The 288,358-nt window shown below is 38.5% G+C and overlaps 1 protein-coding gene and 1 non-coding gene across 4 annotated transcripts; one reads left to right on the forward strand and one right to left on the reverse strand.

Moving 5' to 3' along the window:
* Positions 1-5,656: 5,656 nt before the first annotated feature.
* On the forward strand, positions 5,657-202,484 carry RSPO2 (R-spondin 2). 3 transcript variants are annotated; one of them, XM_060195891.1, is made up of 6 exons: positions 5,657-6,273; positions 6,669-6,945; positions 119,678-119,866; positions 143,673-143,816; positions 146,134-146,319; positions 200,547-202,484. In XM_060195891.1, the coding sequence occupies exons 2-6, from the start codon at positions 6,852-6,854 to the stop codon at positions 200,660-200,662; spliced, it is 729 nt and encodes a 242-aa protein (XP_060051874.1). In that variant the 5' UTR covers positions 5,657-6,273; positions 6,669-6,851; the 3' UTR covers positions 200,663-202,484. The 3 variants fall into 3 exon arrangements, with proteins under 3 accessions (XP_060051874.1, XP_060051861.1, XP_060051869.1); XM_060195878.1 differs by having other exon boundaries at positions 5,675-6,273; positions 146,131-146,319; XM_060195886.1 differs by having other exon boundaries at positions 5,675-6,035; positions 146,131-146,319.
* LOC132542767 (U6 spliceosomal RNA) lies at positions 9,124-9,228 on the reverse strand. Its single transcript, XR_009553741.1, has one exon. It is a non-coding gene; the product is annotated as a U6 spliceosomal RNA (small nuclear RNA).
* Positions 202,485-288,358: the final 85,874 nt, after the last annotated feature.

A 288,358-nucleotide genomic window follows, 5' to 3' on the forward strand; every position in this document is an offset into this window, starting at 1 on the left:
TAGAAAAAGACACAAAGAAGTGAAAAGATATTCCATGCTCATAGATTGGAAGAATTAACATAATCAAAATGAATATACTACCCAGGCCATATACAAATTTAATGCTATCCCCCATGAACATCCCAACCACATTTTTTAGAACAATAGAACAAATGCCACAAATGTTTATCTGGAACCAGAAAAGACCTAGAATTGCCAAAACAATCTTGAGAAGAAAGAATAGAACTGGAGGCATCACACTTCTAGATCTCAAATTGTATTATAGGGCCATTGTCATCAGAACTGCTTGGTACTGGAACATGAATATATACACTGACCAGTGGAATAGAATTGAGAGCACAGAAATGAGGCCCCACACCTATGGACATCTAATCTTTGACAAAGGGGCCCAGACTATTCCATGGGGAAAGCAGAGTCTCTTCAACAAATGGTGTTGGAAAAAAGGGTTGAAACCTGCAGAAGAATGAAACCACTATATTTCACCAAATACAAAAGTAAATTCCAAGTGGATCAAGGACTTGGATGTTAGACCAGAAACTATCAGATACTTAGAGGAAAATATTGGCAGAACTCTTTTCCGCATAAATTTTAAAGACATCTTCAATGAAACCAATCCAATTACAAAGAAGACTAAGGCAAGCATAAACCTATGGGACTACATCAAATTAAAAAGCTTCTGCACAGCAGAAGAAACCACTACCCAAACCTAGAGACCCCTCACAGAATGGGAGAAGATCTTTACATGCCATACATCAGACAAGAGGCTAATAACCAACATATATAAAGAGCTTGCCAAACTCAAGAATAAGACAACAAATAACCCCATCCAAAAATGGGGAGAGGACATGGACAGAATATTCACCACAGAAGAGATCCAAAAGGCCGAGAAACACATGAAAAAATGCTCCAAGTCTTTGATTGTCAGAGAAATACAAATAAAGACAACAATGAGATACTACTCCACCACTGTGAGAATGTCATATATCAGAAAAGGTAGCATCAACAAATGGTGGAGAGGTTGTGGGGTCAAAGTAACCATCCTGCAGTGCTGGTGGGAATGTCAGTTGGTCCAACCTCTGTGGAGAACAGTGTGGAGAACTCTCAGAAGGCTAGAAATGCACCTACCCTATGATCCTGCAATTCCTATGCTGTGTATATATCCTACGTAACCTAATACACCCATCCCAAAAGATTTGTGTCTACATATGATCATAGCAGCACAATTTGTAATAACCAAATTTCCAATAATGTGGAAGCAACCCATGTCCAATAACAGATGAGTTGTTGAACAAGTTGTGGTATATATACACACTGGAATATTACTCAGCTCTTAAAAATGATGAATTCACCTTCTGCACTGCAGTTTGGATGGAGCTTAAAGATACCATGTTGAGTGAGATAAATAAGAAACAGAAGAATAAATATAGGATGATCTCACTCTCAGGCAGAAGTTGAAAAACAAGATCAGAAGAGAAAACACAAGTAGAACCTGAACTGGAGTTTGTGTATTACACCAAAGTAAAAGACTTTGGGTGGGGGTCCATAGAGTACAGGTCCTTGAAAAGGATGACAGAGGACCTAATAAGGGTTGTATTATTATGTGGAAAACTGAGAAATGTTATGTATGTATAAATTATTGTACTCACTGTTAAATGTAAAACATTAATCCTCCAATGAGGAAATTTAAAAAAAAAGGTAGCTTACAAGTTTCACAAAAGACATGGGAATAATATGTTGTGTATATGTTTGCATACATGTAATATTTTTTTGATAAGTACACTATATGTCTGGAAATAGACTCAAAACCTGAAAGTTAATATACAAAAGACTCGAAGGAGAGGAGAACTAAGTGGCTGTGGTAGAGATGTTTCCTTGTATGCCTCTTCCTCAGATTTGACTTACAGTTATATAAAATAACTACAAACAAAGTAAAAAAGCTACCTCCCATCAATTTTATCCTCAGCTTCCACCCTCAAGTGACCTTCTCTATCTTAGTAGTATAAGTCAACCTCATTAGTATGCTTCTCTGGAAACAGGCACCAGCCATTTATAAAGCTAGTTTAATGAAACCATCATCTAAACTGAGTTTGATGAAAAAGTCCATTGAGTCTCCAAGATGGAGAAATTGTGAGCTCTGAGGCTCCTCAACAACACATTCAGAGTTTAGAAATGAAAGGAAGCAGAAATATGGGATTAAAGTTAATGATAGTTTAGGATCTGCTAGGGTTGTATTTTTTAGTAGCAAGAACATTCCTGGGTTCTTACAATCAGAAAAAAAAATTCAGTGAATGGCAAAAGAAGTCTGTGTATTAGTAAGCTAGCATCAAAATCATTGTGACACAGTAAGCACCCCCAAGAACTAAGTGGGACAGACATCTGAGGTTCTGTGTTGTCCTTTAAAATAGCAAAGACAGATCAGGAGGAGAAAGGCAATTAGGAATGCTCTTTTCTCCCAGTGGCCATTTTTGTTTTATTTCACTTATTGATTTTATTTCTTCTCTCTCCTCCTCCTCCTCCTCCTCCTCCTCCTCCTTCTTCTCCTCCTTCTTTCCTCCAGGGTTATTGCTGGGGCTTCAGTACCTGCACCACAAATTACTGCTCCTGGAGGCTTTTTTTCCTCCTTTTGTTGCCCTGGTTGTTTTATTGTTGTTGTGGTTATTACTATTGTTGTTATTGATGTTGTTGTTGGATAGGACAGAGAGAAATGGAGAGAAGAGGGGAAGACATAGAGGGGAGAGAAAGACACCTGAAGACCTACTTTACCGCTTGTGAAGTAACCCCCCTGGGTTACTTCTGGGGGCTTGATCTGGGAACCTTACCACGGGTCCTTGTGCCTGTCCTTGCACTTTGTGCCACCTGCGCTTAACCCACTACACTGCCACCCACCCATTTTTTCTTTTCTTCTATTCTTTTCCTTTCTTTTCTTTTCTTTTCTTTTTTCTTTTTATTTTCTCTTTTCTTTTCTTTCTCTTTCTTTCTTTCTTTCCCTCTTTTTCCTTCCTTCCATCCTTCCTTCCTCTCTCTCTCTGTTTTTCTTTCTCCCTCTCTCTGTCTCTCTCTCTTTCCTTCTTTCTTTTTCTTTTGCTAGGACTATGTGTTGGCACTATGAATCCACTGCTCCTGGTGGCTAATTTTTTCCATTTTATTTGATAGGGCAGAGAGAAATTGAGAGAGGAGGGGGAGACAAAGAAGGAGAGAGAAAGATAGACACCTGCAGACCTGCTTCACCACTCATGAGGTCTTCTCCCTGACAGGTGGGGAGCAGAGGCTTGAACCCTATCCTTGTGCTTGGTACTATGTGCACTTAACTGGGTGCACCACTGCTCCCCCCTTAATTCATTGATTTTCTTTCTTTTTTTTAAAAAATAATTTATTTCTTTATTGGGGAATTAATGCTTTACATTCAACAGTAAATACAATAGTTTGTACCTGCATAACATTTGATTTTCAATAGAGGTGTTGATGTTAAAATTCTTTTTTAATAAAACAAATTTAGATATTCATTAAACTGAAAATTATCTCTGGTAGTACATATGCCCCTTGTGCAAGCAAAATGGTTAAAATTATGGAGAACAATCTTTGAAGACAGAAGTTGAAAGTGATCTGCTATTTGAATCAAAGATGACAGTGGAGGACTCTCATTGTTCTCTGAAGAAAATCCTCCACTTATGAGTTTCCCCTCATGTTGGATAGATCCATAGTAAATGACTAGGTGAAAAAAAAAAAAAAGAAAATCAACTGTCAAGTGGTTCATGGTAGAGGTAAACAAGAACCTTGGCCCAATTTTCTAAACAGTCACCAAGCGAGCAGAGATTCAGATAATTAACCCAAGTCATCTAGCTGGTTAGTAGCGAAACTAGATTTGTGCTTATTTTAGGTAAATTTTAAAAAGCTACTGATGATCACTGATCTTGGGTAGGTCTCAGAGGTGAACAATAAAGCAGTGTAATTCATTCCTTTGTTTTTTCTTTTGGTGGTGGGTGGGGATTAATGGTTTACAGTCAACAGTAAAATACACTAGTTGGTACATGGGTAACATTTCTCAGTTCTCCACATAACACCCTATCTCCTCCTGCCCAGGTCTGCCTCTGCCATTATGTTCCAGGACCTGAACCCTCCCCCAAGCCCCAGCAGTGGGATTCTTTAGAGAAGGTGAATCTCTCATCTTTTTGAATATAATAAATTTGGCATATGCATATGAGGGTGTATGTGGGGTTGATACTTATGATGATGGGGGAATAGTCGGTGGAATATCAAGTTATCATGTCAAATTCTCCCTAAGCCAAAATGTTCCCAATTCCTTAAATTTGGTGATAAAAATCAGACTCTGAAAGCTGAGACACAGGTTCACTATTTTCTACAGTGTGTTTTGTCAACTCTATCTGTGCCCTGTGGGCTAGTCTCTTAGGCTGAGTTTTCTTATCTAGGAAATGGAACTCAAGTCCTCACCTTAGACTTACTTGGACTTTTTCTCAGGTATGCATAAAGGGAATAGGCTGCCCTTCTCAGCACAAAAATGTTGCTGTGTGATAGCAATGTTCTTAAACTGTAATGGACAGGTAATAATGGAACAATCAGTAAGCATGCCCACTCAATATACTCACTGTATCTATTGACAGTCACAAATCTCCAAACTTCCTAACATTTTCTGAAATGAAAGATCTTGAAGAGATAATTTACAGTCTAAAATCTAGTATAATCCTGTGGTAACTGTGACTACATGTAAAGAGACAATTTACTACATACTGCTCTGGTTAGCCTTACATCCTCCACCCCCTTAAGGAGTCAGTAATTCATTGCTACAGTAATGAATGCTAGACAAAAGATTTCCTCAGAATGAAATCAAGAATTGTCAACTGTATTCCACCAAAGTAAAAGACTCTGGGGGTGAGGGGTAGGATTTAGATCCTAGAACATGATAGCAGAGGAGGACCTAGAAGGGGTTGACTTGTTATTTGGAAAACTGAGAAATGTTACACATGTACCAACTACTGTGCTTTATTTACTATTATTGCCTGTAAGCCTGTAACCCCCCCATAAGGAAAAAAAAAAGAATTCTCAACTGTATTTAACATGACAGTTGATGAAACAGAACATTTCCACACATTAAAGCCAAATTTTATATAGTCAAGTTGATTATAAATGAACTCAGTGAAAATGAATTTATTATTATAATTAATTATTGTTGCAAAAGGGAAAATCTGCTTCATTGCCATTCCAAGGTGCAAGGATTAGGAAGAATTGATCACATCAACCCCCTGCTTCCAGAAAGCGAATTGTTCTTTAAGGTTACTTTATTAAGTTTTCCTGAATCAAAAAAAAAAAATTGAAGAAAGAACACATATGAGGATAATTCAAAGCTAATGGGATTACTTTATTAATTTATTTTGTGCTCCCTAAACTGAGAACATGTTCTAATTTCAGTCGGGTGAACAGACTTTCCTCAAATATAAAGCTAAGAAGCTGATTTTAAAAAGTGGCAGGAGTGTGGCATCTTTTCAGGATGCGGCTCCAGTTTAAAGGCTACTGGTCAGAAGCAGTAATCTCTGCCAGAAGGAAGGTGTAGGAGAAGCCACGGGGCTGGCTGTCAGCTGGGTTCTCCTGCTGGAAGGTTTGTAAAGAACGGACATGGACCCCTTGGGCTTGTGCAGCTCTGGTGCCCTGCATGGTAAGAGGACACCCCCAGCACAGCTCGTCTACAGATTGGCCAAGACTCCTGGAATGTCCAAGAGAGGCTCCGCCGGGGGTTGGGCTCGCTGGAGGTTGTCAGTGCTCTTTAGGACCTCAGGGAAACCCGAGAGTTTCTGGCTTTAGGACCCAGGAACTCAATGGCTGCTTAGCTTGAGATGCCTTGGACCACAGCACCACCTACTTATAGAAGCATCCTGAGCCTCAGCCCAGCTGCATCTCCATCGGAGAGTGCGCTTGCTCCATCCCCACCTCCCAGGAGCTTTCTGTCCCTTTACAGCCGGAGACGGGGAGAAGCCTTAGCTGCCAAGTGACTGTGCAGAGAGCCCGGGAAGCCGCACCATTGGGTAGGGAGCCGGGAGCGAGAGCGGGCGTGACCCTGACCGGAGGTTTCCCCTCTCAGGCAGGGACGCAGCATCCCACGGGCTCCTGGGCCAAAGGACCTGGGTGAGCCTGTACCCCACGGCGCCCCCACCACCACCAAGCCCCGGAACCCACCTCCCTGGTGCAAACTTTCCCCGAGTCCAGGTGCTCGCGGGGCGGCTCGCTCCCCGAGCCTGGGATGGAGCGCCGCGAATAGGCACGGTAGGCACCCCGCTTTGCAAACTCCAAGGACCCCAGACCTCTTTCTCCCGGGGTGCTTGGCGCTTGGGGGAACTTTTTCCAGCCACCCCCCCCCCACCCCCGCCACCCCCGGAGCGAGTGCCCGCACTTCGCCTTGTTCCTGGGTTTGAAACCTCTGGATGAGCGCAGGCTGCTGCTAATTCCCCTTCCACTCTCGGTGGCCTGCAGCTGCGCCCCTGGGGGTGGCGGCTCGTGCGGGACGGAGGGTACGCCCCCACCCTTTTCACCCCTCCCCCGTCTTAAATTGGGACTAGCTGCTTTCCTCGGGGGAGAGGCGCGCGCGCGCGCGTTGGGGGGGGGGGGCGCCTTTCTTCAACCTTGCCCCGCCCAGCCCGTTTCTTTTCTCGGGTCCTCAGGTTCAAGTTGGTGAGATGCTGATTGCACTGAACTGACCTGTGAGACACCCCCGCCCACTCGCCACTCCGGACTCCTGCAGCCCCTCTCAGGCCACCTCCAGCGTCCGCGTAGGCTCCTCGGGGTGAGCCCTCCAGTTGTTCCCCGACTTTTGAGAGGCGTCTTTTTCCAACCCAACCGCCCAGATGCAGTTTCGCCTCGTCTCCTTTGCCCTCATCATCCTCAACTGTATGGATTACAGCCACTGCCAGGGCAACCGGTGGAAACGCAGTAAGCGAGGTGGGTCCCAGCGGACCGCAGGAGGTGCGTGGGGTGGCTGGATGGGTGCAGGGGAAGAGGGACGGGGTGCGGCATCCAAGTCCTGACTCCCTGGGCTCCGATGGGCAAGCAGGGCGGAGGGCACCTCCGTTTCTGCTCCTGCGGGGGGACACCTCCCCATTTTCCGCGCCTTGGAGCTCTGCGAACTCTGTCTTTTTTGCTTCCTCCGAGGTGCGGCGGACCCGCGCGAGAGACGCGGCAGGGTCCGGTGAGCGCGCGTCCCTGGGGCACTCAGGGCTCAGTCTTGCCGGGCGTATTCTCATTGTAACTGTGCTTTTTTTTTTTTTTTTTTTTACCCCTCCTTTTCCCTTTTTCTACTGTTACTTTCTCCGGTCACAGTTCTAATCCAGGAAGCACCCCCCCGTCTCTGTCTCTCTCTGTCTCTGTCTGTCTCTGTCTCTCTCGTTCAGCTATCTTCTTACCACTTCTTTTAAATCCCTCCTGTACCCCCTTGACCACCACCTCCCCCATTTATGTGTGCGCTTAGGGAGAGGGACTAAGTAGAGGTGGAGGACCTGGTATTTCCAGGGGGGGGAAAGCAACATTTATTTGCATGAGTGGGACTTGGGACGATTTACAGAACTTCGAAAACTGAGCAGCACTAGGTGGTATGCAGGTTCTCTGGGAGTGTTCCCCTGCAGAGTGCTGCTGTTGGAGCATGGCCTGATTTTGCCCTCTCCTTTGACTTCCCTCAGGAGCATGTATTTGTGAGAAAGGTTTCTGATACTAATGATAACAATGCAATTCACTTGTGGCTTCTTCTCCTCCTTCTAAATCATTCCCTACCTCTCCATCACTTTGTGCGCTGCGGGAAGGCAAGTGAAAATCTCTGGAAAGGTTTCAGAGAGTCGACTCACTTGCACGTTCAGTTCACACAGATTTGCCCTAGTCCTTCTGTGGCTGCAGCTAATTTAACTGTATTTTAGGGAAAGACTACTAAACGCAATTAAGTTTCTGGTAGATTCAAGCACAAACTCCAACCCCCCCACACACTCCCTCTCTTTTTCTGTCTCCTTTCTCTCTTGCTCTCCCTTTCACTCACTCCTTGCATTACTTTCTCTAAGGTGCACCCCCACCACGACCTTAGAGTTATTCATCTTCCAAGCAGTTTGGACTTGTTGTGGTTAAGATTGATCTCAAAGTTAACAGATCTTTTTGCTGAAATAGAAAAAGAAAGAAAGAAAGAAAAAAAACAATCACACTTAACCTGTGATGTGATCTGTTTATAACTCCCTTATTAATGACTCTTCAGTCCTGTATCCAGATTTTGGAGAGAGCTTATTTTCAAACATAGTTCAGCTATTCTCTCTCTCTCTCTCTCTCTCTCTGTCTCCACAGTCAGCTATATGCAGGGATGGAGGGTGAGTGGTTGTTAGGTCAGAGTGCAGGGCTGTTACCCAAGTGATAGTGTGAGTTTATGTGAAAGGTCAGGGAGACTGCACAGTGCTGGGATAGCAGATTTTCAGCCTTGAGGTTCCAGAGATTCCAGGTTCAATGCTAGCATCACCATAAGCCAGAATTGAGCGTTGCTTTGGTTGATCTCTCTGACTCACCTGTACATAAGTTAATATTAAAAAAGTCCATTTCTCACTTTCAATGCTTGAATGTTTATTTTCATATATTATTTCAGTATATAAATACTAAGAAGAAATGGGAAGGCTATCAGGGGAGGGGATGGGATATGGAGATCGGGTTATGGGAATTGTGTGGAACTGTACCCCTCCTATTCTATGGTTTTGTTAATGTCTCCTTTCTTAAATAAAAAAAATTAATCTCAGAGGCCATGTTTTGATTGCTAACTAGAGGCCATATCTATTTTGCTGTTTTCACATCTGGCCAAAGCCTCTTTCTATCTTTCTTTTACCTTCCCACTGACTCCTTCCTTCACCCTAGTATTCTCTTTCTAGGTATTATTTGGTGGAGCTAGCAGTTTGTTACACACTGTGGTAAAACATGTTTGGCAGTGCTGGTGATACATAGTTTTCCTTTTTACACCATGGTTAAAAATATTTGGAGAGGCTACTTTCCTCTTTTATAAGCAGAAGTTGTTGTCTACTTGGTTTATAAAACCAAGCTATTTAAAGTTTGAAGTAGAAAAGTACCACTGCCAAGTTCTTGTTTATTGGATGTCTTTCTCTTTTTAATAAGGAATACTTGACAAATTTGTGTTTTCATCCTTGTGCAGGGGCCATGTTAATCTTCTCTGTATGTTCCAATTTTAGTGTAAGTACCGCTGAAGTGAGCAGCAGTCTATGCCTTTCCAATTCATGTTGCCTGTCCCATTGTGGTTTGGATGGGGGAAGAATCAAACAGGGTTTTAGTGGTATGTAATGCTTTTGGTGGAGAATGACATTATAGCGCTCCTGTGGCCAGAAGTGATACTGCACGCTCTACTGAGGAGGGCCATCTCCATAATGCTCCACATGTCTTCTTGGTATCTGAAACAAAACCTACTTATTTCACAGCCAATCTAGTGAATTCTCTTAGGACAGTTACCTTCCACATCCTCAAGTACTAACATTGAGAAACTCAATTCTAAAGTGAGTGATATTAACTTTTGCCAATTAAATAACATTCAAATGCTTTTAAATGTGAGTGAACTGGTAAGGCAGTAATATATATATATATATATATATATATATATATATATATATATATATCAATATCAAAGTGTGTATGTGTGTGTGTGTGTGTGTGTGTGTGTGTGTGTTGCTGAACAGATGTTACTTCCCAAATCCAAAGTTACTGACGGACAAATGCCGCCCTTAAAAGTGACCACACTATCTGTGCCAACAAAGAGTGTACTGTGTTTTTAATTAAAAATGGAACTACTTAAAGGTCTGTCTAGACTGTGTAGGGTGATAGTAGCTTTTCTGTTTTGCAAGGAAGCTTAACGATTGCATTGTGAGAGTATTGAAATGAATAGAGATCTAACTCAGGTTGTGTGAATTGTCCCTCTTCACAAACTTAAGCTGGTTTTAATTGATCTCATGTCCACTGATTGATCTTATACTGATTGTTGTGCAAGCCAAACAATTGGCTTTCCCAAAGGAGATGGATTTAAATGAGTTCCTTGGTGAATGCTTGACTACTAGCCAAATCATGTCAGCAGTGACAGTTGACATGTTAGAGCCTATTGTGGTACCAACATTACCCCCTTCCCCTTTGTTTTGGTTAGTGGCAGTTAAATATTATTTTCTGGGAAGAAAAGTAATTCGTATCTTTGAAAAAAAGGTGTTGTGACTTAGATTCGTTATTTTCTTGACTTTATGCTGTGGTGTAGGCAGCAGTGATACCAGAATGGGTTAGGTTAATGCTTGGGATCTGATTCTTCTTATTTCTTTCATATTCCATCTGCAAATAATCAAACCTTCACTGTGGGGCATTTTCAGAACTCCTTTGGCATTATGTTTAGTCTGTTCTATGATCTCAGATGTTCTATAATATCATTTTCTTAATGAAATAAAATTCTTGGCAGAGATCATATAATTTAGTGAGTTAAAATCAATTGCATCCAGTCTGAGATATGGAAAAAATATATGATTTAACTACATGTTTTTATTTTGAAATATCAGCAGGGTATTGAGAGGAAGGAATGTTGACGAACTAATTTTGGACAGAAGTTTGGTGGAGACCATTCTAAACATTTGCCACCAGTTACTTTTTCTTTTTATTTAGAAAAAATATATATTTAGTCATTACATATGGACCCAGGCAACAGTGATTTAAGTGTCTAGGCACAAATACACTGAGAATAAATATCTTGTACAGGAGAGACATATTACCAACATTTTGAAAAGCTGATTGACAAATGATGCTTGGTTTATATATTAACAGTTGTAACTCATTGGCCCCCCCATTGCCAGACTAGCTACTGTTAACTCCTACTGCCTATATATGTCTTAGGACTTTTTATGATTTATTTGTTAACTTGAGTCATTTGATTTTTTTTTATTCCCTTTTGTTGCCCTTGTTTTTTAATTGTTGTGGTTATTATTATTATTATTGCCATTGTTGATGTGGTTCGCTGTTGGACAGGACAGAGAGAAATGGAGAGAGGAGGGGAAGACAGAGGGGGAGAGAAAGACAGACACCTGTAGACCTGCCTTACCGCCTGTGAAGCAATTCCCCTGCAGGTGGGGAGCCGGGGGCTTGAACCAGGATCCTTACACAGGTCATTACGCTTTGCACCACATGTGCTTAACCCGCTGCGCTACCGCCCGACTCCCCATTTGATTTTTTTTTTTAATTGGGATGGTTGTAAATGGCATTTTAGGTTGACTTACTCAAAGGTGAATCATAACTTTATTAGGGTCTCCTGAGATTACTTGAATATGGTATGTAGTGACTAACTTTATTTTTCTTCCATTCAGTTTATATGCCTACTCATATCTTATGGAACTTATGTCAACTTTTTAATAAAATTATTTAAAGTCAACCAGACTTTCAACTATATATTCTTGGTGTTTCTGGTGGTCTGATGGTAGGGGGCATAGTCTGATAAGTGTTTTCTGCTGTAGTCTTCTCTATACTGAAGCTTTAGTTGGCCTTTTACCCCTAACATCTCATTTTCCTAAGGTTATATTTGGCTTCTTCCAGAAAACTGAAGTGTTTATCAAAAATAGTATTTCTGGCAACTGAGGCTGGTTTAAAAAAATAAACAACTTTCTCTTAAAGCTTAAAGGGCTAACTTTATGTTTGTATTTTAAACATTAATGTAGAGATTTTGGAGATATTTGGTTTTACCAGTACTTTTAATGATAGCTTATTTTTCATGGTAGTCTTTCGAACTCTAAATAGCACATAGAATGTGACTCAACATGTAAATGAACATGCTTCAAACTACATTTTGTAAGCTTTTTAAAGTTCATTATGTTTTAGAAAAGTATATATAATGGTGAATTTTGCAACATAAACATGCTCTTTTGTTCTTTTATTAATCGTCTGCTTTTTCTCCCAGTGTAAGTCTCAAGTTTTTCTAGCCAGTGTGCTAACAGTGCAGATAGGTTAGAAAGTTGCTAATCCCCAACTAATATGATGCTGCAGATATTTGGAAGTGATTCATAATAGTTGATGGTTCTCTGAGGCTGCCATTTAATTTTGGCTTTATTTATCTGCTTATAAGTCCAGCTTGGATAGAAACCAATCATATTTGCAGAAATCACAAGTTGGAAATGACACATGTAATTCCTAAGTACAAAATCACCTCTTGTTTTATTCAGATACTCATTGGCCTGTTTATGGATTATGTAGTATACTTTTTACTTCTTCCTTTCCAATTGACTAACTTTCAAATCTTTTTTTTTTTTTTCTGGAAATAAGCAGTTACCCATCCTGAGTCCATGAAATACTGAATAGATGACAGATAAGGCATTTGATGGAACATTTAATAACCACTTTAAATTTGAGATGAAAATAAAGTTTGCAATTTCTCACTTTTTTTCTCTTGAAATATCATGCTGTTTAGTATTTCCTGCCATTGTCTGAAATAGTAAGTATTGTTCATTTGGTAGAGTTGCTTGTCCCTATTTGATTTAATTTATTAGATAGAAACAGAAACTTAGAGGAGAGGGGGGAGATAGAGAGGAAAAGAGACAAACACCTGCAGCCCTGCTTCACCACTTGTGAAGATTTCCCACTGCAGGTAGGGACTAGGGACTTGAGCACCTGGGTCCTTGAACACTGTAATGTGAGCGCTTAACCAGGTGCACCACTGCCTGGCCCCAAGTTGCTTGTTCATACTGACAGGTTTTATATTTTGGCTGAAAAAAATATGAATGATGTAAGTACTAAGCTTCATGCATAATAATTGTATGGGGTGGGAAGTGGATATGTAAGTATGTGTATATTTACATACAGGCATGGGGGGTGGGTGTGGAGAGGGGGCTAGGATGGAATGACTGAAGGATTGGGCTTTCACAACTAAAAACATTTCACTCAGGCTTCCAGTTATCTTCATGTCATCTTTTTCTGACATTCCTGAATAGGGGGGAAAGGGAGAAAGGAAATGTTTGGAGTGGAGGGATGCTGTGAGGGAAAGGCAAAGTGTAGTGTTATTATTTTTGAAGTCCTTTTTTCAAATCACTTTACTGGGGGGAGAAATAATGGTTTTCAGTACAATTACTGACACATGAGTACAGTTTCTTTTAAAAATATATTTATTTTCCCTTTTGTTGCCCTTGTTTTTTTATTATTGTAGTTATTGTTGTTATTGATGTCGTCGTTGTTAGATAGGACAGAGAGAAATGGAGAGAGGAGGGGAAGACGGGGAGAGAAGGAGAGACACCTGCAGACCTGCTTCACTGCCTGTGAAGTGACTCCCCTGCAGGTGGGGAGCCAGGGCCCCAACCAGCATCCTTTGGCCGGTCCTTGTGCTTCGCGCCACATGCGCTTAACCCGCTGCGCTACTGCCCCACCCCCCAGAGTACAGTTTCTTTTTTAGTATTTATTTATTTATTCCCTTTTGTTGCCCTTGTTGTTTTATTGCTCTAGTTATTATTGTTGTTGTAATTGATGTCGTTGTTGGGTAGGACAGAGAGAAATGGAGAGAGGTGGGGAAGACAGAGACGGGGAGAGAAAGTTAGACATCTGTAGACCTGCTTCACAGTCTGTGAAGCAACTCCCCTGCAGGTGGGGAGCCAGGGGCTCAAACTGGGATCCTTCTGCAGATCCTTGCGCTTTGCGCCATGTGTGCTTAACCCGCTGCGCTACCGCTGGACCCCTCCTGAGTACAGTTTCTTACCACCTCGTGATAGCTGCCTGCACACCACTCTCGCCACCAACCCAAGTCTCTATCTCTCTGCCTCCCCTCCCAGACTCTCCTACTTCAAAATCTTTGACTTTGCTGTAATACTACCTTGCCTAGTCCACATTTCATTGTGTTCCCTTCTCTTGCCTTGACTCTTAAATACTATCTGTGAGATCTGGTCTTTGTTCTTTACTTTCTGCCTTGTCTTACTTAACATGATTCCTTCAAGTTCCATCCAAGATGTGGAAAAGGAGAAAATGCCATTATTTTTAATGATTGAGTGGTATGGTACTCCACTGTGTATACTGAATACTACTCCATTCTATCTGTTACACTATTTTTAAGCATATTGATATCATCTGATTCTGAAATTGTAACATCTTCTTCATATGACTTTACAGTTTTATTTCTCTCTCTCTCTCTTTTTTTTTTTTCAGTTTTCTCTCTTCTACTCCTAAGAATCTTGTTTTATTCACCCTCTGATCTGCTACATGGGCTTTCTTTCTTTCAAATAAAGCACTGCTCAGTTCTGGTTTATGGTGGTGCAGGGGATTGAACTGGGACTTTGGAGTCTCAGGCATGAAAGTCTCTTTGCATAACCATAATGCTATTTACCCCCACTGTAAGGGATTTCTCTGTCATGAATTCAATCAAAGAGTTTTCATGATAGGCACTTCCGTTAGGTATCTCATTACTTTAGTCCTTTGTTTCTGCCTATTTTGGACATAAGTATTTTTTATTTATTGATTTTATGTTATTTTTTCTTTCTTCCCCTCACTCTTTCCTTCCTTTCCCTCCCTCTTTCTTTCTTTCTTTCTTTCTTTCTTTCTTTCTTTCTTTCTTTCTTTCTTTCTTTCTTTCTTTCACCACTGCTCAGTTCTGGCTTTTGGTGGTGCTGGGGGAATTGACCCTGAGACTTTGGAGTCTCAGGCATGAGAATCTCTTTGCATAACCATTATGCTATCCTCCCCCACCCCCATTACTTCTTTCTAAAGAGTCTTTTCATTCAGCTAATGATACTGTGCTTCAGTTTTGTCTAACTTCTTAGTCCTTCTTTCAAAGAAAGTTGTTATGGCTTTATTTTCATACTTTCCAACACTTAGGTCTTAACTGCTTTTTTTGTGTGGTTATTGATCTTTATATTACTTTCTGATTTTCCAGTTACTGCTATATGGATATATAGATCCTATATTCCCATATTCAATCCATGCATACTTAGCCTTGATAGTTTACTTCCTCTTCCATGATTTTTTTGAATTGTGTTCCTCTGTCTGTGTATCTTCTTTCTAGGCTTGGCATTTCTCTGTGCTTATGATGGAAATCTCACCATAGTTTTTTGACTTTTCTTATTTATTTATTATTGGATAGAGACAGGGAAGTTGAGAGGGGTAAGGGAGATAGAGGAGAGAGATAGACATCTACAGCCCTGCTTCACCACTTGTGAAGCTTTCTCCCTGCAGGTGGGGACTAGGGGCTTGAACCTGGGTCCCTGTGCACTGTAATGTATACACTTATCCAGGTGCACCACCGCCTGGCTTTGTTTTTGACTTTTCTATTGTCTGTTATCAGTTCATTCTGTCTTAGTGATTTTACCTGAGAGATGATTATATCCAACTACCCTTTTTATTTCCATAAATATTTCTCTCTCCTCTCCCTCCCCCCACTCTTTCTCATACTTCCTGGAGCTTCACTGCTCTGGGCTGACTTTTCCAGATAAAATGAGGGAAAAATGAAGCTGTACAAAAGATTCCTCCAGTTTTGTGGAGACCAGGGCTGAATCTGGGCTATGCACAACAAAACAGGTACCCTCACAGGTGAGCTGTCTTACTGGGAAACCCCAAAGGTATTTCCTTAATTATTCTTTATCTTTGAGCATTGACTTCATCCTCACTCTTTTAAAATGCTGCCACATTGTATTTGTTTTCAACCAGAGCTGATCATGTTACTTCTGTACTAATAAACCTCAAACCTCTCAAGACTACATGTTGATTGCAGAGTAAACACCAGCGCCTTTCACGTTATGTTTAAGAGCTCTCCATCATCTGACTACAGGCTGTTTCCAAACTTCCATTATCCTGTAAGAACTATATGCTTAAACTAATCCAGATTGCTTCAATCCTAAGCATATCATATGCTTTCATGTTTTTATGTTGGGCATATTGTGGTGCCAGCTAAATCGACACTGCCTCCTTGAAGCCTTCCTAGGATTTTTTTTAACCTTTCTAAAATCCAAATCAATTACTCCTTAATCATTTCTCAAGCTTTCAATGCTACACTTAGTTTTTTTTTTTTTTTAAATTTATATTTATTATAACGAGGAAGACAGAGAGAGGAACACTTTTCAGCTCTGGCTTATATTGGTGTTGGGGATTGAACCTGGAACCATAGAGCTTCAGGCATGAAAGTCATTTGGGTAATCGTTATACTATTTCCTCAGCCTCTATATCTAGACTTTTATTTTCTTCTTCATTCTGATTTCTTTTATTTATTTATTTTGGTCACATACTTTACATTTTAAGCTCTTTTTCTCTTGTGAAGCAACGCCTCTGCAGGTGGGGAGCTGGGAGCTCGAACCGGGATCCTTACACCGGTCCTTGCTTTGTGCCATGTGCGCTTAACCTGTTGTGCTACTGCCCAGCCCCCCTTAAGCTTTTTTTCTAGGTCAGCATTTTGGAATCTTCATCTTTGTATGGGCAAAACCAGACCATAGTGTGCTTTCCTCACAAGCTGAAGGGGAGAGAAGAAGTTGTTGCCTAGGAATTATTTATTTTTGTCTTTAAAATAATTTTGGTGACTTGATGAGAAATCTTTATTAGACAGAGTAAAACAGTTTCTCTCTAAACCTATAACTGTTTATTATTTGTGTGGTAGAAGAACCTAAACGCCAGGCAAGCTTAGGGTAGAGAAGTAATCTGTATTTGAAAAACATTTTCGATAAGACAACAATGAAGGATTTTTGTCCCTAAGCCTTTGACCCATATGAATAATAATTTAAAGGAAAATAAAGTGGCATTTGTCATCTTAAGAGGTTTTCTTATTAATAATGTGGATGAACTAGTGCAGAAGAACATTTAATGTTCTAATAAAAATATAGCTATATAGACATACCTATGAGACATACACACACACACACACACACACACACACACACACACACACACACACACACACACATATGCATGTTAGGAAAAGGTCTTCTGTAAATGAAACTTTTAAATTTTGTACAGTGCTTTCTAGTAGAACACTGCTATTTTACTATCTTTTGAAGGAAGTGAAACTGGCTTGATTTATAAAGAAGGCAAGTTGCTTACAGAAGTTTGCTTTTTTTAAAAACAGGTAAATGGAAATAACAAAACTAGAACCCAACTTTTCTGAATTTATTGTATTTTCCTGTTCATAGTATGCTTTCAACATAAACTTTTATTTTTAAAAAACGAGGGTAGAGGGAGACCGGGTGGTAGCGCAGCGGGTTAAGTGCACATGGCGCAAAGTGCAAGGACTAGCTCAGGGATCCCAGTTAAAGTCCCCAGCTCCCCACCTGCATGGAGTCGCTTCACGGGTGGTGAAGCAAGTCTGTGGGTGTCTTTTTCTCCCTCTATGTTTTCCCCTTCTCTCTCCATTTCTCTCTGTCTTACCCAACAAGGGCAACAAAATGGGAAAAATGACCTCCAGGAGCAGTGGTTTCGTAGTACAGACACTGAGCCCCAGTGATTAAAAAAAAAAAAAAAAGGTTGAGGAGATAGCATATTAGTTTCATAAAAAGACATTCATGCCAAGTCCCAGGTTCAGCCCTCCTTACCACCGTAAACCAGAGCTGAGCAGGACTCTGGCCCCTCTGTATCTTTCTCTTTCCCTCTCTCATAAAAATAAAGCAAAAATAAGATTTTAAAATAATTGAAATCACTTTTGAACACATTTGAAAAATCTCTGGATCAGAACTCTGATCCTCAAAGTTTCTTGTAATTCTTATTTTTGCTAACACAGGAGATGATATCAAATAAAGACTGAGGGGTGAGTAATTGAGTTGTAGAGCCATACTTATGACCTGGTAGAATTTTGTCCAGTTACAGTGCTAAAATTTTGATGTGATTATAGATGAATTACAGACATACATTATTTATTTATTTATTTATTTATTTATAAAAATGGAAACACTGACAAGATCATAGGATAAGAGGGGTGCAGTTCCCACCACCAGAGTTGTGTATCCCATCCCCTCACCTGATAATAGCTTTCCTATTTATCTCTTTGGGAGTATGGACCCAGGGTGCAGAACACTGGCTTCTGTAATTGCTTCTCTGTTGAACATGGGCGTTGGCAGGTTGATATATGCTCCCAGCCTGTACAGATATCTCTTTTTTGGTGCTCTGGTAACCCAAACAAATGTGTGTGTGTCTGTGGGCATACGTTTGTACATGTGTACAGATGCATTATATGCCCTACCCCACATCTGTAACCTATAAACCACAATACTATAATCAGAATAACTGACCAAGGTCAGAAAAAAGCTACTACATACATTTTATTATTTTTCTTATTCAAATGTAGAAAATATAATTATAGATAAGTCCCACACCTCTATCTAGTCAATTGGGGCGGGGAGAAATTTTATGGATAAGTTAAAACATTTCAACATTTAATCACCTACTAGAGGATATGAAAAGCATTTATAAAACAGTGTGACTTGCTCCACACCTACCTACCTACCTACCTTTCCTTTCCTTTCCTTTCTTTTCCTTTCCTTTCCTTTCCTTTCCTTTCCTTTCCTTTCCTTTCCTTTCCTTTCCTCTTTTCTTTTCTTTTCTTTTCTTTTCTTTTCTTTTCTTTTCTTTTCTTTTCTTTTCTTTTCTTTTCTTTTCTTTTCTTTTCTCTCCTTCCTCCCTTTCTTTCTTTCTTTCTTTCTTTCTTTCTTTCTTTCTTTCTTTCTTTCTTTCTTGGTTTATGGTAGTGTGGGGGATTAAACCTGGGACTTTGGAGTCTCAGGTATGAAAGTCTCTTTGCATAACCATTATGCTACCTACTCCTGCCACCACACATTTCTTTTCAGAGTTTCTTAACTTGAGGTTCAGAGATGATGGGGGTCTGTTGATTGAAATTAAAAGCAAGATCCTTTCTGTCTTTTTGAGGAGGGAGAGATAGGACCTAGAATTTTCACTGAAGTCTCAAGTTGGCCCATGGCCCATCTCTCCCCTAGAATAGATTAAGAATCTCTGTTTAAAGAACTAGGAACTATACCTTCATTGTCACAATTCCAAAAGGCTTGTGTTCAATAGACATCTTTTTTTTAAAAGCTTATTTTCCATGTATGGGCTTTCAGCAATTTGCCATGTATAAACTTCACAGTATGGGAAAACATTGGAAGCACTATCTCAAGATTTGTTTCAGTAAATAATTACTTGGCTAATAATCCCTTAGTCAAAGACAATAGTTGTTAAATTCTCTCCATCCCCTTAAAAGGTTCATAAAAGTTCAAAATAAATATACAGAATACAGGGGTCTGTTAACACTTTTCATATGGTCAAATTTTCATCTCATTAACAAGAGTGATAAAGGGTTGCAGGAATCACTGCTGCAGTTTTCCAGCTGATGACATATGGTGTCGGCATTGGTGTGACTTGTATGCATCATGCAGCTAGTTCACAGCACTGACTTGTCAGAATCAGACAGAATCCTCTTTCTTCACTTCTGGCCCAGTAGGTAGGTTTCTGCTAGATCCTCACTGCTGGCTCAGCACATTTGAGAAATTTTTCTACTGCTTGCATGCAATCTCTCTCCTTTATCTTGCTAGATGGAACATACTCTCCAGCCACTTGGCAATTAAAACACGCACAGGCCAATAGAGGGCACACTTTGCATTCTTTTCTCTGGATTTTCTTCTCTGAACTTCAATAGGATTTGTGCTTTGCCTTGTGGTAAACCTGCTATGCTTTCTCCAGTGATCACCTTGATGTCCCCACAGAAAAGAGAGAAAAAGGTATGAATAAAGAGAGCTCCATTTCAGCATTTCAGATATTAGTTCTCAATCTTCCTGGAATAAGTCATTTGTACCAAAAAAACCCAAATTTAATTTCACAGCTTTTCCAGTTGTTCCATTGGTAAGACAGATAATAAAATTATCAGTTACATTAATCTGGAATAATAGCTTGGTATCTACTTTGAAGGGAGCTTCTAGTGTAAGGGATCCTCTGTTTATCCTTGTCTGGAACAGTGTTTTCTTCGTAATTTGGTTACAGACTGGAAGCACACCAATTTTGCTATCACATAATAATGAAGCGAAACGAGATAGGTAGAAAATTGGTTGACTGGTTACAAGATGATATCCATGATTAGGAATATAAGCATGAATTTATGAAGACAGTAGTTTTGTTGTGGTTTATTATTTCTGACCTGATCACTGCTCCAAATAAGTTCACACTTTGAAATACTTCAGATTTTTCAATAACCACAACCACCACAACATACACTTCTTGTGGGCACACGACATAATCAATCAGAAGGCCCACCCTTGTAGGAGACTCTGTAGATTCTTCAAATCCTTACTTTTTCACAATGAATCTATGAAACAAATATTAAGATTAATTATGCAATAAAAATAATTCATAGTGATAGTAAAAATAGCAATGGGAGTAGAAGTAGGATTTGCACAGAGGTATATAGACCCTTAGACTACACAAAAAGCTTGATGTTAGTGGCACAGTCCTGGACTTGTGCATGCAGCGGCTCCGAAGTGGGGATGCTTTATACTGGTTTATAAGTGTCTAAGGTTTACACTAGGAGAATTGCATTTTTTTCATGTTTCTCAAGTTCTTTGAAACTACATGAATTAAAGACGTGAGTAAATTTATTACTTGTGCAAATGAATCTAAGTCAAATTGAATTCTTATACAGAAGCTAAACATTCTGTTTAGTTGGATGCCTGTTGAAGTTTATTATTTTCCAAGAATTGTTTTCATACTTTGTGTAACACTCCAGTAATCTCAATATTACTTAGAATTAGAGTTAGAGGTGTCTTGCATTAGTCCTGGTTTTAGGTACCATCAAATAATTGACATTGTCAAGGAGCTTGGTTTATTTATAATCATGTTCAGTGCACACTGAGTTGGCAAGGAACATTCTTTTAAAGCTATTGTGACACTTCAAAAACAGTATTAAGGGGGCTGGGTGGTAGCATACCTGGTTGAGTGCACATGTTACAATGCATAAGGACCCAGGTTTACGCCCCCAAATGGGGGAAGCTTCACAAGATAGAGGTCTCTGTCTCCCTCTGTATATCCTTTTTATTCTTGATTTCTGGCTGTATCTATCAAATAAATAAAGATAATAAAAAATAAACACACACACACAACAGAGTATTAAGGGTAGCTCAATGAGCTATCTTACACTAATCACCCAAATTGAACTACTAGTGAAATTTTATCATACTCCATTTATTCTTCTAAATTTTTAAAAAGTATTTTATTTTGTTTTTGAGGGGAATGCAGAGAGAGAAAGACACAGAGAGAAATACCAGAGCATTGCACAGCTTTGGCTTATGGTGGCATGGAGGATTGACACTGGGACTTCAGAGTTTCAGGCATGAGAGTCTCTTTGCATAACCATTATGCTATCTACCTCCCACCCCTCCATTTGTTTATTTTTTTAAATTTTCTATTATAAAGAAAATTCTAGGATTTATGCCATTTTACCTTATGCATGTACTTTTGAGTACATTTTTTTTCTTTTTTTCCTCCAGGGTTATTGTTGGGTCTCAGTGCCTATACCATGAATCCACTGCTCCTGGAGGTCACCCTTCCCATTTTGTTGCCCTTGTTATTGTTGCCCTTGTTATTGTTATTGCTGTTACTGCTGTTGTTGTTGCATAGGACAGAGAAATCGAGAGAGGAGGGGAAGACAGATGGGGAGAGAAAGACACCAGCAGACCTACTTCACCATTTGTCAAGTGATCCCCCCCCGCCACAGGTGGGGGAACCAGAGGCACAAACTGGGATCCTTAACACAGGTCCTTTTGCTTCATTCCATGTGTGCTTAACCCGCTTCGCTACTGCCCGCCCCCCTGAGTACATTTATTTTTCTTCTTACACACTGCTATTATTAACATGCCTTAACAAAATCAGTTTGTCTTTGGCCCTGCCTTTTTCTAGTATGTAACCACATTTTGTTACCTAAAAATTTGTTTTTATACAGCTGGTATAAAATTTGTTTTTATACAGCTGTATAAAAATTTGTTTTTATACAGCTCATAAGCTTTACTGATATATACCTCAAGTTTCATTTATTCTAGAGCACTGCTTCCTTCTGACTCATTTTCCATTGCTAATAAGTTATTTTAAAAAATGACATTTTCTTCAGAATGTCTGACATTCTGAATTTTTCCACTTGTTCTATTATGGAATGTTTCTATAACCTCTGTAAACTAGAAGCTGTGTCCCACTGTGCCACCTCCCCCCTACCTCTCTCTTTAAGTGATGCAAAGATTATTCTATGATTTCATGCAGTAACTCTGATTTTTTTTTAATTTTAGGCCTCCCATTAATCTCTTAGCTATGATTTTTATTGATAAATACAATTTTTATTGATAAACAAAATTTTTATTGGAGAAACTGTTTCTCCAAGTGTTATAATAAAATAGTAAATAAAAGTATTCCCTTGATAGTTCTTAGCTGAGAGTCATTCAGAAGATGTTTCTTTTCTGTCTTGAATATCATGGCAGTTCTTACAGGAAAAGCTGGGACTGCTCTTAATTCTTTTCTGTTAATTACTGATTTTCAGAGTAAGGAGTTGGTGAGTATTCACTCGCCAGTGAATCAACTTTACTACAAGTGAAGGAAATGTCATGATTCTCTGTCATGTGGAGGAGGTACAGTCTCCCAACAATTGCTGCTTTCTGAAACATTCGTGATCAGATGACATGAAAATCCTTTTTTGGTTTCTGCTAACAGGAATGAAATGCAAACCTTCCAAAAATCTGAATTCTGTTAGACATCTTCTGATAATGTTTTCTGTTAACAGCTCTGAGAAGTTACTGAGGGAACAAAATGAACAGTAGCTTCAGTCTGGTGTAATCTGAAGCTCATTGGGTAGAAAAACAGTACTTTGTGCTACTTAAACACTCTCTTGGACGGCTTAGAGCAGAGGAAGGAAAATATTTGAAGAGATCAACTGGATGTTGTAGAATACAAGTACTGTCACCTGAGAGGGATTAAAGTTTTCTCCAGAGCTTGACCTGGCTGGCACTTAGCCATTTAGTGTATTCCCTGAGCACATCGATGACTGGTTTTGTATGCCACAACCTTAAACTTGCAGGCAAATGAAGAGGCTCTACAAATAAGAGGTCACATGATTTCAGTGGGCAAGTGGCAGTGAAGTTTCCCCAATAGTAACTGTACTGAGATCTTTCTGATTCATACAGAAAAATTCCTATTGTTCATTTCAAAACTTAGCTCATTTCTACTAAAGTTTCCATAAATGTTACCTATTGAATGCTATCTCTATCGTGTATCTTTTTTAAAAAAATATTTTATTTATTCACAGGAAAGATAGGAGCATAGCAGTACTGCAGGTATCTTTCTCCTTCTCAAATTCCCTCTATCTCTAAAAAAAAAAAAAAAAAAAAAAAAAATTTGGACCAACCAGTCAACATCCGTGTTCAGCGGGGAAGCAATTACAGAAGCCAGAGCTTCCACCTTCTGCAACCCACAACGACCCTGGGTCCATGCTCCCAGAGGGATAGAGAATGGGAAAGCTATCAAGGGAGGGGATGGGATATGGAGATTGCGTGGTGGGAACTGTGTGGAGTTGTACACCTCCTACCCTATGGTTTTGTTAATTTTTCCTTTCTTGGTACATGTGCTGCTGGGCATTGAACTTGGGACCTCATGCTTGAGGGTTCAAAATGCCTTATCCACTGTGTGCCACCTCTCAGACCACTCTTTTTTTTAATTAAAAAATGTATTGCCTTGAGAGTTATTACTGAGGCTCAGTGCTTGCATGGTGAATCCACTGAACCCATCAGTTTTTTTTTAAATTTATTTTTTATTTAAGAAAGGAAAAATTAACAAAACCATAAGGTAGGAGGGGTACAACTCCACACAATTCCCACCACCCAATCTCCATATCTCATCCCTTCCCCAATAGCTTTCCCATTCTCTATCCCTCTGGGAGCATGGATCCAGGGTCGTTGTGGGTTGCAGAATGTGGAAGGTCTGGCTTCTGTAATTGCTTCCCTGCTGCTCATGAAACTTCCCCTGTAGAAGTGGAGGTGAGAGGCTTGAACCCTATCCTTACACATGGTAATGTGCTCTCTGCCAGGTGTGCTACTGCCTGGGCCCTGTTTGATTTGTTAGTTTGTTTGTTTTTACCAGAGCACTGCTCATCTCTGGCCTAAGGTGGTATAAGGGACTCAACCTGGGACTTTGAAGTCTCAGGCTTATAAGTCTTTTTGTATAGTCATTTATGCCCTCTCTCACCCATACATCTCTAATAATCTGTCATTTAGTAAAGCTGAAATGTATTTGACACCAATGATGATGTGAAGATTAAACTAAAAGCACATTAGAAATCAGTTTAGTTCCTAGTTACAAAACCAATTCTGTGGCTGAAGAAATAGGACACTCACTGTAGGTGTGTGATTTTAAGTGACTTTATGCTATTTTTTAAAAATTTCTTTATTGGGGGATTAATGGTTTATAGTCAACAGTAAAATACAATAGTTTGTACATGTATAACATTTGTTTTCCACATAAAAATTCAACTCCTAATTGATCCTCCTCTGCCATCATGTTCCAGGACCTGAACCCTCCCCCCACCCATGCCACTCCAGAATCTTTTACTTTGGTACAATACACCATCACATTATTTTTTATGTAACTTTTAAAATTATCTTTATTTACTTATTGGATATAGCAGCCAGAAATTGAGAGGGAAGGTGGAGATAAAAGAGAGAGACAGAGAGACACCTGCAGTCCTGCTTCACCACTTGTGAAGCTTTCTCCCTGCAGGTGGGGACCAGGGGCTTGAACCTGGGTCCTTGTGCACTGTAACATGTGTGCCCAACCAGGTGCGCCACCATCTGGCCCCCATCACATCATTTTTAACAAGGCATATTTGTTAACGGGAGAGTGATTGAGAGGAAAAGACTGGAACAGTACTCTGGACTCTGGACTTTGTAGTGTCAGGGATAGAATTCTCAACCCCATGCATCCAGCTCCAGGGCATGCAAGTCTTGTATTTTATCACTGAACAACCTCCCTCCCTAGTGTATGTACAGTGTTTCATTTTTTGTGGTGATAATGGGTTTACATATGTGTTTAATACAAATTTAATGACTTTCCAAGTTAACACAGTAGTTACCCCTAAAATACCAGTATCTCTTCACTAAATTCTGTTAGACTCCCTCCACTATTTGTTAATCCTATCCCTCAACTTATTGGAGGACTGTGTCATGATCAGAGATGAGCTTTTTATTTTAAATTGAGTGCCTCTTATGAATAACACATGTGAATGTTAAATGAATCTGATGTTGCTGGGTCAGGGCTAAAGCCACCTTAAAAGTAGAAAGAAGCTCACCCATAATGAAGCCAGCAAATGTTCAGTTTCCTGAGTCTATGGGATCCAGCTCTTGCACCATCAGGTTTTATACAAATAGGTTTATTTCACTGTGAAAATGAGTCACGTTTTTAAAAATAGCAGCTGAAAAATCTAAAATTTCCCCTCTTATATTACCACAACATTTTTTTAACTTAGAATTATACATACAAACCAATATTTTAACATGCACATTGCTTAGTTTGGTTAAGTTGCCAAAGAACAGGGATGGCAATACCCCCAGAAAATACTTGAAGAAACACATTGAAATGTACTTATCTCTGTTCATGTCTCAAATTAGAAAACACTGACCTACTAAAAGCTGTACATAGCACGGGGGTGTGGGTGTGGAATGGGGGTGGTGTAATGGGTTAGGCTCACATAATGAGAAGCCCAAGGACCCCCACTCACAAGGATCCCAGTTTGAGCTCTCAGATCGCCACCTGCAGGGGCTCCCATCACAAGCAATGAAGCAGGAATTCTGTTTTCCCCCTCCTCTCTGTTTATCTCTGTCCTATCCAACAGCAGAAGCAACAACAATGGGGGCTGGGGGAAACAAGGCCACCAGGAGCAGTGGATTTGTAGTGCAGGCACCAAGCCTCAGTGATAACCCTGGAGGCAAAAAAAAAAAAAAAAAAACTGCACATACTTAATGTTGGCAGTTTGAGTCTGGAGATAAAAGCTTGTTCATGAAACCGTCACCAAACATCAGGACTGTAGATACCCATCACTTCCCAGTTTCATTTTAATGACATTATGATCATTATTGTTGTTAGCTATTATATACCTGTTTTTTAAAATTTTTTATTTATAAAAAGGAAACATTGACGAAACCATAGGATAAGAGGGGTACAACTCCACACAATTCCCACCACCAGAACTCTGTATCCCATCCCCTCCCCTGATAGCTTTCCTATTCTTTAACCCTCTGGGAGTATGGACCCAAGGTCATTGTGGGATGCAGAAGGTGGAAGGTCTGATTTCTGTAATTGCTTCCCCGATGAACATGGGCGTTAACAGGTCTATCCATACTCCAGCCTGTCTCTCTCTTTCCCTAGTGGGGAAGGGCCCTGGGGAAGCAGAGCTCCAGGACACATTGGTGGGGTTGTCTGTCCAGGGAAGTCTTGTTGGCATCTTGCTAGCATCTGGAACCTGGTGGTTGACAAGAGAATTAACATACAAAGTCAAACAAATTGTTGACCAATCATGGACCTAAGGACTGGAATAGTGCAGATGAAGAGTTGGGGGGGGGGTCCTCCATTTTGTAGATAGCTAGTAGGCATATTTCAGTTAAATTCTAAAGGGCCTGTGGATATACTAGTTTTTTTTTTCTTTTTCTTTTTTTCCCCTGAGCCTGAAATCTGATATGCCAGTGGATTCAAGTTATTGTCTGGGGAGATGATGTCATGGTTGGAAAAAGGACCAGAATGCTGGATCAGGGAAGGAAGTCTCTCCCTAATATGGGAAAAGGTTGTAAATATTGTTGACTGCAAACCCCATTGATTTGATGTGATTTGGGGCCCGTAATTAGCTTAGGAGCCTGTGTGACCTCTACATCCCTCTAGATCTGAGCTCACATACTGTGGTCATGAGTAGGAACATTCCATGCTGCCCCAATATCGACCCATCTTCCTCAGGTGTAGCATAGATTATGTTGTCCATCCTTCCTTTGGAGGATGGAACCTTCTCTACCATTGTTGATCCAAGTTGAGGGCAAGGTCCTATGGGGGCCCACAAAGGGGTCTATTTTGTTGTTTCTGATAGAAATGACTGGAACAGTGGAGAGAGGCATTTATTTGAGGTCTAGGCCCATCAAGTCTATTTGGGCATCTCAGGACTCCCTGATTAGGGCCCCAGCTGATGGAATGGCCTGATAGTGACTAAAGAGTCATCGTTAAAGTATGCCAGTCTCTTGCTCTTATTCAGCTTTTGCAGTCGTTGCTTTGATAAGGTTAGCTTTGGAGTGAGTGAGAGAACTGTAATAGGAAGTAGGTGAGGAGGATATCTAAGTATACGTAGACACTATTTCATTAGGAACTTGATACTGACTTACTACAGACTATTGTGTATTTTTGCTTTCAGGTATATATTTTGCCCTAATTTGTGGCTACATGTGAACATACACTCTTATCTCATGGGACCTGGTCTATATCTAGATTTTGGGACTTTGTTAGGAAGTGAACCTCCTGGAATGGAATTAGAGAATCCTATGAAAGGAAAGGTCTCACTCAAGTAATGAGGCTGAAGGGTTGGCATTCCATGCCTGATGTCTCTGGACACAGTGAAGCATACTAAGGTGGTACTTGTTGCATTGATTAGGTTGGGATCAGCGGATGCAATATCATTTGGTATGACTTGAGACAAGCATGCAAAAAAGTGAGCCCCACCCCAGAGGTTCCAGGACTGGGGGAAATACAGGCTCTAGGGTTTAAGAAGACAATAGATAGTTATTGCTATAATCACATTATTGGGCAATTGGGTTAACTTTGAAAAATCCCTTTATTAGGATTTGCTGTATAATGCTCAACATCACCATATTTTATGTCCTTTGACATTATTTGTATATATCTGTGTCACCGGTTGCTTCTGTTCTCCCTGGATTAAACTTTTAAAAGAGTCAACATATCAAAGACTCAGCGTATGTATTAAAATGACTCAGTGTGTGCTTTAAAAAGTTCGAGACATTCAGTTTTACCCCTTTCATGTTACTTAAATAGTGATTTATATGACTACAAATTAATAGGAGTGTACATAAACACTATTGCCAGCACCAAAAGACTGTGTCCCATCCCCCCCCCCCCCATGAAGCTGAACATCCACCCTCACCCTCAACCCAGGGTTTTTACTTTGGTGCCCTACTACAAATTTAGTCAGATCCTGCTTTTAGTTTCCCTTTCTGTTCTTCTTTCTCAACTTCTGTTTATCACTGGGATCATTCCATACTCCTCTTTATCTTTCTGACTTAGCTCACTTAACATAACTCCTTCTAGCTCCATCCAAGATGGGTCAGAGAAAGTGGGTTCATTGTTCTTAATAGCTGCATAGTATTCCATTATGTATATATACCACAGCTTTCTCACTCATCTGTTGTTGGGCACCTGGGTTGCTTCCAGGTTTTAGCTATTATGAATTGTGCTGCTATGAACAAAGGTGTACACATTTTTTTTGGTTGGGTGTTATGGAGTCCTTGGTTTATATCCATAGGAGAGGGATTACGGGGTCATATGGAAGGTCCATGTCTAGCCTTGTGTGAGTTCTCCAGACTGCTCTCTATAGAGGCTGGACCAATTTACATTCCCACCAGCAGTGCAGAAGGGTTCCTCTGTCCCCACAGTCTCTCCAGCATTTGTTACTGCTGTCCTTTTTGATGTATGCCATTCTCATACGAGTGAGGTGGTATCTCAATGTTGTCTTTATTTGCATTTCTCTGACAGTCAGTGACCTGGAGCAATTTTTCATGTGTTTGTTAGCCTTTTGGATCTCCTCTGTAGTGAATGTTTTGTTCATTTCCTCTGCCCATTTTTGGATGGAGTCATTTGCTTTTTTGTTGCTAAGTTTGCTGAGCTCTTTGTATATTTTGGTGATTAGTGTCTTGTCTGATGTTTGGCATGTGAAGATATTCTCCCATTCTGTGAGGAGTCTCTTTGTTTGATCATTTATTTGGCTGTGCAGAAGCTTTTCAATTTGATGTAGTCCCATTGGTTTGTTTCTGCTTTAGTCTTCCTTGCAATTGGGTTTGTTTCATCAAAGATGTCCTTGAGATTTAGGTGGGAAAGTGTTCCAGCAATGTTTTTCTCTATGTATTTGATAGTTTCTGGTCTAACATCCTTGTCCTTGATCCATTCGTGGTTGATTTTTGTTTCTGGTGAGATAAGGTGGTTCAGTTTCATTCTTCTGCATATTTCAACCCAGTTTTCCTGGTACCACTTATTGAAGAGAGACTCCTTCCTCCATTTAATACATTGGGCCCCCTTATCAAAGATTAGATGTCCATAGGTGTGGAGGTTTGGTTCTGGGCTTTCAATTCTGTTCCACTGGTCTGTTTGCCTATTTTTGTTTCTGTACCAGACTGTTTTGATGATGGCCTTATAATATAGTTTAAGATCTGGGAGTGTGATGCCTCCATTTCTGTTTCTTTTCCTCAAGATTGTTTTGGTAATTCTAGGTGTTTTCTGGTTCTAGATAAATGATTGTAGTTTTTGTTCTATTCTCTTAAAGCAGCTTGGTGGAACTTTTATGGGTTTCATGTTAAATTTGTATATGGCTCTGGGGGAGATTATTCATTTTGTTGATATTTATTCTTCCAGCCCATGAGCATGGGATGCCTTTCCATTTCTTGGTGTCATTTTCTATTTCCTTGAAATTTCATAGTTTTCAGTATAGAAGTCTTTCACTTCTTTGGTAAGCTTTATTCCTAGGTATTTTATTAATTTTGCTACAACAGTGAATGGGAGTGATTTCTGGATGTATTCTTCAGATTTAGTGTTTGCATAAAGAAATGCCACTGATTTTTGTACGTTGATTTTGTAGCCTGACACCTTGCTATATTGCCTAATAATTTCCAGTAGTTTTCTGCTGTATTCTTTAGGCTTTTCTATGTATATTTTCATTTCATTTGTAGATAGTGGGGGCTTGACTTCTTCCCTTCCAGTCTGTATTCCTTTGATTTCTTTCTCTTGCCTGATTGCTATGGCAAGAACTTCAATACTATGTTGAAGAATAATGGTGATATTGGACAGCCCTGTCTAGTCCCTGATAGGAGGGTAATGTTTTCAGCTTCTGTCCATTGAATATGATGTTGGGTGTAAGTTTGCTATATATGGACTCCACTATCTTAAGGAATTTACCATTTATCCCCATTTTTGTAGTGTTTTGAGCATAAGTGGGCATTGGATTTTGTCAAAGGCTTTCTCTGCATCTATTGAGATAATCATGTGTGTTTTTGTTTTGGTTTTATTGATGTGGTGAATGACATTGATTGACTTATGTATGTTGAACCAGCCTTGCATTCCTGGGATAAATCCCACTTGGTCATGATGAACAATATTTTTGATATACTGCAGTATCTGGTTAGGTATATAACTGTTATGACTGCCATTTTACAGTAGGACATGTAAAATATGCCCTCATAGCACATGTTAAGTATGTTAACTATAAGGCTCTAAGCTGACCATAGTAGAACTCTAGAATTTATTAACTTGGGTGTAATTTGAGTCATCGGTCATCGGGAATAACTTCATAGAAGATGCTGATTTAAGGCAGGAGTCTACACTGAGTTTGCCTCTTAGTGGACTCTCGTTAGGTCTCTTGGTCTTTGACTGAGTCTCATGATAAAAAAGTGACGCTGAGCCAGGGTGGTATTCCTGTCTCTGACTCTCAAGACCAGCCTCCTAGTTGTAATTCCTCTACATTTATTGGAATGGGATTTGTAATGACTTTGTTCACTTGCTCCATTTAAAAATATCACAGTCCTTATGAGACCTAGATCCTGCTGACCTACTCTTAAAACATTCATGCATTTTCTTTATGCACTGTGATTGCTATTGATGAGGTTTTCAAGTAACAAATATTTTTAAAAATACCTAATCTCTTAGCATGGTCATTTTCTATACACTGTGAGAAGCCAGAAGATTTCTTTTAAGGAGAATTTAAATTTCGTTTTTAAAAAATATTTTTTAGGGCAGTTGGGAGGTATTACAGTGGGTTAAGCGCATGGGGTGCGAAGCTCAAGGACCCATGTAAGGATCCCATTTTGAGCCCCCGGCTCCCTACTTGCAGGGGAGTCGCTTCACAGGCAGTGAAGCATGTCTGCAGGGGTCTATCTTTCTCTCCCCCTCTCTGTCTTCCCCTCCTCTCTCCATTTCTCTCTGTCCTATCCAGCAATGTCAACATCAATAATAACTATAACAATAAAACAACAAAGGCCATAAAAGGGAATAAAATAAATTAAAAAAAATTTTTTTAATGATACAGAGATACAGAAAGATGTCTCTGTTATACTGTCTCTGCTGACCTCAACTAAATCAATACAACCAGTGCTACTATGCTACATTATGCTGCCACTGCCTCTTTGCTTTTGATTGTATCCAGAAATGCCAAGCAGGAGATGTCAACCTTCCTATTCCAATAATCTGGAGAGACCTTTCCTAACACATGGGACCAACTATCTAGTTCCATTTCAGATGGTGCACTCTCAAAGTTACAGACCCTTGATGTAGGCTAGGGGGTAAGGGACTGTGTACATGTATATACATATCCATAAGTTAGGGGCAACAAAGTGCCTCAAAGCAGAAGTGATCAATAGTCCACTGTGATTAGACTTAGTACTAATAAGATCAGCAAACAAGTAGAGAGGACTACAGAAGGGATCATACATTGTCTAATCAAATATAATTTTTTTAAGATTCTTTTTTTTAAATTTTCTTTTTATGGATAGAGACAGAAAGCAGATAGATAGATAGATAAAGAAGCATAGCACTGAAGCTTCCTTCATTGTGTTGGCCAGGTCAAATTTGGCTGTACACATGACAAAACAGTGTACCATCCAAATGAGGTATTTTACCAGCCCAAGACCTTGTCTGTACTTTAGCATACACGGAACTAGAGGGAGTCATACTAAGTAAAATAAACCAGATGAGAAAGACAAATACTGGGTGACTTCACTTATATCTGGGGAATTTATGAAACGTGCAAGAAGAAAAGACAGATAAAACATTAATAGACTCTTGGTTTATTTCATTAGGTGTGAGTATACTAAAACAGGAGGTAGGGATGGGTTGAGGAGTGGTTAGGGGACCAGTACCTTAAGGTAGAGAGAGATTTCACTTAGATATTGGGTACAAATTTGGGGGAAGATGTGAAATTGTGTCTCTAAGACAATCTTGTAGACTATTTCATCAATTAACCTTTTAAAACTTAAGCACTATTTTCATGAACTGGTCTATACCTCAAGCTCAATATTTTCAAAATTAACATTCCAGTATTTAAATATACCTAATTTACTTTATTGGGGGGTTGTTTTTCAGGACTTCAGAAATTATGTTTGACAATGCAATAGTTCCAAAGACAAATATATTCTGGAAACATACATAGTAGCTTAGAGGGTTCAGATTTCCCAATGTTGTTTAATTAATGGCATAAGTCAAACAGAGTGAGTGGTCTAATACTTTCTTTGTCTTTTCTGACATTACAGAATTATTTACAAGATAGAAAAATATTAAACTTAAATTCCCAGATTGGGTTTAAACAACAAGGAATGGAAAGAGCTTTTTTGGCTACTTTCAAAACATTTGAAGTTTTAATATCTAATCTTTTTGTCTACTTTCAAAACATTTGAAATTTCAATATCTAAGTAGGGGTTGAAATAATCAAACTAAACTATTTGTAATGGTGGGGAACGAGTTGTTTTGGGAAGCTGAACTTTCAGGTAGATTATTATAAATAGTGAAAGTCAATAAAATTGATTAATTTCTTTCATAAATGTATTTGTTTTGTGACTCAACTAGATTTTCTACAGTATCATATTATTGTATCTCTTTATTTTCTTTTTGCTCTGTTGGGGGAATGAATTACAAGCCAGTTGTTGTCACATGAGTATAGTCTCTTTTTGAATTTTTATTTATAAATGGAAACACTGACAAGACCATAGGATAAGAGGGGTACAACTCCACACAGTTCCCACCATCAGAACTCCATATCCCATTCCCTTCCCTGATATCTTTCCTATTCTTTATCCCTCTGGGAGTATGGACCCAGGATCATTATGGGGTGCAGAAGGTGGAAGGTCTGGCTTCTGTAATTGTTTCCCCACTGAACATGGGTGTTGACAGGCTGATCCATACTCCCAGCCTGTCTCTCTTTCCCTAGTGGGGCAGAGCTCTGAGGAGGTGGGGCTCCAGGACACATTGGTAGGGTTGTTTGCCCTGGGAAGTCTGGTTGGCATCATGGTATCATCTGGAACCTTGTGGCTGAAAAAGAGTTAAGATAGAAAGCAGAGCAAATTGTTGACTATTCATGAACCTAAAGGCTGGAATATTGTGAATGAAGATTTGGGGTCTCCATTTTGGAAAAAGCTAGTAGCTCTGTTTTAGGTATAATCCAAGGGACCCATGACCCTACTAGTTTTTAGTCTCTTAAGCTCCCTGTGATAGGTGTCTGAATACCACACTCACCACCAACTAAAGTCTTTCTTCAGCATAGTGCATTGGGTCCTCAACATTCCCTTCCCCCTCATGTCTTCTCCTTTTGAGTCTTTGGCTTTGCTGCCATATACCACAGCTAGTCTAAATTTCACTTTGTATTTCTCTTAAGTTCCACCTGTGAGTGAGGTCACTTAGTATTTATTTCTCCTTTTGGCATATCTCACCTAACATGATTTCCTCCAGTTCCATCCAAGAGTTATTTCAAACTTTGAATATCAAGTTACCCTGCAGCCCAGTGTAGGATGTAAAAGGTGCAGAGATGTTGACAAGTTAGCTTCACTTTTCTTCCCAACAGTCCTGGAATTTTTTCTTTTCCCTTTTTAAAATTTCTTATTAGTGATTAATTATTTACAAGATTGTAAGATAACGGGTATAATTCCACAAAGTTACCACCACCCGAGTTCTGTATCCCACCCTCTGCATTGGAAGCTTCCCTATTCTTTATCCCTTTGGGAGTGTGGACCGTTCTTTCTTATTTATGGGGTGCCGAAGGTGGAAGGTCTGGCTTCTGTAATTGCTTCTCCATTGGACATGGGTGTTGGCAAGTGGATCCATACCCCCAGCCTGTTTCTATTGTTCCCTATTGGAGCAGGACTCTGGAGAGATAAGATTCTAGGACATATAGGTGAGGTCATCTGCCCAGGGAAGTGTCAGGATCTACAACTTGGTGGTAGAAATTTGTTTTCTTAGGGTGTCTCAGGATTTTATTAAAGTTAGTTTGCATCTATACAGAGAGGCAGTGTGCTTAATGGATAGCATTCTGTGTCTAAGTTGTGTATTTTTAGCAAGTAGTACAATAATTTTAGTCTCAGTTTCCTACCTGTTATGAGGATTAGAAAGTTAAAAAGTACCTAATATAATACCTACCACATGAATGACCAAACAAAAGTTTTAGCTGTCACTAATTTTCTATAGTATTATTTAGCAAGTACTCAGAAACAGATACTCCGTAGATACTTTCTCATTCTAATAAAAATCCTTATAGTATCAATCCCTTAACTTGCTCCATTACTTTGGGTAAATGTTATAGAAACAGTGGATCATAGGCTTCCTTTTCAGTTGCATCCACTGTCTTTACCAAATGAATCACTAAGTGAGAAGTAGCTCATTGTCTAGCATTCAGCCTTTCAAGGACTATCCATGAGATGTTCTGAAGAGCCTGTGGTGAAGTGTGTGGATTCCTTATCGTTACCAAGAAATAGCTCATCTGCTGACACAGTGTGTGGTCACAAGTTCCCCAAAGTTCCCCTTAATATTCTTGGCATTGCCTTGAACATGACTGAAAATGACAATTAAAATATTTATAAGATTGATGGCTTTGCTAGTGCTTTCTGTACATTCATTAATAACATATCATATTCTGGAATATGCTCGTGAGTTTTATTAAGTAAGATTTTAAGACAGGTGCAAAAAGTCTTACTAATTGCTGGTTTTGCCTCTACAGGGTGTTTCCTGGTCAGAAGGAGGCCTGCTAAGTGCTCATGCCTCTAGACACTATGCTCTCATTCTTGCTGTTCTCTTTACTCCTCTATTGACTTATTCCTTTCTTATTCCTCTACTCTTTTTACACTCCTTATGTGTGTGTGTGTGTGTATGTATGTATGTATATGTATATTTTTGGATAGAAAAAGAGGAGTAGAACTTTTCTCTCTCAGTTTTGGAACTGTATTATAAAAGATAAGTATAGATAACTGAAAAAAAAAAACAGTTGAGAGGGAGAGAGAAAGAGACACCAGGGTATCGCAGCTTCTTTCAATGAGATGGGAGCTGGGCTTGAATCTGGGTTACACACATGATAAAGCACTACATTATTCAAGTGAATTATTTTTTCAGTCCCCATTTCTGGATTATTTTACTCCTCAGATTCTTGGAATCAACTGTTTGTGAACATGACTAAGATTCCTTTTTTGAATTGTATCTGCTGAATAGAGCATTTTCTCTGTATGACCAACTGATTTATTTATTTATTATTATAATATATTTTTTGCAGTTATTTTTTAAAGATTTAAATTTTTTTTGAAATTTCTTTATTGGGGAATTAATGTTTTACATCTGACAGTAAATACAATAGTTTGTACATGCATAACATTTCTCAGTTTTCCACATAACAATACAACCCCCACTAGGTTCTCTGTTATCCTTTTTGGACCTGTACTCTCCCCTCACCCACCTGAGTCTTTTACTTTAGTGTAGTACACCAACTCCAGTTGAGGTTCTACTTACCAACTGATTTATTAAAAACAAAACAAAACAAATCAAAACAAAACAAAACAAAAGAACAACAACAAAAACCCAACAACCCTGCACTGTGAGCTTCTTTGACAATTGTTTTGATAGAGGATGAGTCTTCAAGTTCTTATCCATTTCATGTATAACTTGACAGAATTGCAGTGAGACATTGGGTCTGTCTTTTTTTTTTTAAGTCACTTTCTCTTTGTGGTTAATAGTGGTTTGCAAGAACGTAAGATTACAGGATATAGTTGCACACTGTACCCACTATCAAAGCTCTGTGTTCCTAGTTGTCAGTCTTGACTTGGGGATGTGAAGCACAGAACTATTTCAGATTGCTGGTGTGGTTGCATAGGAGTAGAGTTGTACTTTGCAATTGTGGTGTCTCAGGGTTCCCACTTTGAACCAAGAGAAATTTGTATGGTCAGATATGACAATTCCTTCCATCAAGTGGTGGTTTGAAAAAAAATCACCAATGGCCATATCATTATGAGTGTTAGGATTTTTATTTAATTTTTTGTCTATACTTCTTGACACACACACACACACACACACACACACACACACACACACACACACACACACACACATATATTTTACTCCAGGGTTATTGCTAGGGCAATAACCACTGCTCCTGGTGACAATTTATTCCTTTTTTTTTAAATTATTATTGGATAGGACATAGGACAGAGAAAAATTTAAAGAGGAGGGGGGAGATAGAGAAGGAGAGAGAAAGAGAGACACCTGCAGACCGGCTTTGCTGCTTGTGAAGTGTGCCCTGTCCCCCCCCCCATAGATATGGACCCAGGGGCTCAAACCTGGATCCATGTGCATGTCCTTACACTTGTAGTATGGTGTGTGTAACCAGGTTTGCTACCATCCAGCCCTCTACCACATTTACATTTTAATAGTTTCATCTTCCACTGAATAGGCAGTTTTGTTCCTTTCTAGCCTTTTCAATAGTCAAAAAAGACAGCTTGGTAAATGTTGCGTGGTGTATGTGATGTGAGAAAAAAAAAAAAAAGTATAATTGTTCCCGATTTGCACGTTTCACAAGGCAATCAAACCCTAGATATTATAATCCAAGATAAATGGTAGCACATTTTATCTTTGCATTTGTGAAATCCTATTATACTGTTCTGCAAATGTATAAACGTTTTCTTTTCATAAAGCCTTAGGCCTAAATTATGACTGCTTGTTAACAAATGGTTTCCATACTTGGAAATGTGTGTGGGCCAACCTTCAAGCGGCCATAAGCTGCAGCAGTTTGCACTGCTTGTGAGAAAGGGATCATTTAGCTTTAAGCTCAGCCTGCCTTGTATTTAGCTTCCAAGGTAAGAAGCATTTGAGCTTTTGTTGCTTATTCACTCATGTGAACCAGAGATACAGGGATGTTTCTCTTAAGTGAAGAAAGATAGCAGAGGAGGGGGAAGGGATTTCAAATGTTCCTGTGCTTTATATTACACAGTTTAATTCCAACCATATATATATATATATCCTGGAGAGAGCAGGCTCTGTGGCAATCTGAAAAGAATATACAATTAGCAAATTGCTCATGTTTCCCTCTCTAACTTACTTAGGTGGGTGTAGGAAAAAGTCTTTTACTGTTTAAGATGTGTGTATCAGTGTAACATATACATGCAAGATGGCTATCTTTTAATGTCTAGAAAAAGGTGAATATAATTCAACAAGGCTTGTATTCCAGCTCCTTGTGGAATAGGCATTTCTCCTTCCCCCTTTGCTCCCACCCCCCACCAATATCCCAGTCTCCTCTAAAGGAATTTTGCTGATTTTGGTATCTGTGAATTGTAAATGAAGCATATTTCTTGAAGTCTGAATGTATCATGTTATATAATAATGCAAGAGAAGAATAAATGGTCTTGAGTGTTTGGATTTGAACCCAGGTTTCTAATTACATAGGATTTGTAATCAAGAAAGAATTTTGTATTTAAGTTGTTTACCTTTTAATAGTTTTTTTTTCTTCCTTCCTTAGGAGCTTATTAGTGTTACTACTTGACCTCTAAAATCAGACTTTTCCTTTTTTCTTTTTTTTTAAACACATGCTAAATATCACAGAGTTCTTTCTGGTCTGTATAATCTATGGTATTTAAAAAAATTTTTTATTTATGAAAAGGAAACATTAACTAAACCATAGGATAAGAGGGGTACAACTCCACATAATTTCTACCACCAGAACTCTGTATCTCATCCCCTCCCCTGATAGCTTTCCTATTCTTTAACCCTCTGGGAATAATAATCCAGGTCATTGTGGGATGCAGAAGGTGGAAGGTCTGGCTTCTGTAATTTCTTCCCCGCTGAACATGGGCGTTGACAGGTCAATCCATACTCCCAGCCTGTCTTTCTCTTTCCCCAGTGGGGAAGGGCTCTGGAGAAGTGGAGCTCCAGGACACACAATATATGATATTTTTATGACATTTAAAAACTCACTTTAGAACTGTGGCAAAGTTATTGGGCCATGTCAGCTGCTCATGGATTCGATGGGCAAAGATACCTTGAATTCCTACTGGGAATCAGGCAGTAGTGGGTGCCAAAAGTGAGGACTACTTGTAAAAGAGTAAAATCATTGTTTTCAACTTTTCTTATAAGTAAACTAATATCCCCCCCCAAAAAATGTTGAAAACAAACAAAATACGGTTTTACCCCTATAAATGTCTCTAATGGTTCCAGTCATGAAAATTGTTTCTGCTAAGGAGCCTTTTCTCTTCACTTTTCTCTGCAGTCATCTTGAGCCTCTGAGAATTCTCTTTCTCTCTGCTTTAAGAGTCTTGACTAAGATGCAAAACCTTTTACATTCCTTTGCTTTTAAACTGGCTAACACAAGTATAAAGCTCTGTCATGTTCTTATGGGTATTTTCAATTTTCTTTCAGATAAAATGTAACATTAGAGAATGTTGATATGTTTCAGGGAAAAAGAGATGGTAAATCTACCCTCCCCCTCGTCCCAAGATACTGCTCTTTTCAAGGTATTTACTAAAAATTATAAGCAAATCAAATATTTTTCGGTAGCAACTTAAGTATTTTTCTGTAACAACTTGACGAAAGAATAGGATGTTTTTGACACAACTTTAGAACTAATTTATTTATTTATTTATTTATTTATTTATTTATTTATTATTGCTGGGATTATTGCTTCAGGATTATTGCTGGGGCTCGGTGCCCGCACTATGAATACACTGGAGGCCATTTTTACCCCTTTTTGTTGCCTTTGTTGTTGTAGCCTTGTTGTGGTTATTATTATTGTTGATGATGTCGTTCGTTGTTGGATAGGACAGAGAGAAATGGAGAGAGGAGGGGAAGACAGGGGGAGAGAAAGACACTCGAAGACCTGCTTCACCGCCTGTGAAGCGACTGCCCTGCAGGTGGAGAGCCGGGGGCTTGAACTGCATCCTTACACCGGTCCTTTTGCATTGTGCCACATGCGCTTAACCTGCTGTGCTACTGCCCGACCCCTGTTCTCTTATTTAGATACCATTTTTATTCATATATTTATTTATTTGACACCATGAGAGAAATAAAACACAGGAAAAGTATTCTTATTTTATCAGGGCAGGAGGAACCACAGTGGAGGTCAGTGAACAGGCCAGGATGTTCCCAGTTTCTACCTCTTAAGGCTTAGACAAAAACAAAGGAATGATAATAATAAAAAAAGCCAACTTTTTTTTTTTTTTTTGCCTCCAGTGTTATCGTTGGGGTTCAGTACCGGCATGATCAATTCACTGCTCCTGGAGACCATTTATTTATTTATTTATTTATTTATTTTATTGGATAGGACAGAGAAATTGAGAGGTGGAGGGGGAGATAGATAGGAAAAGACACAGAGAGAGACACCTGCAGACCTGCTTCACCAATTGTGAAGCAACCCCCCTGCAGGTGGGGAACCAGGGGCTCAAACCCAGGACCCTTGTGTGGGTCCTTGCTCTTTGTACTATGTGCACTTAACCTGATGCATCACCATCCAGCCCCCCAAAACACAACATTTTGAAGTGACAAAACACTAGTGTTACATGTAAACAGAGCAAGAAATTTAAAACAAAATTCCCACTACAAATTGAGAACACTTAAAGTTCAGAAGCCCGGTTCATCACTGAAATATAATTTCTTTTATCTTCTTCCCCCCTCCCCAACACACAATCTGTCTCAGGCTATTTTCAGTTACACAGTCTCTATCTGAAACTGCTTAAGACCTCTTACTCTCTTAGTAACAATAGACTTCATTGAGACCTAGGAAAGTAGCTCCAGGAAGGAGGCAGAATGGTAAGAGTTCAGAAAATTGAGATTCAGTGAATTCACCCAAGTTGACTAGCTGTGAAGCCAGTTCTGCTTGGTTTTGTGATTTTTTTTTATTCTCTAAATAAATTCTAAAAGCTACAGGTAATCACTAATCTAAGTAGATCTGAGAGCTGAATGGGAAAGCAGTGGTTTTATTTAGAGAAAGTGATGGTAGAGCACAAGGCCCACGTTCTATTCCTGCATCACTTACGCCAGAGTGGTACTCTGGAGATTCATCTCAATCTTTTTTTTTATTTATTGGATAGAGACAGCCAGTAATCTAAAGGGAAAGGGGTTATAGGGAGGGAGACAGACACCTGCAACACTGCTTCACCACTTGCAAAGCTTTCCCCATGCAGGTGGGGTCCTTGCTCATTGTAACAGGTGTGTTCAACCATCCGACCCCTTAATTTTTAAAATTTTTTATTAAAGTTTTTTTTATCTTTATTGATTGTATAGACAGTCAGAAATTGAGAGGGAAGGTAGTTATGGAGAGGGAAAGAGACAGAGAGACACCTGCAGCACTGCTTCACCACTCGTGAAGTTTTCCCCCTGCAAGTGGGGACCGGGTACTCGAACCTGGCTTCTTGCTCACTTAACATGTGCGCTCAACCAGGTGTGCCACCACCTGGCCCCAATTTTTTTTTTAAAGGTTTCATTTGATGTGATCTCTTTTGCCTCATCATGAATGAAACAAGCAGGCATCTTGCTAAGCCAGAAAAAGAGGAGGAAAAATATCTAATGATCTTACTTAGAGGTGCAACTTCAGAAATAAGACCAGAAAGAAAAAACACAAAGCAAAACTTGAACTCATTGTGGTGTATTGTACCAAAGCAAAGGACTCTGGGGGAAGGAAGGGGATATTGGTTAGAGCGATCTGTAGAGAACTTTCATGGGGATATGAAGGATTGTACCTGTGTGTCAACAATTGGACTGTACACCATTAACTCTCTACTAAAAATGATAGAAGGTCCATAATTTACATCTATTGTGTGTAGTATGAGGCTTTATGAGTTTCACTTTCTTTAAATCTCTTGCAACTGCCATCTGTAGCATTTTTGGATTTGTAAACTTGTAGGTGAAGAATCTGTGCTTTTTTTTTTTTTATAGGATCACTTAAGTGAGGTAAAAAAAAAAATCTCTGAAAATGGAGGGGCCGGGTAGTGTTGCACCTGGTTAAATGCACACATTACAATGCATAGGGACCCAGGTTCAAGCCCCTGATCTCCACCTGCAGGGAGAAAGCTTTGTGAGTGGTGAAGCAGAGCTGCTCTTTGTTTTTCTCCCTCTTTATCTCACCTTCCCTCTCAATTTTTCTCTGTCTTTATCCAATAATAAATAAATATAACTAAAAAAAATCTTTGAAAACAACCACATTGGGTTCTAAAAATGACTCACACTCCAAAACAAAGTCTTTGATGCCATAGCTTTCTAGTCTTATGCTGTATTGTTGGGCTAGTGACGCGAGAGATAGAGATGACCCAGGAACCTAGCTTGTGGCAGTGAGGCAATTCAAATCTTTATTCATCCAAGCACCCCAGAGTTGGGCAGTAGCATACCTGGTTAAGCCACGTGGTGCAAACTGCAATGGCCCGTGTCAGCCTCCTGGTCTGCCTGCACGCTTCTCCCAGGCCAGACAATGGAAGAGCCATGTCGGAAACGGAAATGGCTTAACAATACCATACATGGTTAGGAAAGGGGTGGAGAAAAGTGAAAGGGGACTGGGAAAGGTAGGGACTTCCTTAACAACTGTTGCTAGGGGTTTAACTGGTAGGATTAATAATACTCTGAGAGGAATTAGGGAGGAGACCTTAAGTCATTAGTAAGACAAAGCAGAAGATTGATATGAAGATAATAAAAGGGTAGCCATAGTATCAAGGAATGCAAGGTGGAGCAGGGGGAGCTAGCTTAATGTTTTAAGGAATACTAGGCTCCTGGAGGCAGAAAAATGCAGGGTGCATTGTGAGGCAGGGAGTCTGATAAGACAAGGCCAACCTTGGGGGGTCTCGTGTCCCTCCTCGCTCGACCTCTCAGTAGAGAGAGAGACTGACAGGATGGATGACTACCCCTGAGGCCAAGTCCTGCCAAGCTCTACCACATCCTCACAATTTCCCTACACTGCATCTTGCTTGCAGTTTCATGCTTCTTTGTCAATCATCATTACTACCCTAAACACAACTTTCCTGGAAGTACTCTTTGTTTAGTAATCATCTTCAAGGACTCCATTCTCTACTTTGCTATGTCCTCCAGGTTGTTATTTAAAGTTTCTTAGGTGCAAGGACAAAGCTATGTTAATGCCATTTTTTTTCCTTCTGTTTCTAAATAATTCTAAAGGATTGTTTCCATTTTCTGGCCATTGGATAATTCAATTTTGAATTGTCTCATGGAATCTGAGTTGCAGCAATACTGTCTATCATCTGCAGTCTTTCTAATTTGAAGAACCTCTCACCCTTCTTTGCTCCAGATTTCTCTGGAAAAAGAAGAGCTGCTTCTCATTACCCTGTGCCCCCCTCTTCATCCTTTACTTCCCACAAAGCTTTTTAAACAGTCTCCTTCTTTGTTGTCTACTACCTCCATTTCTGCTGCTTTCCTCATACTATTGCCACATCCGCAGACATTGCAGGCTCCTCATTCTTCACTCTCAAGTAGTTTCTCCATATGGGGTCTTAATGTTCCTCTAAACTTAATGTCAGCATGTGCCCTGCTAGTGACTCATGACAGCTGGTCAGTGATTTTTTTTCCCCAGTTGCCTGTTGAAGCAACTGTACCTGAATGAAGATTCTTCTCATTCCCAGCACTTAAATTTCTGTTTTCTTCAGCACCATTTAGATGGTTCAACTCTTTTAGCCCTCACTTAATTGAACTTGTATTTTGATCCTGTTGTAGCCACAGGTTTTATACAGCTCTTTCTTCTCTTCTTTTCTCCCCTTTTCTTCCTCCCTCCCATCCTCCCATCCTTCCATCCTTCCATCCTTCTTTCCTTCCTCCCCTTCTTCCTGCATTCCTGCCTTCCTTCCCTCCTCCTTCCTTCCTTCCCTTATCCTTCCTTCCTTCCTGCATTTCTGTCTTCCTTTCTCCTTCCTTCCTTCTTTCCTTCCTTCCCATCTTTCCTTCTCTCTCTCTCTCTCTCTCTCTCTCTCTCTCTTTCTTTCTTTCTTTCTTTTGATTGTCATCATATTGGCATACTTATGATTCTGAGTGGACCATCGCCATTGTTTGATGCAGTTTATGCTATTTTGTGAGTACCACACAGTACTTTATTTATTTTGACATTTTTAAATTTATAATTAATAGTGGGTTAGAAGATTGTAAGATTACAGGGTATAGTTGAACACCACACCCACAGTCAAAGTTACATGCCCACCCACCATAGTTCTCACAAAATTTTAGAAACAATTTGTTTATTTCTGTTTTTTTCTTTTCATTTATATTTACAAGTTGATTGTGTATCAGTTCTCTAGATTCTACATAGGAGTGAAACCACCTAATTAGTCCTCCATCTCTTTATTTATTTTACTAAGCCCAGTCAACTTCAGTTCTACTAATTTTGGCCCGAATGATACAATATCATCTTTTTAAAGTTTTTTTAAAAAATATTTATTTTATTCCCTTTTGTTGCCCTTGTTGTTTTATTGTTGTAGTTATTATTATTGTTGTTATTGATGTCATTATTGTTGGATAGGACAGAGAGAAATGGGGAGGGAAGGGAAGACAAAGGGGGAGAGAAAGATAGACACCTGCAGACCTGCTTCACCACTTGTGAAGTGACTTCCTTGCAGGTGGGGAGCCGGGGGCTCAAACTGGGATCCTTATGCTAGTTCTGGCTCTTTGTACCATGTGCGCTTAACCCTCTGCGCTACTGCCGGACTTCCTTATATTTTAATTTTAATTTTTTTATTAGTGACTTATTATTGATTTACAAAATTATGAGATAACATAGGTACAATTCCACACAATTCCCTCCGAAACTACAGCAGTTCTCCCAAGGTTACAGATATAGGTTGACTATTATTTCTATAGATATCTATCTCGTTATATATATTTTTGACAGTTTTTCTGTGGTCCTGCCTCTATTCCTTTCTTTTCTTTTTAAATTTAATTTATTTATAAAATAGAAATAGAAAATATTGACAAAACCATAGGATAAGAGAGGTGGAATTCCATATATTTTCCACCACCATATTTTTTTTATATTGCAGAGTAAGAGTCCACAGAGTATAGAGTACCATAGTGACTTATAAGGAACATATATTTATTTCTCACACTCTTGGGATCAAGTTTTGACAGAGACCCTCCACCAAGCTACAGGTGACTGACTTCTTGTCGTAACCACAAGAGAGATGAGATAGGACTTACCTCTTGTCAGGGTAATGATCATATTTCTGAGCACTCCATTTTTTTTTATTGATTTAATGATCAACAAGACCATAGGATAAGAAGGATACAATTGGGAGTCGGGCAGTAGTGCAGTGGGTTAAGCGCACATGGTGCAAAGCCTAAGGACTGAGGATCCTGGTTCAAGCCCCCCACTCCCCACCTGCAGGGAAGTCACTTCACAGGAGGTGAGGCAGGTTTGCAGGTATCTATCTTTCTCTCCCCTTTCTGTCTTCCCCTCCTCTCTCCATTTCTCTCTGTCCTATCTAACAACAACGGCATTAATAACAACAATAACTACAACAATAAAACAACAAAGGCAACAAAAGGGAATAAATAAATAAATATTAAAAAAATAAAACATACTTAAGAAGGATACAATTCCACATGATTTCCACCACTAGAGTTCCACATCCCATCCACTCCGTTGGAAGCTTTCCTGTTCAATATCCCTCTGCGAGCATGGACCCAGGATCATAATGGGATGCAGAAGGTGGAAGGTCTGGCTTCTGTAATTGCTCTTCTTTTTCTTTTCTTTTTTTTTTTTAAGGTTTATTTGTTTATTAATGATAAATACAGGAGAGAAAGAACCAGACATCACTCTGTACATGTGCTGCTGGGAACTGAACTCAGGACCTCATGTCTGAGAATCTAGTGCCGTAGCCACTGTGCCATTTCCCGGACAACTATAATTGCTTTTCCACTGGACATAGGCATTGCCAGATTGGTCCATACTCCCAGCTTGTTTCTATCTTTCCCTACTGGGGCAGGGGTCTGGATAAATGGGCTTCCAGGGTACAGTGTTGAGGTCATCTGTCCAGTGAAGTCAAGTTGGAGTCATAGTAGCATCTGCAACTTGGTGGCTGAAAAACATTAAGATATAAAGCAGAACAAATTGGTTAATAATCAGGAGTCTAAAGGTAATAATATAGCAGATGAGACTTGGGGTCTCCATTTTGGAAAAGGAAAGTAGGCCTATTTTAGGTATATTCCAAGAGGCTCATGACTTTACTAATATTTGCATGAGTTCAACAGCTAACATGCAGGTGGGCTAAAGGTCTTGTCTGAGGAGATGGTATTGGAAATACTAGAAAGCTGGATCAGGGAAAAGAGTAGCTCCCAAATACGGGAAAATATATAAATATCATTTGCTGTAAACTCCATTGATTTGATCTGGGGCCCATATTCAGCACAGGAACCTGTGTAACCTCTGCATCCCTGTAGGTGTGAGCTCACATTCTGTAGTCATAGCTAGGAGTATTCTAGGCTGCACTCATTTCAGGACCCATCTTCCTTGAGTGGCAGAGTATCTTAACTCAACCTCCCTTCAAAGAATGGGGCAGTCCCTACCAAGTTGACCACACTGAAGGCAAGGTACTGTAGAGGTCCACAAGAGAGTCTACTGTCTTGTTCCTGATGGAGATGACCAGTGACAGTGGACAGATGATGAATTTGTTAGAGTTTAAGACCTATCATATCTATGTGGGAATCCCAGGATTCTCCACCTAGGGCCCTAGATGATGGGATGGCCTGGTAGTGGTCAAAAAGCTATCATTAAAGTATTTCAGATTCTTGGCCTTATTCAGATTTTGTAGTCTTTACCTTGTTTGACAAGAAAGGTACAACTCCATACAGTTCCCACCACCAGATCTCTATATCCTATCCCCTCCCCTGATAGCTTTTCTATTCTCTATCCCTCTGGGAATATGGACCCAATGAAATTGTGGGATGCAGAAGGTGGAAGGTCTGGCTTCTGTAATTGCTTCCCCACTGAACATGGGCATTGACAGGTTGATCCATACTCCCAGACTGCCTCTCTCTTTCCCTAGTAGGCTGGGGCTCTGGGGAAGTGGAGCTCCAGGACACATTGGTGGGGTTGTCTGTCCAGGGGAGTTTGGTTGTCATCCTGCTAGCATCTGAAACCTGGTGGCAGAAAAGAGAGTTAACATACAAAGCAAAACTAATTGTTGTTCAGCTTCCTGGGGCGGTGGGGGGATTGGGTGGGATGGGAAACAGTTTTTTGTTGGTGGGAATGGTGTTTATGCACACTCTTATTAATTTGTAGTCATATAAGTCACTATTTAATTAATATTAGAGGGGAAAATTGATTATGTCTCTAACTTTTTAAAGCACACACTGAATCGTTTTAATACATAGGCTGAGTCTTTGATATGTTGACTCTCTTAAAAGCTTAGACCAGGGAGAACAGAAGCAACCGGTGGCACAGATATATACAAATAATGTCAAAAGACATAAATTATGGTGATGTTGTGTATGATACAGCAAATCCTAACAAAGGGCTATTTCAAAGTTAACCTAATTGCCAAATAATGTGATTACAGTAATAACTATCTATTGTCTTCTTAAACCCTAAGACAGCAGGAACCTCCCACTTCCTCTTTAGAACCTATATTTCCCCCAGTCCTGGAACCTCTGGGGTGGGGCTCACTTTCCTGCATGCTTCTCTCAATTCATATCAAATGACATTGCATCCACTGATCCCAACCTAATCAATGCAACAAGTACCACCTTAGCATGCTTCACTTCAGACTGTGTCCAGAGACATCAGGCATGGAGTGTCAACCCTTCAGCCTCATTACTCGGGTGAGACCTTTCTTTTCATAGGATTCTCTAATTCCATTCCAGGTGTTTCACTTCCTAACAAAGTCCCAAAACCTAGATAGAGACCAGGTCCCCTGAGATAGAGAATATGTTCACATGTATCCATAAACTAGGGCAAAATATATACCTGAAAGCAAAAGTACACAATAGTCTGCAGTGAGTCACTATAAAGTTCCTAATGAAACAGTATCTAATTAGACTTAGATACCCTCCTTACCTACTTGCTATTACAGTTCTCTCACTCACTCCAAAGCTAACCTTAGCAAAGCAAGGACTGCAAAAGTTGAATAAGAGTATACTTTAATGCTGACTCTTTAGTCATTGTCAGGGCACCCATCAGCTGGGGCCTTATTCGGCGAGTCCTGAGACATGTCCTAACAGACATGATGGGCCTAGACCTCGAATGAATCCCTCTCTCCAGTGTTACCGATCATCTCCATCAGGAACAACAAAATAGACCCCTTTGTGGGCCCCCCTAGGACCTGCCCTCAAGTTGCATCAACAAAGGTAGAGAATGTTCCATTCTCCAAAGGGAGGATGGACAACATACTCTATGCTACATCTGAAGAAGATGGGTCAATATTGGGGCAGCATGAAATGTTCCTACTTATGACCACAGAATGTGAGCTCAGATCTAGAGGGATGCAGAGGTCACATAGCTCCTAAGCTGAATATGGGCCCCAGACCAAATCAAATCAGTGGGGTTTACAGTCAAAATATTTATACATCTTTCCCATATTAGGGAGCTATTATCTCCCTGATCTAGCTTTCTGGTCCTTTTTGCAGCCATGACATCATCTCCCCAGACAATAATTAGGATCTACCTGTATATCAGATTTCAGGCTCAGGGGGAAAAAAAACTAGTATAGCCACAAGCCCTTTGGAATATAACTAAAATATGCCTACTAGCTATCTACAAAATGGAGGACTCCCCAACTCTTCATCTGCACTATTCCAGCCTTTAGGTTCATGATTTGGCAATTGGATTAACTTTGAAAAATCCCTTTGTTACGACTTGCTGTATCATACACAACATCACCATAATTTATTTCCTTTGACATTATTTGTATATAGCTATGGCACCAGTTGCTTCTCTTCTCCCTTGTCTAGACTTTTAAGAGAGTCAAGATATCAAAGACTCAGCCTACATATTAAAATGACTCAGTTAGTGCTTTAAAAAGTTAGAGACCTACAATCAATTTTTCCCCTCTCATATTAATTAGTGATATATATGACTACAAATTAATAGGAGTGTGCATAAACACCATTCCCACCACCAAAAGACTGCTTCCCATCCCATCCAAACCCTCAACCCAGTGTTTTTACTTTGTTACCCTACCCAGATTCAGTCAAATCCTGCTTTTAGTTTTCCTTTCTGGTCTTTTTTCTCAACTTCTGTTGATGAGTGGGATCATCCCATACTCATCTTTATCTTTCTGACTTAGTTCACTTAACATAATTCCTTCTAGCTGCATCCAAGATGGGTCAGAGAAGGTGGGTTCATTGTTCTTAATAGCTGCGTAGTATTCTATTATGTATATATACTACATCTTTCTCACTCACTCCTATGTTGTTGGGTACCTGGGTTGCATCCAGGTTTTAGCTATTACGAATTGTGCTGCTATGAACATAGGTCTACACATATCTTTTTGGTGGGGCATTATGTAGTACTTGGGGCATATCCCCAGGAGAGGGATTATGGGGTCATATGGAAGGTCCAAGTCTAGCTTTGTGAGAGTTCTCCAGATTGCTCTCCATAGAGGCTGGACCAATTTACATTCCCACCAGCAGTGCAGACTTGGTTGAGCTCAGCAGATGCAGTATCTCAAATGGTATGGATTGAGAGAAACATGCAGGAAAACAAGCCATGCCCAAGAGGTTCTAGGACTGGGAGAAATATAGCTTTTATACAGAATGGGGGGATGATCCTGCTGTCTTAGAGTTTAAGAAGGCAATAGATAGCTATTATTGTAACAAAGTTATTTGGGAACTTGGCTTACTTTGAAAAATCCCATGGTTAGGATTTGCTCTATCATGCAAGACCTTATCATGACTTATGTCATTTAATGCTATTTACATTAAATACATAGCTATATCTTACAAAGTGATGCAACCAGTTGCTTTTAGCCTTCCTGGTTAAGACTATAGGTGACTTAATATTTCAAATAAATAGTTCTTTTTAGAAATGTATAAATAATTTTTTAAGCCCAGTGTTAAATTTCAGCCAGGTTACCAATTTGAAACCTTAAGTGCTTAGATTGAAGGAATATATACTCAGAACTGGGGTCTGTGCATCAAAGAGTTTGAGACTTCCAATCTAGTTTTCCCCTCTCATATTGCTTAAATAGTGATTTGTAAGTTTATAAGTTAATAGGAGTGTATATTAACACCATTCCCACCACCAAAGGTCTGTGTCTCTACCCCTACCCTCCTATAGTGGAGCTGAAAAGCTACCCTCACTCTCCACCCAGAGATTTTGGCTCTGTTGAAATACTCCAAACTCAGTCAAATTCTACCTTGCTTTTCCCTTTCTGTTATTCCTTCTCAACTTCAGTTTATGAAAAGGATCATCCCAACTTGTCTTTCTCTTTCTGACTTAGCTCACTTAACATAATTTCTTCTAGCTCCATCCAAGATGGGTTAGAGAAGGTGGGTTCATTATTCTTAATAGATGAGTAATATTCCATTGAGTATATATACTACCACAGCTTTCTCAGCCATTCCTCTGTTATTGTGCACCTTGGTTGCTTCTAGGTTTCAGCTATTCTGAATTTTATTGCTATGAACATAGGTGTACACATATCTTTATGAATGGGTGTGATGGAGTCCTTAGGGTATATCCCTAGCAGAGGAATCACTCGGTCATATGGAAGGTCCATTTCAAGCCTTGTGGGATTGGACCAGTTGACCAGCAGTGCAGGAGGGTTCCTTAGGACTCCATTCTTTTTTTTTTTTTTTTTTTTTCTAAAGTGTATCTTTATTTTTATTTTTTTTATAAAATGGAAACACTGACAAGACCATAGCATAAAGGGGGGTACAATTCCACACAGTTTCCACCACCAGAACTCTGTATTCCCCTCCGCTCCCCTGATAGCTTTCCTATTCTTATCCCTCTGGGAGTATGGACCCAGGATCACCATGGGGTGTAGAAGATGGAAGGTCTGGCTTCTTTAATTGCTTCCCCACTGAACATGGGCATTGACAGGTCGATCTATACTCCCAGCCTGTCTCTCTCTTTTCTTAGTGGGGCATATCTCTGGGGAAGCAGTGGCTCCAGGACACATTGGTGGGTGGTCTGTCCAGGGAAATCTGGTTGGTATCATGGTATCATCTGGAACCTGGTGACTGAAAAAAGGTTTAACATATAAAGCTGAAGAAATTGCTGACTTATCATGAACCTAAAGGCCAGAATATTGCGCATGAAGATTTGGGGTCTCCATTTTGGAAATAGATAGTAGGTCTATTTTAGGTATATTCCAAAGGGCTCATGACCTTACTGGCTTTGGCCTGAGTCTGACATCTGATATGCAGGTGGACCCAAGTTATTGTCTGGGGAGATGATGTCATGGCTGGAAAAAGGGCTAGAAAACTGGATCAGAGAAGAGAGTAGCTCCCAAATATGGGAAAGGTATATAAAGGACTCCATTCTTAATACCTACACCCCACCCACCAGTCCATCTCTAAATATCAGCACAGTTAGATTTTTGGGTACACAGGAATATTCAGTAGAAACAGTTCATTTTCTAGGATGTTCATTCATTAGCCCAATGATTTCCTCTTTACCTTTTATAATGTGGGTGTCCCACTGCTAAAAGGTACTTGGTGTTAGACTTACGACTCCATGGATATGCCTCTCATCACTAGTCTTACCTTTTATTGTCCTTAACCAACTGGGACTCTTCCAGATGGTTCTCTGAAGTCTTTGCCTTTATTTCCTATAGTCTCTTATCACTCAGGCGATAGCCTTGGCACTTAATTTACTTTGCACTTAATTTAAGATCAAAGCTATCTTCTGAGAGCTCACTCTTCCTTCCTGTTTCTGGACTGTGTTTTTGAAAGCTTTACTAACCTATTCTTTTTTTTTTTCTCCTCTTTTTCAAGGAGTGGTATGTGTTGATTCTATTTGAATTTTGGTCCCATCTTTTTTGCTCAGGTATGATATAATCTAGTCATATCTGCATAGCTCTTTCTTCTGTACCATCTACTTTTAAAAGGTCTGTAGTTTTCCTGAATATACAACAAAACCAAAAATGTTCTTTGACCCTGCAAATCTTACAATATACTAATTTTTGCTCTTGCCATTCCTTCCATTGTCCAGCTTCTTGGAAAAAAATCATTAACAATCCTCATAGGATTGTTTTTTCCTTACTACCACATCCATTCTTTTCTAATTCATAAAGTGTTACATGGAGAAGAACTATGATTTCAGTTCATGCTTTAGGGCTCTCCTTCTAAACTTTTAATTTCAAAACCTCTCTGGTGGCTGGCGAGGTAGCACAGCCATTTATGCAACATCTTTCATGGTTAAGGTTCAATCCCCAGTACTGCCATAAGCTAGAACTAAACAGTGTTGTGGTGAAACAATCTCTCTGTAGATTGATTATGTACTTTAGTTTGCATGCTGAAGACATCTACATTTTTGGCTAACTTGGATGGTTCTAGAAATGACTTCTCTGTATAGACCTCCCTCAGTCCAAACAAAACATATTAAATCCACAGCTCCACACTGTCTTATTCAGCACTGACTTTAAAAAAATTATGTTTTTAATATTTTGTTACAAGATTATAAGATATCAGTGTATATAGTTCAACATCACATCACCACCAAAGTTCCATATCCCTGGCCTCCCACCTCCCAAAGATAACCACCAGAGTTCTCACAACTCTTACAAACAGCTTGCTTGCTTCTGCTTTGTTTGGATTTTTATTTTTTTGGCAAGTTCATGTAAATCAGTTCTCTAGATTCTACAAGTGAGTGAAACCATCTGGTAGTTGTCTTTCGTATCTTTACTTATTTCGATAAACATTGCCATCCACTTTGTCCCAAAGGACACAATATCATCTTTTTTTGATTGCAGAGTAGTATTCCATGGGATATATATCTCATAACTTTGTTAGCCAGTTACCTGATGATGGGCATTTAGTCTTTCAGCACTGAATTTTAATTTTATTAATACATCAATTTTCTTCCTAGGTTGGAAATTTTCACTACATTTTCAAGTAGTTACTCTCCTCTCAATCTCCACACACAATCTTTCACCATTACTTGTTAATATTTTGTTCATACGGAATCAGATCTCCTCTTTGTCAGATTTCTTTTTTTAAAAATTTTTTTTAAAATATTTATTTTATTTATTCCCTTTTGTTGCCCTTGTTGTTTTATTGTTGTAGTTATTATTGTTGTTGTCCTTGTTGGATAGGACAGAGAGAAATGGAGAGAGGAGGGGAAGACAGAGAGGAGGAGAGAAAGATAGACACCTGCAGACCTGCTTCACCGCCTGTGAAGCGACTCCCCTGTAGGTGGGGAGCCGGGGTTCGAACCGGGATCCTTATGCCGGTCCTTGTGCTTTGCGCCACCTGCGCTTAACCCGCTGCGCTACAGCCCGACTCCCCTTTGTCAGATTTCTTTCTGCCCATATTATGACACAGATAAATTTTAGTCATGGCTATTAAAATACTTCTAGTCTGACTTTTTTTTTTCCCTTTCATTCACTCTTCTCCCCACATTACTTTATATTGGAGATTAGTCTTCCTGCTACTACTTTTTTGTTCTCAGGTCCAGATTTTAGAAACATCCAGTGCTGAGAGACTCACTTTCTTACTCAGTTTGATATTCCAGCTTCTGTTTTTTCCTGTCCTGTCCTACCTTATGGTTATCATTTGAGACCACCACATATTTTGTTTATGCTCTAGCTAAATGGTAATATTTGTTTCTAAGCATTTGCTCATGCTTTATTTTATTTTTTTCCTGTTTAAAATACCTTAACTTCCCTTTATTTTCTTCCTGCTGTTTAAAATCTAGCCTAAATGACCTACCTTAGGTGCATACCATGATGATTCCATTTGAGAAGTTAGTGCATTAAGCACTGTTATTGGGGGGAATTATAGGACAAGTTTGTTCCCAACATGTTTAAAGATTCATCACAGTGTTCCGGGAGGTGGTGCAGTGGATAAGGCATTAGACTATCAAGCATAAGGTCTTGAGTTCAATCTCTGGCAGCACATGTACCAGAGTGATGTCTGGTTCTTTCTCTCTCTCCTATCATTTCTCATGAATCAATAAATAAAATAAAAAAAAAATTCATCACACATAATTTAAACAAAGAATTGAAAAAGCATGGTTTTCAGGAATTTTAAATTTTATTCAAAAAATTGAGAACATTCACATTTTAGACCAAAGGGTGGAGGGAAGAGAGGGGGGCGGGGAGAGAGAGAAAGAGAAGGGACTGCCTTTACTCACATGCTGTCAAGCTCACCTAGACAGAGACAGAACCACATTCACAGGTCTAGCTTAAAAACATCCAAGCCCCAGGGCAGGGGTAGCTAGCATAATGGTTATGCAAAGAGATTCTCATGCCTGAGGCTCCAAATTTCCAGGTTCAATCCCCTATATCATTATCAACCAGAGCTGATTAGTGCTCTGCTTTAAAAAAAAAAAATTAAAAAAAAGAAAAACATACATGCCTGGTCTTCACCTACTTTCTAAGCCATGCCCATACTTTTTAGCACTCCTATTTCCTGTGCAGCAATTTCCTTCCCCAGCATACAAGTGTACCTGGGGAACATGTGTGCTGGTGTGCTGCAGTGGTGTCTGTATTCCCCTAGGCACTTCCTGTCATTTTTGACATCAACAAAAGGATTTTTAATGTTTGTAATACCTGCCTGATAGTGTCTTAATATCTGCTTGGACTGCTTTTCAGACTTCTCAAGGACTTTATCTTGTCTATTTCCTTATTGCTTACATATTTCTACCATAAAGTGTTCTGTTTTTGTTTTTTTTTGTTTGTTTGTTTTTATAAAAAGGAAACACTGACAAAACCATACGATAAGAGGGGTACAACTTCACACAATTCCCACCGCCAGATCTTCATATCCCATCCCCTCCCCTGATAGCTTTCCTATTCTTTAACCCTCCCAGAATGTCTCTCTCTTTCCCTAGTGGGGTGGGGCTTTGGGGAAGTGGAGCTCCAGGACATATTGGTGGAGTTGTTTGTCCAGGGAAGTTTGGTTGGTATCCTGCTAGCATCTGGAACCTGGTGGCTGAAAAGAGAGTTAGCATACAAAGCCAAACAAATTGTTGAACAATCATGAATCTAAAGGCTGGAATAGTGCAGATGAAGAGTTGGGGGAGCCTCCATTTTGTAGATAGCTAGTATGCATATTTTAGTTATATTCCAAAGGGCCTATGGCTATACTAGTTTTTTTTTTCCTCCTGAGCCTGAAATCTGATATGCAGGTAGATCCTAATTATTGTCTGGGGAGATGATATCATGGCTGGAAAAGGAACAGAAAAATATGAAACCTAGCCTGTTTTGCTTCATTATGTACCAAGGTCCTAGTCAAACAGGTTAATTCAGCTATTAAATAATGGGTGATTATTATTATGTAATACTGAGTACATGCATAGCAAAATGTTCATCAGATATTTTTTAGATACTGGTAGTATGAATATGAATAATACCTAGTCTGTGGTAGGAAGGGTGCTAAAACTTGTCTGATAAATGGGTTAACACATTACAATATTCAACTGTGGACAGTGTTATTGACATAGGAATATATAGTGTTATTGATAATGACAAATATCTTTGCCTGGGAGAATGTGAGGCTTGATATAGAGTAGGGTGTCATGGGAGCTAAATCTTTTCTCCTTCTTCTCCTCTTCCTTCCTTCTTCTCCTTCCTCTTCCTCCTCCTTCTCCTTTATTGGAGGATCAGTGTTTTACAGTCAACAGTAAAATACAGCAGTTGGTACATGTGTAGCATTTCTCAGTTTTTCACATAACGCTCTAACCTCACTCTTAGGCCCTGCACCATCATCTTGCAGGACCTGAACCCTCCACCCCAGAGTCCTTTACTTTGGTGCAATACACCCTCTCCACTCCATGTTCTACTTTGTGTTTCCCCTTCTGTTCTTATTTTTCAATTTGTGTCTATGAGTGGGATCATCCCATATTCATCCTTTTCTTCCTGGTTTATCTAACACGATTCATTCAAGGAGCTGAATCTTGAAAAGTGGTCAAACTTTTATAGAGGGGAACAGAACACGTCTTTAGCTATTGATGCATTTTTAGCATACTTTAATAATGTGAATTTCTTTGTTATGCTTGCTTTACTAAGATTTGTGAGAAATGAAAAGTGTCAGTGGTGGTTTGCTTGGTATGAAGGGAATGCTAATTGTATCAAGTGTTTTATTTTTCAAATAAAACATTTTGGATTTTATTGTATATTTTTTCCACAAAGGCTGTTGTTGGGGCTCAGTGACTCCACCACTCCTGGTGCCTGTTTTTTTCCCAAATAGATCCAGAAGAGACAGAATGATATATAATAGGCAGGGTAGTGAGAGGGAGAGTTAGAAGTAGACAACTACAATCCTGCTTCACCGATTATGAAGCTTCCCCCATCTACAGTTGGGGACTGGAGGCTTGAGCCTGGGTCCTTGTGCACAGTAATGTGAATACTCTACAACATGTAACCATTACCTGACCCTGTTCTTTTTCTCCTCTTCCACTTCCTTCTTCTCCTCATTCTAGTATTGCTTCTTAAAACAAACAAACAAATACCAGACACAAGCAAACTGTTTCTAAGACTTTGTGAGAACTATGGTGGTTATCTTTGGGAGGTGAGAGAGTGGGGATACAGAACTTTGAGGGTGGGTGTGGTGTGGAACTATGCCCTGTAATCCTACAATTTTGTGACCCACTACTAATCACAAATAAAAAATGGAAAAAGAAACAAATTTACTTTTCTAAACCCAGGGGGAGGAATTGCTGCTTCTTAATATTGGGAATGATACAGAGATTCACAGGATGCCCTTGTCTTTGTCTTTGTAATATATTCACAAAATTAAGACACATGTTTATATTAGCATGCATATGGATTATCTTAGTTTGTGTTTTGAACCCCGATAATGGTGGAATTTACCTGGGGAGTATTTAATAATGTGGGAGCCCAGGACCCAATCTAGGTGAACTGAAATGAGATCTCTATGAGGGAGCATGGACTCTGTGTCTCAGAATCAGACATTTCAGATTTGTGAGAGAAACTTATAATCATTGTAAACTTGTGCTGTGGATGTGAAAGCTACTAATTGTGTTTATGATACTAATGCATATGTACAAGTATGACAAAACATAGTACGGTAACACAAGTGTGTTAAAACTCAAATCACCAAATCTGAATTGTACTTGTTTGGTAGGTACCTTATCCTAAAAAGCAGCTGAAGCAGCGTGATAGGTATGTGAGTGACTTCTTCATATAGAGTCTACTAGTTTGAGGAGTTTCCCATCTGTCCCCATACATTTTAATGTTTTGATTATGAAGGGATATTGGATGTTGTCAAAGGCTTTCTCTGCGTCTGTTGAGATAATAATGTGGTTTTTAGATTTCCTTTGGTTGATGTAGTGAATCACATTTATTGGCTTGTATATATTGAACCAGCTTTGCATCCCTGGGATAAATCCCACTTGGTTGTGGTGTATGACTTTTTAAAAATGTACTGCTGTAGTTGGGTTGCTAGGGTTTTATTTGGGATCTTCTCATCAGGGATATTGTTCTGGAGTTTCTTTTTTGGTTGCATCTTTGCTTTTGGTTATTAGGGTGCTGCTGGAAGGTGCAAGGAAGTATCCCTGTGTCTTTAATATTTTGGAGGAGCTTGTAAAATAGAGGTATTAGAGCTTTCCTGAAGGTTTTGGACAATTAATTTGTGAAGACTTTGGGCCTGGACTTTTGTTGTTGGAAGGCTTTTGATGACTGCTTTAATTCCTTTGATTATAATTAGTCTATTCATTTTTTTTTCTATTTCTTACTGGTGCACATCTTAGGAGTGTGTATGCTTCAAGGAACTAATCTATTTATTCCAGGTTCTCTAGTTGGGTGGTATGTAGTTGTTCATAAACACCTTGCAGATAAGAAAGCTTCCAACATGCAGTTGCCAATAAAATGCCTCGTAAAAATTATACTCTCGCTCTCTCTATCTCTCTCTCTCTCAGTGGCCAGTCATGAACAAGTTCTGAAAGAAATTATGAGACTTGTAATTTGTATATTAATCTGTTACTTAGGTAGTGATTTGTGTACCAAAAATATAGCAGCAAATTCTGTCCTTTATGCAATTATTGCTATGTATCATGGCAATTAAAGTTGAAACCATGTTGTTGAAATGATCATAATGCTTGCTGTATATTGCTAAAGTTGATAGCTAAAATGTATACATATCAGAATTGTGAAAACCAAGGACTGATTTATATGTTAAGAGCTGTACTTAACTGTTATTGCTATAATCCCTGGTCTTACTATTATTATAAATTATTTTATTTTAATTTATTTTATTTCATTTTACCAGAGCACTGCTCAGCTCTGCTTTATGGTGGTGCAGGGGACTGAACCTGGAACTTTGGAGTCTCAGGCATGAGTCTTTCTGTACAACCGTTTTGCTTTCTACCCCTGCCCACTGTTATCTTTTATTAAATGCTTGCCATGTGCTAGGCAATGTTGGAGTCTCCCCAAAATTTACTCCATATAACGTCACTGTAACATATTATAATATCTATTTTTTCTGGTGGGAGAATTAGGGTAGAACTATAGTAGTACTTTTTATCATTGATTAAAATTCAAATATAATCATGTTTTGTTAAAACAAAAAAAATCTTGCACATGACTTTCATGCCTGAGGCGTAGAGCTCCCATATTCAATCCCCAGCACCACTAGGAGCTATCTCTCTGGTGAGAGGTGGGGTGGGGAAGCAGCTATAAGGTTTAATTTCAAGATAACAGTTGAAAGATGATAAAGATGATTAAAGATGATTAGATTGTTAAATTTATCTTGTGACTGCTGTTTACTTAAATAAATAAATCACTTTGCATATTTTGTTTGTTTGTTTTTTACCATTGACACTGTTTTCTTGGCAAAGGATCAATCCTCTGTTACCAACTCCTTCCTTTCTCTATTGGGTATTAGTCAAAACTTGGAAGATTTCTTTATCTGGAGTTCTCAATTATTTAATGTCAAAAATCAGGGAAGAAAGAAAACACCATTAGAAAATGTGACAGTTTTAGAAACCATAAAGAGTGTGACAGTTCCCATATAGGAGCCAGCTTGGACGTGAGATTATCACAAAGTTGTGTTCTGTGTACACATGTTCATCTTTTCTAGATATTAAAAAATAATAATATGATGTCCTTTCATTACTTTACTACTATGTCATCTAGGGCACTTCCTGAATCTATTTGCACATTGCTTTGGACATAGCCTGACCACAGCAAATCAACTACTTGGTTTTACTATTTGATGGGTCTCTGCAATTGTTGATTTGAGTCTCACATACAGAGGGAAAAGTAAACATTAGTGACTTTTTTTTTATTTGTTAAAAAGTTTAACCAAGCTATGTTCCAGTGTACCACTAAGGTCCAACATTTATTAATGTGATTCTATAGATGTTTCATGTCTCCTTGTTCCCTTACACCGCCGCCATCTTTTAGAGCACTGTTTAGATATTATGTGTTAATGTATGTCATTGTTTTCTATAAGATGTATTCCTTTTGTAAAAGGTGAAAGATTTATACGATCTGAAGAGAAACCAGAGTGGTGTATTCCTTTTGTAACCATAATTCCTTTGCCATACTTCATAGTAATTCCTCAGCATCATTTCATAAATATGAAAACTAAATTTCTCTTTGCTTCAAAAAAAAAGGATTTTTATAGGTTGTTTATTTGAATTGGAATCCTAGTTTGGGAAAAGAACATTTTTCAGGGTGGTGCTAAAGACACACTTAAAGAACACTGTATTCCTGGTCTAATTAGGACAAATGTGTGTATGTGCTCTCAGGAGAGTATAGAACCTCATGGGCTTTAAGTATTTTGTGGAAGGAACTAATACTTTCTCTCAATTTTCTGTCCTCACAGAGCAGTATGATCTATCCCCTGAGAATGAACAATCCAGTGCACTTTTTAAAACAATGTAAACCACAGTTTCTGGTTTAATGAGAGATTGCTTTTCACATTGCATTCCATGTCAGTGCAGATACAGTGATTTCATGTTCTAAAGTTAGTCCTGCAATTACCATCTTGATTGCTTTTAGAAAAATGCACACAAAGAAGACAGTGACTCAGCGAAGGGTGGTGCCAGTGAGTGGTAGTTTTTAGCTTTCCAGTTATGATGGAATTGCATAAAGAATGCACAACCTAGTGTTACTTTTTTCCAATCCCTGAGTCTTTTTCCCTTTATATACCACACTGGCACCAAGCACACCCAGTCTTCTCTTCCTCTTCCTTTCCCCAATGCCCTTCTTTTAAAGATTACAAAGGTCTGTAATGCAGTAGCTAGGTGAACTATAAAGCTATGTAGTATGGGCTGTTTATTGAGTAGTAGGTTATTTATGAATTTATTTAAGTTCATAGTTATAGAAAAGAATTCTGAGTTTTCAAATACATGAAATGTTTGAATATAAATAGACCTTTATATGGCACTACACCCCATGATATATTGAATGTTTTAATTACAGACATGTGAATGCATATGCAATCTATTTATTTATTTTATTTACATTTTTTTTTTTTAACCAGAGTACTGTTCAGCTCTGGCTTATGGTGGTGCAGGGAATTGAACCTGAGACTTCAGAACCTCAGGCATGAGAGCCCCTTTGCATAACCACTATGGTATCTACCCCACCCTCTCTCACACAATATATTTTCCTTCATGCAAGTCTATTTTTTTGAGGGAGGATGAAAGTGGGGCTTAAAGAAAGTTTTGGTGTCTTGGAAGGGAGAAAGCTGGAGTTGGGGGAGGATACATCAACATTATGACAGTAACTATGGCACAAGTTACTAAGCAGATAAACTAGGATAATGGCACTGAGAAACTGTTAAGAGAAACTCCAGGGGTAAAAATGTTCTCTTGGGGGTGGTCTAGGAGGTGGTGTAGTGGATGAAGCATTGGACTCTCAGACATGGGGTCCTGAGTTCAATCCCTGGCAGCACATATACCAGAGTGATGTCTGGTTCTTTCTCTCTCTCTCCTCCTATCTTTCTCATAAATAAATAAAATCTTAAAAAAAAAGAAATGTTCTTTTGGGCAGATGGACAATCTACTCTGCATTCTTCTTATTTGTTTATATTTTATTAATTTTTGATTAGCAACTTTATTGAAGTGAGGCAGGACCCCCCCACCCCCACCCCCCCACACAGCTGTGGTCCTGGCTGCAGACTCAGGGCATCCAGCATCCTGCTGGTTTAACCTAACTTCAGGTGGAAGAAACATTTTCCAGGAACTCCCTGGTATGCCGAGTTCTAGCCCACAGCCCACTAATGCGCAGGCGTGCATTTTTTTAAAAGGCATGAGATGCATAGTGTTTTTAATAATCAGTAATAAACATTACATTTTCTTTTTCAAAGTAAGTCAGTAGCATAATAGGACCATTTAGTTACACCACAAGAAAGGAAAGGCTATAATGGAGTCCATCTGTTGACTCATACAGCTTCCTGAGCCAAGTTTTCTGTGTCGTGTAATGATGATCTATTAGTGATGCAAGTTCTTTTGGTATCTTCTAAGTACTCTCTTTATAACCATTGTCTGAAGAAAGATTAATATGGTGGTAGGTTCAAGTCTGTAGCACCCAAGAGTTGTAAGTAGACTGAGTGGCTCAAGTTCTGCATGCTCCAGTATGAAAATGTAACATAGATGCATATATTTTGAGATATGAAAACAAATTTACAATTAAATTGGGTAAGCCTAGAAGTACCCAATAAATGGGAGCCCCAATATATTCTCTCACTGCTAGTATGAAATGCCATTGTGATTTTTCTCTTTTTTTTTTTTTAAATTTTTTATTTAAGAAAGGATTAGTGAACAAAAACATAAGGTAGGAGGGGTATAACTCCACACAATTCCCACCACCCAATCCCCATAACCCACCCCCTCCCATGGTAGCTTTCCCATTCTCTAGCCCTCTGGGAGCATGGACCCAAGGTCGTTGAGGGTTGCAGAAGGTAGAAGGTCTGGCTTCTGTAATTGCTTCCCCGCTGAACATGGGCGTTGACTGGTAGGTCCATACTCCCAGTCTGCCTCTCTCTTTCCCTAGTAAGGTGTGTCTCTGGGGAAGCTGAGCTCCAGGACACATTGGTGGGGTCTTCAATCCAGGGAAGCCTGGCCAGCATCCTGGTGGCATCTGGAACCTGGTGATTGAAAAGAGAATTAACATATGAAGCCAAACAATTTGTTGAGCAATCATGGATCCCAAGCTTGGAATAGTGGAGAGGAAGTGTTAGGGAGGTACTCACTGCAAACTCTAGTGTACTTCTGCTTTCAGGTATATATTTTGCAGTAGTTTATGGATACGTGTGCACATAAGCTCTCTCTCACAGAAACTGGTGTATATCTAGATTATGGGATTTGTTAGAAAGTGAACTACCTGAGATGAAATTAGAGTGTACTATAAAAGGAAAGGTCTCACCCGAGTAATGAAGTTGAAGGGTTGTCATTCCACACGTGAAGTCTCTGGATACAGTCTGAGGTGAAGCATGTTGAGGTGGCAATCGTTGCATTGCTTAGGTTGTGATCGGCGGATGCAATATTATTTGGTTTGGATTGGGAGATGCATACGGGAAAGTGGGCCCTATCCAAGGGTTCCAGGACTGGGGGAAGTCGGGGCTCTATAGTGAAGATGTGAGGTTCCTGCTGTCTTAGGGTTCAAAAAGACAATCGATAGTTAATATTATCATCACATTATTTGTTAATTGGGTTAACTTTGAAAAGTCCCTTTGTTATGGTTTGCTGTACAGTACCCAGTATCTTGTATATAGCTGTGCTATTGGATGCTTCTAATCTACTTGGTCTAGGCTTTTGAGAGAGTCCGCATATCAAATACATAGCCTATATATTAAAAAGATTCAGTTTGTCTTTTGAGAAACTTTGAGACATACAATTGATTTCCCGCTCTCATATTAATTAACTACTGATTTATATGTCTACATTTTGCTAGGAGTGTACATAAACACCATTCCCACCACCAAAGGACTGTGACCCATCCCTCCCGCCCACTCCCACCCCCCACTGGCCCAGGAAGCTACATGTCTACCCCTCACCACTGGGTTTTTACTTTGGTGCCCTACTTACAATTTGGTCAGGTCCTGCTTTTAGTTTCCCTTTCAGATCTTCTTAGTCAGCTTCTGTTGATGAGTGGGATCATCCGATACTCATCTTTATCTTTCTGACTTAGTTCACTTAACATAATTCCTTCTAGCTCTGTCAAAGATGGGTCAGAGAAGGTGGGTTCATTGTTCTTGATAGCTGCATAGTATTCCATTGTGTATATATACCACAGCTTTCTCAGCCACTCATCTGTTGTTGGGCACCTGGGTTGCTTCCAGGTTTTAGCTATTATGAATTGTGCTGCTATGAACATAGGAGTACACACCTCTTTTTGGTTGGGTGTTATGGAGTCCTTGGGGTATAACCCCAGGAGAGGAATTACTGGGTCATATGGAAGGTCCATGTCTAGCCTTCGGAGAGTTTTCCAGACTGCTCTCCACAGAGGCTGTACCAATTTACATTCCCACCAGCAATGTAAAAGGGTTCCTCTGTACCCACATCCTCTCCAGCATTTGTTGCTGCTGTCCTTTTTGATGTATGCCTTTCTTACAGGAGTGAGGTAGTATCTTAGTGTTGTCTTAATTTGCATTTCTCTGACAATCAGTGACTTAGAGCAGTTTTTCATATGTTTGTTAGCCTTTTGTGTCTCCTCTGTGGTGAATGTTTTGTTCATTTCCTCTGCCCATTTTTGGATGGGGGATTTTTCTCTTTTCAAAACATATTAACACAGGAGAATAATCAGAAGTAGCGAAATGCTAGCCACTCTTCCCAGAGATGTCATACAGTGATTTCAGTGAATGTGAAATGGGTATGTGGAAGTGTCTTATTGTTAGATGGTATTGCCAGAAGGAAAACCGTTTTATAATAGAACCATTTTACCACCTTCTTAGAAACCCATCTTATCTTCCTCTGAGCTTTCTTACTTGCCTTGACTGACTGGATTCCATATGAGCTTATACATAAATCTGTCATAGTATTATTGCTTTCGCTTTATTTTCATATGTATCCCAAGCAATACACATTGATGCCAGAAGAGCAATGATTAAAGAACTGTGGGTTCTGATTTGTGAGGATTACAGGCAGTCACCACACATGTTCATTCATGGATAGCTTCCCTTGCTTAGACACTCAATAGTCAATGTCTGTGACTCATAAAATCATTTGAGGGAAGGGAGTCAGAGTCGAGCAGTAGCACAGCGGGTTAAGTGCATGTGCCATAAAGTGCAAGGACAGGCATAAGGATCCTTATAAGGTTTGAGGCCCTGACTCCCCACCTGCAGGGGAGTCGCTTCACAAGTGGTGAAGCAGGTTTGCAGGTGTCTATCTTTCTTTCCCCCTCTCTGCCTTCCCCTCCTCTCTCCATTTTCTCTCTGTCCTATCCGACAACGATGACATCAATAACAACAACAACTACAATAATAAAACAACAAGGGCAACAAAAGGGGTTAAATAAATAAATTTTTTAAAATGGTGATTTCACCTTTAAAAAATCATTTGAGGGAACCTCAGCATTTTCACTGGTGATGGTAGTGCAAGTACCAGGTAGGACCAAGGACACTCACTTCTGAACTTTCTCCAATTGTTGAGATGTAGACTACTGGACTCTACATCTACATCTACAGAGATACTGGCACCTTCTCAAACTCTAAGCTCTAGTTTGGTTATATAAGTGAATACTACTTATGGTCCAGGAGGTGGCACAGTAGATAAAGCATTAGACTCTCAACCATGAGGTCTTGAGTTCAGTCCCCAATAGCACATGTACCAGAGTGATATCTGCTTCTCTTTCCCCTCCTATCCCTCTCATTAATAAATAAATTAAAATAAATAAATGAATATTAAGTTTATTCACAGTCTCTTTAACCAGTGCATCCACCTATGATTCTGTACCCTGCTAAATTATGAAACAGAAATCCAGCCGAAGGGATTGGCTAGCATCATAAGCCTGTCTTATCTTTTCATCTGTCCTTGGACCTTTCCTTACAAAGACCCTCTATGTACAAAACAAAATGGACAGGGAGCTAAGTAGAGGGGAGTGCATTTTTTTTTCCTAAAAGTATTAAAACTCTAAGACTGCTGACAATTCTATTAAATGCACATTTGTTTTTTCTAACTGAATCCCAAACTTAACAGTGATAGGGCCTGTCTTTCTTGGACTCTGGACACTAACGCAATGTTAGTCAAAGTTAATTGGAGGGAGACTTACTATAGTTTTAGCTTAGCATATTAGTTTTCACAACTCACATGGAGCTCCTATAGTCATAGGAAACTTCTTCTTTATTAAAGATTATTAAATATATAAATATACTAATTGCTGGCACTCAAATTTTATCCAGGATTTCCTTGGCAGCAGAATTTTGGTATATATTTTATTTTTTTTCCTTGACAATATCAGTAAAGCTGTTATTGTAGAGAGAGCATGGATTAAAAATGAGTCTCTGAGGGGAGTCCAGCAGTAGCCTAGTGGGTTAAAGACCAGAGTAAGGATCCCGGTTCGAGCCCCCGGCTCCCCACCTGCAGGGGAGTCACTTCACAGGCACTGAAGCAGGTCTGCAGGTGTCTATCTTTCTCTTCCCCTCTCTGTCTTCCCCTCCTCTCTCCATTTCTCTCTGTCCTGTCCAACAACAACGACATCAGTAACAACCATAATAATAACTACAACAATAAAACAACAAGGGCAACAAAAGGGAATTAATAAATAAATATTAAGAAAAAATGAGCCTCTGAATATTATACTTGATTAACACAGATCCATTCAGCCAGGCACAGACAGTAAGCAGGACCAATGGATTTCTGCTTCTTTAGCACTTGAAGAATGCCAGCCAATTCCAAAGAGGGAAGGGAATATGCAATTATTTATGTGAATATAAATATTCACATAATGGAATTCAAGATGGAATCATCAGGGGTCGGGGTATGTTTTTGCCTAACATAGAATAAGTAAGGCAAGAAAAATAATAGAGTTGACTTGGAATTTGTGATAAAAGTAGCTTTTTAGGATCAGAAAGGAAAATATTTGGTGGAAAATGCCATTTGAGATCTTGAGTAATCACTACTTGTAGATGTGGAGATCATTAGTGTAGACTAGGCCAGAGAAAGTGAATATCAGAAGTAGTGAGAGATTTGGGGGGAAAGAAGTCAGTTGCTGGGCCACAGAGCTCTGGTGACCAATGTCCTGATTTGCGTGACTGTGGGTTTCAGCACTGAATGTACCATCTTGAGAAAAAGTCAGCCCTAAGCAAACTGAGCGATTATTTTTTATTTGTTTTATAGAGACTATTTTGTATTTCACTTAGCATAAATCCATAATAGTTCACTTAAATTTAACACATATCAAAGTTTTTGATATATAATTAATCATTGTATAATATCATTATATATAATTATATCTAATATCATTATATCTAATATCATTATGTATAATATATAATTGTCAACAAGGCTGTAGGATAACAGCGATACAGTTCCACACAATTCCCAGCACTAGAGTTCCATATCCATCCTCTCCATTTGAAGCTTTCTTACTCTTTATCTCTCTGGGAGCATGGGCCCAGGATCATTATGGTGTTCACAAGGTGAAAGATCTGACTTCTGTAATTGCTTCTCTGCTGGACACGGGTGTTAATATGTTGATCCATACTCCCAGCATGTTTCTATCTTTCCCTAGTGGGGTAAGGCCCTAGAGAGGTGGGGTTCTAGGATACAGTGGTGAGGTCATCTGCCCAGGGAAGTCAGGTTGATGTCATGGTAGCATCTGCAAGTTACTTGGTGGCTGAAAAGCATTAAGATATAAAGCAGAACAGTTTGTCTAATAATTAGGAACCTAAAGGCAAGAATAGAGAATGAGAATTGGGGTCTTCATGTTGGGATGATTGCCAAGTTAGAAAGTGAAATTTTAATTTTGGTAGAGTAAGAATATACAGTGTTATCTATAAATATTCAAATTCACCAGACACTAGCTGCTTGATATATATATATATATATATATATATATATATATATGTGTGTGTGTGTGTGTGTGTGTGTGTGTGTGTGTGTGTGTGTGTGTGTGATTTAATAATGATTATCATGATTGTAAGATAACAGGAATACAATTCCATACAGTTCTACCACCAGAGTTTCATGTCCCATCCCCTCCATTGGAAGCCTCCCTATTCTTTAGATCTCTGGGAGTATGAACCAAAATTCTTTATGCGGTACAGAGGTGGAAGATCGGACTTCTGTAATTGCTTCTCTACTAGATATGGACATTGGCAACTGGATCTGTACCCTCAGCCTGTTTGTCTTACTTTAGTGGGGTAGGGCTCTGGAGAGGTGAAGTTTGCAGACACATTGGTGAGGTCATCTGCTCAGGGAAGTAAGGATGGCATATTGGTAGCATCTGTAACTTGGTAGCTGAAAGTTGGTAAAATATAAAACAGAATAGTTTAATCAACAGGAATATTATATTTAAATTATTTCTTTAGGTGAGCTCTAGACTGATAATAAAGGGTGAGAAGCTAAGGACTATCAGTAGACATGTGAAATAACTGAAGATAATTTGAGAGAGTGAGAGTTACACTGAATCTCAGTATATAAACCTGTAGAAAGGAGTTTTTGGATTGTTGAATATAAAGTCATATGAGAAGTGAATCAAGACATACAGGAAGGTTTTGTTTTTGAGGAGGATGAAATCCTACAAGAATGAAATATCTCTTTTCATTGTTCCTATTAAACTTTGACAAGTGTTACTTAGAATTTGCTCCTAAAACTACATAAATCCTGATTAGTCATCTGTTCATTCTAATGGATAGTGGTTTGAGTGAGAGACATGATGGAAGTGTTAGTCAATGCTCTAGTGGTTTTCATATTGAAATATTTATGTGCGCTTGTATCTCTGTATCAAAACTTATTATACACCTTAAACTTACATCTTGTTGCCATATGTGAATTATATCCTAGTAAAAATAAAATGGATAGTGGACTTTAGAGTGAATTGTACTTTGCAGTGTTTTCCCTTATGTATTCTGACTTTTGGTCTAACATCTAAGTCTTTGATCCACTTTAAATTTACTTTTGAGCATGGTGACATGAGATTCTATTTCATTCTTCTGCATGTTTTGATTAGTGCCCTGTTTTGATACCACCCTATTTATTATTACAACCCTGCTATATAGCCTTGCCATGTCAGGGAGTACGATGTCTCTATTCTTTCTTTTTTATGAATATTGCTTTGGCAATTTTTGCTCTTTTGTGTTCCTAGATAAGCTTCTGTAGCAATTATTCTATTCTTTTAAAGGAGCTCATAGGGATTTTCATGGGAATTTCTCAAAATCCTTTGGATTTTTCTGGTGTTTATTATTATGTCTTTCCTTTCATTTACAGTCGTACTGATTAAAGTCTTCTCATCCCTTGTTATACTGGCTAGGGACTTGGCAATTTTGATTAGCCTTTCAACAACTCCCAACACAGTTTCATTGATTTCTTTTGTTGTTGTTGTTGTTTGCTTGCTTTTTAAAAAAAATTTTTCTTTCTTTTATTTTATTTATAAAAAGGAAACACTGACAAAACCATAGGATAAGAGGAGTCCAACTCCATACAATTCCCATCACCAGAACTCCGTATCCCATCCCCTTCTTTGATAGGTTTCCGATTCCTAAACCCTCTGGAAGTATGGACTCAAGGTCATTGTGGGATGCAGAAGGTGGAAGGTCTGGTTTCTGTAATTGCTTCTCGGCTAAACATGGGTGTTGACAGGTCGAGCCATATTCCCAGCCTGCCTCTCTCTTTCCCTAGTGGGGTGAGGTTCTGGGGAATCAGAGCTCCAGGGCACACTGGTAGGGTTGTCTGTCCAGGGAAGTTTGGTTGGCATCCTGCTAGCATCTGGAACCTGGTGGCTGAAAAGAGAGTTAACATATAAAGCCAAATAAGCTGTTGACTAATCATGAACCTAAAGGCTGGAAGAGTGCAGATGAAGTATTTGGGGGGGGGTATCTATTTTGTAGATAGCTAGTAGGCATATTTTAATTATATTCCAAAGGGCCTGTGGCTATGCTAATTTTTTTCCTTGACCTTGAAATCTGATATGCAGATGGATCCTAATTATTATCTGGGGAGATGATGGATGATGTCATGGCTGCAAAAAGGACCAGAAATCTGGATCAGGGAAGAGAGTAGCTCCCAAATATGGGAAAGGTGTATAAATATTGTTGATTGTATACCCTGTTGATTTGATGTGATCTGGAGCTCATATTCAGCTTATGAGCCTATGTGACCTCTGCATCCCTTTAGATCTGTGCTCAGATTGTGTGGTGATGAGTAGGAACATTCCAAGCTGCCCCAATATCAGGACTCATCTTCCTCAGGTGTAGCATAGAGTATTTTTTCCAGCCTTCCTTCAGAGGATGGAACATTCTCTACCATTGTTGATCCAAGTTGAGGACAAGGTCCTATGGGGGCCCACAAAGGGGTCTATTTTGTTGTTCTGATAGAAATGGCTGGTAACAATGGAGAGAGGGATTTATTCAATATCTAGGCCCATCATGTCTGTTGGGGAAAATCAGGACTTCCCAAATAGGGCCCCAGCTGATGGGCTGGCCTGATAGTGACTAGAGAGTCATTGTTAAAGTATGCCAGTCTCTTGCCCTTATTCAGCTTTATTCAGTCCTTGCTTTGATGAGGTTAGCTTTGGAGTGAGTGAGGGAAGTGTAATAGGAAGTAGGTGAGGTGGGTATCTTAAGTCTATTTCATTATGAACTCGATACTGACTCACTGCAGACTATTGTGTATTTTTGCTTTCAGGTATATATTTTGCCCTAATTTATGGATACATGTGAACATATGCTCTATCTCAGGGGACCTGGTCTATATCTAGGTTTTGGGACTTTGTTTGGAAGTGGACCACCTGGAATAGAATTAGAGAATCCTATGAAAGGAAAGTAACACCTGAGTAATGAGGCGGAAGGGCTGACATTTCATGCTTGAAGTCTCTGGACAAAGTCTGAAGCGAAGCATGCTGAGTCGATAATAACTCATTGCATTGATTAGGTTGGGATCAGCGGATGCAATATCATTTGATATGAATTGAGAGAAGCATGCAGGAAAGTGAGCCCCACCCTAGAGGTTCCAGGACTGGGGGAAATATAGGCTCTATAGAGGAAACAGGAGGTTCCTGCTGTCTTAGGGTTTAAGAAGACAATAGATAGTTATTGCTGTAACCACATTATTTGGCAATTTGGTTAACTTTGAAATAGACCTTTGTTAGGATTTGCTGTATCATACACAACATCACCATAATTTATGTCCTTTGACATTATTTGTATATATCTGTGCCACCGGTTGCTTCTGTTCTCCCTGGACTAAGCTTTTAAGAGAGTCAACGTATCGAAGACTCAGCCTGTGGTGTGTGCTTTAAAAAGTTTGAGAGATTCAATTAATTTTTCCCCTCTCCTCTTAATTAGTGATTTATATGACTACAACTTAATAGGAGTGTACATAAACACCACCAAAAGACTGTGTCCCATCCCATCCTCACCTCCCAACCCCCCACCCCTGCCCTGTGAAGCTGAACATCCACCCTCATCCTCAACCCAGGGTTTTTACTTTGGTGCCCTACTCCAAATTCAGTCAAATCCTGCTTTGAGTTTCCCTTTCTGTTCTTTCTCAACTTCTGTTTATGAGTGGGATCATCCCACACTCATTTTTGTCTTTCTGACTTAGCTCACTTAACATAATTCCTTCTAGCTGCATCCAAGATGGGTCAGAGAAGGTGGGTTCATTGTTCTTAACAGCTTCATAGTATTCCATAGTGTATATATACCACAGCTTTCTCAGCCACTCATCTGTTGTTGGGCAACTGAGTTGCTTCCAGGTTTTAGCTATTACGAATTGTGCTGCTATGAACATAGATGTACATATTTGCTTGCTTGTAAATGTCACTTATTCTAATTCTGTTTTTTAAGGATTTTAAATATTTATTTATTCCCTTTTCCCTTTTGTTGCCCTTGTTGTTCTATTGTAGTTATTATTGTTATTGATGTCATCGTTGTTGCGTAGGACAGAGAGAAGTGGAGAGAAGAGGGGGAGGTGGGGGGGGAGAAAAATAGACACCTGCAGACCTGCTTCACAGCCTGTGAAGTGACTCCCCTGCAGGTGGAGAGCTGGGGGCTCAAACCGGGATCCTTATACCAGTCCTTGAACTTTGCGCCATGTGCACTTAACCTGCTGCACTACCGTCCAAATCCCAAACGTCACTTATTCTTGACTTAATTTTTTTATTTCCCTTCTACTTACTTTGGTTTTTTTTTTTAAGGTGGGTCTGTATTGCTATGAATTTCCCTCATAGCACTACTTTTGTTGTGTCCCATATATTCTTTTTTTTTTTTTTCTGGCTCTGTTTTCTTTATATTTTATTTTATTTTTAATTTCTTTATTATTATTGGGAATTAATGTTTTACATTCGACAGTAAATATAATAGTTTGTACATGCATAACATTTCCCAGTTTTCCACATAACAATACAACCCCCACTAGGATTGCTGTCATCCTTTTTGTGTCCCATATATTCTGATAGTTTGTGTATTCATTTCAGTTTGTTCCCCGGAAAGTCTTAGTGTCCTCTTTGATTGTTTTCCTAGCCCAGAAATTCAGAAACATGCTGTTGAATACCCATATTTTTGAGGGTTCTCTGACTTTTTGTCAGAAATAACTAATTTAATTCCACTGTGGTCTGAGAAGATGCTCAGAATGAGTTCCTTTTTAAAATTGTATAGTTTTTATTTATTGGATAGAGACAGAGAAATTGAAAGGTGAGAGAGGGAGATAGAGGCATTTGCTGTACTGCTTCTCCACTTGTGAAGCCTCCTCCCACAGGTGGGGACTAAGGGCTTCAACCTGGGTCCTTGTACATTATAACATGTGCACTCAACCAGGTATGTCATCATCGGGCCCTCTCAGAATGATTTCCACTTTTTGATGTCTTTGTGGCCCAGCATATGACCTGTCTTTGAAAATACTCCACGTGGGCTTGAGTAGAATGTGTGTATTGCTTATATCTGATACCATTTCCATCTCTTTGTTTAGAGATACTGTTCATTTATTTTTTTCCTGGATGATTTGTATACTTGGGACAGTAGGATGTTAAAAATACCATACTAGTATTGTGTTGCTACTGATATGTTTTCAGCTCTGCTAATATTTGACTTATACGTTCTGGTATGTTGCCTCTTCATTTGATGCATAGATGTTAATGAGAGCTATACATCTTGGTTAATTCACCCCCTGATCACTATAAAGTATCTTTCCATCTTTTATTGTTTTACTTATCTGTTGTGTCAGATATAAGCATGATTATCTTTGATTTCATTTGTGGCCCATAAGCCTATGTTACTGTTTTCTAATATTGCACTTTGAGCCTGTGTTTTTCTTGCTGAGTTAAATGGGTTTTCTGGAAGCACATATGATGGGCTGTTTCCTGGTTTACCCTGTTACTGTGTGCCTTTTGGTGGGTGATTCAGTTCATTGACATTAAGTGTCAATGAAGTTATGGATTTAAGATTATTTGTTGCCATTGTTTCATTTAGTTATTCTTGTAGTTTTTTCTTCTTTTATGAGTTCTTTTAAAACTTCTTAGGGGGTAGGTTTAGTGGTAATAGATTTCTTCAGCTTTTGCTTGTCTGCAAAGTTCTTTATTTCTCCACTGGCTTAAATTAGAGTCTAGCAGGGAAGAGTATCTTGACTGGAAATCTCTCATTGAGCACTCTATGAATATCTGATCCTTACAGTTTTAATTGAAAAATCTGCTGATAATCTTGACCCTAAAGGTGATTCTTTCTTTCTTGCTGCCCTTGGGATGTTTTCTTTGTTTTTGTCATACTAATTACTATTGAGTCTGGTTATGTGTAATTAGGTTTATTTTTCTGAGGTACTATTTGTGTTTACTGGATATGTATATCTTTCCCTTTACTAATCCCTGGGGGAGAAGGGCTTCAGCTAACATTTCATCCAGTATGTGTTCTTCACCTTTCTCTTGTTCTTCTTCTGGGATACCTATGACGTTTGTGTTGCTCTTTTTAATGTAGTTCTATAATTTTTTAAATGTTTTCATAGTGTTTTCCTCTTTTCTTGTTTTTCCTCATTATTCTGTCTTATCCTCAATAGAATTCATAGTTACTTTGTTATTCTACTGTTGAATTCCTCATTTATATCATTAGCTTAGCTCTTGTGGTCCCAAAGTTAGCCGTTATGGCCTGTTGTTTAGTTCTTGTGGCCTCCTGTTTAGCTGCTTTGGTATCTTGTTTAGCTACTGTGGTCATTAGTTTAGCTACCATATCCTTTAGTTCTTTGTTTTCTTTTTCAGTTTGTCTCATGGATTTGCTTATTGCATCTCTTATTTTTGGGTTTTCTACTATCTCTTTACTTTCTTTTTTTTTTTTTTCTTTGAGCTCATTGAGGGCTGATATATTTAAGTCTTCTTTTGGGGGGTACCTAGTTCTTATGTGTTTGGGGCTTTTTCAGGTCTTCTGTTTTGACCTCTTTGTAAAGGTGGTGAAGGTACTTTGTTTTTCTTTATTATAAATTCATGGTCTTATTATGTACTTTCTCCTGTGGGTCATATTTTCTTTTGTAGTTATTTATTCTACTACTGAACATATCCTAGAATGTGTTATTGGGAATCTCGTTAAACTTCTTCATTTGGGGGGAGAGGTGTTTTCATTCTTGGCAGACTTTGTTTTCTGGCATGAGATTTTTCAAGTTGACTTTGTGTATTCCCTGGCTTAGCCTTTGAATCAGTTATTTTCTCAAGGAACTGTGGTTCTTTTAGTTGATAATAGTATTTAGAAAACAAAATCTACATGTTTGGATGTGCTATTGCTACTGGTATGTCATTACTTCCAGATATTCTCAAGTTAAAGAAGTTTGGAAATGCTTACATAAATTAATGTTATCATAGTCTCAGTTCTAGTCTATCAGGGTTCATTTTATTGTTTCTTCTTTCCATATCTCAGTCTTCTTTCTCTAACTATTAAAAACCTAACTCTCATTCACAGTGTATTTACCTGTGTTTCTAGGAGTAAGAAGTGTTGGCACAGTCCACTCTAAAAACCAGATGTACTAAGAACCAATATTTTGTAGTTTAACAGATATGCAGATACACTTTTCTCCCTCCCCAACAGCTCCCACCTCCTTTTGAAGGCAGTGCCTTGTACATGTATAATTTCATTGCTTCTTGGTTGACTTGAATTTCTCATTCAGATAGTGAGAGATCTGAGCAGAGATGGGGGATGAGGATAGCAGAGGGGAGAGATAGAGCCTGGAGGGACAGGGAAGAGATGATGGAGAAACTGGAAGGGATAAAGGTGAGATGGAGGAAGCAAGGAGATGAAGAGATGTAGTGAGAGACGGAGAGACACCACAACACCAGAGCTGATTTTATTTCACTACCCTGATTTTATTTCACTACCATGTGCTTCCAGGGTTTAAAACTTGGGTTATGTGCACAGCAAGACACATACCATATCGAATAAACTATCTTTTAGCACTCTTTTCTTTCTGGATGTACAAAACTACATCCACCACCAAGTTTTGTATCCACCTTCCCACTTCCCAAAGATAACCACCATAGATCTCACAAATCCTTAGAAACAATTTGCTTACTTCTTTTTTTTTTTAATTTATGTGTATCAATTCTCTAGATGCCATAGATGAGTGAAATCATCTGGTACTTGTCTTTCAGCTCTTATCTTATTTTGTTAAGCATAATCTGCTTCAGTACTATTCATTTTGTCACAAATGACACAATATCATCTTATTTTGATTGTAGAGTAGTTTTCCATGACATATATATCCCATAACTTCTTTAGCCTGTCATCTTTGATGGACATTTAAGCTGTTTATACTCTGGCTATTGTGAATAATGCAGCTTTGAACACAGGGGTGCATATATTACTTCTAATTAGTATTTCAGTGTCCTTTGGATAAGAGTGGTATTGTTGGATCATAAGGCAATTTCGTTTTTATTTAAGGATTTTCCATACAGTCTTCCAAACAGACTGTATCAGTGTGCATTCCCACCAGCAGTGTAGCAGAGTTCTCTTTTTCTCCGAAATCTTACTAACACTTATCCACTTGTCATTTCCTGATTTGGTGATGTAAGCCATTCTCTCAGATGTGAGATAGTATCTCAGTGTAGTTATAATTTGTATTTCTCTCATGATAAATAAAGTGGAGCCTTTTTCATATATTTGTAGCCTATGTGTATCTCTTTTTTTAGAAAATACTTTGTTTAGTTCTTTGCCCCACCTTTTAATTTTATTTTTCCCCCTTTGTTGTGCTTTATCAGTTCTTTATAGATGCTTGATATAAGTCTTTTGTCAGATGTGTTGAATATCTTCTCTAATTTACTTGGTTTCTTTCCATGTGCAGAAGCTCTTTAGTTTGATGTAGACCCATTTATTTACTCTGTTTTCATTTCCCATACCATAAGGTCAGTCTCAAAATATGTCTTTGATGTGAAAATCCTGCAATGTTTCAGTGATTTTTTTTCTATATATTTTAGAGTTTGTGGTCTAATAGCCAGCCTTTGATCCATTTTGATTTGATTTTGGTGTATGGTTTTAGGTGGTGGTCTAGTTTCACTTTTATGCCTGTGGTTGTCCAATTTTACCTGTTCTATTTGTTGAAGAAACCTCCTTTACTCCATTGAATCATTTGACCCTTTTGTCATATTAGGTGGATGTATTATGTGTGGGCTCATTTTTGGGCTTTCAATTGTGTTACACTGATCCAAGTATCCAAGCAATTACAATTGTTTTGCAGTATGAACTGAAGTGGGGGGAGTACAATACCTCCATTTCCCTCCCCCCATTCCCTTAGAAGTGCTTTGGCTATTCACAGTTTTTATATTTCCTTATAAATGGAAATACTTTTTGATTTCATTGAAAAATGTCATGGGGGGTAGTGGTGGTGTACCTGGTTGAGTGCACATGCTACAATATTCAAGGACCCAGATTTGAGCCCTGGTCCCCACTTGCAAAGGGAAAGCTTTGTGAGTGGTGAAGCAGTGCTACAGGTCTCTCTCTTTCGCTCTCTCCCTCTAAATCTCCCCCTAACCTTCAAATTCTGGCTATCTCTATACAATATATAAATATTAAAAAAGAAAAAATTAATTGGGATCTTAATAGGGATTACACTGAAATTGTAGATTGCTTTAGGAAGATGACCATTTCAATAATGTTTATTCTTAGAGGTAGATATCATCATGATTATGAGAGATCTCATGCCTGAGGGTCCTAAGTCCCAAGTTCAATCCCACACACCACCATCAGCCAGGCAGAGTAGGGCTCTAGTAAAAAAAAAAAGAAAGAAAGAAAAAGAAAAAAGGAGTGGAGGAGGGGGAGGAGGGTGAAGAACAAAATGTTTGTTCCATCCTTGGGATTTTGTTCCGTACTTGGGAGGTAGCGCAGCGGGTTAAACGCACGTGGTGCGAAGCTCAAGGACTGGCAAAAAGATCCAGGTTCGAGCCTTCTGCTCCCCACCAGCAGAGAAGTCGCTTCACAGGTGGTGAAGCAGGTCTGCAGGTGCCTATCTTTCTCTCCCCCTCTCTGTCTTCCCCTCCTCTCTCCATTTCTCTCTGTCCTAACAACAACATCAATAACAACAACAACAATAACTACAACAACAATAAAAAGGGCAACAAAGGGAAAATAAATATTAAAAAAGTTAAAAAAAAAAGAAAATGTATTTCCAACCCAAGAACAAGAATGCTATTCCATTTCTGTGTGTCATTCTCTATTTCTTTGAATGATATCTTATAATTCCCCCCTTTTTATGAATGATATTTAATAATTCCCCCCCTTTTGCCATCAGGTTGGTTCTTGGAGCCTGCACAATGAATCCACCACTCCTGGCAGCCATTTTTTTCCTTTTTTAAAATTTTATTTTATAGGACAGAGAAAAATTGAGAAGAGAGGTGGAGATAGAGAAAGAGAGAGAAAGAGAGATACTTGTAGTACTGTGAAGCTTCTCCCCTGCAGGTAGGGGGTGGAGGTTCAAAGCTGGGGTCTTGTGCATAGTAACGTGTATATTTAATTTTTTATATATAAAAAGGAAATACTGACAAAACCATAGGATGCATTGTACTCAATTGTATGGCTATACCCTAATTATCTACTAACTTTCATGTAGGGCCATGTAGGTTACTCCTACTATTTTACAGTGACAAGTATTGCTTCAGTGATTTTTTTTGTTTTTGCTAATGAACTTCCAGATATGCATTTCTTTTATTTCACTGAAACAATTTCACCCAACTTTTTTTCATGTTATACTTGATAGGGTGACTATGGAAATATTGTACATGCTTTCCTTTCCTTTCTTTGTAAAGCATCCTTAAGTGTGTAAGATTGTTAAAAATCTCCTATTTTTAAACATAAAAACACAACTATCGTGGGACTACACACCATGAAATTTCAGTAATTTAATTCATGTTTAATGTGTGGTCAAAAGAGTCCTTATGCTTCCTGGCTTTTTATTATCTTAGGTAATCTGAGTAGCTTCTAATGAGAGGCTCTAAAAGAATTTGGGTAACTGGTTTCGTAGCCGTAATTGAGACACAGCTCTGCATAACTCCTTCCATCCACCACTTCCTCCTCCCTGCACAGGATACAGACCTTAAAGACCACAAGCAGGGCCATGTGCTTTTTCAAATTAATAGTTATTTCATGATCAATAATCTCTGATGCAATGTATTTTCTAAGCTCTTGTTGACTCGGTATCTATACCCGTGACTATAATGCGATGTCTTGTTAAACCCAGCTACCTCTGGTGTATGTCCAGGGCTTCTCTGTCACATCTTTAATACCACCGCCTTGCTATTCAACTGTCAGCACTGAAGAGGAAGGCCATCTTAATTTTATTTGTACATCCTTTCACATTCTGCTGGTCCCTTAACTTCTTAATCTAAAATCAAAGCGTATCATTTTAGTTCAGATGCCATGTGTGTTGTATTTTTATCTGATCCTCATGCACTTGAACTTGAGTTTCCTTGACAAAGACGCTGTTGTTCTGGGGTTGCTGGACTTTAACCAGAAGCCGGTGCTTTCTAAGGTTCACTTTCCAGTGGGTTCTGGGGGCAATGCGGCATGCTTCTCAAGGATGCTTAAGTACTGTGACATTTTTCTCAATTCTGAATTTGCTGCATTTGATTAAAGTGATGTAATTTTATTCCTTTGTAGTAACCATGAAGAAGAGGCATTTTCACTAGTGCTGTAGTGAAGAAATAGCAAAATCAATACTAAGGGAGCTTAATGTGAAAGTTTGATTGGGTAATTTCATTATAAGGGGTCAATTAACCTAGCTTTCTCCTCTCCCCTCTTTATAGATCTGTAGTACAAATATATCCTCACTGTAAAAACTCAAAATCAAGTCTTGTTTGTTACCATCATTATGCTGCTTTAGTTGCAACAACTATTTTTAATCGTTTATTTATTATAATTTGTTGTTTGGACAGAGACAGAGAAAGTGAGTGGGAAGGGGAAGAAAGAGAGAGAAAGAAAGACAGACACCTCCAGCTCTGTTTCACCTGTTGTGAAGCCTCCCCTCTGCAGATGCTTGAACCTGAAGCCTTTGGCATGATAACATGTGCTATGAAAATCATGTGCTCTTGCTGGTGGGAATGTAAACTGATCCAACCCCTGTGGAGAGTAGTCTGAGAACTCTCAAAAATCTAGAAGTGGACCTGGCCTATCACCCTGCAATTCCTCTCCTAGGGATTTATTCTAAGGAATCAAATACACCCATCCAAAAAGATTTATGTATACCTGTGTTCATAGCAGCACAATTTGTAATAGCCAAAACCTGGAAGCAACCCAGATGTCTAACAACAGATGAATGACTGAGCAAGTTATGGTCTATATACACAATGGAATACTTCTCAGGTATTAAAAATGGTGATTTTCACTGTTTTCAGCCAGTCTTGGATGGAGCTTGAAGGGATCGTGCTAAGTGAGATAAGCCAGAAAGAGAAGGATGAATGTGGAATGATCTTACTCATAGACAGAAGTTGAGAAATAAGAACAGAAATGGAAACACTAAGCAGAACTTGGACTGGAGTTGGTGTATTGCACCAAAGTAAAGGACTCTGGGTGTGGGGGCTTTCAGATCCTGATACACAGTGGTAACGGAGAACCTAGGCTGGGGGTGAGAGTGTTCTGCCGCAAACAGAAATTTTACACATGTACCAACAACTGTATTTAATATTTACTGTAAACCACTAGTCCCTCTAATAATAAAAAAATATGTCATGTGCTCTACGAGTTGTCCTTCCCTCTCTTCCTCAACTGCTATATATGTAAACTTTTTTTTTGTGGAATTGGTTTTATGCGTGAGTGATCTAAATACTGCCTGGTGTGTGTGTGTGTGTGTGTGTGTGTGTGTGTGTGTGTGTGTATGTGTGTGTGTGTAGATGTAGAGAAACACCACAGTTTCCTCTGGCGCCATGGTGACACCTTCCATGTGATGCTGGGATTTGAATCTAAACCATGCCCAGGGCAAAACACATGTCCTACCTGGTTAACTCTTTTTAGTTTGTCTATACATAAGCTTTAATACATGCTCTGGAGCATGAGGATGAGGGGGAAATGTTTCTCCCTCCCCCCCCAAAAAAAACAAGTTTGGGGCTTAAAATAAATAGACAAGCAAACAACAACAGCTGCTACAACAACAAAATGCTCTTTTAATTTTGATGCTTTTGACAGAAAGGGGAGAATGGCATTCCCTTTCATTGTTAAGTCTGCAGGGGTGTTAGAATGACACCCTCTATTGACAATATGATAGGAAGAGGATGCATTGGCTTAGGAGGCACTGACAAAGACCAGAAAATCTCAGACTTGGTGCAAACTATTATGGTTACTGGAGGGAAAGCAGAAAGGAAATAGAAGGAAGTAGAAGGGGCATTTTGATAGTGAAATGATGCTACGACATTGGCAGTTGATAGTCTTATGCACATAGGCAGCTGTGAAGTCCTGGAGTGTTGGAAGCTTATGTCTAATCAATAAGCAAGAAGTAATAATGACAGGGAACAATGGGGCAAGGATGGCCTGTGGGGGGGCACTGAAGTTGAAGCCTGCATATTAACTATTAGGCAGATGAGGTTAGTGCTGATAATGTTGACAGGACCTCCTCTGTAGCATGGTGGGAAGGGGGCTGACTAAAGCTTGCAAAAGTGGGAGAGAGGGGGAGACAGGGTGAGCACTGTCAGTCAAAGTTAGTTGGCAGATGCATGGAGATCGTTAAGGGACTGCCAAGACTAGAGTCATTGGTGTAGGTTAGCCCTTCCCTGACAAGGTTTTATTTGAGTGTCAGAGTGATACTAGCACTGCTTTTCTTCCCTGAGTCTGTTGACAATGAGACTTAGGGCTACCAAATAGAGGGATAAAACTCCCATCATTCAAGGCCTTATTTATCTTTATTTATGTAGTGGACAGAGACTGCCAGAAATCGAGAGGTAAGGGGGAAGATAGAGAGGGAGAGAGACAGAGAGACACCTGCAACCCTGCTTCACCACTCACAAAGCTTTCCCCCTGCTGATGGGGTCCGGGGGCTTGAACCCAGGTCCTTGTGCATTGTAATATGTGCACTCAACAAGGTGCACTACCACCTTTTAAGTTGAAGACTGACCTTCTGTTCTCTGTCATGCACCAAGGAGTGATCCCTGCCTCCAAGTCCCATGTACTTCATGCCAGAGAGGAAGTAGACTTCTGATGCCTGTGGGGGAGGGGGGCGGGTGAGGAAAGACTTTATGTTCAAGTTAAATTGATGTTTAAATAGAAGTATACCAGTACAGGTAAGGATGATTCAGTTGAGTCCAATGAAGGCAGTATAATGGGGTAAAAGGTAATGAGTAGAGACATTAAGGATACAACCAAAGTCCCAAAGGTTCCAGGACAAGAAGAAACACTGAATTTTAAAAAGGAGAAAGACTCTTTGTAGTCTTAGACAGAACCTAAAATGACTATAGTTAATTATTATTATAACCAAATTAGCAGCCAGTTTTTCTTTGCTAACCCAGTAGTAGTTAGAATCAACTAGAACATAACGGACCTTAGCAGGCTTTATGCCATTTTAGGATATTTACAAATAACAAATGTCTTAGACACTGACAGGACCAAATGGGTTTGATCTCTCAGCTTTCAGGCTGTAGGTAACTTAGGCATTAAAAAAGAAAGAAAGAAAGAAAGAAAAATAGAACTGCTCAAAATTCAATCAGTTTGCAAATTTGAGATCTGAAATATTTAGACTAAACAGGTGATACTTATATCAAAATCTAGGCAGCTTAAGAGCTTGAAATATTCAAACTTCCTGCCCCCCAACATAGTGATTTATAAGATTATACGATAATAGGGGTGTAGTTCCACAGCACTCCCACCACCAAATTTCTGTATTTTCCCCTACCACCCAACAATAATCTCCATCATTCTCCCATGGTCTTAGATATGAATTGACTTTTTTCGCCTTCAATTTAATGTGTTTAATTTTCTATATTCCATATATGAGTGAAATCATCTGATAGTTGTCCTTCAACTCTTTACTTTGCTAAGCAAAATCTCCAGTTCTATCCATTTTATCCCAAAAGACACAATACCATCTTTTTATTGAATATATACTATACCTTCTTGTCTGTTTTTTTAAAAATTGTTACTGATTTAATAATGATCAGGAAGACTGTAGGATAAGAGGGGCACAATTTCACATAATTCTCACCACCAGAGTTCTGCATCCCAGAACCTTCCATTGGAATTTTTCTTATTCTTTATCCCTTTGGGAGTATGGACCAAAGATCTTTATAGGGTGCAGAAGGTGGAAGGTCTGGTTTGTGTAATTGCTTCTCTGCTAGATATGGGCATTGGTAGGTCGATCTATACTTTCAACTTGTTCATGTCTGTCTTTTTAAAAATACATATTTTATTTATTTTAATGAGAGAGATGCGGTAAGAGAGACAGATAAGTGATAGATAGATAGATAGATAGATAGATAGATAGATGCCAAATCACAGCTCAGCTCTGGCTTATGGGTGTGCTGGGGATTGAACCTGGAACTTCAGAGCCTCAGGCATGAATGTCTTCTGCATAACTATTATCTATTATGCTATCTCCCCAGTCCATATCTTATAACTTGTTTTTTTAATTGATTGATTGAATGATTTAATAATGATTGACAAGACCATAGGATAAGAGGGGTACAAGTCCACACAATTCCCACCACCAGAGTTCTGTATCCCATCCCCTCCATCAGAAGCTTCCCTAATCTTTATCCCTCTGGGAGTATGGACCAAAAGATCTTTATGGGGTGCAGAAAGTGGGGGGTCTGGCTTCTGTAATTGCTTCTCTGCTGGACATGGGCATTGGCAGGTCATTCCATACCCCCAGCCTGATTTTCTTTCCCTAGTGGGGCAGGGGTCTGGAGGAATGGGGTTCCAGGATATATTGGTGAGATCATCTTCCCAGGGAAGTCAGGTTGGCTCATGGTAGCATCTGGAACTTGACTGAAAAGCATTAAGACATAAAGCAGAACAAAATGTTTAATAATTAGAAATCTGAAGGTAAGAGTTTAGCAAATGAGATTTGGGGGTCTCCATTTTGGAAAAAGCTGATAGGTCTATTTTAGGTATTTTCCAAGGGTCCCATGACTTTACTAATTTTTGCCTGAGCCTGCCAGCTAACATGCAGATAGGCTAAAAGTATTGTCTGGGGATATGGAATTAGAATTGAAGGGTATTTAGGTTGCTTTCGTATTTTGGCTATGGCGAATAATACAGCTATGAATATGAATGTACATATATTCCTTCCAATTAAAGCATAATGTAAATGTTTTACATTTACATTATAAATTTTACATTTATATTATAAATTTTATAAATTTTACATTTATAAATTTACATTTACATTATAAATTTTACATTTATATTATATTATTACATTATAAATTTTACATTTACATTATAAAGAAGTCTATAGTATTTATCTGCATACTTTTATTTAGGGCCTATGTTCAGTATACCTTGAGAACAGGTACTTAACTGGAAAGTGAGATTTAAGATAGCTGGAGGAGAACTTTAGGGAAAATTCACTTATTTACATATTCTAGTGAGTTAAACTGTCATAGTAAATTAATGGTTTCAGTAAATTCGCTGACTTGCTATTCAAACCCATGACCTAAACAGTTGTTATGATATTGTCCAAAATAACTGGGACCAAACAGTAGGTATTTTGTTGCACTTTATTTCTTAATAATTTTCATTATTTTTATTTATTGGCTAGAGACAGCCAGAAACCCAGGGTAGGGGGAGATAGACAAGGAGAGAGACAGAGAGACACCTGTAGCACTTCTTCACCACTCACAAAGCTTTCTTCCTGCAGGTGGGGACTGGGGGCTTAAACCTGGGTCTTTGCACCTTGTAACATGTGTGCTTAACCAGGTGCACCACCACCTGGGCCTTTCACTTTATTTCTTAGTGTTAACACAAATTTGGCAACATTAAGATTTTATTTTATTCTATTAGGCCATATTCCAGAAGATCTGGAACCTTATTTTATTTTACTTTATTTACTTATTTATTTGTTTTTAAATATTTATTTTCCCTTTTGTTGCCCTTGTTTTATTGTTGTAGTTATTATTGTTGTTGTCGTCGTTGTTGGATAGGACAGAGAGAAATGGGGAGAGGATGGGAAGACAGAGGGGGAGAGAAAGATAGACACCTGCAGACCTGCTTCACCACCTGTGGAGCAACACTCCTGCAGATGGGGAGCTGGGGGCTCAAGCCAGGATCCTTACTCTGGTCCTTGCACTTATCACTATGTGCGCTTAACCACTGCACTACCACCCGACTCCCTTATTTTCTTTAAATTAAGTAGAAAGATATTTAATTGACAGCTGCTGCATTATAGCTTTGTGTTCTTGCATCACAGAAAAGCATCTAGAAGCCAAGCACTGAAGTGGACTTTGGACATATTAGTATGAGTGGAAGGAGACACATGCCTGTGAGGAGCTTATTGTTTCCTGGGGAAGATATACAAGATATACAGACAGTTGGGTAATTTAATTTTGGGACATACAGCAATAGCCCTTTAAGACAGTGCATCAGAGAAGTCTTCCTGGGGATTATTTATTTTGGTTTAAATTAGGAGATTATCATTTTCCTCACTGTGTGTCCTTAGTTTATTGAAAGGACATAGGGAATTATATTTTTGGAAGACTTGAGTGTATAAAAGTCTGACACTGTCTTGAGTTAGAAATGTAAACTAACTAGAGAAATGAATGCAATGGGAGTGAAGGTTTTTCTTTTTCATTTTTAGTTTTTTCTTTTATACTTATTTTCTCTTTTGTTGTCCTTGTTTTTTATTGTTGTATTAGTTATTATTGATGTCATTATTCTTAGATAGGACAGAGAGAAATGGAGAAAGGACAGGATGACAGAGGGGGAGAGAAAGATAGACACCTGCAGACCTGCTTCACCGCCTGTGAAGCGACGCCCCTGCAGGTGGGGAGCCGGGGGCTCGAACCAGGATCCTTGTGCCAGTCCTTGCACTTTGCGCCACCTGCGCTTAACCCACTGCGATACTGCCCAACTCCCAGGAGTGAAGGTTTTTCTAGGGCTGGATGGTGAAGAAGGAAAACCAATCTCAGAGTGTGGATTTGATGTCTTTTCTAGGAGTCAGACAGAGATTGGAAATCAGACTGGATTTGCTTTTTGTTAGTAGTGAACATATTTTATTTAGTTTTGAAATAGAACATTGACAGTTTAGTGGAAAATTCAGTAGATGGAAATTGAGAACTGGAAACATGAAAATGTGTAGGAAGGCAGAATATTCTGTGTTCTGGGAGTCACAGTGGGTTAAGAGCACATGATGTGAAATGCAAGGACCAGAGTAAAGGTCCTGGTTTGAGCCGCCAGCTCCCCACCTGCAGGGGAGTCGCTTCACAAGCAGTGAAGCAGGTCTGCAGTTGTCTTTCTCTCCCCCTCTCTGTCTTCCCCTCCTCTCTCCATTTCTGTCTGTCCTATCTAACAATGACGACATCAATAACAACAACAATATAACTACAACAACAATAAAAAACAACAAGGGCAGCATAAAGGGAAAATAAATAAGTATTAAAAATAATATTCTATGTTCTGCATTGAAGAATATGGAGAAAAAAGGCAAGAAAAATGCATATAAGTGAAGGGGTAAAGGGCTTTTTGGAAGGTGAAGGCTGGTAAAGTGTTGGTAATTGACAGTTATGAGGGGGTGAGAAGCTAATCAGGTTTTTCATCTCTGAGATATGAGCAAGTGTCTCCTGGATAGAACTTATGGAAAAGCTATTGGTTTCTTAAAAAAAAAAAAAGGTAAGATCCAACAGGAATATGCTTTAGTTCTAGCCTAGAATGTGCTGTTATGAATATTTCTATCAGAGGGTCTGATAGTTAGAAATCAGCATGCTTTTTTCTTCTCCCCTCCCTGCCCACTCCATCTTTCTCTCTCCTTTCCTCCCTCTCTTCTCTTCTTCCTGTCTTTCACCAAGCATGCTGTATTGCTAAAAGAATTAGAATGGAACCCCCAAAACAATCTTGATCTAGACTCCCAATTGGGGAGAAGTGATAGGAAGAAGCTCTGAACTCCAGCTCCATCAGCACCAGGAGAGAGGGGGAAAAGGAGTGTGACATTTGGATGTAGTAATGGTGTCATGAGTAGCTTGGAAGGGAAGAGTGAACTGGACCTGGAATTATGTACAAATATAGACAGATAGTTGTAAAGATGATGATTGCCCATGTCTATAACCTTAGGGGAACTGTGGTGACTTGCAGTGGGGAGACTAAAGGGTTCAGAACTCTGGTGGTGGGAACAGTGTGGAAGTATACCCCTGTTGACATATAATTGTGCAAATCAATATTAAATCACTAATAAAACTTAAAAAGTCGAATAGTAACACAAAAATAGGCAATTAGTAATGTCTGATGCCCAGTGAGAAATCTGTTAGCCTTATTTCTACTGGTTTTAAACAAAAATGTCATGAAATTTATTTTCTTTGTAAAATTTTTACCTTTATTTATTTATTGGATAGAGACAGTTAGAAATTGAGAGGGAAGGGGGAGATACAGAGGGAGAGATACGGAGAGACACCTGCAGACCTACTTCACACTCATGAAGCTTTCCCCCTGCGGGTGATGATTTGGGGCTTGAACCTGGGTCCTTACACATTGTAATGTGTGTGCTTAACCAGGTACACCACCACCCAGCCCCTTAAAATTTGGTTTCTAAAGAAAATTTTCAGAAAAAAATAATTTTTTTCATTTTCTTAAATTTATAATTAATAGTTGGTTATAAGATTGTAAAATTACAGTGTAGAGTTTCACACCACACCCACCACCAGAGTTGTGTCCCCAACTTCCCACCTCCCAAAGGTAACCACTATAGTTCTCACAAGTTCAGAAACTATGAGCAGACTTCTGTTTCTTGAGGGGAAAAATCATTTTTTTAAAAAAATTTTTATTTAAGAAAGGATTAATGAACAAAAACATAAGGTAGGAGGGGTACAACTCCACACAATTCCCACCACCCAATCTCCATAACCCACCCCCTCCCCTGATATATTTCCCATTCTCTAGCCCTCTGGGAGCATGGACACAGGGCCATTGTGGGTTGCAGAAGGTGGAAGGTCTGGCTTCTGTAATTGCTTCCCCGCTGAACATGGGCGTTGACTGGTCGGTCCATACTCCCAGTCTGCCTCTCTCTTTCCCTAGTAAGGTGTGTCTCTGGGGAAGCTGAGCTCCAGGACACATTGGTGGGGTCCTCAATCCAGGGAAGCCTGGCCAGCATCCGGGTGGCATCTGGAACCTGGTGATTGAAAAGAGAGTTAACATAAGAAGCCAAACAATTTGTTGAGCAATCATGGATCCCAAGCTTGGAATAGTGGAGAGGAAGTGTTAGGGAGGTACTCACTGCAAACTCTAGTGTACTTCTGCTTTCAGGTATATATTTTGCAGTAGTTTATGGGTACGTGTGAACATAAGCTCTCTCTCACAGAAACTGGTGTATATCTAGTTTATGGGACTTTGTTAGAAAGTGAACTACCTGAGATGAAATTAGAGTGTACTATAAAAGGAAAAGTCTCACCCGAGTAATGAAGCTGAAGGGTTGTCATTCCACACGTGAAGTCTCTGGACACAGTCTGAGGTGAAGCATGTTGAGGTGGCAATCGTTGCATTGCTTAGGTTGTGATCGGCGGATGCAATATTACTTGGTTTGGATTGGGAGATGCATACGGAAAAGTGGGCCCTATCCAAGGGTTCCAGGACTGGGGGAAGTAGGGGCTCTATAGTGGAGATGTGAGGTTCCTGCTGTCTTAGGGTTCAAAAAGACAATCGATAATTAATGTTATCATCACATTATTTGGTAATTGGGTTAACTTTGAAAAGTCCCTTTGTTAGGGTTTGCTGTACAGTATCCAGTATCTTGTATATAGCTGTGCTATTGGATGCTTCTAATCTACTTGGTCTAGGCTTTTGAGAGAGTCCGCATATCAAATACATAGCCTATATATTTAAAAGATTCAGTTTGTGTTTTGAAAAACTTTGAGACATACAATTGATTTCCCCCTCTCATATTAATTAACTACTGATTTATATGTCTACATTTTGCTAGGCGTGTACATAAACACCATTCCCACCACCAAAGGACTGTGACCCATCCCTCCCGCCCACTCCCACCCCCCACTGGCCCAGGAAGCTGCATGTCTACCCCTCACCACTGGGTTTTTACTTTGGTGACCTACTTACAATTTGATCAGGTCCTGCTTTTAGTTTCCCTTTCAGATCTTCTTAATCAACTTCTGTTGATGAGTGGGATCATCCCATACTCATCTTTATCTTTCTGACTTAGTTCACTTAACATAATTCCTTCTAGCTCTGTCCAAGATGGGTCAGAGAAGGTGGGTTCATTGTTCTTGATAGCTGCATAGTATTCCATTGTGTTTATATACCACAGCTTTCTCAGCCACTCATCTGTTGTTGGGCACCTGGGTTGCTTCCAGGTTTTAGCTATTATGAATTGTGCTGCTATGAACATAGGAGTACACACCTCTTTTTGGTTGGGTGTTATGGAGTCCTTGGGGTATAAGCCTAGGAGAGGAATTACTGGGTCATATGGAAGGTCCATGTCTAGCCTTCTGAGAGTTTTCCAGACTGCTTTCCACAGAGGCTGTACCAATTTACATTCCCACCAGCAATGTAAAAGGGTTCCTCTGTCTCCACATCCTCTCCAGCATTTGTTGCTGCTGTCCTTTTTGATGTATGCCATTCTTACAGGAGTGAGGTGGTATCTTAGTGTTGTCTTAATTTGCATTTCTCTGACAATCAGTGACCTAGAGCAGTTTTTCATATGTTTGTTAGCCTTTTGGATCTCCTCTGAGGTGAATGTTTTGTTCATATCCTTTGCCCATTTTTGGATGGGGTCATTTGCTTTTTTGGTGCTAAGTTTGCTGAGCTCTTTATATATTTTGGTGATTAGTTTCTTGTCTGATGTCTGGCATGTGAAGATCTTCTCCCATTCTGTGAGGGGTCTCTCTGTTTGTTTAATAGTTTCTTTGGATGTGCAGAAGCTTTTCAATTTGATGTAGTCCCATTGGTTTGTTTTTGCTTTAGTCTTCCAAGAAATCATTTATGAAGGGATGATTATTGTCTTTTGAAGAAAAATGTGGCTGCATATCTTTACCGTGCATTGAGCATTAGCATTGTTCTTTTTTTAAATAAATATTTCATCTTTTCATTGTCTTTTTAATATTTATTCCCTTTTGTTGCCTTGTTGTTTTATTATTGTTATTGATGTTGTTGTTGTTGGATAGGACAGAGAGAAATGGATAGAGGAGGGGAAGACAGAGGGGGAGAGAAAGACAGACACTTGCAGACATGCTTCACCGCTCGTGAAGTGACTCCCCTGCAGGTGGGAGAGCTGGGGACTAGAACCAGGATCCTTATGCTGGTCCTTGCATTTTGCACCACGTGTGCTTAACCGGCTGTGCTTCCTTTGGACTTCCAAGCATTGTTCTTATCACACTGAGTAATAACAACAAAAAAGGAGAAATGAGGTCTTTTTCACGTTGGCTGATTAGAATAAGAAACAAAATAACCAGAAATCATCAAAGGAAAGTTTAAAGGTAGCCTATGAACGCATGGCTCAGACTAAAATAAGGTTGAGGGAAATTCTCAGAAGGAACAAGCTACTGAGGAGTGTGGTTAAGCTTTGCAGAAATTAAAATGGGAAAAGGTTGTATTTTTATTTTTTCAAATAATAAGAGTCAGTATTGGGTAGCTTGCTGTAAAATTTGTATGCATTATGTCAGGCTTGAAAATAATAGACTTTGAGGGTCACAGACCAGAAATAAAGTAACAAATGTGTCTGCATTTCTGTATCTCTTTTGTATTTATGTTTAAAATAATCTCTATTGGATATAATTAAACATCCACTATAATATTTCAAAACAATTTAAAATATATTTGTAATGACTTAAGTGCAATTTGGGGGACTGGCATGCAGTGTTCTTTTTTTTTTTCTCTTTTTTTCTGATTTTTTTTTATTGGGGAATTAATGTTTTACATTCAACAGTAAGTACGCAGTGTTCTTTTAAAGTATGATTGCTAAGTATAAAAATCAGATTCACTAAAAGTTCATGACGGTATGAAGTTCAGAAGATTAGAACTTTCGGAATCTTGTCTTTTTCTTAAGAAAATCTTCACATCTGGTACTTTATTTGGATTTTCTATCATGTACCTTTCTCCTTCCCATTCCACTTAAGACTTTGAGACATCTTGGCAAAAAGGAACAAAGATATAATTCTTACTGAATATGAAACTCCTTAGGCCTGGATAATGTCTGTATTTTTGCTAAGTCTGGAAAGACATAAGTTTTAGCCAACACTGGAACAGCTTGAGAAACCATTGAAATCATACATGCATTGTTTTAGTCTCTTGTGCAGGAAAGTACTTCTGTGTGGCCTGGTTTCACTTGATGTGGTCCTAGTTAATCTGGTTGACTGTTGAGGTTTCTTGTGTTGACCTAAGGGAGGTTTGGGAAATATTGGTTAATATGCCACAGTGTGAGAAGGATTTATTGCAAATGCCATGCATTATTAATAAAGGCATTCTTTCCTTATAAGTCCAGTATTTTCTATAAGAATAGGTTACACCAACTTGGATTATTTCCCTCATTTTTACCCCAAGTTAAACAAAAGACTACAATCACCACAGAATGAGGTGAGCTTTGTGTCTGTCTTGAACTTCTTGCTTTCTGCCAAGATTTAAGTGATATAAATTTTAGCAAAGAGATGTAAATATGAATTAAGTTTATAATTTTATTCACAATTAAGTGAAAAAATTATAACAAAGCTTTTTTTCTCTTTTACATCAAATAAATCAAGTTTTGTTCAATTGCTGAATGATGCAAGATACTATAGAGGAGACTGGATTCTAAATCTTTTTTGTTACTCTTCTAAGTGGTAGCAATTAGAAAAATCTGGAAATATGAATATTGTGATAGATAATTAAATGCTGACAACCCAGAGAATATTAACATTCAACTGTATATTTTTCTCCTTTTGACTTTGTAAGTGCTATGTAATTGAATCTTCGATTTGGAATTTCTTCTAATCCCATAAAATTAAAATTTTCCTAAGAATAGATAAATCATTCATTAATGGCATTACTAGGAAATTAGCACATCCATTGTATTAATGTTTAGTTTTTTTTATCATAGTTATGCACACACGTAGTTTATAGAGTCAAATAGTTCTTTCAGGCTTTTTAATAAAGAATCACTGACCTTGTTCCAAAGCTCCCTTTCCACATCTCCTCTGACCACTTCCTAAGCTTAGAATCTTAGCTTATTTATGCTTATCACTCCTCACAATTTGCTTTTTTCTCTCCTCCTACTTTGAGGCATTGCCTACTGAATTTCAATCATGGGAGTAGATAAGCATCTAGTTCACTTTCACTACTTCCCCTCCTCACTACAAACAAGCATACTTCTCTCAGTTCTCTCTGTAGTTACATTGTAATTTTGGAAAGATAAAGACCTGGTGTTTATATTCCCATAGCCATGCACACACAGCTCAGTCTGTGTGTGTATGTATGTTTTTATTGAATTTCCTATCGTGTGTAACTTCTTTACTTTAGAGATTTTTTTTCTGTCTATATACACATCTCAAATACTGTGTGTGTGTGTGTGTGTGTGTGTGTGTGTGTGTTTTAAGTTCTTTCCATTTTGCCTAACTCTCCCCCATTGGTATGTTTGGCTTTATTGTCTGTTTCCTTTATTTTGTCTTTTTGAGGAAACTTAACTTCAGAGTCTCCAACCTACTACAATCCCTTCTCCCTCCCTTATTCCTCCCTTGTTCCCTTTCTCTTCCCCCCCACCTTCCCTCTCTTTCAACTCTAATATCACTTTAAATAATAGTTTTTATTTGTAATGAACAGTAAGTTACTAGATTGTGATATTACAGTGTGCAGTTCCACAATATACCCAACACCAAAATTCTGATGCCTACCTTCCAGCCTCCCAAAGATATCCACTATTGCTCTCATAAGTCTCTCATAACACTTTGCTTGCTTCTATTTTATTTTTTATTCAAGTTCATGTGCATCAGATCTCTAGATTCCACATATAAGTGAAACAAACAGGTAGATGTCTTTAATCATGTTACTTAATTCGCCAGGCATAATTGCCTTAAGTTCCATCCATTTTGTCTCAGAGGACACCTCACTGTTTTCATTTCTATTGTTCTGTAGCATAAACTAAAGTTGGGGAGTATGGTGCCTTTTTTTTTTTTTTTCTATTTTCTCAGAAGTGCATTGACTGCTCATGTTTTTTTGTGACTTCACACAAATTTTTGGACAGGTTGTTAAATTTGCTTGAAAAATGCCATTGGGATCTTGGCAGAGATTTCATTGAAATTATAGATTGCCTTTTGTAGAATGATCATGTTAATACTATTTATTTTTTTCCAATCCAGGAACAAGGAATGTTCTTCCATTTCTGTGTGTCCTTCTCTATTTCCTTTAACAATGTCCTATGAAGGTCCTTCACTACCTTCATGAGATACACCCCCAATATATTTTATCTTCTTGAGCTTGATTGTAAATGGGATTGAGTCTTTTATTTCCCTTTCCCCTGACTCTTAGTTTGTATACAGAAACGCCACAGATGTATATGCATATTTATTTTGTATCCCGCTACTTAACTGAATTCATTAATTATTTCCTGTTGTATTTTGGTGGAGTCTTTGGGGTTCTCTAGGTACAATATCATGCCACCAACAAATGGTAGTTTGATTTCTTCCTTTCCGGATGTGTATACCTTTGATATCTCTTTCTTGTCTAACTGTAGTGGCAAGAATCTCAAGAACTATGTCAAATAACAGTGGAGACAGTGGACAACTTTGTCTGGCTTTCAATTTTAGGGGGACATCATCCAGCTTTTCCCCATTGAGAATGATGTTAGCTGTGGATTTATCATAAACGGTCTTTATTATGTCGAGGAATGGTCCTTCTTTTTATTTTATTTTATTTTTTATTTAAGAAAGGATTAATTAACAAAACCATAGGGTAGGAGGGGTACAATTCCACACAATTCCCACCACCCAATCTCCATTTCCCACCGCCTCCCCTGATAGCTTTTCCATTCTCCATCCCTCTGGGAGCATGGACCCAGGGTCATTGTGGGTTGCAGAAGGTAGAAGGTCTGACTTCTGTAATTGCTTCCCCGCTGAACATGGGCATTGACTGGTCGGTCCACATTCCCAGTCTGCCTCTCTCTTTCCCTAGTAGGGTGGGTCTCTGGGGAAGCGGAGCTCTAGGACACATTGGTGGGGTCTTCAGTCTAGAGAAGCCTGACCGGCATCCTGATGACATCTGGAACCTGGTGACTGAAAAGAGAGTTAACATACGAAGCCAAACAAATTGTTGAGCAATCATGGACCCAAAGCTTGGAATAGTGGAGAGGAAGTGTTAGGGAGGTACTCACTGAAAACTCTAGTGTACTTCTGCTTTCAGGTATATATTTTGCAGTAGTTTATGGATACATGTGAACATATGTTCTCTCTCACAGAAACTGGTGTATATCTAGGTTTTGGGACTTTGTCAGAAAGTGAACCACCTGAGATGAAATTAGAGTATACTATGAAAGGAAAGGTCTCACCCGAGTAATGAAGTTGAAGGGTTGTCATTCCACACGTGAAGTCTCTGGACACAGTCTGAAGTGAAGCATGTTGAGGTGGCAATCGTTGTGTTGGTTAGGTTGTGATCGGCAGATGCAATATTATTTGATATGGATTGGGAGAAGCATACGGGAAAGTGGGCCCTATCCAATGGTTCCAGGACTGGGGGAAGTAGGGGCTCTATAGTGGAGATGTGAGGTTCCTGCTATCTTAGGGTTCAAAAAGACAATGGATAGTTAATGTTATCATCACATTATTTGGTAATTGGGTTAACTTTGAAAAGTCCTTTTGTTAGGGTTTGCTGTACAGTACCCAGTATCTTGTATATAGCTGTGCTATTGGTTGCTTCTGATCTACTTGGTCTAGGCTTTTGAGAGAGTCTGAATATCAATTACACAGCCTATATATTGAAAAGACTCAGTTTGTGTTTTGAAAAACTTTGAGATATACAATTAATTTTCCCCCTCTCGTATTAATTAACTAGTGATTTATATGAGTGCATTTTACTAGCAGTGTACATAAACACGGAATGGTCCTTCTATTTCCGGTTTCTAGATGGTCTTTATCGTAAATGGATGTTGTATCTTGTCAAATGCCTTTTTGGCATCAATTGATATGCCCATGTGATTTTTTAAAGATATATATTTATTTATTTTTTTGATATGATGAATTGCATCATTTGACTTGTGAGTGTTGAACTATCCCTGTTTCCCAGGAATAAATCCCAGTTGGTCTTGGTGAATTATTCTCTCGATATGTTGTTGTATTTGATTTGCCAAGATCTTGTTTAGGATTTTGGCATCAGTGTTCATCAGGAATATAGGTCTATAGGTATCTTTTCTGATAGAGTCCTTTTCTGCTTTGGGGCTTAAAATGGTGTTAGCCTTGTAGAATGTGTTATGAAATGATTGCAAACTCTTGAATTTTCTGGAAAAGTTCGTGAAGGATTAGTGTTAGTTATTTGAAATTCTTATAGAATTCATTAATAAAGCTGCCTGGGCCTGGGCTTTTATTCTTAGGAAGGAAGATTTTTGAGTACCAGTTCAATTTCTGTACTGGTGACTTGCTTGTTTAAGCTATCTACTTCCTCTTGTGTTAGGCTATGAGTCTAGAAATGAATCCGTCACTTCTAGGTTGTCCAATTTACTTGCATAAAGATGTTTATAATATTCCAGATGATCCTATGTATTTTCCCTTCTTCAGCTGTAATTTTATCTCTTTCATTCTTGATTGTTTCTATCATAGATTTCTCTCTTTTTCTCTTTGTGAGTCTAGCCAGCGGTTTATCTATTTTATTTATCCTTTCAAAGAAACAGATTTTGGTTTCAATAGTCTTTTGGATTATTTTTATGGATTCTATTTCATTAGTATTGTCTCTTATTTTGACTATTTCCTTCTTAATTATGACTTTTGGGTCTTCTTTTTTTGCTCCTTTTCTAGTTGACTCAATTGTGATGTTATGTAGCTTACCTGAGATCTGTGCTGCTTGTTAATATAGACCTGTATTGTTATAAACTTCCCTCTTAGGAAAGCTTTTGTTGCATCCCATAGGGTCTGGTAATTGGTCTCTTCATTTTGATTGTTCTCCAAGTAATTTTTAAGTCCCCTTTTGATTTCTTCAGTAATAACCCACATGTTATTCAGAAGTGTATTGTTCAGTCTCCATAGTTTGGATGAATTTATTTGTTTCTTTTTGTGATTGATTTATTTTTTACTTACATTTAAATAATGTATTTTGTCTTCTCTTCTGATCTTGTTTTTCAAATTCTGCCTAAGAGTGAGATTATCCCATATGCACAAGTAGAACCTGAATTGGAGTTGTGTATTGCTGGGTGGGTGGGTGGGGAGAGTACAGGTCCAAAAAGGATGACAGAGGACCTAGTTGGGGTTGTATTGTAATGTGGAAAACTGAGAAATGTTATGCATGTACAAATTATTGAATTTACTGTCAAATATAAAACATTAATCCCCCAATAAAGAAGTTAAAAATAAGTAAAAATATTGTATTTTGCTATTTTTAAAATTTATTTATTTTTTCATGCCTCCTAAAATGAATAGACATTATTTTCAAGAGCACATGGAACATTCTCAAGGATTGACCATGTACTAGGATACAAGACAGCCTTAATAAATACATGAATATTGAAATTATAATAAATGTCTTTTCAGGTCATGAGGCAGTGAGATGAGAAATCAGTCACAACTGGGAAATGTTATGCATGTACAAACTATTGTATCTTACTGTCATATATATACACACACACACATTTGGGTGCACACATATTGTGAACATATATATTGATGATAATTAGGTCTTTCTATTGGATTGATCCTCTGACTAATAGGTAGTGTTCATATCTGTCTCTTCGATTTCTTTGCCTGCCTGCCTTCTTCTGACCACGTACTCTATTTTGTAAGCACCAAAATGGTGTCAACTGCCACTGAGGAGGGTTTTTAAAGTCTTGAAATTCTCTCAATCACTCTTGACTACACTTTCCTGTACCCACTTGTGGCTAAATGAGTTACTTGAGAAGCCATAGTTGTAAAGTGGTGAGATTTTAGATTGTTGCTTGTATAGGCTTCTTCACAGTTAATATCTGGGTGTTTCTCTTTACCTTCATCTTAGGAATTTATTCTACTGACTAGTTTGTATTTGATATCCTGTTTTCTGGATTCAATTTATGAGCTTCTTTTTAGGGGCCAGCAGGTGACTTATCCAATAGAGCATATACATTACCAGGTGTGAGGACCCACATTCATGCCTCTAGCCACCATAAGAGAGCACCTGCAGTGGAGAGGCTACAAGAGTGGTAGGACACTCCTGTGGTGTGTCTCCGTGTCTCTCTGCCTCATGGTCTTTAAAATAAAAGAAATTGCTGTTGGTAGTATGAAGTCCTATAGACATGAGCCCCAGTGACAAAACAAACTAACAAAATCCCAAACTATTCTGTTGATTTACTACCCAGATTTTATGGAATGTATCCTTAATAACTCATGATAAAAAAACTACATAAGGTATACATTTTGAAAATTCTGTCAGAAAATGTCTGTTTTGCTTCATAGTTGACTACTTTGGATGATCTAGGGTATTTTTTAATTTCTGTAGTTAATCTCCTTATTCCCAGGTTTCATCATCATGTTGGCCCTCCTGTAGCATTAACTCTTATCTTTCATTTCCTCTCCAGGTCTTCTCCAGAACCCAAGGGGTGGTGGATATGTGGGCACATGATTCTCTAAGAGGTTACCTTTTCCTTTCTCTGCATCTTCAGAAGTTATCAAGAATTCTAACAATTTTTATCTTACTTTGTGCGGTTGTCAAAACTCGAATTGGATAGTAGTTATGGTGGTAAAAGAATACTTTTTTTAGAAATTGCTGCAATAAAAGGGAGAACCTTAATATAGATGGAATTGTATTCAAATCCAAGTATAAGGGGAAATGGGGATTTCTAGCTCAAGCATAGGCTGGGAAAGATGATTGATGAACAGTCAGGTACTAAAAAGAGTTGTCCAGGGCAGAAGTATTCTTGATACATCCACTTAAAGGAGTCTTGCTGAAGACAGACCAAGGTGATCAGATACTAAGAGAAATGGAACAGGAATATGATTAAGTATCCAGGATGAAGGATAGGAATGTGATTAGATATCGAGGGTGGATGACTAGGATTCTGAACAGATGTTGAGAGTGATGCTATACTAAAGATCATAAATTCCCTTTCAAATGACTTGCTAGGGTTTTTGCTTCAACAGTCCAGCAAGGATGGTGTTGTGAACCTAGTTGAGATCTAATTGAGAAGAAGACTCATAGGAACCGGACTAAAGTGTGGTGAAAAATTCTTTGTCATGCTTCAAATTATTGTGAGTGTACTAAATGGGTTAAGGGATTAAAGAGTAAAAACTTTGAAAGTAGTCCATATGATACCTATGATGGGTAGTTTCATTTATTTATGTGTGACATTATTAATGATGTTAAAGGATAGGACTACAGACATCTAAATTACTGCTGGGGAGATATTGTTTTTCCTCCATAAGGCTATAACCATACCCATCCATTAGATATGTTGAAGTTAATCCAAATGTAAATACATATTGGAAGGTACTTTGATTTTATGCATGAAAATATATGAGTAATTTTTTCAGTACTGTTGTTGCAGTGCAGGAGAAAATACTTGTGTTGTTTCTGCTATGCTCAGCAGATTAATTTAGGCCTAGGAAACGTAGGGGAAAATGGAAATCTTTTCTTTTCCTTTCTCTCTTTCCTCTCTTTTCTCCTCCTCCTCCTTTTCTTTCTCATACTTTTCTTCTCCTCCTCCTCTTCCTCCCCATCTTCCTCCTTGTTCTCCATCTTCTCCTTCTCCCCCTCCCCTCCTCCCCTCCTCCTCTTGTCTTTTTTTTTTTTTTTACCAAAGGAAATTGATAACTAGTCATTCATCTTAAAGGTTGGTAGTCAGTGTAATTTTAATTTTCTATTTTGGAAAAGTACAAAGATTCTATTCTTAGTTGTTAATGTTAATCTCTGTCCACCAGTAGTTCAGCCAAATGGGGAAATGTTTGATGGTAAGCTCTTGATTTTATCTGAGTTTAAAGAAGTAGAAAGAAGGGAGTTGGGTGGTAGTGTAGCAGGTTAAGTGCACATGGCGTGAAGTGCAAGGACCAGCTTAAGGATCCCAGTTCGAGCCTCCAGCTCCCTACCTGCAGGGGAGTCATTTCACAGGTGGTGAAGCAGGTCTGCAGGTGTCTATCCCCCTCTCTGTCTTCCCCTCCTCTCTCCATTTCTCTCTATCCTATCCAACTACGATGACATTAATAACAACAACAATAAAAAAACAAGGGCAACAATAGGGAAAATAAATAAATATAATTAAAAATTTAAAAAAAGAAAAAGAAGTAGAAAGAAGCAGATGAATTCACAGTAGTGAACAAGTGTATTGGTGAAGGGGGAAAAAAGTAAAAACCCGAAACTAGAAACAAAATTACAAGAATGGAAAAGTTAGTTTTCAGGGTCAGGTGGTGGTGCACCTGGTCGAGCACACATGTTACAATGTACAAGGACCAAAGTTCAACTCCCCAGTCCCTACATGCAAGGAGAAAGCTTTGCAAGTGGTGAAGGAGGGCTACGGGTGTTTCTCTGTCTCTCTCATGTACTATCTCCTCCTTCCTCTCAATTTCTGGCTGTCTCTATCCAATAAATTAATAAAGATAACTAAAAAAAGAAAAGATAGTTTTCTGGTTTAAGTACCTAGTATTTGTGAGGACCATTGAATATTTTATAAAAATGAATTATTTATATTTTTCCCTTAATCACTTTTTGAAGTATAATTGATTTAAAGTATTAAAAGATTTTAAGAGTATAATTTCATATCTCTGTGTAGGTATGTGTGTGTATACAACTCACCACGCTTAACACAATGCTTCTGTGCCCCACCAACTATTGACCTTACTTCTCCACTCCCCCCCTTCTCTCCGATAACCACCAGTTTTCAGTCTATGACAGTTTGGTTACTTTGTGAGTATGTATAAGTTCATTTGCCTTAGTTTTCTATATTCCATGTATATGTGAATCTATCCATTCATCGTCTCTCACTTTTTATTTCCCTTAGCATGAATACCTGCATTCTCATCAGAAATTGAATTTTGATATAAAATAGAAAACTTTTTTTCTGGGAAAAAGTTAACAGCAAGCAGTTTCCTTATATAGACTGATACTCCTTTCAAAGAGTATGTAATTAAATTGAAGAAGATAGAAGGTTAGCCCAGAGGGAGGAAAGAAAAATAGGACTTTACGGAAATCTCAGTACTATGAGGAGATGACTCTGAAGCCATGAACAATATCATTATTAAGAATACTGTCTTATTCCTAGATTTGGTGAGCAGTGACACTAAAAAAAAAAATTAGCACCTTATCCAACTTATAAACTTATGGAACTGATTACTCTAAGAGGAAGTAGGCATATAAAATATAAGTAACCTCAAAAATGATTTAATTAAATTTATAGATGACAGATTCATAATGGGTTATTACAGGGAACTAGGATGTTTTGAGTACACTCCTAACCTTTGAGGTTGACATCAAAGAACTATAGTTCTTCCCACAGTATGCCTCTTGATGTCATCATCAGAATGTTGGACAGGAAGGATTGTGAGTCTTATCCAATGTGGCAAGACCGACTAGACTCTGATCTATGCCAGATTTATGTGGGTTGTAAGTTTAGGGTAAATTCCAGTATGAGGGCTATAAATTTCAATGAATGAAAACTTGAAAAAACTGTAGTTTTCATATTCCCAATCTTTGTTAGTTCTCTTCTATAGTGTACTCCTAAAGTTCATTTTTCAAATTTTGTGGAGACCTTTTAATTATGTGATTTGGACTTGACTAAGATGGGACCTTATTACTTGGTAGTTCACCATACTGTAGGTTGAGTATACCATACTCCAGGTTAATAACTCTAGGAAATAAATCTTCAGCCTTAGGACTATCTCTTGCACATTGACCCATTTCCAATTAAGAGTTTGAGATTTATAGAATAACAAGGAAGACTACTTTAATTATGACATTTTTTGGGAAAAATAGGTAATACTTTCATTTGATATATTTTTTTCTATACATAGGGAAGAGAGAGGGTAACTAATGTTTTCTGTAACACACACACACACACACACACACACACACACACACACACACACACACACACACTTATGGTGCTTGGGGGGACTGAACCTGACATTTTTGAGCCTCAGACATGAGAGTCTCTTTGCTTAACCGTTATGCTATTTTCCCTCCCCCAGAGCTATATTTTCTTTACTACTTTTTTTTGGGGGGGTGTATTAAAAATCTTGAGCCGAATGTCTGAAGGCAACTTAAGAAAAATTACTGGGGATTTTTTGTAATGTGGATTTTAGCTTCACCAGATGAGGTCTATGATTCTGTCTGCAAACAATTCTCCTGCTATAGTTGTGAGGACCACATTTTATGTTGTATTATTTTAAAACCTTGCTAGCTAATATTGTGCTGTAGTTTTAGATTTTTTGGTATTGAACATTTTACAATGTGCAATGACCTGGGTTTGAGCGTCCAGTCCACACCTGCAGGGGGAAAGCTTTGTGAGTAGTGAAGCAGGGCTGCCAGTGTCTCCTGTCTCTTCTTCCTCTCTATAACCCACTTCCCTCTTTATTTCTGGCTCTCTCTATCCCTTCAGCCCCCTGTGCTATAGTTTTAGAAACCAATCTTGACTTCAGATTTTTCTCAGAATGTTTTTGGAAAGTTTAAGGAATAATTAATACAAATTATTATTTTTTAATTTGTAAAAAAATTCTTTACTAGGGGATTAATGGTTTACAGTTGACAGGAAAATACAGTAGTTTGTACATGTATAACATTTTCCAGTTTTCTTTTTGTTTTCAATTTTTTTTTTTTACTATTTATTTGGATAGAGACAGAAATCCAGAGGGAAGGGGAGATTGAGAGGGAGAGAGGAAGAGAGAGAGACCTGCAGCCTTGTTTCCCCACTCATGAAGCTTTCCCCCTGCAGGTGGGGGCCGGGGATTTGAACCTTGTGCATTGTAACATGTGCACTCAGCCAGGTGGGCCACTGCTTGGCCCCACATTTTCCAGTTTTCCATATAACAGTTCAACCCCCACTAGGTCCTCCTCTGCCATCATAATACAAATTATTTATATGAGTAGGATTCAAACACTATATTTGGATGCTGAACTAATCCTGACATTCCTTTTTTTTTTCACCTATTCCAAATTCTTCCCAGTGTTCTTTTTTTCCCCTTCCTAAACATTTCCATCCTATACTAAAAGTTGGGGGTTGGGGCACTAGATGACACAAATGTTTCTTGATTCTCTTAAATCTTAAACATACACACAATCCTCTTAAGTTCTATGTGCTTTGCCTAATTACTGGCAATAAAACTCAGTAAAAGGATTTGAAGCTTATGAATGTTCTACTTGGAGGAAATTGTAATTAAGGTTATTAAAGCCTTTGGGTTCCTGTGTGTATTTTAAGCAAATTAGGATTTTTTTTTTTTTTTTAAAGAGACAGTCACTCTTCCCTACTCAATTTTTTGCTCTATGCACATTCAGTGTGCGTGGTTCAAAGGCACACACATCCAACTTGGCATTGCGTTGTATTACACTGGTGATTTATCTGAAAGATAATAAAAAAAGGTTTTCTCTCAATTTCATATGTGAAACTTGAGTAACCCAAAGTGAAAAAGAAAACAGAGAAATTATCCATTATACTTTGGTATTGGAATCATTTGAAAAGTCAAATTATTTTCTAAATTAAGAATATTTGGATGGCTATATGGTGGTGTATCTGTTCGAGCACACATGTTGCAGTGCTCAAGTACATGGGTTTAAATACCTGTCCTCAGCTTCAGTGGGAGGAAGGGGCTTCAAAGTGAAGTAGTGCCACAGGTCACAGGTGTCTCTCTCTTTCTCTCTTCCCTTCTCTTCTCACTTTCCTTCTCTTTTGCTCTCCTCTCTTTCCCTCCCACTTCTTCTCTCTCAATTTCTTTCTCTATCCAATAAATAATGTTAAATTCCTTCTTAGAAAATATTTGGACCCCAGCCCCCACCTGCAGAAGGGAAGCTTCCTGAGTGGTAAAGCAGTGCTGCAAGTATTTCTCTTTACCTCTTTATGTCCCTCTATTGATTTCTTTCTCTAGCTAATAAATAAATGTTAAAGTATATTTGGAAACAGAATAATAATTTACCTTTTATTTACTATATATATATATATATATATATATATATATATATATATATACAATTAAGAGCTATATAAGTTCACTCTAGGATGTTTATGACCTTCCAAGTGATGTAAAGGAGAAAACAAGCTCTCTCTACCCCTTCCCATTAACTACTGTCCAACAGTGGAAGAAGGGGATTTTGAGACTCAATGCCCTGTGGTAAAGGAAGATCACACATCTGTGAACATTATCTTTATTTACTTTTTAAATTTTTTAATAGTGATTTAATGATTAACAAGACTGTAATATAACAGGGATACAGTTCCACACAGTTCCCACCACCAGAGTTCCATATCTCATCCCCTCCATTGGAAAATGCCCTATTCTTTTTTTTAATTTTATATATTTTCCCTTTTGTTGCCCTTGTTGTTTAACATTGATGTGGTTATTATTGTTGTTGTTATAGATGTCATTATTGTTGGATAGGACAGAGAGAAATGATGAGAGGAGGGGAAGACAGAGGGGGAGAGACAGATAGACACCTGCAGACCTGCTTCACCGCTTGTGAAGCAACTTCCCTACAGGTGGGGAGCTGGGGGCTCAAACCGGGATCCTTAAGCCGGTCCTTGCACTTTGCGCCACATGCACTTAACCCACTGTGCCACCGCCCGACTCCTGGAAAGTGCCCTATTCTTTATCCCTCTGGGAGCATGGACCTAAATTCTTTATGGAGTGCAGAAGGTGGGAGTTCTGGCTTCCATAATTGCTTCTCTGCTGGACATGGGCATTGGCAGGTGGAGCCATATCCCCAGCCTGTTTCTATCTTTCCTTAGTGGGGTAGGACGCTGGAGAAACATGATCTTTAAAACAGTTTTACCAAGTGGTTTTCATTGTATCTGTATAACGCTAATGAGAATTTTCATTATTTTTAAAATAGTTTTCATTGAAGTTATACCATCCATCAGGTCTCTATTAGGCTATCATGAAAAAGTTCTCTTCTTCTGATGATTAATTCATAGTGAGAAGCTTGCACTGGTATGTAGGATGACTTCTATTTCCTAGTTAGTAACAGAATTAGAGATTAGGAGAGTGTCCTTGACATCATGAATTCTAGTGTTCTTTCTTCTTTGTGGACGGTGATTCTCAGAGGTTATGCATCGACTGTGGACGCGATAGGGTACATGCCAAAACTTGAAGAATGCTGTACTAAAAACTGGGTGCTTATGGAGTGGAGGCAGTTGGTTATTAGTTTATTATTTTAAAAAATATTTATTTATTTATTTTGTTGCCCTTATATATTTTTTTATTGTTGTAGTTATTATTGTTGTTACTGATGTCATCATTGTTGGACAAGACAGAGAGAAATGGAGAGAGGAGGGAAAGACAGAGGGGGAGAGAAAGACAGACACCTGCAGATCTGCTTCACTGCCTGTGAACCGACTCCCCTACAGGGGAGGAGCAGGGGGCTCAAACTGGGATCCTTACGCTGGTCCTTGTGCTTTGCGCCACGTGCGCTTAACCTGCTGTGCCACAAACAGACTCCCATTAATTAATTACTAATCACAAATGTGGGCACTACATATTTGATAGCTCAAGAGCATCCAGGAAATACAGATATTCATATTTAAAAAGTCTTGGAAAATATGTGGGAGGAGGCCCAGGTGGTGATGCACCCAGTTAAGTACTATGTGCAAGGAACAGTGCAAGGACTGGGTTCGAGCCCTCACTCCCCACCTACAGGAGGAACACTTCATAAGCCGTGAAGCAGGTCTGCAGGTGTCTACCTTTCTTTCTTCCTTTCTGTCTCTACCTCCTTTCTCGATTTCTCATGGTCCTATCCAATAACATGGAAAAAATGGCTTCCAGGAGCAGTGGATCTGTAGTGTCAGCGCTGAGCCTGGAAGAAAAAAAAAAAAAAGGAAAGAAACTATAATGTAGGTAAAAACAAAAAAATAATTTTTCAAAGTAAATAGTTTGTGACCATTGGATGGAAACCTCTGTTTGATATTCTTTCTATCAGAACTCTTCTTATGTGACTAGTATTCCCTTGTAGTTGGAATGCAGGGTGGAGAACCCTTTCACTGCCAGGGCCATTTGGATATTTATAGCCTAATTTATGGATCATACAAAATTACCAGCTTAAGAATTAGAACATAAGGGGGCCAAGTGGTGGCATACCTGGTTAAGTGTGCACACTAAAGTGCTCAATGACCTAGGTTCAAGAGCCTGGTCCCCACCTGCATGGGGAAAGCTTCATGAGTGGTGAAGCAGTGCTGAAGGTATCTCTCTATCTCTCTCCTTGTCTGCCTCTCCCTCCCCTCTCAATTTCTCTCTGTCTTTATTCAATGATAAATAGATAAAAATATTTTTTAAAAAAGAATTATAATATAATCTATTTCAAATCCCACCTTCAGTTGCCTTGGCAGGATCAGGCCAAATGATTTTGATTTTGATCTGTCTCTGTTGATGCCTAAAATTATGCAGCAACAGCAGAAATACTTAAATACCATACTCATGAGCTGATTTTGCCAGAATAGAGCTCATTTTCCCTTTAACTCCACTCTCGTGGAGTTAGATGTGCATATGCACATGTCTGTGTAGATGTGCTTGCCCAATACACATGTATACATACATTACTCAAGTCTAATGATTCTCTTGAACAGAAGCCAAATGGCCCATCTCCACCATGTACTGACTCTTTGTTTTCCTTTGTTTTAAGAACTCTTTTTTTGAAATATGTTGTTCCTAAAGTGCTGTGAGTAAAAATAAAACAAATGGAAACAGATTTCTTTTATTTGTTTTTGCTACTATCTTTATTTGATAGGAATAGCCAGAAATCAAGAGGCAAGGGAGCAATAGAGAGGTAGAGAGACAAACACTTCTTCACCACTCGTGAAGCTTTCCCCCTGCAGGTGGGAAATGGGGGCTCAAAACCAGGTCCTTGCACATTGTAACATGTCCGCTCAACCAAGTATGACACCACCTAGCCCAAGAAACAGATTTCTATAACTTTTAAACCCCCCACAAAATGAACTTTGATTAGAAATTGGAAGTCACTACAAGAATGCATCATTGATAGTATTTTTACATAGGTATGTACTCCCCACTTCATCTCACTGGAAGGCACATGCATTTTCTGTGATACTGCATGATTTGGGCCTTATTTCTCTCTCATAAAGAAGATCTACCAACCTTGGAATAACAAGTCATATCCAGAGTGATATATATATTTTTTCCAGTAATTTTTCACACGCTGGTGATAGAATGGGGACGATCACTATCTGAATTAAATAATCATGTACATGATAATAAGTAGGCAAATCTGGTCATAATCATTTAAATGTAGATTGTAGGGTATTCAGCAAGATAACTTTTCCAAGACTCTAAAGTCATTGTCAAGAAATACGAAAACTAGAGCTGATGCTATATGGGAGTTTGTACAGTCTCACTCCATCATTCTAAAAAAATATTTAAAAGACTGAAGTGACTGGCAAGATAGTTTGCTTGGAGTGGTGCCTATTCTGCTGTCATCTGAACCGTGATTGAGCCTGGTCCCTCAGTGCACTGGGGGAGGTTCAGAGCTTTGGTATCTCCCCCACCTCCTCTATCTGCCTGCCTACCTGTCTGTCTACCTGAAAAAGTCATCTCAGAATAGTAAAGTTCCAACAATGATGAGAAAAAATTAATGAAGGAAAATAGTAAAAACACCTTAATTGAGTAATAAAAATTACATCATCAAGGGAATGCAAACTGGTATGGCCCTTTGGAAAATTGTATCGAGAGTCCTTAAATAAACAAAAATGGGGGGGAGTCGGGTGGTAGCACAGCAGGTCAAGTGCATGTGGCATGAAGCCCGCTTTGAGCACCAGCTCCCCACCTGCACGGGAGTCGCTTCACAAGCAGTGAAACACGTCTGTAGGTGTCTATCTTTCTCTCCCCCTCTCTGTCTTCCCCTTCTCTCTCCATTTCTTTCTGTCCTATCTAACAACAACAATAATAATTACAGCAACAATAAAAAGCAACAAGGGCAACAAAAGGGAAAATAAATAACTTAAAAAAAATAAAAATGGAATTACCTGATTCCCCAGCAATACCACTCTTAGGCATTTATCCAAGGGACCTAGAATCATTAATTTGAAGGGACATATGCATTCATATGTTTATAGCTACTTTATTCACACTAGCCAAAGAGTGGAAGCAACCTAAATGCCCATCAACAAATGACTAGCTCAAGAAGTAATGGGATATATATTCTACGGAATATTACTCTGCAATCAAAAAAAGATGATATTGTGTTCTCTTGGACAAAATGGATGAAACGAGGTGATTATACTTAGCGAAATAAGTAAAATAAGAGATGACAGTCAACTACCAGATAGTTTCACTCATGTGAAATCTAGAGAAGTGGTACACATGAACTTGCAAAAAAAAAAAAAAAAGAAAGAAAGAAAAAGAAAAGTAAAACTTTCTAAGACATTGTGAGAACTATGGTGGTTATCTGTTATCTTTGGGAAGTTGGGAGGGTGGAGACACAGAATATTGGTGGTGGGGATGGTGTTGAATTATACATTGTAATCTTATAAACTTGTAACCTATTATTTAATCATAAAAGAAAATATCATCGCCAATAATTAAGTGAAATTCATCAAATGCCACTTTGAACTGCAAAAGGGAAGCATGTAATATCACTTTATATATATATTTTCCAAAATACTGGGCCAATTATGTGGGATAAACCCAAATAATACTTTTTAAAATAACTGACTTATTCTTTTACAAGATATTAATATCAAGAAAGAGGAATTTCTCCAGACTATAGCAGACTGAATATAGTCAATTTAATACAATGCATAATCTTAGATGGACTTCTAGTCTAGAAAAGACATAAAAAGACATAAAGGAAACTTGGAAATAATTTGAATATGGGATGTGGATTAGAAAATGTTATTATAACAGTGTGGCTTTTAAAGACTGTTTTGGGGAAATGCATATAAAATACTTAAAGTGCTTTGATGTAGAAGAACATTAGGTCCATACTTTGCACACAATGTTCAGAAAATACATGTTTGTTTTTATATACATTTAACTATAGGAATATGTATATAGTTATATCTATATTAACATATATACCTCTGAACAGATATTACTTTTTAAAAATTTTAAAAATTATCTTTAATTATTTATTGAATAGAGACAGCCAGAAATCAAGAGGGAAGAGGGAGATAGAGAGGGAAAGAGACAGAGAGACACCTGCAGCACTGCTTCACCACTCACAAAACTTTCCCCCTGCAGGTGGGGATTGGGGCCTTGAACCTGGATCGTTGCACATTGTAACAAGTACACTCAGCCAGATGTGCCCCCACCAACCCCCTGTTTTACTTTTCTATTACTGAATATGCAATTTGTTTTTGGTTTTCCAAATATATATGTAATGTGCATTTGGTTTGGAATGAGTTGTGGAAAACCATGATTAGCAAACAGTGGCAAAAAAAAAAAAATAGAGCAGAAGTTTCTCCTTTTGCCAGTCAGTCCATACTTTTTACCTTAAGTGCATCTTTTAAGTCTTATTCTGCTCATTTGGATGTGTACTCAGCCTTTCTAATTACATAGGTATGCTTGCTGTGTCACTTCAAAGACTCCTTCACTAGGATGGGCTCTGTCTTCAAAGATGAGGAGAGTGTCCCATTTGCAGGAAATTGCATGGTTCATGGGAGATTTTTTTTTTTTTGTCTTCTTTGAACTTGTAAAATGGCAATCCCATTTTCAGAGTTCTCATCTTTTTCTGAATGTTCAGAGTTAAAGACTATCCGTTTATAATTCCTCTTTTTAACCTTTTCCAGAAGAACTCCCCTCCTCTGTTGGTTTATTTATTTATATCTATCTATCTACTTTTTATTTCTGAAGCACTGCGGTAGAAGACACCTATCTTATTTTGGTCCCTTATGAGACTTGTTACTGTCCTAGTTATGCTAGGAGTTAGACTGGTGCCCCTATTTTGTTGTAAATAAAACAAGCAAAAAAACAACAACAATAACAAAATAGCAAAGGGTCAGAGAAAATTATAAGGATAAAGTCTAACTTGAAAGAACATTCTGGATGCAGTGGTGCACCTGGTTAAGTGCACACATTACAGTACAGAAGGACCTGGGTTCAAACCCCTGGTCCCCACCTGCAGGGGCGGGAAGCTTCATGAGTGGTAGAATAGGTCTTTAAGTATCTTTCTGTCTCTTTCCGCTTTTATTTCCCTTCCTCTCTCAATTTCTCTCTCTCTACCCAACAATAAATAAATAAAAGGTTGAAAGAAAGAGTGAAAGAGAGAGTGTTCTTAGATTTTTAATCATGGTCAAACTCATTCTCTGCCTGGATGCTATACACAGTCACTTCATGGGGAAGTAAAAGCAATAGAGTTTGAAGTGAGAGGTCAGAGATGAATTCGATCACTGATAATGATACGATTTTGAAAAGGTTTCCTTAGCCTCAGATATGCTTATTCACTTTGATAAATAGAAATTGAGTAATATACATTACTTGGAAGTATACAAAAGCATGTAACCTTTAACTTATCAGGTAGCATATTCTCCAAAGTACATTTTCTGTTCTCTACCTTTTTTCATTTTATTTTCTTAGGGGTATATAGCACAATAGTTATGCAAAGAGACTCTTATGCCCGAGGCTCCAATGTCTCAGGTTCTATCTTCCACATCAATATAAGCCAGAGCTGAGCAGTGCTCTGGTAAAAAGGAAAAAAAAAAAAAAAAGAAGAAGAATTTTCATTTTATTTTCTTTGTTTTTCATTACTTCTTGTTTCTGAGTAGATGGAACTTCCTTATAGTGAGGCTGGTTAAAGTATTACATTTCAAACTGGCTCTAAGTGATGGACTTCTGTGAATTTAGCACATAGACATTTCAAAACTAACTGCTCATGAGCGTCAATTTCATTACAAAACTGAGATTTCAATCCTGTGTAGACTTAGTGAATAATTCTGATTTTCTGTTACTGTGAAGTTTTATCAACAGTGATCTATACTGAGAATATAATAAAGCTTTCACTCTTTTTTTTTTTTTTTTTTTGCATGTTACTGTATCTTTGAGTAGTTACTGTGGAGTGTTTGTCAACCCTAAAGGTTTTCTAGTATGGTTTTCATTAAGGTAACCAATTTTTTTTTCATTTGTTTGAAGAAACCTTTCTCTAGGACACTGTAGTCAACAGTCTTCAACCCCAATTTTAAAACACAGTGGAATGACCCATGCAAGTTTCCAGATCTAAAACACATGGAGTCTTTCATCTGGTTCGTTATGACTCTGATTCTTCCTGAGAGCTGTGTTTATGACACCAAATAAGCCATCCAGTTTTCTTTCCACTTATTGTTTGAAAATTAAAATAATGAAATAGGCAGGAGTGACTAAACTTGCTTCTATTCTAGGAAGCAGGTGGCATGTGACAGGTAGTTGAATAATATGCAGGATGGGAGTATACATTGAATAGACTCCATGCTCCTCCTCCCCCACCCACTTTTAGAATACAGTTGAATCTGCTGGAGGGAAGTAGGGAGGGAGAAATGTTTTCCCCTCCTAAGCAGTTGGGTAAGTCAGATACTACGACGCTTGAGTTACAATAGGATATGTAAAACTATTTTTGAAATCATGTTAGTATAAGAAGTATTTAAGCACTTTATGGAATAAAAAATCTGGCTCTGTGAGCAGTTTGCCCCCCCATTTAAATAATTGGATTATCTCCTTATGTAAACATGTGACCCTGTGAGAGTGGTGGTTTTGCAATCTTCTTAAATGTATATATTTGGATCTGCTCATGTTGAAGTTACCATTAGCACCAACAGTCTGTCAACATTTCCATGGGGTCTTTTAAGTATGTTGTGAAAGCTCAGGCCATTGCTTGGCATGACTAATCTATACTACACAGCACTTTCTTATTACAGTTTATAGGATTGCATCCATTCTAACTTTAGCTTACTTTTCTTCTGACATGGGAACTGTTTTTTAAGAGTAGAGTTTTTTTTTTTTTTTTTTTTTCCCCTTCTTCTTTCATGGATTTGAGCAAGTGGTTTATTTTATGTAACCCAAGGCACGTTTCTTCCCTTGTTTCATAACATCATATATCTTGGAAAAAATGAGCCATCTCCTACTACTTTGTTTTCTCTGACCTCATCAACTAATTGCTGTGGTTATTACCAACTGGAGAAGATAAGTCATGGGCCCTTTGGAATATAACTAAAATAGGCCTACTAACTATCTACAAAATGGAGACCCCAAATCTTAATCTGCACTATTCATTCCAGCCTTTGAAGTTCATGATTAGTCAACAATTTGTTTGGCTTTATATGTGAACTCTTCTTTCAGCCACCAGATTCCAGATGGTAACATGATGCCAACTGGACTTCTCTAGGCAGACAACTCCACCAATGTGTCATGGAGCCCCACTTCCCCAGAGCCCCACCCCACAAGGGAAAGAGAGAGGCTGGGAGTATAGATCTACCTGCCAACATCCATGTTCAGTGGGGAAACAATTACAGAAGCCAGACCTTCTACCTTCTGCAACCCATAATGACCCTGGGCCCATACTCCCAGGGGGTTAGAGAATAGGAAAGCTATCAGGGGAGGGGATGGAGGTGAAGGGGAAAAGGGGAAGGGGAAAAGAGTATCATTCCTTAAAGCCTGGCCTATCAAGTTGAGTTTAAATAGTGAAGAATATTTCATCACTTTCGGTATTTTCTATGCTGAATAGAGGACTCATGATTTTTATTAGTTTTTTTGTCAGCATAGACACGTATGTATGCTATTTTTTTTAAAAAAGTGGTAAAAGATTGTTTTGGATGAAGTTTCTAACTGACTTCTAAATCGAACTAATTCACTTGAATACTTCCTATGTTCGACTTTAGCTTTTCACTTAAACTCTAGGCTGGGATATGACTGACACTCATTTGTGTTTTATTAAGCCTTTTTAAAAATTAAATTCATGCTTTACTAATCTAACCTTTCTGAAATGTCACTAGACATTTCAGAAATGGTCTCTAAGCTTGATAACACTTATTATAACATACTTTTAAAAAAATCTAGAACATGATTGTATTGGTGAGTATCTGGGGTGTTAAAGCTTCTTGATCTTGCATTAAAGATCAAAGTATGATTTTTAAACATATATACAACTGATATAAAACTAAGCAAAATATCCAAATATAGACACTTTGTTCAGATCTTGTGTAGTTGATTAATTCATGATCTTGATTGCACAGTTGAGTTTGAACTTGATAGTACACATATGTAAGGAGATTTTTCCTTTGTCAACTCTGGTATTTCACTGTGTTAGGCTCACTTTTTCAGGTAGAGGAAAAGATATATATGGAGAGAGAGAGAATGAGAGAGGGAAACCACAGCACTGAAGCTTCCTTTAATCAGGTACTGGCTGGTCTTGAACCTGGGTCAAAAGTATGGTAAAGGAAATGCTTTATCCAGATGAGCTATTGATATTTTAACAACCCTATCTTCAAGGTGTTTTATCTTAAATGTTTCTAACTTCTACTGGGAACATCTCTACCCAACTTTATTTGTATGGTATCAAACATGGATGTTCCCCAGATTTACTGTCAGACATAGAATTTGTTTTCAACATATGTCTTCAATTAGGGATTAGGCAGAGGCATATGTAAGTACTTTTATGGTAAGTCTCATTAAATACTAATACCAAATATTATTAATTTAAATGTCTGTTGAACTTGTAAATATATTTAATCAGTATAGATGGATTGCTAAAATGCCAATGGTCCACTTTTCAATTCCACTATTTTCAGAATTTGAAATCTCTACCCTTGGTCAGGAAGAGATGCTTTCACCTAGGAGGAATTTTGATTTCATCTTGCTTGGCAAGGACTAGTTCCAGTAACAGGGGAGCACTTAGGAAAAGTTAATGTTATATTAGAAACAGCTATGCAACATAATAATAGAATAAAATGTGAAAAACCTGGGTTCTACTTAAGAGATCAAATTAAAAAAATACTAGCAGTCATTTCACATCTACATGCACTTTGTCACTTAAGACGAATATCACTCACATAATTAGAATTACTTCTACAGGATTCTACTTATAATGATTTTTTCCTCTTGTTGTCCTTGTTAATGATACAATTGTTGTTTGGTTTTTGCCTCATTCTTGTTGTTCTTTCTCTTCCTCCCCTCTTCAAACATATTTATAATTGTATATAAAACTATATATATATATATATAAAATGTATCCTAAGATGTTTATTTTGTTCAAATCTTGTGCAGTTTGTTAATTCATGACCTTGATTGCATAGGTGAGTTTGAACTTGGCAGTGTACATATTTAAGTTTTTTGTGTGTGTTTGTTTGTGTGTGTGTGTGTTGTCAACTCGGGGACTCCTCTAGCTCCTTCTCCTCCATTGAGGTAAAGAACCAGAGACATTGTCATGAGACCGAGGAGCGAGGAGAAAGAACCTCTCTTTCTCTCTCTCTTTTTTTTTTTTTTTTTTTGCTTCTAGGGTTATTGCTGAGGCTTGGTGCCTGCATCACAAATCTACTGCTCCTTTTCCCCTTTAGTTGCACTTGTGCTTTTTTTTTTTTTTTTGGTATGTTTATTTGTTTTATTGTGGTTGTGGTTATTGTTATTGATGTCATTGTTGTTGGATAGGACAGAGAGAAATTGAGAGAGGAGTGGAGGACAGAGAGGGAGAGAAAGATAGACCCCTGAAGACCTGCTTCACCACTTGTGAAGCGATCCCCTTGCAGGTGGGGAGCTGGGGGCTCGAACTGAGATTCTTTATTTTATTTTTTATTTATAAAAAGAAAAAATTGACTACACCATAGGATAAAAGGGATACAACTCCATACAATTACCAGAACTCTCTATCCCATCCCCTGCCCTGATAGCTTTCCCATTCTTCAACCCTCTCAGAGTATGGACCCAAGGTCATTGTGGGTTGCAGAAGGTCTGGCTTCTGTAATTGCTTCTCCACTGAACATGGGCGTTGACAGGTCTATCCATACTTCCAGTCTGTCTCTCTCTTTCTGTAGTAGGGTGGGGCTCTGGGGAAGTGGAGGTCCAGGACACATTGGTGGGTCGAACCAGGATTCTTAAACCAGTCCTTGAACTTCTCGCCATGTGCACTTATCCCGCTTCGATACTACCTGACCCCTGAGAACCTCTGTTTCTCAATCAAGGAAGAGAAAGAGGAGGAAGAACATGAGGAGGAAGAACATGAGGAGGAAGAAGAGGAGACAGGAGAATCAGAGTCAGGAAAGGAAAGGTGATAACCAAAACAGATGTGCTACAGAAATGGAGGAAGCTCTGGGGCCTAGTGCATGTGTAATTTCACTGCTCCCATGCCAACATTTTCCAATTTTAAAATTTCAGATAGAAAGTTAGACAGAAGGAAAAATGCCACATTAGAGCTTTTCGGGTGTCTTGGCACTATTATCTAGTATTGGCCCTAGAACTTGGATAACCCTCCTAGCATGTGCCCTACCACATAAGTCATCTTCCAGTGTCCCTCTTGTTTTTTTTTTTTTTTATGCACAGATCCCTTCCCCTATATGTAAGCTTGTGTTCAAACTATTGGAATACAATTTTTTTTGAGGACTGTTAATGTTCTATGTGATATATTTCATCTTTGGAATTTTGGGTGGGTCTAGATTTAGAAAAAGTATTTTGGTTGGAATGATGAGGCTTTGGATCACAGCAGGGTTTGGGGTTGGAAAAGTTGAAGTTGACAAAAAAAAAATAAACATGGTCATCAAAGCTGGAAATTAAGATCTGTTTGTTCACCTGCACACTTGAATTAAGTCTCCTAGCAACAGACAGAGCCACTTGACTTATCAACATCTTAATATATTACTGAGGTCATATTTAAAGGTCTGTTTTTTTCTTTACTGGGGGACGAATGGTTTATAGTTGACAATAAAGTACAGTAGTTAGTACATGTGTAACATTTCTCAGTTTTCCATATAGCACTCTAACCCTCTACCTAGGTCCTCCTCTGCCATCATTTTCTAGGACCTGAACACTCCCCCCACCACCCCAGAGGCTTTTACTTTGGTGCAGTACACCAATAAAGGTCTATTTTTGTCTGAATTTAAACAGAGGGAAGTGATCACACTTACTTCTTACTTGCACTGAATTGATCCTCTATAGGTTTATAGTATAGATACTCTACAATAATTGATACGAGACAATGGCCAACTAGAGTGAAACATTTGTATAAGATTTGGAGCATGAAGCGTCTAATTACAAATACTGAATGTGCTCTTCATTACAACTGAGTAACACTATTAATGACTAAGAAAGATGGTGTGGGCAAAAGAGAGCTCTTTGGATGGTGTGACTCACATCTCTTTGGCTTTAATAGAATTTCTCATGTGTGGGGATATAAAGATATGTAACTTTGGCAGGTAAGTATTTTCTAGTTCATTTTCACTAAATCAAGGGCCAAGTAAATGCAATAATACTTTGATGATCTTAAGGATACCTTAAACATGTAGAGAGCAATCTGTTGACTCTGAAATCTTTGTGGCCAAGATGAAAGTTGGCTTGTGATACATCAAAAACAAAGCAAAAAGTCTGTAATTTCCATCAGTTCTGTCGTTGTGTAGTTTTTTTTTTTTTCCCTTCTGTACTTCCTACTATGAAGCGTGATTTATGGCGATACAGGACTTTTGGTTTAACTTTTGAACTGAAAATAAGTATAGCTTCAACTTTAGTTTGTAATGGCTGTGGTACAGAGTCTTAAAACTACTCTGCTATGTATGTAAATATTCTGAATTCTTTTTTTTTTAAATGAAGCTAAATTTGAGCCTGAATAACTTGATACTGCCTTTTCAAATTTGTAGTTAATATTGAAAGGAGAACAGCCTATAAACTACCCTCAGACAGGTTGTAGAGTGAGGCTGCTTTTCATATGTGACCACTTAAGCTAGCAACCTGAGTCCTGGCCTCAGTCTCTTGACCACTCTTCCTACTCTCCCCCATTCCCTCCCAGAGCACTGCTCAGCTGTGGCTTATGAAAGGAACCTGGGGACTCTGAGTCTCAGGCATTAAATTCTGTTTGCATAACCATTATGCTATCTCTCACACTTTTGGCTACATCTATGAAAGGGTTTTTCTTTTTCACAAAAGGGCTACAAGTTGTACCTCCATGAGGCTTTGTGTTTAAGGTTGACTGTGCTTTTAGTCAACTCAATCTTTAAAGGAGTTGGGGTTTCCCAGTCATTGTCTGTCCTGTCCAAACTGTTTTCTCACCACAAAGTTGTTGACTATATTCACCTACATTTTTACAACCTATACACCCAGCCCCTAGCTTTACCACTTTCTGATATAGAACTTGAACTATACCCCAGCTTTTGAAACATATCTATTCACCTCTTCTGCTCTGCTTAGGACAGTAGTAGCCATATCAGAATAAAGCCTGTTTGAAAAGCAGCTGAAGGAATTGTAAATCATATGAACCTATTCTACCAGTTATGTGAAAATGCTTTATAAACCACAATTCATATAAATCATATCAGAGTAAAGTATAACAAATTATACAGTACACATGGTAAAAAGGAAAATTGAGTCAATAATAGGATGTAGTGTGACACAGAGTGAATTGGGTGTGTGCATAGGGTCCCTAAATGTCTAATCGAGACACAGAAGGCCCTGAATTATGACAATGAGAAATCATAAGAGTGTTGCAATGAAGTCTGTAGGAGGAGACATTGTCATGGAAGGGATAGGAGAAAGAATACTTTGAGCAAAGACTGGAGTTATAGGAATTGTGAGGAAACCAAACACTGAGGATGAGGTCTTAAATTAATGATAGGAAAACTGGTTGTGGACCTCATAAAAGTGATGTTGGGGATAATTGGTGGTGGTAGTGGTTAAGATAAGGCAGGAGGTACGCATAACATTTCTTTCCTTTTTTATTTTTTGCCTCCAGAGTTATCACTGGGGCTTGGTGCCTGCACTATGAATCTACTGCCCCTGGAGGCTATTTTTTTCCCTTTTGTCGCCCTTGTTGTTTATTGTTGCTGTTGTTATTGCTGTCATTGTTGTTTGATAAGACAGAGAGAAATCGAGAGAGGAGGGGAAGATAGGGAGAGAAAGATAGACACCTGCAGACCTGCTTCACCGACTGTGAGGTGATTCCATTATAGGTGGGGAGCTGGGTGCTTGAACCAGGTTCCTTATGCTGTCCTTGTGCTTCGTGATATGTGCGCTTAACCTGATGTGCCAACTGGCTCCCTCTTTTTTTTTTTTAATATTAGCATTTTTTAATTCAGTGCAAATAATGTGCCGATTGGTGTTAAGGAAAGGCAGAAAAAGTCCAACACAAGAAAAGGATTACATTGCTAAGAAATGAGTGATACAGGTCTGGTTTTCTTTTCTTTATTTTTTTAATATTTATTTTCTCTTCTGTTGCCCTTATTTTTATTGTTGTTATAGTTCTTATTGTTGTTGTTATTGATGTTGTTGTTGTTAGATAGGACAGAGAGGAGGGGAAGGCAGGGGGAGAGAAAGATAGACACCTGCGGACCTGCTTTACTGACTGTGAAGCGACTCCCCTGCAGGTGGGGAGCCCAGGGCTTGAGCTGGATTCTTACGCTGGTCCTTGTGCTTTGTGCCATGAGCCCTTAACCCATTGCACTACCACCTGACTCCCTTTTTTTTTCTCTTTTCTTCTCTCCTCTTTTTTCTTTTCTTTTATTATTGTCATTTTTAAAGGTTTTTTGTTTTTGTTTTTATGCCAAAGCACTGTTCAGCTCTGGCTTGTAGCAGTGCTGGGGATTGAACCTGGGAACCTTTGGAGTCTCAGGCTAGACTTTTTGCATAACCATTATGCTATCTCCTCAGTCCCAGGTTTGGCTCTTTATTATGAAGTTTTCTTGCAGTTCAACTGAAATTCAATAAATTATGAGATTGTGTGAAAGTATAATTGGTTATGAAAATACAAATTTCATATTATACACCCCTATGTAAAGGGTGATTTGAAAGTTATTTGCAACAAATTGTATTAGTGATTATATCCAAGGAGGTGATTTTTTTTCCCTCTACAATTGCAGGTCTTAGTAAATAATTTAAGTGAAGTCTCAGGCTCAGTCCCCATCACCTCAATAAGTCAAAAGTCAAATAGTATTCAGGTAAAAATGTTGTAACTGAGACATGATATAGTTCAACAACAAAATAATAAACAATCCAATGAAAAAGGAGGTGAAATATTTGAACTTCTATAATTTATTTAACTACTCATTTAGTATTTAAAAATATTTATTTTCGATAGAGATAGAAATACTGAGAGGGTGTGGGGAGAGAGAGATATAGATAGATAATAGATAGATAGATAGATAGATAGATAGATAGATAGATAGATAGATAGATAGGTAGATATAACCCTCTATCACTGTTTCACTGTTTATAAAACATCCTGCTCTGGGGACTAGTGACTTGAACCAGATATTTGTATGCTGTAATGTGTTCACTTAACCAGGTGTGTCACCACTGGGCCCTAAGAAGACATTCACATGGTCCACAGACATAAGAAATGTTCCACATTACTTAACACTAGAGAAATGCAAATTAGTACCACAATAGTACCAACTTACATCTGGAAGACTTTCCATATCAAAAAAACACTACATTACAAGTTTTGAGAAGGGTGTAGAGAAAAGGGAATTCTGTTACATTGTTGATTGGAATACAAACTGGTGTAATGCCTATAGAAATAGTTGGGAGAATCCTTAGTTAAAAATACCTCCATGGGGATTGCATAAAGTCTGTATATGGTTCTGAGTAGAGTAATCTTTTTGATGTTAATTTGTTCAATGCATGAACATGGTACACCATTCCCCTTGTTTGTATCTCTTTCTGTTTTATTGAGTAGTGACTCAAAATTTTCAGAATATGTTTTTTTTTTGGTTTGTTTTTTTACTTCTTTTGTTAGGTTTATTCCTAGATACCTGATTAGTTTTGCTACTATAATAAAAGGGATTGATTTTGGGATGTCTTTTTTTGACATAGTGTTTGCATAGAAGAATGCCACTGATTTTTGGATATTAATTTTGTAGCAGGCAGCATTATAATATTTCTTACTAATTTCCAGCAGTTTCCTGCTAGATTCGTTCCTACTTTCTATATATACTACCACAAAATCCACAAATAGTGACAATTTCACCACTTCTTTTCCCATCTGTATCCCTTTAGTATCTCTTTCCTTGCACAATTGTTATGCCTCAGACTTCCAACACTGCTATACAGTTATGGTAATAGTGGGTCACTGTATGAATACCTGATCTACGTGGGAATACTTTTTTTTCTCACCTTTGAGTATGATGTTGGCTATAGGTTTGCTGTATATAAACCCAACTAGATTTAGGAATTTTCTTTCTTTTAAAATTTTTTTTCAGTTATCTTTATATTTATTTATTGGATAGAGACAGCCAGAAATTGAGGGGGGGAGGGGTGGTAGAGAGGGAGAGAGAAAAACACTTGCAACACTGCGTCACCACAGGATGAAATTTTGTCTGAGTCTATTGATGTGGTGAGCTTTCCTCTTGCAGTTGGAAGCTGGGGGCTTGAACCTGGGTCCTTGCACAATGTAACATGTGTGCTCAACCAGTTGCACCACCACCCAGTCTATTTAGGAATTTTCCATCTATTTCCATTTAAACTAAAGTTTTCATCAAGAAAGGATGTTGTATCTTGTCAAAGACTTTATCTGCATCTATTGAAATAATTACATGGTCTCTGATTTTCTTTTGTTGTGGTAGTAGGTCCCATTTATTGATTTATTGAATGAGCCTTGCATTCCTGGGATAATTCCAATCTGATCATAATGTAAAATCTTTGTAATATACTGCTATATCCTGTTGGCTAGAATTATGTGCAATACCTTAAGAAATATGTTCATTAGGGATATTGACTAGTAGTTTGTGTGTATGTGTGTGTCTGTACTTTCAGTACATATCATAGTGATATTGGCTTTATAGAAGGTGTTAGGGAGTATTCCTGTGTTCTTGCTATTAGAGAAGAGCATAAAAAGTATAGGTACTATCTCTTCCATAAAGGCTTTATAAAATTATTTTTAGAGTCATCTGAGTTTGCACTTTTATTGTTGGCAAATTTTCTGATGCCTTTTTCAATATGTACAACTATGTGCATAGCAGAACAATTTGTAATAAACTTGGAAGAAACACAGATATTCAATACTAACAAAGTTGTGGTCTGTATACACCAACTACCCAGCTGTTAAAAATGAAATTATTTTTTTCATCTCACCTTGGATGCGGCTTGAAGGAATCATGTTAAGCAAGATAAATGTGAAGGAGAAGGAAGAACACTGAGTGATCACACTCATAGGCAGAACTTAAGAAACAAAGGCAGAAAGGGAAGACACGAAGTTTGAACTGGGTTTGGTGTATTGCATCAAAGCAAAGGACCTTGGGAAAGAGGGGCAGGGAAGGGGCTGTGAGGGTGGAGGTGGGGTCAACTTCGGGTACTTGATGCATGATGATGGAAAAGGACCTAAATTGAAAGAGAGTGTTTTGCAAATATCTATCATGGTGAAATGAGATTGTTCCCATACATCAACAACTGTACTTCATAAACCATTAGCTCTTCAATGATAAGATAACAAAATTAAAGGGGAGGAAGCAAGCATTGATCATTCTACTTTCTATATCTATGAAACTGGCTATTTTAGCAACATTGTTGTGATATGCTCATGATGTCTTTGCAATAAAATGGGTTTTCTTAGGAAAAAAAAAGATATATTTTGAATAAGCCCTTCCAGAACCTACTTGGTTGATTTAATACTACTTAATTTATGAATGATTTAATAAAGTCAATAATAAATCTAAAAAGAAGTAAAAATACCTTATAATCTAACAACTTTGCTCCTAGTCATATGTCTAAAGGATATGAAGATAGACTCAAAGGGATATATGTATCCCTTCTATTCATAACTGCCTTATTTATAATCGCCAAAATACAGAAGCATCCTAAATGCCCAATGACAGATGACTAGATAGCATTTGTAATGTACAGAAGTGGAACTGTATGTCAGTTCTTCCTTATTTCCTGATCTAGGTCTAAACCTGTTAAACCCTGTGATCCAACTGAGTGATCCATTGAGATGTTAAACCCTGTCATGAGATCTGCCTCTGCAGGGTTTAACATCTCAGTGGATCACTTAGTTGATGTATTTGGTTTCATTTCTACTTCTGAGTTTCCTCTGTTTCCAAGTTTGATTACACTCACTATTTTGGGGAGGGGTGGGTGAAGGATATTTTATTTAGCGTGCATGTGTTTGTGTGTGTATGTAATTATAGTGGAAAGACAAGAGACTCATTTTCTATGCATGTTGAATTGACCAAAAGTCTAATCATACTCATCTTTGATCACGTTTGTGTTTTTTTTTTCTTTTACAGCAAGTTATGTATCAAATCCTATTTGCAAAGGTTGTTTGTCATGCTCAAAGGACAATGGCTGCAGCAGGTGTCAACAAAAGTTGTTCTTCTTTCTTCGAAGAGAAGGCATGAGACAGTATGGGGAGTGCTTGCATTCCTGCCCATCAGGGTACTATGGACACCGAGCCCCGGATATGAACAGATGTGCAAGTGAGCAGTTCAATTTTTTCTATATTACTTTACCATTTATGCAAACTTACACTGCTTATGGACTAAGGTGTGAAATCTCATTGGACAGGAGTTTAATATTAGTAGACTACAGGAATAACCCACGTTTAAATGTAGAAAAAGAACAAGTGGATGGGATCATAGCTGTATTTTGCATACAGCTGTACTTTTTTCTTTCTTTTTTAATTCGTTATTAATAACTTGTTACAAAGTTGTAAGATTACAATGTACAGTTCCATATCACACACAACACCAAAGTTCTGTGTCCTTACCCTCCCACTTCCCAAAGACAACCACCATAGTTTTCATAAGTCTTACAGTATGCTTGTTTCTGTTTTGTTAGGATTTTTTTTAACAAGTTCATGTAAATCAGATTTCTAGATTCCACATGTAAGTGAAACCATCTGGTGGTTGTCTTTCATTTCTTGACTTATTTTGCTAAACATAATCACCTCCAGTTTTACCCATTTTGTCCCAAAGGACACAAAATCATTTTTTTTTTATTTCAGGGTAGTAATCCATAGAATATATAGCCCATAACTTCTTATTTTAAAAAATTTGTATTTATAAAAAGGAAACTTTGACTAAACCATAGGATAAGAGGGGTACAACTCCATAAAATTCTCACCACCAGAACTCTGTATCCCATCCCCTACCCTGATAGCTTTCCTAGTTTTTAACCCTCTGGGAGTATGGGCCCAAGGACATTGTGGGATGCAGAAGGTGGAAGGTCTGGCTTCTGTAATTGCTTCCCTGCTGAACATGGGCATTGACAGGTTGATCCATACTCCCAGCCTGTCTCTCTCTTTCCCTAGTGGGGAAGGGCTCTGGGGAAGCAGAGCTCCAGGACACATTGGTGGGGTTGTCTGTCCAGGGAAGTCTGGTCCCATCCTGCTAGCATCTGGCACCTGGTGGTTGAAAAGAGAGTTAACATACAAAGACAAACAAGTTGTTAGCCAATCATGGACCTAAAGGCTGGAATAGTGCAGATGAAGACTTACCCCGTAACTTCTTCAGCCAGTCATCTGTTGAGAGTCATTTAGTCTGCGTCCATTCTTTGGCTAGTATAAATAATCTAGCTATGAACATAGGGTCACATGTGTCCCTTCTAGTTAGAGTTTGAGTGCCCACTGGATAAATGCCCAGGAGTGGTATTGCTGGATCATAATGTACTTAGATTTTTACTGGTTTAATGACTGTCCACACAGTATTCCAGAGGGAAAGACGTACTTTTCAGGATTGCGTAAATATTTTCTCACAACAAGCATCTGAAACACACTTTTGTTAGAACTTTGTAAAGTGCTAAGCAGTCTACTTAGCACTTATCAGCAACAACAATAGGAAATTTAGGTGCCTGTTAATTGGCAACATTTTCTCTAGTTTCCACAGTGTTTATAGCTTTTTTTCATTTACTTGAGTTTGTAATGCCCCACTCAGTTTGATTTTGTTAGAATGCATGCATTTTAGATTTCTGTAAACTACCAACACTGATAGATGTTACTGAAATACTTCATTTTCTTCAAAGTATTCAGAGTTCTAAGTTTAAAAACTGTAAGAAAAGATTATTAAAGCATGACATTATGTTCATAGGGATAAAGGTGCATTTTTCCCCCTTTTATTCCCCCAAATCATTTAAAGACTGACTTTCATCTTCAAGGTAAGTAATAGATATCTAAGGTTTCTAAAAGAGGTATCAAAGGGACATACTTTTCTTTAAGGAGTTCAAATTTTAGGCAATAATGGGAATAAGAAAAAAAACATGGACTGCAATTACTAATTGGTTAAGTAATCCTAATTCATTACACAGTTATATCAGTTGGCATCTTTTGTGTACAATGAATGATGTAGTTATCTGTCACCACACACTAAACATGACTAGTAAATCAGCTGTAGACTTTAGATAAGAAAGTATGAATTATACCATCGGAGGACAGTGTTTTGGAAGGAGGATTAGATACCAGAAAAAAACATTGCAAATGTAAAAACAATGAGCTTTAACAACAAGAAATCTCACCTGGGTTACTATTGGAACTGTGAAAAGACTGCTCTTCATTGTTGGACATTTAGAGTCACTCATCCCTTCCAATTAAATGTCCTTCTTGCCTCAAATTACAAAAAATTTGGATTTACTTCTACTTCATGAAATTATTTGAATTAGTCATTAAAGTTTTACAACTTCCAGCAACTTCTGAGTAGACTAATTTTTTGATAGGCATTTTTCCTTTATGTGTGTGGCTTTGACTACCTAGGGATTTGTCTTCTAGTTTTCAAGGTTCGTCATAAGACAGTGGGTCTGCTTTGAAACAGATTCCTATTCAAATTACTCTAGATCACATTTTGTGAGATTTGAGTCCCTGAATACTCTGTGCCTGTTCTCATTCCAGACTATCAGTGTATGAGGGAGATGAAGAAAGTGTGTAAGATGACTCTAAGCATTTATTTCAAGTTCTTGGCCTGACATTCTAAGTCATGTGTAAAGCTGTTAGTGTGGGACATTGCACAGTGAAAAGGGACTCTTAGTAGGACTGGCAGGGTTACTAGGTATAAAATAGAACTGTTATAGGCAAAGTGTTACAGATGGCTACTAAGCATCACATGGTTGTGCATTAACAAGGTCTTCCTTAGAAATATTCTCAGACAGGGGTTGACAAGCACATTTTAGCTAAATTGATTCCATTTCTCAGAAAGAGAATAATGACTATAAATCAATTTTGGAAGGAGAATCTGCATGTGAGCACTGGTTCACTTACTTATGCTAAGTGGATGTAATCAGTGTTGCAGTTGCTTAGTGACCAAAAGGAAATCATTACTTATCTATTACAGCGGGAAACACTTATTAACTAGCATGCTTCTCTCCCTGGGAAGCAAAGTAAAAGTTTAGAAAAAGGATTTTAGTCTCATCTTGGACTTTGGGTGATCATAGTTCTTTCACATTAGTTATTTTCTTTTTCATAATATGCACATACTTCATTGTTATTTGCATTCTAGCCAGAACCAAACAACTTAAGTGGGCAAAGCTGCTGGCAACTTAGGATCTGAAACCATGTTCACTTTTTGTTGAGATTACTGCTTGACAGGAGAGACGTGCAGTGAAAGTTCCTTGTTCGTTTCATAATCATGATAGTAAGATACTTACTTCTGAAGAAAGAGTTGTTCTGTGAAATGCTGGCCAAGAATAGCTCTTTAGAGTTTAACTAAAAACCAGTATTTAACTCGAAATACTGTATATTTTACTTAGCTGCTTTTTTATTTTTTTAATTTTTTATTAATGATTTAATAAAAAGGTTGTAAGATAACAGGGGTACAATTCCATACAATTAAGAGCAGCACCCTGACAGATGGGATGCTAGGGGGTCAAACTTGGTACATCATGTATGAAAGTTCTATGTTCTACCCTGTGGAATACCCTCTTACCTGCTTACTTCTCTGTTTCATTCCTGCCTTCCAGTAGAATGTACACTCCAAGAGGAAAGGAATTTCAGTTTGTTGATGTACTTGAGCAGTAGGGCAGTGTCTGGTACCTATGCTATCCAATTAGTACTTGTTGAATGAAGACATAAAAATAGTTGGAGTGAAACTAGGGGAATGAGAAGATGTGTTAGTAAAGAATCACTAGACATCAATTTGAGGATTTTGGATGAAATTGAAAAGAAAAAAAAACTCAGATTACTTTTTAACATATTTTAAAATTTTTAAATTTATTTACTATTGGGTAGAGACAGAGAGAAATTGAGAGGGGACAGGAAATAAAAGGGAAAAGAAACACAGAGAGAGAGAGAGACACGTACAGCCCTGCTTCAACACTCATGAAGCTTTCCCCCTGCAGGTGGGGACCTGCGGTTGGAACCCAGGTCCTTGCACACTGTAATGTATGTCCTCAACCAGATGCACCATCACCTGCACCCACATTTTTTTAAATAGAGACAAGGCAGAGTGAAAGAAAACACAGCATCAAAAACTCCCTTCAATACTGTGGGGGCTCAGCTCAAACCAGGGTCACACACATGACAAGCTACACACTAACCAAGTGAGCTATTTTGCTGGCCATATTACTCTTTTAAAAATGTTTTAAAATGATATTCACTGGGGCTTCACTGTTCTGGCATGACTTTTTTCAGAAAGAGAGGGGGGAGAGATAGAAAGAGAGATATCTAGTCAACACTTAATGCTTATCTTCCATCTACTAAATGGTGGGGGGAGGGAATTCATATTGTAAGAATAACACAGGAATATAATGTGAAAAGAACCATGAGAGTGACAGGTGGGTCACTCAGGGTGTTCCTGGGAGTTAGCTAACTTGTATTTTGTAGTGAGGTTTTAGTTTTGTTTTTGTTTGGATGACTTTTACTATTAATGACTGAACATTCCTTTGCAAAAATAGATTGCAGGGGTATAGTTTCATAGCTGTGTGTGTAGATGTGCAACTCACCACATCCACCAGGAAAGTCCTGTGCCAACCTCTTCCCCCCTTTTATTTTTTAAATATATTTATAAAATGGGAATATTGACAAGACCATATGATAAGAGGGATACAATTCCACACAATTCCTACCACCAGAACTCAGTTTCCCATTCCCTCACTTGGAATGAGCTTTCCTTTTCTGATCCTGGGTCTATGCACCCAGAGGGATAATTATGGCATGTAGAAGGCAAAAAGTCTGACTTCTGTAATTGCCTCTCTGCTGAACATTGGCATTGGTAGGTGGATCTGTATTCCCAACCTGTCTCTCTCCTTCCCTAGTGAAGCAGGGCTCTGGAGAGGTGGGGCTCCAGGACACTTTGGTGAGGTCATTTGCCCAGGGAAGTCAGGTTGGCGTTATGGTAGCATCTGCAACTTGGTGGCTGAAAAACATTAAGATATAAAGCCGAACAAATCGTTAAATAATCAGGAACCTAAAGGCAATAATATAGCAGATGAGATTTGGGGTCTCTGTTTTGGAAAAAGTTAGTAGGTCCATGTTAGGTATAGTCCAAGGGGCTCGTGACTTTACTAATTTTTACCTGAGCCCAACATTTAACATGCAATTTGTCCCCCCTTTTCTTTGGTAATTTCCACAATTTACAGAAAGTGTATGGGATAGGTTGGTCCCTTTTTCTTTCTTTTCTTTTTTTTTCCAAGTTTGTTTAGTTACTTCTATTCGACATACGAACGAAATCATCTGATATTTATCTTTGACTCTTCTTTATCTTAGCAGTCTTAACATGCCAGAGAGAACAATGTTACCTGAAACTATCTTGAGGGAGGTGTAGAATAAGTAGGAGCAGGAAGGAAATCGGACACTCATGCAGAGTCAACTGGAAGTTGACATGTGGCTTGGGAATGGAATCTTGGATGAAGTGAACACAGTGGGGAGGAGGCCTATATTGGAAAGACAGGTACCTTGTTTCATAATAGCTCTGGTAGCAACGAAGGAGCACTTAGTGAGGTGGTTTTCAAATTGAAGAGTGCATCAGAATCACTTGTTAAAATACCGATTGATGGCTTTCTCCCTAGCATTTCTGGTTGGAGATAACATATCTTTAAACGTGTCCACAGATAACACTGTTGTCTGTCTCAGAGATGATACTTTGAGAATCACTACTTATATTATAGTGATAATGTTGTCTATATATCTGTCGCTAACTGTAGTGTAAGGCATTATGTTTAATAAAAGATATCTTAGTACCCCCAAGCATACTAGGACGCTGAGAAAATGTATGTCCTTTCCCCTTGATCAATGATATTTATAGATCCTCCTGAATAAGCTGAATTTTAGGTCAGACACCCAATATTTTGGAGTTTCCACTTAGTTGAATTCTTTGTTTTGCTAGCTCTCTCTTTCTTTTTCTCTATATTCCTATTATATTTTTTGTATTTTTACATTTTATTAGTTACATAATATTGATTTACTAAATTACAAGATAGCAGGGATACAATTCTTCACCATTCTTACCACCAGAGTTCTGAATCCCCATTCTCTCCACTGGAAGCTACTACAGCAGTTCTCCCAAGGTCACAGATATGAGTTGACTTATTTCTATATCTATATTTATATATATTTGCTCCTCCCCCCCCCCCATGGTCATCCTTTTTTTTTCCTTCCAAGTCTTGCCCATGCATGTTACTACTTTTTTTTTTTTTTTGAAGATTAAGATTTATTATAATTATTGCTGAGGTTCAATCCCACCAGTCCTGGCAGACCCTTGCTTTCTTTTTCTGTCTTTTTTTTTTTTTAATGGAGTCAAGTTCTTTTTTTTTTTTTTTTTTTTTTTTTTTAGTTTTTAAATTATTTTAAGTTTCCCTCCTCTTCCCTCTCCGGGGCCTTATGAAGCTGGAGTTCAGAGTCCTTTGGTCATTTTCCCCTATCATTTCTTCCATTCAAAGTATGGGCCGAAATTCTTTATGGGATGCAGAAGGTGGAAGGTCTGGCTTCTGTAATAGTTTCTTCTCTGAACATGGATGTTCATAGATAGATCCATATCCCCAGCCTGTTGGTATCTTTCCCTAGTGGGGTAGGGCTTTGGAGAGGTGAAGTTATTTGCCCAGGGAAATCAAGATGAGATTGTAGTAGTGTTTGCAATTTGGTAGCTGAAAGACATAAAGAAATAAAGCAGGATAAAATGATTAATGAACATGAACCACAATGTAGGAATAGAGCAGAGTAGGATTCTTAGGGTGGAAAGAAGCTAGGGAGACCTCACTTTTTCATGAAGAGATAAACTGATTTCTTGTTGCCAGAATAAACATGATTATCTGGCCAGGTGGTGGTGTAATAGTCACTATTGTGGAATAACCACTTTTTTTTTTTTGGCTTTGCAATTTTTTTTCTTTTTCTATAAAATTTTTATTTATAAAAAGGAAACACTGACTAAATGGAATAACCACTTTCAATGAGTATTTTTAAAATAAATTCATGTAGATGATGAAGATAATCAAAAGTCTTTATTATTTAAATAGAAAATTGTTTTCTATATATCCAATTTCTTCATTCATTAGACAGAATGCAGGGAATGGTAAGCAGCAGTTTATTGCATTATACAAAAAAAAAAGACAGGTGGTGGTTCACCTGGTTGAGCACACATGTTATAATATTCAAGGACCCAGGTTCAAGCCCCCAGTCCCCGTATGCAGGGGGAAAGCTTCTCACAAGTGGTGAAGTGCAGTGCCACAAGTGTCTCTACGTTTCCCTCCCTTTCTCCCCTTCCTCTCAATTTCTGGCTATTTCCATCCAATAATAATAATAATAATAATAAAGATAATAAAAAAACCAAAACAAAACCACAAGTGCTCATTTAAAATAGTCCTTAAAAATAACTAATGGATGGTTTGGCTAATATTTGTAATATAAGGAAACACATGAACTTGAAAACAAACAAACAAACAAAAAAACCCAAACAAATGACCAAACTGTTTCTAGGATCTTGTGATCTTATGGTGGTTATGGTATGGGGTAGGGGCGGGTATGAAGGGGGACTCATAATACTTTGATGATTGGTATTTTGTAAAATTACTCTTTTTACTCAATTCATCATTGTCATAAGTTTTGATCAACCTGATAAGGAGACATTTCTCTTGATATCAAAAGGAGTCTAAGTAAATTGAACCAAAAGTTCTCACAGTAAGATAACTAAATTCCAGCATCTTTGTGTAATTGGATAGTTTTTCCTTTTCCTTCAATGGGCCCCACAGATTTCAGTCATTCTCTAGCCTCAGGGTCAGCAGACTATGACCTATGGACAAAATATGGCCTGTTCCTTTTTTTGTAAAGTCTTGAGCTAAGAATAGCTTTGAGATTATTAAGAAGCTGGAAAAAAAGAGAGCCAAAAGAAGAATAGTATTTGGTGACACACAGAAATGATATTAACTTCAAATTTCGATGTTCATAAATTTTTTATTAAAAAACAGTCACACTTAATCTCTATGTATTGTCTATGGCAACTTTTGTTCTACAGTGAAGTTGAGTAGTTTAGACAGAGACAGACCTCATGGCCCCAAAATCCTAAAATATTTATTGTCTGGCCCTTTCAGCGAAAGTTTGCCCATTCCTGCTATAGCCTATTTGGAGTGTGAAGGGATTAAGAGATTCTTCTTGTTTTCCTTAAATGGAGGTTGAGTGGAGGGCAACACATATATTAACTTACATAAGCTTTTTCCTTTAGTTGGGAGGAGAGTTCTATATTTTTCAACACTTGGAAAATTTCAACTAAACCTCAGGTCTAAAGTTCATTAAGGTCTCTGATTCCACCTTAATATAAAAGGGTTACAATTTACCAAAAAAGGAAAAGCATAAGGAGTAACCAAGATGAGAGATCTGCTACTAGCAAGAATTTAACATTTTATAAGTGATAATAATTTGGTTTATAATTTTAAAAAGTTTTTTTATTGCTGTCATGTTCTTTGCCTATTATATTTTGACATAGTTGTCTTCCTCTATCACCTTTGTAAAACAGGAAAAAATATTTAAAACACTTAGGTTTATGTTCTCAGAAAATATGTCCATGTGTCTGTTTCAGCTTTGAAACCAATTTCAAATATGTATTACTGGAGTATATGAGAAACGAAAGCAACATTTTTATAGTTCTTCATTATTTGACCACATGATTTTACACAAGTCTCAACGTTCCCATATTTTTGTATGGGTATGCTAGACATAATTCTTAAGAAAAAAAAAAAATCAAACATTACAGAGAATCTGCCAGCAACATATTTCACAAATTTGAGTTTGGGCTTTAGAAAACATGAACTGTTGTGGAGTTGTACCCCTCCTACCCTATGGTTTTATTAATTTATCCTTTCTTAAAAAAAAAAAAAGAAAACATGAACTGTTGTATTTTTGACAGTACGTATCCTCAGAAGCTGAGAGGACACATCTGGAATTTAATAGAGAGCTCTATATTCTGTCTGAAAAATGCATTAATTTTTGGATGAGATTCATAATACTTAACTGAAATTTATGGAATAAAATGATAAAGCTACTGCTGCTTGTATTTTATTATGCATGTGGCCACTGCCTCGGTGACCAAGACAAACCATCTTTGGAGCATCTCATAAATGGAACATCATCAATGTATATAGAAAGAGGTTCTTCCACGTCACCAGACCCCTACCCTGTTTGGAAAAGATAGAAGCAGTCTGGGGATATGGATTGACCTGTCAACACCCATATCCAGCAGAGAAGCAATTACAGAAGCCAGAACATCCACCTTCTGCACCCTAAAAGGAATTTTGGTTCATGTTCCCAGAGGGATAAACAACAGGGAAGTCTCCAATGGCGGAGATGGGACACAAAACTCTGGTGTTGGGAACTATATGGAGTTATACCCCTGTTATTGTAAATAATTATTAAATCACAAATAAAAACATTTAAAAAAAGGTACTGCAGGGACCTGGTGGTGATGATCCTGGTTAAGCACACACATTACAGTGCGCAAGGACCCCGGTTCAAGCCCCTGGTCCCCACCTGCAGTGGGGGAAGCTTCACAAGTGGTAAAGTAGGGATGCAGGTATTTTTCTGTCTCTTTTCCTTCTCTATGTCCTCCTCCTCTCAATTTCTCTGTCTCTATCCAATAATAACTAGATAAAATAATTTTTTAAGAAGATTAATAATAGAGTTTAAAAAAGTAAAGAGCTCCTGCATATTTTAAAAAATAGCTGCTCAAGTGTAGGCTGATTCAGTTCTAGGAGGAGATGTAATTTTTTTTGAATATTTACTTATTTATTTATTCCCTTTTGTTGCCCTTGTTGTTTTATTGTTGTAGTTATCATTGTTGTTATTGATGTCGTCATTGTTGGATCGGACAGAGAGAAATGGAGAGAGGAGGGGAAGACAGACAGGAGGATAGAAAGATAGACACCTGCAGACTAGCTTTACCACTTGTGAAGTGACTCCCTTGAAGGTGGGAAGCTGGGGGCTCGAACCAGGATCCTTAGCCAGTCCTTGTGCTCCTTGCTCTTTGCGTGGGTCCTTGCACTTTGCGCCATGTGTGCAACCTGACGCGCTATGCCCAACTCCAGAGGTGATGTAATTTTTATGTGGTACCTTTTACCTATTCTTTTTTGCTCTCATTCCAAATCTGAACAGTCATTTGATAGGGGTATTTTCCTCTCTGATCTAATGATAAATGGAACTGAACACTGATAGCACATAATGTTTCCCCACTACAGTCAAAGTTACATTTCGATCTCAGTTTTCCTGAGTCCTGGTTCCTGAGGCTTGAAGTCACTTACTTCGCATGTAGACATCCAATAAATTATTGTATTTTATTTGTTTAGCTGTGTGCACTACACAATGGTAAAGTTACTAAAAGAGAGTAAAGTTTGCTAAAGATAATGGTCTTTGAAAGATGCTTTTCATGTGAATAGTGTAGATATATATTAAAGAAGCAACTTGTATATCATATATACACACATATTGATTCCCCAGAGTGTCTTAGTATCTGACCTGAATAATTTTACATCTGTTATTTTGGCTCATCTTTGTAAGTAAAGTTTTGCAATTAGAATAGCTCTCATCCTTTAATCATCAATTGCATAGCAAATACTAGGCTTAAATCATTTTTGAATGTGGTTTCAAAGTTTACATAGACTATCCTCATTCCTGGTTGTACGTTTTATCCTTTTTTAGAGAGAAAAGGGTGGGAGAGACACTATAGCACTGCTCCATCAGCTAGTAGCCCCCTTGGTTCTTTGGGCACCTATGTGGTGCTGGGGATCAAAGCCAGGACCTTGTGCAAGCTTGGTAAGGTATATACTCCTAGTAGGTGAACTATCTTTATGTCCATAGTTGTAAATATTTAAGTAAATCCTATTTTAAAATATTATTTTAATGTGAGGGAGATAGGAGCACTGCTCATCTCTGCCAGTCCCAATGATAGAACCTGGGCTTTCAGACATATAAATACTGATTTCCTAATGTGTTGAGTTATCCCCACAGTTCAGATGTCTTTGTCTTTATTGTGTACCCAACTCCTCTAAACTCTGTAGTAGAGACTGATAGTATTGTTTTCTATAAAAGAGCCAAGATTCTAAACTCCTGTTTGAGCCACTATATTCTCAATATCATTCTTGTCTCCTTCTTTTGACTTAGGTTCTAAATGTCCTGTTCTGCACTTGACAGAGTTGAATTCCATCCTATGCTAACAAAGTCAATCCTTTGCAGTGAGCGTATGCTCACTGTTCTGTTAATTCAGTAATGCTGATTTCTGCGTCATTGCTCTAGTAGTTCAGTTACAGATATGAAACACAGTCCTGAGACCTCTGAGTCTTGTCCTTAAAATGTCTAGGTTGAAATACAGAGAAGGCTTTTAAGGTGCTGTGTATACTTATACTGAACTTAAAAAAAAAAAAAGTTTGGGGCCAGCTGGTGGTGCACCTGGTTGAGTTGCACAGGATACAGTGCACAAGGACCCAGATTTGAGTCCCCAGTCCCCACCTGCAGGGGGAATGCTTTGCAAGTGGTGAAGCAATGTTGCAGGTGTCTCTCTGTGTCTCCTTCTCTATCAACCCTTTCTCTCTTGATTTTTGGCTGTCTCTGTCCAGTAAATAAATTAAAGATAATTAAAAATTTTTTTTAAGTTTATACTTTTGACCATATTTCCTGTCAGTCCCTATTCTCATGAAACTTCACAGTAGTGCATATTAAGGAGCATGGCTTTTTATAACATAAAGTTTTAAAACTCTGGGCACATTTATAACTCATTGCAAGTTTTGAGAATGTTAAGCAGCAGTACTTGAAGTTGCTATAGAAGTCTACAAATATTTAAATAATTTTAAGAAACTTCACATTACCAAGTCTAGTACTTCTTATGTGAAAAACTGCATAAAGTCTAATTCTGAGTGTCTTTTGGAGCAACCTATTTCTTTAATGCCTGTTCAAATTTTTATCAGACACCAAACAAGAAATCCTTAGGATTTTCCAGCACTAATTTTATCTTTGTAACTATAATATAAAGGCAAAATGTTCCTAGCTGGTGTTAGCATTTGCCACTTTTTGAATGGATATGTTGAAATGTTATTATTATTATTATTATTATTATTTTTGACTTCGGGTGATCATTGGAGCTCAGTGCCCGCACTATGAATCCACTGCTCCTGGTGGCCATTTTTGTTTCATTTTATTGGGTAGAACAGAGAAATTGAGAGGAGAGGGGAAAATAGAGAAGAGAGAGAGAGAGAGACACTTGCAGACCTGCTTCACCACCTGTGAAGCATCCCCACTGTAGCTGCGAAACTGGGGGCTCAAACCTGGGTCCTTGTACTTAGTTGTATGCATGCTTAACGGGGTGCACCATCACCTGGGCCCCCAAATGCTGGAGTTTTGAAATTGATGAGAACTCAGAACAATAAACAGTTAGGATTTTCTGGTGTGTTATGGCAGTCTGTAGTCCCACAGCCATGATGCTCAAGAAATCACATAAACATCCCACTAGGGAAAGAAAGAGATAGGCAGAGAGTATGGATCGACCTGCCAGTGCCTCTGTTCACTGGGGAAGCAGTTACTGAAGCGAGACCTTCCATCTTCTGTACCCCATAATGATCCTGGGTCCATACTCCCAGAGGAATAAAGAATAGGAAAGCTATCAGGGGAAGGGATGGGCTATAGAACTCTGGTGGTGGGAATTGTAACCCCTTTTATCCTATTGTCTTGTCAGTGTTTCCATTTTATAAATCAAAATTATATGTATAAATATAAATCACAGAAACCAATTCCATAGTGTATATCTGAGGTTCTCTACTGGTTTCTTTCTTTTGTCTTAATAATTGATCATAATGTACCGACAAAATCACGTTTTACAGTTGGGTTCAACAAAGGTTGATTTCTCTCTGCTTTTAATTTAAGGTATGACTTTTTTGTTTATATAATTTTCCATGGTGAGATACTCAAATAAGAGATGATTCTTGTCATCTTGATTTACTGTGAAGATAAAACATTCACTGTGCCAAGGCCCCACCCAAGAGAGCTTTGAGGGTCTGAGGAGGAGGAGGTTGTGAGTCTCTGGAGTCTGTTTCTTCAACTTCTCTTTCACTCAGTTGGTCAGTTCTATCCATTCTTTTTGTCTCCTTTTCCTGTGGCCATAACTTCTTATGAGTTTGAGTCTGTTAGCAATTTTCTTTGCTGTTTCCACGTGCAGGAAGCTTAATTCCCTGAAAATATTCACTTCCCGGGTCATTCTGCCTAAGCTTTAGGATAGTCACCTCACTACCTGCATATGCACCTTGCTGTTGGTAGAGACAAGCTCTGAAGCATGTAAACTGCATCTAGGTAACTAGCATGATACGTTGTCCCTAAGGGCTTTTTATCCATTGAAATGATGGAACAATCAGTGCCACCTTTTTTCTTTAAAATTAATTAGTTAATTGACTTTGTTCATTACTGGGGCTCCACTGCTTTAGCTTAACTGTTTCAAATAGAAAGAAACAAAGGTAGAGTGAGAAAGACACCCAGAACTGAAGCTTTGTTTAAAAACTTTTTTTAAATTATCTTTATTGGGTAGAGACAGCCAGCAATAGAGAGAGAAGGGGGTGACAAAGAGGGAAAGATATAGACACCTGCAGCAGTGCTTCACCACTTGCAAACCTTTGCCACTGAAGCTGGGGACTGGGGGCTCAAACCCTGGTCCTTACACATTGTGCACATGTGCACTCAACCAGGCACACCACCATCCTCCTGAGCACTGAAGCTTCCTTATACACTTTAACCCCTAATGTTCACTCCCTCTGCCTAACCTTTAGCTTACTCAAGTCTCTCTTAATTGAACCTACCCCATACCTTATTAGTTTTCCTTCTTACCTTAGTTACCTTGGCCAGGCTCTGTTTTTCTTCTTGGTTTCTCTAAAGCTGGCTTCCACTTTTCACAAGACATGTTATTGTCTGCCCCCTCAAGATTTACATTCTCTATGGTAATTCTTTTCAATTCTTTGTTCAGTTTCTTTTTCTTTTTTTTTTTTTAAATTTTTTATTTAAGAAAGGATTAGTGAACAAAAGCATAAGGTAGGAGGGGTACAACTCCACACAATTCCCACCACCCAATCCCCATAACCCACCCTCTCCCATGATAGCCTTCCCATTCTCTAGCCCTCTGGGAGCATGGACCCAGGGTCATTGAGGGTTGCAGAAGGTAGAGGGTCTGGCTTCTGTAATTGCTTCCCCGCTGAACATGGGCGTTGACTGGTCGGTCCATACTCCCAGTCTGCCTCTCTCTTTCCCTAGTAAGGTGTGTCTCTGGGGAAGCTGAGCTCCAGGACACATTGGTGGGGTCTTCAATCCAGGGAAGCCTAGCCAGCATCCTGGTGGCATCTGGAACCTGGTGATTGAAAAGAGAGTTAACATACAAAGCCAAATAATTTGTTGAGCAATCATGGATCCCAAGTTTGGAATAGTGGAGAGGAAGTGTTAGGGAGGTACTCACTGCAAACTCTAGTGTACTTCTGCTTTCAGGTATATATTTTGCAGTAGTTTATGGATACGTGTGCACATACGCTCTCTCTCACAGAAACTGGTGTATGTCTAGGTTATGGGACTTTGTTAGAAAGTGAACTACCTGAGATGAAATTAGAGTATACTATAAAAGGAAAGGTCTCACCTGAGTAATGAAGCTGAAGGGTTGTCATTCCACACGTGAAGTCTCTGGATACACTCTGAGGTGAAGCATGTTGAGATGGCACTTTGTTCAGTTTCTAATAAAAATTGCAGTCACTTACGACTTGTTCTTCTACACTAAAGTATTTACAGTGCGTGCACAAAACCATTTCATTCTAAGCACCCCTGTTGCTGTTTCAGTGCTGGGTAAAGACCCCAGGGCCTTGCACATGAGTGAAACTGCTAAACCACCTCTAGGCCATTTCTTTTTTTAAAAATTCTCGGTTTCTTTGTGGAATGAGAGGAGAGAGTAGGTAAGAGTGAACAAATAGAAATCAACATATCACCCAAGCATCCAGTGGATCCCCCTGGTCATGTCTTTGGTGCTTCCATCTGGTATTAGAGGTGTAACCCAAGATCTGAAACAGTATAGCATAGATGCTGCCCACTGAGCCAGCTCCTGGACCCCAGGAGGCTCTACACAGAAAGAAATTGAGTTTTTAAATGGCATTCATGCTCATTGAGTAAGCATTCAAGCTCCACGTGTCCATCATTGTGTTAAAAACACAGTAGTTAGGAAGTTATTTGTGACAGAATCTACCTCCTGCACCTCTGATATACCTCATGTTTGTTGTGTGCTGACATTACTTGCCTCACCTTGTCTTTAGCACCACCATGAAAGGCTATGGGCATTTACATTTTATTTTCTCAGGGACTGGCACAATCCCTGGCACATTTTTAGAGAATGTTTAGCATGAACGGTTCAGCTTAACTGTAGTATAATTTCAAAAAAATATTATAATAGAGCTTGTTTGGAAACCAGGGTAGGACCAGAGAAGGAGTCTCCAGTCTATTTTTCTTTTCTTTTTTTTTTTTTAACTAGAAGAAGCCCTTCTTGCCAAATGACAGCCACTTCAGACTCCATTTGGATGCTGTTAAACTTGGACAGAAATTTTACTTACCAATATTGGCAGTTATTGCTGAGTGGATTACGTTTTTTTGAGAAACTGTAATTTAGAAGCATGTAAGTTGGCTAAACAAGGGTCTTATATTTCTGAACAGGGTCTCAAAGCCCAAATTTTTGTAGGAAAAAAAATTTTTAACAAACATTTTAGTACACATGGTTGTTATACCTGCTTCTTATGTGGGAAAATTTTTTTTAATGCTTTACCATCTATTTTACGATTCAATTAGTGTTTAAATACTCACTTGTTTATAAAATATACATAGAGATTTCCCAAGACAGTTTATATAGTGGCTGTTTCTTAGGAGCAGAAAATTTTCCCCCCTTTTAAAAATTTTTTAAAAAATTTATTCATAAAATTAAAAATATTGATAAGACCTTAGGATAAAAGGGCACAATTCCACACAATTCCCACCACCAGAGTTCTGTATACCATACCCTCCCTTGAGAGCTTTCCTGTTCTTTATCCCTGTAGGAGCGTGGACCCAGGATCATTATGGGGTGCAGAAGGTGGAAGGTCTGGCTTCTGTAATTGTTTCCCCATTGAACATGGGTATTGGAAGCTCGACCCATACTCCTAGCCTGTTTCTCTCTCTCCCTAATGGGGCAGGGCTCTGCAGGACACAGTGGTGAGGTCATCTGCCCAGGGATGTCAGGTTGGCATAGCATCTGCAGTTTGTTGGGAGAGTTAATGAGGAAGACATTTTTATTTTTCTCTGAACCTTCCACAGTTTAGAAAGATATCTGACAATAATGAATTTTATATAAAAATGAGCTATTTGAGTTTATGGAAATTCCAATTATTTTAAGATTACAGCTTTGATCTTTTTTTTTTTTCTTTCTTATTTTCAGTATGACTACAAGCTGGAGGAGAAAGTATGGGTGGGATAAAAAGTTTTCACGTAGAGGTTTTTCAATTTCAAAATGTTAGTTTCTGGGGTAAGCAGTTGAACAGGATGGGGTTTATACAGGAACCTGGAGAAGGTGAGATAGGTGTTCAGGTACTGAAGTATGTTATAAGCAGTAGGATGCCAGGGTAGGTACTTTATGCTGTTGATAGTTTTAAAAAGCCTTTGGCTTACAGGTGTTTCCGATTAGATGAGTTGTGTAAACTCAGACTGCTGAATGCTTGACTGCCTGTGTTGGTTTATGTTGTGGAGTAACTAAGACCAGCAAGGTCTCAGTAGTTTCAGACATTAGTATTCGGCTCTAATCAGAAGGAAGTTATGGGGCATATATTCAAGTGACTATTATTCTGCAATTAAGAAGGATGAGATTGTATCCTTAGGGATGAATGGATGGAATTTGAGGTAAGCAAGGAGATGAATGACAACTACCAGATGATTTTGCTCACATGTAGGGTGTAGAGAATTGAAGCACATGGATACCCAGGGGGGGAAGAGTACCTAAGCTGTCTCTAAGAATTTGTGAGAACAACAACAACAGAAAGACTGAGAACTATAGTGGTTATCTTTAGTTTTCTTTAGTAGTTGGTGGGCTCCACTGAAATTTGGTGCTGGGTACTATACATGTATTCTTAGTCCTGTTAATCATTATTAAGTTGCTAATAAAAATATTCAAAAAAATTAAAATATTTGCTTATGTGCTTTACTGAATAAACAGTATTTAGGGCTTTCCTGTGATCTGAATGAAGGAAAAGTTACTGAATACATGATAACAAAGGATGCTGGTAGATCGCCAAAGATTGTGTAATTTGAAGGCTGGGGCTAAAAAGGTTTGGGAAGGGATTGTATTCATTCCTCAATTCGTTTGAAAACTTTCTTTAAAAATATTCTTTTAAAAGATTTCATTTATTTTAATGAGAGAGACACAGAGAGAATGTTACAGAGAGATTAATCAGAGCCCTGCTCAACTCTGGTTTATGCTGGTGCTAGGGATTAAATTTGGAATCTCAAGAGCCTCAGGCATGAAAAACTTTTGCAGAACCATTATGTTATCTCCCCAGTCCTCATTATTCCTTTTTGTATTATTGTTGAAATCAAGAAAGTTTATTTCAGAATATTAATGTTCTTTTTTAATTTTTAAAAAATTATCTTTATTTTTATTGGATAGAGACAGACAGAAATTGAGAGGAATGGGGAGACAGAGAGGGAGAGAGACACAGAGACACCTATAGCACTGATTCACCACTGCTTTTCCTCTGCAGCTGGAGACCAGGGGCTCAAACCCAGGTTCTTGTATACTGTAATGTGTGCCTAACCAGGTGCGCCACTACCTGGTCCCAACTTCAGAATATTAAATAGTAATATTTTTCTCTAAATTTAAGCCAGTGACAAATATATATTGAAATGGCTTTTTTAAAAAAAAGGTTTGTTTATTGGGCTGGCAAAATAACATACTTAGTCTGATGTTTTGTCATGTGTGCAACTCAGATTTGAACTCTGCTTCCACTACATTGAAGGGAGGTTTGATGTAGTGATCTATGTTTATTTACTTTATTATGAGAAAGAGAGAAGTGGGAGAAGACCAGGGTACCACTCAGCTGTGGTAGAAAGTGATGCTTGGGATTGAGTCTGCAGCCTCTGAAGAATTTTCATAGGCTGAGCCATCTCTCAGGCACCTTTGTTTTAATACATAAATGCATTTTGATTATAAAGTTTCATTAGATTGAGAAATGCATAACTTTTCACATATTTCAAAATTCCATAGCCTCCTCCCTGTTAATCTTTCTAACTTAAATATGTGCAGTTTCATTATACTATGTATCCTGCAAGTTGCATTTTTTTTCACTTAGCAGTAGATCTTATTTTTGTAAGAATGAGTAAGAAATTGTTCTTACTCATTATTTATGATTCACCTTATACCTTTTCATGTTTGTGGTACTCTGTAACGTGAATGCATCAGATTTTTACTTGATTTCAACTGGAGAATACATCCTCTCTCCCCTCTAACCCCATCCCAGGAAGACTTATGCCTGAAGAAGTCATAAGAGACTTTACAGGGAATGATAGGTATTTCAGAAATTCCACATTCTTACATTCTATGATATGGTAATGGGAGCATGGAATGAAGTGAGGAATGGGAATTACAGTAACAACAAAGATCAGCGAAAGACCTTGTAAAATTATTTCCAAATGCTTGTTGCTAAAATCTGTTGGCCAAAAAAACTTACTGGTGCAAGTCATTTTTAAGAAAAAAAAAATCATACCTTGCATATAATTGCTGATTTATGAAGTGTATATATAGTCCTCTTGTTTTTACTAGCAATGCTTTGTTCTCTTTATGCTTTAGTTTTCTTTGATTTTTTTTTAATGTTTATCAGTATTTCATGTAACATAATTCTAACAGGAAGAACTGCTTACTTTTTTTTAATGTAGCAAGGAAATTGACAATTTGTGGACATATGATAGTCATGTATTTTGAACATGATTAAGAAGCTACTGACCACTAGTGCACCCTTACTTTGTTAAAATTTAAGTTAGAAATATAGGCTAAGAGTACAGATGACCCTTTTATGGGGAGACAGGCTGTTTATCTTTCCTCATCACACCCCATACCTCTCACACCCCCTTTTTCCAGAAAAAAAAAAAAAAAAAACAGTCCTGTTGTTTGATTATAAATTTTCTGTCACATATTGAATTTTTCCCCCTATATCTTTCTCTCTCACTCTTTCTTTCTCCCTCCCCTCCCCTTCCTCCTCTTCCCCTCCTCTCCCCTTTTCTGAGCACTGCTCAGCTCTGGCTTAAGGTGGTATAGGGAACTGACCTTGAGACTTTGGAGCCTCAGGCATGCAAGTCTCTTTGCATAACCATTATGCTATCTCCTCTGCCCATTTTAAAGCTGAATTAACTGTTTTATAGTAGATGTTTAATAAGTGAAAATCTGTTAAACTCAAAATTAAAAGACAGAGTTGTCACTTCCTTTTTATAAGCTTGGTAACTGACTTTCTTTACATGTAACTGACATTTTCAAAAATGGCTTTTAACCTTTATGCTTTCTGAATTTATTTCCTCAATTTTTAAAACATTCACTTTCAGTAATTTTGCATTTTGGTTACATATTCTACTCTATTATATCTCTTCGCTATCAGGAACTAGGTATTTTAAAGCTTTTCTGAATCATTAAAACATCCAAATACAGTACTAGCGCCCAAAGACTTATGAAATAAATAAGAGAGCCATTGAGTTTTCAAGGAACGTTACATACTGTTGATTGCCATCAGTTAAATTTCCTATAAGTAAGAGTGTGCTATAATCGTTGGAAAACCTGAATTTTCAAATAACTCCTCCCCTAATTTTTTTTTCCTTTTCTCTCCTTGAAGAATAGTGTAGGGTGTGTATATTTTCACCTGCCCATGCCAGTGATCTCTGGCTCAGATGTTACTCATGTGCCAAGGAATCTGATCTGGAATGTAGTCTATAAATAACAAATATTTTACATCTGGCTGTAATGTGTATGATCTAGTGGAAAAATACATGTTTCTGGGTGGAGGAGATAGCATAATGGTTATGCAGACAGACTCTCATGCCTGAGGCTCCTAAGTCCCAGGTTTAATCCCCCACACCACCATAAACCAGAGCTGAGCAGTGCTCTGGTGTTTCTCTCTGTGTGTCTCTGTCTCTGAATTTCTCTCAAAAATAAATAAAATAAAAAATACATCTTTCTAATCCAGTGTTGCTTCTGAGTGCAGACTACTGATAATGAACACTTCAATTTACATATATTAGTATAAAATCTCACAAAAGCCTTGTAAAAGACAACCTAGTTTTATACAGGAGGGGGAAAAAAGGTTTACTGAGGTACATAGCTGTCCATTCTCAGAGCTGTAGGGTTATACATAGGATTTAAATTATTTATTTGTTTATTTATTTATTGGATAGAGACAGCCAGAAATAGAGAGGAAGGGGGAGGTAGAGAGAGACAGAGAGACATCCACAGCCCTGCTTCACCACTTGTGAAGCTTTCCCCTGCATATGCAGGGAAGAGGGACTTTGAACCCTGGGTCCTAGAGCATTGTAACCTGTGCTCTCAAGCAGGTGCGCCACCACCTGGCCTCCGTTGGATTTAAATCCTGACTTAACAGACCTGAGAAACTGAGTTTGTGCTGGAAAGAGAAAAGAGGCCAACTTCAACTTCTGTTGATGAGTGGGATCATCCCACACTCATCTTTATCTTTCTGACTTAGCTCACTTCACATAATTCCTTCTAGCTCTGTCCAAGATGGGTCAGAGAAGGTGGGTTCATTGTTCTTGATAGCTGCATAGTATTCCATTGTGTATATATACCACAGCTTTCTCAGCCACTCATCTGTTGTTGGGCACCTGGGTTGCTTCCAGGTTTTAGCTATTATGAATTGTGCTGCTATGAACATAGGAGTACACACCTCTTTTTGGTTGGGTGTTATGGAGTCCTTGGGGTATAACCCCAGGAGAGGAATTACTGGGTCATATGGAAGGTCCATGTCTAGCCTTCTGAGAGTTTTCCAGACTGCTTTCCACAGAGGCTGTACCAGTTTACATTCCCACCAGCAATGTAGAAGGGTTCCTCTGTCCCCACAACCTCTCCAACATTTGTTGCTGCTGTCCTTTTTGATGTATGCCATTCTTACAGGAGTGAGGTGGTATCTTAGTGTTGTCTTAATTTGCATTTCTCTGACAATCAGTGACCTAGAGCAGTTTTTCATAAGTTTGTTAGCCTTTTGTATGTCCTCTGTAGTAAATGTTTTGTTCATATCCTCTGCCCATTTTTGGATGGGGTCATTTGCTTTCTTGGTGCTAAGTTTTCTGAGCTCTTTATATATTTTGGTGATTAGTTTCTTGTCTGATGTATGGTATGTGAAGATCTTCTCCCATTCTGTGAGGGGTCTCTTTGTTTGTTTAATAGTTTCTTTGGATGTGCAGAAGCTTTTCTATTTGATGTAGTCCCATTGGTTTGTTTCTGCTTTAGTCTTCCTTGCAATTGGGTTTGATTCATCAAAGATGTGCTTGAGGTTTATGTGGGAAACTGTTTTACCAATGTTTTCCTCTAAATATTTGATTGTTTCTGGTCTGACATCCAGGTCTTTGATCCATTTGGAATTGATTTTTGCTTCTGGTGAGATAAAGTGGTTCAATTTCATTCTTCTGCATGTTACAACCTAGTTTTCCCAGCACCATTTATTGAAGAGAGCCTCCTTTTTCCATTTAATACTTTGGGCCCCCTTATCAAAGATTAGATGTCCATAGGTGTGGGGATTTATTTCTGGGATTTCAATTCTGTTCCACTGGTCTGTGTGCCTATTTTTGTTCCAGTACCATGCTGTTTTGATGATGATGATGGCTTTATAATATAGTTTAAGGTCTGGGAGTGTGATGCCTCCATTTCTGTTTCTTTTCCTCAAGATGGTTTTGGCAATTTTAGGTGTTTCCAGGTTCCAGATAAAAGATTGTAGTGTTTGTTCTATTCTCTTAAAGAAGCTTGGTGGAACTTTGGTGGGTATTGCATTAAATTTGTATATGGCTCTAGGGAGAATATTCATTTTGATGATATTTATTCTTCCAATCCATGAGCATGGGATATCTTTCCATTTCTTGGTATCAGTTTCTATTTCCTTGAGTAGTGACTCATAGTTTTCAGTATACAAGTCTTTCACTTCTTTGGTCTAGATAAACACCAGTTCCTGTGAGAGAGAGCATATGTTCACATGTATCCATAAACTACTGCAAAATATATGCCTGAAAGCAGAAGTACACTAGAGTTTGCAGTGAGTATCCCCCTAACACTTCCTCTCCACTATTCCAAGCTTTGGGTCCATGATTGCTCAACAATTTGTTTGGCTTTGTATATTAACTGTCTTTTCAGTCACCAGGTTCCAGATGTCATCAGGATGCCGGCCAGGCTTCCCTGGACTGAAGACCCCACCAATATGTCCTGGAGCTCTGCTTCCCCAGAGACCCACCCTACTAGGGAAAGAGAGAGGCAGACTGGGAGTATGGACCGACCAGTCAACGCCCGTGTTCAGCGGGGAAGCAATTACAGAAGCCAGACCTTCCACCTTCTGCAACCCACAATGACCCTGGGTCCATGCTCCCAGAGGGATAGAGAGTGGGAAAGCTATCAGGGGAGGGGGTGGGATATGGAGATTGGGTGGTGGGAATTGTGTGGAGTTGTACCCCTCTTACCCTATGGTTTTGTTAATTAATCCTTTCTTAAATAAAAAAAGAAAAATAAAATAATCCCCCCCCCCCAAAAAAAAAACATTATGATGGGAGTTGGGCCATAGCACAGCAGGTTGAGCTCAGGTGGCGCAGAGGACCAGCATAAGGGTCCTGGTTCCAGCCCTGGCTCTCCCCACCTGCTGGGAAGTCCCTTCACAGGCAGTGAAACAGGTGTCTGTCTTTCTCTCTTCCTCTCTGTCTTCCCCTCCTCTATTTCTCTCTGTCCTATCCAACAATGGTGATATCAGCGATGGCTACAACAGTAAAACTGCAAGGGCAACAAAAGGGAATAAATTTAAAAAAATACAAAAAGAAAAAAAGAGGCCAACTTTAGAAGGCTTTCAGGGGTGTGTTGGGAAAGGGAGTGTGTGCTTTCTGAATCAGCTCTGAGGCTGTTAGCTATATGACTTAATCTCTCTGCCTCTGCTTCCTTGTTTGCAAAATAGAATCACTGTGGCCACTTTGTATGGTTATTATGAAAACTAAACGGAAATTCTAGAAAAGCTTTTGGCATATTGCAGGATGGTGGTTGATGTTGTTGGTGGTGGTGGTGTGTGTGTTTTAATCCAAGCTTCCCTGCTAAACTATGACACCTTCTGAAGAAAGCAGATGATAGTAAATTGAAGTAGAAAATTTAAAAGTAAATACAAAGTTAAATTAGATTAAAGTTAAATTAATAATTAAAGCAGAATTTTAATTCACTCTTCAGAAATGGAAGATCCTGGGTAGTATATTCTATTTTGTTTTTTATTTTGAAAGATATTTTGATACTGGAAGCAATGGAATTGGTAGTAGGGGCATTTCCTTTTTCTTTTCTTCTCTCTCTCTTTTTTTAATCCCATTTGAAGTTGTAAAAATTTCTGAGGGGTCTCGCACTAACCAGGGATGGCTGTAGGATGAAATTTTGTCTGAGTCTATTGATGTGGTGAGCTGTTGGAAGAGGTCAGAGTGATTTGGAATGAGATGGCATTAGGAAACAGAGTCGAACATTTATTTCTATTTTCACTAGAATTTTGATTAAGCAATCAGTGACTTTCTGTAGCTTTATTTGCAAACCAAGTACATTTTTTTTTTTTTTACTGAAATTTTCTCTTTAAAATTGTTTTTAGGGTGCAGGATAGAAAACTGTGATTCTTGCTTTAGCAAAGACTTTTGTACCAAGTGCAAAATAGGCTTTTATTTGCATAAAGGCCGCTGCTTTGATGAATGTCCAGATGGTTTTGCACCATTAGATGAGACCATGGAATGTGTGGGTGAGTAATTTTTCATTTAACTTTCAAACTTCAAGTTTTATTTTAACACCTGTTTCTTGGATAAATAAAAATCATGTTAGATATGGCCAACCCAAAGATAAGTTGGTTCTATTTGTTAATTAGAACTGAACATTAAAGTTTTTTGCTGGCTTTCTGAAATTTTTAGGCATTTTAATATTGGGTAGACTTAGCGTATCTTGCCATTAAATTTGTTAGTTGTGTATTTTCTAGGTTAAACTAGCTAATAATAATGTTATATTATTTGTATAACTCACTTCTTAATTATGGCATGTATGGTTAGAGGAAATATTTAGAAGAAACAAAAAATTCAAGTAATACTATAACTATTCAATTATTTTCTATTGTACACATTGACTTAAATCAGAAATTTTTTGTGTGCAAAATATATTTTGATCATGATTGCATGCTGCAAAGTGACTTAAGAAAATGTTACTGTTAGTAAGTTAAATACCTAAAGTATAAATTTAATAGATACACATGACATATATTCATTGTTAATAATTAGGAATATTTTATAATTTATATAGCTTTTGAGTGTTTGAAAAACTCTAAAGCACTTTATACCACCTGTCAGTGATGAATGACTGAATGTTGTCAGGTGTAATGGGATCTTCACTTCCCTTGTTTTAATCCCAGCACCACCCCTGCCACTGTTATATTGGAAATCATATTAAGCATAACAGAGTTAGACATCATATATTTTAGACCTTTGATTATCTTAAAATAGAGAATTACAAAAAATACCTTTTTAAGGTAGAAAATTTTGTTGAAATTGTCTGTAACTATATATATTTGCAGCCTAGCATACAACACATTTAAATAAAATTTTTTTAAAGAAATGTATAATGTTCCTATGTACATGTGAGTTAATACATTCCACAGCTGATGCCCTATGTGAGTCACTAGATGAGATGCTCATAATACTGAATTTATTTTGGAGAGTCGAGTCACAGTCATTACAGCTGTTCAACGGAAACTTATGAAAATGTTAAATGATAAATAAATAAAAACATAAATAAAACCCTATGCATTTTCCTGAATAAAAATACAAATTAGATTTTTAAGAATAGCTGTGATGCTTATAGAATTCTGAAATAATGTCTGTGGAATCTGGGCCCAAGTCCTCATCTACTGGAGTAAAGAACTTTTTTTGTTTGTTTATTTTTGCTACATACTAGGTTATGAAAATCCACTGCTCCTGGCAGCCACCCCTCCTCCATTTTTATTGAATAGGACAGAGAGAAACTGAGAGAGGAGCAGGAGGTAGATAGAAAGAAAGACTTGCTTCACAACTCCTGAAACTTCCTTCTACCCTGCAGGCAGAGAGCAGAGGCTCAAATCCAGGTGCTAATGCGTAACTGGGCACCTCACCGCTCAGCCCCTAGTAAAGAAACTTTTTAATACTTAATTTGATTGAGAAGTTTAACATTCTATATTTCTATTATCTCCCCCCCCCCCACCGTCCCATTGGAGTCTAACCTACTTTTCCACTATACAAACTACAGAAAGGGGATGGTTAAAGCTGTTATGTAACCAGGGAAGGTGTATATTTTCAAACATCTATTTGTATTTGCTCACTTTTTAAACTGTCATAAGACTTCAGTTTAGGGAATAATATAAAACATGCACTGTGATTTCTGGACCACTATTAGAAAAGCTAAAAGGATCAGAAAAGGAAGTGTGGTGTGGGGGTGGGGAGGAAGCAGTGGTGTCCCTGTAAGTGGACACTGGGAGTGCTGGGTTCCTAGACCTGGCACCAAGCGCCAGAGACAACCTTGGTCTCAAAAACAAAACAACAGAAAAGGCAAAGAATCAACTCCTTTCCATTTCCAAAGTACTTCTAAAATAAATCTGTATGTGAATTTTTATAAAGTGGGACGAGGAACACTTAAAATTAACCTGGATAATCAAAATTAACCTGCATAGTTTAATCTTTGGATATTAGAAATGTTCTTCCATTGTAGATTTTAGCTGTTGAATCTTTTCAAGCTTTTATGTTTCATACATATTTATTATTTTTTTAAATGGACTGTTTCTTTAAAATAAAGACAGAAAGTAGTAGTTTTTAAATAATTATGTTGCAGAGATTTGTTATAGATGAAAAAAATCTAGTGGTTCAAAGAATTAAAATTCCCAAAAGGCAACACCTGGTCTTTGTGGGCTTCACATTTTTGTTTTTCACATCTGAAAGTGGGAGGGAATAGAAATGCAACTGCTATATAAAGTGAATGATCATGGAGCAAACGGATACCAAATTCTTTTTTTTTTTTTTCTTTTCTTTCATCTGTATTAGAAGGATGTGAAGTTGGTCATTGGAGTGAATGGGGAACTTGCATCAGAAACAACCGCACATGTGGATTTAAGTGGGGTCTAGAAACCAGAACAAGGCAAATTGTCAAAAAGCCAGCAAAAGATACAATACCATGCCCAACCATTGCAGAATCCAGGCGATGTAAGATGGCCATGCGGCACTGCCCAGGAGGTAAGTGTTTTCTAAATTTTCTTCTTAGGCACCCTCATTCCCAATAAGGATTATCTTTCCATGAAAGAAATCTGATTGATGAAGTGAGTGAAAGTCCGCATTATACTTAGAGACAAATACTTAGGTTGGGAAAGATACAGAGTAAGCATTTTATTTACTTTCATAATACTTCGAAATTCACTGGTGTGCATTAAAAGTGAGATTTGTGGAAGTGTTTTGTTTTTTTGTTTTTGCTAGTGTATTCCTAAAAGTGGGTTTTTATGAACTCGGACCTTTGCAGATGTTGTTCTAAGCGAAGCATCCAACTTTCAGTTGAGAAGTTTAGATTAGAAAGGTTTATAGGATCTGTAAAATCATCTGCATCGTTACTAGTTGAAGATGACAACTTAAAATAAACTTGCCTGAACACTGGAGGAAATAAATGTTGTCTTAATGTTACCACAATTAGCTGGTTCTCTTTGTTTTGACAATAATTTGTAGAAAACAGCTACTGGTATGTGTGTGTTTATTCATGTCTTTGTAGTAATTGTGTTGATTTGCAGTAATTATTCTGTAATAACAGGATTAGTCCCATTTACAAATTAGGAGATGCTTACATAGCTCAGGTGCTGGCTGAAGCTGAGTCAGTATGTTGAAATGTAGCTCTTAGCTGTCACTGTGGTTCTTAAAGCATAATCACTGGTTACTGTTTATTTTACCATTAGTGGATACTACATTGCCAAAGATGAAGTTTTTTTTCCCCCCCTAATGCACAAAATAGAAAGGCATAGAAGAAGGTTGTGTTTGGAAAACTGCCCTATAAAATAATCAAGATTTTTGTTTTCCTTTATTGTTGCTGTTGGTGCATAGCTTTACATCTTGGAAGCTACAGTGCAAAGAAAGAATTGATATCTACTTAAAATGGATTTATATCCACTCTAGCTGCCTCATAGGACTATAATCCGTAGAGGAAGATGAAACTTTTAAGATATGAAGACTCCAGTCAGCCTTTGTGAACTATTAGATCCAGATTCAGAAGCTACTATGAGGAGAGCAGCGTTTCCTCTTGAATTAATTTTTGCTTTTCTTTGCTGGGTCTTTGAAACAAAGTTTTCGTAAGTGCTTTCCACTAACAAGGATGGTTTTGTTCACTTAAATGGGGCATTTTTTTCAGTCAAAATATAAGAAAATATTTTCTTACAAAACTAATAAGCCACTTCTTGGATAGCTGAGAGCATTTAACCTGCAACCTTGTGCCTAAAAACAAACCTGATGTATTCAGGTACTGGAAAGAAAGGCTTTCTTTGTTGTATATTGTTTATATAACTACTCCCCCTATTTCTCTCTCAGCAATGTGGTCCCCCAATTGTGGTTTACGCTAATAGCAAAAATTAGCCTGAAAATGCTCCTATAACAAACATGCTTATGTGTAACAAGAACCAGCACATTTCCCTTCCCTGCAAAACTATTTTGACCTCAACCCGGTGTTACTTGCAAATTTCACTGATAGCAGCTAGATTGTTAACCTATAATGTTAATTACATTTATATATTTGTCTCCAACAATGTGTCATCTTAATAGAATATAACCTGACACTGCCCACAACTTAAATTATGCTGAAACAAATGCTTATGTATGATCTGCTAATACATTTTTTTCTGGCAAGTGAACCTTAGATTTTATTAGTATTAGCACTCTAATTCATGTTACCTCCATGTTCAGCTTAATACATTCAATCTTCATATAACCTTTAAATTTAGTCATTTTAAAATGTCGCATTTTATTTTCTTTAAAAAAGGACCTATAGTAGTGTTCCTGATAGAAATAGAAAATCACTCTACAAAAAAATAACTCCCATTTACAAGTGTCAGAAATGAAAACTAGACAATGAATTTTGAAACTTGCGCTCTACTTGATAAAAATTGGCACAACTTTCAATAGAGTATCCCACCTTGCCTCAGGTGAAAGGGAAACATTTCTTTCTTCAGTCATTCATGGTGGTTAATGGAAGAATGGGGAAGAAAACCACTTTGTCCCTCTTTCCATCTTGATTTGATTTTAGTGATCTGTGTTGACGAACTATGTAAAAATGGAAGTTGTAATCAGGTTGGTAATATAGACATTTTTTCAGATCTCTTCAACATATGTATGGATTTTTCTCCTGTTGGAGTCAATCTTAACTTGATTGCACACAAACACAAACTTAACTTCCTTCACACTCAAGTACCAGCACATTCAAATCAGCTGCTTTTGATTATTGGAGGCCTAAGTTAGAGGTCAATGGAATGGAATAGTCACTAGGTATATGTGATATTGCACCCAAAACAATTAAAATTGAGAAAAAATGGCTGTGGGATATAAAAAAAAAGACAATATAACACATAAGCCAATTTTCATTAATAATATACTTATTTTCTGTTTAAGGAGGAAAGCATCCGGTAGCATCTTAAATAGTACATTGATTATTCTTGGGATTTTTCTCAGTGTCCATTACATTTTCATTAGCTATATTTTTTGTTTTGATGACAGATCAGATAGTTTCTTGGATGTCCCTGGCACTCTTTTTTTTTTCTTTTTTAGGATTCTGGTCTGGCAGTCAGGAGATCTGGGTTTCTGCACCCTGTCAACTCATTAATTCTGTGATCTTTGGCAAGTCACTTAACCTCTCTTGGCCTCTATTTCCTCATTTGTAAACCAAGGGTATTAGAGTAGGTGATCTCTAAAGTTGCATCCAGTTCTAAATTTCAGTGATTTTTTTTTTTTGAAGATGAACTGCCAAAATATACAGATATATTTGGTGGTTATTATCTGGAGGACGAGGAAGAAATTTATAATCCTATAAGCACTGTTTCATAACCAAGGAAACAAATGTTTTTCTTTTTTTTCATTGTTTTATTAGTGATTCAATATTGATTTACAAAATTACATGTCAATAGGGGTATAATTCCACACTGTTCCTACCATCAGAGTTCTGAATCCCAAGTTCCTCCACTGCAAACGACCATAGTTCTCCCATGGTTGCAGACATTGGTTAATTGTCATCTCTACAACTACCTGTCTACCTTTGTACATAATAGCCCCCCTTTTCTTCTAGGTCCAGTCCCCTCTAAGCCATAGGTACCCCTATTACATAACATCCAAATATCTCTCCCCTTTTTGTCCTCTCTCTCTGGGACCTGATAGAGCTGGAGTTTAGAGCCCTCTTATCCTCTCCCTCCTATCACTTCTCTCCCACTGGGAGCATGGAGCAAAGTTGTTTTAGGGGTGCAGAAGGTAGGATTTCTGGCTTCTGTAATTGCTTCTCTGCTGGATTCGGGCATTGGCAGGTCGACCCATACTCCCTGATGAAACAAATACTTTTTCAATAGGTAGGCTGCTTCCGCATCTGGTACTCCTCAACCTTCCTTGTCTTTGGTCCTCTTTCCTTTTCATACGTAGTTGACTCTTAAAAGATGAAACAAGACTCCAGATCTGCCTATGATTTATAGTTTATCTTCCAAGATTGCAGGATTCAGAAAGAAGTAAGGGAGGGAGGGGGGAAGGAAGGAAGGAAGGGAGGGAGGGAGGGAGGGAGGGAGGAAGGAAGGAAGGAAGGAAGGAAGGAAAAAAAAAAAAGGCTTGTTAGCACAGAAGACCTTGGAGAAAAAAGAGAGATGTGCATAAAGTATTAAAAATATATACTAAGTACTGAATACAGGTAACACAGGAAAAAGTAATGGATTGTTTTTATGTTTATATCATGCTGTAACTATTTTTATTCCCATTCTATTCTGAAACCACTAATTTATCCTTTGGGAGTTAATTTGTCCTATGAATATATAACCTTCAGCTTTAAATGGAAGCAATTTCAAGTCTGAACTGTATTGTGTGTTAGACAATTTATTCATATAAACATGCTATCATCATGTTTAAGTTACAAAAGAACTGATTTGTTGTTACTAGGCTAGTGGGCTTGCTGTCTGAGACTTGTGGCTTTTCCTTGTTCCATTAACAAAAAGTCAGTGATGAAGCTATGGTAGTCTAACATCAAAGTAGTTGACTTTAAGCTATTTCTTTTTCTACTTTGACATAGGGCTCTACAAGTACTTTCTAAAAACCCAATATCCTGCCATCACCACTTCCCTGCCAATATCTCTCAGCTTGCAATAGCTGGTGAAAAATACCCTAACATTCATTTGTAAATGTCAGAGTGTTAAACCATTAGTTTTACTTTGATTCAATTGCACATGCTAACATCTTCTTTAATTTTTGAGTCAATGTTTTAAAGTTCATTGAAAAAAAAAAAGTTTACTTTCTGTATTCCTCTTTCTAAACCTGATTTCCAAAGTCAGCTCTTGCTGAGTTTTCTTTAGTTGAGTTACAGTCAGAATCATCTCTGAACCCTTCCCCCAGGGTCTGCACTGAGCAGTAGAGTTTGAAACAAGTCCCATATCTAGTGGCTCCACACTCAGCACAATTTTCCTTTTTCATACACATTTAAATAATCAAATTACTTAAGTAATTTAAGTGATGCTTTGACATATACACAGGTGGCTGTCTCTTAGGCTCATGGTGACTTAAACTCAGTGTACAATATACATAGGGATTTTTTTAAGCTCCTTAATTTTCCTAGGAGGCTGCTAAAATTAAAATCAGATCTCAGGCTGGGTGGTGATGCACCTGGCTGAGTGCACGTGCCACAGTGAGCAAGGACCTGGTTCAAACCCCCAGACCCTCACCTCTTGATTTCTGACTGTCTCTATCTAATAAATAAATAAAGATAAATGAAAAAATTAAATTAAATCTCTACTAAAAATACTTACTAGATATATATGTATATATATTTTACTTTTAAAAGACTGTTTCTGTTATGAGACATGACTTGACCATGGTCTACTTTAAAAAAATAATGTGACTTTTAACTTGATAGGAAACAAAATAAAATATGATCAAGGAATTTAGAACACTAATATCTTCATTTACTTTTTAAAAGGTAAGAGTAATAAGACCTCTTCTAATCTTGGTTTTCTCTACAGAAACTGGCAACAACATGTGGACTAGGTATTAGATAGTATAACTCAAGATGATTGTAGATTGTGATGGATTCAGCCGAAAGCAGGAAATAAGCACATTTTCAGTAGGCTAGGGTCAAGTAAATACACTTTAGACATATGTTCTTTATTTCTATACATTTTGTTTACGTTTGACTAGTAATTTATGTGGTCTGCTTTATACAAGCCAGCCTAAAGAATGGTATGGAAGAGAGAGGATAAGAGGCAGGCTTCTTTTCTTTTGAAAGTTTTCAAGTTTTCAGGCATGTAAGTATTAGAATTTTTATATGACAAAAATATCTGTGAGGGAGAAATACTTTTTGCCCTTCTATTTGCCATATTGAATGTTTTATCATTATTTTTTTAAATTAGTGATCTGTATTAGTTAATCATGATAATTCCCAGGCACTCTGTGTATGCAAAAGACAATCATAATGTTTATTTTATGGTTAATTTAAACTAGGACAGTCACCTACAAGCAGCCCATGCTGAATGTTACTATGGGCTGGCAAAATAGCTTACTTGATCAGTGTGCTGCTCTACCATGTGCATGATACAGGATCAAGCAACACCCCCACTGAACTGAAGGAAGTTGACTTCAGTGCTGCAGTTTCCCTCTCTCTCTCTGCCTCTCCATCCTCCTGTATCCCCCTCTATTCCTCTCTATCCTCCTTTCTCTTCTGCTCTCTTCCTCTGTCTCTATCTTTAAAAAAATTAAAATAAATGTTACTCTATACTTACTATATAAAATTGGTATTTTTACAAATACTTTTCTCTTAGTAAAGTGTCTCTAATTCCCATTTTCATAATCTTAATAAAGAATCATTGGACAAGGTCTCAGAATTCATTCAATTTCTCTGCCTCATAGCCCTATTATCATAAAAAAAATACTTTGTTGTTTCCTGTATAGTGGAGAGAAAAAAATAACCATCAACACTAATTGTTGCCAGCATTTTTTTTAGCATTATTAAGATTCAACGATTATCAAAATTCAGAGGGAAAAGGCCTAAGGAAATGAGGGAACAGAAAAGTAAACTCAGGTTGTATGTGAGGTAATGTACAAAGAGTGCAAATTAAGATCATTCTTGGAGGGGCCAGACAATGGCACATCTGGTTAAGCACACACATTACAGTATGCAAGGACCCCAGCTCAAGCCCATGGTCCCCACCTGCAGGAGGAAAGCTTCACGAGTGATGAAGCAGAGCTGCGGTTGTCTCTGTGTCTCTTTTCCTCCATATTTCCTCTTCCTTCTCAATTTTTCTCTGTCTCTAGCCAATAATAAGTAAGTAGAAATAATTTTTAAAATCTTGGGCATAGATAGAAATCTAAGCATGTGCAAAGCATCCAGAAGGTAGAAGTTAGGGGAGTAGACATAAGATACCATTTTTATTTTGAGTCTGTACTCATGCCAGCCTTGCTTGCTAGAGGACAAAGAACAAGGGAAAGAACCCACACCTTTGTGCCATTCTCTACAGCTTCCCATCTGGAATCTACAAGCTCCATTTAATTATTGTCTGGAGCAGCGTGTACTAGTCTCTTTTATGGGTACTTGTAAAAAGGATTTCTCAACTACATGTGCCACCAAAGGCTTCAAGTTCTACTTATAACAAAGGAAGGACAGGAAAATTCCAAAAGGGTCTTTTATGAATTTTACCCAGCAGTAGGCTACTCTGATCTTAATGTAAAAATATATAAAACAACTTTTACAACACTAAAATAAAAACAAGTTTAATAGGGTGCACATGGTGTCAGTGATAGATTTTTTTTTTTCCTTCCTTATACAGTGAACTTATTTCCCATCTTGTGAGATAAGACAATTTCAAGCATAAATGCTTAATGGTTTCTTAGAACAACTTTTCCTCATTAGAAGTCTTTGTGATCTTTAAATGGTGTTGATAAGATGAGAGTATGAGATTGGCTTATTATGATTTCCTGTAAGTCTTCCTCCAGCTACTGAGCTGTACTTGTGGATCTCGTCCAGAATCATGGGGCCGAGAAAACATTTCAGTGGGAATAGATAGGTGCTGAAATTCCAGTATGTTTCATGTTGTCATGCTACACAAGTGGCTAAGATCACAAAGTTATTTTTAATTGATTAATTTTTATTAGGGATTTAATAATTATTCACAATATTTTAAGATAATAGGGGTATAATTCCATACCACTCCCACCACCTAAGTTCTATCCCCCTATCCCCCTTCAGCAGTAACCACCATAGTTCTCCCAAGGTTATATAATATATATATATATAATCTCCCACTTTTATTCACTTCGGCCATACTTTTACTTCCTTCTAAGCCATACCTATACCTATCACAATTTCCAGGTGACCCTCCTTAGTCTTCTTTTTTCAAATAAGAAAAACAGCACCTGGCTTTCTCAGGCATTCTCCAGGCTCTTTTCCCACTTAGTGATGGTGCAAAAACAAAGGTTTCTAGTCTCAAATATTCTGCATCTGTGGAACTGGGCTTCAAAGCCCTCTGGTCATCTTCCCCAAATATTTCCTTCTGGGAGTATGGGTCCGAAATTCACCTGAATTTCTGACCCATTTTTGAAATGGGGGTGCAGAAGGAAGAAGTTCTGGCTTCTGTAATTGCTTCTCTGCTGGACAGGGATATTGGCAGGTCAATCCATACCCCCAACCTGTTTCTGTCTTTCCCTAGTGTGGAAGGGCTCTGGAGAGGTGAAAATCTGGTACACACTACTGAGGTTATCTACCTAGGGAGGTAAGGGAGGATTGTAGTAGCATCTGGAACTTGGTGGCTGTAATGCAGTAAGATATAAAACAAGTTAAAATGTTTAAAAAGCCTGAACCAGAGAGTGGGAATAGATCCAATGAGAATAGGAACCCTAGGGTGAAAAAACAAAACAAAACTAGAATGTCTGCTTTAGCTATGTTCCTGGAAGCCCAGGACTTTAGTAATCATTGCTTTAGCTTGGTATCCAACATGGAGATAGACTAGAAATATTGTCTGGAACAGTGGTGTCATAGTAGAGAATAGAACTTGAAAGTATTCATATATACATATATATATATATATATATATATATATATGAATACAATTAACTGTTTACCTCATTGATCTGACATTGGGCTCATGTATACTCATACTTAAAATAGGAGCTGATATGACAGAATCACTTTGTATAATGGTGAGAGTCAAAAAGGTTTAGGTGGTAAAAGTTATTATCATTAATTTAAATAAAAGATAGTTTTTGCTTTACATTAGGTCTGTAATAGGACCAATATTGATTTGTATCAGTATTTTCCTGTATTTGAAGCTCTTGAAAATTAGGAATGAAATATTTGAACTTCCATAGTCAGTCAATCATTTGCTAATTAACGATAAAACACATCATAATTATTATTAAAGTATTAAATCATATCCAAAATGCTATTTGATAGTATGATGAAATAAATGTAGAGCGAGGCTTGGCTATATGCATCACTCAGTTTTGGGCTCTGAGCTCTGCCCCCATCATCACACTGGAGGAAGCTTTAGTGTCTTTTCCTCTCTCTCTCTGTTAGAAAAAGTCAGTGTAGAGCAGTGAAGTTCCAGCAATGATGACCTAAAAAAAAAAGGAGAGGGGTGAGGAGAAGAAGCTGGAAGAGAAGGAGAAGAAGAGGAAACAAATGTAAAATATTAAGACTGGGAAGAACTTAGAACTAAGAGGAAAAAAGCAGATATGGTTCCTTCTATCTTAATATAAAGCCATTTACTAGAATTCAGTATCAACTTAATGGCTTTTGGATGGAATATCATTGCACATATGTATCTATATATATGCACACCTATACATATAACATATATATTTATTTACGTTCATCCTAACTGAAATACATAAATGTGAGTATATAGAGTATTATATAGAGTACTAAGATCAAAAGTTGCATATTTAGGTACAGTTATTTCTGATGATAATATGAAATCCTTAACTAATACTGTATTTTACATAACTTGTTATGCCTGCTATTTATTTTCAAAGACTGACTTTATATTATTTTAATCTGTCAAAAGTATTTGACAAGGAGAGCCAAGTGGTTTCTGAGTAACTGCTTACTGAGGAGAGGTGACTTCACCAAAATATGTGCCTTTCCTTTCTCTTTCCTTTTGACATTGTAAATATGAAGCTTAGATTCTTTTGTAATCCATGCCCTGTCTGTAGATAGAAGTCAATTTTCCATATATTAAAGCCAGTGCTTCTGAATAAGCAAATCAGAAATGGGAAGTAATATGCACAAAAGAACTTGTAGTATAGTTAGGAATGAAGAAAATACACCTCAATTGCTAAAGAAGCAAAGTTAAATGATAAATGTCAGTGTCCCTACAGACTGATATTAGAAGGGAAAATACCACTTTTTGCTGTTTCCAGGGAATGTTTCCAGAAGATTAAAAGTTAAATTATGTTGGAATTGGGTGGTCAGAGAACACATTTGAAACAGATGATTTTAGACACAGATGTTGTCGGGAGAGAGACAATAAAATGTACTTGGTTAAGTACGTCATAGTTCTATGGGAGAGTGAACAGAAGAGCAGGACTTGTAATGCAAAAACATAGGTCACACACCCACTGTCTGTGGAAAAGGCAGGACTTTGAATTCTACCTTGTCCCTAGTGGAAAGGCATAGGAATTGTCTGAGCAGAGACGTATTTTTTTTTAATTTTATTTATTTATTCCCTTCTGTTGCCCTTGTTGTTTTATTGTTGTAGTTATTATTGTTGTTGTTGTTGTTGGATAGGACAGAGAGAAATGGAGAGAGGAGGGGAAGACAGAGAGGAGGAGAGAAAGATAGACACCTGCAGACCTGCTTCACCGCCTGTGAAGCGACTCCCCTGCAGGTGGGGACCCGGGGTTCGAACCGGGATCCTTATGCCGGTCCTTGTGCTTTGCACCACCTGCGCTTAACCCGCTGCGCTACAGCCCGACTCCCAGAGACATATTTTTTTATTGCTATTATTCTTTTTGTCCTCCAGGGTTATTGCTGGGGCTCTGTGCCTGCACCACAAATCCACTGCTCCTGGAGGCTATTTTTTCCTCTTTTATTGCCCTTGTTCTTTTTTCATCATTGTTGTGGTTACTGTTGTTGCTATGGATGTCATTGCTGCTGGAAAAGACAGATAGAAATGGAGAGAGGAGGGGAAGACAGAGAGGGAGAGAGAAAGATAGACACCTGCAGATCTGCCTTGCCGCCTGTGAGGCAACTCCCCTGCAGGTGGGGAGCCATGGGCTCAAACCGGGATCCTTAGACCAGTTCTTGCACTTCGCGTCATGTGCGCTTAACCCACTGTGCTACCGTCCAGACCCCAGAGAGGTATTTTTAAATTAAAATTTGATTTGCCACTGGTTTGCAGTACCATATAAATTTTGGGGTACAGTTTCATACCTGTATGTCTATATGAACCTCATTTTACCTACCACCAAAGTTCTATTGCCATTTTCTTGATCTGATCAACCACTTCTCCCTTTCTTTTTTTTTAAATATTTATTTATTTATTTCCTTTTGTAACCCTTATTGTTTTATTGTTGTATTGTTATTGATGTCGTTGTTGTTGGATAGGACAGAGAGAAATGGAGAGAGGAGGGGAAGACGGGGGAAAGAAAGACAGACACCTGCAGACCTGCTGCACTGCTTGTGAAGCGACCCCCCCCCCCGCAGGTGGGAAGCCACTGGTTCTTCACTTTGTGCCACCTGCGCTTAACCCACTGCACTACCACCCAACTCACCACTTCTCCCTTTCTATCACAACTTAGTCTCCTCTCCCTGTGGCAACTGCCATATTTTTGTAGCACTTGAGAGTCATTTTTGTTGTATTTTTAAATTAATTAAATTAAACCATCCTGTAATTGTCTGACTTTCTGAGATATCCTAATAGAAAACTGATTGAAAATGGAAGTCACCAAAGCTTGAAAAGGTGAATATAAGAAGATGAACTGACCATCCTAGATCTGGGGCAGAGCATTAAACAGAGTTGGAGAGAATTAGCAGAGAATACTTATGGTTTTTGATGTTTGTGCATTTTTCTGTTGTACTTGCTTTTTTAAAGAGTTCAAAATTTTGCCTTAAATAAGTCCATTGTGACCTATTTTTTAAAATTTTTGCTAACTTTCTAAGCCAAGCTATTCCTCAGTTTGCTTTAGTGAGTTTTTTTTTTTTAAATCTAAGCATATTGTGCATTCACCCTAAATGAACTACATTTGTTTGTAATTGGGACTTCCCACTTGCCACTCACCAACACCCTGGATGTATTAGTCCTTATCTAGCTTGTGATGTTAGCCTTTTAATGAGTCTCTCTTATCAGCCAGCTTGGAGTGCTCTGAAAATGTAAAGTACAAAGATTACATATTACTCATGGGGGATTTGAATAAGTGAAAATGAGTCAGGCTTGAAGGGAGAATGTAGAAGGAGTGAATGTGTATAAAATAGGTTATGGATAGGCTACTGTTTACGTAAACATGGAGAGTATATTCAACACAACACATATGCCAAGAAGCAAGGGGGAGAAACAGTAAAAGTAGAAGAAATGGGGTGGGGGGGACTCTGTAGATAATTTAAAACTCGGTAACAACTTATAATGGGTTCATAGTTTATAAGAAGTAAACTAGCCACCAAAGTCCTAAAATAATGAGTCCCAAGTTAGGAATATGCATACAAATATGTGTTGCCTTGCTGAACCCGAAGAGATTTTAGCATTGGAAATATAATATCTTCCTTTTATTTATTTATTTATTTTTATTGCCAGTAGGTTCTCGCTGGGGCTCAGTGCTAACATGAGGAACCCCCTGCTCCTTGTAGCCACTTCTTTCTTTGCTCTCTCTCTCTTTTATTTGATAAGATAGAAATTGAGAGGGGAAAGGCAAGGGGAAAGGGAAAGAGACACTTGCAGCCCTGAAGGGGGTGGTAGCACACCTGGTAGAGGGCTCATTTTACAAATCTCAAGGAGTGAGTGCAAGCCCTCAGTCTTTACCTGTAGAGGAGAAATTCAATTTCTTAAGCCCCTTATAGATCTGTGATCTTGAGGAGACAGAGTGGGATTTACAGAGGGAAAGAAACTCTAGATCCAGATTGAGGAAAACTAAATACTGTGTGGGGTATCATGCTACACAGTTCTTCTCAAGGCTAGCTGTAGCATAGCAGATAGTGATCTGGTCTCTCACTGTGGTTTAAATTTAGCAGTTTTACTTTTTTTTTTTTTTAAATCTATGTTGTAACCCTTTGAAAAGAGAGCATGCCTTCCTATAAGACAAAATGTGAGGGTGCACCTATTTATATTCTTTCCTCCACATGTTAGTAGCATAGAAGCAGAAAGGCTGAATGAATTCCCTAAGGGTAGATGGTCAAGGCAAATCTTAGTTCTTGCTCAGACAACAAAACAGGACCTCTCTTTCCCTAAGATCCTATTTATCTCTCAACCTATAGTGATCTCTGGAACTGCCAAAGATATAAAAGAGTGAGTAGGATCATTCATGTTACCAGTGTTTTATTTAGTGGTATGAGGCTAGAATGTAATTCATAAATGTATTAAGTATTGGCTGTGTTTTCTACGGAGTTCCATGATGGACTTATAAAAATTCTAATTTAAAGGTTTTATTTGGATATGCAAATTGTATTGAGTTAAAATGGTATAGAGTAGAAACACACATGGTATGTTATGCTTCAAATACAGCCATATCTTTTTGTTGCTGCTGTTGTTGTTGTTATTTTCAGGGCTTTATACTTCTGGATAACCTTTTGTTTTTAACTTTTAAAACTTCATTTTGGGGCCAGGTGGTGGCACACCTGGTTGAGTGACATGTTACAGTGTGAAAGGACCAGGTTCAAGCCCCTGAGCCCCATCTTCAGGGGGAAAGCTTTGTGAGTGTTGAAGCAGGGCTGCAGGTGTCTCTCTGTCTCCTTCCCTCTCAATTTCTGGCTGTTTCTATCCAATAAATAAAGATAATAAAAAAAACTTCATTTTACTTCAACTTTATTTTGCCAATTTTATTCAAAACCATCAAATAGTCTTTATAATACTCTGAAATCTTATGAATTTGAAATTTTGTCAAAGCAACTTTGCTGAGAATGGCAGAGCAACTTTTTTGACTTCATACTTTTTTTTATTAGTGATGTAATATTGATTCACAGAATTATGAAATAATGGGTATAATTCTACACCATTCCCACCACCAAAGTTCTTTGTTCTCATTCCCCCCATTGGAAACTGCAGTGATTTTCCCTGGTATGGGTGAAATATTATCTCTATAGCTTTTTTGTTTTTTTGCATAGAAAGAGATAATGAAAAAGGGGGAGAGAAGCAAAGACACTGCCACAGCAGACTTATGTGTAGGTTGCATGCATGACATAATAGCTACCTTTCCAGGTGAGCTATTTGTTATTGACCTACCTTTATTTCATGTTGACTTGCATTTTCAACATTTTTTATTTTATTTTTACCAGAACACTCCTCAGCTCTGGCTTATAGTGGTGTGGGGGTTTGAACCTGGGACCTTGGAGCCTCAGGCATGAGAGTCTGTTTGTGTGACCATTATGCTATCTACCCCCATTGTCAACATTTTATTCAAGAGGTAACATCTCTTGTTTCTAAGAGAAAATTCTGGCATCTGTCACATTGTTTACTCACTTTCTGGTTGCATAGTCCCTTGATCACTTTAGTCACTGATATGGTCTTAATTTGATTATTAGAATGTCTAGTCCAATATAATAACCAAAACTAGAAACTTGAATTAGTATTAAGTCTGATAATTATCTCCAATTTCTAAGTGGAAAATTTACAACAGACTTGGGTTGATATGAAGAGTTTGCTTTCCAAAATGCCTCTATATAGAATAATTGATTTTTCCAAGCTTCCTCTTTCTTGAAAATTCTAAAGGAAATGAATATCTGCTGAACTGGCAAAAGGAACTGAATGCTAATCCCAGGAACACATGCAGCACTCTCATCTCTTCCTCTTTTCATTGTATGTCACTACCTATTGAAGGAAACCTCATGTATACAAAGATTTCTTGTAGTATTCTTGCATTTTAATATTGAAAACGGGATTACTAACTTGAGTAACTTACAGTAATTTCTGCCTCAAATGTCATGTCTGTTGCATTTCAGTTCTTCCTCTGTTTGGTGCAGTTGTCAACTCTGCACACAGATTGACCTTAATTCAAAGATATGCTTTGAATTAAGAAGTACTTGGCTAGCTTCTGTAGTGTTGTTTGAAGTGGTGCTCTCTATGTTGCAGTTAACAGTTTGCTTTTATTTTATCAGAAACATAAGACCTATAGAGCCTAAGAACCCCTATGTAAAATTGTCTACCAGGTGGGTGACATGTGAGCCTCTTTCGTTGCAAATTTATGACATCAGCTGTAGCCTAATTTGAACCATTCCTTTTGTAATAGTTGATGTTTAGCAAGAATTTGCTTAAAGGAGTTCAAATAAGGGTGGTGACCTCATAAGCACCCATATTTTAAAACATTTTTCTAACCAGATAGCCCTCAAGCCACTCATTCTCTTATGCAGCTTTTCAATACTTGGCAACAAATGATTCCACAATCAATAATACTTTTCAAGAAAGGCACAGTTAAAGACAACAGAACCCCAAATTATATGTATGTTTGTGAGTTGGTGGTTTCAGCAGCACATCTAGGGAAATGTTCAATGTTTTGCTCAGCATTTTGTTTGACAGTTGTCACATTGTTTTCATTGTCTCTCTACTTTTGTTTATTTTCCTGCTTCTTAAGCAGCCTGACAAAATCTCATCAACTGAGATTGAATTTTGATGAGTGCCAAGTTGCTTTGATGAAATCTAGTGTAATTATCTTAAACCTGACTTTGGTTTCTATGTTGGCACTTTCCATATTGAGGAAATTATTGCATTTGTCTTACTAGAGAGAAAAACACTGTGAGAAATAAAGATACCTCAAATGTAAAAAGCGACCACAATTGAAGTTCATTTTATTTCTTTGTTTCAAACTAGTCTGTTCACACTTTTTTTCCTTTTTCTTTCTTTTTTCTTTTTTTAGTTTTAGCATCTGTTTCTTTTAATATGGACAATAATAATAATTAGCTGTTATTTCAGAACTACCTTCACCCATGGAAACACAGTAGATAAGTTTCCTATTAACTGGTGAAAAACATTGGCAACCTATTATCTGAATCTGAAGGGAACAACAGCAACAACAACAAAAAAGATTTTGTTACTTTAAATATAAAAAATTTCATTTTATCAACAAAGGAAAAAATTAAAGTTTAGTACTGGACTTCCTAGTGATATTTCAGGCTACCAAGTTAATATTATAAAGAGAGTAGAAGAATCTTTACAATCAAAGACTCCCAAATGGAAATCTTAGTTTTGGATACTTATGATGTAAAGGAAATTAAACCTGAAGTTTTGTGTAATAACATGCTTATATCTCTTAGGTCATTCAGATGCCAGAATGTTAGGAGATAGAGGTTGTAGGTCGTGATACTGCAGTAGTGTTTTCACACAGTTCCTGCAGACTAAAATAAGACTTAGCTGTTTGGTTAGTAATTTTTCCTCTCTAAGCATAGAAGATCATTTGTATAGAATATCCCCTTTCTAACTCTTACAGATGGTGGTGGTTTAATTGAAGGTGGGTCTATAACCTTGAGGGAAAGTTGTATTTGTTACATTTATTTAAAGTCAAGTGTTTCATGCCTTTGCATAAATTAATTCAAATATTTATCCCTTGGTCAGTTTGCAGTGGGTGTAACTTGCCCTACATATTAAGTACAAACAATATAGAGTTCCCTTTCTAATTTTACTAAATGGTTTATAGAGTATTTAGTCAAAGACTACTTCAGAATTACAGCATTACTGGGTTCTGCTGACTGTGGACACCAACCAATTTTTTTTTTCCATTCTCTCTCTTTCTTGATAGAGACGGAGAAATTGAGAGGGATGGAGGATACAGCGAGAGAGGGAAGAAGAAAAAGAGAGAAAAAATACAATCTGTAGTACTGCTTCACCACTTGTGAGGCTTCCCCTGCAGGTTGAGTTGGGGGCTTGAACCAGGGTCCTAGCTCACTATAATATGTGCACTCAACTGGGTGTACCACTACCTGGCTCCACAAGCAACTTTTTATATTAGAATGGATATGCAAAATGTTGACTCATCACTGGTTTGGTTTTATTTGTGATTTGACACCATGTCCAATGGAAATGAGTATTTGCCAGAATAGTATCTTATGATGATATAAATTTCATTAATTACCTATTTTTAGCAATCCATTAAACATCTGGAAAGGTCTATCATTTTAAAAGATTTTTATTAGCGATTAAATTGACTTACAAACTTAAAACAGGGGTATAATTCCACACCTTTCCCACCATCAGAGTTCTGTGTCTCCATTCCCTCCACTGGAAATGGCAATGGTTCTCCCAATATCATAGATGTGAGTTGACTATTATTTCTTTATTATTATTATTATTATTATTATTATTATTGTCTATTTATTTATTGGATAGAGACAGCCAGAAATTGAGAGGGAAGGGGGAAATAGTGAGGGGGAGTGACAGAGAGACACTTGCAGCCCTGCTTCACCACTTGCAAAGCTTTCCCCCTGCAGGTGGGGACTGGGGGCTCGAACCTGGGTCCTTGTGCATTGTAACGTGCACTCAACCGGGTGCGCCACCACCCGGTGACTGTTACTTCTATAAATAAATATATATGCCCATTTTTCTATGGTACTGTTGTCTCTTCCCTTCTAAGTCACACCTACTACTGATGGAATTGGAGTTTAGAGCCCTTTGGTCATCTTCCTCTACATTTATCCCTCTGGGATTATGGAGCAAAATTCTTTATGGAGTGTTAAAGGTCAAAGGTCTGGCTTCAGTAACTGCTTTGCCCCTGAACATGGATGTTGGCAGGCCAATCCATATCTCCCTTCCTGTTTCTTGTCTTTCCCTGTTATGGTAGGGCTCTGGAGAGGTGAGGCTCCGGGGGAGGGGGGGGGGACGCACAATCGTGAGGTCATCTGGACAAGGACTATCTTAATGAATTTTTCAGATGAGTCCCCAAAATTATAAAAACTGATCCACATGTATTATGTATAATATACAAAAGCTGCCTGTTAGTGAATAACTTCAGAATCTACTTCTGGTGATCTACTACTTTGACACTCAGGTGTTAGGTTGTTATTTATAACTGTTAATGTCGTCATAATTTAGACCAAGGATCTGTTGATACTTTCATTTATCCACATACTTGTACTTTTATGCAGTCTGATTTAGGGTAAGACTTTCACAGAGAATAATTTCTGGATGAATAATTGAGGACAGTGATTTCTATTAGCTCTGTTATCAGCTATTTCAAATAATCACTGTGATCTGTGTCATAGTCCTAAATGAATAGCATATATTTGGTTATTTCAAAATCTTGATGTAATAGCCGTTATCTTTGCTCCCTGATATACAAGCTTGAAAGAAATAGAATAAAACATGCAGGTTCCTGGTAACATGCATGATTTTTCATTATAGTAGGTATTTTATAATCATAAATCATTAAGTTGTGATGATGAAGTGATTTAAATTTTCAGATGGTTTAAAAGTTGCTACAACTGAAATTGAAGCACGAATCAAATGCTAACAGCAGAGAATTCATGTTTTAGAAAAATGTGAACATCAGTTAGTTGCTTAGAAGTTCGTAAATATAATAAACTTTTCTAAAATACATGATCAGAAGAGAGCTTTTACTGTTGTTTCCATCAGTCACTAAAAAAAAAAAATCATAGTTTGGGGGTGGGCGGTAGCACAGTGGGTTAAGTGCACTTGGCACAAAGAGCAAGTACTGGCATAAGGATCCAGGTTCGAGCCTCTGGCTCCCCACCTGCAGGGGGGTAGTTTCACAGGAGGTGAAGCAGGTCTGCAGGTGTCTATTTTTTTCTTCCCCTCTCTGTCTTCCCCTCCTCTCTCCATTTCTCTCTGTCCTATCTAACAACGACATCATCAGTGGCAACAATAATGACAACAACAAGGGTAACATCAAGGGCAACAAAATGGGAAAAATAGCCTCCAAGAGCAGTGGATTCGTAGTGCAGGCACTGAGCCCCAGCAATAACTGTGGAGGCAAAATAAAATAAGATATAATATAGTATAATATAATATAATATTAGTACAATAATATAATATGATTAATATAATAAATAATAATAATTTCATGGAAGTAGTATGAAAGGGGCTTTCACTGGGCACTGTCTGGAAAATAGTTTGAGAAAAAAACAGATCCAATTTATTAACAAGTTCAATGTATTTGATTCTTCCTTAATCATTTAATTTTTTCAAATTAGTTGTTCATATGAATTTTAAAATTTTTTTATTAATAGTTTGTTACAAGATTATAAGATTACAATATACAGTTCTATACTACACCCTTTTTTTCTTTTTTAAAATGTATTTATTTAAGAAGAGACATTAACAAAACTGTAGAATAGGAGGGGTAAAACTTCACACAATTCCCACCACCCAATCTCCATATCCCATCCCCTCCCCTGATAGCATTCCCATTCTCTATCCCTCTGGGAGCATGGACCCAGGGTCGTTGTGGGTTGCAGAAGGTGAAAGGTCTGGCTTCTGTAATTGCTTCCCCACTGAACATGGGCATTGACTGGTCAGTCCATACTCCCAGTCTGCCTCTCTCTTTCCCTAGTAGGGTGGGTCTCTGGGGAAACGGAGCTCCAGAACCATTGGTACACCACACCATTTAACAAAGATCCCCACCCTCCTACCTCCCAAAGATAACTACCAGAGTTTTCATAAGTCTTACAAACAGTTTGCTGTTTTGTTTGTATTATTATTTTTTTTGGCTAGTTCATGTAAATTAGATTTCTAGATTCCACATGAGTGAAACCATCTAGTTGTCTTTCATTTCTTGACTTATTTTGCTAAGCATAATTACCTCTAGTTCCATTCATTTTGTCAAAAGTACACAATATCATCTTTTTTGATTGCAGAGTAGTATTCCATTGAATATATAGCCCATAACTCCTTTAGCCAGTCATGTGATGACTTCCACTCTTTGTCCATTGTGAATAATGCAGCTGTGGACATAGGGGTGCTTATGTCCCTCGTAATTAGTACTTTAGTGTTCTTTTTTTTTTTTATTGTGCTTGTGTTTTTCATAGTTCTGAGTCCTCTGATTTTATTTTTCACTTTAAATCTTAGTAAGAGTTCTATGTATTAAAGAAGTACAAGTCCTTTCTTCTTGGTCACTTGACTTCATGTCTTGCTAACCCCTCCTTTTAAAAGGACTTCCTTGAGCCAAGGATGCCAAAAGGCATGGAGCCAAGAAGCAATGAGCAAAGTATATATCATACAGATATTGGGAGTTGAAAGCTTTTCTAAGAGAGACAGGCCATCTGATTTTTAATTATAAAACAGCTCCAGTCCACACCTTGGTGTTATCTCTTGAGACTCCTTATACCAGAATCTAGGGTAGCTTTACTATTATTTTTTTTTCTTTTTCAAAACATGCAGTGAAAAATGTACAACTGTAGCCAGGGGAGAGATGAAGAGTAAAAGTAAGAATATCTGTCTTGATAACAGAATTAGAAATCTGTGGAGGGGGTTGGGCAGTGGCACAGCTGTTTAAGCGCACGTGGTGCATGTGGATGCAAGGACTGGCATAAACATCCCCGTTCAAAGCCCTGGCTCCCCACCTGCAGAGGAGTCGCTTCACAAGCGGTGACACAGGTCTGCAGGTATCTATCTTTCTCTCCCCCCTCTCTGTCTTCCCCTCTCTGTCTTCCCCTCTTCTCTCCATTTCTTTCTGTCCTATCCAACAACAAATGACATCTATAATAACAATAATAGCAACAAGGCTACAACAACAAGGGCAACAAAAGGGGAAAAATACGGCTTCCAGGATCTGTGGGTTGATGGTGCAGGCACTGAGCCCTAGCAATAACCCTGGAGGCAAAAAAAAAAAAATCATTTGCATTGCTGGCTAATGCCAGTTACAAAACACACACTTCACTTGGCTGGAGCCTGATGTTTTACGTTTGATCTCCTTGTAGCAAAACCCAACACTTACTCTGCTAAAAAGAAATCACCATCACTGTTGAAAATTTAAGCAGTAGCTCTAGGCACAGGAAAAAGTAGATGGCATGAGAGGAAAAGCATTTCAGACAAAGTTTTCTTTTGTTTTCAGTGGCAAGAAGCAAGACTCTTCGCAAAGTACTTGTAGATGAAATGTAAAGATAATGTGCAAGTCGAGGAATCTAAAAGCTCTAGGGTAGCTGGAAGCTAGCTGTAACTTTGAAGAAACTGTTCTGCTGTGTTTACATTTAGGAGACTAGTTTGGATCTTCTGGTATTTTGAGATATCCTTAAAGTTACCTCTCTTCAAAGATTACATTAAACAATTGCTTTTAGGAAAGATCTTATAAACACACTATGTCTCTCCCTCTCCCTCTCTCTCTCTCTCTCTGGCTATTTATGAGCTAGCCCTAGAAAAATCACAAGTTCATTTGATTACCAAACACACACTAAATTATTGAGATTCTAGATTATTTCTTCATTTTGTTGATATAATGTAGGCAAGCATGCTCAGCAGTTAACTTACTTGGCTTTTTGGCTTTTTTTTTTTTTTTTTTTTTTTGCCATAAGTTCCTACCTGGCTTAGAAGGTGCTTCATGGTGGTCAAATACACATAACAAGTAAAAGAAGCACTGTTGCATTATTTTTTTTTGCCTCCAGGGTTATCACTGTGGCTTGGTGCCTTCACTACAAATCCATTGCTCCTGGAGGCTCTTTTTTTCCTTTTGTTGCCCTTGTTTATCTTTTTTGTTTGTTATTATTGTTTTCATTGCTGTCATTGTTGGATAGAACAGAGAGTAATCCAGAGAGGAGGAGAAGACAGGAAGAGAAAGAGAGACACCTGCAGACCTGCTTCACCACTCTGAAGCTACCCCCTGTAGGTGGGGAGCCTGGGGCTCGAACAGGGATGCTTAAGCAGATCCTTGTGCTTTGCGCCATGTATGCTTAACCCACTGTGCTACCACCAGACTCCAGCATTGTTGCATTTTTCAGCACCTCACACTGTATTCTTGCAAACATTCTTTCAGTCACTGGAGTGCAAACCATTGAGGGGAAGAACACACACACACACACACACAATAGAGACAACCTACATGCAGTACTAATTTAATTAAGTTGATGTCCTATGTAAGTAACCATCCCATAATAACTTTGCCCCCTTTGGTCTAATAATATTTTTTAGTTTTTCCCCTCCACTGTCTCTACTAAGTAGTTTGTGACCGTCACTTGAATTACCAGGCCTGCAAATGTATTCAAGTTCTGGAAGCAAACACTTTGTGATTGTTCAAAAATCCTGAGTACTCACAAGGGGAAAGTATGGGAGGTTTCACATTGCTGAAACATCCTGCAGAAAATGAAGTGAAAACAGTTTCTGCCGGTAGCCATATGACTCAGTAATAACTGGAAGAAAAAGCTTTGAGCTTGGCCTGATTTAGTAACAAGCAAGAAATACTTTTTTTTTTTTTTTTTTTTTTTAGTCACTGGGTTTTTCATTGCTTTGTGACAGATTTTTCAGAGGGAGACAGAGACAGAGGAAATACCCTAGTACTGGTGTTTCTCCCCAGTGTAGTAGGGGTCAGATTCAACCCTGGATGGAGCGTGCATATAGCAAAGCTGGCACCCTCCCAGGTAGAACTACCATGTCACAAACATACTTCCTCCCTCCTCCACCATGATCCCTTTCCTCCTCTTCTCTAGATACATTAAGCTGTCCCAGCATCACTCTAAGAGATGGGCTCAAAATACATTTTGTGTCAATCTGAGACTTGGATTTTGGGATCCCAAACCATAAAGTACCTAGAGGAAAACATTGGTAGGACACTTGGTGATGTTTGCTTTGAAAACACTTTTTAAATATTTTATTATGGTTAGTATCACTAAATATCCTTTTTTTTCCCCCTCACCACTCTCATCACCAAAGGTCTGTGTCCCCATCCCCACCACCATAGATAACCACTATAGTTCTCCTACAGTCTTAGATAATAGGTTGGCCTTTTTTTTTCACATTCGTATGTTCAATTCTTGAGATTCAGTATATGAAACCATTCCGTAGATGTCCTTCACTGCTTCACTTGCTTCATGGAGTATCAGCTTCTCCAGTTCCATCACTTTGCCCCAAAGGACACAATATCATTTTTTTCATTGCTGATTCATATCCCACTGAGTATATGTCCTATATTTAATTTTTTTTAAAAAAATTTACTTTATTATTGGATAGAGACAGAGGAATTGAGAGGGCAAAGGGGAGAGAGAGGGAGCAAGATAGACACCTGCAGCCTTGCTTCACCACTTGTGAAGCTCCTCCTGAAGGTGGGGACTAGGGGCTTGGCTTCTGGTCCTTGCATACTGTAGTGTGCACTTAACCAGTGTACCACCACCTGGCCCCTCCCACAGCTTTTTCATCCAGTCATTTTGTCAGAGGGCACTTTGGTTATTTCTAAGTTTTTGCAATTGTGAATAAAGCCATCATCAACATGAGGGTGTATACTATCACTTCTAATCAGTGTTACTATATCTTTTGGGTATATGTCTAGTAATGGAAATGCTGGCTCAGAAAGAATTTCCATGTGTATTTGTTTAAGGATTCTTCGTACTATTCTCTATAATGGCTGCATCAATTTGCATTCTCACCAGCAGTGTAGTAGAGTTCCTCTCCACATCCTCTTTAACAACACCATTCTCACAGGTGTGAGGTGGAATTTCAGTGTGATTTTAATTTGTATTTCTTAGATGATGAGTAAATTGTAGCATTTCTGCATATGTCTGTGGACCAGGTGCATCTCTTCTTTAGCAAACTGTCTACTTATATCTTCTACTCACTTTTTTTTTCTTTTTTTTTATTTTTTTTAAATATTTATTTTATTTATTTCCTTTTGTTGCCCTTCTACTCACTTTTTATTGGGTTGCTCTTTTACTTTTTGTTGTGCTGTATGATATCTTTATAGGTGTTTGATAATTGCTTGTCTAAAGTGTAGTGTGCAAATAGCTTCTACCCCCACCAGAATTTCCTTTTGTTGTATATATGCTTTTAAATTTGATATAGTCCCATTTGTTCATTCTTGTTTTTGTTTCCCTTGCCCATGGGGTAGAATTTCCAAATAAATTTGTAATGTTAAGGTCCTGAAATGTTTCACCAATGTATTCTGTGTATTTTATATTTTCAGGTCTAATATCCATATCTTTGATCCATTGTGAGTTAAATTTTTGGTGCATAGTGTTAAGTGGTGTTCTAGTTTCTTTTTTATGGTCTTTGTATATTATCCAACAGTGTAGACAAATTCAGGGAGTCTAGTGTTCCAGTGAGCTTAGAGAGATAAGCCCTCAAATTGCTGTTCTTTGAAGTAATTACACAACAGAAGTGAAGGCTGATTTCTCTTCTTAGTTCTTATTTTTACCTCATCTCCTTTACCTGTTCAAAACCTCTCAAACCTAGTAGAGTCCAAAGTTGAAAAAATCAGGGAGGCGGTGCTACAGAGCAGCAGCAGCTGTGTTTCTCTCCTCTCCTCTCCTGAGTCAACTAGGAATACCAAAGGAGACTACCTGGGACCACAACAAGGCAGGACTAGAATGATTTCAGGAACCCACCAAATCACCTGTGAGTGCAAATACATGTGGCTCATGGACAGAGAGGAGCCTAGAGAGAAATTAAGTGGCTGGTAACAGTCTGGCAGTTTACCAGTTGAGATACCACCTACAGTCTGTTTCACCAACAAAAAGACGGCTGAAGGGAGGAGAGGACTCCCCTAAAACTTACCAAATGCAACTGTGAGTCTCAATTGCTACTGACCTCAGAATCTGGAGTAGTGGCGGTGAGGCCCTGTGTGGACACCAGGGGACAGAGAACTAACCAGGAAACTCAGGAGAAGATCTAGACCTCAGTGGCCTAGTGGTGGGGTGGTGAGAGTATCTGCATAACCACTAGATTACCTCTGCCCCACCCTGCTTTATCTCTTGGTCAGGAGTGATGGATTAAGCTAAGAAGCCCACTTATAGTTTCAAAGCCCTCAGGCTCCCATAGCCTACAGGGAAGAAAAAGAACAAAAAAAGGCTTTTAAGCCACTGTGCTCCAACTCAGGGATTAAAATAATATTGAAATAACTGTCAATTTCCACAACTATGAACTCTTTAATTACCTTACTTAGACACAAGTCAATCCAGGCAAGAGTGATCAACAATTTGAATAGTACTAAGAGGGACCTCATAACATACTACATAGAAGAAATATTGGAAACATGAACCAGGACAAGAGTCCAGCTAAGAGCTCCCCAAATGTTGAAGCACAAAAAATGAGGTCAATATCCAAACACTAGTTGAGAAAATAATCATAGGAGTGAGTAAAGAGTTTGAAATAATTGTCATCAGAAATGCAGAAACAACAGATGAGAAGCTGGAAGAAAACACTAATTATCTCAAGGTTATTAGAGAACAGAAAGCTGAAATAGCTGAGCTAAGAACACAGCTATCTGAACAAGCTAAAACAGTATCAGAACAGGGTAAAAAAATATATGAACTCCAGAAAACAGTAGAGGGGAAAGAGAATAGAATAAATGAGGCTGAAGACAGAATTAGCCAGATGGAGGACGAATTAGAGACAACTAAAAAAGAAGTAAAAGATCTCAAAAAGAGATTAAGAGATACTGAAAACAACAGAGACCTATGGGATGACTTCAAAAGAAATAATATATGCATTATTGGCTTACTAGAGGAAGACAGAGAGGGAGGGGAAGAAAGCGTTCTATAGGACATAATAGCTGAGAACTTCTCTAGTCTAGAAAACATCAAAGACATAAAGGTTCAAGAAGCCCAGAGGGTCCCAAACAGAATTAACCCAGACTTAAAAACACCAAGAGACATCATATTTAGAATGGAAAGGAATAAGGATAAAGAAAGGATCCTGAAGGCTGCAAGAGAAAAACAAAGAGTCACCTACAGAGGAAAACTCATAAGATTAACAGCAGAATTCTGCTCACAAATACTGTAGGCCAGAAGAGAATGGCAAGTTATTTATCGAGTGCTCAATGAGAAAGGCTTTCAACTAAGACTACTATATCCTGCTGGACTGTCACTCAGACTAGTTGGAGGCATAAAAACCTTCTCAGACAAGCAACTGTTGAAAGAAACAATTTATCACCAAGCCTGCCCTGAAAGAAATTCTGAAAGGTCTATAAACAGTCAGACAGCCAAATATGCCATCTATGAGAAAACTAAAAATCTACAAGAATGGCATTAAAATATCTTCAATGTTTGATATCAATAAATGTCTGTCAATGGCCTGAATTCAACTATTAAAAGGCACACAGTAGGAAGATAAATCAAAAAAATACAACCCAACAATGTGCTATCTACAGGAAACCCACCTAACTCAACAAGACAGACACAGACTCAAAGTCAAAGGATGGAAAACTATCATACAAGCCAATGGCCCACAAAAAGAGCAGGAACAGCTATTCTCATATCTGACACAATAAACTTTAAAATAAATAAAAATTAAAAAGATAGGGATGGACACTACTTAATGCTCAAAGGATCAGTCAAGCAAGAAAACTTAACAATTATAACATCTATGCACCCAATGAGAAGCCATCTAAATACATCAAACATCTACTTAGAGAGCTACAGCAATATATTAATAGCAACACAAAGTTGAAAAAATCAGAGGTTTTGTGAATAAATATCCTCATAATTTCAACTGATCCCTCAGCCCAATTTGAAGTTCTTTGTACTCTCTCTCTCTCTTCCCTCTTTCTCATTCAACACAGTACTTATTTTTAACCTTGACTGTTTTCAGAAGTTGACTTTATCTTTTATTTAATTTTTTATTGCCACCAGGGTTTAGTCCCTGCACTACAAATGCACTGCTCCTAATTTTTCTATTTACTTACTTATGCATTCATTTTTCTTTTTTTTTTTTTTTTACTAGATAGGACTGAAAGAAGTTGAGGTGTGTGGGGAGACAGGGAGAGAGACAGAGAGACACCTGCAGTACTTGCTTCACCACTCCACTCCTGAAGCTTCTTTGCAGGTGTGGAGCTGGGGCTAGAACCTGGGTCCATAAACATGACGCTCAACTGTATAAAACTGCATAAACATGTATGCTCAACTGGGTCCACTAGGTATGTCACTGTCCAACCCCTTTGTTCTGTCGTCTTATGATGGTAAAGTTGGAACAAATTAGAGTGTCTTTAGGTGCCAGAACTTTCCTTTACTCTGTTTTTCTCAATTCCCTTTCAGTGCTTTCATGACTACAATCCCAGGTAGCATTTCTATTGAGTTATCACATGTACTTTAAATTCCATTTGAAATGATTTAAAATGTTTTAGATTTTGGAATACAGATATTCCCAAGTGAGAGGGAAGGGAGCAGAGAGAGGGAGGGAGGGGGGAGGGGGATATAGCACTGCTTCACCATTTGTGAAGTTCCTTTCCCTCAGGACCCACTCCATAGCTGGGAAACAAACCCAGGTCATTGTACACTGTAACATATGCACTGAACTGGCTGGGTGAGCTACCATCCAGCCCCTTAAAATAATTTCCAATTCTTCTTTCAAAGGGCTCTTCTACCTATGATACCCTGTTTCAGAGGCTGCCATTACTTTGTTATTCACTTTGACCACAACCATGAAATCATTCAAAATTCCATTACTTCTCTCATCTATGTTGTTACTAATACCACTTAATTTCACCACCTTGCTGCTTGTTCTTGCTCTTTATCTCAGTCCTTCTTCTCTCTCTTTATTGAGGATATGATGATTTACAAGATTGTTGTCATAGCGGGATGGTTCCAAATTTCCCCAGGATAGGTGTCTGTATGCATCACCCTCCACCAAAACCTTTCTTCTCTTCTCTCATCTAAATCTTGTGTAGTGGCCTCTTGTCTGCTTTTTCCTTTGTTATTTATTCACTTATTTATATTTATTTTATTGGGTAGAGACATCCAAAAATTGAGAGGGGGACAGACACATGCAGACGTGCTTCACCACTTGCTAAGCTTTCCCCTGCAGGTGGGGCTGGGGACTCGAATGCAGGTTCTTACGCACTGTAACATGTTCGCTCAAACAGGTGCACCACCATCCAGCCCTCCTTTTTAATTTTTGTATTTATGAATAACTCTTAAAAATACTTGTTTAGTATGTGAAGCTAGAAGCCTATTTCACTTAGGTATTACCTTGAAACAAACAAATAAGCACTTTTCACTAAATGTTATTGAAATGGCTATTACTTAGTGGTTTTCTGCATTTATTCTATTAGTGTGGGTACCTTACTCTAAAATTTCAGCCAATTACTTGCTTCATGTTAGTTGTTCCTGGTTTTGTATGACTTCTGAAAATCTTATTCTATATTTTTATTTTAGTACAATATTCCTGTGATTTGATACCAAAAGTGATTTATGTAACTTTGCGAATGCCAAGCCCCCCAACATAACGTAACGTGGAGTGATAACATTCATGTGTTTTAATGGTATTTAAATGGAAAATAAAGGAGGCTTGTGCCAAAAGTAGACAGCAGGTCTCAGATTACCAAGGACATGACTGGACATTGACTTGTCTTGGAGCCGTAAATTCTGGAGAGCTATGATATGTGAGGAATAAAGACCCACTTTATAGTAACATTTCTTTTTACTATAAGGAAAAATAGCATTAATTTGAAGAGATCTAGTTCATACAAAGTCACTCTTGTCCATTGTTAGTATCAATTTCTAGTGCAAGATTAATGAGTATTATTAAGTACTTCAAATCGTAGTGTGTCTTGTAATGAGCTTAATTTCTTCCATATGCATTTTTGAACAGGAGTATCTACATGTTTTTAAAAATATTTTAATTTACTTATTATTGGATACAAACAGAAATACAGACAGAGGGAGAGAAACACCTGCGTCCCTCTTTGATCACTCATGAAGCTTCCTCCTTGCAGGTGGGGACCAGGGGCTTGAACCTGGGTCCTTGCATACTTACTTTGAGCACTTAGCCAGATGTGCCACTGTCTAGCCCCATCAATATGTTTTAAGTTGCTGGCAAATGTACTATTATGTCTCCAACCTGGGTAGGAGAATGCTGGATTTATGTATGCTTTGAAACACATGATCAGAGTTTGGTTAAAATAGATGACTAAAAGACAAAAAAAATTACTGGATTATAAAATCTCAGTTGATAGTTTAGCATGTCGATGAGTTAAAGAATTTGAACTGTATCAGAGAGTCATGGGATGAAAAATTGACACAGAGATGTTAAACTTAGTAGTAAAAGGACAGACCTCAGTGCCCTACTTTGCTGTTGATCTAGAGGATGATATCTGTACCCTTCTGACTACAATCCAGTTTATGAAAGTGTGAGGTCATAGTTGGGCATGTAGTGTGGTTTCATTGGATACTCATCATGAGTTAGCTGGCTTTTTTTGGGATGAAGCAACATAGTTTGAAATCATTACAAAACCAAGACTATAAAATTGTAGTGCACTTGTATACAGTAGTCAACTCTGTGGTTGAGAATGCCTGTATAGATCATGAAGGATCTTAGTGGCAACATGGTGTAATTCAAGATGTTTATTAGATAAGACATAGCAGTGAGCTTGCAGTGAGCTTTCATCAACAACTACTCAGCAATTGGAGGGGCTTTATTTGAAGTTTCTTTGGATTTTGGTGTAGGGGACAAGGGGTACATTTTATAGCTACAGAGACAGAAATCGGGTTAATAGAGCTCATGATATTTAAGTCCTGTTATCTTTATCTTTCTTACTGAATTTCCTATACTCCATTACTTCCTTTCTAATTCTTCAAACTCTTACATAACCAGTTTAAATAGCATATTTTGAATGAAGCTTGAAAGAATCATCTTAAATGATATCAGTCAGAAAGAGAAAGATGAATATGGAATGATCCCACTCATAGACAGAAGTTGAAAACTAAGAACATAAGGGAAAACACAAAGCAGAACTTGGACTAGGTTTGGTGTATTGTATCAAACTAAAGGAGTCTGGGGCAGGGGCTCTCAGGTCCTGGTGCATGGTAGTGAAGAAAGACCTAGGTGGGGGCTACAGTGTTCTACAGAAAACTGAGAAACTTTACACACATACCAACAATTGTATTTACTGTTTATTGTAAGCCATTAATCCCTCAATAAAAAATTTAAAACACATTTGTAATGAGAAGTAAAAATTCTAAAGTCCAAATGTTGGCTTCTTATTCTGATTTACATATTGTGATTTTTTTTTTTTAGCAACCACTTGATTTTGTCCATTATTAGTTTCCACCTTTGTAAAATGGTAATACCCACCTCAATTATTGTAATAAGCACAAAATGATCCATTGTATATAAAGTGCTTGGTATAATACCTGGATATATATTAACATTTATTTAATTTTAATTTATTTATTATTGGATAAAGACAGAGAACTCGAGAGAAGAGGGGGAGATAGAGAATAGAAGAGACAGACACCTGCAGCTCTGCTTCGCCACTTGTGAAGTTCCCCTTCCTGCAGGTAGGGACCAGGGGCTTGAACCTGGGTCCTTGCTCACTGTAATGTTGTAGGGAAATTGTGAGGATGTGGTTGAGCTTGGCAGGGCTTGACTTGAGGGGACATCCACCCTGTCAGTCTCTCTCTTTCTACTGAGAGGTTGAGCGAGGAGGGACACAGTCCCCAAAGTTTGCCTCATCTTATCAGACTCCCTGCCTCACAAAGCACCCTGCATTTTTCTGCCTCCAGGAGTCTGGCATTCCTTAAAACATTAAGCCAGCTCCCTCTGCTCCACCCTGCATTCCTTGATATGATGGCCCACCCTTTTAGTATCTACACATCAATCTTCTGCTTTGTCTTACAGATGACTTAAGGCCTCCTCCATATTCCCCCACCCATTCTGGTCATTTAATATATTCTTTTCCTATCCTCAAGACTGCAGGGTATTATTAATTCTATCAGTTAACCCCCTAGCAACAATTGCTAAGGAAGTCCCTACTTTTCCCAGCACCCTTTTACCTTTCTCCGCCTCTTTCCTAACCATGTATGGTATTGTCAAGCCACTTCTGTTTCCAACTTGCTCTTCCGTTTTCAGCCTGGGAGGAGCATGCAGGTAGACCAGGAAACTGACGCCGGCCATTGCATTTTGCACCACGTGGCTTAACCAGGTGTGCTACCGCCTGACTCTGGGGCACTCGGATGAGTAAAGATATGAATGGCCTTACACCACGAGCCACGAGATGTCCCTGGGTCATCTCTCCCTCGCGTCACTAGCCCGACATAATGTGAGCACTTAACCAGGTGCGACACTGCCTAGCCCCTTGCACTGACATTTATTCATAATGATGTTGATAGTGAAAGTCCACTTAAAAGTTATAGATGAAGTAGTTTTAATGATACAGAAGTAGAGGAATGGTTTGCAAACCAAGGATATCAGTCTTAGAAGAAATTTTAAAATAGTTTGGAAAATAGATGCTATTTGCACCAAAAAAGTGAAAACAGCCTAAATGCCCATCAGTAGATGACTGGTTAAGGAATTTATGGGCTATATACTCCATAGAATATTACCCTGCAATTTGAAAAGATGATTTTTTTGTCCTTTGGGACAAAATGGATGAAACTGAAGTTGATTATGCTTAGCAAAATGATAAACGACAACTACCAGATGGTTTCACTTATGTGGAACCTAGAAACTGATATGCATGAGCTTGCAAACAACAAACAAGCAAACTGTTTCTAAGACTTGTGAGTTTTATCGAGGTTATCTTTGGGCGATAGGAGGGTGAGAACACAGAACTTTGGTGGGTGTGGTGTGGAACTATACATTGTCATATTCAAATATTGTAACCCACAATTAATCACAAATATAAATAAAAAAATAAAATAGATGCTATTTGTGAATATTATAGATGAAATTGGAACCTTGCAATACTCACTGGCAATATTTTTAACTTTCCAGAAGTTATCTTTCCTTATAGTTGCCTTCAAAAATAAGTTATTACTACATGCCAAATTGCTTTGCATTCTTTTTCATAGCGGAAAGCTTATCTGGGTGAAAAAACTATAAGAAGGAAAGTAGTTATTGAAGAAATAAATGGGGGAGGGGTAGACCGCATAATGGTTATGTAAAGAGACTCTCATGCCTGAGGTTCCAAAATCCTGGGGTCAATCCCTTGTCCCACCATAAGCCAGGGTTGAGCAGTGCTCTGATAAAAAAAAAGGTATGTTCCTACAACCCATCCTAGGTAGTTGTCAAGTGAGATCTTGGTACAGGATGGTGGCAAAGAACCAAAGTTAAGCATGAGAATGTTTTGCAGACACCTATTATGGTGAGATGAGAAATTTTATCCATATGCCAACAACTGTAAACTTTTATCCCCCCATAAGAAAATAAAGAATTTTAATTGACCTATCAAAGATTTTTGAAAACTGAATAGAATGTTCAATACTTTAGCAAAAAATGAACCAATTTATCTGGATAGTCTCTTCAAGCTTATAGTTACTGAAAATTTCTGTCTTCCCTCATTCTGTTCTCAGAGTGGCTCATACACTATTTGCTTACTTGGTGTGATGTTCTGTGAGTTTGTGTATTTAATACTTGTGAGAAAGCCAAGCCACAGGATCTGGCTGGCTTTCCACTGCTAAACAGGGGGCATGGAACTTGCCATTGGTCCCCAGCTGAGAGAACTGTGGATGTGATTTCTTTTTGGTAAACATCCCATCCTGAAATGAATTTATCTCCTCTACACATTTGTTTTCATTTGGGGTGTTTTCCTTTCCCCATGTGATCCTCGTTTTGTAGGATATGAATCCTTTTGTAGTGGAACTTAGCCTCTCAAAATGAATGAGAAATTACACTTGTGAAGCTGGTTAAATCAGAGAATGTGAAGTGAATCCAATTCAGATCAGTAGTTGTCATCCATCAGAGGTGGGGTGAGAAATTTCCAAAATGAATGTGTAGGATTCGATTTTTTCCCCTAAGGCTTAATATTGCTACATATATTCTATAGTAAATCTGTTTTAAAATTTGGAATATTAAACTAAAAGCATGCAATCCATGACATGAATTTGTTGGGATAGCATAACTATAACGGGGTTTTTAAATTTTTTTAAAATTATCTCTATTTGTTGAATAGAGACAGAAATTGAGAAGGAAGGGATAGAGAGGGAGAGAAACAGAGACACCTGCAGCCCTGCTTCACCATTCACAAAGCTTTCCCCCGCAGGTGGGGTCCAGGGGCTCAAACTTGGGTCCTTGAGCATTGTAACGTGCCACCACCTGCCCCCAAAGTAGGGTTCTAATAGTGTCAGAGCATGTGTTCAAATCTCCCTGTGGTTTGTTGCTGAATCTGATTTTGTATGGTCAGTTTAAGGAAAAGTAAAGATCTGTTACTCTGTTAGACTTACTAATACGCTTGCTGTTGTTATTATCCCTGCTACCTGCAACACCACCAAAATAAATTCATTGCTTTCTCTGTGCTATGGGTTGGGTAAAAGCAAGATTTAATTTTCTGCTTTAATCATAACATCAGCGTTACTTAGTAGGAACTACTAGTTGTTACACTTTCCAGGTGAGAAAATGAATCTTAGAGAACACACCACCCCTGATGAGTAAAATTGGCAGAGCTGAGATTTAAACAGAGAATCTCTGTCTCCAAAGGCCTGGTTCTTAGTCTCCATGTTGTATCACTTTCCTGAAATAAGATGATTGTTGGCAAAGATCCACTTTTAGGAACTCACCACTTACAAATGTTCTGTACACAAAAACTTGGGAGTGACACTTCTCCCAGTTGTGTTACCTTTGTATAATGTATGTACCTTTAGTCAAGGGAATCAAGAGCTGCATGTGGTGTTGGATACACTTTTACATAATGTGGAAAGGGTGGAATTTTTGTCTCTTGTTGAAAATAGATGACATTTCCAAAGAATAGGCAGTATGTTTTTACATAAAGCTCATTATGTATGCAAACGTTGTCCATTAAGCAGTACATCTGTTAACTATATACTTTTAAACATGGCAAAGAGTGATCTAGTAAGATTTTTTAAAGTATCAAGATTATATGGAAACTGGCAGCCAACTCTTTTTGTCTCTGAGAAACTGCTGAAAACCACAGAAGAGGGTTTGCAGTTCAAGTAAGCGAGAGCTCTTTGGTACTTAAGATTATTAAAATGCTTAAGTATTTTCTTGGGTCTCTAAAAATACTTTTTCCCAGGGTAAGTGAACATAAGCATATCTTAAGGCAGATGGAATAGGTGAGACCTCAAAGTTCCATCTAGCATTGTAATTTTTTTTCAGGGTGGGGGGTGGTGTTCATTTAGTATTCTGTTTTCTCAAGAGATTTTTTTTAAAATGTTATTTGCTGTTGGTGCTAACAAAACAGAATTGTAATTGGGAGCTGTCACAGTTATATAAATTTTCATTACACATCTTCTTTTTAATATGATGCACTTGAACTTATTTAGACTTAATGATCACTGGCCGCTGGTAAGGGGAAGTTATATGGAGCAGTGTTGTAATAACTCACCTTTTTCTAAAAAAAAAAAAAAAACAGTTGGCCTATTTTGGTGATGGTTTTTTTTCACTGTGCAGAAGCTTTTCAGTTTAATGTATAACATTGGTTTATTTATGCTTTTGTTTTCTTTCCCTAGCATCATCATTGTTTCAGAAGCTTGCACTGAAATGTTCTGTGTGTGTGTGTGTGTGTGTGTGTGTGTGTGTGTATTGGATAGTAGTGTGCCAAGTTAAGCACACATGGCGCAAAGTGCAAGGACAGGCTTACGAATCCCAGTTCGAGCCCCCAGCTCCTCACAAGCTGTGAAGCAGGTCTGCAGGTGTCTATCTATCCTTCTCTCCCCCTCTCTGTCTTCCTTCCCTCCCTCTATTTTTCTCTGACATATCTAACAGCAATGACGACAACAATACAATGATAAACAACAAGGGCAACAAAAGGGATAAAAGAAATGTGTTTTGTCACTATTTTCCTCTAAATATTAGAGGGAAATTATATGATTTTGCTGATATTCCTGATGAACATCCATAAGATATAGTTTAAAAAATTATTTTCATTATCTTTATTTATTAATTAAATAGAGACAGCCCAAGAAATTGAGAAGAAAAGTGTAACTAGAGAGGGAGAAGGAGAGAGTTAAAGAAAAACCTGTATCCCTGTTTCACTACTCAAAAAGCTTTCCCTCTACAGGTGAGAACCAGCAGCTCCAAATTGGGTCCTTGCACATTGCAACATATGCACTTAACCAGGTGCACCATCAATTCTTCAGTTCACTTGGGTTTTTACTTTTGTATTTGGTGAAATGTCCAGTTTCAATCTTCTGCATGTTTCAAACCAATTTTCCCAACATCATTTGTTGAAGAAACTCTCCTTCTTCATTTAATATTTGGGACTCCCTTGTCAAAAAATTTGATGTCATAGGTAATGGGGACTTATTTTGAGGCTTTTAGTTCTATTCTACTGGACTTGGTGTTTATTTGTTCCAGTACCAAGAAGTTTTGACTGTAATAACACTAGTGTAGTTTGAGATTGGGAAGTATCATACCTCCTTCTTGTTCTTTCCTCAGGATTTCTTTGGCAGTCCTAGGCATTTTTTGCATTCAGATAAACTTTTTTCTGTTTTATTCTAATAAATTTGGTGAGCATTGGTAAAGATTGCATTAAATCTGTATATGGCTGTAGGTAAGATAGTCATTTTGACTGTGCAAACTCTCCCAGTCCATGAACATTGTACATCTTTCCATTTCTTTGTATCTTTTTTCTATTTCCTTGAGTAATGACTCAGTTTTCAGTATGCAAGTCTTTCACTTCGTTTCATAGCTTTACTCCTAGGTATTTGTTTTTTTTTAATATTTATTTATTTATTTATTTATTCCCTTTCTGTTGCCCTTGTTTTATTGTTGTTGTCTGTCTTCGTTGTTGGATAGGACAGAGAGAAATGGAGAGAGGAGGGGAAGATGGAGGGGGAGAGAAAGATAGACACCTGCAGACCTGCTTTACCGCCTGTGAAGCAACTCCCCTGCAGGTGGGGAGCTGAGGGCTTGAACCAGGATCCTTACACCGTTCCTTTGTGCCACATGTGCTTAACCCACTGCGCTACCACCCAACTCCCAGTATTTGATTGTTTTTGTGGCTATAGTAAATGGGATTGATTTCTGGATGTCTTCTTCTTCTTCTTCTGACTTAGTGTCCTCTTAGAGGACTGCCCCTGATGTTTATGTATTAATTTGTATAGCCTGTCATTTTACTATATTTCCAGAAGTTTCTTACTGTATCTGGTAGAATTTTCTATGTATATTGTTTTATCTTCTGAAAATAATGAAAGCTTCTTTTCTTATCCCTTTTATTTCTCTCTCTTGCCTGATTGCTATGACTAGGATTTGACTATTTTGAATAGTGGTGGTGAGAGTGGGTAGCCCTATCTTTTACCTGATCTAAGCAGGAAAATCGATCTAAGCAGGGCTCAAACCGGGATCCTTCCACTAGTTCTTGCACCTTGAACCACCTGTACTTAACTCGCTGAACTACAGCCCGATTCCTGAAACAAGTTGTTTTAAGAAGTAGGGAAGCTGAAAAGTCACTTGGTTTACTTAGGGCTAGGAAAGGCTTCCTAGGGCATGCCTAAGCTAAAGTTAAGTCACATAGGAGCCCACAAAGTGCCAAGAGTTTGTTGTATGGTGGATGACAAAGACCAGAAAGCTCTGGTTCTTAATCCCATTCAGTGTTTAGACTTAGTCCATATGTCTTTGCTCTTCCTTTGTTTGAGTGAGGATCCCTCATTTGAATTTTGGAAAGTCTCAGACAAGGACTGTGTGGCACATATTGTGGCCCAGTTCACATTAACTTATAACCATTTTCAGTTATTCATGATCATAAGAATCCATGACATACAACCAAATATTACAATAAAACGGAAGGTAGTAAATCTTTTCATGAATGAGGACTGATGTGCTGTGAGGGCACAGATGAGTGAAAAGCACTTAGAATCTTTCATGTAACATGTGTTTTTCTATATTACCCTGTACTGTCTTCAGGTAAAGCTTGCTTGCCATTTAGGTGAATCTTGTAGGCTTGGACTGAAAGCTCTGCTTTAATGTTGGTACCACATACAACCATTTCTAATTTGTTTTCACTTCCATGGATGCCATCAAGTTCTGTAGAGATTGTATTGAATCCAAATCAAGTAAGTGTTTATTATCACAAATATAATAGTCTTAAATATTATCTCTTGGACTTTTTTTTTTTCATTTAGTTAATGGTTATTGATTTGAAGGCCAAGAAAGTATCCAACTTCTCTTATTCTAATGGAATTATCTTAAAAGGTACCTTCAGATACAGTATGAAGTGAGCTATGAAGGCACTTGAAATTCTTCTCTGGTGAAACCATCACTCCTAATCAAATAAAAATAATTGTATCACTTTCTCTGCAGAACCTGTTGTTTTTCTGACTTTTCTCCTAGAATTTCCAGTGAACTTGATTTTCTGAAATTTTCATTTTGAATAAATATAGAGTGAATAATTATACATCGTTTTGGCAGACAAGTTTGAATGCATAGATTTTCACCATATTTAATTAAATGGGTGTTTGTATGAAATATTTGTAGCTCATAATGTATCTCTGGCAATACCTACCACCTCCTTTACTTGACCTAGGAAACTACAGATTGAATTTTGCTTAAAGTTAAGAAAGTCACAATGAATCAGTGCAGTGTAAATTTGTACAGATTCAAAGTTTCTGTTATTTACACAGTACCTTACAGTTAACAAAGGGTTTTCAGTTAGGAAGCCAATATCTTTTTCCTTCTAGAATTCAGAATATTCTTAATGGTTTACAGTCGACAGTAAAATAGAGTAGTTGGTATGTGTGTAACATTTCTCAGTTTTCCATATAACACTCTAGCCCCCCACATAGGTCCTCCTCACCCCAGCCCTTTACTTTGGTGCAATACACCAGCTCCAGTCCAAGTTCTGTTTTTTGTTTTCCCTTCTGCTCTTGTTTTTCAACTTCTGTCCATGAATGAGATCATCCCATATTCATCCTTCTTTTTCTGGTTTATCTTAACATAATTCCTTCAAGCTCCATCCAAGATGAGGTGAAGAAGGTGAATCCACCATCTTTAACAGCTGAGTAGTATTCCACTGTGTATATAGACCACAACTTACCCAGCCACTCATGTTGTTGGACACCTGAGCTGAGTTACAGTGCAAACCTGTGTCTTGCACATGGTGAGCCACACACCCTCCCTAGTGAGCTCTCTACAACCTTTCTCTGCCTTCATTGAAAAATGAACTGTGTCCTTGTTGAGTATTGGTATAAATCTGTAAAATGACATAAGAAACAGTGAAACCCAGTTTTAAGTCCATTTCTGTTATTAATTAGCGTCAGGGATTTGGGTAGGTCACTTTTTTCCCATTTCACTTGCTTCATATCTAACCTATTCAGCAGAGTTGAATTCAAACAAGGAGTAATTAATCTCTCTATGCTAGCTATTGCTGTACCTTCCTTAACATGTCTAATTCGCAGTAGTATTGGGAGGTCAGCTTGGTAAGAACCTTCTGTCAGGAATCACATAGTGACCAGCTTTTTAAATTTAGTATCAAATCTATGTGTATTCACAAAATAGTAAATATGGGTGATATTTACTTTTACAAGTCTGTGCTTATAAAAGACAAAAGAAAATGACTTTTTTGTAGGTAGTTAATGTGAACTTCTCCATGAGAAAACAGGAGCCTGAATATGACTCCCCACCTCCATTATTATTTTTAATAGCAGATATGTCTTTCTTTTTTTTCACTATCTTCTGTAATCCTTAAACATCGTTTTAATAGCAATGCAATTTTGTTTTTTCTTGTGCTATTTTTGTATTTGCCCACACACTCTGTAGTTCACTATATAGCACCTAGAAAGAAGGGAGGGGAAAAGTGCTCCAAATGGATTTAAAAGAGAATATTCTAAAAATTGGTTCCTCAAAACCTCTCTGTTCTGGATTTTTGTTGTTGTTGTTATTTGTTTGTTTCTTTGTTTTTCTGCAAACAGACTTAAGTGAAAGTGAACTATTGCCACCTTGTGGATGATACTACATGTGCAGTTATTTTCTCTTGAAATGGTATAATTTAAAAAAATTTTTATTTATAAAATGGAAACTGGGGGCTGGGCAGTAGCACAGAGGGTTAAGCGCACATGGTGCAAAGCTCAAGAGTGGGTGTAAGGATCCCTGTTCCACCCCCCAGCTCCCCACCTGCAGGGTGGTCACTTCGCAAGCAGTGAAGCAAGTCAGCAGGTGTCTTTCTCTCCCCCTCTGTCTTCCCCCTCCTCTCTTGATTTCTCTCTGTTCTACCCAACAACAACAACAGCTATGAAAACAATAACAATAACAACTACAACAAGCGCAACAAAAATGGGAAAAATAGCCTCCAGGAGCAGTACATTTGTAGTATAGGCACTGAGCGCCAGTGATAACCCTGGAGGCTAAATAAATAAATAGAAAAACTGACAAGACCATAAGATAAAAGGGGTACAACTCCACACAATTCCCACCACCAGAACTCTGTATCCCATCTCCTTCCCTGATAGCTTTTCTATTCTTTAACCCTCTGGGAGTATGGACCCAGGGTCATTCTGGGGGTGCAGAAGGTGGAAGGTCTGGCTTCTGTAATTGCTTCCCCACTGAACATGAGTGTTGGCAGGTAGATCCATACTCCCAGCTTCTCTCTCTCTTTCTCTGGTGGGACAGGGCTCTGGGGAAGCAGGGCTCCAGGACACATTGGTGGGGTCGTCTGCCCAAGGAAGTCCAGTCAGCCTCATGGTAGCATCTGGAACCTGGTGGCTAAAAAAAGAGATAACATATAAAGCCAAACATATTGTTGACTAATCATGAACCTAAAGCCAAGAATATTGCAGATAAAGATTTGGGGTCTCTGTTTTGGAAACAGCTAGTAGGTCTATTTTAGGTATATTTCTTTTTTAAAAATATTTATTTATCCCTTTGTTACCCTTATTTTTCACTGTTGTTGTAGTTGTTGTTGTTATTGATATCATAATTGTTAGATAGGACAGAGAGAAATGGAGAGAGAAGGGGAAGACAGAGATGGGGAGAGAAAGACAGACACCTGCAGACCTGCTTCACTGCCTATGAAGCGACTCCCCTACAGGTCGGGAGCCGGGGGCTCTAACCGGCTCCTTGCGCTTTGTGCCACATGTGCTTAACCCGCTTCTCTACCACCCGACTCCCTATTTTAGGTATCTTTCAAGGGTCCCATGACTTTACTAGAAACAGTATAATTTTAACCTGTTAACCCTGAAACTTTTTTCTTTATAGTGAATGTTCGGTTATACTTTCTGATTTGACATATCAGGTATTATTGGGCCTTTTAGCTTCAAATGATTTGGAGAGGCTTGAAAACATCTTGGTATTCTTTTTAAACACTTTTTAAATAAATATTTTATTCATTTATTCATGAAGAAGATAGGGAAAAAGAGAGAGAGAGAAAGAACCAGATATCCCTCTGGTACATGTGCCACTCAGGGTTGAACTCAGGACCTCATGCTTGAGAGTCAAGTGCTTTATCCACTGAACCACCTCCCAGGCCACTATCTTGGTATTCTTTAGAAATATAGAAAGTTTCTAAATACCAAGTGCAGGAAACACTAGCATTGAAACAAAGCATAGAAATTTAGATGATAAGATTAGCTTCTCTTCCCTATTTATCATTTTGCACATGGAGCAAGAATTTAATATCAAATGAACTTACTTTTAACAAAAAAAAAACAGACTTTGTACTTAAGTCTCATAAACAAAGTTTTGTAAATAATTATTAAATCACTAATAAAAAATAAAATAAATTATCATAGTAGTTTTGTAAACCATTACTAAATCACTAATAAAAAATAAAATAAATTATCACAGTAGGTGGTTTGTCACACTTTAACACTTAAAATTTACTGGATTATCTTTCAATTTCTTATTCAGAAAACAAATTTGATCATAATCATTAAACTACCACTAAAGAGCTTGCCAGTCCTCCCTCCCTTCCTTCCTTCTTTTCTCCCTCCCTCCCTCCCTCCCTCCCTCCCTCCCTCCCTCCCTTCCTTCCTTCCTTCTTTTCTCCCTCCCTCCCTCCCTCCCTCCCTCCCTCCCTTCCTTCCTTTTTTCCTCTTCCTTGTTGCTTTATAGATGCAGTTTTATTCCTCTCTTGAATTATTTTTCCTTTTTATTTTTATTTTATTTTATTTTTTATTTAAGAAAAGATTAATTAACAAAACCATAGGGTAGGAGGGGTACAACTCCACACAATTCCCACCACCCAATCTCCATATCCCACCCCCTCCCCTGATAGCTTTCCCATTCTCTATCCCTCTGGGAGCATGGACCCAGGGTCATTGTGGGTTGCAGAAGGTGGAAGGTCTGGCTTCTGTAATTGCTTCCCCGCTGAACATGGGCGTTGACTGGTTGGTCCTTACTCCCAGTCTGCCTCTCTCTTTCCCTAGTAGGGTGGGTCTCTGGGGAAGCAGAGCTCCAGGACACATTGGTGGGGTCTTCAGTCCAGGGAAGCCTGGCCGGCATCCTGATGACATCTAGAACCTGGTGACTGAAAAGAGAGTTAACATACAAAGCCAAACAAATTGTTGAGCAATCATGGACCCAAAGCTTGGAATAGTGGAGAGGAAGTGTTGGGGGATACTCACTGCAAACTCTAGTGTACTTCTGCTTTCAGGTATATATTTTGCAGTAGTTTATGGATACGTGTGCACATATGCTTTCTCTCACAGAAACTGGTGTATATCTAGGTTTTGGGACTTTGTCAGAAAGTGAACCACCTGAGATGAAATTAGAGTATACTATGAAAGGAAAGGTCTCACCTGAGTAATGAAGCTAAAGAGTTGTCATTCCACATGTGAAGTCTCTGGACACAGTCTGAAGTGAAGCATGTTGAGGTGGCCATCGTTGCGTTGATTAGGTTGTGATCGGCAGATGCAATATTATTTGATATGGATTGGGAGAGGCATACGGGAAAGTGGGCCCTATCCAATGGTTCCAGGACTGGGGGAAGTAGAGGCTCTATAGTGAAGATGTGAGGTTCCTGCTGTCTTAGGGTTCAAAAAGACAATCGATAGTTAATGTTATCATTACATTATTTGGTAATTGGGTTAACTTTGAAAAGTCCTTTTGTTAGGGTTTGCTGTACAATACCCAGTATCTTGTATATAGCTGTGCTATTGGTTGCTTCTGATCTACTTGGTCTAGGCTTTTGAGAGAGTCCGCATATCAAATACACAGCCTATATATTAAAAAGCTTCAGTCTGTGTTTTAAAAACTTCGAAACATACAATTAATTTTCCCCCTCTCATATTAATTAACTAGTGATTTATATGACTACATTTTACTAGGAGTGTACATAAACACCATTCCCACCACAAAAAGACTGTGACCCATCCCTCCCACCCACTCCCACCCCCCACTGTCCCAGGAAGCTACATGTCTACCCCTCACCACAGGGTTTTTACTTTGGTGCCCTACTTATTTTTCCTTTTTAAAAAATAATAATTTATTCCCTTTTGTTGCTCTTGTTTTTTTTATTGTTGTTGTTATTGATGTCATCATTGTTGGATAGGACAGAGAGAAATGGAAAGAGGAGGGGGAGACAGAGAGCAGAAGAAAGATAGACACCTGCAGACCTGCTTCACCACTTGAACCAGGATCCTTATGCTAGCCCTTGTGCTTCATACCACCTCTGCTTAACCTGCTGCGTTACTGCCCGACTCTCAAACTATTTTTCTTTTATTAGTGATTTTATAGTGATTTAAAGAATATAAGGCCACAGGGGTATAATTACACACCACACTACTCCCACCACCAAAATTCTGTGCCCAAACCAACACCTGCCCCACCATGCTAACCACCATAGTTATCCCAAGACACAGTTATGGATATATATATATGTAGGTTTCAAGTTCCTTTTGATTCTCTATATTCCACTTGTGAGTGAAGTCATCCCACAGTTGTCTTTCCTTTTTCCTCTATCCTCTCAGATAAGCAAAACAGTGCCTAACTTCCTCAGGTGTTCTCCAGAATCTCATTTCTCTTCAGTGATGGTGCAAAAACAAAGGTCCCTTGTCACAAAAGTTTAGGGTCCCAATGGAAGTGGGATTCAGAGTCCTCTGGTCATCTGGGAATATTGTCATAAATTCTTTTTGGGTATTTTGGCTTCTGAAGTTGCTTATCTGCTGGACATGGACATAGGCTAGTCTGTCCATAACCCCAGCCTGTCTTTATCTTCCCCTAGGGCTTTGTAGACATGAGGGTCTGGGACACATTAGTGAGGTTGTCTGCCTAAGGAGGTCAAGATGGGATCATAGTAGCTTCTGGAATTTGGTGTCTGAAAGGAGTAAGATAAAAAAGCAGGATGAAATGTGTAATAAACAAGGGCTGAAAAGCAGCAACAGAGCCAATGAGAATAGGTCTCTAGGGTGGAAATAGGATTGGATATCTATTGTGGGTATGTTCCTAGGAGCCCAGGACTTTAGTAATCTTTGCATGAGCTTGATAGCTAACATGAAAGTAGACTAGGAATATTTCTGTGAAGATGGCATCAGAGTTTAAGAGTAGGACTAGAAAGCTGGAATAGGGCAGAGTATCTCCCAAACTTGAAGAAAATATACATATACAACTAACTCTTTACTACATCCATCTGACCAGGAGACTCTATAAATTCATATTTAGCACAGGAGCTTTTATAACTTCCAGGTCCTTGACAGTCTGATCTCACAGTCCATGGTCATAGTTGGGAACCTTCTAGGCTACATACACTGCAGGACCAGTCTTCCTCAAGTTGTAGACTAGGATGACCCAGCTTTCCTTTGGAGAGTAGGGAAATCCTTACCATTGCTATTTTGTAATGAGAGTACAGTATAGAAGAAGACCACAAAAGGGATAATGGGGACATTCCTGATGAGGTGACCAATGATGATAAAGGAAAGAATCATCAGAAGTCTAGGTCCATTGTATCTATTTGGGAACCCAAGAGTCACAAATGATGAGGTAGCCTGGTATTGACCAAAGTGAGCATCACTGTGTGAGCTTGGCTGTCTTTTCAAAAGATAGTTATCTAGTTGTGATTTTTTTTTTTGAAAGGGGTATTATGTCTTTAAAAAAAAGATGATATTAAAATGCCAATTAAAAACCTTTAAGGAAGACCCTCCTGAAACTGGGAATAGAAGGCCCCATTGTTCAATATAATAAAGAACACTTACAGAAAGCCCATAGTTAAAATCATTATCTATGAGGGAAAACTGAAAGCTTTTCCCCTAAAATTGGGAGCCAGACAGGATTCTCACTATCTCTACAGTTATTCAACATCATTCTCAAGGTTCTTGTCACTGTAGTCAGACAAGAAAGATATATCAAAGGTATGGAGATTGTTAGAGAAGAAATCAAACTATCATCATTTGCTGATGACATGATATTGTACCCAGAGAACCTCAAAGACTCAACAAAAAATTTACTGGAAATAATAAGTCAACTCAGTAAAGTAGCAGGATACAAAATCAATACATGTAAATCGGTGGCATCTCTGTATAAAAACAGAGGAAAAGGGGGGAAAAAAGACTCAATCCCATTTACAGCTGAACACAAAAAGATAAAATACTTTGGGGTGAATCTCATGAAGGAGGTAAAGGACCTTTATAACAAAAACTCTAGACATTGTTTACAGAAAAAAAAGTAGAGAAGGACACATGGAAGTGGAATAACACTCCTTGTTCCTGGATTGGAAAAATAAACATTATTGAAATGGCCGTTCTGCCAAAAGCAATGTACAATTTCAGTGCAATCCCTATCAAAATTCAGTGACACTTTTCAAGAAATTGAACAGTTTGTCCAAAATTTTGTGTGGAACCACAAAAGATTTTGAACTGACAAAACACTTCTGAGAAAAAAGGAAAAATATGGAGGTATCACACTCCCCAACTCCAGTTTATACTACAAAGCAATAATAATCAAACAGCATGATACTGGAATATAAACAGATACTTGGATAAATGGAGCAGAATTGAAAACCCAGAAATGATCCCACATATATACAACCAACAAATATATAACAAAGGGCCAAAACCATTCAGTGGGATAAAGAAAGTCTCTTCAACAGATGGTGCTGAGAAAATGGGACAGCCACATGTAGAAATATGAAACTAGTGGTCCGGCAGGTGGTGCAGTGGACAAAGCATTGGATTCTCAAGCGTGAGATCTCGAGTTCAATCCCAGCAGCACCTGTACCAGAGTGATGTCTGATTTGTTCTCTTACTCTCTATCTCTTCCTATCTTTCTCACGAATAAATAAATAAAATCTTTAAAAAAATGTAACTAGACCACATAATGCCATGCACCATGGTCAAATCAAAATGGATTAAAGATCTATACATTAGACCAGAAACTCTAAAATTTATAGAAGAAAATGCCAGTAAAACCTTTCGCAGGGCCTTCACATCAAAGATGTATTTGGAGACTCAACCTTCTGGGCATGGGAAATGAAAACTAGAATAAATAAATGGGATTGCATAAAACTAAAAAGCTTCTGCACATGAAAAGTGAACTATACAAGGCTAACCAGACAACCCAGTAAGTGGGAGAAGATATTTACACATCACACATCAAACAAAGGACTGATATTAAACATCTATATAGAATTGGTACAGATCTACAAAAGAAACAAAAATAACCCATTAAAAAAGTGGGCCAAAGAAATAAACAGTTTTCTTTCTTTCTTCTTTTTTTTTTCCCCCCCTCCAGGGTTATTGCTGGGGCTTGTGCCTCCACCAGGAATCCACTGCTCCTGGAGGCCATTTTCCCATTTTGTCGCCTTTGTTGTTGTTATCATACTATTATTGTTGTCATTGATGTTGCTGTTGTTGGATAGGACAGAAATCAAGAGAGGAGGAGAGACAGAGTGGGAGAGAAAGATAGACACCTGCAGATCTGCTTCACTACTCATGTGTATCTAGTCTTAAGAAAACTTTTTATCAACGGCTTGGTGTGGTAGGGCAGTGGGTTAAGTGCACATTGTGCAAAGTTCAATGTGCGTCCAGGTTCAAGACCCCGGCTCCCCACCTGCAGGGGGTTTGCTTCATGAGTAGTGGCTATAGTCTTTTTTTTTTTTTTTCCTTTTTGCCTCTGAGTCTGAAATCTGATATGCCAGTGGATCCAAGTTATTGTCTGGGGAGATAATGTCATGGCTGGAAAAAGAACCGGAAAGCTGGATCAGGGAAGAGAATAGCTCCGTAATATGGGAAAGGTGTATAAATATTGTTGATTGTAAACCCCATTGATTTGATATGATCTGGAGCCCGTAATTAGCTTAGGAGCCTATGTGACATCTGCATCCCTGTAGATCTGAACTTACATTCTGTGGTCATGAGTAGGAACATTCCAAGCTGCCCCAATATCAGGACCCATCTTCCTCAGGTGTAGCATAGAGTATGTTGTCAGTCCTCCCTTCATAGGATGGAGCATTCTCTACCATTGTTGATCCAGGTTGAGGGCAAGGTCCTATGGGGGCCCACAAAGGGGTCTATTTTGTTGTTCCTGATAGAAATGACCAGTAACAATGGAGAGAGGGATTTATTCGAGTTCTAGGCCCATCGGGTCTGTTTGGGAATCTCAGGACTCCCCGATTAGGGCCCCAGCTGGTGGAATGGCTTGATAGTGACTAAAGAGTCATCGTTAAAGTATTCCAGTCTACTGAATAAAGCTGGGCAATGATTTTCTTTAAGAACTGTGGTTTGTTTAGAGAAAATATAGAAGAAAACCTTCACAAAACTTTTATTTAGGATTCTTTTTAAATATGCAATTTTAAGTACTTCATCTCTGCCCTCATTAAGGGTATCTCATCAGTGTTATTAAATAATTTTAATTTTCCAGCTCTTTTGATTAATGATGGCTTGGACTAAGGTTTTACTGGGTAGGATTAACTCTGTATGAAGATGGCAAATTGCCATTATAACATTTATACCAGAATTTAATGAGAACCAGAAGTTAACTTCAAGGACCTTTATAATTTAATATGAGGATATGATCACTTTTTTTATTACTTTACCATAGTGTCCTATTAAAGTAAGTTATTCTGGAGCCAGGCACTAAAGCACCTGGTTAAGCACACACACTATAGTGCACAAGGACCCAAGTTCAAGCCCCTGCTCCCCACTTGGAGGGGGAAGCTTCACAAGTGGTGAGGCAGGGCTTCAGATGTCTCTCTGTCTCTCCTTCCCCTCGCAATTTCTCTCTTTATACAATAATAAATAAAATATTTTTTTAAATTAAATCATTCTCTTATCTCTTCTTGTGATAAAAAGCTTTAATCAGTAAATACTTATTGGATATCAGTTAAGTGCCAACCACATGCTAAACTATTACAAGTGAGACTGGTTCCCATTCTCAGAGCAGATACTTTCTGGTCAAAAAGAACAGAAATGAGAAATATTTTCCTTATTTAAAATCTTCCCATATGCTCAAAATTAGTGTGATTCTAGTTCTCTAATGCATGTACCTATCTCCTTAACTTCTGGGCTTTTTTTTTTTTTCATTTCTTTCCTCAAACATTTTCTCTTCTGCTTGGGTTGAAAAGTTGGTGAGCTATGCCCTTGTAATGTAAGAATCTGGAATGTCGAGTTTCTTAGGTGAGGGAAAGCTGGAAAGCGTGAATTAGAAGTACACATTTTATTTATGCCACCAATCATTGCAGTTTTTAGTAGATGGATGCCATAGGAGAGAAAAAGTTAAGTTTTATAGAACTGCTGGATAAAATTGGAAGTAGGGCAGATAGATATTAGAGTACCTGAGAGGATGATTCTTTCTGTCTTCTTGTATGGTGAGGACTTACCTTCTATAAAATCCTCCTGGCCTTTAAGCATCTTTTCTGTTCTAAAAATCCCATAGTATGAATCCTCCACATTAACATGAGCCAGAGCTGAGCAGTGCTCTGAGAAAGAAAATTAAAATTAAAAATGGGAAAAAAATCCCCATAGTTCCCATCTGTTTAAAACCTGAAAAGAGGGGGGAGGAGGAAGATGGCGGACTGAGAAGCTGCTAATAGCGAGTGCTCTGATCGCATCGTCGGCAACGAAATGAAAACAACATTGGAGGAAAGGAATGGCAGTATTAGGGAAACAACAGTTGAGACTCCCAAGGAAAATACTGATTATCTTGAGGCAATTAGAGAACTGAAAGCTGAAATAGCTGTAATGAAGAAAGAAGCTGAGGCAAGGGAAAGCAGACTAACAGAAGCAGAAAACAGAATTAGTCAGACAGAGAATGAGTTAGAGAAAACTAAGAAAGAGGTGAAAGAGCTTAAAAAGAAATTGAGAGACACTGAAAACAACAACAGAGACATATGGGACGATCTCAAAAGAAGTAACATTCATATAATTGGCCTGCCAGAGGAAGAAAGAGAGGAAGGGGAAGCAAACATTCTAGAGGAAATAATACAACAAAACTTCCCAGACCTGAATAACAGAAAGGATATCAAAGTTTAAGAGGCCCAGGGAGTACAAAACAGAATCAACCCAGACCTGAAGACACCAAGACACATCATAGTCACAATGAGAAGAAGTAAGGATAAAGAAAGGATCCTAAAGGCTGCAAGAGAGAAACAAAAAGTCACATACAAGGGAAAACCCATAAGATTATCTGCAGACTTCTCCACTCAAACTCTAAAAGCCAGAAGGGAGTGGCAAGATATCTATGGAGCCCTGAATGAAAAAGGGTTTCAACCAAGGATAATATAGCCTGCTAGACTTTGATTTAAGCTAGACGGAGGGATCAAAACCTTCTTAGACAAACAACAGTTAAAGGAGGCAACCATCACCAAGCCGGCCCTGAAAGAGGTACTAAAAGACCTCTTATAAACAAGAACATCACTATAATACTTGTAATATATCAGAGTAAACAAATTGTTTTTTAGAACAATGGCACTACAATACATTAAATCCATAATATCAATAAATGTCAATGTCTTAAACTCACCCATCAAAAGGCACAGAGTGGGGGGATGGATCAGAAAACATAACCCAACCATATGCTGCTTGCAAGAATCCCATCTGTCACAACAAGATATACACAGACTTAAAGTAAAAGGATGGAAAACTATCATACAGGCTAAGGGACCACAAAAAAGGGCAGAAACAGCCATTCTCATCTCAGACACGATAGATTTTAAATTAAATAAAGTAATAAAAGATAGGCAAGGACATTACATAATGATTAGAGGATCAATCAGCCAAGAAGACTTAACAATTATTAACATCTATGCACCCAACGAGGGACCATCTAAATACATTAAGCATCTACTGAAAGAATTTCAAAAATACATCAATAGTAATACAATAATAGTGGGAGACTTCAATACCCCACTCTCACACATAGACAGATCAACAAAGCAGAGAACCAATAAAGATACAAGAGAATTGAATGAAGAGACTGACAGACTAGACCTCTTGACATTTTCAGACTCCTCCACCCCAAAAAACTGGAATACACCTTCTTTTCAAATCCACATAACACATACTCAAGGATAGACCACATGTTAGGCCACAAAGACAGCATCAATAAATTCAAGAGCATTGAAATCATCCCAAGTATCTTCTCAGACCACAGTAGAGTAAAACTAACATTTAACAACAAACGGAAAATTATTAAAAGACAGAGAATTTGGAAAATAACAATATGCTCATTAAGAACCACTGGGTCAGAGACTCACTCAAACAGGAAATTCAAATGTTCCTGGAAACTAATGAAAATGATGACACAACCTATCAAAATATTTGGGACACAGCTAAAGCAGTACTGAGAGGGAAACTTATAGCCATACAATCACATATTAAACACCAAGAAGAAGCCCAAATGAATGACCTTACTGCACACCTCAAGGACTTAGAGGAAGAGGAACAAAGGAACCCTAAAGCAACCAGAAGGACAGAAATCACTAAAGTTAGAGCAGAAATAAACAACATTGAAAATAAAAGAACCATACAAAAGATCAATGAAGCCAAATGTTGGTTCTTTGAAAGATTAAACAAAATTGACAAACCCCTAGCCAGACTCACCAAACAAAAAAGAGAGAAGACTCAAATTAATAAAATTGTAAACAATGCAGGAGATATCACAACTGACACAGAAATCCAGAGAATCCTGCAAAACTTCTATAAAGAACTATATGCCACCAAGCTAGAGAATCTGGAAGAAATGGAACAATTCCTAGAAACCTATGCACTTCCAAAACTGAACCAAGAAGAACTACAAAATCTAAATGCACCAATCACAGACAAAGAAATTGAAACCGTTATTAAGAATCTCCCCAACAACAAAAGTCCTGGACCAGATGGCTTCACAAACGAATTCTACAAAACTTTCAGGAAACAGTTAATACCCATACTTCTTAAGCTATTCCATAAGATTGAAGATACAGGAATACTGCCTTCCACCTTTTATGAAGCCAGCATCACCCTGATACCAAAAGCTGATAGGGACAGAACAAAAAAGGAAAACTACAGACCAATATCTCTGATGAACATAGATGCCAAAATATTAAACAAGATCTTGGCCAACCGGATACAGCAACACATAAAAAAGATTGTTCATCATGACCAAGTGGGATTCATCCCAGGGATGCAAGGCTGGTTCAACATCCGTAAGTCAATCAATGTCATTCACCACATCAATAAAAGCAAAGCCAAAAACCACATGATTATCTCAATAGATGCAGAGAAAGCCTTTGACAAAATCCAACACCCATTCATGCTCAAAACTCTATAAAAAATGGGAATAGATGGGAAATTCCTCAAGATAGTGGAGTCTATATATAGCAAACCTACAGCCAACATCATACTCAATGGACAGAAGCTGAAAGCATTCCCCCTCAGATCGGGGACTAGACAGGGCTGTCCACTGTCACCGTTACTCTTCAACATAGTATTGGAAGTTCTTGCCATAGCAATCAGGCAAGAGAAAGAAATCAAAGGGATACAGATTGGAAGGGAAGAAGTCAAGCTCTCACTATTTGCAGATGATATGATAGTATACATAGAAAGACCTAAAGAATCCAGTAGAAAATTACTGGAAGTTATTAGGCAATATAGCAAGGTATCAGGCTACAAAATCAATGTACAAAAATCAGTGGCATTACTTTATGCAAACACTAAATCTGAAGAAGAAGACATCCAGAAATCACTCCCATTTACTGTTTCAGCAAAATCAATCAAATACCTAGGAATAAAGTTGACCAAAGAAGTGAAAGACTTGTATACTGAAAACTATGAGTCGCTACTCAAGGAGATAGAAACTGATACCAAGAAATGGAAAGATATCCCATGCTCATGGATTGGAAGAATAAATATCATCAAAATGAATATTCTCCCCAGAGCCATATACAAATTTAATGCAATACCCATCAAAGTTCCACCAAGCTTCTTTAAGAGAATAGAACAAACACTACAATCATTTATCTGGAACCTGAAAATACCTAGAATTGCCAAAAACATTTTAAGGAAAAGAAACAGAAATGGATGCATCACACTCCCAGACCTTAAACAATATTATAAAGCCATCATCATCAAAACAGCATGGTACTGGAACAAAAATAGGCACACAGACCAGTGGAACAGAATTGAAAGCCCAGAAGTAAATCCCAACACCTATGGGCATCTAATCTTTGATAAGGGGGCCAAAAGGATTAAATGGAAAAAGGAGGCTCTCTTTAATAAATGGTGCTGGGAAAACTGGGTTGAAACATGCAGAAGAATGAAATTGAACCACTTTATCTCACCAGAAACAAAAATCAAGTCCAAATGGATCAAAGACCTAGATGTCAGACCAGAAACAATCAAATACTTAGAGGAAAACATTGGTAAAACACTTTCTCACATACACCTCAAGGACATCTTTGATGAATCAAACCCAATTGCAAGGAAGACTAAAGCAAAAACAAACCAATGGGACTACATCAAATTTAAAAGCTTCTGCACATCCAAAGAAACTACTAAACAAACAGAGAGACCCCTCACAGAATGGGAGAAGATCTTCACATGCCAGACATCAGACAAGAAACTAATCACCAAAATATATAAAGAGCTCAGCAAACTTAGCCGCAAAAAAGCAAATGACCCCATCCAAAAATGGGCAGAGGAAATGAACAAAACATTCACCACAGAGGAGATCCAAAAGGCTAACAAACATATGAAAAACTGCTCTAGGTCACTGATTGTCAGAGAAATGCAAATTAAGACAACACTAAGATACCACCTCACTCCTGTAAGAATGGCATACATCAAAAAGGACAGCAGCAACAAATGCTGGAGAGGATGTGGGGACAGAGGAACCCTTTTACATTGCTGGTGGGAATGTCAACTGGTACAGCCTCTGTGGAGAGCAGTCTGGAAAACTCTCAGAAGGCTAGACATGGACCTTCCATATGACCCAGTAATTCCTCTCCTGGGGTTATACCCAAGGACTCCATAACACCCAACCAAAAAGAGGTGTGTACTCCTATGTTCATAGCAGCACAATTCATAATAGCTAAAACCTGGAAGCAACCCAGGTGTCCAACAACAGATGAGTGGCTGAGAAAGCTGTGGTATATATACAATGGAATACTATGCAGCTATCAAGAATAATGAACCCACCTTCTCTGACCCATCTTGGACAGAGCTAGAAGGAATTATGTTAAGTGAACTAAGTCAGAAAGATAAAGATGAGTATGGGATGATCCCACTCATCAACAGAAGCTGACTAAGAAGATCTGAAAGGGAAACTAAAAGCAGGACCTGATCAAATTGTAAGTAGGGCACCAATGTAAAAACCCAGTGGTGAGGGGTAGACATGTAGCTTCCTGGGCCAGTGGGGGGTGGGAGTGGGCGGGAGGGATGGGTCACAGTCCTTTGTTGGTGGGAATGGTGTTTATGTACACTCCTAGCAAAATGTAGACATATAAATCAGTAGTTAATTAATATGAGAGGGGGAAATCAATTGTATGTCTCAAAGTTTCTCAAAAGACAAACTGAATCTTTTTAATATATAGGCTATGTATTTGATATGCGGACTCTCTCAAAAGCCTAGACCAAGTAGATTAGAAGCATCCAATAGCACAGCTATATACAAGATACTGGGTACTGTACAGCAAACCATAACAAAGGGACTTTTCAAAGTTAACCCAATTAACAAATAATGTGATGATAATATTAACTATCGATTGTCTTTTTGAACCCTAAGACAGCAGGAACCTCACATCTTCACGATAGAGCCCCTACTTCCCCCAGTCCTGGAACCCTTGGATAGGGCCCACTTTTCCGTATGCATCTCCCAATCTTAACCAAATAATATTGCATCCGCCGATCACAACCTAACCAAAGCAACGATTGCCACCTCAACATGCTTCACCTCAGACTGTATCCAGAGACTTCACGTGTGGAATGACAACCCTTCAACTTCATTACTCGGGTGAGACCTTTCCTTTTATAGTACACTCTAATTTCACCTCAGGTAGTTCACTTTCTAACAAAGTCCCATAATCTAGATATACACCAGTTTTTGTGAGAGAGAGCTTATGTGCACACGTATCCATAAACTACTGCAAAATATATACCTGAAAGCAGAAGTACACTAGAGTTTGCAGTTCCAGATGCCACCAGGATGCTGGCCAGGCTTCCCTGGATTGAAGACCCCACCAATGTGTCCTGGAGCTCAGCTTCTCCAGAGACACACCTTACTAGGGAAAGAGAGAGGCAGACTGGGAGTATGGACCGACCAGTCAACGCCCATGTTCAGCGGGGAAGCAATTACAGAAGCCAGACCTTCTACCTTCTGCAACCCTCAACGACCCTGGGTCCATGCTCCTAGAGGGCTAGAGAATGGGAAAGCTACCATGGGAGGGGGTGGGTTATGGGGATTGGGTGGTGGGAATTGTGTGGAGTTGTACCCCTCCTACCTTATGTTTTTGTTCACTAATCCTTTCTTAAATAAAAAATTTAAAAAAATAAAAAATAAAACCTGAAAAGAATAATAGACCTAAAGTAAATGCCTATGTTTCTTACTCTTTTTTCTTAACTTGTCTATTTGTGTGTGTATATACAGTCAAAGAAATATTGAAAAATATTTTTATTTATTATTTGATAGATATAGAGGAAAGTTGAGAGGGGTGGGCGAGATAGGGAGGGAAAGGGACAGAGAGACACCTGCAGCCCTGTTGAACCACTTGTGAAACTTTTTCCCCCTGCAGGTGTGGAACAGGGGCTTGAACCTGGGTGCTTGCATGCTGTAATGTGCGTAGTTAACCAGATGTGCTACCACCTGGCCCCACTGACTACAAAAACTATAAATCACATCCACAAAATATGAAAAAGTAAAATGGAGCAAAGACATAGGAGACATAGCATTCAAACCTGGAGAATGACTGTAACTATTTAGTTTATGGCTTGAGTTCCCTAGTGGCAGAGGCAAATGAAGAGACATAGGATAGCATCACACAATTTCCTAGTAGTAAGGTATATCCTATTAATTCTTCAGAAATAAGCATTTTCTTCTTGCTCTCATAAAAAAACTTGTCTAGTAGACTTGTATAAGAAGCTATAAGCCACGTAGTGAATGATGCCTTCATGAATTTTTATAGAAAAATAAAGAAATATTCCATATGTAATTTTGTATATTAGTCTTTGGAGAATATGAAAGGAATAATGTTTGAAGCAAGACATTTTTTCTCCCATGGGGCTGGGAGAGGGGAGTTTGAAACCTCTGGTATATTTACTAAAGATAGATGCTTATTTTCACTTAGCCCACTGACATGTGGAGTCATTGAAGATGTAAAGATGTCTAATAAAAGGGCAGCATTGTTAAAAGTAGGAGGGAGAAAATGGAATTTTTGTGGCAGGACAATATTTGTAAGAAGACTGATCAGGCCACTAGGAGGTTTTTTTAAATATGCCAGTTCCTTGTAACAGGAAGATCAGTCTCTATTTGAGACAGCATATCCAATTTAGTAAATTATTATTATTCCATCAAAATTAATGTGAACAATTTTCTCTTTGAGGCTGCTTTTTCCATAGGTGATGTTTTCCAGATGGGCTTTGTGTAAAACTCTTAATGTTTTGTGTTTTCTTTCCTGGAGAAAGGAGACTTTTTTTCTGACATGTCTTCATTTCTTTCCATCCACCCCAACCCCCACCCCCACCACTGTAGGGAAGAGAGCACCAAAGGCAAAGGAGAAGAAGAACAAAAAGAAGAAGAGGAAGCTGATAGAAAGAGTCCAGGAGCAACACAGTGTCTTCCTAGCAACAGACAGAGTGAACCAGTAAAAGAAAAGACATTCAGGGTGGATTTGGGGGAGGGGGTTGTTTTTTGCAAAAGTGCACAAAGCTACTCTCCACTCATGGACACTGGTGTGTTTATGCTGCTCTGACCAGCATCTGTTCCCAGTAACATTGTGAAAGGAGAAGCCGCGAGTGTGGTCTCTTGAGTTCTTCATGCTTTGATTTGCGTCTGGAGACTGAAGGCAGGAGCTTGTGACCTGAATCAATGAAAGCAGGAGTGAGTGTGCAAGCATGTGACTTGGCTTGGTGGGAGCAGAGATTTATCCTTGGCGTCACGGCAAGTCAAGAGGTGGAGGATCACAGACCACCAATGGAGAATGGACATGTGCATATTTTCTGTGAAAGGAGACTCCCGACAGGCAAAGTGCGATTTCACTTGTGACCTTTTTTTCTTGCGTTGTGCATTTTCAAGGATAAATGTATGTGGATATTTGTGTTACCACACGTGGTTCTCAGCATCTGTTACCTTCCAGCTCTTGTGGGGTGAAGCTGCTCTTAGCTGGGGATTTGCTATAGGAGTTCCTGCTTCATTTCACAGCAGTTCAAATAATGTACATAGTTGGCTAGGGGGCTACATATAACCCTCTCTATGGTGTATTTATGCTTTCTGACATGTAACAAGTCATACCTGATTAATATGATGTCACTTTGTCCTTAGAGATTCCTAAACATTAACTGGTAAATGACTGTTCTAGTTTTGAGATAGACAGATGTTTGGTCCTCCCCTCCACCTCCGCACCCCGTAAACTTTTCTTTGTGGGCTTATTTCTCATTGTAAAGATAAGATAGCTAGTTTGTACATAGTGTCAAAGACTTTAAATATTGATAGACTTCCTCACTCCATGTCTCTCACACAGGCAAAGCAGCATGTGGCAACCAGAAGCCAAAAACTCCCTTTAATTTTGGGATGTGATAACCTTATGCAATACAACTGACAACAGGAAGAATTAACTACTTGTAGTACTTGTGCAGTTTCACAGGCCAGCTAGAGAGTTTTTCACACAATTTCAGACGTATATATTACATAGAAACTGTATGTATATATTTGCTCATATATACATACCAAGATGCATATATATATATATATAAGCCATTTAAATCAGCCCTTGACTTGCAGTGACAAGAAAACTACCAGCTTTCTCAGGCCACCATTTAAGATAATATCATGAGAACCCTTCTCACACAGAATTTGAGAAAAAGTATAAATTCCTACAGTTGCTGGTCAGATTTTAATAGGTCTCCATTATTCAGAATCTTTTTTTTCCCCCTCCATAATCCAAACAGATAGAGGCACTGTAGAGATTTCCCCAGAGAAATTGTTTCAAAGACATTACTGTCCACTGGGGAGAATTGGGTTTTAGAAAGTTATGAATTGGCTGCAGCTTCTATAGTCATTGTCATCTTCTTAGCTAATCGAGGAGAAAATTAGAACAAAAAAGACATGACTGCAGATTTTTGAGGAAATAATCCGAGCAAGGTAAAGCCTTTTTTCTCACCTTGCCTTAGCCAAACTACCTCTTCAGCAATTTAACTTGTGAGTCAAAAGCATCTTCCCAGTAGATAGGACATATATATTACGAAAATATTATTCCTGTGAGACAATAAGCCATATATGAATGTTGTATACAACTTTAGGATTTGCATTTTATTCTAAAGTGTTTGACTCTTTCCAGGTCTAGTTACACTATATTCCTATTTACTAAGTAGGGATGGGTTGCCTTTATATAGTGCTTCATTAGGAATAACTCTGTATCTGTTCTCTTTCTGGGGGTATCCTTTTTTTGTGCATTAAAAAACTTCAAAGTGATTTTGTGGAAAATTTTTTTGCAGTACCATTAAGTGGGAACCATAATAATTTACACTCTCTCTCCCTAAACAAAAGTCATTAAGTAAAAGCAATGTTTAAAATCTATATTGATAACTACATCTAGACACTGACTAATATACCTATAAGTTATACTATGTTGTACTGGTTAAGGGTTGGGTGTCTAAAGTCAGACCCACTGAGTTCTGACTTTAGAATTTAGTCTTTAGATTTTTTCAGAGTAGTCAGGAATATTATCTTTGCAACTCAATTTCCTGACCTGTGAATGGAGGTAATGATAAATAGTGTCTGCTTGTAGGGCTGTTTTTTTTTTTTTTTTTTTTTTTTAATGGACTGAACTAGGTAAGGGTCTAAAATATGGTCAGCAATGTGGTACAGACTAAGCATTTTGCTATTTGTTACTATCTTCTGTTTTGTTGATATCTGTTCCCTCCAATCTATTGGGAGACTAATGTTTTACAGTCGATAGTCAATACAATAGTTTGCACATGCATAACATTTCTCAGTTTTCCAGATTACAATACAACCCCCACTAGGTCCTCTGTTACTTTTTTTGGACCTGTACTCTCCCCCCCACCTACCCCAGAATTTTTTTCTTTGGTGCAATACACCAACTCCAATTCTCAGGTTCTACTGTACTTTCTCTTCTGATCTTGTTTTTCAACTTCTGCCAGAGAGTGAGATCATCCCATATTCATCCTTCTGTTTCTAACTTATCTCACTTAATATGATTTCTTCAAGATCCATCCAAGATGGGATGAAAATGGTGAGGTCACCATTTTTAATAGCTGAGTAGTATTCCATTTTGTGTATATCTATATACACAATGGAATACTACTTGCTGAACTTGCTCACCACAGCTTGCTCACAACTCATCTGTTGTTGGACACCTGGGTTGCTTCCACATTTTGGCTATTACAAATTGAGCTGCTATGAACATAGGCATACACAAATCTTTTTGGATGGTTGTGTTGGGTTCATTAGGATATATCCGCAGGAGAGGAATTGCAGGATCATAGGGTAGGTCCATTACTAGCCTTCTGAGAGTTCTCCAGACTGCTCTCCACAGAGGTTGGACCAATTGACTGCAGGATGGTTCCTTTGACCCCACAACCTCTCCAGCATTTATTGTTTCTACCTTTTCTGATGTACGACATTCTCACAGGAGTGAAGTGGTATCTCATTGTTGTCTTTATTTGCATTTCTTTGAAAAATCAAAGACTTGGAGCATTTTTTTCATGTGTTTCTTGGCCTTTGGATCTCTTCTGTGGTGAATACTCTGTCCATGTCCTCTCCCCATTTTGGGATGGGGTCATTTGTTTTCTTGTTGTTAAGTTTGGTAAGCTCTTTATATATTTTGGTTATAAACTCTTGTTTGATGTATGGCATGTAAAGATCTTCTCCCATTCTGTGAAGGGTCCCTTGGTTTGGCTAGTGGTTTCTTTTGCTGTGAAGAAGCTTTTTAATTTGATGTAGTCCAATAGGTTTATTCTTGCCTTACTCTTCTTTGTAATTGGATTCATTTCATTGGAGATGTTTTTAAAATTTATGCGGAAAAGAGTTCTGCCAATATTTTCTTCTAAGTATCTGATAGTTTGTGGTCTAACATCCAAGTGCTTGATCCACTTGGAATTTACTTTTGTGTTTGGTGAAATATAGTGGTTCAGTTTCATTCTTCTGCAGGTTTCAACCCATTTTTCCCAACACCATTTGTTGAAGAGACTTATCTTTCCCCATTTAACAGTCTGGGCCCCTTTGTCAAAGATTAGATGTCCATAGGTGTGGGGGCTTACTTCTGGGCTCTCAATTATATTCCACTGGTCAGTGTGTCTATTAATGTTCCAGTACCAAGCAGTTTTTATGACAATGGCCCTATAATACAATTTGAGATCTGGCAGTGTGATGTCTCTGGTTCTGTTCTTTCTTCTCAAGATTGTTCTGGCAATTCTAGGTCTTTTCTCATTCCAGATAAACATCTGTAGCTTTTGTTCTATTCTGCTAAAAAAAAATGTGATTGGGATCTTGATGGGGATAGCATTCAATTTGTATATGACTCTGGGTAGTATATTCATTTTGATGATGTTAATACTTCCAACCATGAGCATGGAATATCTTTCCACTTCTTTGTGTCTTTTTCTATTTTCTTGAGTAGTGACTCATAATTTCAGTATTCAGGTCTTTCACTTCTTTGGTTAGGTTTATTGCTAGATATTATTTTTAAACATTTATTTATTCCATTTTGTTGCACTGGTTGTTTTTATTATTATAATTATTGTTGTTATTGATGTCATTGTTGTTGTATAGGACAAAAAGAAATGGAGAGAGAAGAGGGGAAGACAGAGAGGGGGAAAGATAGCACTGCAGACCTGCTTCACTGCTTGTGAAGCGACTCCCCTGTAGGTGGGGAGCTAGGGGCTCCAACCAGGATCCTTAATGCTGGTCCTTGCAGTTAACCTATTGCACTACCACCTGACTCCCTATTCCTAGATATTGTACGTTTTTGTTGCTGTCGTAAAAGGAATTAATTTCTGGATTTCAACTTCTTCTAACTTAGTGTTCGCATAGAGGAGTGCCACTGACTTTTGTATGTTAGTTTTGTAGCCTGACACTTTTACTGTATTGCCTGATGATTTCCAAAAGCTTCTTGTTGGATTCTTTAGGTTTTTCTATGAATACTATCATGTCCATCTGCATATAGGGAGAGTTTGACTTCTCTGTTCAGCATTGTCTGATACCACTTCAAGGTTACTTCTGCAAGGCAGATGGTTTTAACTTCTTATGTCCTCTTTTAGACAGCTGAGCCAGTGCTTACGCACCTTTCTTATAGTCTTACATACACAAACACATGTTTTTATATACACAAACATATTTTTTGATGTAACAGGGACCTTTTGTTACTTATTAAGTTGTATCTGAAAACCTTGACAGTATATTTTTTGTCATCTGACAGTATCCACCAACTATTAGGACTCATGTCCTTTTTTTTTTTTTTTTTTTTTAGTTTTATTTACTTTTTTTCCTGGCCTTACATTAAAAGGCATTTCTTTGACTTAAATTTTTTTCAGGCCTTTACACAAGGCATTTACATACTTTTAGTCTTTCTTTTTCATTTTTAAACTCTGGTTCTATAGGCAGTCCAATTGGGGGTGATGCAACAGGTGCAATTAGACTTATAAGTTTAGCGGCGGCTTCTTGGGCAGTGATGTCCACTGCCTGGTTTCTTTGTGCTTTAAAGGACTGCCCTTTTTAGTGACCAGGGCAATGAATTACAGCAACCTTTATTGTTTTCCGCACTGCTGCAGTCAGTGAAGATGTTTGCCTGCTTCCCTCTAGCCATTTCCAGGGCTTTTGTCAAGGCAGTAAGTTCAGCCTTCTGTGCTAAAGTTCCCTGTGGCAGGCTAGTGCTCCAGAGAATCTCGCCCAAGGTTCACACAGCTGCTCTAGCCAGTCTCTTTCTGTCCAGAATGTAGCTGCTTCCATCAGTGAACAGTGCTAAGTCTGGACTCACCAGGGGAGTGTCAGTCAAATCTGGCTGGCTGCTGTAGGTTTGCAAAATCACCTTCTAGCAGTCATGCACCGGTGAAGCCTCAGGTTCAGTATCCGGAAGTATTGTAGCCGGGTTCAGGCTGGTGACAGTGCTGAGCTTCACTCAGGGCTGATCTAGGAGCAGAGCTTGGTAGTGGGTTAGTCTGGTCCTGCCCCAATGACAGCTATCTGTTTTATGTACCAGCTCTGCCACAGCTGTAATTGTCCTTAAGCATCCTGGTCATCCAGCAGACACAGGGTCCAATTTTTTTAGACAAATAGGCAACGGGCCTGTGCCACAGCCCAAGTTTTTGGGTCAGATGGGCAGTTGGGCATCAGGAAGAAGGAATGGGTCATAGTCCTTTTAGCCAAGTTCACAGTCATTTTTTTGTGGTATTCTTTTCTGGCCTCTGCCCAACTTCTTTGTCCCATCCTTTTAAAGTTTAATGATAGAACCTTTGCTAGCTTCTTGGCCTGGTGGTCTTCTGGTTTATCTCGGCTCATGTAAATTTCTGGGCTATTTCTATCAATTTACTAGTGAGTTTCCCTTTAAAGCCCTCTGTGTTTTGTAGTTTTTTCTTAATATCTGGGGCAGATTGAGCAACAAAGGCCAAATTCAGTGCCCTTCTGTTTTCTGGGGCCCTTGTATGACCTCACTGACTCAGGATAAATTTGTGGGACATTTTGCCACCCCTTGGAGATCCCCTAGGAGAAACTGGTGGTAGGATTGGAGATGTGTTTGGATCCCAATCTGGGTGGATGGTCAGGAAACAAAGGCTTCTCAGCGGATGTGGTCCAGTTCCTCAGTGGTGAAGAGGACTTGCAAAAGTTGCCGACAATATTCCCAGGCGGGCTGATGGTTATAAAAGACAAATTCTAACAGAGTAATCAGCTTTGGGATCCCCAGAAAATGGAGGATTCTAGTTTCCAATTTTACAGATAAGAGTTCGAAAAAGGCTGATAGACAAAGACTGCTGAGGGTTGTGACCCAATAGCATAGGTTTAAATCTGCTACCCTGGCTAGGCCATTTAACGCCAAAGGAGGGCCACTCTAACACAAAGTTCTCAAGACAAAACAATTCATATTCACTCTGAGGTCTCTTCTTCCTTTCTCAAATGCTGTCCAATGAGTTATTATAGCCTCTAAGATTATTTCAGCCTTGATCAATCTATTACCCATGATAGCTATATTCCCAGAATTCAGCTACCCCTGACTTGGATAGGCCCCAGACCTAGGACTGGTCCAACCAGTCCCAGCCAGACAAGAATGAAGAGACTTACTTCCTCTGCTTCCCTCCAAGGGAAGCCCTAGAGGGTCAGGGACTGCCACAGATGTCTCCAGGCAGGCTGCCTTTTGGGAACCTCTGATGCATCCAACCAACCTCTGTCCAAGAGAGGCTCAGAGTACTCTGGACTCGTCCAATGAGCCAAACAAAAATGCAGACATCCGAAAGACACCCAAAATCCAAACACATGGCCAGTCAGAAGAGCATGCTAAAGATCAGAGAAGACAAAAATCAGGCCAGGTAGAGGCAGAAACCAGCAGACCAAAACAGAAAAAGGCCAGGAAGCAGGTACTCTAAAGAGGAAAGCTAAAATGACCAGGAGCCCATCTCCCAGGGGAGTAACATAAACCAAACCCTAAGTGAGAGCAGCAAGGATAACCAGGACAACACTGACCAAGATAACAACAGGGGATAATTCATGGGGGAACTCAGCTGCAATGGGCAGTCAGAAAGCTTCAATTCTCCTGCCTGGATCACCAGATGTTAGGTAGCCACTCACTGAACACAACCTGCCTGACTCGATAACACAGATTCAGACACTTGGTTACAGCAGTGGCCAGGGCCTTAAACTCGATGAGAGCTCCAAGTGTAGTTTTTTTTAAAAAAATTTTTTATCTTTATTTATTTATTGGATAAAGACAACCAGATATTTGAGAGGGAAGGGGGTGATAGAGGAGAGAGACAGATGCCTGCAATACTGCTTCACTGCTTGTGAAGCTTTCCTCCTGCAGGTGGGGGACTGGGGACTCAAACCTGGGTCCTTGCTCATTGTAGGATGTACACTTAACCAGGTACACCACCACCCAGCCCCCTACTGCTTTTTTCTCTTTTAATTGTTGTTGTCATTATAGTTTGCCGTTGTTTTTGTTTTTTTATTGTTGTTGCTGCCATTGGATAGGACAGAGAAATTGAGAGAGGAGTGGAAGACAGGGAAGAGATAGACACCAGTAGACCTACTTCACTACTTGTGAAGTGACCCCCCTGCAGGTGGGAACCCAGGGACTTGAACTGGGTACCTTGCACTGGTCCTTGAGCTTGGTGCCACTACTGCCTGGTCCCGAGAGCTCCAAATGTTAGGAAGCCACTGACCAAGCCTGATAGCAAGCCAAGACAGACATGGAAAGAATGATGATGTTTAAAAGGATTTATTCACACAAGCACACACACAGAGTTTCATACAGGGGAACTCAGCCTCTCCAAGACGGCTGAAGGTTCATGAGCTGGGATGGCTCCTGAGGCTAGGAATGTTCAAAAATTTATTCACATAAGCACATAGAATAGCCATTTTTAGAAACTTGCACATGTAAAGACACAGAAACACACACACACACACACACACACACACACACACACACACGGAAACCTCAGGAGAGCTGAGGGGTCCTCCCCTGTAGGGCTTGTAATGCAAGAGAGAGATGGCCCAGGAACCAAGCTCGTGGTAGCGAGGCCGTTCAAATCTTTATTCATCTGAGTGCTCCAGAGTTGGGTGGTAGCATACCTGGTTGAGCCATGTGGTGCAAACCACAAGGGCTGGTGTCAGCCTCCCAGTCTGTGCATGCTCCTCCAGACTGGAAACTGGAAGCCCCCCAGTTTGAAATGGAAGTGGCTTGACAATACTGTACATGGTTAGGAAAGGGGTGGAGAAAGGTAAAGGGGGCTGGGAAAGGTAGGGACTTCCTTAGCAACTGTTGCTAGGGGTTTAACTGGTAGGATTAATAATACCCTGCAGTCTTGAGGCTAGGAAAAGAATATATCAAATGAGCAGAATGGGTGGGGGAATATGGAGGAGGCCTTAAGTTATCTGTAAGACAAAGCAGAAGATTGATGTGTAGATACTAAAAGGGTGGGCCATCATATCAAGGAATGCAGGGTGGAGCAGGGGGAGCTGGCTTAATGTTTTAAGGAATTCTGGGATCCTGGAGGCAGAAAAATGCAGGGTTTCTGGAGACAGGGAGTAGATGACAGGGAAGCGAAAACTGGGATCCATATTTTCTCCCCAGCTCTACCTTAACAAGGGGGAATCTGACAGGGATATTCATTTTCCCAGGTCCCTATTTTTCAATGGGAAAGGCCTCACCATGCTCAACCTGGTTCTCATAGTATTCCCAGCACTCCCCAAGCCGGAGTACCAAAAATGTCCCTGTTGCTTGGCTAAAAGAGACAGAGATGCTGGGAGCTTGTCTCCTTTTGAAGGGTCCAAGGAAGGGGGTGGTATTTCATCTTGAGCAAAGAAAACAGCACAAATTGTACATTACATCTTTATCTAAACAGTACATTCTAATCTCTATCTGTAGCATCAGTTTTTTATTTCAGCAGAGCAGGGATACATAAGCAAAATGAGCTGGTAAAGTTGAATGGATATTTCAAAAATTCAAACTGTCACATAAACACTTATTTTGCAACATCATTCATGTGAATTCAAACGAGTCATCTGTGGCTGCTCATATGACTCACCATTTTCACTGGTGAGAATCACTCAGTGATTCTCCATTTGTAGGTATACTATTACTATAAGTCATACAGTGCTTATCAGGAGAATATTTAAAATTGGCTTTCACTGTGTTTTTTGACAGCTTCAGATATTAAATCAAAGTAAGGATGTGAAACTATGAGTTAAGAATTGTGGCAAGGAGAGCAAGTAGTGGCGCAACTGGTTGAGCAGACATCTTATGGTACGAAAGGACCCAGGTTTGAGCCCTTGGTCCCCACCTGCAGGGAGAAAGCTTCATGTGTGGGTGAAGCAAGGCTGCAGGTGTTTCTCTGTCTCTATCCCTCTCCATCTTCCCCTACCCTCTTGGTTTCTGGCTGTCTCTATCCAATAAATAAATAAAGATGATATTTAAAAATACTTTTAAAAAATTGTGGTAGATCAACACTTAGGGAAAGGTAATTTTATGTCTATTTTTCATGATGTTCATATCAAGTCTTTAAACATGGAAGTTACATGCATTTCTAGACACATTTAGAAAAAAGTTAACATTCAGTCTCAAGCATGTGGTTCATAGAAAGATGATGTGATTCCTGCTCTGTATATGTATTTTTAAATTATTTAAAAGGGAACTGTGAGGAGGGTAGAGGAAGTTGAATATGACTTCTACTCAGATTAGAAAATGTATTTAAATGTCTTTATTGGGGATTAATGGTTTACAGTCAACAATAAAATACAAAGTTTATACATGTGTAACATTTCTCAGTTTTCCACATAACAATTCAACTCCCACTAGGTCCTCCTTGCTGGCATGTCCCAGGACCTGAACCCTCTCCTCTACCACCCAGACAGCCAGAAATTGAGAGGGAAGGAGATGATAGGGAGAGCGAGAAAGACAGAGGGACACCTGCAACACTCTTCAGCCTACTTCACCACTCACAAAGCTTTCCCCCGTAGGTGGGGACTGGGGGTTTGAATATGTGTTCTTGCACACTGTGACAAGTGTGCTCAACCAGGTGTGCCACCACTAGGCCCCCCCTTTTTTCTTAAAATTTCTTTATTGGGGGATTAATGGTTTATAGTTGACAGTAAAATACAATGGTTTGTACATGTGTAATATTTCCCAGTTTTCCATGTAACAATTCAACCCTTACTAGATCCTGATTTGCCATCTTGATCCAGGACCTGAACCTTCCTGACCCCAGTCTTTTACTTTGGTGTCATACACCAACTCTAGTCCAAGTTCTGCCTAGTGTTTTCCCTTATGATCTTGCTTTTCAACTTCTATGAGTGATATTATCCTACATTCATTTTTTTTCTCTTATCTCATTTAGCACAGTTCCATCAAGCTCCATCCAAGATGAAGTGAATAAGATGAATTCACCATTTCTATTTTATTTATAAAAATGAAACACTGACAAAAACATAGGATAAGAGGGGTACAACTCCACACAATTCCCACCACCATAACTCCGTATCCCATACCCTCCCCTGATAGCTTTCCTACTTTTTAACCCTCTGGGAGTATGGACCCAAAGTCATTGTGAGATGCAGAGGGTGGAAGGTCTAGCTTCTGTAATTTCTTTCCTGCTGAACATGGATGTTGACAGGTTGATCCATACTTCCAGCCTGCCTCTCTTTTTCCCTAGTGGGGTGGCATTCTGGGGAATCAGAGCTCCAGGAAACATTGGTGGGGTTGTTTGTCCAGGTAAATCTGGTTGGCATCATGCTACCATCTGGAACCTGGTTGCTGAAAAGATAATTAACATATAAATCCAAACAAATTGTTGAATAATAATGAACCTAAAGGCTGGGATAGTGCAGATGAAGAGCTGGGGGAGGGGGTCCTCCATTTTGTAGATAGCCTGATATTGGGGCAGCTTGGAATGTTCCTACTCATGACCACGGAATGTGAGCTTGGATCTAGAGGGATACAGAGGACACATAGGCTCTTAAGCTGAATATGGGCCCCAGATGATATCAAATTGATGGGGTTTACAGTCAACAACATTTATACCCCTTTCCCATATTAGGGAGCTACTCTCTTCCCTGATCCAGCTTTCTGGTCCTTTTTCCAGCCATGAAATCATCTCCCCATACAATAACTTGAATCTACCTGCATATCAGATTTCAGGCTCAAGGGAAAAAAAAAACTAGTATAGCCACAAGCCCTTTATAATCCACCATTTTTTAAAAAAAGATTTTATTTATTTATTCATGAGAAATATAGGAGGAAAGAGAGAAAGAACCATACTGTCTTTGCTCAGGCTGCCTGAGCCAATCAGGAGCTATCCAGGTTGCAGACTGATTGTTAGAATTTTTTACTCTGTTCTATTTTATTATTACTATTATATATACACGTGTCCCATTCCCCCCTCCTTCAGGTTGACCAAAATTAACTTTTAGTGTATTTTCTATTGCTAGGTGACTGGGTGTCCTATCCAATGTGAGAGGAACTTGTTTCACTCTACCTACCACCTCTATCCACTCTTCCCCTTCTCCTAGCTAATTAAAGAAAAAAAAACTCTTTCCTTTCACTGCTCTATTTTTTTTACTGTTTTTTTTTTCTCATTCTTGTCTCCTTTTCTTCCTTCCTCCTTCTTCTGCTTTCTGAATTTACTGATACTCGTTTGTGAATTATTTTTGGGGAAGAAATATGACTCAGAGTGGACTCTCTTTGTGTGTGTCTCTTCTCTACTTCCCTTTCTCCTCTTGCTACCCTAGAATTTACAGTGGATAGTAGATTTGCATAATTGTCTATTCTTGCTAGCCCCTTTTTTCCTGTCTCTTTCTTTTTCATTTGGATTTAGTTGCTATTTTTTCTTGGACTGGAGGCATTGTTTAGTTAACTGGTATTGGTTAAATTACTTCAATCCTTGCTTCAGTTACTATTGTAATTTCCGAGGCTGGTGTCATAAAGGTATTTAGTATAGCGTGGCTTGTACTCAAAACACAACAACTGAAGAACAACAGAACATAAAAATAGAAAGCACATCAATTAAAAAATGGTTAAACCAAGAACCAGTAAAACTGCTACTACAATGAATAAAGACAGGACCCCAGAAGAAACTACAAATCAGTCATAAGTAACCATACATAAGAAAAGTATGCAAGCAATAATAAACTTAATAATCACAGAAATGAAGACAACTATGGAGGAAAGGGCTAGAAGAATTAGGGAAAAAACAGATGATACCCTCAAGGAAAATACTAGCTACCTTGAGGTAATTAGAGAACTGAAAGCTGAAATAGCTGAACTGAAGAAAGAAGCTGAGGGAAGGAAAGGCAAGCTAAGAGAAGCAGAAAACAGAATTTGCCAGACAGAGGATAAACTAGAGAAAATTAAGAAAGAAGTAAAAGAGCTCAAAAAGAGATTGAGAGACACTGAAAATAACAACAGAGACATATGGGATGATCTCAAAAGAAGTAACATTCACATAATTGGCCTTCCAGAGGAAGAAAAAGAGGAAGGGGAAGGAAACATTCTAGAGGAAATTATAGAAGAAAACTTCCCAGACCTGAACAACACAAAGGACATTCAAGAGGCCCAGAGAGTACCAAACAGAATCAACCCAGACCTGAAGACACCAAGACACATCACAGTTACAATGAAAAGAAGTAAGGCTAAAGAAAGGATCCAAAAGGCTGCAAGAGAAAAACAAAAAGTCACATACAGGGGAAAACCCATAAGACTATCAGAAGACTTCTCCACTCAAACTCTAAAAGCCAGAAGAAAATGGCAAGATATCTATCAAGCCCTTAATGAAAAAGGGTTTCAACCAAGATAATGTATCCTGCTAGACTTTCATTCAAACTAGATGGAGGGATCAAAACCTTCTCAGACATACAACAGTTAAAGGAGGCAACCATCACCAAGCCAGCCTGAAAGAGGTTCTAAAAGACCTTTTATAAACAAGAACATTACTGTAATATTTGCAATATATCAGAGCAAATAAAAATTGTTGAATAATGACACTACAATACATTAGATCAATAATATCAATAAATGTCAATTACTTAAACTCACCCATAAGAATTCACCATTTTTTAAAAAATAATTTTAATTTATTTACTTATTCCCTTTTGTTACCCTTGTTGTAATTATTGATGTCATTGTTGTTGGATAGGGCAGAGAGAAATGGAGAGAGGAGGGGAAGATAGAGATGGGGAGAGAAAGATTGACACCTGCAGACCTGCTTCACTGCCTGTGAAGCGACTCCCTTGCAGGTGGGGAGCCCGGGGCTCGAACCGGGATCCTTACACCAGTCCTTGCACTTTACGCCACATGTGCTTAATCCACTGCACTACTGCCCGACTCCCAAGAATTCACCATTTTTAATAGCTGAGTAATATTTCACTATGTATATAGACCGAAACTTTCTCAATCACTCATCTGTTGTTCGTTACCTGGGTTGCTTCCAGGTTTTGACTATTATAAATTGTGCTGTTGTGGACATAGATATACATAAATCTTTCTGATGTGTGTGTTTGGTTCCTTAGCATATATCCTTCAAGTTTAAAGAAATTTGAACCCTATGGATACTACTTGATAATGCTATAATAAAGAAAAGACATAATCAGTCACTTGAAAATATATTTTCTATTTTAACCTCGTAGCCTTTTTTTTGTATATATCTATCATCTATCTATCTATCTATCTATCTACCTATTATCTATCTCTTTATCTATTCCAAAAGGAATAACTATTGCATTTATATGCTCAATTCCATTTCTTTTTCTTTTTTTGTGAGATTTTCAGTTTCTAATCCTTCAGTTCTTCAGTTGTTTCTCTGTATGAGAAGATATTCTTTCCTTCTGATTAAAGACACTTGGAAATTGCTTTCTGGCTCTGAGAGTTCCAGAGTGTATCTCCTGCGAAGTTAGTGCGGCACGAGTTCCTGATCCCTCTCCCACACAGCAGCCTAGATAGGCTCCAGTTGAGTTCTCTCCAACCCAGAGAGCACTAGCTCGGGAAGAAGCACCCTCAGGCTATCCTGACATCTGATGCCCGAACAGGGACACGTAAGCAGCAGATTTACAAGAAGACATCCTAGATAAGTACACACCTTTTGGGTATCTGCAATATTGTGTTAAGGCACCGTGATTTTTTTTCTTTCTTATTGTTTTCCTGAGATCTCTCCACCATGGAAAATCTTTTCCAAATTCTGCATTCTTTTTCCAGTATACAATTTTTATATATATGGGAAATTTTTCTCAGGGCTGCACCTTATATTCTGTTGATCATCATAGTAGCTTTTAAGGGATATATAGGGCAACCTCTCAAAAGGCTTAAGGACCTAGAGGCTGAGGTCCAAGAGATAAAGGAAGTGATCATAGAACTTAACCGGCACATTAAAAACAAGAAGAAGCAAAGGCCTGTTGTGATCCTGACCCACGCTAATTCCTCTGCATCTTGCCCTGAGGCCCCTATTTTGGCATCTTGCCCTGAGGCCCCTATTTTGGCAGACACGTGTCCAAATTCTCCTTTGGACTCCACAGCCACTTCTTCGGCCACCCCCATTTTGGCAGACACGTGTCCAGAACATCCTGCTGCCTCCACGGCTACTTCTTCGCCCACCCCCGTTTTGACAGACACATGTCCAAATTCTCCTGTAGCCTCCAAAACCACTTCTTCGGCCGCTTGTCCAGAAGCTTCCACTTCGGTGACTCCTCCTACCGCTACACACTTATCAGAGAAAGTCCACACATTTCCGGTCAATGTTGCCCCCAATAGACAAAAACCTCAGGCCTGGTATCCATATTCTGCCACAGACCTGAAGGAACTACGCCAGGCTATCAAGGATGATGGTATTCATGCCCCATGGACCAGGTCCATTTTACAAGGCCTGCTTCAGAACCTTAATGCCCCCCAAGACTGGAGGGATGTAACTCGTTCTACGCTCCCAGTCCCCCTCTTCCTGCAATGGGAGGCATTCTTTCGCGACGAATGTTTACAACAATTGCGGAAAAATATTCAAAATTAGCCAGAGGGGAATTTTGATGCATTGTTTGGAACAGGCCAATTAGAAACCGGGATTCAACAGGCGGAAGCCAAGTTTCCACCGGGGTATTTTGATCAGGTACGCCTGTGTGCATTAAAAGCATGGGAGCAATTAACACCACCTATGGGAGCGACCTCAGCTCCCATTCTCTCCCTTCAGCAAGAACCTGATGAGTCCCTCGCTAAATTCATTGCCAGGGTCCAGTCGAGTTTGGAAAGGAAGATTTATAATCCTGATGCTCGTTTTCTCCTCCTTCGATCCATAGTCTGGGATGGAATGCTTCCGCATTTTTAACAGGCCTGTATCATTCTTAAAAACGAACACCCAGATACTTGGATTATAGCTACACAGGATCTCAGATCAAGGACCTTTTCAAGGACCTATGTTACAGGCCTATGCAGCTACCTTACATAAGCAAAAAGGGGCTTGCTTTCAGTGCGGTCGCCAAGGGCATTGGCGTAACCAATGTCCAGAAAATAGACCGTGACCCCTACTCCAGTCAGGGCAACCCCGCCTCCAGTCAGGGCAACCCCGCCTCCAGACAGGGAATCAGAGACCACGAATGCCTTGTCCCAGATGCCAGAAAGGATTTCACTGGAGGAGAGATTGTTGGTCAAGGTTCCATAGGAACGGCATGCCTGTGCCAAATGTAAACAGGGATTTAAACTAGGTGTGGGGCTTCCCTTAGGGTTAGGGTTAGGGTTATCGTGTTCTCAAATGGCTTCATACGCCAGTAGGCGGAGCTCCAAGACTCCTTACCGAGATTGATGCCTTAGTATTTATGGTTTGCCAAGGAAGAAACAGATCGGTTCAGGTCTTAGGAAGGGAACCATATTCAATCATTCTTCCCTTTTCTCTCACGGATACAGAATGGCTCATATGCCAACATTCTCATTTTGCCATAAGTTTAATGGGTTTTCCAGGACAATTAGATAATCATTTTCCCTCTAATAATTTGATAGCTTCTTTACCTCTGTTGCCTCTAGTAGTACCTAAACTTTTCTCTCGAGATCCCATCCCCTCTGCTCCTACAGTGTTCATTGATGGTGGAAAAAAGGGAGCTGCTGCCCTTATATATTATCCAGACCAGCAATACCCCAAACCTCTCTTTACTGAACTTCCTGATAATTCCCCTCAGTACAAAGAACTTTATGCTGTTTTCCTTGCATTAAAAGTTGTACCAGAATCCTTCAACCTTTTTTCTGACAGTGTGTATACTGTTAACTTACTTCCATGGCTTGCTCGATCTTATGTGAGAATTGATGACAATCCACTTTCTCCTCTTTTAGTTTAAATTGCCTCTATGCTCTGTTCTTGAACCCAACCACTGTATGTTCAGCACCTATGTTCCCACAGCCCTCTTCCTGGTCCCCTGTCCAAAGGGAATGCTGCAGCCGACCACCTTGCCTCCACAAGAATTCTCCTAGCCTCTGTATCTAATCCTGCTGACTTTCATTCCCTAACCCATGTTAATCTTAAAGGTCTTCGAGCTCGATTTCCTGATATTCTTCTGCCACAGTTAAAACGTATTCTTGCTACATGTTCCTCCTGTGCAGGTCTAATCAAAACACCTGCTATTCAGACTCTGGGGGTTAATCCTCGAAGTTTAAAAGCCAACGCTCTTTGGCAAATTGATGTTACCCACATACCCAACTTTGGCAAACAAAATATGTGATACCTTCTCTAAGTTTATGTGGGCTACAGCTCAGACTGGAGAAAACTCAAAAAAGCTTATAAGCCATATGCTCTCCTGTTTTGTTGTAATGGGCCTACATCTTCAACTTAAAACGGATAATGGACCTGCTTTTACCAGCAAACAATTTAAAGATTTTTGTTCCCTCTGGAACATTACTCATAGTACAGGCATTCCGTATAATCCACAGGGACAAGGCATTTTTGAGAGGGCCCATCCAACTCTTAAGGCTCAATTAAATAAAGAAAAAGGGGAAATGTACCCCTCCAATATCCAGCTGGCAAAAGCCTTAACTACATTAAATCTCTTTAATATTTACAAAAACTCAGACCAACCTCCTATTATTCTTCATTGGCAAACACCACCCACCCTTCCAGCTATTAAAGTCAAATGGAAAGACCCACTTGACAAAATTTGGAAAGGACCTGACCCCCTGTTGACTATGGGGAGGGGTTTCGCATGCATTTTTCCACAAAATTACTCCAACCTGTTTGGGTTCCTGCCCGCCATGTCTGGCAATACCCACATGATGGCCCTGATATCCCTGAAGAACAAGAAACACTGCAAGAGGACTGGCTGCAGGATGCACCCCAGGATCCATAATACAGCATGGCAGAATTAAAAAAAATCTGATTCACAGAACTCCCCCCCCCCCAAATGTCTTATGCTATGACTGGCCAGTTGTGTTATGTGAGTGAGTGAAAAAAATTGAGTGAGTTGAGTGACCAAAATTTTTGTACGACCCATTGTGCTCAGAGTACTCTGAAAGTTAACTGACTTTATATAAAATGGCTTGATGCCCCCATGGTTTCTGGAGACGTTCAGAAACAATCCAAAAATTGTTCATTCCTCTTTTTGATTTCTTTTTTAAGTCTGGATATAAATATGAAATGTTTAGTCTTAAACTGTGTGAGTAAAGATGGTTCAACTATGACAGTAGATCTAAATTCGCATTTGAAATGATCTGTCTTATTTACAAGTTTTACTCCTCCTGTGTGTTATAAACTATATGTTTAATATGTGTGTTTCAAGTTTGGTAATCATTTACTTAACGGTTAAAGTGTAACTTTGAAGCTACATTCTTACCAGGAGAGGTAAAATCAATTCATTAAAGTAACTGAGTGTTTAAGGTAAAACTCTATATATTCAATGTGACAATTCATCATCTCCTAAGTTAAAATACAAATCCTCTATACAGGACATTTTTGGAGGGCCCCCCCAAAATGTCCTGTAAACTATCTTGTGGAAATTAATCCACAACAAATTTGGCATCAATCTGATATTGTAAATGTACCAAAAAAAAAGTCACTAAAATGTGTTAACTCTAGTAACCTGAGTTTGTTTAAAAACCCATGTAAAAATAGTTAAGAATCAATATATGTGACTTAAATTCGGTATGAAAATTTTGCTATATAGAGACTGCTACATGAGGTCACATAAGATGGCCTTTACACGAAATTATAAAGATATCTAAACCAATTATAATCATTGAGTTATCAATTGTAGTAAACTTCTAATTTGTTACAAATTTTTTTCATAAGTAATTGACTACAGCTATGACAAGCCTTTGCATAAAGAAGCATCTGCTCATATAGAATCCTCAGAAATCCATCTTGGACCCCTGACCTCTGACATCACCCACAATTACAACTATCCCCCGAACCCCATGATGTGACCTGACACGATCTGGAGAACCTGATTCACAGACTCCAAAGGACAAGACTTTCCTACTGCCTTTTTCTCAACCATCAGTGTCTGCTCTTCATGCTTCTGCTTCGCCCATCATGTTTTGGTGGTTCCAGGTCACTCTCTACAGAGAAGAAAAGTTCCAGTGGCCGTCCTCCTCCATCAAGATAGATGTGTGTCATTTATTTCCTCGCCATTGACATTGGACTGATGCTTCTATAGAACTTGCTGGACACTCCCTTTATACTTCTGGACTTCTTGAAGAATGACTGTAGCAGTTCATAGAACTTTCTGCCAGCTGACTCAGGATTTTGCAATGCCAGATCACCCCTCTAGCCCCTCGGCTTATCAGGCCCCCACTCCTCCACCCATCAGGCTCACTCTGTCTCTTGCTACTCTTACTTATCCCTCCCTGTCTTGTGCTAGTTCCTTTTGAAGTCACTTACACACTATCATTCTACTTTCTTCCCAACAGGTTTCTGTTCACCCCTACACTGCTATTCCCCTGACAGAGATGAAGCCTTTTACAGACATTGACCCAGTTATATATGGCCATTAAGTAAGAGGGAGATGTTGGGGAATTGTGAGGATATGGTTGAGCTTGGAAGGGCTTGAGCCTGAGGGGTGTGTCAATCCTGTTAGTGTCTGTCTCTACAGAGAGGTTGAGCAAGGAGGGACAGTAGCATCCCAAAAAGTGTGCCTCTTATCAGTCTCCCTGCCTCACAAAGTGCCCCGCACTCCTGATACTATGGCAAATAGTTAAAAAGAAAGGGGGAGATGTTGGGTAGTATGCCAGCTCCCCCTGGCTTCTGCTTAACCATATGCTTATATAGGGATTGATTTGTTCAAAGCTTTGGTCTATTTACATAAATCACTTTTATATTTACATAAAGCACCACACTCCCTCCAGGGCATTGATGGTTTTGTGGTAGAATTCTCACCTGCTCCACCCCCTCTCCTTGTCACACCCTGATCCTTCCCTTGTCACACCCTGATCTTCCACCAGTCACTTTTCACTCCACCCTCTCTATGTCACATCCTGTTTCCACCCTACTTGGAGAGTATAAAAACAGCTGCTTTTCTGATTAATGACACTTGGAAATTGCTTTCCGGCTCCGAGAGTTCCAGAGTGTATCTCCTGTGAAGTTAGTGCGGCAAGAGTTCCTGATCCCTCTCCCATGCAGCAGCCTAGATCAGCTCCAGTAGAGAGTTATCTCCAACCCAGAGAGCACTAGCTCGGGAAGAAGCACCCTCAGGCGATCCCGGCAATTCAGAGAAAAATAACATTCCTTGATGACTTGGCCTTCTCCTATTCTCACCAGTGCTTTCACTCATCACGGTTTCCCTTCTTTGTCCTACCATTGTATGGTAGTTGTTCTGGCAAAAGTAACACTTAAATCCCCTTGCTAAATATGAGGGCAGTGTTTGCACTAAGTTATATATTCTTCTGTCTACTACCACCACCGAGTTTCACTATCTTGTGCTCTTTTTTTTTCCTCATTATATTTATATGGCATCCTGGATCTGGGTTTTCTAATTTATTGGCTACTCCTTCTGAGCCTTCTTTTCAAGTTCTCTCTTCATTAAGATTGATATTGACATTTCAGTAGTTAGTCCACTACTTGATCATTTTATGTTCTCATTCTAACTGGGAAATCTAACCTCATGATGCCTTAAGCCCTATGTTGTTGACTTCCAAAGCTTGCACACCATCATCCTGGTTTTGTTGACTATTTCCAAACCTCGAGTAGATATTAAACAGGAGATACTCAGGCTTATTTAACTCTTAGTGAATTCAGAACTGAACTTGTCATTGTATCAGCCTCAGTTCAGTCAAAGAAATCAGTTTTTAAAAACCACAGAAGATAATACCCGGAATAAGTTATACAGGTGCTGTGAGGAAATAAAAAAAAAAAAAAGTGGGGTGGGGTGGGGTGGGAGAATAATACAACTCAGATTTCAAGATTAAAAACAACTGGAATTCCCTATCATTATAGGACTATAAGGGGAAGAGAAGGAGGTAGAATTTTCAAAGTGTACAAACACCACCCTATGGCTATTAAAAGCACAGTAGCTAAGGCTAGGGTCATGATCTCAGGAAAATCTGGAGATTTTCTTGTCTGAAATCTTGGAAGAGATTTGATTGGAATAAGAAATGATACCTGAGGCAAAATGAGAGAGAAAACTGTACCCTAACTTGTCCCTATCTCCCAGCATTCACACCACCCAATGACCAAACAATCCTGGAAATGAGAGAGGGAGTCTGGGTAATGTAATTTTCTTTGATTTTTGAATCAAACATAGGAAAAACAGAATAAATTCAAAAGCAACCAACAAATGATATTATCACTGTTGTCTTTATTTCAAACATTCTTCTTCCTACTGTCCCTATTTAATAGACTTTTGCCTGACTAACTATATTCTTGTGTTCATTATTTGCTCTTATTTTTCCTTTAATTTTTTAATTATTTGTTGAATAGAGACAGACAGAAATCGAGAGGGTAGGGGGAGATAGACACGGAGAGAGAGAGATAGAAACAGAGAGGGAGAGGGAGAGGGAGAGATAGAGACCTGCAACACTGCTTCGCCACTTCTGAAGCTTTCCCCCTGCATCTGGGAAGCAGGTGCACAAACCTGCGTCCTTGCATATTGTAACATTTGCACTCAGCCAGGTGCACCACCACCTAATCCCCCTTTTTTTCCCCACATTTAATCAATAATTCTAGCATATGTACTTCAGAAACATCTCCTGAACTTCTCCCTACTTCTTTACTTTGCCTGAATCCATTTGGCCCTTTTAATCTCTCATCTGGACTGTTCCATTGTCACCCCAAATGTTTTTGTGCCTAGTTTCACTCTAGTTGTTTGTATTTCTAATACATTTCTATCAATAAATTTTCTCAAGTAATACTTAACTACATTCTTTCTTCTTGTTGAATGAAAACTAGGGTCAGTTTTATAATATTAGTGATATTAAATGAAGAAGGCAAAGATGTGTGGGCACTTGTAGCTTTAGAAGTAGATGATAAAAAAGAAAATGTTTGACTAGTCTAAAAAATGTATCAAAGTCATAGACAAAATATTTATAATAATTATGTAACTCATATATATATTTTTTATTTTTTGCTACCAGGGTTATCTTTGAGACTCAGTGCCTACATATGACTCCTCATTTCCCAGAGTTTTTTTTTTTCTATTTTTTTTATTATATAGACAGAAAATACAAAGGAGGAGAGAGAAAGAAAGAGAGATACCTGTAGCTTCCCCCTAAGTGGAGACTGGAGATTTGGATATTATGGCTGATATGTAGTAAAGAATCACACACAGTTTCCAGAACCCTGAGAACTGAGGAAGATTAAAGTTTTTTTTTAAAGCAAGATATATATCATGAGTAAAATGTCCAGGCACAAATAACAAATAATGGCTTTGCATCACATAGATAAAGATTAGAACACATTTCTAAGGGGGAAAACATCAGAGTAAGGGTGCTTAAAACTCATTGTCCAAATGGCATTATGTCAGATACATTCTTTTTTAAAAATTTTTTTTATTTAAGAAAGGATTAATTAACAAAACCATAGGGTAGGAGGGGTACAACTCCACACAATTCCCACCACCCAATCTCCATATCCCACCCCCTCCCCTGATAGCTTTCCCATTCTCTATCCCTCTGGAAGCATGGACCCAGGGTCATTGAGGGATGCAGAAGGTAGAAGGTCTGGCTTCTGTAATTGCTTCCCCACTGAACATGGGTGTTGACTGGTCAGTCAAAACTCCCAGTCTGCCTCTATCTTTCCCTAGTAGGGTGGGTCTCTAGGGAAGCTGAGCTCCAGGACACATTGGTGGGGTCTTCAATCCAGGGAAGCCTGGCTAGCATCCTGATGGCATCTGGAACCTGGTGATTGAAAAGAGGGTTAACATACAAAACCGAACAAATTGTTGAGCAATCATGGACCCAAAGCTTGGAATAGTGGAGAGGAAGTGTTAGGGAGGGTACTCACTGCAAACTCTAGTGTACTTCTGCTTTCAGGTATATATTTTTCAGTAGTTTATGGATGCGTGTGAACATAAGCTCTCTCTCACAGAAACTGGTGTATATCTAGGTTTTGGGACTTTGTTAGAAAATGAACTGCTTGAGATGAAATTAGAGTGTACTATAAAAGGAAAGGTCTCACCCGAGTAATGAAGCTGAAGGGTTGTCATTCCACACGTGAAGTCTCTGGACACAGTCTGAGGTGAAGCATGTTGAGGTGGCAATCGTTGCGTCGGTTAGGTTGTGATCGGTGGATGCAATATTATTTGATATGGATTGGGAGAGGCATACGGGAAAGTGGGCCCTATCCAAGGGTTCCAGGGCTTGGGGAAGTAGGGGCTCTATAGTGAAGATGTGAGGTTCCTGCTGTCTTAGGGTTCAAAAAGACAATTGACAATCGACAAAAGACAATCGGGTTAACTTTGAAAAGTCCTTTTGTTAGGGTTTGCTGTACAGTACCCAGTATCTTGTATATAGCTATGCTATTGGATGCTTCTGATCTACTTGGTCTAGGCTTTTGAGAGAGTCCACCTATCAAATACACAGCCTATATATTAAAAAGATTCAGTTTGTGTTTTGAAAAACTTTGAGACATACAATTGATTTTCCCCCTCTCAAATTAATTAACTAATGATTTAAATGTCTACATTTTGCTAGGAGTGTACATAAGCACCATTCCCACCACCAAAAGACTGTGACCCATCCCTCCCACCCACTCCCACCCCCCACTGGCCCAGGAAGCTGCATGTTGTTTTCGCCGGGCTGGCTTCACGGGTGGGAAACAGATGACCAGGGACTCATGGTTGAGCTGTATGCAGTATCCCTTTATTCATGCAGGATGCATCACAATCTATACCAAGCTAAGCTAAACTAACAACAACTAAAATGAACAATGTTGTCTTTATATATACTTCCCAAGTAGGGTGTGAAGAGGATGTGATGCAGAGAGGGTGGAGAGAAAAGTGACTGGTGAAAATCAGGGTGTGACAAGGAGAAGATCAGGGTGTGACAAGGAGAGGATCAGGGTATGACAAGGAGAGGGGGTGGAGCAGGTGAGAATTCTACCACTAAACCACCAATGCCCTGGAGGGAAGGTGGTGCTTTATGTAAATGTAAAAGTGATTTATGTAAATAGATGGCAGTGGTTATGTAAATAGAATGCAGTGTTAAGCAGGGGGGATTTAAACCAAATGAAACAGAAGGGGTTTTTAAAAGCATACCAACAGTTCCCCCTTTCTTTTTAACTAATGGCCATAGTATCAGGATTGTGGAGTGAACAGAAACCTATATCGTACGGGCGTTTTCAAAAGAACTGGCATAAGACATGGAAAACAAAATAGGCGAGCAGCAATAACCAGTGTGATGCCAAGGGGAGGCCTGAGGGGTTTTTTTCTGCCTCAAAGGGCAAGTCCTAGCAGGTGAAAGGTCATTTCTTGCCTCTGGGGGTATCAATTGCCTCTGGGGGCACTTCATGCCTCTGTGGGCATCTCTTGCCTCAAAGGGCATTTCCTCGCTCTGTGGGCATAACCTAATAAGGAGGGGGAGTTTTCTGTCTCTGAGGACAGAGCCTGCAGGCGAGGGGACATGGTCTATAAAGTCTCAAGGCTCTGGCTGAAGTTAGTCTTTGAGAAACACAGCAACATGTACCAGTAAGTCCAATGGAAGTGTCAGTTCAAAGTAGATGACTACGGAAGAAAATGCCAAGGGATGAAACGCTGCATGTCTGTCTTGATGGGGAATGTCGGCCACCAGAATTCTGCTTTTCTGTAGAGAGTGAGCTTTGGAGTCTGTGAATCTGTTTCTTCAGGTCGTGCCAGGTCACATCATTCGTTTCCGGGGGTGCGTTGTAGTCATTACATCTTGTGGGCAATGTCAGAGAACAGGGGTCCAAATGCATTTCCAGAAATTCCATTTAAGTAGATGCTTTTTCAGCTGAAGACTTGACAGCTGAAATTCACTTACTTGTCAAACAAAACTTGTAGCAGATTAAAAGTTTACTATAATTGATAACTCCATTATAATTGGAAGTCCTTTCTAGTATTAGTTCAGGTTGTTGAAACAGTTTAATCTCAATAAAATGTGGAAAGGTAAACAGAAGAATCACGGTAGAAGCTTCAGGCATGAGAATAATTAACATAATAATTCCACTATCTGCCCCACCCATAACTAATACCGTTTCAGGATTAAACATTTTAGATTTATGCCAAGACATAAAAAAGAAATCAAATCTGTCTAAGTGTGAGAGTGGGGTATTGAAGTCTCCCACTATTATTGTATTACTATTGATGTATTTTTGAAATTCTTTCAGTAGGTGCTTGATGTATTTAGATGGTCCCTCATTGGGTGCATAGATGTTAATAATTGTCAAGTCTTCTTGGCTGATTGATCCTCTAATCATTATGTAATGTCCTTGCCTATCTTTTATTACTTTATTTAATTTAAAATCTATCGTGTCTCAGATGAGAATGGCTGTTCCTGCCCTTTTTTGTGGTCCATTAGCCTGTATGATAGTTTTCCATCCTTTCACTTTAAGTCTCTGTTTATCTTGTTGTGACAGATGGGATTCTTGCAAGCAGCATATGGTTGGGTTATGTTTTCTGATCCATCCCCCCACTCTGTGCCTTTTGATGGGTGAGTTTAAGCCATTGACGTTTATTGATATTATGGATTTAATGTATTGTAGTGCCATTGTTCTAAAAAATTTTTTTTGTTTGCTCTGATATATTGCAAGTATTATAGTGATGTTCTTGTTTATAAGAGGTCTTTTAGAACCTCTTTCAGGGCCGGCTTGGTGATGGTTGCCTCCTTTAACTGTTGTTTGTCTAAGAAGGTTTTGATCCCTCCATCTAGTTTGAATGAAAGTCTAGCAGGCTATATTATCCTTGGTTGAAACCCTTTTTCATTCAGGGCTCCATAGATATCTTGCTACTCCCTTCTGGCTTTTAGAGTTTGAGTGGAGAAGTCTGCAGATAATCTTATGGGTTTTCCCTTGTATGTGACTTTTTGTTTCTCTATTGTAGCCTTTAGGATCCTTTCTTTATCCTTACTTCTTCTCATTGTGACTATGATGTGTCTTGGTGTCTTCAGGTCTGGGTTGATTCTGTTTGGTACTCTCTGGGCCTCTTGAACCTTGATGTCCTTTCTGTTATTCAGGTCTGGGATTTTTTCTTCTATTATTTCCTCTAGAATGTTTGTTTCCCCTTCCTCTCTGTCTTCCTCTGGCAGGCCAATTATACGAATGTTACTTCTTTTGAGATCATCCCATATGTCTCTGTTGTTGTTTTCAGTGTCTCTCAATCTCTTTTTAAGCTCTTTCACCTCTTTCTTAGTTTTCTCTAACTCATCCTCTGTCTGACTAATTCTATTTTCTGCTTCTGTTAGTCTGCTTTCCCCTGCCTCAGCTTCTTTCTTCATTACAGCTATTTCAGCTTTCAGTTCTCTAATTGCCTCAAGATAATCAGTATTTTCCTTGGGGGTCTCAACTGTTGTTTCCCTAATACTGCCATTCCTTTCCTCCAATGTTGTTTTCATTTCTGTGATTAATAAGTTTATTATTGCTTGCATACTTTTCTTATCTATGGTTACTTCTGGCTGATTTGTAGTTTCTTCTGGGCTCTTGTCTTCATTCATTGGAGTAGCAGTTTTATTTGTTTTTGATCTACCCATTTTTTTGATTTATGTGTTTCTTTTTTTATTTTATGCTCTGTTGTTCCTCAGTTGTTGTGTCTTGAGTACAAGTAACACCTGTACCAAATACCTTTATGACAATTGCACTCACCAACCTCAGGAATTACAGTAGCAACTGAAGCAAGTATTGAAGCAGTTTAATCATTACCAGTTAGCCAAACAATTTCTCCAGTCCGTGAATAAATAGTAACCAAATCCCAGTGAAGAAGAAAGAGAAAAGAAAGAAATGATAGCAAGAATAGACAGTTATGCAAATCTACTATCCACTGTATATTCTAGGGGTAACAAGAGGGGAAAGGGAACTAGAGCAGAGATAGACACATAGAGAGTCCACTCTGAGTCATATTTCTTCCCCAAAATAATTCACAAATTCAGAAAGGCAAAGAAGAAGGAAGAAGTGTATGACATGATTAAAAAAATAAAAGAGGCGAGAAAGAAAAGGGAAAAGATAAGAAAAATAGTTGTAATTAAAGAGCAGTGAAAGGAAATCCCCAAATATGTGTCAATGAATTCAAAAAAGCACACTGTTTGGTGGTGTAGGGGCTGGGGGCTGTGACTTTGGAAGCTGTAGGATTAAGGAAGAAAGGATGACAAGAATGAGAAAAAGAAAAAAAATAAAGAGAGAGAGAAAAAAGAAAAAGATAAGAAAAAGAACAATCATAAAAGGGCAGTGAAAGGAAAGGGGTTTTTTATGTATTTATTTTTTATTATTTAATTAGCTATGCGGGGTGAAGTGGGGGGGTTGGCTACTTAGAAAGAAAAAAGTCCAGAGGTTTCAGAAGGGTATAGACTTAGAATTAATGATACTCCCTGGTGGGACAGGAATTTGGTAAGGAAAAGGAGCTCCTAGCTGGTTATGGGGGTGGGGGGGCTGGGTAGGAGGTATGCTTAGAAATTTAAAGGAAGAAAAAAAATTTTCCCCCCTTTTTTCCTACTCTAATTCTTAACCCAAATTAAGTTATAGTCACCTCCTTGGTGTCACCGCTAGGACCCCTTATTGGCTGGCCTATTAAAGGAAGAAAATCCTACCGTTTCCAGTAGATGTGGTCAGAGCTCAGCCACTAGCAGCTTCTCAGTCCGCCATCTTCCGGGAACCGCCAGATACATTCTTTTGATGCAATAAGGCATTGTTTTATTCCAGTTATCCCATGTACAATCTCCAGATCTCTGGGCAGGCAGCAGCCAGACATCAGAATTATGGGTGATTGCATTTGTCAATACCACCACTACTCACCTGCAGGCTAGTATAATCTCTGGCATACCCAGACTTTTCCATAGAACATGAGTCTTTAAAAATATATTTATAAAATGAAAATATTAACAAGACCATAGGATAAGAGTGGTACAACTCCACACATTTCCCACCACCAGAACTTTGTATCCCATCCCCTTCCCTGACAGCTTTCCTATTCTTTAACCCTCTGAGAATATGGACCCAGGATCATCATGGGGTCCAGAAGGTGGAAGGTCTAGCTTCTATAATTGCTTCCCCACTGAACATGGGTATTGGCAGGTTGATCCATACTTCTATCCTCTCTCTCTCTTTCCCTAGTGAGGCAGGGCTCTAGGGAAGTGAGGCCCAGGACACATTGTTGGGGTCATCTGCTCAGGGAAGTCAGGTTGGCAACATGATAGCATCTGGAACCTGGTAACTGAAAAAGAGTTAAGATATAAATAACAAATTGTCGAAGAATCTTCATATGCAATATTCTTGTCTTTAGGTTCATGATTAGTCAACAATTTGTTCTGCTTTATATTAGAACATGATTCTTAATGTGACACAGCTGAAAAACAGACCTCATGGTATATTAGACAAAGGAATGTACCTGACCAACAAATAATATATTTTGAAAACATAGATGTAAAAGTAGCAATTAGTAGGATTTCTAATAATAAGTATCAAAGTATGGGATCAGAAACTTTCACAGAATGTGGGTCCTAGAGCATGGCAAAGTGTGGGCTCCACTGGGTGAGTCACCACCCAGCCCCAGTAAATATTAAGCAATGATGAATCATTACCGCAAACTGTGCCACTTTATAGTGTTGGAAAATACTGCTAGTCATAACTGAGACAAATACATTCCTCATAATTGTTCCCAACAAAGATGTTCCAAGGAAATATTGTCAAGATTACAGTTAATAGGAAAATTATCATCTTTTGATTTCCATGTTTTATACCCTTTATTGTGTTAGCTGTCTTCTCTCAAATATATATATGTAAAAGTTCAGGTAAGGGAACTATATACTGTAATCTTACAATCTTGTAACCTACAGTTTATCAAAAATTTTAAAAATTGTAGGATTTCCAGAGGCATGGATATGGAGTAATAGCAGACTCACTTTGCTCTCACTGGTCAACTAGGAAATGCAATAAAAACTGCCTGCAACCTCAATAAAATACAACCAGGATTTTCTTCAATAGTTGACCATGATTATGCAAAGTGACTCTCATGCCTGAGGTTCCAATGTCCTAGGTTCAATTCCCCACACCACCTTCAGCCAGAGCTGAACAGTACTCTTGTAAAACAAACAAAAAAAGAAAAATGTACCGTTCCATAGTTGAGTACAGACTTGTGTGGGCCCCAGACAAAAACAGGGACAAGGTATAGATTCCTAGAACCAAAAAGCCTTACTCAGAGATGGTTGGTGTCAAATTGGGAGATTAGTATCTGAGGTGTACTACTTTTTTTTCTAGTTCAAGCAATAACAACTGCTTTAAAAAAATATATATCTCTATATATATATACATAATATATAGATATATATTTTAAATATTTACACATTTGGGTGATATATGTACCACCTAAAGTCTCACCAGTTTACAACTTAAGTTTCCAGTGCTGTTACCTACCCCTCAAAGCATGGAACAGCAGGAAGACTCTACATTGACATCAAAGACACTAAACAGGACTGGTGACTTAGGATAAAAACTCCCCTCCCCCACAGCTGTGGCATCTTAAGTAGCTCATTTAGCCTGGAGTGGGTACAGGCAAGTATGATTAGGAGGGAGGGAAAGGTCTCAAAAATTAAGAAGTCTTGCTTAGTGGAAGAAGGTGCCATTTTGGTACTTATAAAACAGAACACATGGTCAGAGAAAGGAAGGAAAGGAATTTTGGTGGCCATAGACCTTGCTTTTTATTTTGAACACTAAGGTGAAGAAATTCTCCAAGGCTGTAATTTCCCCAGAGACTAGAACAACAGCAAGGAGACCCTATACTGACATCAAAGTCACTAAGATAGACTGGTAACAAAGGATAAAAATTTCCCCACCCCATCAAAATAGATAAACAGGGAAATTGAAGACCTTAGTAATAGCACCTCTTGCTGGCACAATAGCAAAAGCCACACTCAATGTGAAAACAGAAATACACAGCAATGGCAGAAACCCCAATTGACTAAACAGGTACAGGTCTAGAAAAAGTAACAGAGATAGAATTTAGAAAACTCATTATGAAATCAAACCAAGAAACTAAACTTAAGACTCAAGAGGTCAGTGAAAATTTTTACCAAAGATTTACAAAGTACAAGAAAAAAAAAAAAAAAACTACAAACCAAAGTACAAGACCTAACTAAGACACTTTAGTTACAGTTCAGGATTATGTAAGAGTCCTCTGACATAGACTAAATCAGGTGGAGGAAATAATATCAAGAAGACACAACCATTACCCTCTGTGAATAGGGAAGTTTCCAGTGGAAAGGATAGGACATGGAACTCTAGTAGTGGAAACTGTAGTAATTATACTTGTTATCTTACAATCTTTTAATAATTATTAAATCATTAATATAAAAATAAACTAAAAAATAAATAAAAATCAAAAGAACTGGTCATGGGTGGGATGAATTGAATATATCTGAATATGAACAGATATATTCAGATCTTTTCATATTCAAAAAATAATCTAGATTCTTTTCAAGTGCACATGGGACATTCTCAAGGATTGACCATGTGTTGGGACACAAAGACAGTCAATAAATACATGGATATTTGCTGGGCTAGATTTGCTGGAGAGAGAGACGAGGAACTCATGGTGGCGTGGTAATACAATTCTTTATTGATGTGGACGTCCCAGAGTCTGGTGTGAGCACAGCAGGTTTAAGCCACATGGAGCTAGCAAAATGGCTGCTTCCTGCTATGCACGCCAGCCCTTCAGGTCTTCTCCAGGTCAGGATGCAGAAGAGAAAGAGAGCAAAACCGGAACAGCAGTGGGCTTTATAGGGTAAAAACTGGAAGTGGCAAGTCAGAAACAGAAATAGCTAGGAAAGGGGGTGGAGAGAGGCATAAGGCATGCTGGGAAGGTGGAAGCCTCCTTAGCAACTATTGCAATAGTTTTAACTGAATTAGCAATACCCTGAGGGGATAACGTGGTAGGGATCTTTCAGGCAAAACAATGATTATGTAAATAGACCATAGTGTCTACAATGAAGCATGGAGCAGAGTGGTGGTGGGGGGGGAGGGTGGCTTTAAGGCCCAACAGATCTTGAAATCATAATAAGAGTCTTTTCTGACCATGAGGTGGTGTGCTTAGAAATCAACTACACACAAAAAAAAAAAAAAAAAAAAAGAAAGAAAGAAAGAAAGAAAGAAAGAAAGAGAAAAACAAAACTGGAGACTGAGCAATACACTTCTGAATAACACCTGGACACTGAAGAAATCAAATGAGAATTTAAATATTACTTGGAGAAAAATCAAAATGAAGAGACCAAGCGGATCCCAAGAGGGTAGTTTATATAGCAATACAGGTTCATATAACAAACAGCAAAGATCTCAAGTAAGCTATCATAACAACTGAGTCAAGTAGAAAAAGAGCAACAAAGAAACCCAAAAGTCAGCAGGAGGAAGGAAATAGTCAAAATCAGAGCAGAAATTAATGGAGTAGAATCCAGAAAGACAATCTAAAAGATTAATAAAACCAAGAGATGGTTCTTTGAAAAGATAAATAAAATAGATAAACCACTGGCTAGACTCACAAAAATAGAGGTAAATCTATGATAAAGATAATCAGAAACACAAGAGAAGAAATTACAGTTAAAGATGGGGAAATACAAAGAATCATGTGAATATTATGAACATCTCTATGGAAATAAATTGGAAAACCTAGAATATATGGATGCATTTTTAGAATCATACCACATGCCAAGCCTAACCTACAAAGAAGTAGATAAATAGCTTATACAAGTCAATCACTAGTTTAGAAATTGAATCAATAATCAAAAACCTCCCCAAGAATAAAATACCAGGCCCAGACAGCTATAACAAATTCTATAAGACTTTCAAAGAAGAACTAACATTGCTTCTCCTCAAGCTACTCCAGAAAATTGAAGAAGGGCAAACATGTTCTATGAGGCAAACATCAATTTTATACTCAAAACAAGAAATGATTCTAGCAGAAAAGAAGACTATAGATTTATATACATGATGAACATTGATGCAAAGATTCTGAGCAAAATCTTGCCTAGTCAAGTCCAACAACATAACCAGAGAATAATTCACCACAACCAAGTAGAATTTATCCCTGGAAAGAGGAAAATTTCAACATCCACAAGTCAGTCAATGTAATTCGTCACATCACTAAAAAGAAAGATAAATTTCACATGGTCATATCATTTGATGCATTTAACAAATTACAACACCAATTTATGATAAAGACTCTACAGAAACTGGGAATAGAAGGACTATTCCTCAACATAATAAAGATTATTTATGCCAAACCCACAGCTAACATTTTAAGTTGGGAAAAAACTGAAAGATTTGTAGTTGGGCGGTAGCACAGGGTTAAGCGCTGGTGGCACAAAGTGCATAAGGATCCCGGCTCAAACTCCTGGCTCCCCACCTGCAGGGGAGTTGCTTCACAAGTGGTGAAGCAGATCTGCAGGTGTCTATCTTTCTATACTCCTCTGTCTTCCCCTCCTCTCTCCATTACTGTCTGTCCTATTCAACAATGATGACATCAATAACTATAACAATTAAAAAAAAACTGAACATTTTTCCCCTAAAATTAGGAACCAGATAAGGATATCCACTATCTCCATGGTTATTCAACTAGTTCTTGAGGTCCTCACCACTGCAGTCAGACAAGAAGGAGATATCAAAGGCATAGAGATTGGAAAAGAAATCAACTATCATTATTTGCTGATGACATGATATTATACCTAAAGAACCTCAAAGACTTCATCAAAAAATTTCTGAAAACAGTAAGTTAAAAAAAAAAATAGCAGGGCAACCCAGGTGTCCAACAACAGATGAGTGGCTGAGCAAGTTGTGGTGTATATACACAATGGAATACTACTCAGCTGTAAAAAATGGTGACTTCACTGTTTTCAGCTGATCTTGGATGGACCTTGAAAAATTCATGTTATGTGAAATAATTCAGAAACAGAAGGATGAATATGGGATGATCTCACTCTCAGGCAGAAGTTGAAAAACAAGATCAGAAACAAAAACACAAGTAGAACCTGAAATGTAATTGGCATATCGCACCAAAGTAAAAGACACTGGGGTGGGTGGGTGGGGAGAATACAGGTCCATGAAGGATGATAAATGACATAGTGGGGGTTGTATTGTTAAATGGGAAACTAGGGAATGTTATGCATGTACAAACTATTGTATTTACTGTTGAATGTAAAACATTAATTCCCCAATAAAAAAATTAAAAAAAAATAGCAGGATACAAAATCAATGCTAAGAAGCCTGTGGTATTTCAATATAAAAACAAGAAGCTAGAGGAAAGGGAAATAGAAGACTCAAAACCATTTACAATCAAACACAAAAAGATAAAATACCTTAGGGTGAATCTCATGAAGGAGGTGAAGGACCATTACAATGAAAACTATAGCACATTGCTAAAAGAAATAGAGAAGGATACACAGAAGTGGAATAATCTTCCTTGTTCTTAGGTTGGAAAAAGAAACATTATTGAAATGGCAATTCTACCAAAAGTAATCTACAATTTCAATGTAATCCCTATCAAAATTCAATGTCATTTTTCAAGAAAATTGAACAAATTGTTAAAAAAAAATTGTTTGGTACCATAAGAGGCCACAAATTGCCAAAGCACTAGTGAGAAAAAAAGGAAAAATATAGAGGTATCATACTATCCAATGTCAGTTTATACTACAAGGCAATAGTAATCAAAACAGTATGGTATTGGAATAAAAATGGACACTTGGATCAATGGAGCAGATTCAAAAGCCCAGAAATGAGCCCACACATATAAAACCACCTAATACATGGTTAAGGGTTAAGGTGCCAAAACTATTCAATGGGGTAAGGAAGATCTCTTCAACTGGTGGTTCTGGGAAAATTGGACAGCCACATGTAGAAAAGAGAACTAGTCTACGGTTATACCACTGTGAATGTGCCCAATCTCATCTGATCTCAGAAGAAGAGAGAAACTAGACCACCACCGAACACTATATACCAAGGTCAAATCAAAATGCATTAAAAATCTAGATATTAAACCAGAAACTCTAAAATTTATAGAAGAAAATGTTGGTGAACTTTGCAGAATCTTCACATCAAAGATGTATTTGGAGACTCAACCCCCTAGGCATGAGAAATGAAAACAAGAGCAAATAAATACAATTACATGAAATTAAAAAGTTTCTACACATTGAAAGCAAAGTACACATGGATAACTAGGCGACTTATTAAGTGCTAGAAGATATTTGAATATCAAGTGAATGATATCAAGCATCTATACAGAACTACAAAAGGAGCAGAAATAGTCCAAGAAGCTAAACAGTTTCTAAAGAAGAGACACATGTGGCTCACAGACACATGAAGAGATGCTCCGCTTCACTTATCGTTAAAAGATGCATTGCCTCCTTAACTATGAATCCTTTCCTCCTTCATGTCTATCCACCTCTTGGCATGACTTTCTCTCATCTTTCTTGCCACCTTATCACCTTTATTACAAGATACTGAAATACCTAATCCCCATTAAAGGAGGCATCCAAGACTTTCACTACACAAAAATAGAATAGGATAGGATAGGATAGGATAGGATAGGAGAGGAGAGGAGAGGAGAGGAGAGAGGAGAGAGGAGGAACGAAACGAAACTAGACTGAGATACCATCTCACACCTGAGAGAATGGCTTACATTAGCAAACCAGGATGGAATATTTATTACACCAAAGTAAATGATTCAGGTGGTGCCAAGGGTTCAAGTCCTGGAACAGAATGGCAGAGGAGTCCTTAGAGGGGATTTGATTTCTATGTGGAAAACTGAGAAATGTTGGACATGTACAAACTATTGTATTTTACTATTGGCTGTAAATCATTAATCCCCCCAATAAAGAAAAAAAACACAAGAAATGACAGGTGTTGGAGAATTTGTGTGTGTGGGAACTCTCCTACACTGCTGGTGGGACTGAAAAATGGTACAGCCCCTTTGGAAGACTGTATGACAGTCCTTAAACTAATAAAAACGGGATTACCTGATGATTCAGTAACACCACTCTATGATATTGTAACATACTAATAGTAACAAGTAAAAAAAATAAGTAACTTTAGGTAAGATTGGTCAAGCCTTCCCACTGGTAAAGTCCTGAAGATAAAGTTAATTTATAGTTCTGGGAAGGAGGATAGAGAGGGAGAGACAAAAACAGCACTATATCACCACTCATGAAGTTTCCCCCTTGCAGGTGGGGATAGAAGCTTTAACTCAGGTCCTTGCATGTGGTAACATATGTGCTCCATTCTGTATGCTACTGCCTAGCCCCGCTATTTATTTTATTTATTTATTTATTTATTTATTTATTTATTTATTTATTTATTCATTTTCCTCCAGGGTTATGGCTGAGGCTTAGTGCCAGCACCAAGAATCCACTGCTCCTGGAAGCCATTTTTCCCATTTTGTTGCCCTTGTTGTGGTTGTTATTGTTCTTGGGTAGGACAGAGAGAAATGGAGAGAGGAGGGAAAGACAGAGAGGGGGAGAGAAAGATAAGACACCTGCAGACCTGTTTCACCACTTGTGAATCGACCCCCTTGCAGGTGGGGAGCCCAGGGCTCTAACCAAGATCTTTATGCCAGATCTTGCACTTCGCACCACATGTGATTAACCCACTGCGCTACCACCCAGCTTATTTATTTATTGATTGATTTATTGATTTACCTACTTATTGCCTCCAGGGTTATTGCTGGGACTGACTGACTACACACAAATCCACTGCTCCTGTGGCCATTTTTTCCCCTATATTTTGGATAGAACAGAGACAAATTGAGAGGAGAGACCAAGATAGAAAGAGGGAGAGAAAGATAGACACCTGTAGAACTGCTTCAACACTTGTGAAGTGACCTCCCTGCAGCTGGGGATGCAGGGGCTTGAACTGGGATCCTTAGGTGTTGTCCTTGTGCTTAGTAACATGTGTGCTTATCCCAGTGCGCCACCACCCGACCGCATGCCCCACTGTTTATTTTTTATGCTAAAATATTACCCCAACCTCCATCTTCTCCAAACCTTGAAGGGAAACCATGTTCCTGGAGGCTGTTCTAAGTTATCTGTTATTATGACTTCACATCTCTGCACATTAGACTTGCATATCCCATTTAAGAAACTCAGTAATAGTTTTTGGTTTTGCTTGAATACATAGGTCTCTAGTCCATATGCACGGTAATTTTAATTTTAATTGTAATACGGGAGTGTATAATTGACCCAGACAACTGAGTGGGCACTGTATCATTTTCACTGTCTCCATCAACTTTTTAATGAACATATTTGAAAAAGTTGTGATAGAGTTAAGCCTCGAAAGTCGAAGCACAAAGAGATGAGGGGCAACTAACTGTATACTTATTTCTGGGCTAAACAAAGCAAAAAAATAAAAAACTAAAAAAAAAAACACCCCAAAATGATTATTTGTGTATATTCTCTCATTTTTTCAAAGTTATCTAGCACTTATTTACTACATTTTCTCAGGGTGCTTTCTTTTTTTCCCCCCAAATCATTATATTAGGGAAATACTGGTTTACCGGAAATGAGTATTAACTATTTCATTACACCTATAGCATCACCATCTTTTGTCACATAGGAGTTGTTGTGTTTGAATCAGAATTATATACTTTCTCTTCAGCACTGTCTCTTCAACATCAAAATCTCTCCATCCTTTTTCTGTAATGTGTACCAGTGGTATGCTCTTTTTTTCTATCAGAGTCCTCATTTACATGAATTAATACATGGGACTCATTGTAAACATAGCCAAGAGAACATCTTGAAAACAATTGTTAGGTTATAATGGCAGGCTTCTTTTTTATATATTTCTAGAAGTTTTAAGTTGCACACCATAATTGTAGTATCTTTTTTTTCATTAACGCTTGACTTTCATTTCCTACTTTGCCTGTGAAAATTGAGTATAGACCAAATATCTTTTAGGAGTAAACCTTTGTAGAATCCTATAATATAAACAAATAGGACTTATCCCAGGGATGCTGGGATGGTTTACCATATATAAATCAACAAGTGAGACCAACCACATCAACAAAGTAAAAACAAACAAAAAAAATCATATGACTATTTCAGTGGATGTAGAGAAAAGCATTTGATGAGATTCAATATTATTTCTTTATTTAAAAACCCTCAACAAAATTAGGAATAGCTATCTCAACATAAAATAAGTCAGATGTGACAAATCCACAGCTCTAATTCATAACTTGTACTAGAGAACTGAAGCTTTACTCTGAGAATATGAACATCCTCACCATTACTAGTTACTATAGAGTTGGGATTTCTGTCATGGCCAATTAAGGGCTGGAGAGTGTGGCTCAGCACTAGGTCACTTGCCTTGTATGTGTGGGTTCCTGGAATCAGTCCCCAGAGCTACATAAAATGGTGAAATGCTGCACTGGACCTAGACAATAAACTTTTATTTTATTTTATTTTTTTGCCACCAGGGTTATCATTGGGACTCAGTGCCAGCACTAAGAATCGACTGCTTACAGTGGCATTTTTTCCTTTTTTTATTTTCTCATTCTGTTTTTATTTGCTAGGACAGAGAGATACTGAGAGGGGAGGTGAGATAGAGAGGGAGAGAGGAAGAGAGACACCTGCAGACCTGCTTTACAACTCATGAAGCATCCCCCCTGCGGTTGGGTAGTAGAGGTTTGAACCCTGATGTTTGTGCTAGGTAGCATGTGTGCTTTACTGGGTGTGCCACCTTCTAGCCCCCATAATTAACTGTTTGTTTTTTTTTACCTTTATGGGGAGAGGGGTTAATGGTTTATAGTCAATAGTAAAATATAGTATTTTGTACATGCGTAACATTTCTTAGTTTTCTGCATAACAATTCAACCCCATCCAGGTCCTCCTCTGCCATCATGTTCCAGGACCTGAAGCCCCCCACCCCACCTCAGAGCATTTTACTTTGGTGCAATACATCAAAACCAGTCCAAGTTCTACTTTGTGTTTTCTTATTTTTCAGCCACAATAAACTTTCTTTAAAAATAAAATGTTTTTGAAAAGTAAGTAGACCAGAATAGGGTAGAAAAAATATCCAAATTGGAAAGGCAGATGTAAAACTATCACTGTTTACAAAGGACATGAAAATACAGAAACTCTCAAGACCCCAGTAAAAAGCTATTAGAAAGAAAATGAATTCAATTCAACATCCCTTTATGATCAAAACACTGCAAAAAATGGGAATAGATGGAAAATTCCTCAAGATAGTGGTGTCTATATATAGCAAACATACAGTCAATATCATACTCAATGGTAAGAAACTGGAAGCATTTCCCCTCAGATAAGGTACTAGACAGGGATGCCCACTATCACCATTACTATTCAGCATAGTGTTAGAAGTTCTTGACATAGCAATCAGGCAGGAGCAAGGTATTCAAGGGATACAGATTGAAAGAGAAGAAGTCAAACTCTTACTATTTGCACATGACATGATAGTATTCATAGAAAAACCTAAGGAATCCTGCAAGAAGCTTTTGGAAATCATCAGGCAATACAGTAAGGTGTCAGGCTACAAAATTAACATTCAAAAGTCAGTGGCATTCCTCTATGCAAACACTAAGTTAGAAGAAGTTGAAATCTAGAAATCAATTCCTTTTCCTATAGCAACAACAACACTAAAATATCTAGGAATAAACCTAACCAAAGAAGTGAAAGACTTGAATACTGAAATTTATGAGTCACTACTCAAGGAAATAGAAAAGACACAAAGAAGTGGAAAAATACTCCATGTTCATTGGTTGGAAGAATTAACATCATCAAAATGAATATACTACACAGAGCCATATACAAATTGAATGCTATCCCCATCAAGATCCCAACCACATTTTTTAACAGAATACAACAAATGCTACAAATTTTTATCTGGAATGAGAAAAGACCTAGAATTGCCAAAACAATCTTGAGAAGAAAGAACAGAACTGGAGGCATCATTCTCCCAGATCTCAAATTGTATTATAGGGCCATTGTCATCAAAACTGCTAGTACTGGAACATGAATAGACCCACTGACCATTGGAATAGAATTAAGAGCCTGGAAGTAAACCCCCACACTTATGGACATTTAATCTTTGACAAAGGTGCCTAGACTATTAAATGGGGAAAGCAGAGTCTCTTCAGCAAATATTATTGGAAAAAATGGGTTGACACATGCAGAAGAATGAAACTGAACCACTGTATTTCACCAAACACAAAAGTAAATTCCAAATGGATCAAGCACTTGGATGTTAGACCAGAAACTATCAGATACTTACAGGAAAATACTCGCAGGACTCTTTTCCACATAAATTTTAAAGACATCTTCAATGAAACAAATTCAATTACAAAGAAGACTAAGGTAAGTATAAACGTATGGGACACATCAAATTAAAATCTTCTTCACAGCAAAAGAAACCACTACCCAAACCAAGAGACCCCTCACAGAATGGGAGAAGATCTTTACATGCCATACATCAGACAAGAGGCTAATAACCAGAATAAAAAAAGAGCTTGTCAAACTTAACAACAAGAAAACAAATAACCCATCCAAAAATGGGGGGAGGACATGGACAGAATATTCACCACAGAAGAGATCCAAAAGGCCAAGAAACACATGAAAAAATGCTCCAAGTCTCTGGTTGCCAGAGAAATGCAAATAAAGACAACCATAAGATGCCACTTCATCACTCCTGTGAAAATGTCATACACCAAATAAGACTACAGCAACAAATGCTAGAGAGATTGTGGGGACAAAGTAACCCTCTTGCACTGCTGGTGGGAATGTCAATTGGTCCAATCCCTGTGGAGAGCAGTCTGGAGAACTCTCAGAAGGCTAGAAGTGGACCTACTCTATGATCCTACAATTCCTCTGCTAGGGATATATCCTAAGGTACCCAACACACCCATCCAAAAAGATCTGTATATACCTATATTCATAACAGCACAATTTGTAATTGCCAAAACCTGGAAGCAACCCAGGTGTCCAACAACAGATGAGTGGCTGAGCAAGTTGTCTATATACACAATGAAATATTACTCAGCTATAAAAAATAGTGATTTCACCATTTTCAGCCCGTCTTAGATGGAGCTTGAAGAAATCATGTTAAGTGAAATAAGTCAGAAACAGAAGGATGAATATGGGATGATCTCACTCATAGACATAAGTTGAAAAACAAGATCAGTAGGGAAATCACTAAGAACCTGAACTGGATTTGGTGTATTGCACCAAAGTAAGAGACTCTGGGGTCGGTGAGGCAGAGTACAGGTCCAAAAACAGAGGACCTACTGAGGGTTGTGTTGTAATATGGAAAACTGAGAAATGTTATGCATGTACAAACTATTGTATTTACTGTTGACTGTAAAACACTAATCCCCCAATAAAGAAATTAAAAAAGAAAAGAAAATGAATTCAATAAAGTTACAGGCTACAACATTAATATAAATATGATACTTTCCCTCTGCAGGTAAAATCAGCATGCCATTGCCTATGTCAGTGGAGAAGCAGCTATAGAAACCAGACCTCCCTCCTTCTGTACCCCATAAAGAATTTTGGTCTGTACTCCCAGGGAGATAACGAGTAGGGAAGCTGTCAGTGAAGGGATGAGACACAGAACTCTGGTTTTGGGAACTGAATAGAATTTTACCCCTGTTATCTTACAATCTTGTAAATCAGTATTAAATAACTAATAAAAAATAAATCATAAAAAAATTCGAAAATTAAAAGGTCCTTGTTTGTGTTTCCCTCTTTCTGTATGTCTTTCTGTAAGTCAATCCTCCTGTCTTCTCTCTAGCTCTATTCCTGCCACCTTGTTTCTTTCAGTCTTTGCTTCTGAAAATACAATTTTTTTCTCTTGGGTTTATAGGCAAAACGCTACCAAAAGCTCATGGTGTTCTTTAGCCTGTTCTGAAATTGCATTATTAAGAGCTTACTGAGCAAAACTTAGCATTGATCAAATGGAAAAAAGGAAGCACAGTGAAGTTACAGCTCCAAGCAAAACCACTTTATGGGTATGTGGCTGGGGCACACATTAATGACAGCAGTGCCCAGGTGGCCAACTTTATGTCCACCCTCTTGATCTGATAATACAGAGCAGAAAATGATTGGTAATGAATCAGGATGAAAACAGATGGTGACTCTGTTTGTGTTTGCTGCAGAAAACCTACAAAGAAGAAACATTAAATATGTTTTTAAATTTAAATTAGTGCATTTCAAAAAAAAACACACACACACACACACACAGCCCATTACACTTTTGAAAATACGCTGGCTGAATGTGTTTCATCTTATAGTTTTGAACTCTGATGTGTTTTGTGGAATAGAAACAGACAAAATGGATGGATGGCATGCTAGCTACCCTTTCTTTAGCTCTTCAATATCAGTGGTGCTCCACTGTAATTAGGTGCTTGTAAATAGTTCTTTGTCATTACATTTACTACACCCTAATTAAGAAATTTACAAAATTCAAAAGACCACCATCTAAAAATTGGCACTAATTATTAAATATATTTTCTCAGACTATGTTTTTTTTACTCAACAGTGACTGATTAGTTATAATGCTGACATGATTTACTTTAAAAGATTTTCTTGATTTATAAACAGTATTCTTTTTATAAATATATATTTATTTATTCCCTTTTGTTGCCCTTGTTGCTTTATTGTTGTAGTGATTGATGTCGTTGTTGGATAGGACAGAGAGAAATGGAGAGTGGAGGGGAAGACAGAGAGGGGGAAAGAAAGATAGACACCTGCAGACCTGCTTCACCGCCTGTGAAGCGACTCCCCTGCAGGTTGGGAGCCGGGGGCTCGAAGTGGGATTCTTATTCTGGTCCTTGCGCTTTGCACCATGTGAGCTTAACCCACTGTGCTACCGACGAACTCCCAATAGTATTCTTTTAAAACAAACTTAATTCAATAACATTATGTCGATGTTAATATTTGCACTATAGTGGAGCTATTTGAATCTTAATCTATGCAGATATAGTAATTTCTTTGATTTACAATCAAAGATAAATAAAAGTGGTACTCAAATGCAAATCCAAATATATCCCAGAATAATTTGGGGAAAAACTACCGTAAGATCACCTTATGATTCCATAAAATGGGAGGATGATTTACTGTAAAACTACATAAAAATTAGTATTCTTGAGGTTGAGTAAAATATATAAAAAATCCAGAATTTTGTCTGCACTCATGAGTTAGTAGAGTTATATGAATGAGGGCCAAGATAAAAGAAAAAGGGAGAAGAGTAACTTAACCATTACCTCCTTTATTGCAAATCTGTTCTGTCAAAAACAGTTACTACCTGAGTAACTTCTTCAGTGTTCTTCCAGGTAAAATTCAAACTGTCCAAATTCAAGGTGGAGTCAGTTTATATCTTAGACATGTCTGAATTTACTAAAAGCGGTAAATTTCTTAGCAGTGCCTGTTCTGTACATTGTGTGGACTTGTTAAATATTGGATTATCAGAAAAGTCACGATGCATTTTTGCACAGAAAAAAGTATGTTATGATTTTTCTGACAACCTAATACAATCTTATTTTTTCCTTAAAAATTTTTTTTATTATTTTACATTATCCAAAGCAAAACAAATTCATGAATACAATATGAATACTTGCTTCTTGTTACTTGAATCAAATGTGAGAAATTACCGAAATTAGTATTCCAAACTGTCTGAAAAGCTGAAAAGTTAATTAAGGTTATAAAATCTACAAGAAAGGGAAGTTTTGCCGGACTGGTCAAGGTGGTTCTTCTGCTTTATGATCCAAACAACGTTTAGTTCTGCCTTTGCTAGACAAAACAGTTGACACTTGTAATTAGATTATGAATTCCCTAAAGCAGAGCTCTTAGGTTTGAATTATTGTTTTTCTAAATCACTTAGCATAGTACTTTAAATTTAATGATTAATATTTCTGCAGAGATAATGGTGTTTAATATGTACATAGTTTTTCCTAATTTGATCTATAAAATCATGACATATGAAAGCAAGTAATTGCATTCTCATTTTGCATAATAACAGAAACAAGCAGACATAAGAATGTCAGACTCAGTGAGTAAATTTACCTAAGTCCCATGACTTTTTTTTATGTATAATGGGCTACCAACTAAGGATTGTTCAATAATAATTACATCCAACATTGGTAGTCAAGTGGTCTATAAAAATGCATGAAAAAGATGCTTCCTCCAGAATTAAATGGATGTTATAACAAAATTAAAATCATCTTTCTATTGTCTTTTTCAAAATCTAGACAACAATACTGGGTTCTGTTTAATTGATATATTTTCATTAAGAGTATTAATGATGCACATTTAGCAGTAAATGCCAAGCAATGTGGTTTTGACCTTGAAGTTTCCTCATTCATTCTTAAAACATTAGTGGCTATTGCTATATGCTAATGCTTACCCCAAATGCCCCAAATGAAAAGGACAATAGTGAAAAATACACAGTTCATGTCCTCATGCAGTAAGAATGGAAACAGTTGCAAAGAGACACTCTGAATACTCAAATGCTCAAACTAAATTATGTACAAAACATTCTGTAAAGCACATAAAATCTGTTCTCATTTCCAGTGAGACCAGTTTCTTTTTATCAAGTCCCTATATATTTTATCAAGTCTTATATATTTACATTAGGATCTAGCATATTAAAATATTTCCCAAAGTTTAGGGATGATTTTTGCTTGTTTATTTTTGTTGTTGTTGTTGTTGTTTTGTTATCTTGCCTTCTAAGATCCTGACAAGTGAAAATGGTTTACAACTTTGGCCAAGCTTACATCACTTCTTTAAAAATTCAAACACAAGTGAAAGGTTTTTATAGTTTAAATATAACCTTTGATGTACATGATAATAATTTTGGGTTAACAACACAGCACTCAAATTTTTTTAAGAAGAGTTTATTTATTTATTTATGAACAGTGATGGGCAGAGAGAGAAAAAGAACCAGACATCACTGTGATACATGTGCCATCCTGTGACCTCATACTTGAGAGTCCAAAGTTTTATCCACTGCATCACCTCCCAGACCAAGGCATTCAAACAGTTAATTATGCAGATACAGAAGAGCTACCAGAGAAAGCATTTGGGAAATTCATTGATAGCAAATGGAAGAAATACAAAGCTCCAAATTTAATATGGAGACATGGATTAAGAAAGAAATCCATGACCTCAAAGTTTTATTAAATAGGAAAATGGAAAACATGGAAACCGAGCTACAGGATGTAAAGGGTACTATAGTTGCGTTCAAACCTCAAATATCAAGTCAAAGAACTAGGCTCACCCATGTAGAAGAGAAAAACAGGAACAGACTTTGACTTCAAAGGAAGAGAAAAATGGTCTAGGGAAAATAAAGCAACTCTTTGAGATTAGGATTTGTAAATATCACAATTATAGGGGTCTCAGAAGGTGAGCAGAAACAACACTCAAAGAAAATATAGCTGAAGTTTTTCTGAATCTGGAGTAGGGCCAGAATGTAAATGTTCTTTTAAACCCAAATAGGCATACACCAAAATATGTTATTATGAAACTACCAAAATTCAAGAAAAAAAAAAAGTCATGCTACCAGACAAAAGAAAAAAGTGACTAATAAAGGCAACATAGTTAAATTCATGAGTTCTATTCCTTTTGTCCCAAAGGACATACTGTGTTGGTTTATTTTTTTTTTTAACTGCTGAATAGTGCTTCACTGAGTATATGTCCCAGGACTTTATTTATTTATGTGCAACTCAGGCATCCAAGTTTGACATCCTCGAGGAAACACTCACGAAAGACATGTCTCTGATATCTGATTACTGTAAAAAATGGCGACTAATCCCTAGCACTGCAAAAACGGTATCATCTGTTTTCCATCTACACCATGCCTCGGCCTCGTGTGAGCTGAATGTGCAGCTTGACGATACGAGAATCCGGCATGAAGCCCAGCCAGTCTATCTTGGCGTTACTCTCGATAGCACTCTGTCATTTCATGAACATCTCATAAAAACTGCAGCAAAGGTGGGTGCGAGGAATAACATCATTGCAAGACTGGCCAGCTCCTCATGGGGCACGAGCGCTTCCACACTACGATCATCATCTCTGGCATTATGCTATTCCACTGCAGAATACTGTGCCCCAGTATGGTTCCGTAGCCTCCATGTCCACTTGGTCGATTCCAAATTATATTCCTCCATGAGGATAATTTCTGGAACCATCTGTTCCACCCCGGTTCCATGGCTGCCAGTTCTTAGCAACATCGCCCAGCCAGATATTCGTCGGGATGCGGCATCATCTAAGTTCATTTCCCACGTCTACGCTCGACCGGACCTAATAATATACGCGGATATCTTCACCCACCCTGTTCAACGCTTGACGTCTCGTCATCCAATCTGGTCTCCTATGCCTACACTGAACTTCTCTGTTCCAGACTCTTGGAAACAGAGTTGGCAGTCAGCTGAGGTAAAGAACAAACACCTCATCACAGACCCCTGCAAGCGTCAACCCGGCTTTGACCTAGCACGTTATGATTGGGCCCTCCTCAATCGCTATCGAACAGGCCATGGCCGGTGCGCCGCTATGTTCCATCACTGGGGAGCCAGAGATGACCCGAACTGCCCCTGCAGCTACAGACAGACTATGACCCACATAGTCAACGACTGCCACCTCTCCAGATTCAAAGGAGATCTCGAAACTTTACATCAGGCTCAACCTGACGCTGTTGACTGGCTACGGAAGAAGGGCAAATGCAAGAATAATAATAATAATAATAATAATTTATTTATAAGATACAAATGAGTGATTTTTATTCCATTGTTAAGCAGCCTTGCATATTTTACTCTGCAAGACTATCAGTCCAATATGAAGGAGTAATAAAAACAATATCAGATATATAATGATTAAAGGGTTTTTCTATTGTCAGATCTTCCTTACAAGAGTTACTGAAAGGAGAGCCACAAAAAAAGAAATAAGGGACATTAAACTCTCAACAAAATTATGTACACTAAAAACAGACACAGAATCACAAGCCAAAGAAATATCACAACTTTAACTTTATGAAAGTAGAGGAAGAAATGGATAGATGCTATTCAAACAAGGAAAGATTGAAAGTAAGGCTATCCTGGATATATTTATATGAAATACAGTTATATATAAACTATATATTCTTATAAATAACACTTTTACATGCATACAGTACTTTATGTCTTTTAAACAATCATTTATAAAAAGGAAACACTGACAAAACTATAGGATAAAGGGGTACAACTGCACACAATTCCCACCACCAGAAAACTCCATATCCCATCCCCTTCCCTGATAGCTTTCCTATTCTTTAACCCTCTGGGAGTACGGACCCAGGGTCATCATGGGGTGCAGAAAGTAGAAGGTCTGGCTTCTGTAATTGCTTCCCCAGTGAACATGGGCATTGGCAGGTCAATCTATACTCCCAGCCTGTCTCTCTCTTTCCCTAGTGGGGCAGGGCTCTGGGGAGAGCTCAGACCTATAGGGATTCAGAGGTTACATAGGCTTCTAAGCTGAATATGGGCCCCAGATCAAATCGATGGGGTCTATAGTAAAAAATATTTATACACCTTTCCCATATTTGGGAGCTACTTTCTTCCCTGATCCAGCTTTCCAGCCCTTTTCCAGCCATGACATCATCTCCCCAGACAATCCACCTGCATATTAGAGGTCAGGCTTGGGAAAAAACTAGTATAGTCATGGGCCCTTTGGAATATAACTAAAATAGGCCTACTAGCTATCTTCAAAATGGAGATCCCAAATCTTCATTTGCAATATGCCAGTCTTTAGGTTCATGATTAGTCAACAATTTGTTTGGCTCTATATGTTAACTCTTTTTTCAGCCACCATGTTCCAGATGCTACCATGATGCCAATGGGAATTCCTTGGGCAGATGACCTCACCAATGTGTTATGTCCTTTTTAATTATGTCACTTTTCTCTAGTACTTTTTAATCTTTCCTTTATCTTTTTGTTTATTTGTTTTTCTTATCCTTCTTAACATATATAATACCTTGTATTTCTATAATTTGGTATTTTTTCCTGAAATTGTATTGTTCTCTATCACCCTTTCTTTATCTTTTTTTTTTTTTTGGTATTCTATTATGGTATTCTACCATATTTATCTCTTCACTCTTCCTCTTGACTAACAACCACCTCCAGATATCTGTTTAGATCTTTGTTTAGCATGCATATTTTTATTTGTCATATTTCTTCTTGAGTTTAATTCATTTTATAGCATTATGTACTATATTTCATATACTTTGCAGCAACTATTTTTCTAGTTAATGCTCTTCACATATGGGACAATGTTGCTATTTTTCTTTTTTTTTTTTGGCAAGAAAGAACAGTGTTTATTGAACCTGCTACCCAACTTAAGAAATGAGTTCAGGTTAACCTATGGAAGCATTGATAGTTCCAAGGCCCTTAAAAGATGTTGAGATTAGAGTATTGTTTTCTTGAACTTCAGGGTATGAAGTATTGAGTCAATCATATTCCTAAGCTCATGAGACCTGATTTCTAATGGTTTGGAAGTTTCTTTTATTTTTTTTAATTTTTATTTATTTATTTATTTATTTATTTATTTATTTTTATTTAAGAAAGGATTAATTAACAAAACCATAGGGTAGGAGGGGTACAACTCCACACAATTCCCACTGCCCAATCTCCATATCCCACCCCCTCCCCCGATAGCTTTCCCATTCTCTATCCCTCTGGGAGCATGGACCCAGGGTCATTGAGGGTTGCAGAAGGTAGAAGGTCTGGCTTCTGTAATTGCTTCCCCGCTGAACATGGGCGTTGACTGGTCAGTCCATACTCCCAGTCTGCCTCTCTCTTTCCCTAGTAGGGTGGGTCTCTGGGGAAGCTGAGCTCCAGGACATATTGGTGGGGTCTTCAATCCAGGGAAGTCTGGCCGGCATCCTGATGACACCTGGAACCTGGTGACTGAAAAGAGAGTTGACATAAAAAGCCAAACAAATTGTTGAGCAATCATGGACCCAAAGCTTGGAATAGTGGAGAGGAAGTGTTAGGGAGGGTACTCACTGCAAACTCTAGTGTACTTCTGCTTTCTTACTTTGGTGCCATACTCCAAACTCAGTCAATTTCTGCTTTGCGTTTCTACTTCTTTTTTTTTTTTTTTTTTTTTTACATGCATAACATTCCCCAGATTCCTGTGGTATTTATCTGTGTTATATATTCAACTTTTGTATCACTTAGTATTTCATGTGATGATATTTTCTGGGATAAACTATTGTAAAAATAATGAGAAGTGGAACGAGGGGCTGATGGCATGGGGGACAAATACCCAGAAGACCATTTACTTGGTTATGCATGAAGATCTGAGTTTGAACCCTGGCATTACAAGGGAGCACTGTGGAAGGCCCCAGTGGAGCTCAGTGTATGGTAGAGCAGGGCTGTGCTATCTCTACTTTCATTTTCCTCTCTTCCCCTATTATGCAAGATTTTACATAATGATTATGCTACCTCCTCTCCTCTAGCTTTTCACTTAAAAACTGTGGGGTTTCATTTTATAAATTTTAGCTGGAGTTGGGGGAGAAACAGCACAGCACTTCTCCACTGTCCAAGGCACACCCCAGATGTCATTGTACTGCCATGTTATGCCAAAGATTGAGCTCAGGAACTCTGCTCATGGTAAGGCATGTGCTTTACTTGGTGTCCTCTCTTCTAGCCCTAGGTTTGCACACTTTTGAGATATAGTATTATGATTCCCTATTGCCTTATAGAAAGATTATCATGGGGCCAGGTGGTGGTGCACCTGGTTAAGCACCCACACCCTTTTTCTTTCTAATTGGGGATAGAAGACAGAAAGGGAGAGGAAGAGGTAGAGGAAGAGGGAGGAGAGATACTGGAAACATGGTTTTGAAGCTTCTTTTCTGCAGGTGGGGGACTAGGGATTTAAACCTGCCATTGTACATCCTAATGCGTGGGCTCTACCAGATGCACTACCACCCAATCCTGAGTTTCTTTATGAAGCTTTAAATAAATTAATGATGTGTTATCAGTAATTAAAATGGTATGTGCTTTCCATGAGCTTTAATCAATCCATACAACATGCACTGAACTGGATCAGAAAATAGAGCCCCTTACCTCAGGTCTCCAGTCTAAAAATCTTACAGAAGATAAACATGTCAGCAGCAAGTTACATTTTATGTATAAAGTGAATGTTTAGCCTCAACTTTTAAAAATTAAGATTTTTTTCTTTTGTCAGTTGGGTTATCTATGGAATTGATGCCTGTACTGTGATTCTACCATTCTAGCTCTATTCTCTCCTGAATGATATAGATGGGAGAGAGAGAGAGATTGAGAGAAACACCTATACTATTCCATTGCTTACTTCCCTCCTACAGGTAAGGTCCAAGAGTTTGAACTCAAGACCTAGATAATGTATATACTCTGAAGGTATACTACCACCCAGCCCCTCAAAAGTTACACTTTTTTATTTTAATTTTTTATTGGGGGATTAGTGTTTCACAGTAAATATAATAGTTTGCACATGCATAAGATTTCTCAGTTTTCCACATAACAATACATCCTCCACCGGGTTATCTGCCATCGTGTTCCAGGACCTGAAGCCCCCACCCCACTCCAGAGTCTTTTACTTTTGTGTAATCCATCATTAATTTTCAAGTTTCTCAAATATCATTTTGTCGGGCTAGAGCCGCATGACAGAGAGATGACCCAGGAACCAAGCTCGTGGCGGCAAGGCAATTCAAATCTTTATTCATTCGAGTGCCCCAGAGTCAAGTGGTAGCACACCTGGTTAAGCCACGTGGCACAAACCCCAATGGCCAGTGTCTGCCTGCATGCACTCCTCCAGGTCGCAACACAGAAGAGACAAACCAGAAATGGAAGTGGCTTGACAATACCATACATGGTTAAGAAAGGGGTGGAGAAAATCAAAAGGGGCCTTGAATGATATGGATCTCCCCAACAACTGTTGCTAGGGGTTCAGCTGGTAGGGTTAGCAATTCCCTGTGGGAAATTGGGTAGGAGACCTTTAGTTATTTGTAAGATAAAGCAGAAGATTGATATGTAGATAATAAAAGGACGGGCCATGGTATCAGGGAATGCAGGGTGGAGCAGGCTTAATGTTTTAAGGAATGCTGACTCCTGGAGGTGGGAAAATGCAAGGTGTTTTGTGAGGCAGGGATGACTGATAGGGCAGGCAACCTTTTCAGGTTCCTGTCTCCTCCGTTTTGCTCAGCCCCTCCATAGAGAGAGAGACTAACAGGACAGACTCACCTCTCAGGTCAAGCCCTGCCAGGCTGCACCACATCCCCACAATATCCCTACATCATTTTACATTTTTTAATTTTTTTTATTTATAAAAAGGAAACATTGACAAAACCATAGGATAAGGGGGGTACAGCTTCGCACAGCTCCCACCACCAGATCTCCGTATACCAACCCCTCCACTGATAGCTTTCCTACTCTTTAACTGTTTGGGAGTATGGACCCAAGATCATTGTGGGATGAAGAAGGTGGAAGGTCTGGCTTCTGTAATTGTTTCCCTGCTGAACATGGGCATTGACAGGTCAGTCCATACTCCCAGTCTGTCTTTCTCTTTCCCTCATGGGGAATGGCTCTGGGGAAGCAGAGCTCCAAGGCACATTGGTGGGGTTGTCTGTCCAGGGAAGTCTGGCCCTACCCTGCTAGCATCTGGAACCTGGTGGCTGAAAAGAGAGTTAATATACAAAGCCAAACAAGTTGTTGAAAAATCGTGGACTTAAAGGCTGTGATAGTGCAGATGAAGTGTTGGGGGGGGGTCCTCTATTTTGTAGATAGTTAGTAGGCATATTTTAGTTATATTTCAAAGGGTCTGTAGCTATACTAGTGGTATTTTTTTTTTTTTTGCCTGAGCATGAAATCTGATTTACAGGTGAATCCTAATTATTGTCTGGGGAGATGATGTCATGACTGGAAAAGGACTAGAAAGCTGGATCAGGGAAGAGAGTAGCTCCCTAATATGGGAAAGGGGTATAAATATTGTTGACTGTAAACCCCATCTATTTTATTTGATCTAGGGTAAATTTTAAGAGAGCCACAATGAGAATTAAGCCAACTGTATGACCCAGCTACATCTGTAACTGTATAGGTCACGTGCACATAAAGTCAGTGCTGAATGTAAATGTAAATTTAGTACAGAATGATGCCACTTAATATCTCAATGAGAGTGTGTATTATAGTATAATTGGAGAATGAAAAAAAAAGAAGACAGTTCAGTTATAGTGATTCAGTCATTTAGCATGTAGTGTTCATGGCAAACTTGACTACATTTAGAGATAGATAGATAGATAGGTAGATAGACAGACAGACAGACAGACAGACAGATAATGGCAAGCAGTGAATCTACCCTGTAGAACAAGAAACAGATATATTATTTTGGGCCAGTTCTATTCACTCCATCTATGTTAGATACCATGTCTTTTGTTTAAATAGTCAGTCTAACATTTGGAGAAGAGAATAATTTTCATGTTTGAATAGTGAGGTACACACATATGAGACAAACACCAACTATGTTTGTGATTTTGCCCCCTCATCTTTGGGAGCCAAGGAAACTCACAATAGTTATTTCTTTCTTTGTTTTTTTTTTTTTTTTCTTTCTCACAATCCAGTCAAGACAATATTAATTCTAAAAAAAGGAAAAGAAAATTATCCCAGCAGAGGACATCAATTGGTTTTTTACTATAACAGTGAGCAGACCAAAAGACATTTTGGCTTTTCATACTTGGATTAACTTCAATGTCTGAAAGTTGCTAAGTAACCCTTTTAATAATAAGAGATTTCAAGGGTTGGAAATAAATAATCCATGACCCTATTTCAGGGAAATATTAGAGCATCATAAGGCGAGATGGCTGAGTATAGCAATGGGAACTTTGGGTAATACACTCAATCACTTTCTAGTCCTAGTTTTTCATTGCTCCTTGTTGATTTAGCACAACAATACTTTATTTTCTTTTTATTAGATCATTTTCTTTTTTTAATTTGTTTATTTTTATTTATTTATTTATTTTTCATTTAAGAAAGTATTAATTAACAAAACCATAGGGTAGGAGGGGTACAACCTCCACACAATTCCCACCACCCAATCTCCATATCCCACCCCCTCCCCTGATAGCTTTTCCATTCTCTATCCCTCTGGGAGCATGGACCCAGGGTCACTGTGGGTTGCAGAAGGTAGAAGGTCTGGCTTCTGTAGCTGCTTCCCCGCTGAACATGGGCGTTGGTCCATACTCCCAGTCCATACTGGTTGGTCCATACTCCCAGTCTGCCTCTCTCTTTCCCTAGTAGGGTGGGTCTCTGGGGAAACAGAGCTCCAGGACACATTGGTGGGGTCTGCAGTCTAGGGAAGCCTGGCCGGCATCCTGATGACATCTGGAACCTGGTGACTGAAAAGACAGTTAACATACAAAGCCAAACAAATTGTTGAGCAATCATGGACCCAAAGCTTGGAATAGTAGAGAGGAAGTGTTAGGGGGGTACTCACTGCAAACTCTAGTGTACTTCTGCTTTCAGGTATATAGTTTGCAGTAGTTTACGGATACATGTGAACATATGCTCTCTCTCACAGAAACTGGTGTATATCTAGGTTTTGGGACTTTGTTAGAAAGTGAACCACCTGAGATGGAATTAGAGTATACTATGAAAGGAAAGGTTTCACCCGAGTAATGAAGCTGAAGGGTTGTCATTCCACATGTGAAGTCTCTAGACACAGTCTGAAGTGAAGCATGTTGAGGTGACAATCGTTGTGTTGTTTAGGTTGTGATCGACAGATGCAATATTATTTGATATGGATTGGGAGAGGCATATGGGAAAGTGGGCCCTATCCAATGGTTCCAGGACTGGGGGAAGTAGAGGCTCTATACTGGAGATGTGAGGTACCTGCTGTCTTAGGGTTCAAAAAGACAATCAATAGTTAATGTTATCATCACATTATTTGGTAATTGGGTTAACTTTGAAAAGTCCTTTTGTTAGGGTTTGCTGTACAGTACCCAGTATCTTGTATATAGTTGTGCTATTGGTTGCTTCTGATCTACTTCGTCTAGGCTTTTGAGAGAGTCTGCATATCAATTACACAGCCTATATATTGAAAAGATTCGGAAATCTTATGTGAGGCGGAGCTATGAGCAGCAGATCACTTTCTTTCCTCTCCTCTCCCGGGTCAACTAGGAATACCAAAGGAGACCACCCAGGACCGAAACAAGACAGGACTAGAATGACCACAGGAACCCAATAAATCACCCGTGAGTACAAACACATGTGGCTGGTGACAGAGAGGAGAGAGGAGCCTAAGGAGAGATTAAGTGACTACTAACAGTTCAGCAGTTTATCAGTTGAGACACCACCTCCAGTTTGCTCCACCAACAAGGGGACAGCTTAAGGGAGGAGAGGACTCCCCAGAGACTCACCAAGTGCAACTCTGAGTCTCCATTGCTACTACCCTCAGAGTCTGGAGCAGTGGCAGGGAGGGACAACAGGGGAAGAGATCTAACAGGGAAACTCAGGAGAAGAAGTATACCTCTGCGGCATAGCTGAGGGGCTGTGAAAGTCTCTTTGCATAACCACTGCATTATCTCTGCCACATCCTGCTTTATCTATTGATCAGGAGTCAGTGATTAAGCTGAGAAGCCTATTGATAGTTTAAAAGCCCTCAGGCTCCCATAGCCTACAGGGAAGGGGGGAAAAAAAAAAAAGAAAGAGGCTTTTAAACTACTGAGCTCAAACTCAGGGATTGAAATAACTGTTAACTTCCACCACTGTGAACCCTTTAATTAACTTACTTAGACACAAGTCAATTCAGGCAATAGTGATCAATAATTTGAAAGGTACTGATAAAGGGAACTCATAACATAATATATAAAATGGTTAAAACAACAAGAAAAAATATTGGAGACTCGAACCAGGACAAGAGTCCAGCTAAAAGTCCTCCAGAGGGTGAAGCACAAAACAACGAGTTCAACATCCAAACATTAGCTAAGGAAATAATAACAGGAGTGAGTAAAGAATTTGAAAAAATTGTAGTCAGAAATGCAGGAACAACAAATGAGAATATGGAAGAAAATTCTAATTATCTCATGGTTATTAGAGAGCTGAAAGCATAAATTGCTGAGCTAAGAATGCAACTAGCTGAACAAGCTGAAACAGTATCAGAACAGGGCAACAAAATAGATGAACTCCAGAAAGCAGTAGAGGGCAGAGAGAATAGAATCTATGAGGCTGAAGACAGAATTAGCAAGATTGAGGATGAATTAGAGACAACTAAAAAAGAAGTAAGAGATCTCAAAGAGAGATTAAGAGATGCTGAAAACAACAACAGAGTCCTATGGGATGACTTCAAAAGAAACAATATATGCATTATTGGCATACCAGAGGAAGAAAGAGAAGGAGAGGAAGAAAGCATTCTCCAGGCCATAATAGCTAAAAATTTCTCTAGTCTAGACAACATCAAAGACATAAAGATTCAAGAAGCCCAGAGGGTCCCAAACAGAATTAACCCACACCTAAAGACACCAAGACATGTCATACTTAGAATGGAAAGGAATAAGGATAAAGAAAGGATCCTCAAGGCTACAAGAGAAAAACAGAGTCACCTACAAAGGAAGACCCATAAGGTTAGCAGCAGACTTCTCCATACAAACACTACAGGCCAGAAGAGAACGGCAAGATATCTATCAAGTGCTCAATGAGAAAGGCTTTCAGCCAAGAATACTATATCCTGCTAGACTGTCATTCAGACTAGATGGAGGTATCAAAACCTTCTCAGACAAGCAACAGTTGAAGGAAGAAACCATCACCAAGCCTGCCCTGAAAGAAGTTCTGAAAGGTCTCCTATAAACAACCAGACCACCACAAATAGAACATATATCAAAACACTCTAAAACTCTACAAGAATGGCGTTAAAATATCTTCAATCATTGATATCAATAAATGTCAATGGCTTGAATTCACCTATTAAAAGACACAGAGTAGGAAGATGGATCAGAAAACACAACCCAACAATATGTTGTCTACAGGAAACCCACCTAACTCAACAAGACAAACACAGACTTAAAGTGAAAGGATGGAAAACTATCATTCAAGCCAATGGCCCACAAAAAAGGGCAGGAACAGCTATTCTCATATCTGACATGATAGACTTTAAAATAGATAAGATTAAAAAAGGAATGGACACTACGTAATGCTCAGAGGATCAGTCAATCAAGAGGACTTAACAATTATTAACATCTATGCACCCAATGAGAAGCCATCTAAATACATCAAACTTCTACTGAAAGAGCTACAACAATATATTAACAGTAATACAATCATAGTAGGGGACTTCAACACCCCACTCTCTCACTTTGACAGATCATCCAGGCAGAAAATCAGTAAAGACATAAGGGAGCTAAATGAAGAGATAGATAAACTAGAACTATTGGACATTTTCAGAGTCATTCATCCCAAGAAACTGGAATACACATTTTATTCAAATCCACATGGGTCATTCTCAAGGATAGACCATATGTTAGGCTACAAAGACAACATCAGCCAATTCAAGAGCATTGAAATCATCCCAAGTATCTTCTCAGACCACAGTGGAATGAAACTAACACTTAATAATCAACAAAAGATTAGTAATAGTCTCAAAATGTGGAAGCTCAACAGTACACTTCTAAACAACTTCTGGGTCAAAGAGGAAATCAAGGAAGAAATCAAAATGTTTTGAGAGTTCAATGAAAATGAAGACACAAGCTATCAAAATATTTGGGACACAACTAAAGCTGTCCTAAGGGAGAAGTTCATAGCTATACAAGCACACATTAGGAAACAAGAAAAAGCACAAATAAACAGCCTGATTGCAAATCTTAAAGACCTAGAAGAAGAACAAAAAAGGAATCCTAAAGCAATCAGAAGGACAGAAATCACTAAAGTTAGGGCAGAAATAAATAACACTGAGAATAGGAAAACCATACAAAAGATCAGTGAAAGTAAATGTTGGTTCTTCGAAAGAGTAAACAAAATCAACAAACCTTTAGCCAGACTCACAAAAAAGGGAGAAGACCCAAATAAATCGGATAGTAAATGAAAGAGGAGATATCACAACAGACACCGCAGAAATTCAACATATCATGCGAGGCTTCTATGAACAACTATATGCCACCAAGCTAGAGAACCTGGAAGAGATGGACGATTTCCTAGATACCTACCAACTTCCAAAACTAAGTCAAGAGGAAGTGGATAACATGAACAGGCTCATCACAGCTAATGAAATTGAAACAGTTATCAAAAACCTTCCCAAGAATAAAAGTCCTGGACCAGATGGTTTTACAAATGAATTCTACAAAACCTTCAAAGAAGAACTAATACCTCTACTTTTAAAAGTCTTCCAGAAGATTGAAGACACTGGAATACTCCCTGCCAGCTTCTATGAAGCCAACATCACCCTGATACCAAAAGCAGACAGGGACACAACCAAAAAAGAAAACTACAGACCAATATCTCTGATGAACATAGATGCGAAAATATTGAACAAAATTCTAACCAACCGGATACAGCAGTGTATCAAAAAGATTGTTCATCATGACCAAGTGGGGTTTATCCCAGGCATGTAAGGTTGGTTTAATATACGTAAATCAATCAATGTGATCCACCACATCAACAAAAGCAAGACTAAAAACCACATGGTCATATCAATAGATGCAGAGAAAGCCTTTGACAAAATACAACATCCCTTTATGATCAAAACACTAGAAAAAATGGGAATAGATGGTACATTCCTCAAGATAGTGGAGTCTATATATAGCAAACCTACAGCCAACAGTGAAAAACTGGAAGCATTTCCACTCAGATCAGGTACTAGACAGGGCTGCCCATTATCACCATTACTATTCATCATAGTGTTGGAAGTTCTTGCCATAGCAATCAGGCAGGAGGAAGGAATTAAAGGGATACAGATTGGAAAAGAAGAAGTCAAACTGTCCTTATTTGAAGATGACATGATAGTATACATGGAAAAGCCTAAGGAATCCAGCAAGAAGCTTTTGGAAATCATAAGGCAATACAACAATGTGTCAGACTATAAAATTAACATTCAAAAGTCAGTGGCATTATCTATGTAAACACTAAGAAGAAATTGAAATCCAGAAATAAATTCCTTTTACTATAGCAACAAAAACAATAAAATATCTAGGAATAAATCTAACCAAGGAAGTGAAAGACTTGTATACTGAAAATTATGAGTCACTACTCAAAGAACCTGAAAAAGACACAAAGAAGTGGAAAGATATTCCATGTTCATGGGTTGGAAGAATTAACATCATCAAAATGAATATATTACCCAGAGCCATCTACAAATTTAATGCTTTCCCCATCAAGACCCCAATCACATTTTTTAGGAGAATAGAAAAAATGCTATAAATGTTTATCTGGAACCAGAAAAGACCTAGAATTGCCAAAACAATCTTGAGAAGAAAGAACAGAACTGGAGGCATCACACTCCCAGATCTCAAACTGTATTATAGGGCCATTGTCATCAAAACTGCTTGCTACTGGAACATGAACAGACACACTGACCAGTGGAATAGAATTGAGAGCACAGAAATGAGGCCCCACACCTATGGACATCTAATCTTTGACAAAGGGGCCCAGACTATTCCATGGGGAAAGCAGAGTCTCTTCAACAAATGGTGTGGGAAACAATGTGTTGAAACATGCAGAAGAATGAAACTGAATCACTGTATTTCACCAAATACAAAAGTAAATTCCAGGTGGATCAAGGACTTGGATGTTAGACCACAAACTATCAAATACTTAGAGGAAAATATTGGTGGAACTCTTTTCCGCATAAATATTAAAGACATTTTCAATGAAATGAATCTAATTACAAAGAAGACTAAGGAAAGTATAAACCTATGGGACTACATCAAATTAAAAAGCTTCTTCACAGCAAAAGAAACCACTAACCAAACCAAGAGACCCCTCACAGACTGGGAGAAGATCTTTACATGCCATACATCAGACAAGAGTTTAATAACCAACATATATAAAGAGCTTGCCAGACTCAACAACAAGACAACAAATAACCCCATCCAAAAATGGGGGGAGGACTTGGACAGAATATTCACCACAGAAGAGATCCAAAAGGCCGAGAAATACATGAAAAAATGCTCCAAGTCTCTGATTGTCAGAGAAATGCAAATAAAGACAACAATGAGATACCACTTCACTCCTGTGAAATGTCATACATCAGAAAAGGTAGCAGCAGAGAATGCTGGAGAGGTTGTGAGGTCAAAGGAACCCTCCTGCACTGCTGGTGGGAATGTCAATTGGTCCAACCTCTGTGGAGAACAGTCTGGAGAACTCTCAGAAGATTAGAAATGGACCTACTCTATGACCCTGCAATTTCTCTCCTGGGGATATATGCTAAGGAACCCAACACATCCATCCAAAAAGATCTGTGTACACATATGTTCTTGGCAGCACAATTTGTACTAGCCAAAACCTGGAAGCAACCCAGGTGTCCAACAACAGATGAGTGGCTGAGAAAGTTGTGGTATATATACACAATGGAATACTACTCAGCTGTAAAAAAATGGTGACTTCACCGTTTTCAGCCGATCTTGGATGGACCTTGAAAAAATGATGTTGAGTGAAATAAGTAAGAAACAGAAGGATGAATATGGGATGATCTCACTCTCAGGGAGAAGTTGAAAAACAAGATTAGAAAAGAAAACACAAGTAGAACCTGAAATGGAATTGGCGTATTGCACCAAAGTAAAAGACTCTGGGGTGGGTGGGTGGGTTGGTAGAATACAGGTCCATGAAGGATGATGAATGACATAGTGGGGGTTGTATTGTTAAATGGGAATCTGGGGAATGTTATGCATGTACAAACTATTGTATTTACTGTTGAATGTAAAACATTAATTCCCTAATAAAGAAATTTAAAAAAAAAGAAAAAAAGAAAAAATTTCAGTTTGTGTTTTGAAAAACTTCGAGACATACAATTAATTTTCCCCCTCTCATATTAATTAACTAGTGATTTATATGACTACATTTTACTAGGAGTGTACATAAACACCATTCCCACCACCAAAAGATCGTGACCTATCCCTCCCACCCACTACCACCCCCCACTGGCCCAGGAAGCTGCATGTCTACCCCTCACCACAGGGTTTTTACTTTGGTGCCCTACTTACAATTTGGTCAGGTCCTGCTTTTAGTTTCCCTTTCAGATCTTCTTACTCAACATCTGTTGATGTGTGGGATCATCCCATACTCATCTTTATCTTTCTGACTTAGCTCACTTAACATAATTCCTTCTAGCTCTGTCCAAGATGGGTCAGAGAAGGTGGGTTCATTGTTCTTGATAGCTGCATAGTATTCCATTGTGTATATATACCACAGCTTTCTCAGCCACTCATCTGTTGTTGGACACCTGGGTTGCTTCCAGGTTTTAGCTATTATGAATTGTGCTGCTATGAACATAGGAGTACACACCTCTTTTTGGTTGGATGTTATGGAGTCCTTGGGGTGTAACCCCAGGAGAGGAATTACTGGATCATATGGAAGGTCCATGTCTAGCCTTCTGAGAGTTTTCCAGACTGCTCTCCACAGAGGCTGTACCAGTTTACATTCCCACCAGCAATGTAAAAGGGTTCCTCTGTCCCCACATCCTCTCCAGCATTTGTTGCTGCTGTCCTTTTTGATGTATGCCTTTTTGATGTATGAGTGAGGTGGTATCTTGGTGTTGTCTTAATTTGCATTTCTTTGACAATCAGTGACCTAGAGCAGTTTTTCATATGTTTGCTAGCCTTTTGGATATCCTCTGTAGTGAATGTTTTGTTCATATCCTCTGCCCATTTTTGGATGGGGTCATTTGCTTTTTTGGTGCTAAGTTTGCTGAGCTCTTTATACATTTTGGTGATTAGTTTCTTGTCTGATGTATGGCATGTGAAGATCTTCTCCCATTCTGTCAGGGGTCTCTTTGTTTGTTTAATAATTTATTTGGATGTGCAGAAGCTTTTCAATTTGATGTAGTCCCATTGGTTTGTTTCTGCTTTAGTTTTCCTTGCAATTGGGTTTGATTCATCAAAGATGTCCTTGAGGTGTAGGTGGGAAACTGTTTTACCAACGTTTTCCTCTAAGTATTTGATTGTTTCTGGTCTGACATCTAGGTCTTTGATCCATTTGGAGTTGATTTTTGTTTCTGGTGAAATAAAGTGGTTCAATTTCATTCTTTTGCATGTTACAACCCAGTTTTCCCAGCACCATTTATTGAAGAGATCCTCCTTTTTCCATTTAATGCTTTGGGCCCCCTTATCAAAGATTAGATGTCCATAGGTGTGGGGATTTATTTCTGGGATTTCAATTCTGTTCCACTGGTCTGTGTGCCTATTTTTGTTCCAGTACCATGCTGTTTTGATGATGATGGATTTATAATATAGTTTAAGGTCTGGGAGTATGATGCCTCCATTTTTATTTATTTTCCTCAAGATGGTTTTGGCAATTCTAGTTGTTTTCTTGTTCCAGATAAATGATTGTAGTGTTTGTTCTATTCTCTTAAAGAAGTTTGGTGGAACTTTGATGGGTATTGCATTAAATTTGTATATGACTCTGGGGAGAATATTCATTTTGATGATATTTATTCTTACAATCTATGAGCATGGGATATCTTTCCATTTCTTGGTATCAGTTTCTATTTCCTGGAGTAGTGACTCATAGTTTTCAGTATACAAGTCTTTCACTTCTTTGGTCTAGATGTACACCAGTTTCTGTGAGAGAGAGCATATGTTCACACGTATCCATAAACTTTTGCAAAATATATACCTTGAGTAGCGACTCATAGTTTTCAGTATATAAGTCTTTCACTTCTTTGATCAACTTTATTCCTAGGTATTTGATTGATTTTGCTGAAACAGTAAATGGGAGTGATTTCTGGATGTCTTCTTCTTCAGATTTAGTATTTGCATAAAGAAATGCCACTGATTTTTGTACATTGATTTTGTAGCCTGATACCTTGCTATATTGCCTAATAACTTCTAGTAGTTTTCTGCTGGATTCTTTAGGTTTTTCTATGTATACTATCATATCAGCTGCAAATATTGAGAGCTTGACTTCTTCCCTTCCAATCTGTATTTCTTTGATTTCTTTCTTTTGCCTGATTGCTATGGCAAGAACTTCCAATACTATGTTGAAGAGTAACGGTGACAGTGGACAGCCCTGTCTAGTCCCTGATCTGAGGGGGAATGCTTTCAGCTTCTGTCCATTGAGTATGATGTTGGCTGTAGGTTTGCTATATATAGACTCCACTATCTTGAGGAATTTACCTACTATTCCCATGTTTTGTAGAGTTTTGAGCATGAATGGGTGTTGGATTTTGTCAAAGGCTTTCCCTGCATCTATTGAGATAATCATGTGGTTTTTGGCTTAGCATTTATTGATGTGGTGAATGACATAGATTGACTTACGGTTGTTGAACCAGCCTTGCATTCCTGGGATGAATCCCACTTGGTCATGATGAACAATCTTTTTGATATGTTGCTGTATCTGGTTGGCCAAGATCTTGTTTAATATTTTGGCATCTATGTTCATCAGAGATATTGGTCTGTAGTTTTCCTTTTTTGTTGTGTACTTATCAGCTTTTGGTATCAGGGTGATGTTGGCTTCATAGAAGGTGGAAGGGAGTTTTCCTGTTTCTTCAATCTTATGGAAAAGCTTAAGAAGTATGGGTACAAATTGTTTCCTGAAAGTTTTGTAGAATTCATTTGTGAAGCCATCTGGTCCAGGACTTTTGTTGTTGAGGAGATTCTTAATAATGGTTTCAATTTCTTTGTCTGTGATTGGTGCATTTAGATTTTATAGTTCTTCTTGGTTCAGTTTTGGAAGGGCATATGCTTCTAGGAATTGTTCCAATTCTTCCAGATTCTCTAGCTTGGTGGCGTATAGTTCTTTATAGAATTTTCGCAGGATTCTCTGGATTTCTGTGGTGTCAATTGTGATATCCCCTCCATCGTTTACAATTTTATTAATTTGAGTCTTCTCTCCTTTTTGTTTGGTGAGTCTGGCTAGGGGTTTGTCAATTTTGTTTAATCTTTCAAAGAACCAACATTTGGCTTCATTGATCTTTTGTATGGTTCTTTTATTTTCGGTGTTGTTTATTTGTGCTCTAACTTTAGTGATTTCTGTCCTTCTGAATGCTTTACGGTTCCTTTGTTCCTCTTCCTCTAAGTCCTAGAGGTATGCAGTAAGGTCGTTCATTTGAGCTTCTTCTTGGTGTTTAATATGTGATTGTATGGCTATAAGTTTCCCTCTCAGTACTGATTTAGTTGTGTCCCAAATATTTTGATAGGTTGTGTCTTCATTTTCATTTGTTTCCAGGAACATTTGAATTTCCTGCTTGAGTGAGTCTCTGACCCAGTGGTTCTTAAGGAGTATGTTGTTTAGTTTCCAAATTCTGTGACTTTGAATAATTTTCTGTTTGTGTTAAATGTTAGTTTTACTCCACTGTGGTCTGAGAAGATACTTGGGATGATTTCATTGTTCTTGAATTTATTGATGCTGTCTTTGTGGCCTAACATGTGGTCTATCCTTGAGTATGTGTTATGTGGATTTGAAAAGAAGGTGTATTCCAGTTTTATGGGGTGAAGGACTCTAAAAATGTCCAAGAGGTCTAGTCTGTCATTCTCTTCATTCAATTCTCTTGTATCTTCGTTGGTTCTCTGCTTTGTTGATCTGTCTAAGTGTGAAAGTGGGGTATTGAAGTCTCCCTCTATTATTGTATTACTATTGATGTACTTTTGAAATTCTTTCAGTAAGTGCTTGATGTATTTAGATGGTCCCTCACTGGGTGCATAGATGTTAATGATTGTTAAGTCTTCTTGGCTGATTGATCCTCTAATCATTATGTAATGTCCTTGCCTATCTTTTATCTATTTAATTGAAAGTCTATCGTGTCTGAGATGAGAATGGCTGTTTCTGCCCTTTTTTGTGGTCCCTTAGCCTGTATGATAGTTTTCCATCCTTTCACTTTAAGTCTGTGTTTTTCTTGTTGTGCCAGATGGGATTCTTGCAAACAGCATATGGTTGGGTTATGTTTTCTGATCCATCCCCCCACTCTGTGCCTTTTGATGGGTGAGTTTAAGACATTGACATTTATTGATATTATGGATTTAATGTATTGTAGTGCCATTGTTCAAAAAAAATTTTTTTTGTTTCCTCTGATATATTGCCAGTATTGTAGTGATGTTCTTGTTTATAAGAGGTCTTTTAGAACCTCTTTCAGGGCCGGCTTGGTGATGGTTGCCTCCTTTAACTGTTGTTTGTCTAAGAAAGTTTTGATCTCTCCATCTAGTTTGAATGAAAGTCTAGCAGGCTATATTATCCTTGGTTGAAACGCTTTTTCATTCAGGGCTCGATAGATATCTTGTCATTCTCTTCTGGCTTTTAGAGTTTGAGTGGAGAAGTCTGCAGATAATCTTATGGGTTTTCCCTTGTATGTGACTTTTTGTTTCTCTCTTGCAGCCTTTAGGATCCTTTCTTTATCCTTACTTCTTCTCATTGTGACTATGATGTGTCTTGGTGTCTTCAGGTCTGGGTTGATTCTGTTTGGAACTCTCTGGGCCTCTTGAATCTTGATGTCCTTTCTGTTATTCAGGTCTGGGAAGTTTTCTTCTATTATTTCCTCTAGAATGTTTGCTTCCCCTTCCTCTCTTTCTTTCTCTGGCAGGCCAATTATATGAATGTTACTTCTTTTGAGATCATCCCATATGTCTCTGTTATTGTTTTCAGTGTCTCTCAATCTCTTTTTAAGCTCTTTCACTTCTTTCTTTGTTTTCTCTAACTCATCCTCTGTCTGACTAATTCCGTTTTCTGCTTCTGTTAGTCTGCTTTCCCTTGCCTCCGCTTCTTTCTTCATTACAGCTATTTCAGCTTTCAGTTCTCTAATTGCCTCAAGATAATCAGTATTTTCCTTGGGGGTCTCAACTGTTGTTTCCCTAATACTGCCATTCCTTTACTTCAATGTTGTTTTAATTTCTGTGATTAATAAATTTATTATTGCTTGCATACTTTTCTTATCTATGGTTACTTCTGGCTGATTTGTAGTTTCTTCTGGGCTCTTGTCTTCATTCATTGGTGTAGCAGTTTTATTTGTTTTTGATCTACCCATTTTTTTGATTTATGTGTTTCTTTTTTTATTTTATGCTCTGTTGTTCCTCAGCTGTTGTGTCTTGAGTTCAAGCAACACTGTACTAAATACCTTTATGACAATTGCACTCACCAACCTCAGGAATTACAGTAGCAACTGAAGCAAGTATTGAAGCAGTTTAATTGAAGCCAGACCCTCTACCTTCTGCAACCCTCAACGATCCTGGGTTCATGTTCCCAGAGGGATAGAGAATGGGAAAGCTACCATGGGAGGGGGTGGGTTATGGGGATTGGGTGTTGGGAATTGTGTGGAGTTGTACCCCTCCTACCTTATGCTTTTGTTCACTAATCCTTTCTTAAATAAAAAATTTAAAAAAATGAAGCAGTTTAATCACTACCAGTTAGCCAAACAATGTCTCCAGTCTGTGAAAGAATAGTAACCAAATCCCAGTGAAGAAGAAAGAGAAAATAAAGAAGGGATAGCAAGAATAGACAGTTATGCAAATCTACTATCCACTGTATATTCTAGGGGAACAAGAGGGGAAAGGGAACTAGAGCAGAGATACACACATAGAGAGTCCACTCTGAGTCAGTTTCTTCCCCAAAATAATTAACAAATTCAGAAAGGCAAAGAAGAAGGAAGGAAGAACTCTATGACAAGATATAAAAAAAAGAGAGAAAAAGATAGAAAAACAAAAGGAAAAAAGAGACAAGTGAGAGAAAAGGGAAAAGATAAGAAAAAGAGCTGTAATTAAAGAGCAGTGAAAGGAAAGGTTGTTTTTTTTGATTACTTTATTTTTAATTTAATCTAATTTAATTTTTTTAATTATCTAGGAATAGGAGGGAGGGGAGAGTCTGTAGAGGAAGTAGGAATAAGGAGATAAGTTCCTCCCATAATAGATAAGATGCCCACTACCCTAGCAATGTAAGATACCCTAAAAGTTAATTCTGATCAACCTAAAGGGGGGGGGGGAAATATATGCCTTTATATAATATTAATAATAAAATAGAGCAGGGTAAAAAAATATCCTGTCCCAGATTACCTCAAACCTTGTCATCAGAGGCAGCTGATTGTTACGAATGAGAAAAAAAAAAAAAAAACACCTCAGGACTAGACAAGGATAGCTGAAATAGAGAGTTATGCAAATCTACTATCCACTGTATATTCTAGGGGTGGCTAAAGGAGCAAGGGAAGTTGAGCAGAGACACTTGCAATGGGAGTCCACACTGAGTCAGAATTCTTCCCCAAAATAATTCCCTAATGTGTATCAGTGAATTCAAAAAAGCACAGTTTGGTGGTGTGGGGGCTGGGGCCTGTGGCTTTGGAAGCTGTAGGATTAAGGAAGAAAGGATGACAAGAATGAGAAAAAGAATAAAAAAAGAAAGGGAGAGAGAAAAAAGAAAAAGATAAGAAAAAGAACAGTCATAAAAGAGCGGTGAAAGGAAAGAGTTTTTTTATTATTTATTTATTTTTAATTATTTAATTAGCTATGCGTGGTGAAGTTGTGGGGGGTTGGCTACTTAGAAAGAAAAATGGCCAGAGGTTTCAGAAGGGTATAGACTTAGAATAAATGATACTCCCTGGTGGGACAGGAATTTGGTAAAGACAGAAGCTCAGCAGGGAATCCTGCTAGGAGCTGATCCCCAGGGACTGGTTATGGGGGGGGGGGGGGGAGGAGGTGTGCTTAATAATTAAAAGGAAAAAATTTTTTTGTTCCCTTTTTTTCTACTCTATTTCTTAACCCAAATTAAGTTATAGTCACCTCCTTGGTGTTACTGCTAGGACCCCTTATTGACTGGCCTACTAAAGGCAGAAAATCCTACCGTTTCCAGAAGATGTGGTCAGAGCTCAAGCCACTAGCAGCTTCTCAGTCCACCATCTTCCGGGAACCCCCCTTATTAGATCATTTTCTAAGATTATTTTATTATCTCCAGCTAGATAATAATGACATGGCGAAAACAATGATATTGAGGGAATAACTGCCACATAGTCATTACCATTTTGAAACAAGGTTATTTCCACATATGATCATTACAGATATTTAGAATAGTAAGTAATTGAACTTCTCAGTATGCTTCCCATGGGTTAATTTGAACTAGACCAGCTTCTAATACACAAGTGCGTGTGCACACAACACACACACACACACACACACACACACACACACACACACCACTGCTCTTATAAATCTGTCTTGGTCTCAGTCTCTATGCTGAAAACATCTAATAATTATGCCTTAGATATTAGTGACTTGCTTAATAAATAAAGGGAAGAGAGGGATCAGAAGGAGAGGGGTAGGGAGAGAAAAAGAGAAACTTATGCAGAGAACAATCTCTGAAGTTCTTCTAAATCCAAATTTGGCTAAAATCCTAAAAGCTCAAAGTGAAAGGAAACTTCAAAGGGGTCAACAGTTTTCTTTGGATCAGTAGCCACAGAATATTTTAAGGTAAAATAATCACTACTGCACCTTCTAAAATTGGCTTGGACTTAATCTGCTGAAAACACTTAAGAGTTTGAGGACAGAACATATCACCTTTTAAAGTAAATGTTTAATTTCTGGATAAAAGACTCAGGATTTTTCACTGGGAAAGTTCAAGTAGTGATACTCCTTCTAGCACCAGCAGTTATAAAGAGACTTTGAGAAAGTCAGGCATGCTTTATGAGTTTCAGAAAAATATCCAATAGGCATTCGTCTTGGTTAGTATCTGAAAGCCTGTGATACCAGAGCTATTTTTTTTCTCCTGCAAAAATGAAAATTGTCCATAATTTGCCTGTGATAAACTCAAAAGGTTGCTACATCAAAATGACTTTTTTTTTTTTTTATCAACACTAGAGAAGCACAATGACTACTAAACCTTATTATGCTCTTTTTCTTCCTTACAGGCTATGGGAGCCTGAGGCCTTTTTAAGTATAAGTAGATTTTTTAGCTTAATCACTCACTCCTGACCAAGAGATAAAACAGGGTAGACAGCAGTTATGCAAAGAGCCTCCCATGTCCCAAGGGCTCAAAGTCCTGGGCCCAGTCCTTGCTTCACCCCCAGCCAGAGCTGAACCAAGCAGTGCTCTGTGGCCCTGTGTTTCTGAATAAATCCTGATTTCTAAGGGAATTAATTTTTCACCATTTTTCTTAATTTATCAGGAGAACAATGTAAAAAGGCTCCTACTGGGGCCAGGCAGCAGTGAAGTGGGTTAAGCACACATGGAGCCAAGCGCAAGGACTGGGTAAGGGTAGTGGTTAGAGCCTCTGGTTCTGCAACTGCAGGTGTGTGGGTATCTTTCTCTCCTCCTCTCTGTCTCCCCTCCTCTCTTGATTTCTCTCTGTACTATCAGACAACAATAACAACAACAACGATTCTTCTTCTAGCGTTTGCCAACAACAACGATAAACAACAAAGGCAACAAAAGAAAAAAAAATGGCCTCCAGGAGCAGTGGATTCCTGGTGCAGGCACTGAGTCCCAGCAATAACCCTGGAAGCAAAAAAAAAAAAAAAAAAAAAAAAAAAAAAAAAAACTCCTACTATATAGCCACACCTCCTGACCTCAAGGAGTGTAGATTTTGTCCTGAATCACCTGCCAGTTCTCTGCCCACCCCCTACCCCCATGTCAGTCTAGAGCTCTTGCTGCTGTTCCAGACCCTGAGAGGCAACAACAATGGAGATCCACAGTTGTATATTGGTGTGGTTTAGGTGATCTTCTCCTGCCTTTAGCAGTCTTATTGTTGATAAAACTCAGGAAGGCTCAAATGGCAAACTGCCAGACTGGTATCAGCTGTTCCTGGTTTTAAGTCCCAGGAATCTCTCCTTTATCCCCTATCTGTCCACACATGTTTGCACTTACCTTTGGCTTGGAGGGTTCTAGAAGTAATCCTAGTCCTATCTTGTTGTCTCAGGTGATCCTCTTTGCTATTCTTAGTTGGTCAGGGAGAGTGAAACAGAGCTGCTGCTATTCCAAAGCCATGACTCCAGAAGTCTATCCTAGAGAAAGATGATATAAAGGGACTACTTATATACTGGAGAAGAAACACTGCATATTTAGAAATGTTCAGGTTTCCATTCAGATCTTTCACAGTCCTGACTGGGCATTTGCTTTTCAGAAACTGGTCCTTTCTGAAGATATTGTAATTTCATGGTAAAGAAATAGTGTGAGGGATGGTATGGAGTAACCTGGGAAATTTCTATACAGTTATTATAAACTGACACTTCTCACTTCCAGGTGAGTGATTAATTTAATATGAACTTGAAAACACATGATTAGGCTCTCTTTCCTGCCAACTTCAAGTAAATCTATGTAATTTATCACAATAGGTACATTATCTATGATCTATTAGATATTAATTGTAAGTATAGGATAATGATTCCCTAGTATGAATCTCAAGAACCTCATCTATGAAAAAGATTGACATTTTTTTTTTTAGTGTTGCCAACTCAAATGATCCACTGTTTGAACAATTTTCTGTATGGTGTACATTTTAATGCATATAAACAAAGAACATATTCTTTATTATAATTCATATGATTCATTATAATGCTTGATTCAAAGTAAGTCTTCATACAGAATTTTTGTTTAGCAGATGCTGATTCCCTTAAATTTGTGTTACTCAATATTTATTATCTGGTATAAGAATTAAAGGTATGTAAGGGTCCCAGTTCAACTCCCCAGCTCCCCACCTGCAGGGGAGTCGCTTCACAAACGGTGAAGCAGGTCTGCAGGTGTCCATCTTTCTCTCCCCCTCTGTCTTCCCCTTCCTGCTGGGTGGTGGCACACCCCTTTAATCGCACATAATACTAAGTGCAAAGACCAGTGCAAGGGTCTGGGTTTGAGCACCCCACACCCCATCTACATGGGGGACTCTTCAAAAGTGGTAAAACAGGTCTTCAGGTGTCTATCTTTCTCTTTCCCTTTTGATCTCCCCTTCCCCTCTCAGTTTCTCTCTGTCCTGTCCAATAAAATGGGAAAAAGTGGCCTCTAGGAGCAGTGGATTTGTAATGTACGCGCCATGCCCTAATGATAACCCCAGAGGCAAAAATTAAATATTTAAATAAATAAATAAAAGGTAATGAGTATTGACAATAAATCTTTAAAAAAATAACAGGTTTACACACAATCTAAAGGCACTTAGGACTGCTAGGAGTGGAAGATAATTCTAGCCTGAGTTCTTAATGGTATGAGATTTTTCATTCTTAATTTTGTCCGAGCTTCAAGTCTCAATGATCTTTATTACCTCATTACCTTTATTCTGTCTCTGCTCACAGGTTAAAAAAAAGTTTCTATGCTGGTTCTAAACTTTACTGTATTTACTATACTCATCATCAATACAATGACAGAATTAATGGGACTCTGTGTACCATTTCCAGACTTCAGGTCTAAAGAAAAACTAATTATAAATAATAAAACTGAAAGGGGACAAAGATTTTAAGGAGAATCTTAATTATGTTTTTAACACATTACAAAAAGTTTAAAGATATTCTCTAAAAACTTTAGTACATTTTAATTTAGAGATAATACAAATGTGGCTTAACTATAAAGCTACTTTGAGAAAATGGACAAAAAAAAAAAAAGGGGAAAACCCATGTGACGACTGCACATGTGAAAAGATGCTCAACTTTACAGGGAGAAAGGTAAACAGCGACTGGAACCATATCGGACATCCATTTTATACCCTTTCATTTAAAAACTTTTTCTTGTATATGTCTGAGTCATGAATCAGTGAAAATATGGAAAATTAGGAATTGATGTACTGGTGGGAATGTATATTGTTTCAACATTTTGTGTTTGGTAACATCCATAAAATGGAAGTGGTGTGTATTGAATTAGTTTCTATTAGGACTCTTTCTGTTCCTTGCTCTTTTCTTTTTTTTAATTTATTTTTTAATTATTAATTTTTAAAAACTTATTTATTGAATAGAGACAGCCAGAAATTAAGAGGAAGGGGGAGAAAGAGAGGGAGAGATATAGACAGACACTTGCAGCACTGCTTCACCACTTGTGAAGCTTTCCCCTTGCAGGTGGAGACTGGGGTCTTGAACCTGGGTCCTTCTGCACTGTAACATGTGCGCTCAATCAGGTGCTCCACCATCCAGCCCCACATTTCTCTTTTCTTATTCACTCTTCTTTTACCTTAGTGTAGACTGGTATTATACTCAATTCCACTGTTACAAGGTATTGCTGTATCTTAATACCTTTCTCTCTGTGTCTTTATTTTGACACCACCAAGCTTTTCATCTCTTAGCCACCTTTTTCTATAACCCTGTCTACCAACACACCCTTGCGACTTAGTCTTTTCTGATTTCAGTGACACATTACCATTGGTTTTGTCAGTTCTCGTATAGCATCTAGTAGTTGTAAAATCTCATTTTTATTTTATTTTAGTTAGTTTTCTGCAAGCTGTTAGAAGTCCCCTCTCTTATATAGCCCCAAAGGCATGCAAAGTTGCAAATGTATATTTTGAGGCAGGATAAATATTCAGTCTCTTTCTTTTTCTAGTAAGAGTGTCCTAATCAGTGTGCAGAGTCCTGTTCGTTGTGCTGACAAGCTTGGGGGAAGCCTACATGTCATTCACAAAGCTACTAGAAAAGACTTCTTTTTAACACCTCTTCACAGTCATAGTCTAGGGGCCACAATAGTCAGCCTGCACCAGCAGACTTATCAAGGAAAGAGTCTTTGTTCTTTTACAAAGGCCAGCACAGAATGGGAGGTCAGGCTGCACTGAGTTCCAGTTTTGGGAAGCTGGCCAGCACATAACAATAGATCTGGGCTCTCAGTGACTGTGTAAAGGGAATGAGAATGAACACACTCCAGCTAATCTCTGTCCTCCCCCCGGAGGGGGGGTCCTGGCTCTTTCAGGCCAGTGGTCATCTTAGATAGTCATTGACCAGCCCCCATCTTGGACATGCAACCCCAGATTTCTTCTCAGAGTAGACACTATAGATGTCTTTCCCCTCTCTTAAATGCTCTCTCTTCCCTCACAATTTCTCACTGTCTCTATCAAAAAATAAAAGTTTACATTAAAAAAATCTATATACTTAAAGAGAAGAGCAACAAAGGGATATAGAAGAAGATACCAAAGCACCCCTTTCCCCTTTGCCTATCATGCATGGTGTTATCTTTGGTGTTGTCCATATTTTCCTGTGGTTTCAGGGATCAAAGCCTCATGCAAGGCAAGGTATGCATTCGACCTGTTACCTCTGGGTCCTCATTTATATAAAGTCTAAAAACCCACAAAGCAGTACTGTATAGGTATGTGGCATGCATGTTTACACAAGTAGTAAAATACAAAGAAAGGTAGGGGATAGATAGCATAATAGTTATGCAAAGAGATTCTCATGCTTGAGGCTCTAAAATCCCAGGTACAATCACCCACACCACTATAAATCAGAGCTGATCAGTGCTCTGGTAAAAAAAAAAAAGAGAAAAAAGGAAGAAAGAAAGAAGGAAGAAAGAAATTCATGAGTTTAGTAGACAGCAAATTAAAATTGAAGCTACTTTTTAAAGGAAGGGACTAGTGCTGACAGAGAAATAAGATTCAGGTATATAGCTATTGTTTATTTGATAATATTTTATTCTTGAATCAGAACTTGTGTTTGAATACTGAAAAGATATTTAAAGACATAGTCAGAATTTGACCAAATCTACCTGGCTCCACAGAACTAGATACAGAATATTCCAGATGACCTCACCAATGTGCCTGGAACCTCACCTCTCCAGAGCCCTTCTGTACTAGGGAAAGATGTGGAAAGTCTGTGGGTATGGATTTACCTGCCAACACATATCCAGCAGAGAAGCAACTATAGGAGCTAGAAATACCACATTCAGCACCCCCAAAATAATTGTGATCCATACTCCCAGAGAGGGGGAAATGATAGGGGAAGATGACCAGAGGGCTCTGGACTCCAGTTCATCAAGATCTGGAGAGAGAAGAGGAAAAAAAAGGAAGGACAGGAAGGACATTCAGAAGTAGTAATAGGTGTAAGTGTGACTTAGAAAAGAAGAGAAGGCAGGATCATAGAAAAAATGGGCAAATATATATATAGACAGATAGTTGTAGAAATAATAGTCAACCCATATCTGTGACCTTAGAAGAACTACTGTAGCTTCCAATGAAGTGAATGGGTGTCGGGTTGCATCGCGGGAGAGAGAGAAGAGACTGGAACAGCTGGAACACAAATTTTCATTCAGGCAGACACCCCAGAAATGGGTGAGAGCAGGGTGGTTTAGGCTTCGTGGATCGCCACGTGGAGCTAACAAATGGGGACACAGAACTCTGGTGATAGGAATGATGCAGAATGATATCCCTATTATCTTGTAACTTTGTAAATCAAGTCACTAATAAAATTAAAATAAATTAAAAATAAATAATTATCTAATCTAAAAATGTTCCAGGGAGGTGAGAAGTTCCAGCTGACAGAAAAAAAGTCACTGAGGACAGGTAAGAGAAAGTTCAATAAAGTGGCCTTTTCTTTTGCTTTATCTATCTCCTAAGTCAACATTTCTGAGTTTTTTCTCATTTATTCATTTTTATGTTTTTATCATTAGTAGTGAGTTATTCATCTTCAAAGCCCACATCTTTTTATAGCTTCTAAAGGTAGTCAATGATCATCACATAGTGGGTGCTTTGCACATGCTTGATGGAAGGATAAATAATAAAACACTGACATGGAAAGGCCAGTGTGATCACAGGAAGACAGCCCCATCATTCATTGCTAGAAATGCACTGTTTTTGACATGTGAGAATTAGTACAGACAAGAAAAGGTAAATCAAAGAGGACTTAGTCTCAGTTGCAAAATGAAAGGGAGCTGCAGTTCTATTATGGGGGCAAAGGTAATTCCCTCCAAGGTAGTAATTATGAGAGATGATTCTAATTTGAAACTGGTTTCCTAATTGGTGTTTGGTTTTTTGAAATCTCACAGGCCTTTAATTTATGTATATTTTGTTTAACTCTCTATAATGCACCATCAACAAACTCCAACATTTCTTTCTTAAGATCAGAGAGGTGAGTCATACAAAGGGTCAAAGAATTAGAAGGTACTATCTAGAACATTCTTTTTTTTTTTCTATCAGGAAATGTCAAACTATGAAAATTTATTAAATAAAACCATTGAAGTATGAATTGAGTCTTTCTGGCTCTTTTCATTGTGTGCAGGAGCTATACATGCAACATATTCCTTTAGCCCCCACCCCCACCGCCCCATGAAAAGGGAGTGAGGTTCTACTCAGTTTCTACTTGTCAGATCTTCCCTGAGTGTCTGAACTAAAATAGCAATTTCCCCCATCACTCCTAACTTTTCCCTTTTATTTATTATTCCTGGAAATAATTTAGAATATACATGTTCTTTCTTTATGTTTGGAATTTCATAATTCTTTACTTAAAAAATACACTAAGAGGTGGGAACTTAACTGTATTGTTTACAGCTATAATGCACCTAGTGTCTAAAATAATGCCTAGGAATTGATAATTCCTATGCAAATATATATCCAACAACTAAGTGAATGAGTCTATCTTCCATTTACAACAATTTTCCTTAGCCAAATTTTCTTTTAATGATGCAAGTTTTCCTTTGTGACTCTACTAAACCATGTTATTAGTTTTTTAATTCTTTTTTTATTTTATTTTAATTTCTTTACTGGGGGATTAATGTTTTATAGTCGACAGTAAAGACAATAGTTTGTACATCAATAACATTTTTCAGTTTTCCATACAACAATACAACCCCCACTAGGTCCTCTGCCATCCTGATGCAGAACCTGAACTCTCCCTACCCCCCCCCCATACCACCACCTCAGAGTCTTTTACTTAGGTGCAATACTCTAGCTCCAGTTCAGGTTCTTCTTAGTGATTTCCCAACTGATCTTGTTTTTCAACTTATGTTTATGAGTGAGATCATCCCATATTCATCCTTGTTTCTGACTTATTTCACTTAACATGATTTCTTTAAGCTCCATCTAAGATGGGCTGAATATGGTGAAATCATCATTTTAAATAGTTGAGTAGTATTCCATTGTGTATATAGATGACAACTTGCGTGGCAACCACTCATCTCTTGTTGGACACCTGGGTTGCTTCTAGGTTTTGGCTATTACAAATTGTGCTGCCAAGAACATAGGCATACATAGATCTTTTTGGATGGGTGTGTTGGGTTCCTTAGGATATATCCCTAGCAGAGGAATTGCAGGATCATAGAGTAGGTCCATTTCTAGCCTTCTGAGAGTTCTCCAGACTGCTCTCCACAGGGGTTGGACCAATTGACATTCCCACCAGCAGTGCAAGAGGGTTACTTTGTCCCCACAATCTCTCCAGCATTTATTGCTAAGTCTTTTTTGGTGTATGAAAAAAAGGAGGATTCTCACAGGAGTGATGAAGTGATATATCATAGTTGTCTTTATTAGCATTTCTCTTACAATCAAAGACTTGGAACATTTTTTCATGTGTTTCTTGGCCTTTTATATCTCTTCTATGGTCAATGTTCTATCCATGTCCTCTCCCCATTTTGGATGGGGTCATTTGTTTTCTTGTTGTTGAGTTTGGCAAGCTCTTTATGTATTTTGGTTATGAGCCTCTTTTCTGATATATGGTATGTAAAGTTCTTCTTCCATTCTGTGAGGTGTCTCTGTGTTTGGGTAGTGGTATCTTTTGTTATGCATAAGCTTTTTAATTTGATGTAGACCCATAGGTTTATTCTTGCCTTAGTCTTCTCTGTAAGTGGATTCATTTCATTGAAGATGTCTTTAAAACTTATGTGGAAGAGTTTTGCAAATATTTCCATCTAAGTATTTGATAGTTTCTGGTCTGACATCTAAGTTCTTGATCCACTTGGGATTTACTTTGTGTTTGGTGAAATAGAGTGGTTCAGTTTCATTCTTCTGCATGTTTCAACCCAATTTTGCCAGCACCATTTGTTGAAGACACTCCTCTTTCACCATTTAATAATCTGGGCACCTTTGTCAAAGATTAGACATTCATAGATATAGGAGCTTACTTATGGGCTCTCATTTCTATTCCACTGATCAATGTGTCTATTCATGTTCAAGTGCCAAGCGGTTTTGATGACAGTGGCCCTATAATACAATTTGAGATCGGGGAGTGGGATGCCTCCAGTTCTGTTCTTTCTTCTCAAGATTGTTTTGGCAATTCTAGGTCTTTTCTGGTTCCAGATAAACACCTGTAGCTTTTGTTCTATTCTCCTAAAAATGTGGTTGGTATCTTGATGGGGATAGCATTCAATTTGTATATGGTTCTGGGTAGTATATTCATTTTGATGATGTTAATTTTTCCAACCCATGAGCATGGAATATCTTTCCACTTCTTTATGTCTTTTTCTATTTCCTTGAGTAGTGACTCATAATTTCAGTATACAAGTCTTTCACTTCTTTGGTTAGGTTTATTCCTAAATATTTTAGTGTTTTTGTTGCTATATTAAAAGGAACTGATTTCTGAATTTCTTCTTCTTCTGAGTTAGTGTTTGTGTAAGGGATTGCTACTGACTTTTGTGTGTTAATTTTGTAGCCTGACACATTACTATATATATATATATATATATATATATATATATATATATATATATATTTCCTGATAATTTCAAAAAGATTTCTGAAGATTTCCAAAATCCTGCTGGATTATTTAGGTTTTTCTATGTAAACTATCATGTCATGGGCAAATAGGGAGAGCTTGTCTTCTTCTCTTCCAATCTGTATCCTTTTAATTCCTTGCTCCTGGCTGATTGCTATGGCAAGAACTTCCAAATATGTTGATATATAATGGTGTTAGTGGGTATTCCTGTCTAGTACCTGATCTAAGGGGAAGTGATTTCAATTGTTCACCATGAGTATGATGTTGGCTGTAGGTTTGCTGTATTAGGACAAGACTATCTTGAGGAATTTTTTATCTACTACCATTTTTTGTAGTGTTCTGAGCATGAATGGGTGTTGTATTTTGTCAAAGGCTTTCTCTGCATCTATTGAAATAACCATGTGGTTTTTTGTCTTGCATTTTTTGATGTGGTGAATCTTGCCACTTATGTTCATATTTGAATCTCAGAACTATATGGGAAATGTTAGGGGACTGAAGGAAGCTCTGGTGCTGTGGAATCTGTCTCTCACACTATCTGTTTATCTAAATAATGAAATTGCATATATGTCTTGCTGTAGTTATCATTAGTTTAATTATCCCCTCCTTTTTCCTGCTGAGTAGTATTTCATTCTATGAATGCACTAAAATTGGTTTATCTTCTTACTTTTCATCAGTTATTAGGCACTTGGGTCATTTCTCATTTTTAGCTATTAAAAAGACAACAATCATGTGCCAGTGTTTATGAAAAGAGATGCTTTCATTTCTGTTTATTAAATTTCTAGGAGAGGAATGAGTGCAGCATATGGTAGATAAATGTTTAAGATAAAAAAAACTGATAAAACATTTTCCAATGTGATTATATGATTTTATATTGCAACTAGAGGTACCTGCAAATTCTAGTCTATAACTTTAATAATATCTTATAAATCAATTTTTTAAAAATTATATGTGTATAAAGATATGTTATTATGTTTTGATTTATAAATATAGATGTATTTTCATGTAGTTATAAACTATCATATTATTTGGTGAATTCTTTGCTAAAATATCTTGCCCACTTAAAAATGATTTTTTTTGTTAAAATGAACTTTCATCGTTCTTCATGTCTCCAGAATGTATGATATTTCATACATTCTTAATGAGATATTTCATTTGTCACTCTTTCCTTCTAGTATGTTTTTTAAAAATTCTTTTAGCAATGCCTTCAAGAAGTAAAAGTTCATGTATTTCATACTGAATAAATTTACTCAAAGTCATATTCTTTGTTACAATCTAAGAATTCAGATGCTTGCTTGACAAGACTGCTTTCAGTATGCAAACAGTTCAGGAAAGTACTACTATTCATCATTACAAGGCTAATAACAAGAATATATAAAGAACTTGTAGATCTCAACAACAAGAAAACAACCCCATCCAAAAATGGGGGGGGGGGTAGACATGGACAGAATATTCACCACAGAAGAGATCCAAAAGGCTGAGAAACACATGAAAAAAAAAATGCTCCAAGTCTCTGGTTGTCAGAGAAAAAAAAAAAAAAAAGACAACAATGAGATATCACTTCACTCCTGTGAGAATGTCATACATCCGTAAAGGTAACAGTAGCAAATGCTGGAGAGGCTATGGGGTCAAAGGAACCCTCCTGCACTACTGGTAGGAATGTAAATGGGTCCAACCTCTGTGGAGAACAGTCTGAAGAACTCTCAGAAGGCTAGAAATGGACCTACCCTATGATCCTGCAATTCCTCTCCTGGGGATATATCCTAAGGAACCCAACACACCCATCCAAAAAAGATCTGTGTACTCATATGTTCTTGGCAGCACAATTTGTAATAGACAAAACCTGGAAGCAACCCAGGTGTCCAACAACAGATGAGTGGCTGAGCAAGTTGTGGTATATCTATACAATGGAATACTACTCAGCTATAAAAAATGGTTACTTCACCTTTTTCAGCCGATCTTGGATGGACCTTGAAAAATTTATGTTAAGTGAAATAACTCAGAAACAGAAGGATGAATTAGACGATATCACTCTCAGGCAGAAGTTGAAAAACAAGATAAGAAAAGAAAACACAAGTAGAACCTGAACTGGAGTTGGTGTATTACACCTAATTAAAAGTCTCTGGGGTTGGTGGGTAGGGAGAATACAGATCCAAGAAGTATGACAGAGGACCTAGTGGGGGTTGTAGTGTTAAATGGAAAACTGAGAAATGTTATGCATGTACAAACTATTGTATTTACTGTTGAATGTAAAACATTAATACCCCAATAAAGAAATTGGAAAAAAAAAAAAAAAGAAATCAAGAGTTTTGGAGCCAAGCGGCATGATACCTAGCTAAGTAAGTGCACAGGACCTAGGTTCAAGCTCCTGGTCCCTGCCTGCAGGAGAAAAGCTTCACAAGTGGTGAAGCATGGCTGCAGATGTCTCTCTGCCCCTTTCCTTCTCTATCTCCCCCCCCTACTAATTTATGTCTCTACCCAATAATAAATAAATAATATAAAGAAAAAACATAAAAAAACAAGAGTTTTGAGTCAAAAATGAAGACTACACAAAATTCCTATCTATCACATGATCTTAAAGAGTTGAAATGAATGGGAAAAAAAACTTTCCCCATATGATGACATATTATTTTCAACCTTGGATAAAATCTGTGGTAGAAAATAGACACTCAAAACAACTTTATCATGATTCTTCTTCTCCGCCGAGTCAGTAAGCTATTTTTTTCCATGTGGAAGCCAGATGGCAGAAGAGTTACTTGAATTTTAGCTATATATACCATAGTAATTTAGAGTTTGTGAAATAACTCCTTTGAGAGTGCACTGCTTTGCTATGTGCGAGACTCATATTTCAGCCTGGCCCTCATCTCATTGAAGGAAGCTTTGGTGCTGTGGTGTCTCTCTCTAGCTACACACACACACACACACACACACACAGAGAGAGAGAGAGAGAGAAAGAGAGAGAGAGAGATATTCTGTTTGGTGGCCAGGTAGTGGTGCACCCAGTAGAGAACATGCATTACAGGACACAAGGACCCAAGTACAAGCCCCTAGTTATTACCTGCAAGGGAGGAGGGAGAGAAACTTCAGGAGTGGTGAAGCAGTACTGCAGATGTCTCTCTTTCTCAATCTCTCTATTTAGCCTTCCCCTTTCAAGTTAACTCTGTTTCTAAGAAAGAAAGAAAAAAAAAAAACATGATCTCCTTTAGTGGGGAAAAGTAAATTTTTTTTTAAACAGTATCTGATGTGGTTAGTGGGTATTTGGTTGATAAATAAAAAAAGATGCTATTGTGTCCTTTGGAATAAAGTGGATGGAACTGGATGGTCAGTGAATCAAGTAAGGAGATGAAGGACAGGCAACTACAGAATGGTTTCACTCATACAGGGAATATAGAGATTTGTGCATACAACTGGGAAAAAACAAGATATCAACCTATATGTAAGACTGTGGGGAGAACTATGGTGGTTATCTATGGAGGTGGGGATGGGGACCCAGACTTTTGGTGATGGGAGTGGTGAAAAAATAAATAAAAATTTTAAAGTTAATTAATTTTTTAAAAGGCAGTGAAGCAGGTCTCTTTTTATCTCTTACTCTCTGCCTCTTTTATCTCCATCTCTATCTCAAAAATGAATAAATACAAAAAAATTAAATGAAATCTTAAAAATGTAATAAAAAAAACATCCCTACCTTGATGGCATTTTGCTCATGAATTCACTATCAAACATTAAGGGGACTGAGAATCAGGGGGACTTGACATATCCAGGGCACAGTCACCTGTTTGTGTTATTATTGGAAGTCTCTTTTGCAAAGGGAACCATTAGTGAGCATTAAATTATGGCATAATCATTCTTTTTTATTAATTTATAATTATGTATTTTGATGGAGCAGAGAGAAGTGGAGAGGTAAAGGGGAGATAGAGAAAGAAAGACACCTTACAGCCCTGCTTCAGTGGTCTTGAAGCTTTCCTGCCACAGGTGGGGAGAGGAGGCTTGAAGCTGGGTCCTTGCACATTGTGAAGTGTGTGCTTAGCTGGCTACACCACTGCCCAGTCTCACTATATTCATTCTTATGATCTGGGCTCATTCTGACGATTTTATCCACCTGACAATTTCCAGAACCTCCTTGAAAACTAATCTGCAAAATTTCTTCCAAGTTTCTGGCCAACTTGTTAAACCATGTCTACAGCCTTAGACTGGCTGTTCTTCCTTTATTTTGCTGGTTCACTAGAGGTGACAGTACCCAATCTTATTCTTTTTTTTAGAAGAAAGCTGTTTTTTTTTAAGATATTTATTTTATTTCAATGAGAAAGATACAAAGAGAAGGACTTATTTATTTATTTATTATTGGATAAAGACAGAGAGAAACTAAGAGGGATGTGGTGGATAGGGAGGGAGAAAGTCAGAGAGACACACCTACAGCCCTGCTTCACTACTCCTGAAGTTTTCTCCCTGCAGGTGGGCACCAGGGGCTTGAAACTGGGTTCTTGAGCATTTTAATATGAGTGCTTAACCAGGTGCAAAGCTGCTGCCTGCAACCCCCCCCCCCCATATATATATGGAGACAGAGAGAGAGGGAGAGAGAGAGAGAGACCAGAGCCACGCTCAGCTCTGGCTTATAGTGGTGCTGGGGATTGTACCTGGATCCTCAGAGCCTCAGGCATGAAAGTCTTGTGCTAAACCATTATGCCCAAAAGCTGTTCTTTTCCACATAAGAGAAAATTTAAATTTACTTATTTTGTTGGGGGAAGATGGAGAGGATTATTCCAGCATATGCAGTACTAGGATTCAGGCATGAAAATTCTGCACTGTAGCTACGAACTAACCCCAGTTACTTCAATTTTTTTTCTTTCTGAGTTTGGAATTTTATGAAATACTGTTACTACTTTTGAAATTCTATTTATTTATTTATTTTCTGATAATGGGTAGATTACTTTCTGTCTCCTAAAAGGTAAAGCCAGGAGTGACAGGATAGGTTACTTGGGAGGGTATTTGCTTTTCCAACATGACCCCCAGGTTCAAGCCCAGACTGTTCCTCCTCAGAGGAAGCTTCAGTGCTGTGGTGTTTTTCAGTATCTATTGTTATTTAACTTAAAAAGGGATTTGTGGGGGCTGCTGTGGCACATAAGAGGATTCACAGCGGGGATCTGAGAATGGGTTTAACCAATACAAGGTTTATTAGGTTTATTAGGGTGAAACAGGTAAAAGGCAAAATAAGCAATTATCATCAAGGGTTGAGAATACGCTAGGTCCATAAAGTCCGAGTATAGTTATCAAAAGTTTAGTCCATAAGATAAACAATTATCAGCTCTGGTAAAGGTTGCTCATGGCTGTAGAGGGGTCTAAAAGTTTACCAGCTAGCAGAGTCACACATATTCAGTTCCCAGGAGAAGTAGCCATAGATACCTGGGTCACCTCCACGATGCTTCTGACCAGGAGAAGAAGCAGCAGCCAAAAGAGATCAATCTGCTCAACCTGTGCTTTTATACATTCCCTTCTCTGTCTGCTCTGCCTCAGGCCTCAGGGTGATATCATTCGTATGCTAATAATCCCAAACTCCTATTGGGGTCACACAACTATCTCCTATCTATCTATCTATCTATCTATCTATCTATCTATCTATCTATCTATCTGGTCAGCCTGGTCAGCAAGGACCAAAAAAAAAAAAAAAAGCAGAATAACAATGAAAGAAAAGGGAAAACACAACATAAAACTTTGACTGGATTTGAGATATTGCATCGCAGCATGACAGTCTGTGGAGGGCAGGGAAGGGAGGAAGCTGGGGGTACTTTGAGGTCTTTGTGCATATGAAGAAAAAGACTTCTTTTGGGTGTAGAGTGGTTTGCATATACCTAACATGAGGGATGAGAAATTGTAACCACGTGTCAGCTGCTGTACAGTGACCATTCATTAACCACACACCCTAAATAAAGTAAAAAGTACTACTAATAACTAAAAATAGGGGCCAGGTGGTGGTGCACCTGGTTGAGTGTGCATATTACAGTGCTCTAGGACCAGGTTCAAGCCCCCATTCCCCTACCTGCAGAGGAAAGCTTCACAAGTGGTGAAGCAGTGCTACAGGTGTCCATCTCTCTCTTTCTTTATCTCCCCGTTCCTTCTCGATTTCTGGCTGTAATAAAACAAGTAAATAAATAAAATAATTAAATAAAATAAATTAATTAATAAAAATAAATTAAATAATAATAAACAAAATAAGTAAAGATAATATTTTTTAAATTAAATGACTAAAAAAGTAAGTAAAAATAAAATGTGAAGCCAATTTTAAGTAACCTGGAATAAAACTTTTGGTCATGACCTATCATTTTTTTACACAGTGTTGACTTTTATTTCCTAATATATTTTAAATATTTTTACCTTTTATTTTTTTTACAAGCAAAACTAAGCTCTAATTTAATTTCTTATAATGTCCATGCCTAACAGCAGTGATTAATGTCTGTTGAATAAATACATCCAGTTCTTCTTCTAGCGTTTGCCCTTCTTCCGTAGCCAGTCAACAGCATCAGGTTGAGCCTGATGTAAAGTTTCGAGACCTCCTTTGAATCTGGAGAGGTGGCAGTCGTTGACTATGTGGGTCATAGTCTGTCTGTAGCCGCAGGGGCAGTTTGGGTCGTCTCTGGCTCCCCAGTGATGGAACATAGCGGCACACCGGCCATGGCCTGTTCGATAGCGATTGAGGAGGGCCCAATCATAACACATAATACATCCATAACACATAATACATCCAGTACAGAAGTATAAAACACAGAAATATGATTTACTTCCATGCTTTGAGTTCATTCCCCTAGCCACATAAAAAAAATAAAGAAATAATGTCTCTCATTGACTCTCTGTCAAAGTTTAAACCCTTCAGCTTTTTAGCTGCTTTATCTTTTGCTTGTCAAAGACCCAGCTGGCAGAATTAGGAGTAACCATAATTTTATTGTTTCTGGGCTTTTCCACTACTCTTCTCTCTAGAAGAAATCCTTTATCTGTTCTCTCCACTGCCAAGGAACGCACACATATATTGATATACAGTTATATTGCCAGACTAACTCCTAATTTTTTTCTGTGTCATTACTTTGGTTTCATGGCTTCAGGATTTTTTTTTTTTAATAGAGATTGAGAAACAGAAGAAGGGAAAGACAACCTCTAAGCAGCTCTCAGTGCAGTGGAGGCCTAAATTTAAACCTGTATTACAGGGATGGCAAAACAGAGGTTCCCTGCTGACCTAACTCTTATCCTTTTGCTCTTATATTAGATATAATTTCTTTTTAATTTTTTTTATTTATAAAATGGAAACACTTAGATATAATTTCTATCTTTTGCATTTAGAGGAAGATCTCCCCAGGACCCAAGACTAGATTAGATCTGCCTCATAAATCCCTTTGGTGGGGTTGGGAAGTGGTAACATAGAGCAGATCTTATCTGTAGGTTTGGATTCAGATCTCTTCTGCCACTTCTGTCTGAGGACATTGTATGTATGGGTATCTTTTGTGGAGATTTTCAAGAATTTTAGGACTGTTCCCCATCCTCCCATCCCTATTTCTCTCAGTAGAGAGAGGCAGGAAGATAGAGAGAAAGTGAAAGAAATTGCAGTTCTGAAGCTTTCTACAGTGTAGTGGGGAGCAGGCCTGAAGCTGGGCAAAGCAGCACATATCCAGTGAGCTATTTCACCAACCCTATAGGTTAATTTTGGGAGCCAGCCAGTGATGCACCTGGTTAAATTTACACAGTGTGTAAGGACCCAGGTTCAAGCCCCTGACCCTCACTTGCAGGGGGAAAGCATCACACGTGGTACAGCAGGGCTGCAGATGTGTCTTTCTCCCTGTCTCCCTCTCCCCTCTCAATTTCTCTCTGTCTATGCCTGAAAGCAGTAGTATACTAGAGTTTGCAGTGAGTACCCCCAACACTTTATCTCCACTATTCCATGATTTGGGTCCATGATTCTTCAACAGTTTGTCTGGCTTTGTATGTTAACTCTCTTTTCAGCCACCAGGTTCCAGATGCCATCAGGATACCGGTCAGGCTTCCCTGGACTGAAGACCCCACCAATGCGTCCTGGAGCTCCGCTTCCCCAGAGACCCACCCTACTAGGGAAAGACAGAGGCAGACTGGGAGTATGGATCAACCAGTTAACACCCATGTTCAGTGGGGAAGCAATTACAGAAGGCAGACATCCCACCTTCTGCAACCTACAAGGACCCTGGGTCCATGCTCCCAGAGGGATAGAGAGCTATTGGGGAGGGGATGAGATATGGAGATTGGGTGGCGGGAATTGTGTGGAGTTGCACCCCCCATCCTATGATTTTGTTAATGTCTCCTTTCTTAAATAAATAAATAAATAAATAAAAAGGTTAGTTAATTTTGTGGCTCATTTACATCAGAATGTACCTAAAGTAGTTTGTAAATGAAAATGTGTATAAGCAGTATATATATGCTTAGCACAACCCACAGACATAATATTATAAAGAGATGCTAATATTATTTTTATTCTCATTATTGGGAGGCTGAAGAAACTGTCAGATATGAGGCTAGGCTCATGATGGAGCAATCTCATACCGTAAGCTGTCAGTGACCAGTTCTTGTTCTTCAAAGTTACATTGAATATACCAGGGACCTTTGGTCAGTACTCCTAGGATTTCTATCCAGAATTCTTCCTCACTTGTTGTATTGTTTCACTCCAGTTTCATCCAGTTTGTCCCAAAGGACATAATATCATCTTTTTTATTGCAGAGTAGTATTCCATGGACTATATATCCCATTCCTTCCTTAGCTAGTCATCTGCTGATAGGCATCAGAGCTGCTTCCACTCTTTGGCTATTGTGAAAATGTAGCTATGAGCACAGTGGTTTATATGTCCCTTCAAATTAGTGCTAGAGTGTCCACTGGGTAAATGCCCAAGAGTGGTATTGCAGGGTCATAAGGTAATTCCATTTTATTGCTACATATATTCTTGCATTAAATTTTTATCTTTCTTTTTTATGTATTTTATTTATTTATGTATTCCCTTTTGTTGCCCTTGTTGTTTTATTGTTGTAGTTATTATTGTCATTGTTGTTGGATAGGACAGAGAGAAATGGAGAGAGGAGGGGACGACAGAGAAGGGGAGAGAAAGGTAGACAGACACCTATAGACCTGCTTTACCACCTGTGAAGCGACTCCCCTGCAGGTGGGGATCCGGGGGCTCGAACTGGGATCCTTACACTGGTCCTTATGCTTTGTGCCATATGAGCTTAACCTGCTGCGCTACGTCCCTACTCCTGCATTAAAATTTTTATAGTTGCCCCCGTTTTACAGATGGCAGTTGCCCCCATTTTACAGATGGCAGTGAATGTTGCAGTCTAAACTCCTTCCCAAGATTCACCCAGTTAGTCACAGTCCAAAAGTCTTGACGACAACATTGCTGAGCTGAAGACAGCAGAGCAGTGTTCCAAAGAACAGGGTCAGCACTAACTGAAGCTGGAGATGGCTTTCCATTTGATTACAAGCACTTAACAATTCCTGTAGAAAGCTGAGGAACACAAATAGATGAAAAGTCTTCTATTTGACCTCTGGGTAGTTTTACATGTGTAAATCATGCCCAGAGAAGCCTGTGAGTGGGGTGTGTGTGTGGGGGGGGGCGGCTCTGAGTATAATTAACTTAGAGGGTCAGGGAGAAGATGAACTGGAAGCAACCATGCAGTGCTGATGACCAGCAGCTGCAGATATTTAGCTAGAGAACGCAGTGCTGCCTCTTGTCATTAGGGAAAGGAGATCTGAAAGCTATCATTTTTGTTTATCACGAATGGGACCATTTTGAATCTAACCTTTTCAACAATATTTCAACAAAAGAGCTCATTCCATGAGAGGGAAAAAAAATTCACTGAGAAATAAAAACTTCTGTGCATTTGAAAACTGACAAGAAAAGATTTCCCAGCATTCCTCTAACCACACAGCCCACCCAGGGACACTATTTAGCCAGATAGTTAATGGGCATTTGGGAGCTGAGACCTAGAGGTCATGATAGGATGAATTCTCTTTCCTTGAGAAAAAGCTAAAAACACCCCCACCCCCACCCGCGCAAGAAGCATGTAGTTATATCACAGAGGCCAGTAGACAATTGAACATCTGTCTATTGGCTTAGTTGTAATTGGAGACTTTAAGATGATGGCTTGGTGACCCTTGAAATTCTACCCATTGACCTAGCATGATGGGCTATTATATATGTCTCTTGGAGTCTGAGTGACCCTTTCTATGAGAATAGTAGAATCGTGCAGTGGGCAGGCGACACATGTTTGAGGACCACATAGCTTTTGATCACCTCTCACAAACCACCTATTTTCCTCTAATCCATCTTGGGGCTCTGATACTAACCTTAGGATAGTTTTGTAGTTTGTATCAGGGCTGCTACAGAGTCTTCTGATTTGCTTAGGGAAGAAGTCCCAAACTGTGCCAAGTCAGTTAGAGAACTTCTTCCTCAACAGATTATCCTACTTAGAATTTGAGGGACAGTGGGGTGGGCTGGAAGGGTTACTGCATTCTCAGGCCCCCACTGCTATCCACAGGTAGTCACCATTATTCTCTGGGACCAGCAGATGTTGTAGGAGCTGCTTCCTTATGTAGAAGCTATGGTGTTATAGATTACCTAGTCACTTGAGGGCTGCTTCTCCCAAATCCAATGTACACCAGAATCACACGGTAGGCTTGTGCAGTCAAGCTAATGGGCCCAGTCTGAGTTTCCTACTCCATCAGCCTGGAATAAGACTCAAGAATTTAGATTTTACACAAGTTTCCATGTAATGTTCCTGGTGATAGTTGAAGGATGGAGCTTTGAGATCTGAACAGAGAAAAATCTAGACACCAGTGGCAGGATATAAATACAGGATATTAACCCCCGAGGCTAGGGATATGGATTGACCTGCCAACACCCATGTCCCTCAGAGAAGCAATTACAGAAGCCAGAACTCCCATCTTCTACACACTAGTGGGGGAGAAACGGTAGGGGGAAGATGACCAGAGGGCTCTGAACCCCAACTCCATCAGGACTCAGAGAGACAAGAGAAAAAAAAGTGAGGGCCATTTGGATGTAGCAACAGGTGTATGTGTGACTTGGAAAGGAAGAGAAAAAAATGGGCAAATACACACAAATGTAGACATACAGTTGTAGAAATAATAATTAACCCATATCTGCAACCTTAGGAGAAATGCTGTAGCTTCCAATGGAGGGATTGAGGATCTAGAACTCTGGTGACGGGAACGGTGTGGAGTTGTACACCTGTCATCTTGTAATTTTTTAAAATATACTTTATTTATTTATTAATGAGAAAGATGGGAGAGAGAAAGAGAAAGAACCAAGCATCACTCTGGTACATGTACTATCAAAGACTGAACTTGAGACCTCATGCTTGAGAGTTCAGTGCTTTATCTACTATGCCACCTCCCAGACCACTTATCTTATAATTTTATAAATCAGTATTAAGTCACTAATAAAAAAAAAAATCAGTGACTGCTGGAAGCTACCTATTAATGGCACTGACCACAGGAAGAGTAACAACTACTTATTGCCCACGGATTGGAAAGGTCATATGAAGAAAATAAGAATTAGGAAAGCTATGATATTGGAGAATGACATCAGTATGTATAGCTACTAAATGAGAAACTAGGCATGAAATCTAAATCCTGTTAATTTTACTGCTAAGTATTTCATTAATCTGTCCAGTTTTCTTTGTTCAACTATTATTTCCTAGTTTGCCACACACTCTTCTTAACTGACACTTCTACTTGTAATTCATTCTCAATGTAACTATTGAAATTGGTTAAATGAAACCTTGATCAACTGTCTAAACTGTTTTCAAATTAATCAAAATTTATGTTATTTCCAACTTAACCTTAAAACAGTGTATGCCCATAGTATTTGTGCATTTTCCATTCTCAGAAAACTACTTTTATGCATATTGATCTTTAGTGTCTTTGGAACTAGGGCCCTCATGCATGTTCCATTTGACTGTTCTGGGTCACTTTTTCCTTCAGATGGAAAGAGATAAAGAGACAGGCTGATGGGAGTGAAGAGACACCAATACATCAAAGCTTCCTCTATTATCGTAGCATTTTCCATGTGGTGAACCTGGGTTATCGAACAATCTTTCCACCCCTTTGCATCGTATTCCTACAAATTAAATGTTAAATCTCTAAAGAACAGAGACAATGTATTTTTCTCTTTGTATTTTTAGTTCAAAGATAGTAATCATAATCAAAGTAGCAATGGAAATGTGTCAAGCACTTCACTCATTAGCATTTATCTTTAAACTATTTGTAAGTTACAAACCATGAACCTCTATATCCCAGGCAAAGACATGGAAGTTTCAGACATCTTAAGTAGCTTATACCCACAGAACTAATAAATGGTTGATATTTGAACCCA

The sequence above is a fragment of the Erinaceus europaeus genome, chromosome 1 (genome assembly GCF_950295315.1).
Source record: "Erinaceus europaeus chromosome 1, mEriEur2.1, whole genome shotgun sequence".
In the NCBI taxonomy this organism is placed as follows: Eukaryota; Metazoa; Chordata; class Mammalia; order Eulipotyphla; family Erinaceidae; genus Erinaceus; species Erinaceus europaeus.

Excerpts from the sequence above, each read along its gene's own strand:
- RSPO2 (XM_060195878.1), top strand. The coding sequence starts at position 6,852 with ATGCAGTTTCGCCTCGTCTCCTTTGCCCTCATCATCCTCAACTGTATG. Across the intron at positions 6,946-119,677 it reads GTGGAAACGCAGTAAGCGAG|CAAGTTATGTATCAAATCCT; the intron begins GTGGGTCCCAGC and ends TTTCTTTTACAG. Across the intron at positions 119,867-143,672 it reads GGATATGAACAGATGTGCAA|GGTGCAGGATAGAAAACTGT; the intron begins GTGAGCAGTTCA and ends AATTGTTTTTAG.